The 227,914-nt window shown below is 48.0% G+C and overlaps 1 protein-coding gene and 1 long non-coding RNA gene across 2 annotated transcripts; both read right to left on the reverse strand.

Annotated features, from left to right (window-relative positions):
• Positions 1-78,961: 78,961 nt before the first annotated feature.
• On the reverse strand, positions 78,962-207,149 carry LOC144180137 (cytochrome P450 3A13-like). The gene is made up of 17 exons (XM_077708529.1): positions 207,049-207,149; positions 194,898-194,994; positions 194,174-194,226; positions 162,672-162,768; positions 161,132-161,248; positions 159,931-160,019; positions 136,309-136,454; positions 130,784-130,899; positions 130,149-130,290; positions 122,645-122,805; positions 122,034-122,125; positions 116,216-116,359; positions 92,527-92,689; positions 89,758-89,848; positions 80,221-80,288; positions 79,526-79,693; positions 78,962-79,057 (listed from the first exon to the last, which is right to left on the reverse strand). Exons 1-17 carry the CDS (start codon positions 207,147-207,149, stop codon positions 78,962-78,964), a joined length of 1,941 nt encoding a protein of 646 aa, XP_077564655.1.
• Positions 101,708-113,966, reverse strand: LOC144179553 (uncharacterized). Its single transcript, XR_013324281.1, has 3 exons — positions 113,751-113,966; positions 113,054-113,140; positions 101,708-102,445 (listed from the first exon to the last, which is right to left on the reverse strand). It is a non-coding gene; the product is annotated as an uncharacterized LOC144179553 (long non-coding RNA).
• Positions 207,150-227,914: the final 20,765 nt, after the last annotated feature.

Here is a 227,914-nt window from a genome sequence, read left to right on the forward strand (position 1 = left end):
TTTAGTGGCGCGGATAGCGGGCTTCGAGATAGGAATATTTGCGCCCGCTAGCCAGTAGTTTGACAGATGGCAACATCTTTTCTACCCTTTTCTTCCGAACCGGACTATTTATTTTGTTTGCCACCGCTGTGAAAATTTTCAGTGTTTATTTTCTTTTGTAGAATCTGAGCGAAATGGCATAGACAATAATTAAAAGTTATGATGAATGGCTTCAGGAAAATTTGCGAGAATTTGTTCATTTCGTAAAAGAATCCAGCGACGATTACCGCTTTCAAAGTGACAAATCAAGACATGTTCTTATAATAACCGAATACATACTTAGAAAAAATGGAGATTCCATTCCTGAGAAAGGTAAATTTTAGCTCAAATCAGTATTTCATGCCCGAAATTATTTGTACGTGCGTGTGAGTGGAGGAAGCAAGTGATGATTGCGAGTGAGTGTGAGGGGCCATTGCAAGTGGTGAGTGCGAGTGCGAGGGAGTGTAAACGGCGAATGCAAGTGGTGAGCGTGACCGCGGATGAGTGCGAGTGGTGAGCGTGAGCGCGAGCGAGTGTGAGTGGTCCCGGGGATGAGTGTTGAGCGTGAGCGTGAGTGCGTGCGAGTTGTGACGACGAGTGGTGAGCGTGAGCGCGAGTGAGTGCGAGTGGTGAGGACGAGTGGCGAGCGTGAGCGGAAGTGAGTGCGAGTAGTGAGGCCCGAGGGGCGAGCGTGAGAGCGAGCGAGTGAGTGCGAGTGGTGCGGACGAGTGGAGAGAGTGAGCAGGAGTGAGTGCGAGTGGTGAGGGTGGAGGGGTGAGCGTGAGCGCGAGTGAGTGAGAGTTGTGAGAGCGGAGTGGTGAGCGGGAACGTGAGTGAGTGCGAGTGGTGGGGGCGAGTGTCCAGCATGAGCGTGAGTGAATGTGAGTAGCAAAGGCGGAGTGGCGAGCTAGAGTGCGAGTGAGTGCACGTGGTGAGGGCGGAGTGGCGAGTGCGAGTGCTAATGAGTGCGTTAGAATAAATATATTTTTTGAGTGAGTGGGAGTGAGTGGCATCCGGTTTTGCCGAGCTATGATTTCGTGGATGCGATTCTTGGTTGCGTGGGTTGATCGGAATCCAGGCTGTCACTTATGCGGCTAACTATAACTTTAGTAACAAGCTTTGAGGTCCTTGGGATCTCCCTTCTCATGAATCAGAATAATGCTGGCATTCTTCCATGCCATGCCCACTATTTGAGTTTGCAGGCATTCCGAAAATAGAGCAAGCTTTTCCAGTACAATATTTTCTCCCTCCTTCAAAAGATTTACGGTTATGACGTCTTCTCCTCCAGCTTTGCCTGTTTACATGACTTCGAGAGCCTTAGCAACTTCCTCTTCAGTTACTAGTGGGACATCGCACATTTAGCTTGTAATCTCAGTAGTTTCGCCTGCTGTAACGTTTCTTAAAGTAAAGCAACACCTCTACCTTTTCCAGTTAGACGGCCATTTCGAACTGCGATATACCCAGGAGGAGTAAATTTGGAGTCGAAGATGCTATCATGCAACCAAGTTACAGTAATGCCAACTACGTCAGGGGAATATGCAGACCCAAGGGTTAGAAAGTTTGTGAAGTTTTTACTCATACTTCTGGGGTTAAGGTTTATGATATTAAGTTTGTTACAGTCTCTATTTGGCAGTCACCGTGGAGAAGAAAGTTGAACCCTAGGTTGTGCAGGGCTTTTGACAGAGTGGCTTTGGTTTTGTTAATTGAGTTTGATTTCTTGTTCCATACATAGCGGTTGTCATCGATGTACACATGGACGTACTGAATTTTAACGTCTGAAACATTTTTTCGGAATGAATACGTTGCGTCGTATACGTATACTTAGGGTGCGTCTAGTACGCACCCTAGCGAAAAATCTTGTTGTACGAAAATTAGATCCTTTAAGTTTAGAAAAGTTTTTCATGATACGCGTTTTTTCGCAGAAAACCAAAATCCTCATTATAGCAGGGTTTGGTCGACCTTCACGCACCTTCCCAATGGGATGACAACGCTCAAGGAGCGGGCAGGGAATTTCAAGCATCTCCGTTAGTAGCTTCGAAACATTTGATGAAAGCGTATCTCCCTTCTCATTTGGGTGTTCTGGTAACCCGTGCAAAAGAATATTATTATGACGAGACCGACTTTTGAGGTCGTCGTTTTTGGAAGCAAGCCTCGCCATGGACTCTTTCAGTGCGGTAACCTCGGAATTTAACTTTTCTCTCAGAGGCCTAAGTTCGTTAGTAACAACTCATGATTCGAGGGATGTTACGCGAGCTTCGACATATTCAAAACGTGAGTTAAAAAGTGCTTGATATCGGAAATGTCACTTGCAATTTTTTTCTGACCGGCTAACAGCTCTGAAAGCGTATATTTCATCCCCGGAGCGGGGTTTAAATCTGATAGGACCCAACTGTTTGACTATCTGGAAATAAAAACTCAATATCATCAGCTATCCTGATTTAACGAGCCTTTAATGAAAGTATGCAGCTCCAAAAGAGTTACTTTTTGTATATTTTGTAGAAAGCCTTAACATTTACTAATGCGCGCCAAAGATAACATCATGGAGCACCTTTGTCGCGCTTTTACGAAATTGAGAAGCGCAAAACGGGAGATTCAACTGTGAGCTGAATTTCCAGATGTCGCCAGCGCTAACAAATCTTTCGGTGGGATTTTTCAGGGCGTGTTTTGTGGTCTTCGTTCGCCATCGTTTTTTCATAGTTCGGTGTTAGAGCTCACGTTGTTTTGTTTCGAGTTTTTGAGCCTAAAGTCCATTTAGCATTACTACTCGTGAGTGCGGAAGTGGTGTGGGCGAGCAAGCGCGCCACTAAACCTTGATGAGCATGTCGGACATGGAGCCTGCCTAGTATGGCACACAAGCGTGAAGGTACCTGGCAGCAGCTTCGTTCAGTGGACGAAGTGGCCGGCGGGATAATCATTTCTGGCTACGTGAGTGCCGACGCAAATGCACTCAATATGGAAGTTTTGGATGACGGCGATGTCTTGCGGCTTGTCGGAAGCTTAGAGGAAGTTGCGGCTGACGACGCCGACGAAGACGTGGAAGATTTCGAAGCCTCCTTGCCTACACCGGGTCACGTGATGGATACAATTGATCTGTCGCGGGAGCATGCCGTAACGCGCTAGGATAGGGAAGACGCACGGGACGCACTACAAACTTACGAGACTTTCGTGCGGCCGTTGCATACACATTGCACGCAAGCGGACTTCTTTTGTGGGGAATAAATTTGTAGTCCACCGGGGCCGTGCTTGTTCAGGCAATAATTTTTATGCCGTCTTTTCATACGCGGTCTCCTTTCAAATGAACATGGAAAATTCCTGATGTTACAACCAAAAGCGATATTGATTACTTTCTAAGTGACAACCCGAGTATTGTGCAAGATGCAGAAGTGCTAAGTAAGATTTGGAGCAGCGATCACAGCATGGTTAGAAGCAACGGAAGGCTGAATCTCAGAAGAGAAATAATGAAACTGGTGAAAACTGGTTGGATTGGATTGGATTGGATTGAATAAACTTTATTTAAGCTGGCAGAACGACGTTTTTGCGCACCGCGACGCGGGCCTCGGCGTTGTTCTGGTGGCTACTCATCCGAGACGTGAGCTCGCCGTTGCCGACTAGCGAGTTTCATGCATTTCGAGCGCGCGCAGAACCTGCTGGAGGGCCCAGTATTGATGTTCGTATGTGTAGCTCCTTGCGGCTTCTGCATGGCGTGGCGGGATGTTTCTTGACGTCTCTTGTATTGAGTTCGGGACACAGTCCCATAACATGTGCTTCTGGTCTTCAGTCTCCCTGCAGAAGAGGCACTTGTAAGTCGGGTATGCCTCCGGATATATTTGGTGCATCAGAGCCGGGGTGGGTAGGGACCCGGTTTGAAGCTGCCTTAGTAGCAGTGCCTCCGCCCGGCTCAACCCCGGGTCCGGAGGTGGGAAGGTCCTGCGAGCCAGGCGGTAGGCTTTGCTGATTTCGCCCGAGTCTGTCATTCGGTGCTTAGCACCGAACCACGTTGGACTGTCAGTTGCGGGGGCGCGGTCGGTGAGTGCCCGCGCCTCCGCGTGTGCCGTCTCGTTGTGGTTTGCGTTCTTACTCGACGCGTCCTTGCCCGCATGCGTCGGGATCCACTTGGCTCGAACAGTTTTGGGGCCTTCTAGACGTGCATTGCGTAGCACCTGCAAAACGACTTTGCAGATGCGTCCCTTGGAGTAAAAACCCCGCATGAAATCAGTCAGGGCCAGATCGCAGCAGTTTCAAATTACTATTCAAAACAAATCCTCGCTTTTGAACGAGCAGAACGAGATCAGTGTAGACAGGCTAAACGACAACCAAAGGCCGGCACTCAGGGAGTCAGCCGCGGCTGTGGGTGAAGCAGCATGTAGAACTAGCTAGAAGCAGCTGGAAAACTTACTAAAAAAAACGAAGGAACTAATTGCTAACGCAAGTACCCTAAAGTGTCAAGTACGACGGATCATATGGAACTAGCCGAGCTGTCGAAACTAATTAACAGACGTAAAACAATTCACATTCGTTCATACAATATGGCAGTCATCGAAGAAATGCTGCAAATAGGGGGAAGCTTGAAAGCAACGAAGAGAAAGTTAGTAATCTGCAACGACAAGATGTACGAACTTAGGGATGAGCATGGAAACCTTACACACAACTTGAACGAGATAATGTGAGGTAACTGAAGGATTCTACAGCAGTTGGCATTACTGTAACTTGGTGGCATGATAGCATCTTCGACTCCAAATTCACTCCTCCTAGGTATATCGCAGTTCGAAATGGCCGTCTAACTGGAAAAGGTAGAGGTGTTGCTTTACTTACCCATTCAAATATTAAATTTTACATTTTGCGCCGTCCTCCCGATATAGAATCCGCTTGGCGTAAACTATCTTAACAAACAATCTCTACTGATTGGCCTTTTCTACTGCCGACCTCCTTCCGCAATCGACACATTATACAGTTTGGGTCAATTGATGACCAGTCATAGCCTCAAACAGGGCAATCAATACTAATGGGAGACTTTAATGTCCCAAGCATCGACTGGTCATCGTTGACTTAATCCGGTCACGACACCACAATTGGGACAGAGTTGATTACTCTTTCCTTAAGCCTTGACCTTACGCAGATTGGCGTTGCCCCTACGAGACTGGCTGCAACACTTGACCCGATTTTTATAAACTCCAGGCTGAATCAAAGTATATCTTGTGATATAATTGATGGTATTTCCGACCACAAGGGTGTCCTTGTATCTATTCTATTTATATTACCTAAACCACACGCCGTCTTTATAACGTTTCGAGATTTCACCCACGCAGATGATACCTTTATTATAGATACCTTGGCAAATGGTTTTGACTTCTTTTGCAACTTTAATCTCCATGGCAACGTTAATGATCTTGTAAATTACTTTACGGGTGTTGTTGAGTATTGCATTGACCGCTTCGGGCCTCTTAAAACAAAGAAAAAGAACCCACACATTCCTTGGATGAATCGTGACATTTTACATGTATCGAGGCAGGTTACCCGATTGAGGCGTCAGAAAAATCCCACCAATCCTCAGAGCAGTGATCGATTTCATAAAGCAAAAGAGCTGCTTTGCACTAAAATTAATGCCGCTAAGGATTTCTATTTCGGCGTCCAGCTGAAAGGATTGTTAAAAATGAACCGCCCTAAATTTTGGAATTCTATTTCACCAACTGACACTTCACTCACTTCATTTCTTTCTGGCGCTGAAATCCTTTCCGAACCTGCGGTGATTTCTGATGCCTTCAACACATATTTCAATTCAGTCTTTACAAGAGATAACGGCATTATTCCATCTTTTTCGAGCTCTACAAGTAATCCTCCAATCCCCAGTGTGTCGGTCTGTGAGCAAGGAGTCTTGGACCTCATACTGAATTTAGATACGAAAAAAAGGTGCTGGACCCGACGACATTCCTAATTGTTTCCTTGTGGGCTGTACATCATTTGTACATATCTTTATCTTACTATTATTTTTCGAAAATCGCTTAACACTAGAATTGTTCCGTTGGCATGGAAACATGCCAAGGTACTTTCATTTTATAAAACCAGCACAAAACAACTATTTTCGAACTACAGGCCAATCTCTATACCCGCACACTCATGTAAACTCTTGGAACACATAATTTATAAACATATAATAGAGTATCTTGAATCAAATAACGTTCTTTCAGACGCTCAGCACGGTTTCCGACGCGGTTTTAGTACCGTAACGCAATTAATAGAATTTACACTTATCCTGCAGCCTCGATTCCAGTAACCAAATAGATGCTATATTCATAGACCTCTCGAAAGCAGTCAGAACGGTGATCATTCTAAATTGCTATGTAAGCTAAATGCAATACTAAACAACCCTTCTCTCGTTCGATGGATTTCTAGTTTTCTTTCAGCGCGTACGAAATCCGTTAGTTTCAATTCCGCTAAATCCTCCACCATCGACGTATCTTCAGGTGTTTCGCAAAGATCTGTGCTTGTACCGCTGTTATTGTTACTTTACATTAATGACTTACCAGCTAACGCAACTTCAAACATACGACTTTATACTGACGATTGTGTGCTGTATCAAGTAATTCGTTCACCTAACGACCACCGCATTGTTAATGAATCCTTTGCGAGTTTTTGTTCTTGGTGTAACAGCTGGCAAATGAAAATTAACATTAAAAAACGGTTATCTTATCCTTTACAAACAGCTTATCCCCAGCTCATTTTTCATACTCATTTAACAACTGTTCACTGTACAGAGTAAACAAGTACAAATATCTTGGTGTCACGCTTGATAACAGATTATCTTGGACCAAGCATATCGATTGCATTACCCTTAAAGCTCTGAAAAACTCGCCTACCTACGTCGCTCCATATCTAAAGCTCCCATAGATATTAAATTACTCCTGTACAAGTTAATAATCCGTCCAATTATCGAATACGCCTCACCTGTCGGGAACCCGCCAAACCAGTTCAAAATTAATAAACTGGAATCTGTTCAAAGAGAAGCCATTCGTTTCGTATGCCGCCGTTACGACATGAATTTTTCGCCCTCGATTGCAACGACCACCCTTGATTTGACTTCGCTTTCCATACGCCGGCTCATTGAGTCATTAAAACATTTACATTTCCACGGAAAATTATCTTCGCTTTGAGCCGCACTTGACTCTAGGAAATGTAATGCTTATGCGAACTATTTCCGTAACGCACATAATTCGCAGCACTGCATCCCCAAGACGTGTCACAGCACAGTGAATCGCGCGCGTGCCCTTGGCAGGTCATCCTAATGCTCACAAACGTTACTCATGACAAAAGGCAGCGGCTTTCACGATCATAAACTCAGAAGTAAAACTTAACCATGCTAGAACGGTGCATTCACCTTCTTATTTTAACTCCCATACCCACTTTTTAAACAGACGCAGGAAAACTTGTGACGGCGCGCAGAAGCATCCAGCAACACCGGAGGCCCCTCAAAGGCGCTCGGACCACGCAGCAGGCAATGACTTCCATAGCCCGTCCACGACAAGCGCTCAAAGCGCGGCCACTGCGTCGGACCGGAAAGAAAACATCGGCAGTGTCGGCAGTGTCTCCGTTGCCGCCCGTTACCCGGTCGAGGAGCTGGGAGACGCGTGTTATTGGTGAGACGGGTTTTAAGCGCGTGTCCATAAATGTTGCCCCACAAATGTTTCGCAGTGCCGACCTAACGGGCCCGGTCAGTGGCGCCACCTCAAAGGCGGGGCACACGGCTGTAGCAGTGCGAAAGCCCGGAGGCGGAACCCTGCCCGGGCATTCACCTTAAAAACGCCATACAGACAAACTACAAGTTTGTTTTATTCGAAAGGTGATGTGTGTTGTTGTGCTCCCCCCCCCCCTTCCCCCGAGCACTTCGGAAGCAAAGGATGCTTTATTAATACCCGCCGCGGTGGCTCAGTGGCTAAGGCGTTGCGCTGCTGAGCACGAGGTCGCGGGTTCGATTCCCGGCCGCGGAGGCCGCTTTTCTGATGGAGGCGAAAAGCGAAAACGCCCGTGTGTACGAGATTTAGGCGCACGTTAAAGATCCCCAGGTGGTCAAAATTAATCCGGAGCCCTCCACTACGGCGCGCCTCATCGCCTGCGTTGCGTCGGCGCGTTAAACCCCACAATCAATGAAAAAATCAATCAATGCTTTATTAAGTGACAAATTAATAATTTTAAATTAAAAGTTAGATTCTCGCGCCAAAAAAAGGCAGTTCGATTAATAGAGAATGTGCCTAGCTCACACCAGTCGAAGCCGTTGCTTTTAAAACACAACTGGCTTTAGGTAACTCGATTGTTCACATTCGCAGCGAAATGAATAGAGACACACTGTTTCTTGATCGCTACCCTCCAGTTAACCCCGTTACAATCTTCGACCAGGGGCTATTAAGACCCTATTTATTAGAACGAACTAAGGTGCACAAAAATTAGAGTAGATAATACCCTGTTTTGTTAATAAAAACCAAGTAATATTCGACATAATTCTTCAATCTACCTCGCTGCTCAAACTTAAACAAAATATAAAGCGACATTTTTTTACTTAAATTGTCTAAAAGTGAGCACTGGTTTCTTTTTTGTTTTGTTTTTTAATGAAATCAATTGATGTGCTAGGTGTTCAGTTTCCTGCTTGTGTATTACATTTAATGTTCTCTATGTCGGCTTTCTTGTAGACATTGTATAACGTTGCATCTGCTGGCATCTTTCGTTCTTTTTTTTCTTCCCATCACCATTGCTGATGATGGCTCTTTTTTTACATTTCTCTTTCTCCCTCTCTCTCTCTCTCTCTCTTTCGTTCTGCACTCATCATCAACGCTGTGTAATGGGCAGTAAGGGGCAGTAGGCTGCTGTCAGGCAGAGTAAAGGTACGTCCTCACTTGCGGCGCCGCGCGCGCGCAGCGCCGCGCGCGCAAAAAGCAGCGCCGCAAAACGCCCTTTCGCGGCAAGATTCCTCTGCCGCGCACGGATGGCGTTCGGACCCATTCTCGCGGCAGGGCGCTTTGCGGCAAACTCAACGAACCAATCAGCGCCCGGGTCCCGTGAGCGAGGTCACGTGAGCGAGGTCAGTGCTCTCCTCGGGGAGCTGGGCCGGTGCGGACAGCCGGCGAGCGCGCAGAAACGTTCTTCCCTGCTACACCGTCGGAGAGGGCGAGGACCGGTTTGAGCCACCGCCGCCGCCGCCTTTGCGCGCGCGCGCTCCCAGTAGTCTGGCCTCCAAAAAGCGGCGGCGTTTTTGCGCGCGCGGCCCTGCGCGCGCGCTGCGCCGCAAGTGAGGATCTGCCTTTTGCCTCTGTGGCAACTTCTGTCTGAATGAAACCCAACTTCAACTTCAAGTTCAAATCGTGTGTTTTGTGTGACGTCTGCAATAATGTCATTCGTGCTGGGGAGCCTGGTTTACCTTTAGCAAACCTAGATGGCGCCATCATACCGTGGCAGGCCTTTCTCTGCATTTGGCTTTGACCGTATTTGTACGTGGCTTGTTTGTGTTAAGGTAGTAAATTATCTAAGGAATTCATCGTACTAGCGAACATTAACACAGGGACAAAGCTAAACAGAAGACGAACCACACGCTGGAACTTCAACTCAGTTTGTGCCACATAAACAGGAAAACAGCCATAAGTACATGATATTTGAAGAGGTTATCATTAAAACGCAGTGAGAAGAAACAAAACAATATCGCTCATATCACAGGCCACATTACAGCGCCGGCCCATATCACATGGCGGATATTAAACCGACACGTACGAACAGCCTTCATCCATCGCCCATGCGCGACTATCCTACCTCCTTCCCATCAAGGTCACAGAAGGTTGGCTTACGCAAGATTGGCAATTTTTCAGAAGCCTTTTACATGTCTAAAAATTGTTAATCCTCCGTAAGCCAACTGTCGAGGTCTCGCCTGCCAGGACGCCATGGCGACAGGGGGGCGGCGTAGGAGTGGCCCCGGAGACGGGGAATGCAATAACTCAGAGACTTCCGGCCGGCCTTGGCCCGCGGGTGAAGGTCGAGGCACCACCGAAATTCTTAGAAACAGTCTCACTCGGGGTTGCCGCCGCTCATGGGCTTGTTGTGTTTGTTTTGTTTTAAGGGGGGTGGGGAAGACGCAACGGGCTGGGGGCGCCGGAGCGAGGAGTTCAGAGCCGGACGCCAACGAGTGAGGTGGGCCGGCGTTTTGAGACAGAAAAACCGGGCATGTGGCCGAAAGCGTTTGCGAGTGAAGTGTGCAACCTTTGCGGTGTGTCGTAGAGGAAGCCAGCGTGTGGTGAATAAACAGCGAGACAGCCTTCCGTCCTGCAAGGAGTCCCAGTGTCCCCTCACGGGTTGTCACGAACCCGAGCAAAAACGTGACTGGCGCAGCCTCGACAGGAGTTCGACGGAGGGACACCTGGGACACGCAGCGACTGCGGGACGACGACCACGAACGACGTCGCAGCAGACGGTGGAGCTGGACCCCAATCGTGAACGAGAAGGCAAGTGGTGAAGAATCAGAGCTCGCGGTGTTTTGAGCGGGCTGAGAAAGTTTTCCCGCAAGGGGAGGAAGAAAATGTTGATGCAAAAGACGAATCTGGAAGAAGAGGAGTAGCCGAATTTCGAAAGAAATCTAAGAAGAGGAGGAAATGTTGGAGAAGGGGATCGCCGATGCCGCATGAAGCTTTGAAAAGTGAGGAGTAGCCGAATTTCGAAAGAAATCTAAGAAGAGGAGGAAATGTTGGAGAAGGGGATCGCCGATGCCGCATGAAGCTTTGAAAAGTGAGCGCGGAAGATGTGTATTGGCGTCCACCGGGAAGAAACGAAGACGGAGCGCTGACGAGGGTGGACGGGAACGGGGGAGGACGTTGGAGACATTGCCAGTGTAGGCTGACTTGGAGTTGGTGTTGGGAGGGGTGCGTGTGAACTAAACAAGGTTGGAGTTGGTGTTGGGAGGGGTGCGTGTGAACTAAACAAGGTACCACATTGTGTTGCGAACAGTTGAACATTTGGAGGACCAATATGTGTGCTACAAGTGTACAGTAGGAATTCCTCACTGTGTCCTTTGCTACGGGAGCGGTCGGCAACAAATGGGTGAGTGAACGACGACTTTGCTTTGCCCATTGCCCTGTATGCTTACGAGGTCGAAAACACAGTGCTTGCGCGAATCTAAAATTCCCGACATGAGTACACCCCCTGCGAGCGCCACTCCGTTAGGAGCAGATGCGGGGACGATCAGCGAAGGTGTGACGGCAGGAAAGTCAGATGCAAAAATGTTGCTCGAAATCGAGCAAACGAAACTGGAACGGGCCAAGGTGGAGCTGGAGATGCTCAAATTACGATCTCAGGGCGTGGCGCTGGACTCCGACAGGGAGACCCAGTCTGGTGTCGCGGGCGTCTCCAAATTGTTAAGCAATGTCTTGCCACACATGCCCAAGGATGAAGGGTTGGTACCGGGATGGTTCGACGCAGTTGAAATGCTGTTCAGCTCGCTCAAGGTTCCCGACGAGGTCAGGTCGGTAACACTGATGCCGTACTTGACTGATAGAGTCAGGGCGTTGATAATGGCAAGCGGCATGAAGGAGATGTTGCCTTACAACCAGCTAAAGTCATTGGTGCTAGGGGAACTACGTTTGTGCCCCGCCGAGTATAGAAAGATGTTTGAGACAGCAAAAAAGGGCTGTAACGAGTCTTGGCGTCAGTTTGGACGGCGGCTCCACAACTACTTTTCCTATTATATTAATAGTAGAGGTATCCAGAAGTTAGACGATCTGAAGGAGCTGGTTGTGGCCGACAAATTGAAAGCTGCACTCCCCAAGACGCTCAGCGGCAGGTTGCACTTCAAGAGAGCAAAGAATGGTTGCGTCTCGAGGATCTTGCACAGGTCGCGGAGGCGGTAGAAGGAAGTCGACGGGAGCCACGTACACCGTTTCTGCCGCCGAATTCTAATGCTCCGAAGGGATGGCGAGGAACAGGACAGGGACCTGGCGGGACACCACAAAGCAGTGTTGAAGCAGGTGATAGAAAGTATGGTGCCCCTGACAGTAAACTTCCGCCCCGCGAGGTGGACACCACTTCGCGTGAGTGTTTTGTTTGCGGACGAGTGGGTCACCTCGCCCGAGACTGCATGGGTCCCGATGGTGTCCATGCGGACGATAAGGCCCGAGACCCACGCCAATGCTTTCGCTGCGGCCGACGCGGTCACCTGATAAGAGAGTGCCCTGACACAGATCCAAAAATGGCCTTTAGAGTAGTAGAGAGCCCGGTCCCCCCGGTGGACCTCGCGACGCGCGTTGATAACCTTAAGTCTGAGGTGCGGCAGGCGGCTCCAGCCCCAACTGGAGATGTGTGGCTAACATCAGAAAGGTCGCACATTTGGGCCCGCCTAGACTCAGGCGCGGACATAACGGTGGTAAGGAGATCCTTGCTTCCGATGCAACGCATCGAGCCCCGGGGGAAAGTGATCCTAAAGGGAGCTTTTGGGCACAGCATCGAGGCAGAGCTCGCGTATGTGCCATTCAGGCTAGACAGGCAAGGGTCACATGTTTCCTTACTTTGTGCGGTGACCGATAAATTGACCGGTGAGGTGGAGTGCTTGCTAACAGTCAGTGACCACGACCTGCTGGTTAAGCAGAGGGAGAAGGAAGCTGAGGAAGAACGGCGGCTCGTTACTGAGAAGCCAGTGATGAGTGTAGCAGCGGAGAAGCCAGCGATGAGTGTAGCAGCGGGGGTTGAGGAAGAGAGTGATGGTGAGGAAGAAACAAATCGAGGTGATACTCGCATAAGCTTTCGAACAGAGCAGTTGGGAGATGAGAGTCTGGCGGTCTCCTGGCAGCATGCGAAAACGGGGAGTCATGGAATGAAGAGTAGAGATGGCCTGTTGTTCCACAGTGACAAAATTAATGGGAAAATGGTCACCCAGTTGGTACTGCCGAGGGAAAGAAGGGGCACCGTTCTGCAGGTGGCACATGACAGAGAGGTTGGCGGCCACTTGGGAACAAAGAAGACACGACAGCGCATTAAGAACTCATTTTATTGGCCGGGGATGGATGCGGACATCCGAAAATACTGTCGAGAGTGCGACAGGTGTCAAAGAAATGCGATCCCAAGGAAATTGGACCGCGTGCCGATAAAACCCCTGACAAGGCCGGCGGAGCCTTTCCAAGTCGTCGTCATGGATTGCGTTGGCCCAATAGAACCCCCATCATCAAGAGGGCACAAATACGCTCTTTGCTTGATGGATGTGTGTACTAGGTGGCCAGAGGTGGTGTGCCTTAGGTCTCTAACAGCAAAAGCTGTGTGTGATGCCCTCGTAGAAATATTTTCTAGGGTGGGTGTCCCAGAGACAATTTCGTCTGACCAGGGCACGAACTTTACGGCCAAGTTAACTCAGGAACTTGTCTCTCGGCTGGGCGCGTCGCCCAGGTTCTCTACTCCGGGTCATCCAGAGAGCAACGGACTCGTGGAAAGATGGAATGGCACCTTTAAACAAATGTTGAGACACGTAATAGACGAACACAAGCGGGGCTGGGATAAGATGGTGCCATGTCTTCTTTGGGCTTATCGCGAAGTGCCTAACGAGACAACGGGAGTGGCGCCTTTCGAACTGTTGTACGGTCGCCAACCCACGGGGCCGCTGGCCATACTGGAGAAGAGTTGGACGGGAGAGTGGTCGCTTCCCATTGCGCTTAACCGGCCAGCGGAGAATTATCTGCTCGAACTGCGCAAACGCCTGGCTGCAGTGGAGGAGATAGCAAAAGGAGCATCCGAGGCAAACCAACGGGCGTATGCCACTCTGTACAACTTGAGAGCGAGGCCAAAAAGCTTCCGCTGTGGTGACCTTGTGCTAATGCGGAATGAGGACCGAGCTAAGGGCCAATACCCATGGAAAGGGCCACTCAAAATACTAGAGAGGAAACGAAAAGATAGCTACGTGGTTGAGATGGAAGATGGATCAAAAAGGTGGCTCCACGCCAACAGCCTGAAACCGTACGTCGTAGGCGTGAACCTTGTTGGTGTCGTTTTCGACGACAAAGAGTTTGGGGACGTAGAGGAGATGCCTGACATGGGCGCTGCCACCAGCAGGGAAAGAAAGGATGTTTCTGGGGTTCACGAATGTGTCCAGCAGTTCAGAGAGGTTTTTTCGGAGAGGCCGGGATTGAGCAAAGTTGGAAGGCATAAGATCAGAATGGTTCCGGGAAGTCGGCCAGCACCTCGTTACCAGTACGGGGTTCCTATCAAAATGAGGGCTGAGGTAGAGAGGCAGATACGGGAGTTGTTGTGTCAGGGCCTGATTTACCCTGTAGAATCACCGTGTGCCCATCCAGTGGTGTGTGTAGTTAAGAGCGATGGAAGCATCAGGCTCTGTGTTGATTACAGGTTTCTCAACTCCGTAACAGAGGTAGACGCGTTCCCAATGAATAAAATCCATGATTTGCTCGCAACCGTGGCCAAGGCTGAGTGTATAACGGTTCTGGACCTTACTCGAGGCTACTGGCAAATACCGTTGGATGAAGAGAGCCAGAGATTGACCGCTTTTGTAACCGACAGTGGACAATACGCATGGAGAGTCATGCCTTATGGATTGAGGAACTCAGCCGCGACCTTCCAAAGGACCATGAACGAGGTTTTGTATGAGCACCGCGAGTACGCATGCGCGTATATTGACGATATTGCCGTGTTCTCTCGGAATGTGGCCGAGCATAAGCGACACTTAACGTTGGTGCTCGAAACACTGCGCTCTGTTGGGCTGACGGTGAACCCCACAAAGTGCCGTTTTGCCGAACCTAGTATAAAGTACTTGGGGCATGTCGTGGGCTCAGGGCGGCACTTTCCCGACCCTGAGAGAATAAGCGCGATCGAAGGAATGAAACGGCCACAAACAAAGTCCGAACTGAAAAGTGTGTTGGGTGTGCTCAACTACTACCGAAACTACGTGCAGGACTACGCCAAGACTATGTTACCTCTGACTAGCCTAACGAAAGGGAGCCATGGGGAAAGGCCACTGCAATGGGGGGAAGACCAGGAGAGAGCATTTCTAGAGATGAAGCGGGCGCTCAAGACAGCTGCAGTTCTCTATGCTCCAGATTTTTCACGGTCTTTCATTTTGTCGACCGATGCATCGCAGGAAGCGGTGGGGGCCTGTCTGGCTCAGGAGATGGGCGGAACTGAACACCCTCTGGCATTTCTCAGTAAAAAGCTTACTGAATCTCAGATTAGGTGGTCCACCATTGAGAAAGAGGCTTTCGCTGTGATTTGGGCGCTTGACCAAATCAGCACATGGGTCTTTGGAGCTCAGGTAATTGTGAGAACGGACCACAACCCACTTCAGTATGTTGCAACGGCTGCCTCGAGCAGCGCACGGCTAACCAGATGGGCTTTGTCCCTGCAAAAATACAATATTACCGTGCAGCATGTGAAGGGGGCCCAAAACATACTTGCCGACGCTTTATCCCGCATAGCGACCTGAGTGCGCGGGGCAATGGGCCGCTCCAACGGAGCAGCGTCGTTCACTTGCTCTGTATAGTATTTTTGTTCTTCGCGTTATTTCTTGTGTCGTGCATGTATGTAACCCTTGTTTTTCGCCGGCCAGTGCTTTGGCAGTTTTTGGATGCTATGATTACTAGGGTCATGTGTTTTCAATGTGCATTTTTCTCTTTTCAAGTGTTGTAACTGTGTACGCGTCTTACCTCAAGAAACTCAAGGAAAGGAAAGGGGAGTGATTCCAAAAAAGAAAAAAAAAAAGGAGAAAAAAGGATGAAAGGGGAAGGTGTCGAGGTCTCGCCTGCCAGGACGCCATGGCGACAGGGGGGCGGCGTAGGAGTGGCCCCGGAGACGGGGAATGCAATAACTCAGAGACTTCCGGCCGGCCTTGGCCCGCGGGTGAAGGTCGAGGCACCACCGAAATTCTTAGAAACAGTCTCACTCGGGGTTGCCGCCGCTCATGGGCTTGTTGTGTTTGTTTTGTTTTAAGGGGGGTGGGGAAGACGCAACGGGCTGGGGGCGCCGGAGCGAGGAGTTCAGAGCCGGACGCCGACGAGTGAGGTGGGCCGGCGTTTTGAGACAGAAAAACCGGGCATGTGGCCGAAAGCGTTTGCGAGTGAAGTGTGCAACCTTTGCGGTGTGTCGTAGAGGAAGCCAGCGTGTGGTGAATAAACAGCGAGACAGCCTTCCGTCCTGCAAGGAGTCCCAGTGTCCCCTCACGGGTTGTCACGAACCCGAGCAAAAACGTGACTCCAACCTTCTATGACCTTCCACAAATACGAACAATATTATCTTCCAGAACGTGAGACTCGCCAAGTTGCAGGCTTGCGTAATAATCCTTCCTGGAATTGAACTGTTTTGACATGGGCGGCTTTTTTCTTAAAAATTCATTAACTTTTTCATTAGAAATTTCAGTTCTGAGTGCAGCGCTCTGTTTCTTAGCCTTCATCGTCCTCGTCTTTCTTGTGCCAGTTGTTTTTTTTTCTCAGTACAGATGTGCAGCAGCACATGACAACCCCTAAAGAAAACTTCAACCAAGCAGAGGAAAAAAGCTGAAGAATTCAGGCTTTACGCACCTACATTCAGAGATCCAGGAAAAAGCAGACAGCTGTACACAGAATTAAGTGTGCTGCGAATCATACCACGCCAAATACAGGCCGGCCAAACACTCCCGAACCGCGGAGCTGCTTCATCCCTTACTTGGGCACTCTGCTATCAGTACGATATGAAAACTTGGGGAGACGCCCGCATTTTTTTTTACTTTTATCGTATCCCCTAAAGGCGCCGAGCGAACTAGCAAAGTTTATAAACGAAGCTTTGCAAAGTCAGTTAAGAAATACTACCTTTTCGACAACTCCGACTGTGAAGCTAAACTTTGGCGTCGTTCGTGAAAGAACACGGATTTTAATAAATATCCCAAGGATTTCCTGGCATTCGGCGACAAGACACATCCCAATATGAAGCGGCCGCGGTGGCTCAGTGGCTAAGGGGTTGTGCTGCCGAGCCCAAGGACTTGGGATTGGTTCCCGGCTGCAGTGGCTGCTTTTGGGATGGAGGCGGTACCAAAAACGCCCATTTATTGAGATTTTGGTGCACCTTAGATCCACATGTGGTCGAAATTAACCCGGAGCCCTAAACTACGGCGCACCTCATGGCCCTAAGTAGCTTCCGCACGTTAATCCCCACAATCAATCAATACACCCCTATATCACTCGCCCTCTGCAAACGGTTATCATACTCCCCACGACATGTTGTCCTGATCTAGCGTTCGTTTAACGTGATTGGGCGTGTGAAAGCGTGGCTTCGTTTGACACTGTCCGACAATCATGTTGCTAGATCCGGGACGCCTGAGCTGCGAGGTAAAAAAATGAAAAGGAGAGGCAAACAGCGTTCGCAGAGGTAACCACATTGTGGTGCTCGTGCCTGTGAGCAGCGCGTATTCTTATGTATGAGTGCCTGTAAGAAAGGGTCTGCACACAGAAATACCAATACTTCGCAGTCTTTCTCAACACATCATTTATTTTACCATAGTATTTGATAGGCGCCTGAAAACTGCTTCAAAATCCTGTGCCTCCGATCAAAAATGTTGCATTTGTGCAACACATGCTGCAGTCATTTCTTGTTGCGATATATCAGAAACTATAAATAGAAAATTTAATACAAAAATTTCTTATTTTTAGAAACCTAATAACACAAATGAGCTTTCTTCGCTATATGCTTTGGATTTTGTGGAGTTTTATTTATATTTTCAACATTCCTGTAACCCTGCCTGTAACCCTTAGTCACATAAACTGTAGTGAAGTTCACTTCGTTCTTGTGTTGTGTTCAAGAATAAAAAAACTTCGGCTGTCGTTTTTTCTGTGAAAACTGTCTTACTGTCATTTGCTTTGTCAGAAATGGATTACAAAACGTTCAATGGCCGGTATGAAACCGCACACAAAAATTGACCCCGTTTTGACACTTTTCAACCTAGTGATCACGGGCGAAAGGTTTGTTTGGCTTGCTTTTTCCAAGACTGCGCATGGTGTTCCATGAAAGTTGGTCTTCGCTTTAGGTTTCGCAGCGGGCCATCGGGCAATCTCTACTGGATGATTGGATTCAGCCTGTCGTTTGCGCTGGAGCGCACGCACAAGCGGCCCAGTGGGCTCGCCATTCATTACGAAACTGAGTGACTAGGCGCTGGGAAAGCAGACGTTAAACCGTCGTCTGTTCAGGTGCTACCGCAGTGACCAAGGTCTCTGCACTTTACTTAACTTCACTTTATTACCTTAAAGACCCCCTCCAGAGGATATCACATAAGGGGTGGGAATCAGATTCAATAAACGAAATACATATGCAGGATGGGTATAAATACAACAGGGATAACAACTTACTGTGAAAAAGGAGGAAAGTGAGAAAATACGAATACAAATACAATTGAAATACTAATGTATTACATGTGCAGAACGGGTTCAGAAAGGACGCTTGAGTATTGAACCTGTAAAGAAGCGCGTGACATTGTGTGTAAATGCAGAGTGGCACGTGACAGTCACAAGCCCAGCGGAAAGACTAGTGTTCCAGTCTGAGGCTGCGCGAAAAAAAATGAGGCGGCAAATGTCGTGGTATGTACACGTGGCCGGGAAACATGAAAAGAATGAGCGGTGGGGCGAGATATGCGGGCAGGAGGCAAGATTTAGGGTGGGTGGCCGAGTGTACTGGGATGGAACTTATGGAACAAATCGAGCCTGGCCATTTGCCTAGGAGTATTAAGGTTTAAAAGAGCAGATTAAGGTTTAAAAGAGCCCCTGGAGGAGGTGTGAAGCGTTTTCAGCAAGCTCTACGAGTTGTTACGCAAACTGCCGACTTCTTGTGGCAAAGCACCTTGACCTCTATCCGACAGAGACCTAAACGTTGCCCCCCTGAACAGGAAGTCCACCTTGTAGGAGCACCAACTGTCCCTGCCCAAGCATTGAGTAAACTACGTCTCGGGCCAAAGTTTTGTGTTCCGCCAGTTCTCGACAAGTTTGAGCTGCTTTCCTGCGTCAGAAACATTGTTTCTAGAGCAAGGACAGAGGAGGTTGATCGTTGTACCAGTGAAGGTGTTGACATTGTGAAGACTGCCTCAAGGAAGAAGCCGTTGGTTTCTCCAAGAAAAACTGTTGCACTTCTGCGGGAAGCTGGCCTTCGTCTGTTGCTTTCTGACAAGGAAGGGGGCTTCGCTGTTATGCCTAAGGCAACGTATGAAGAGGAGGCAAAGGAGGCAATTTTGAAGAACTTTCGCCTGCTGCAAGATGTCAAGCCGGAGAGAGTGAGGAAGCAAGCAGCGAAAATGTGTGAGGAGCTGAGCTTATCGAAGTTGGCTGCCTCGGTCAAGAAAAGTACCGCGCTCTGTTTGGAGGTGTTTTTCAATGCAAAGACACACAAAGACGGTTGCCCTTTCAGAGTGATCGTGTCTGAGAAGGGCTCCTGGCAACACCGAGTAGGCCTGTTCTTGCAGCAGTGTCTTTCCTTGTTGTCAGTGGACGACCCGTATCAAGTAAGAAGGCCACAAGACGTATCTGACTTCCTCATGAGCGACTGTCCTCCGGGGGTGAGTGTGTTTTCGATTGACCTGAAGGACATGTACTACTCGTTGCCACATGCATCTATTTGTGAGGCTGTTGAGGAGGCAATTGAAACTGCAGGAACTGTTCGGTTCCAGAATGCATGCGGCATTAGTGTGGGCAGGTTCCTTGAGCTGATGTCCTACTATTTGCAGTCTACATTCGTGGAATATGAAGGCAGCCTATATGTACAGCAAAAAGGTGTGTGCATTGGCTCGTGCTTAGCGCGCATCCTCAGCGACCTTGTTCTCGCCCGCTGCGATAGGCTTTTACAAGCCGCTTTACAGTGGTCGCCGGTCATAAAAGTGTTTCGCTTTGTAGATGATTTCTTGATTGTCTTCAAAGCTGCAGGTGATGACACTTGCAAGCTTGTACATGATGTGCTGGGAACCTTCTCTACCCATTTGATAGGGTTTGAGCTGACGAATGAAACGCCAAAGAATCAGGAGCTCCAATTCCTGGGCATGAGGCTGCATATAGAGGAAGCACACTTATGCTGGGGCTACGCACCAAGATCAAAGAAGGCATTGCTGCCTTTCACGTCTGCTCACTCAAAGTTAGTGAAACGAAGTGTCGCCACGGCAGCTTTGAAAAACGCCTTGCAGCGGTCGTGCCACCATCGCATTAGTGACAGCTTTCAGGCGTAGGTAAACCGGTTGCACTCAGCTGGGTTCCCTGATTCCGTCCTCAACAGCGTGGGCAACAAGATTTGGCGGGAACTGCGCACTCCTTCGTGTGTACAGGAACTTGCAAGGGACAGTGACAAGACTGCTGTGATGCCTTACATTCATGGTGTTAGCCACAGGCTGAAGAAGGTTGTGGGAAGAGCAGGTGTGCGCCTGGTTTTCTCGGCCCCCAACAAACTCAGCAAGATGTGTGCGCGAGTTAATGATGGTTCGCCCTCCCATAGAGATTGTGACATAAATCACGTGCGACCCTTCACCAAGCGCAGGGCCGGCGTGGTTTACTCCTTTCCTCTGGACTGTGACCGCCAGTATGTAGGCCAAACTGGGCGGTGCCTGAACGTACGGCTTATGGAGCACGCGTGCAATGTCAAAGCCAAATCCGGTGGTTGGCTCCAATCGCACGTGTCGTCCTGCAAGTGCACTCCTAAATTTGATCACTGTGAAGTGATTAAGCACTACACAAATCAGCGCACGCGCGAGCTGCTGGAAGCATACACGATTTATAAGGGAGGCGATGATTGCGTAAGCACCCCTTCTGTTGCTTTGTCTGCAAAGGAGATAGCGTTTATTGAAGACGAAGCGAAATGATCGAACTGGTGATATGACTGCGCAAAGATGCTCTTACTTGTCTATACTTTTAAAGTTTTATGTATTCTTTCTTGTTTCTGGATTCTTTCCGCACTCACTTATCTTGCTGTAACCTTTTCGTTTATATTGCTGAGCGGCAAATAAACACTTTGTTGGTAGTCAGCGCTGTGTGTGTAGCCTCCTTCCTTCTGTCCCGTCTTGAGCGCTGTTTTTTGTGTGAAGTATGAACCAACAGGCCAAAACACTTCCATTGCTTAAGTTAATTTCTTTTTCTTATTTTTCTAGTTTGTCAAAATTTCGTTCTACCAATCATCGCCATTTACGCTATTATAACGATTACAGGTAGAACTGTCGCTAAATCTGCGTTAATGTGGAAATGCCACGCGTTATAAGCTCTGCCATTTTATGTATTTTAAATATTTTCAAAATGTTCTCCTACCAATTATCTCCATTTTTGTTATTATAGGGATAACATTTGCAACTTTCGAGGAATCTGCAATATTGTGGGAATACAGGGCGCTACATGGTTTGCCATTTTAGGATTATTTTATGTTTTTCTTATTTTTTATTGCTTCAAAATTTCGTTCCACAGATTATCTCCATTTACACTGTTATAACGATTCCATGTGGAACTTTTGGAAAATCTGCATTATTGTGAAAATGCTTGCGTTGTAAGTTTTCATTTTCCATAAATTTTTAATATTTGTCTTATTAGTTTTTCCAAGTTTCACCCGACCACCTATATCCATTTACGTTATTATAACGATTAACTTTGGAACTCTTGTGAAATCCGCATATTGTGGAAATGCCGGGCATTACACGGTTCGCCATTTTCCTTAATTATTTGAAATTTTTCTTATTTTCTTGGTTTTTCAAAATTTCCTTCGGCATATCATCTCTAGTTACGTTAGTATAAGCGATTGCAGGTGGAACTTTCGCGAAATCTTCATTATTGTAGAAATGCGATCCGTTATATGTTTTGCATTTTACGTAATTTTTAAAAATTTTCTTAATTTTTTGTTTTCAAAATTTCGTCCGACCAATCATGTCCACTTACGTTATTAGAACAATTACATTTGAACTTTCGTGAAATTTGCATTATTGTGGGAATGCAGGGCGTAACACATTTCGCCATTTTCCGCAATTACTTTCTTTCTCATTTCATATTTTTTTCAAAATTCAGTTCGACCAATTATCTCCATTTACGCTCTTATAGAGATTACAGGTAAAACTTTTGCGAAATCTTCATTATTGTGTAAATGCCTTGCGTTGTACGTGTTGCCATTTCCCGTAATTTTTTCATCTTTTTCTTATTTTCTGCATTTTGAAAGTTTCGTCCCACCAATCAGCTCCACTTTTCTGGATTTTGAAAATTTCGTCCTAACAATCATTTCCACTTACGTTATTACAACGATTACATTTAGAACTTTCCCGAAATCTACCTGATTGTTGAAATGCAGGGTGTTACAAGGTTCGCCATTTGCGATAAATATTTATATTTTTTTTTATTTTAATCGTTTTTTCAAAATTTTCTTTTAAAATTTATCTCCATTTACGCAATTATAATGATTACCGGTGGAACTTTAGCTAAATCTGCTTTATTTTTAAAATGCAGGGCCCTAGACGTTTCGCCAATTTCTGTTTTTCTTTATAACTTGTTTTATTTTTTAATTATTCAAACTTTTGTGAGAGCAGTTATCTCCATTCACATGATTTAGCGGTTACAGGTGGAACTTCAGCGATATATGCATTTTTTTTGAAATTCAATGCTGCCTACTGCTTTCCTTCATGACCGTGCCCACCTACTCGCCGCCCGTCGACACGGCCCAGAGGCTGCAGGCCGCCCTCAAGTCGGGAGAGTACGGCGCCGGAACGGCCAAAGCCACCGCCCAGCACACGCTCATCGAGGTGCGCGCTGACGTCGCCTCTTTATTTGCACGCGCCCCTCCTAAATTTCACTTATGTCATTTCATTTCATTTTATTTCAGCACTCTTTAACAATGAACAACACGAATGCTAGGTCAAGAACAAAAAGCTGCCATGCAGCAGCTTGGCAAAGGTCCTTGCCCTGAGTTTGGCAACGGGCACATTGGCAACCAGGACTGAACACACACAAAAAGCCAAAATTTCTAATTACACCACTAGAAGCTAAATACACAGGAATACATAGTTGTACGCTAACCGTGGTACCCGGATATACACGCACAAATGGAATTTCACATCAAATTTCGCAATTAGAATTACACTAACTCTAACTTTTGGCAGCAAACAAAATTAACGCTTTAACAACCCACCGAACGCAATGTGCAATAAATTAGCGGATGGTTAGCCAAATGCTGTAGAAAAAAATGGTTATAGCTTACAAAAATGTTTTCTCAATTCTTTAATGTTGTAATTTATGATATGTTTATATTCATTAAGAATGTATGGCAAGTTGTGCTGCAGTGACTGTAATTCATAGGTATTACGAAATTTAGGTATGAACCAATTATCACTATTTCGCGTACACAACCTGTTTGTTCTATGCTGAAGGGAGGCCACGGCCATCAGAAAATGTTTAAAAATTGAACTCCGCCGGTTTTAGAAAAAAAAACCTTCTGCCAGAGTTACTCCAGTGCCACAGCGATGGAAACGTGAAACCAGCTACCTCTATTGCAGAAATTCTAATTCCACTTATTGCTTCTAAAGTGCAGTTTCTAGAACCCTGACCGATTAAAATAATGGCATTGATTGAGTACAAAGCCGAGCACATGGCGCGCTGTCCCAAAATATCCATGATGACGCCGGCGGCTCCCGTTATAGCCGCCATTTAATCAGCGACGCTCAGGATGATACCCTAGTTGCATGAATCTTTTCCGCAAGACCGTGTCGGTAGCGCTTTCTCCTCCACCCCCTAACCGCATCGTCCCCCCTTTAACATCCAACTTGTCCTAGCCCGCCATGCCCAAACTATCTTTACCACAAAATTCCCGCATCTATCCATCGAGTCATAGGTATTCCTCTACTTTTAGCAGAGCCGTTAGTGACACACAACGTTACCCTGGTGGTTCTGTTACTAGGTGATCCTAGTGGTCTAGCTTGTGTCCTTGCAGGCAACTCCTGTTGACCTTTTGCGACTGGGCTGCAGCTCTATCCTCCTTGGCTGTTTAAGCCCGTTTTTAATGATTCCCTGATCAGTTTGAGACCACTGCAGATACGGTCTTCATTTCGAAGCCTCCAATATCTTACCGTGCGTGAAACTAAACACACGGGCACATCTGGTGTCCACGGTGCTTGCGGGAACTTCCTTTTGGGCCATTGTGGTTGCTGTTTGCGATGTTGCTTTATGATGCAACGACCGCCAGGTGCCATAGCTAGTAGATGCTGCTGCGCTATATGCCTGTCGGAAGTGAGGTCGGCAAGGGTGTTCTTGCCAGCCTCTGTGTAGAGGTCCAAGTTGGGAGTCTGGGCTGAAAGGCCAAGGACTATTTTTATGTCCCGCCTGTTCAAAACATACAGCTTACTAACTTGGGTCTTAGTACGGCAGAGGCACGATAGTACGTATAGTGTCCTAGATTGAATGAATCATCGGTGTGGGTGAAGGAACGTCTTGGTATAACAACCCCACTCATAATCTCCTCCCCGTTTGAGTATGTCCAGAAGTCGTTGGCAGGTATCTTATAGTGCGCCAACTTTAGTTTGGTTGCGAAGGTTTACCTCTTCTACGAGGCCCAATATGCGGCCTTTAAAACCTCTGTGCACACCTTCGTCATGGAGGTGGAGTTGGATGTCCGGGGGTCCCCGCTAACATGTACATACCATTTACGTCGTTTTTCCTGGTGAGAGTTTAAGACCACGATTGCGAAAAAACTCCACTGTGAGTGAGTACCTTGCTGGACGGTACGTTGTTGTGTCCTGTTACCTCCTTTTGCCATCTAGAGCGTCGCGTGATCGGTATAAATAGGATTTCTTAGCCACGGAACCTTGCGAAGCACTATGGGAAGTTCAACCACCAAGATGTTAAATAGTACCGGGCTTAAGACGGCATCTTGGGGCACACCTCGCTCAAGCACTCGAGGGCTAGAGAACTGTTCTCCCACCAATACCTTATAGGAATGTTCCAATAGAAAGCCCTCCAGAAACCTACTTAGCCACCCACCAAGTCCCCTCTCTCTATGGTTGTGCATTATCGAACGCTTTCTTAAATTCCATAAGGAGCAAAATGCCGAGGTCACATGGCTGAGTTGCAACCAGAAGTGGGGGAGGCATTCGTCGACGAATGTTGTAATCATTTGTAAATAGACTGCTAATGTACAGGGACTGTAAATTGTTCGCATCTCCATCGTAACAATACTGTAACCCGGCAACAGTGCTACTTAGGCGAGGAGGAGGAATAAATGTGTATCTGAAGTTGTCAGCCCTGAGGAAGAGTCATCATTCCAGGACCCCTTGCCGGCTTTTGGGCTCGCTGCACCAACCAAAGCTGGTCGTCAGGATCAGAGCTGGACAGTGCTCTCTCCCAGTGCTCAGGGGAGGGGAAAGGCAGGGGGGGGGGTAGGTGGGGTTCTTATCACAGCCCCACAAAATATGGTAGAGGGTGCCCAGAGCCTCGCAGAAGCGGCATTGCGAGGAGTACCGGGTGGGGGCCAGAAGGTGGGCTCTAGTGGGGTGTGGAAATGTGTTTGTCTGAACGCCTGGGAGGTGGCACTCTTCTTGTTTGGTGAGGCGTTTGTGCGCAGGAGGATATAGCATTCGTTCCAGAAGGTAATGCTGAGCGAATTCGTGGAACGACAAGAGAGGGGAGACCTGCCACTGCTCGCCGAACTCCTGGCTTGCCCGGTGGGTCAACTCTCGGGCACGTTGATGGGGAGCTTCGTTGCCAGACACGGCGGAGTGGGCTGGAGCAGAAATAATCCGTACGCGATGTCCAGGAGGATGCTCAAGTAGAACTTTTCGTGCAGGTCGTGATATGCAACCGCTGGAGAAGGTTGTACAGGCTTGTTGGCTGTCTGTGATTATTATTTCTGCCGAAGTTTGTGCAATCGCTAGGGAGATGGCCGCTTCCTCCGCCTGCAGAGAGTGGATGGTGGGAATTGATGCGCATGTAACGAGGTTTTCGGTAGTAGAAACCACAGCGGTCATAGCTCTTCGCCCGGGATATGAAGCGGTGTCTGTATAGACTGTGGCAGAGTTTCGACTGAATTGATTAAGAATAGCTTTCGCTCTGGCTTCCCTACGAGCCTCGTGATGTGTCCGATGCATGTTGCGTGGTAGTGGGGCCACATCAATGAACTTGCAAACCTCATCGAGAAGCTGAGTCGCATCCGCCTGCGGGTGCTTCAAAGGAGAGCGCAGGTGTACTTGAGGGCTCTACCGGTAGGGGTAGAGCTCAGGCGTAAGAGTTGGCTCAAATGCTGGGCTTCCAATAATTCATCTAAGGTATTGTGGACTACCAACCGCAAAAGTTTCTGCGTTGAGGTGGTAACAGGTAGTCATAATGCTAATTTGTACGCCTTGCGTATCAGGGCTTCCACCTTGTCCTTTTCGGTCTTGGAGAGTATGGCGTAGGGGAGGGAGTAAGTGACCCTAGACACGACGAAGGCTTGAACCAGCCTGAGCACATCCTCCTCTCGCATACCCCTCGTCTTGGTACTAATCCTGCGGATCATGTGCGATACTTGCTCTGTGGTGTTCTTAAGTCTGTTGAGCAGTTGGGTGTTCGACCGATCCGCTTGGAAAAGCGAGCCCAAAATTCTGACCTGGGGAGTCGGAACAATTCCATATCCGTCCATTTGTAGGGAGATGGTTGGCAATCGAGGAGAGAGTTTCTTCCTTTCTGAAACGATCAGCAGCTCAGATTTCTGTGGCGAGCATTCTAGGCTACACTGCCGTGCATATTGAATGACTATGTCAACCGCCTGCTGTATTGTTTTCCATGTCCGCTACTGATCCATGAATGGTCCATACGGTAATATCGTCCGCATATAATCCATGGCGTATGCCTGGTACGGCAGCCAGGAGCGGAGGGAGACAAACTAGGGCTATGTTAAATAGCAAGGGGATAGAACGCAACCCTGGGGTGTGCCCTTGTTGCAGAGGAAAAGGGGATCTGATTTCAAGTCACCCACTTTGAGAATAGCTTTTCGGCCTTCGAGGAAGTCTCGAACGTAGGTGTAGGTACGTTGCCCGCAGTTTAGGCCGTTAGGTGATTGAGTATGGCTGTTTGGCTGACATTATCGAATGCCCCTTTTAAACCTAGGGCTAGTATGGCTTTTGTGTTGTCCCGGGAGGATATATCATGGTTGATGAGGCGATGAAATATAAGGTGGTCATAATAACTTGTGTCGGGGCTACGCGCCGCACTCCAATTTCGCCTCTTCAGACGTTCTGTCTGGGTGGTGCGCGCCACTGCCCATTTCTGCCTAGTCTCATTACATAGTATCCGGTTCAATGGCGAATGATATTTTGTTCCAAGATGCAACCCCGTCCCTTCCGGGGCAATGGTAAACGTATTAAAACGTTTTTTTAGCGTGAGCTACACTGGCCGAGGTTGAGCAGTTTCGCGAGGCTCCTGGAGAGCCAGGCCAAACATGCGCGAAGAGCAGTGACTTCACATGGCGCACAGAACGTTGCTCGCTGCCCGGCGTCTCTCGCACACCCCACGCGCCCAGCGTCTTCGCCGACCTCCGTTCCACGCGTCGGGGCCCGGTACACTTGATGATCATACGAGGGGTGGCCAGGTATGGAACCGATAGCTCGTACTTCGCAGGAACACCTGCGTGCACCTGAGGAACCAGCTTAGCTCTGGGGCGATTAGTGACGCTGCGCCGGAGCCGCTTCATAAATATACATGTGTCACGTAATGCGTATACCGTTTTCGTGTCATTGAAGCAGCAGTAGGCATGATGAAGAGCCAATTCTAGACAACCACGAAAGCTAAGAATAGCAAGCTGAACCTTAGCTCACGCTACGTATATCCTTGCACAGCCCAGCTAAGCCACTGGTAATTTTTCCTTTAGCGCTCTTTGCTCTTTGCGGTCCTTGTGTCATAAAAATCCTCTCATTATCATCGTATTTAAACGCGTTCATATGCCACGCCCCGTTTTTAAACCGACATAAAAGGTGAGACCACCGCAACACAGATCGCGAATAACAAGAACAACAATGCATCATTGTATTTCTTTCTAACACGTGGCTTTCGCTCCAAAATCGACAATTCTATCCCTAGGCTACTGAGGCAGAACGGTGGACCTCTATTAGCTGTTCAATAAAAGGAGTGTTCTTTGCGAAGCACTAGATGCTGCTGGGTGCGCACAGGAAATGCGGGCCTGTATACCCACAAGGGAACGGAATCTCACAGAACGCGACCATCCAGGTCGAGGCCGCAGCCGACGGTCGGATGATGAATAAGAATGATGTGATTACAACGAACAGTGCTGAAGTTCGTACCGCCGCAGATGGCAATGATGGGCAAGGTGAACTCTGGCTTTTAGCAGGGATATTATCAAGGTGATGAATAAACGTCCAAGGCCCTTCAAGGCGCACCGGGGCACTGGGCTGGGATTATTAAAACTAGTGTTCATGCCATGGTGCGTCGTATACGTAAGTCTGCCCTCGATGGGAAATGACTGGGGGCACTCGCCTGAGGTCATGGGCATGACCATGGAGCTCCGGGGCTGCCCCTTGCCGGTGCGGCACAGGCACCTTCATCAGGCATCTTCCTGCTCCGAGAGGGTGTGATGCGGGAAGGCGTGATTGAAGATGACTCGGCGTCTTCAACCAAGCAGGTTAAGGCGTCAGGACTACTGAGGCCAACAATGGTGGATGAGACGACGATTTAATCGGTGGTCATGGGAACAGAAGCCTAACACTACGTGCTAGTCTCTCTGTGACGAGAAAATCCCGAAACGGGCAGTGGCGCACACCACCAAGCAAGACCCTCTGAATACAAGAAAGTAGATACCGCTCATCATTCTTAACGATTCCTCGGATCACTTATGTCCTTCCGCCACGTAATAGTATCATAGAAATCATCACTTCATCACAATCACCGTTTGGCGATGCCGACATGGACGCTGTTGACTAAATAGAGCAGCAAGCCACGTTACTTCTGCCAGCCTTTTCTGTCTAAACAAAGTAAATTCTACCAGTGTTTCCTGAAGTCTTTCTTCCCTCTCCCATTAACTATTTTACTGCGGTCACGACCAACCCGTGGCCCGTCCCTACGGCGCTGAACAGCACTGCTAAAGCTTCGGAAGCTTCGGGCTTAGAAACCCTTCTTTAACTAATCTGCTTACTGTAGTTTGAGTAATGTTCGGGAAGAATCAGTTATTGGTCATTCACAGTGATCTGTTACAAATAAAGAATAGCGCTAACCTTTATCCGTAGGTTTTGCTCCTTTTCTCAATTAAAAACCAGAAGGTCGCATCCACTGTCCAGCAGTGGCCTATAGATGGAAATGAGGCGCTCGTTCAGTACAGAGTTGGAACTCTTTGCCTTAATTCGTACCTGCGCGACGCTATTTTTAAATCGCGCAACGCCTTTTCGGTCGGGTACAGACAGGGTCACTGTTTCCTTAAACCTTTGCTGTGAAAAGCATGGTTATACAGATGTGCCCAGGTTGTGTACTGTAGCCATCTCTACCCGCAATACTGCAGAAAGATGATCCCCAGTGGCGTGCAAACTGACCTTCCTTCCATTGATACACCGAGCCATTGCCGACGGTGGCCAATGTATACCCCCTCAAGATCAACCCCGCCCACTTGGTGGCTACATAGAGAATCTCGATCATTTAAGCAAACACGCCGTATACTCCCACCGCCACACTGGCGCCAATCCAGGCAGGAAGGTACACCTTGGTTGCGGCTCCAGACGTATGCCTACCCACATCCCACCCACCTTCACCTTATCTTCCCCACCCAACAACCTTTCCTCTGTGCTTACTTTCCCCAGCCTGGCACGCGCTACCATATAATATGGGAGTACTAGCGTACTCCTGACTTGCCCCCACTTCCCAACCAACCCTTCGAGCAGTGGAGGGCTTCCCTGGCCAGTGCAGACCCGCATATCCAGCTCAATCTGGTGACCACAGCACGGACGGCCAGCCGACGTCAAGGCACCCCGGACTATGGATGTCTTCCATGGGGCGAGGCACACCTATCAGCCTCTGCTCGATAAATAAAAATATTTATTTTCTCTCTCTCATCTATTTATCTCTATCTCTCTCCCATGCTTCATTTTCTTCTTTCATTCTCATGCACTGTGCTCTGCAAAACTGCATGCACAGTAAATGGTACGTTGAATACATCTAGTAACTCTTTAACATTTGGAATCACAGGTTTGTCTGAGAAATAAAATCAGGCTCCGGCACGCTTGGCTTCTATGGCACTGCCAAATTCTTAGCCATTTTGGCACAGCTTGAACGAACGGTGACGTCTGAGAATTCAATTTAAATTCCGTTAATTCAAATATAGGCAGCTAATCAGCCTTCCCGCTTATGTAATGGTTTTTCTTTTACTGCAGGCTACATGTTTTTTTTATTCGAAGTTAGTGCCAAAAATCCGCCCGTCTGAACAATATACCTCGACAAAGGACAAGAGATGGCAACCGTCATGGCATGCACGCAGGCGGCTCCCGACGAGATGTTCACGTTAGTGCGGAAGTCCATCGCTGCCGGACCGGACCGGCTGGTGCGAGATAAACAAGAAGGGCTCGACAAGGCGCTCCGCGAGAAGTACGCCTACATCGACACCTTCCGGGGACTGCGCGCCGCCCTGCATGACCGGGACGCGAAGGGCATCCAAGTATCATCGGGCCACCTCGGCACCACCATCATGTCGCTGGCGATGCACAAGGGCTGCTTCTACAGGGACGCCTTCAGCGCTGCGTAAGTACCACATCTGTGAAGGTTTTTAGTGTCCTTTGCCCTTTGCTGGCTTTGCGCCATTAAAAAGGCAATTATTGTCATCACCACATTCACAAAAAGGCCCATATGAACGTTCATGTCGACACGAAAGTATGATAATTCCATATCTTAGCCGGACAAGTAAAATGGTCTGTGATGGCGCATCCGATTTTATTGTGTGGATTCTTATTCGTGCTTTCACGCGCTAAGGTCTTGCCCAATAATAATTGAAGCTGTAGTCTATAAATGTTTGCTCACGCGCGGAGTGGTGACTTGTAATACTTCTTCAAACATGGAACACAGAGTTTTACAAACTCAGTCAAATCCGGTGAACTGACATAAACATAGAACTTTTAAATGGTAATACTCCGCAAAAAACGCTAATAAAAAACGCGTATTGCCGGTGATGAGAGACAGGGCACGAGATGTGCGCCCAACTGAACATCTGCACGCGGTGCGGTGGCTCATTGGCTAATTAGTCGTTCTGCTGAGCCCAAGGACGTGGTGTTTATCACGGCCACGGAGCCTGCTTTCCTACTGGAGGCGAAAAGCGAAAACGCCCATGTGTCGAAATTTCGGCGCTCGTTAAAAATACGCAGGGGGTCAAAATTACTACGGCGAGCCTGATTGCGCAGGTCCACGAAGCGAGGGAGCGTTAAACCCAACAATCAAGATTTAACACCTACAAAAAAAAAACATTCAGTCAGCCAAGCACGCCATGGAACAATAAGGTGATTTGAGAAACCTTTAGATTCAGAAAACGAGCGTCTCGGATAAAAGAAACAACTCGGACGGTCGATGGAAAATAAAGAAACAATAGGCTTGGGCTCAACTTGTAACGAGGTGAAATGGCAACCACTACGGCAGCGGAGTGGGTTCAAAAAGAGGGGACTACAGGCAGATTAACACCATTCACCTGATAGAGTGACAAAAATAAGGAAATTCGGTAGCAAAGAATGGACTCGGACCGCGCAGGACAGGATCGCTTGGAAGTCCATGAGAAAGGCCTTCTTTATGCAGTGCACCGAAATAGGCTGATAATGATCATGGTAACGATTTAAAATCATGCGCCCCTCCCCTCCGCGTTGGGAGTTTCTTGTCCCGCACGCCACCAAAGCACCGTTGGCCGGTAGAGGTAGAAAGCTTTGCTTTAAAAAGAGGCCGGTGGTGCGTTTCCTCGCCAGATGCCACGCGAGCAGTGTGAGCGCGGGAACATTGAGTTGGATTGAGAAGATCGGCATTATGTCAAACCACTGATCTCCACTTAGACCCGCCGCGGTGGCTCAGTGGCTAAGGCGTTGCGCTGCTGAGAACGAGGTCGCGGGTTCGATTCCCGGCCGCGGCGGCCGCTTTTCTGATGGAGGCGAAAAGCAAAAACGCCCGTGTGTACGAGATTTCGGCGCACGAAAAAGATCCCCAGGTGGTCAAAACTAATCCGGAGCCCTCCACTACGGCGCGCCTCATCGCCTGCGTTGCGTCGGTGCGTTAAACCCCACAATCAATCAATGATCTCCACTTAGTTGCTGGATGGCGCTTCGCCGCTGTCGCGGCAAGGCGCGCGCACGGCCACCGGAAGTTATACGGCTCGTCCCGGAAGTCGGGCGTCTGCTACGCTTCTCAACCGCCGATAAGCGTCCTCATTGGCGCATTTTGGCATTTTGTTCTCACTTTATTGCATTTTGGCTATACAGATCGCGTTCAGATTGCAACTTATGCTATACCGAATCATGCGACGTTAATATGAAGCGGAATTTAATTGAGAAGGAGAATGAAAATGTCACTTGTGTCTTGGTTTGAGAGGAGACGACGCAGCTCGAACGGGATTTATGCTAGAAATTTATGCTAGGGATTTAAAGAAAACAACGTGGGCACGGCGTCAGGCTGTAGCTGAGTTCGTGCGCCCGTTCTGTCAAAAACAGTTGTCTGTAAAGTTGTCACTGCAGAGCCTGCTGCCTGGGGATGGAGCCCATTTGTCCCTTCCTGATACCACAGTTACACGGGCACAGTTAACCACGGTTGAGCGAACCGCGGTCAGACAAAACCGCAGTTTTCTGCGTTACACGACAGACGAAACTGCGGTTACGTCGCTAACCATGGTTAACGCAAACTGAGCTTGGCCACCTCAGTTCGGTCACGCTAACCGCAGTTTCCGCAGCCGCAGTGCTCAAAATCGCACAAGACAGTTCGGGCGCAAGTGGCGGCGCATCAGCGGAGGCAAAAAAAAAAAAATAACCTGGCGTTCGGAAGAGACGAAGGTTGTAAAATAGCGGGCGCCCCAAAGCTGTCCCCACGGCGCGCTTGCGTTCTTTGCATCGCTCTCGCATTCCGCGCGACTGCCCGTCAGCAGCGGCTCGCTTCCCAATCCGCCCAAAAGCCGCGCTAAATTTGTAAATTCCGCGCGTCGTCCGCCAAAAATGGATATTGCAGGCAATCCTGAAGCGTTTTCAGCACTCGGAAACGATCGGCGCCCGCGCCGGCCATGCCTGAAAACACGCCGGCGCGCCTTCCCGCACGGCGCTGCTAGCAGCCCGAACAGGCCCAGACCACGGCGGCAACAGTTTATCGCCGCTCTTGGAAATCAATCTGATCGCGGAAAAGAACTTCCACTTGCGAGAAAATGGATGTTAGTACGGTGAAAAATTGGGGTATGGATGGTAATTCACAGATGTAGAGATAGCGGCGGTCAAATATCAACCGCGATGCTAAGCCGAACGTTCCCAACACCGAACAGACCTAAGCAAACCAAGCCGGTTGCGAGCTTTTGGGGAAGCCCATCTCCTCGCCGCGCGCGAGTGCATTGCGTTTGGGTCAGAAGCGACTGCTTTGAAGATAGTTTTTTTGTCTACACTGCTTCTCTTTTGCTTTTTATCGTGAAGTTAAAAGTGTGGTAATTTATTTTTGTTACGCTCACAATCAAGTGACCGCGGTCACCAAACTTGCAATTTCGCGTGGCATGCAAAACCGCAGTTTGCAATAACCACGGTTAAAGTTTAGTAACCACGGTTAAACGTAACTGCGGTTACTTTCGCCGTGTAACTAGGGTATAAGTTTGCCACCCAACGCCGGTATAAATCCGGTTTAGAGCGAGGGAATCTGTGTAACAAGAGCCGCAGCTTAAAGACGACACTGATATGGCATTTGCGTTTCGCTGCGTATCACGCACGTCGTACAGAATATAGTAATACTTCCAAGTGGAGCGTCTTCCCAGACGACTTCTCTCGTCTGCTTGCTCAGTTGACGGCGCAACATGCAGGCATTTTTGGCGGAACGCGCGCGAAACCAGCCCATACGTAGCATGCGCTATGCCGGAACGGCGGCCATTTGCCCGACTTCCGGGACGAGCGCTCGAACTTCCGGCGGCCGTGCGCCGGAGAGCTCGAAGCGCACTCCAGCAACTATAGTGGAGATCAGTGTGTCAAACATGAGAAACGCGAGAGGATAAGCAAAGAGCCTGAGAAGTCTGTGTTGAGGGTATCGCCCCAGCGCCCCTTATCCAGTGCTCTCCCGCAACCTTATTCAACCGCTGTTCAGCCCGCAAAAATATTCCCCGGCATTCCCCGAGTGATGTCGCCGGGGGCCAGAGGGTGTGCGGGGTCCGCGAAACGATACCAACGAAGGAGAGATGTTGCGTTAGCAGTGCGCTGTCGCTGACACACGACGAGGACAAAATAGAGTTGAAGGCAGTGGTATCTTGGTGCGGATCCGGACGGGAGACGATGGAGACAGCCATAACGTCAGTAAAGGAGTTATTTAAAAAACCACAGTGCGTCTCAGTAATTTGGCATGCCGTATTTGCGGTGAGGGCGACTACGGGCGACGCTGTGAAGCGCGCCTCCTTGACGTCCGCTTAGGGATTCTCGCATTTGTCGTCTGCTTCACTCGGGCTCACTCTCCCTGCTGTTCCTTTGCCCTCAGTCGATGTCTGATGCTTGTCCGCACCACACTTTGCATGTGCGTCTCTTTAGAAAATTTCTCCTCTATCAGCCTACAATTCCTTCGTGTCGTGCGGGACAAAAAACTCCGAACGCGGGTGAGGAGGGCCAGGGCGGTTTTCACTCCCCGCGCACAGTGTAGATTGCGCGGAGATAGGCGCTATCACCCAGCGTTCCCCACCCGCAGCTGCCTGCTCGCACCGGTGGGGGCGTTGGAGGGACGGCTTTCTCGCCTGCTTTAGCGACCGTTGTTTTTGGCCTGTCGTGGTGTGCTTCGCGTCTATTGCGCGCTTCCTTCGCAAGGCTTGATTAACTTGTTCCACAGCACCTCCTGGGTAACCCGGACCCCACCAAATTAAGTGGTCGTACGGCGAAGATACGTTAAGGATTGGTTTGCAGGGCGGGAAAACAAAATGTAGCGACCATATACATACAACTGGCCGCTTGAGAAACGCTACCTTTTGCGCACTGCTTGCCACGAATGGTACTCCGTTTTCTAAATTGCTGAATACCAATTCGGTTCTGTTTTAACAAGTATTACAAAAGGCGAAAGGAGCAACTGGATCATATAAATAGCGATTATAAAAGTTCCACCAGCTTGCTCGCATTTCTTAAACTTACAGCAGTAACTAGTTTAAATCGGTATAAATGGCAATCACTAAGCTCACATACCGAATTGTTTCGGTGTCTGCGCTTCTGTTGCATGGTGGCGTAGCCCCTAGATAGCACACCAGGATGGCTAGGTTCCGCTATCTCACTCTTCGAACGACGCTCCTCTCCATTTTCTGCCGACGCACGGCCGGGCTACAGCGGCGGCATTGTCCTCCGCTCTAGCCCTGCCGTGGCCGACGCTCCAACGTTCGGGACACCGCCCCCGCTAATTCACGGTAACGGGTGGCAGAATCTCTGGTTTCGTTCTTTGTAGAGCCACGTGTGTGAATTCAAGTGACGTCGCATGGGCAATTGTTGCGCGTGTCGTTAAACGACACCCTGAACAATTGCCATTGGAAAGCAAAGCTTTACAAGCTTAGCTTTCCAACCACATTCACAGCGTGGATTGGAGAAATTTTTTGTAGCATGAGCTGCACTGGCCGAGGTTAAGCAGTTTCGCGTGGCTGCTGGAGAACCGTGCTGCGCATGCGCGAGGAGCAGTAACGTCACACGGCACACAGAGCGTTGCTCGCTGCCCGGCGTCTCTCACACATCCCACGTGCCCAGCCTTCGCCGACCTGCGTTCCGCACGTGGCGGCCCGGTCCGCGTATTCCCAAACCATATCCCGTAGGGGCCCAGGCCGACCACACCCCCTAAGCAGGAGCGCAGCCAAGGAGGTAAAAAAAATTGCAATTTTTTAACCTCCTTGGACGCAGCACCGTGACGTCTCTACCTATATGTGCGCAACTTCATGCGATGTGGATTTTTTTTCTTTTTTCCCCATCCCATCGTTTCGACTGCTTTGCGAGCGGCCGATGGTTTCGCTCCGTGGGCAGGGCTGGCCTGCGGCGCTAGGGAAGCTGACGCACATGTGGTAGAAGCTAACCTATTGTACCTGAGCCCCTGATCTCTCCGCGCTCTTCTTGTGCGCCTGTAAGTTGACGCTGACCTCCGATCGTGTTCCTAGATAAGCGCTCGGCTCGGTGCTCGAAGTGCGCGCGCGCGGATGGACGCTTTCACGTACATGTGGCAATTATACAAGTCCCGGAAAGTAAACACTCTCATAAAGATCAAATGCACAGCATTTCCGAGGGGGTGCGCCGGCAAGTCGTATCTCTCGATCGCGGGACCCGTGTCGCCATCTTTCGGAGGCGCGGGACAACTTGTGGCGCTTTCGAAACAAACCAGAAATGAGTGAAGGATATAAGGCGCGTTCGGTGCATCAAAATACCCCGGGGCCCGATGGTTTGAGCGGAGAGTTTTATCAAAAGTTCTCTGATATCCTTGCTCCCGTTCTGTTAGACATATTCACAGCAGCATACGACCATGATGTTTTGCCGCCAACCTTTTATTTAGGACACACAGTTTTATTCCGAAAACGCAAGATGAACAAAAGCTGAAATCGGTTGACGGCTATCGGCCAATATCTCTCTGCAATGTAGATTATAAAATTTTCGCAAAAATTTTATCTAGGCGCCTTCAACTTGTCATCACTAGTTTAATAGGACCTCATCAAACTTGCGGTATTAGAGGTAGGAGCATTCAAACAAACATACATGTTGCCCGTTCAATATTGGAGTGTGTGTCGGATTCGGCAGAGCAGGTGGCCCTTATCCAAATTGACCTTTCAAAGGCATTTGATCGCGTTTCTCATGATTTTTCTATTCGCACTATTGGCAGCGGTAAATTTAGGGGATGTGTTGTTAAAAGGCGTTCAGCTTTGTTACAAACAGTGCACCACACAACTGGTCGTCAACCGCGTTCTGTCTAAGCCAGTTTCGATTAAGTCGTCTGTTAGACAGGGCTGCCCCCTTTTACCCTTGTTGTTTGCCTTATACCTCGAACCTCTGTGCCTTAGTATTCAGCAGAGTGAAAGAGTAAGGGGCTTTTCATCGCTATCCTGTGAGGTTAAGGTCCTTGCTTACGCGGATGGCATTGCCTATTTTTGTGCTGATAAAAAAAGCGTTCAAAAAGCCCTTAATCTCACCAGGCAGTTTTGTGGCGCGTCTGGAGCAGCTGTGAATATGGAAAAAACAAAGGGATTTTGGTTTAGTGAATGGGGTGCGAAACCGTCCTTATTTGGTGGCATTGCTTGGGATAAGGACGCACTTCAATACCTAGGTGTACCTTTGCACCAAATACGAAACACCGGGCCTCATTGGTCATTGGCACTCCAAAAAGTCAAGCGAGCCTCTCAGGCATGGATGGGGCGAGAACTTTCTGTGTTTGCGCGTGCGCACGTTTGTAATGTCTTCCTTGTCGCAAAGCTTGTTTATGTGCTGCAAGTACTCCACTGTCCGCGTTCTAAAGTACAAGCTCTACATAGAGTTTTTGCAACATTTGTGTGGGGGTCCCAATGGGAACCTATGCGTAGGGACAATTTGTTTCTTCCATTAGTGTCTGGGGGTGCTGGGCTGATACATTTGTTTGTACACCAGCTTGTATCTCGGTTTTTCTTCTATAAGGTGGCGCATCATCCACTTCTGCTCAACGTTATTCAACAGCGCATAAGTTTTCATTTACCGTTTTTGCTTGTCTCCACTGGTGAAGTCAGTACGAAGCCGCCATGGGGGTTTTTAAAGGAGGTGGTTGACACCTTCAATTTCCTTACTGCGAGGTTTTCCCTGCAATATCTGTTTACCCTTTCCAGGAAGGCTTTGACGAACACTTTATTAGATAGTCTGTTCCCAGTGCCGGTTTATCGCCAGCCTTACATTGGCCACCATAAGGACAGTGTTTTGAAGCGGGTCACACGTATGTGTCTTCCTCCAAATGCAAAAACGTTTTTCTTTAAGCTGCATACATCAACACTCCCAGTGAAAACATGGTTGCGCGAGAAAGGAATGTCTATTCCTTGGTCTGACAATTGCCGTTTATGCAAACAACCTGAAACCATTGATCATTGTTTTGTTTTGTGCCGGGATGCGGTGTTTTTCTGGGATGTGTTGCAACGAACTCTTAAAAAGGACATGGACATTACCCCTTATAGAATTCGGTTCTTGCCTTTTAGAGATGTTACTGGAGTGCCCTATGATATGTTTGTTGTGATCGGATTGTATAGCTTGTGGAAGTGCCGCATGACGGACAGGCACGCGGAACCCCCTCGCCCAACGAAGTCCATTTTTCGGGAGCAAACTGCGTTGGTGCGGAGCATTTATGCGGCGCAAAGTGACCCACCAGAATGGCTGCATCTGTTGGACGCGTGCGTCTGCTTGCCAGAGTTTTAACGGACGGCTTATTTTAGCTGCAGTGATGTGCATCTTGTTGGATGACTCCTAACTTTTGTAGGCTGTATTAAGGGCAGTTTTCCATGCAGTAAAGAAAAAAAAAAGTCGGTTTCGTGGCTCAGTCGGTAGTGCGCCGGGCACCTTGCGTTCCGCCCGCGGCGTCATGGGTTCGAAACCGGGCGCCGGAAACTGTTATTTCTTTTATAGTGTACACTAGTGGCCTGGCTGCGGAATACGACAAGGCACGCCAACGCCGCGTGACATTATGACTTACTAAAATGCTATGCATTTAAAATGAAGACAACAATTAGTTTTGATCTTTTGTGAACGCGCTGCTTCGCGGCGGCCGATGGTTTCGCTCCTAGCACAAGCCTGACGTACGCGCTTGGAAGATGAAGCTCGCTCTCCGCGCTCTCTTGTGCGCCGTCAGTCTCTCGTCTCCCATGCTATTCCTAGTTAAGCTAGCGCTCGGCGCGGTGCTCAAAGTGCGTGCGCGGATGGATGCTTTTGCACGTACATATGTAGTTATTGTTTACGTTCCGGAAGACAAGCACTCCCAATAAAGTGAAGGCAAAAATGTTTTTTTTGGTCTTGGGTGGTCCTTTGGACTCCCTACCGAAGCGCAGAACGTTTGCTCTCATTCGGTCGAAAGCACACGCGTACGTCGGTCGCACGTCTGCTGCGAACATCAGCCAGCGTGTTATTCGCCATGCTCGTCTGTGCCTCGCACTCGCGCAGAACTGCCCATCACAGGGTCCATTCTCATATTTGTGTGCGCCACGCGCGTCCCCCGCGCACTCACGCGATGGTCGCGAAGCTTTTAACTTTTGCTTCATGAATAAGCACGAGCAGCCGTTAGAGGTCGTCAGAGATGACCTCGCGTCAACAAATCATGAGTCTGTGTTCCGCGCGAACCTGTCTGACGAAGTAGCAGTCAACGCCTTCATGTACACGTAGAGCGGGTGCACCAACACAACCTGGATTGTCCAAAAGGTACAGAAACGGGGCGAAAGGTATGTTTTTCGATACGAAGCGTTGTAGTACGCGAGGCGGCGCTTTGCAGCTTGTGTTCTACTATTTATATTTTTATTCCTGCCATTTCTTGTTTATACATTTGTATACTTTTTTGCGTGTGTGTGGCTTACAGTTGAGGCGCGAGCTGTGACACAATGCTGGCGAATTAAAATGCCAGACACTACAGAAATCTATATATGTGGTAGCTAAAAATGCGTCGCAGGAAACAGACACAAACTGCTCATCTATACCCATGAGTGGATCTCTAAAAGTGACAATTTTTTGCCGCTATTTGGACTCCGAGATCACTATCGCAAAAATAGTGCGCCAAGGAGAAAACTTTTTTACTTAGTTTTATCTCTGCTGCGACTACCATGACTTCAAGCTCCCGGGTAACTACTGATTAGTCCCAGCGAAAAGAATATACGTATCTGAGTGGGTGTAACACTGTATTAAATGAGAGGCCATGGGGCCCTGGGGGAGCAAGGATGAGGAGAAAAGGGGAAGGTCACAACTCGCACAATGAACACAGTTGCAGTCTTGGGGTCCTAATCGCAAAATGAACACATTAAAGTCAGTCAGTGGCAGCAAAACGCACAGTTCACACTTAAATGTACAGTTCACACTGTAGACAATGCGGTTAAAACTAAAAACAGTGCACGCTGCCGACAGTTCACATTGTATACCGACCGGGAAAGTCGGCCAGGCTGCTACACCAATTTGTAGTCTGTTTTCAAGGGCGTACTCGGTAATTGCTTCTAGTGCGGTGGGATCGTCACGGACCCGCCTAACATGTTCCTGTTCAGTCGCAGGGGCGGGACCTAGAGTTAAAAGCTGGTGGCGATTACGGTTGAATAATGGACAGAGCCAAATTAAGTGGTAACGATTTGGTGTGCCTTCCCGATTACAGGGGGGGGGGGGGGGGCATCAGCGCCATTCGGATCCTGCTGGAGCTGTCTATTTATAAATAACGTATCTTATGCAGCAAAATCTCTGTGTGCATGAAGCACAAATTGTTAAAAATAACTAATCGACATTGGCAACAGTGTGAGTGGTAGCACATATGTTTACTGATATCAAACTCGGCCTGATGGCTTCAGTGAAGAGACTGTGGTCAATAGCTCTGTACAGAAGACATATATCAAACTCCTCGAGTACTTCAGTAGCTGTACAATCCAACTATTTCTTAGCCCTTGGTTGGTATATATTTTCGATATTTTTTCCTTAAATTGTTATGACCAGCAGTGCAAATTATGCAGAATTTATGACCAAGTGTAAAACGTGTACGTTTGAGCTGGTGTCTTTCTTATCAACGTATCACCCTTGCAAGAACGATTCACACCTTCCATTGCTGTTAACAAAATGTCAATGTTTTCCTTAGTGGCACTGTTTCTGATCACGAATAATGGAATGAAGTTAATGTTAACGAAATTTAATGTAATAGTGCTTATGAAAGTGTCCGTCTTATGAACCGTCGGCCGCCTGCCCAACAGCCGAAACGAGGGGAGGGGGAAAAAAGAAAAAATTCACCTCCCATGAAGTCGCGCACATATAGGTAGAGACGTCATGGTGCTGCGTCTAAGAAGGTTAAAAAATTGCAATTTTTTTAACCTCATTGGCTGCGCCACTGCTTAGGGGGTGTGGTCGGCCTGGGCTCCTACGGGATATGGTTTGGGAATACGCGCCCGGTCCACTTGATGATCATGGGAGGGGTTGCCGGGTGTGGAACCGATGGCTCATGCATCGCAGCAACACCGGTGTGTGCCTGTGGAACCAGCTTAGCTCTGGGGTGATTGGTGATGCTGCGCCGGAGCCGCTTGATAAGTATAAATGTGTCACATAATGCGCATACGTGTGTGTGTGTAATTGAAGCAGCAGTAAGCATGATAATCAAGCTAATCTAAAAAATAAGTTAAGCTATGAATCACCAGCTGAACCTTAGCTCACACTGCGTATGTCATGGCATAGCCAAGATAAGCCACTGCTAATTTTTGTATAACAGTAATAGACAAAACGGCATATACTAGCTCAGGGCGCGAGTTAAAGAATAGTTTCCGATACCGCTACGGAAGAAACGTTGCCGGCGTCGCCCCATTCGTTGCGAAGCCGGTCCGGTGCGGAGCGCGAAGAGTCGGAGCTAGGCGTCAGCTCCTGTATCCAGCAATCTTCCGAACAAAGGGAACAGCCAGCTGCTAATAACCAACAACAGCGAAAATACGAGACCAAAACAAATTCATGGCCTTCGGGGCTTTCGGCCTTAGCAGAAGGCTTTACGATTCCGGGTAAACGTATCCAAGGTAAAACAGTTTTTGCCATCTTGCGGAACGCTCAAAAGTATTGTATGACATCATTTAACGTTGTCATGACATGAAAATATGCCAACATGCACTATGGCCGCGCAAATACTGCAGGTTGACTTCCAAATAACCCACTGTGTGCTTAGCCGCCTGATGGTTTTATACGGGCTTCTAACCAGTGTGGAAGTTTATTGAGCAAAACGAGTCACGTCTACGATAAAAATACAGTAACACTGTGTTTGTTGAAACCTGGAGGGATATTTCGGTACATTCCCACCGCCATATCTTCCGAATATTCAGATATGCGTTATAAAAAAACGGCACTGCAAAGGAGGAGTAGGAGGATGATTTAACTGTAAAATCGATATGAATGGTCCGCCGGGTCTTCAGTCGAGGACAAGAGTCTGAACGTTTTTTTGTTCAATTCATAGAACGCCATCCCGCGTAGACCAGGATTTGTTCCTCCATCATCCCCCCTCCCCGTGAGGGATTGAAAACAATAGAGAGCTGATTGGAAATATTCATCGGTTTCGATTCTTGTTGTAGGTATGCTATTAATGCGTACGTTAGCGAGTGTATCAAGCCTTCAACACCGCAATTATGTCATTACTGTTCGGGTTGAAAGTCAGTTCTTTATGATAACGATGGTTACGATAGAAATTTTGAGCACAAGAGCCGCCTTCGAGTACTCTCGACAACGTTGTCTAAGGCGCGATCAAGGTGGAGTAGCACAAACCTTCTCATTGTATTTCCATGTGAATAAACAACGCACAGTGCGGATATGCACCTTCTTGCACGCAGCCGTAACGAAAGCCAATTTGTGAAGAAGGGATTGTATGTCATACCACCTGAAGAAAATATCTACATGATCTTTGTGAGCCTCCCAAACATCCCCAAACCTACTAATAATACGTTTTTGAGGGTGCAGAAAGCTTAATGCTTGATTAATTGATTGTAGGGTTTAACGCACCGACGCAACGCAGGCGATTAGGCGCGCCGTAGTGGAGGGCTCCGGATTAATTTTGACCACCTGGGGATCTTTAACGTGCGCCGAAATCTCGTACACACGGGCGTTTTTGCTTTTCGCCTCCATCAGAAAAGCGGCCGCCGCGGCCGGGAATCGAACCCGCGACCTCGTGCTCAGCAGCGCAACGCCTTAGCCACTGAGCCACCGCGGCGGGTAGAAAGCTTAATCCGTTGGTCACAGGAAAAAAACATTCATCTGATACAAGTCAACAAAAACGAAAGAAATAGAAGACAGCCGCTTTATTTCCTGCTGTGCGATGTGCGTGTAGGGGCCAGCTGCTTGGCACGCAGCATTAGATTGTTGATTCTTCACAAGATTAAATCAAAAATACTTTAGGGAACCCCACGAGTTTTGAATACTGATCAAGAAGCTGTGAGTGCTGAACCTCGCGAATAATCTAGAAAGAACGAGTTACGCACGATCATCTGACCGATGCTCTAAAGAAATTTGTTCTTTAGAGCATCGTTCTCCTTGTGTGTTTCAAACTTACGGGGTTGCAAGCGTGAAATTATTCGTGCGTTGTAAGCTTCAAATTATTCATATGTGTCAGAAGCTGGCAAAAGTATATGAATTACTAGAAACACGCTTTTTAATGCACTAAAGCTTCAAAGCGGGCGATTTCTTGCACAGGCAACGCTTCCCCTCACAAGCGGTGTGTAGCAGACGACAGCGGGTCGAGTCCCAAAGCCGAAGTCAGAGCCAGGCGGCGCCACCCAAACAGCTCACCGAAACACGTACCCCTGCCCTCTCAGGCTGGTGTGGGTTAGGCGGAATACGCTCCCTTGTCACCCGCCGTATATTCCTCCGCCGCTGCCAGTGTTAACAACCAGTCCGATAGAAAACTTTCTCCAATGGAAGGACGATCTGCGTCGCGCCACACGTGCCCTCATCCCCCCGTGTGGAACGGACCTCCCCAGTCGACTTGCCCGATGGGAAGAGGTTTTGCTGCGCAGACTTCGCGTTGGAGTGGCGCTTTCACCTGCTGTGACCCGGGCGTGGCGTCCACGCTACCATGCCCCGTTCGACGACACCTGCCCCTTCTGAACAGCTCCGGTCGCACAAGCTGATGCGGACCATCTCATGTGGGCGTGTCCTTCACTGGCCTCATCCAGAAAGCGACACCTGAGAGGCACAGGCCTCCATCCTAGATGACCCCCTGACCTTCAGCGGTAGCTCTGGAGACCCCCCCCCCCCCACCGCTCCCTTCTTGACTTCCTTCGAGAGACGGGTGCCCATGTATATTTGTAAATAAGTTATTTTTATGCCAACGGGCATTCTATCGCAAAAAATAACGTGCAGGGAAGAGATTGAGGTGTTACGTCGCAGAGGCGGTACGTGTCTATCGTCTTTTGGTGACACTTGCAGCTGAGAAAACAGATGCGCAGGAAATTTTAACGTGAGGGACGGAACATGGCAGTTCTTTCATTGAACTCAATTCGGAGCAAATCTTTTGGAATTGCATATACACATTAGGCAGAAAAAAGCATCTCACCGAGAATTATGTTTCACATTCGATAATTTTATCTCTGGTAGCCTGATTTCAGCACATTCGTGAGGTATCAATGTAACCGCCTGCCCAGCTCTTGGTGTGGTGGCACCTTTAGAGTACAAGCTAATGAGGGCAATCAAATCGTGATATCGGTATACTGTGGTCATTTTAGGTGTAATGCTGCCGAATTACTACGAAGAAACATCTCCAGAACTTCACCGGACTTCCTGTACAATTAGCTGCTAACAAACTACAAGCGACGCTTCTTTCACCTTCGAAAATCAAAAATGATCGTTCAGCACACCACTATAGCCTGTGTTAAACAAAATGTTCATTCCGTCGACGGTTCCGGGTGACACTCGGAGAGGTTGACGCTTTTGTTTCAGAGGAACTCTAAGAGGGTTCGACAAACCGCCGCAAATTGATCCATGGATTCGACTTGGCCTGGCTCTGTTTAAGGGCCGTGCAGTTCCCTAGAAGCTTCAAGTATACAGTTCGTATGTTGTGATTCCTGCACCAAAATGTCAAAGAGCTGATGGCGTTGTCACCAACCTCACACTTTCTACCACGATAACATGCCTAACGCACTGCACTTTACTCAATATTTCTTAACCAAGCATTTTTTCACTCCCCCTGCATTCCCTCTCATATGGTGCGGTAATAACCAAGCAGTGGCGTCAGGTTTCGCTTATGTACAAGGTCCACACATTTGGGGCGTTGTCTTGTGGTAATAAACGTGGAATCACTGTGTTGTTGCTGCTGCTGAAGTTGTTGTCAAGGGTTTGGTCATTTTCAGTGTCGTTATTGCTGTTGTCGATAATGATGATGACGATGACGACGATGATGATGATACATTTATTGTTATTATTGGACGCTTTAGGTTCATAGTGGAAGCGCGATTGTGGTGGCTCGAAAACCTCCCGGATAAATTTGTGCAACCATTTGCAACGGCTCAAGTTGAGTACTTATGCGGGCGCAGTTTGCGCTTTGCGGTGACCGCTAACTTGACCAGGCCGCTACATTCACATTGCACGTAGAAGGGGGCTTTCATGGGAGAATTCAGCTATGGGGCTATGATGGTATATCATCATCATCGTCATCATAACCAGCCTATCTACGCCCACTGCAGGGCAAAGGCCTCTCCCACTATTCTCCAATAATCCCGGTCCTGTACGAACTGTTACCAATTCGTCCCCGCAAATTTCTTGCTCTCATCTCCCCATCTGACTTTCTGCCGCCCCCTTGCTACTCTTTCCTTCTCTAGGGATCCTCTCTCTTACCCTTAATGACCAACGGTTACCTTGTCTTCGGATTACATCGCCTGCCCAAGCCCATTTCTTCTTCTTAATTTCCATTAATATGTCCTTAATATGCGCTTGTTCCATGGCTCACTCCCTTCTTTTCCCTTAGTGTTACACCTATCATCTTTCGTTCCATTGCTCACTGAGTCGTCCTCAATTTAATTTGAACGGTCTTAGTGAGCCCCCAAGTTTCTACCCTGTGGGTGAGTACCTGTAAGATGCACATGTCATACATGTTCTTCTTCAGGGACCATGGTAGGCAGCCATTCAATATCTCAGAAGGCCTGCCGAATGCACTCCACCCAATTCTTATACTTCTAATTATCTCTGCCTCGTGTTTCGTATCCGGGGTCACAACTTAGCCTAAGTAGATATATTCGCTTACAACTTCCACTGCCTCACCAGCTGTCTCAAATCGTTGTGCACTCCCGAGGTTATGGACCATTACTTTAGTTTTCTGCATAATACTTTTCAGGGCCACAGTTCTACTCTGTTTGTCCAGTGCGGTAAGCATACGTTGCAATTCGTCCCCAGAGTTATTTAGCAAGGCAACGTCGTCAGAAAATCCGAGGTTGCTCAGGTATTCTCCATTAACCGTTACTCCCGCCTGTTCCCAATGCAATGCTCTGAATACTTCTTGTAAACATGCTGTGAATAAAATTGGAGAGACTGTCTTCTTGTCTGACACCCTTCCTTATAGGTATTTTACTGCTCTCCTTATGGAGGACAATGATATCTGTGGACACATTGTAGATATCCTCTAGTATTCTTACATAATACTCGTCTACACCCTGGTTCCGTAAAGCCAGAATGACTGCTGAGGTTTCGACGTAGTCAAATGCTTTCTCATAATCTCTGAAGGCTATATATAGGGGTTGAGTAGGGGTTGAGTCTGTTCTCTCTCTCTATCACCTGATTGATCCTGTGAATATGGTTCATTGTTGAATAGCATTTACGAAATCCTGCTTGTTCTTAAAGTTGACTTAAATCTAAGGTTGTAGAAACTGTGTTAGCGATTACCTTGGTAAGTACCTTGTAGACGACGGACAGTAACCTGATCGGCCTGTTATTTTTCAAGTCCTTGTGTCAACTTTCTTATGGATTAGAATGATGTTCGCGTTCTTCCAAGATACAGGTACACTCGCGGTCATTAGGCATTGCGTCTACAGGTTTTCCAGTTTTAATAGTACAATTTGCCCGCCATACTTTAAGAGGTCTGCTGTTATCTGACCTTCACCAGGTGCTTTGCCCCTTGCATTTCTTTCAAAGCCTTCCTTACTTCTTCTGTCGTTACAGGTGGGATGTCTATATCTTGTGAACTACTTTCTCGTTCGGTATTGGTATTATCCTGGATGTCCTGGCCAGTGTACAGATCTCTACAGAACTCATCGGATACTATCACTATTTTATCCCTATTTGTGGTGAAATTGCCTTGCTTGTCTTTAAGTGCATACATTTGATTTTTCCCCATGCCTAGACGCCTCTTTAATGCTTTCAGGCTACATCCGCTCTTTACAGCATGCTCGATCCTCTCCATACACTTCTGTATGTCAGCTGGGGTGGAGATTGTCATGCTTTGACGTTTCCTAATCAAATCTTTCGGCTCCTAGGAACATTTACCAGTATCCTGTCTCACCATCGTGCCCCCGACTTTTACTGCACATTCCGTGATAATGCGTGTAAGATTGTCGCGCTTCCTGTGTCGTAAGCTCTGCTTTCTCGGTAAGAGCTGCATATCGGTTCTGCAGCGCGATTCAGAATTCTTCAACATTACGTCTTACTGTTAGCTCATTGATCGGCTTCTTGCATACTAACTTGTTACGATCCCTCCTGAAATCTAGCCTCATTCGAGACCTAACAATACAATACGCCTTATCTTTCCGAGCACTTCCACATCCTGCACGACGCCAAGATTATGGCATAATATTGTTACAAGGCATGGTTATGTTGTTGGCAAACAGGACCCATGATACAAGGTGGACAATCTACGCGCCTAACTGCGATCATCATCATTTGACACTGTCTTTACCATCACGGCTCTCTCTCGCACTCAGCCTTGTTCGCCTAGCCCGGTGCTTGCATCTCGCTGTACCAAGCCACCAAATATAGCCTCTTCCCCGTAACATTTTGGTGGAGGTGCTGGGTAACGCTTTACGCACAACGGAGCTTCGCAGCGGTCGTCACCTTGCTCAACCACGAACGATCATGGCCAACAATGGGGCCACCGGCTCAACCACCCCACTTATCGCGGTTTCTCAACAACATAACCATGCCTTGTAACAATATGAAGTCTATTTCATTTTTATGTTCTCAAATTCGTGCTCTTCCACTTTCACTTGCGGCTCTCCCATTTGCAGAAGAAGGTGTTCATGATGCGTAGATTATTCCAATCTGCGAACCCGACTAGTAGGTCCCCCCTGTTATTTCTACAGCCCAGACCATAGTTCCCAACTGTCTTGTCTCCAGCCTGCTTCTGGCCTATTTTAGCACTGAAGTCTCCCATAACTACGGTATACTGTGTTTTTACTTTAGCCATTGCCGATGCCACATCTTCATAGAAGCGCTCAACTAGCTGGTCGTCGTTGCTGGATATAAGCGCTTAGCCCTGTACTACCCTAAATTTGTACCTCTTATTAGGCCTAATTGAAAGACACCCTACCCTTTCTTTAATCCTATAGTATTCGTCTATGTTGGCAGCTATGCTTTTATTCACTACAAATCCCATCCCCAGTTCTCTTCTTTCCACTAAACCATGCTAACATAGGACGTGTCCGTTTTTCAGCACCGTAATGGCTTCACCTGTCCTCCTAATCTCACTAAGCCCTATGACATACCATTTATTGCCCTCTAATTTCTCGAACAACACCTCTAGACTCTCCTCGCTAGAGAAAGTTCTCGTGTCAAACGTGGCCAGCTAGGTTCAGACTCCAATGGCAGCCTAGTAGATGATGGTATAGAATGGTACATAAGTGGGCCTACATTTTGTCAATATGGAACATTCATGACGCCAAAAAATTACCTCCTGCTTGCTTCTTGGCCCTTGTTACATACGTGGCGGCGGCCATGGTGGTGGTTGTGGTTGTAATGGTCAAATTGGTTCATTTTGTGGTCACACATGGTAAGCTTCAATTTTCGACACGCGGTTTTCTTTGGAGATCACGGATGACCGTGGTGTGCTAGCACGCCTGAGCACATGAAATGGTTCTTTCTACGACACATCGGCCGACAAGCATGCGATAAATTAAAGCTACATTACACCATAGTTCAGGAAAAAGAAAGGTCGTGGTAGTGACGGTTGATTTTTCACTTTTGAGTGTGCCTGTGCTCTGAAAGCTCCCTACATCAGGCAACTAGCGCTTATTTTATGCAGCCGCTTTTCTTACGGAGTGAGAAGTCTCTGGAGAGACAACTGCCGGAAATTAGCTGCCCTGGTGACGTTCATGCAGGTCAAGGCGACTTGTCGAATCCGGGCACTTCCTCAAGTGGGAAAGAGAAGACCAGCCCCCGTGGCCCAAGCAAAAGCAAGCCGCTTTCAAGACCATCGAGCTATCGGACGTGTTCAGCGGTGGCACCATTCTCGTCGTTGGCTACAGCTTCGCGCTTCTCGCCCTGGCAGCAGAATGTGCACGCCACCGATGTGAGTAATGATAATTGCCTTGCACAGCTGAATGGAAAAGTGGGGGCAAGTTCCGGGGCTCTTTTGTCCTCGCACCGATATTCTTTATCCTACGCATCCTCCAGGGTTTCTACTTGTACGGTATACGACTTTCGTCAGATTGCTTCTAGCTGGCCTCTTAAAAGCCCTGTCGACAAGCTTCAGTTTAAGCAGTCACTCGTATGTTCGGAGGCCTTCAGGAAGACATGAGTCGACTGTTTCCTAAACGTAACTATATTCGTTTTAAAATTTCGTATGCCTTAGTTTATGAGCTTCTAGCTAGGTCTTCGCTATTTTCTCGTCATAATGTTGAAATTTTGAAATGTTGAATGTTTATGTTGAAATTTTTTTCGCAAAGCTTTATTTATTTATTTATTCAAAGTACACCTAAAGGCTCTCACGCAGGCGGTTATTACATAGGGGGTGGTCAATGCAGCAAAAACAAACACACGAACAAAGATATACACTGGGAGATATAGAACATAAAAAGAACAGCGCATGCGCGAACACAAATATGATAAATGTAATATTAGCTCGAAATAGCGCGTAAAAATAAACACAGAAGAAGCAAAAACAGACAAATCTCTGTAGAAAAAGAACAATCTGTGAGAAGTTGTGCAAAAAAGAGATAGTTTTGTTTTCAATTCACAACTTCCGTGAGTAGTAGTTGATTAAAATTTAACAGCATCAATGATGGCCGCTATGTGTGATGGCAATGAGTTCTAGTCAACAATTGTACGCAGGGCAACTGTACGCAGTGTTACGTGCTAAACGCTTGCAATTGGTGGCGATAAAGTTTATGAAAAACTGATAACCCTGACCCTGTGTGCCGTTGCGACAAGTCGAGCAGTTCTGCACCAATTTTCAATGCTGTGACACTGGAATGACGGGAGTAGACGGAAAAGATGAAGCCAACTGCGCGGTTTTGAAGGGATTCGGTGTTCTTGATTATGTAAGCTTGGTAAGGGTCCCAAATTGCTGTTGCTTATTCGATTTCTGGCCGTATAAGTGTGATGTACGCGAGTTTACGTAGGTGCTATGGGGAATGCTTCGAGCTATGTTTTAAAAGTCCTACTGAGCGGTTAGCCGATGAAAAACTTTAAACACATTTGACGCTTGTTTGACCCATCGCTGCAAAACGAGCTTGAATTTTCTTGCACCATTATCATGACTTCATTTTGGTGGTGTTTCGAGTTTCTTTTACCGCTTGTTTATTTTTTAAGGCTAATTTGATATACATTGTATTTTACCACGGCCTGAAATCAGTCGCCGAAACATTTGCAATACTTTTGACGGTTCTCTTTTAAACTGTTTGACCGTCAAAAGCCGTTTCCTAGCTTCCCCAGACCATAAAAATACCTGATAACTCAGAAATGCACAGCATCAAACAAACCAAACGATGTCGCTCACCCTATATTAAACAAAATTTTGGCGCTCAACTGGCAACCATAAAGGTAAATTTTAATGGAAAGCTTGCTTCCAGGCAAAAAAATAAAACCCACAAATATTGTTGATTTTGTAGAATCTTACCACTCGCTGGGAATGCCAGATATTTCTCGTTTTATCCCGTATTAAACCCAATTACACAGGCTAACCAGAATTTATTCGCGACTATTTTATTTATTTAGACTTTTCTCCACGATAAGGCGACGCAGAATATCAAATAACATAAAGTAGGAGTCAATCGAGTGTGCTTCTCTAATACCTCAACCAAGAAAAAGACCAAAGTAAGTGCTTCCACATAATCTATCAATCCTAAAGCGAAAAAACAAGTGGAATGGTGAGAAGTTTTTACCAATCCCTGGCAATTTGGTCATTATTCAAAAATAATAAAATAGGTTTCACCTCAGATTCCGCAGTGTGTGCGATGGTATCTACATATCTTGCCTTTATCTCGTGAACAGTACTCGGCTTCAGATCTCCTTAATTTCTGCCACCCTTTAAACTTTAAAACAGCTATTTCATACCGTATTAGCTGTGAAGCAGCATTGACTTAGACTAATAGGCATTACGTTATGTTTGATTGCTCCCATTCTTTTACAATCTTCTTCAGTTTTTCTACTTAACCTGATCTATATAATGTCGACGTTTATTACAATAGATTACTGCATAATAAGCTCGTGTTCTTCTACATATCCCGCGTATCTCTAGCCCTCATTAAAGGATCTACATTTCGGAGATCTGGGATTTTTAGGTTTTTTTTGCATTCATTTGAAAAAGTGTTTTGTGAGCATTGCAGCCAACTGAAGTTTTTCCACCGTGCTCATAGAATGACTATTCCGCATGCTTCCTACGTCCGCCGTTCAGTATGTGGAGCCATAAGCAACGTTTCGTGCTATTTTAAGTATAATGTTATTCAAGACACTTTATTTTTATTTTAAACCTCACCCATAAATCGTTACCCCTCATCTCATTACTGAGCCACCTAGAGATTTGTATACATTTCGTAGGCTGACGTCATGAACAAGCCATAGTTTACAACTAATACCGTGAACTGCTCTCAGTTTTTGCATGACGTTCTCAATATGACGAAAAAAACAGAATTTTTGCCGGACTAGAGACCTAAAATATGACTTGTGAAATATTTGAGGGATTAGCATGTACAATTTGCGCAGGGTCGCATGTAAAAAAATTCAAACGTGGAATCAAATTTTTGTAGGAGCTGTGCAAGCAAGTGAATTGCAGTTTCGCACAACTAAGAAAGTTTCTAAGAAATCATAAAATAATCTGTAAATATCCCCTTGCAATAATTATCTATTCAAGTAACTTTCCCTTGCAGCCAAAAGTGCCGTATCCTCCACTTACTGGAATATTTTAAAATTCAAAGATTACTATGCCAAATCTTTTGCGCAGCAATTGAATTCAAAGATTACTATGTCAAATCTTTTGCGTAGAAATTGACCAATAAAGATCACAAAGTTGAGCCTTGCGGAACGCCGTGCTTTACTGGTAGCAAGTTACTTTTGGTGTAATTAATCCTTACCGCTTGGTATCATTCCCGGCACAGTGGTTTAAAAATAGCTGGTCATCAAGCCGGCGGGCTCCTAAGCAAAAGAATAATAATGAAGATTTATTTGAGGATATTACAAACATTTATTATAATTAATAAACAATTCATTAACAAGATATATTGATAAAGTATGGTCTTTCGTGTGGAATTTCTGCTGCAGTACTAAAAAAGGCCGGCTAACGTTTCGTATTTTTTGGTTCAATCTTATGCAAAGCCTAAAGGTCTCCTAATCATGTGGTGGTGCGTATACCTTCACAAAATCACTATTGAGTATTGGATACACGCTTGTATTTTTTTCATAAGTAATCATTAAATTACGAAGAATTTTAGTCGAGTTGATAGGGCTGAAATATTGCCATTGGCCTCTAATTATCATATTGTTGTTTTGGTCTTCTTTGTAATGGTGTTAGGATCAACCCCGTATTTATTACATTAATTAAAATCTAATACAAGTGCTTTTTTATTTTTGTAAACGTATACAAGTAGCCCTAACTCTACTCCACTGATGTTCAGAAGATATTTGCAAAGACAAAGTTGTCAGCGCGGTTCAAAATTACTTGACCAGCTCCTAGATATATGCATAGTGAGTGCAAATTTGATTTCAGGGTCGATTTTCAACTCGGCGCTACTATGCGTCTGTACTTCACAATCTAACAGCTGTATTAGCAATACACTATATTATTTAATATTGTATGTACATTGATGACCAGAAAGGTGGAAGTAATAGTTTCATTAATAATTGATTTCGTTTGTCACCTTATGAGTTCACTATGTGGCAGGTTTTCTTCGGATCTCGGTTACCTATAGTTATTTCGTATTTGTAGTACGAATTTTTTGCCACCATTACTTTGTGGTAAATCTATTTCTGAACTGCCGTAATTTCTCTTTTAAAATCATGCAGGATGGGTCTTCTTTACAACTACGCCTCAAACGTTCCTTTAAAAAATTATTTCAAAATTGTGGCAAGATATTATTGCCTTATTCTGCAGGGTTTCTCAACCTTTTGGTTTCTAAAGTGCTGGTACAGTGCGTTGCCGGTGTATTTTCTGGCGCTAAGATATAGTTGACTCTACGTCAATGAATGATCATTCTGAAAACGAGAGTTCCAATCAAAAGCATTCTCTAACTTGTTTACTTAGCTATTATCAATTACCTATTCATTGTCCACGTGTTATATGGCAATGTCGATGGCGCATAGAAAAAAATCATTACAAAGTAACGGTACACAACATTTGTGTTTTAATACCAGAAGTAAATCGCCGTCTTCATTACGCACATATATATAATTTATGCAGAAGCGCGAAAGCTCCCCTCCGAAGGATCTACTCGCGTGCCGCCCGAAAGTTATGTGTTCGGAGCCACATTCAAATGTGAAAGCTATATAGTGAGGGACGCAAAATTGTGTGGGTAGATTTTATCACTGTGAATGTCTCACATTAATATAACTATATTATGTCTGTCCAGATTCAACAAAGCACATTCACGTTCATTTGGAAAAACTAATACGTTCAAAACTCGATTTGACTAAGTGGAGGGAGCTGCGAATTATTTTCTTAAATCCAGAACTTCGGTAAATCGAGTTAGCCATTTCTTGCTCACTGAATTCGTTACATTCTATTATATACGGTGAGGCATCCAGAAAGCCTATGCGGTATCGTAAGTAAAACTGCGGCCCGCGCGCATGAAAATCATCATCATCGTCAGCCTGCTCAGGTCCACGGGGAGACGAAGGCCTCTCCCACTGACCTCGGCTGCTCGAGTCCAGGGTGCACCCCCCAAGTTCCGTATTTCATCCATCCATCGTGTTATTGGCCTTCCCCTTCTTCTATACCCCTTGGTATCCACTCGGTTACCCTAATCGTCCACCTGTTGTCGGTTCGTCTCAGTACATGGCCAGACCAAGTCCATTTCGTTTTCTTGATTTCAACTTTGATATCGTCCCCTCTAGCCTGTTCTCCAATCCCGGCAACTCGTTTCGTGTCCCTGAGTGCTCCGTATTTGTTCCATATTCTTTCTATAGCTCGTTGACGACCTACGTTTGCTTTGTAGTTGTTTAGTAAGGCGGCAAGTATCAGCTCCGTATGTCATCACTGGTCGTATGCAGTAGTTGTGGACTTTTCTTTTGAGCGACAGAGGTAGCTTGCTTTTCATCATTTGGGAGCGCTTGCCGAGTGCTCCGCAGCCCGTACCTATTCTGTGCCGGACTTCTCTCCCGTTGTTGGGGTCAGCACTAACCATCTGCCCGAGGTAGTTATATTCTGTTACATCCTAATTATATGTATATACTTCCCATTTATATTCAAATTTATTTTTACCGCACAGCCGTGCTCTCTGATTGCAGTTCCTCAAGCATTGTTTGCGTGTGTTCTGCAGTCTCACTCAGTAAGACCATGTCGTTCACAAGCCTCAAATGGCTCCAGTATTCCCCATTTATTCTAAACCATTCCTTTTCCCAGTCACGCTTTCTTAATATCTCCTCCAGACATGCTGTGAATAGTTTTGGAGAGATGGTATCTTCCTGTCTTACTCCCTTTCGGATCAGAAATCCATCGCTTTGTTTGTGGAGGATTATCCTCCACATGCAATTCTTATATATGTCTTCTAGAAGTATTAAGCAGCTTTCCTCTATTGCCTGGTCTTTTAGTGGCTCTGAAACGGTTGCTGTGAGCTCTGAATCAAAAGCTTTCTTGTAATCTACAAATGCCATGAAGATCGGGCCTGTACTGCGCGCATTTGTCTACCACTTGGTTGATTACGTGCATAGGTCGGCAAACTCACTCAAACGTGTAACTTTGCACTGTTTGCAAAGCAGGGGGTACGGGCCCAGTCAAGCCTCGTTATGGCTTTTTGCCCGTACCTCCCAACATCGTGTGATGTTAAATAAAATTGAATTGAATATGAATTGAATATGAGTGCACTCACACCCCCCCCCCCTTACCACACATGACTGAGTGATGAGTGAGCCTCACCGTCGTTGTGCCCTGGTGAGTGCGAGTGCGAGTGAGTGCGACCGCCACTCACGGTGAGCCCCGTTCACCCCTCGCGAGGGCGAGTTTCGCTCGCGGCGAGCCACGCTCAGCACTCGCGAGTGCGAGTGCCACTCGCGGCGAGTGGAACTCGCCACTCGTGAGTGTGAGTTCAACTCGCTGCGAGCCACGCTCAGCACTCGCGAGTGCGAAAACCGCTCGCGGGGAACCTCACTCACCGCTCGCGAGTGCGAGTTGCACTCGCGGTTCACCTCTCGCAAATGAGAGTTCCACTCGCGGGGAGCCCCGCTCACCACTCGCGGTGAGTCCCACTCACCACTCGCGGCCAGCTCCGCTCACCACTCATGAGTGGCGAGTGAACGCGCGCTTCTTGCGCGATGTGCGGGGCTTACCGCGGTGAGCATCACTCGCTGTTGGCATTCGTCGCAGGAGCCGCTTTCTGTGGTAATTTCTGCTGGCGATATCCACTCGTACACACAGCCACTTGTTAATAGAACGACTGCCTTTAGCTTCGGGAATATATGGCTACTCCCCTTTATTTTATAAGGCACCGTGGAAACAACTCTCCAGTGACCTGTTCATTGAGGAATACGATTTGGATGGACGTCTGACGCCATAATGCGCTGATACTCTCACTGTCATGACTCATTGAGGAGCTGTTGCGCGCACTCTCGCCGAATGATGTTTCTGGCTCGCGGCGTTTTGTATTGGAATTAGTGTCGGTAACGTCGTCGCAATAAAGCGATTGCACTTCCCTACCGCTGAGCGCTGCGATGGAGGCATTAGGAAGCACCGTGGTCTAGTGCCGTAGTACTTGGTGTACATAATTGGCCGGCTTGCTGCAGCTGTCAATTGGCCGGCTGTTCTGAAGCGCAAATTGTGAGTGCCCGTAATCGTTTGAAAAGGTATCGCAAATTTTTACAGATTCGCGTTTCAGCATGGCGAAACGGTTCGGATGGGCGAGTTGCGTGTGGTGGAAGCAGTAGCTCATTTTCGAGGCCTTGGCGTATTAAACGTATCCGTATTTGTCATTGCTTGTTAAGACGGCGCCCTGTTATGATCCTCGCTTTCATGCAGACTTCGTCGTCGTCCGCGTGCTAATGGCGTAGGGGTACTGTGACCCCTGAGTGATGTGACGAATAGTAAGTGTTCTGGGCAGTGAGATAGCGTAATTTGTGAGTGGGTGAGTGAGTAAATGAGTGCGTGCGTGCGTGTGCCTGTTCACGTGAGTGGGTCTGCATGCGTGTGCGCGTGCTTGCGAGTTCGTATGTGTGTGCGCGCGCGTGCGTGTTCAAGTGAGTTGGTGGGGGTGTGCGTGCATGTGCGTTTCTGTGCTTGCGCTCGTGTATGTGTTCCTGTGTGTTGCGTGTGTGTTCGTGCTTGTGTGCGTGCGTGCGTGTGCATGCGTGCGCTTGTGTGCGTGCGAGCGAGCGTGCGTGCGTGCGTGTGCGTACATGTGCTTGTGTGTGTCCGATGACTTATTCTCCCCGTTATTTCGTATAAACTTTCTACGTGAACTTGTTTTAGGTGCGCTGTGCGGGCGCATGGCGGTGTAGTTAAAGGGGCCCTGAAAGGCATTTTGAGCACACTAAATGAACTAGCGCAACCGTTAGATTGGGTCGTCAACGTCCTCTGTGCCAAGTATTACTCTTTTACGCGCAGCGGAAAGCTCACACTTTTGTTGCAAAGTTTGTCGTTTTTTTCTCAGCCTTTCCTTCGTGTTTTTGGACGCCGCCATCTTCACATGTCTACATCATCGATTTCCAGATGTTCGTCATGAGCTAGACATCCTGCTATTGGGCGGCTTTTTCACGCACTTCTGGCAAAGAGATGAGTCGTCTGCTCAGCGTCGGCTCGCCGGCTGATCTGCCAGCGGAGTGCCGGAGTGCTTGGGCATTTTACGACAAACGAAACAAGTTTGTCCCGAAACAAGCCCCTCTTCTCGCCGCGCACGAGTGCGTGGCGTTTGTGTCAGAAGCGAATGCTTTAACGATATTTCTTTTTGTCTACACTGCTTCTCTTTTTTATCGTGAAGTTAAAAGTGTGGTAATTTATTTTTGTTGCACTCATAATCAAGTGACGGCGGTTACCAAACTTGCAATTTCGCGTGCAACATCCAAAACCGCAGTTGGCGATAACCGCGGTTAAAGTTTAGTAACCACGGTTAAACTTAACTGCGGTTACTTTCGCCGTGTAACTAGGGTATAAGTTTGCCACCCAACGCCGGTATAAATCCGGCTTAGAGCGAGGGAATCTGCGTAACAAGAGCCCCAGCTTAAAAACGACACTGATATGACATTTGCGTTTCGCTGCGTATCACGCACATCGTTCAGAATATTGTAATACTTCCAAGTAGAACGTCTTCCCAGACGACTTCTCTGGTCTGCTTGTGCAGTTTACGGCGCAACAAGCAGGCATTTTTGACGAAATGCGTGCAAAACCAGCCCATGCGTAGCATGCGCTATGCTGGAACGGCCCGACTTCCGGGACGAGCGCTCGAACTTCCGGCGGCCGTGCGCCGGAGAGCTCGAAGCGCCATCCAGCAACTCTGGTGGAGATCAGTGGGCCAGGCCGCCGCATACATGCGGCCAGATTTTTCGTTCGCTTTTCCAGCCTTGAGCGGAGTGCGTGCGGGATTCATGGTGTCAACAAAGCTTGCCCGTAGCAGACGACAGTCTGAGCAGCGCTATAGCGGAAGTACGTCACCGCTGAGGAGCGCAGCATTATGGGAGGCAAGGCTCGCGCGCCGTCAACAGCGGAGAGTAAGTCGAAAGGAGGAGGAAACTCGGAGCGACGATAATGCGCGGTTTTTGATTTACGATTTCTCAGCTAATACTCATCGCTTTAACATAATTCTTGCGGGAGGAGATTGCAAATACATTGCTTTATTTGGGTGCATGTACATCCATGCATCCGCGGAAGGTATTTCAGGACCCCTTTAAGGATCAAGCTGCGGTTTTGCTCTGCGGCAGCCTGGCGCCGTTTAGGGAGGGGGACGTTGAGGAAGGCCAGGCAACTCGTCTCCATGAGTAGGCCCGCGCTAAAGTCAGGCGGCGCCGATTTGGCGCGACCACGCGGCGCCGCCTCTCTCCCTCCCTCTCCCTCGGCAAGCGCTCAAGGCCAAGCGCTCCAGTAGCCTTCCTCCACCTTGCTTGCTGTTTTCAATCTTTTAGAGGCGGCGTTGTGCTGGACACTCGCTATGCGCCCGTTTCACCTGGCATTACTCTTGATATAAACTCTTTGGAGGGTTGTCCAGAGAAAATTGACAGCGAAATTTTAGTGGCGCGGATAGCGGGCTTCGAGATAGGAATATTTGCGCCCGCTAGCCATTAGTTTGACAGATGGCAACATCTTTTCTAACCTTTTCTTCCGAACCGGACTATTTATTTTGTTTGCCACCGCTGTGAAAATTTTCAGTGTTTATTTTCTTTTGTAGAATCTGAGCGAAATGGCATAGACAATATTAAAAAGTTATGATGAATGGCTTCAGAAAAATTTGCGAGAATTTGTTCATTTCGTAAAAGAATCCAGCGACGATTACGGCTTTCAAAGTGACAAATCAAGACATGTTCTTATAATAACCAAATACATACTTAGAAAAAATGGAGATTCCATTCCTGAGAAAGGTAAATTTTAGCTCAAATCAGTATTTCATACTCAAAATTATTTGTACGTGCGTGTGAGTGGAGGAAGCAAGTGGTGATTGCGAGTGAGTGTGAGTGGCCATTGCAAGTGGTGAGTGCGAGTGCGAGGGAGTGTAAATGGCGAATGCAAGTGGTGAGCGTGACCGCGGATGAGTGCGAGTGGTGAGCGCGAGCGAGTGTGAGTGGTGGGGATGAGTGTTGAGCGTGAGCGTGAGTGAGTGCGAGTTGTGACGACGAGTGGTGAGCGTGAGCGCGAGTGAGTGCGAGTGGTGAGAACGAGTGGCGAGCGTGAGCGGAAGTGAGTGCGAGTAGTGAGGCCCGAGGGGCGAGCGTGAGAGCGAGTGAGTGCGAGTGGAGCGGACGAGTGGAGAGCGTGAGCAGGAGTGAGTGCGAGTGGTGAGGGTGGAGGGGTGAGCGTGAGCGCGAGTGAGTGAGAGTTGTGAGAACGGAGTGGTGAGCGTCAACGTGAGTGAGTGCGAGTGGTGGGGGCGAGTGTCCAGCATGAGCGTGAGTTAATGTGAGTAGCAAAGGCGGAGTGGCGAGCTAGAGTGCGAGTGAGTGCACGTGGTGAGGGTGGATTGGCGAGTGCGAGTGCTAATGAGTGCGTTAGAATAAATATATTGTTTGAGTGAGTGGGAGTGAGTGGCATCCGGTTTTGCCGAGCTATGATTTCGTGGATGGGATTCATGGTTGCGTGGGTTGATCGGAATCCAGGCTGTCACTTATGCGGCTAACGATAACTTTAGTAACAAGCTTTGAGGTCCTTGGGATCTCCCTTCTCATGAATCAGAATAATGCTGGCATTCTTCCATGCCATGCCCACTATTTGAGTTTGCAGGCATTCCGAAAATGGAGCAAGCTTTTCCAGAACAATATTTTCTCCCTCCTTCAAAAGAGTTACGGTTATGACGTCTTCTTCTGCAGCTTTGCCTGTTTACATGACTTCGAGAGCCTTAGCAGCTTCCTCTTCAGTTACTAGTGGGACATCGCACATTTAGCTTGTAATCTCAGTAGTTTCGCCTGCTGTAACGTTTCTTAAAGTAAAGCAACAGCTCTACCTTTTCCAGTTAGACGGCAATTTCGAACTGCGATATACCCAGGAGGAGTAAATTTGGAGTGAAGATGCTATCATGCAACCAAGTTACAGTAATGCCAACTACGTCAGGGGAATATGCAGACACAAGGGTTAGAAAGTTTGTGAAGTTTTTACTGATACTTCTGGGGTTAAGGTTTATGATATTAAGTTTGTTACAGTCTCTATTTGGCAGTCACCGTGGAGAAGAAAGTTGAACCATAGGTTGTGCAGGGCTTTTGACAGAGTGGCTTTGGTTTTGTTAATTGAGTTTGATTTCTTGTTCCACACACAGCGGTTGTCATCGATGTACGCATGGACGTACTGAATTTTAACGTCTGAACTATTTTTTCGGAATGAATACGTTGCGTCGCATACATTTTTTCGTCTGGTACGCACCCTAAGCGAAAAATATTGTTGTACGAAAATTAAATCCTTTAAGTTTAAGAAGTTTTTCATGATACGCGTTTTTTCGCAGAAATCCAAAATCCTCATTATAGCAGGTTTTCACGCACCTTCCCAATGGGATGACAACGCTCAAGGAGCGGGCAGGGAATTTCAAGCATCTCCGTTAGTAGCTTCGAAACGTTTGATTAAAGTGTATCTCCCTTCTCATTTGGGTGTTCTGGTAACCCGTGCAAAAGAATATTATTATGACGAGACCGACTTTTGAGGTCGTCGTTTTTGGAAGCAAGCCTCGCCATGGACTCTTTCAGTGCGGTAACCTCGGAATTTAGCTTTTCTCTCAGAGGCCTAAGTTCGTTAGTAACAACTCATGATTCGAGGGATGTTACGCGAGCTTCGACATATTCAAAACGTGAGTTAAAAAGTGCTTGATATCGGAAATGTCACTTGCAATTTTTTTCTGACCGGCTAACAGCTCTGAAAGCGTATATTTCATCCCCGGAGCGGGGTTTAAATCTGATAGGACCCAACTGTTTGACTATCTGGAAATAAAAACTCAATATCATCAGCTATCCTGATTTAACGAGCCTTTAATGAAAGTATGCAGCTCTAAAAGAGTTACTTTTTGTATATTTTGTAGAAAGCCTTAACATTTACTAATGCGCGCCAAAGATAACATCATGGAGCACCTTTGTCGCGCTTTTACGAAATTGAGAAGCGCAAAACGGGAGATTCAACTGTGAGTTGAATTTCCAGATGTCGCCAGCGCTAACAAATATTTCGGTGGGATTTTTCAGGGCGTGTTTTGTGGTCTTCGTTCGCCATCGTTTTTTCATAGTTCGGTGTTAGAGCTCACGTTGTTTTGTTTCGAGTTTTTGAGCCTAAAGTCCATTTAGCATTACTACTCGTGAGTGCGGAAGTGGTGTGGGCGAGCAAGCGCGCCACTAAACCTTGATGAGCATGTCGGACATGGAGCCTGCCTAGTATGGCACACAAGCGTGAAGGTACCTGGCAGCAGCTTCGTTCAGTGGACGAAGTGGCCGGCGGGATAATCATTTCTGGCTACGTGAGTGCCGACGCAAATGCAGTCAATATGGAAGTTTTGGATGACGGCGATGTCTTGCGGCTTGTCGGAAGCTTAGAGGAAGTTGCGGCTGACGACGCCGACGAAGACGTGGAAGATTTCGAAGCCTCCTTGCCTACACCGGGTCACGTGATGGATACAATTGATCTGTCGCGGGAGCATGCCGTAACGCGCTAGGATAGGGAAGACGCACGGGACGCACTACAAACTTACGAGACTTTCGTGCGGCACTTGCATACACATTGCACGCAAGCGGACTTCTTTTGTGGGGAATAAATTTGTAGTCCACCGGGGCCGTGCTTGTTCAGGCAATAATTTTTATGCCGTCTTTTCATACGCGGTCTCCTTTCAAATGAACATGGAAAATTCCTGATGTTACAACCAAAAGCGATATTGATTTCTTTTTAAGTGACAACCCGAGTATTGTGCAAGATGCAGAAGTGCTAAGTAAGATTTGGAGCAGCGATCACAGCATTGTTAGAAGCAACGTAAGGCTGAATCTCAGAAGAGAAATCTTGAAACTGGTGAAAACTGGTTGGATTGGATTGGATTGGATTGAATAAACTTTATTTAAGCTGGCAGAACGACGTTTTTACGCACCGCGACGCGGGCCTCGGCGTTGTTCTGGTGGCTACTCATCCGAGACGTGAGCTCGCCGTTGCCGACTAGCGAGTTTCATGCATTTCGAGCGCGCGCAGAACCTGCTGGAGGGCCCAGTATTGATGTTCGTATGTGTAGCTCCTTGCGGCTTCTGCATGGCGTGGCGGGATGGTTCTTGACGTCTCTTGTATTGAGTTCGGGACACAGTCCCATAACATGTGCTTCTGGTCTTCAGTCTCCCTGCAGAAGAGGCACTTGTAAGTCGGGTATGCCTCCGGATATATTTGGTGCATCAGAGCCGGGGTGGGTAGGGACCCGGTTTGAAGCTGCCTTAGTAGCAGTGCCTCCGCCCGGCTCAACCCCGGGTCCGGTGGTGGGAAGGTCCTGCTAGCCAGGCGGTAGGCTTTGCTGATTTCGCCCGAGTCTGTCATTCGGTGCTTAGCACCGAACCACGTTGGACTGTCAGTTGCGGGGGCGCGGTCGGTGAGTGCTCGCGCCTCCGCGTGTGCCGTCTCGTTGTGGTTTGCGTTCTTACTCGACGCGTCCTTGCCCGCATGCGTCGGGATCCACTTGGCTCGAACAGTTTTTGGGCCTTCTAGACGTGCATTGCGTAGCACCTGCAAAACGACTTTGCAGATGCGTCCCTTGGAGTAAAAACCCCGCATGAAATCAGTCAGGGCCAGATCGCAGCAGTTCCAAATTACTATTCAAAACAAATTCTCGCTTTTGAACGAGCAGAACGAGATCAGTGTAGACAGGCTAAACGACAACCAAAGGCCGGCACTCAGGGAGTCAGCCGCGGCTGTGGGTGAAGCAGCATGTAGAACTAGCTAGAAGCAGCTGGAAAACTTACTAAAAAAACGAAGGAACTTATTGCTAACGCAAGTACCCTAAAGTGTCAAGTACGACGGATCATATGAAACTAGCCGAGCTGTCGAAACTAATTAACAGAAGTAAAACAATTCACATTCGTTCATACAATGTGGCAGTCATCGAAGAAATGCTGCAAATAGGGGGAAGCTTGAAAGCAACGAAGAGAAAGTTAGTAATCTGCAACGACAAGATGTACGAACTTAGGGATGAGCATGGAAACCTTACACACAACTTGAACGAGATAATGTGAGGTAACTGAAGGATTCTACAGCAGTTGGCATTACTGTAACTTGGTTGCATGATAGCATCTTCGACTCCAAATTCACTCCTCCTAGGTATATCGCAGTTCCAAATGGCCGTCTAACTGGAAAAGGTAGAGGTGTTGGTTTACTTACCCATTTAAATATTAAATTTTACATTTTGCGCCGTCCTCCCGATATAGAATCCGCTTGGCGTAAACTATCTTAACAAACAATCTCTACTGATTGGCCTTTTCTACTGCCGAAACCTTCCGCAATCGACACATTATACAGTTTGGGTCAATTGATGACCAGTCATAGCCTCGAACAGGGCAATCAATACTAATGGGAGACTTTATTGTCCCAAGCATCGCCTGGTCATCGTTGACTTAATCCGGTCACGACACCACAATCAGGAGAGAGTTGATTACTCTTTCCTTAAGCCTTGACCTTACGCAGATTGTCGTTGCCCCTACGAGACTGGCTGTAACACTTGACCCGATTTTTATATACTCCAGGCTGAATCAAAGTATATCTTGTGATATAATTGATGGTATTTCCGACCACAAGGGCGTCCTTGTATCTATTCTATTTATATTACCTAAACCACACGCCGTCTTTACAACGTTTCGAGATTTCACCCCACGCAGATGATACCTTTATTATAGATACTTGGCAAATGGTTTTGACTTATTTTGCAACTTTAATCTCCATGGCAACGTTAATGATCTTGTAAATTACTTTACGGGTGTTGTTGAGTATTGCATTGACCGCTTCGGGCCTCTTAAAACAAAGAAAAAGAACCCACACATTCCTTGGATGAATCGTGACATTTTACATGTATCGAGGCAGGTTAACCGATTGAGGCGTCAGAAAAATCCCACCAATCCTCAGAGCATTGATCGATTTCATAAAGCAAAAGAGCTGCTTTGCACTAAAATTAATGCCGCTAAGGATTTCTATTTCGGCGTCCAGCTGAAAGGATTGTTAAAAATGAACCGCCCTAAATTTTGGAATTCTATTTCACCAACTGACACTTCACTCACTTCATTTCTTTCTGGCGCTCAAATCCTTTCCGAACCTGCAGTGATTTCTGATGCCTTCAACACATATTTCAATTCAGTCTTTACAAGAGATAACGACATTATTCCATCTTTTTCGAGCTCTACAAGTAATCCTCCAATCCCCAGTGTGTCGGTCTGTGAGCAAGGAGTCTTGGACCTCATACTGAATTTAGATACGAAAAAAAGGTGCTGGACCCGACGACATTCCTAATTGTTTCCTTGTGGGCTACTCCCTTTGTACATATCTTTATCTTACTATTATTTTTCGAAAATCGCTTAACACTAGAATTGTTCCGTTGGCATGGAAACATGCCAAGGTACTTTCATTTTATAAAACCGGCACAAAACAACTATTTTCGAACTACAGGCCAATCTCTATACCCGCACACTCATGTAAACTCTTGGAACACATAATAGAGTATCTTGAATCAAATAACGTTCTTTCGGACGTTCAGCACGGTTTCCGACGCGGTTTTAGTACCGTAACGCAATTAATAGAATTTACACTTATCCTGCAGCCTCGATTCCAGTAACCAAATAGATGCTGTATTCATAGACCTCTCGAAAGCAGTCAGTACGGTGATCATTCTAAATTGCTATGTAAGCTAAATGCAATACTAAACAACCCTTCTCTCGTTCAATGGATTTCTAGTTTTCTTTCAGCGCGTACGCAATCCGTTAGTTTCAATTCCGCTAAATCCTCCACCACCGACGTATCTTCAGGTGTTTCGCAAAGATCTGTGCTTGTACCGTTGTTATTGTTACTTTACATTATTGACTTACCAGCTAACGCAACTTCAAACATACGACTTTATGCTGAGGATTGTGTGCTGTATCAAGTAATTCGTTCACCTAACGACCACCGCATTGTTAATGAATTCTTTGCGAGTTTTTGTTCTTGGTGTAACAGCTGGCAAATGAAAATTAACATTAAAAACCGGTTATTTTATCCTTTACAAACAGCTTATCCCCAGCTCATTTTTCATACTCATTTAACAACTGTTCACTGTACAGAGTAAACAAGTACAAATATCTTGGTGTCACGCTTGATAACAGATTATCTTGGACAAAGCATATCGATTGCATTACCCTTAAAGCTCTGAAAAAACTCGCCTACCTACGTCGCTCCATATCTAAAGCTCCCATAGATATTAAATTACTCCTGTACAAGTTAATAATCCGTCCAATTATCGAATACGCCTCACCTGTCTGGAACCCGCCAAACCAGTTCAAAATTAATAAACTGGAATCTGTTCAAAGAGAAGCCATTCGTTTCGTATGCCGCCGTTACGACATGAATGTTTCGCCCTCGACTGCAACGACCACCCTTGATTTGACTTCGCTTTCCATACGCCGGCTCATTGAGTCATTAAAACATTTACATTCTGTTGCGCTCGCACCCAATCCCTCATGCAGGGACACCTACCTTACTTTTTCCAGGCAATCCATAGCGCGAAGCCATCACAACCTCAATATTACTCCGATATTTGCCCGTACAAATACAGTCAAAAATAGTTTCTTTCCTCGCACAATAGAATGGTGGGATGCTTTGCTGGCCGTGTTCGATCCCTACCACAGAAAGACTTTTTGACAGCCGTAGAAACCTCCTAGTGTTCACCTCTCCAGCTTACTTTTTTTAGGTTTGTTATAGTTATGATAGTCTGTACGTTAATTCTACCAATTAATATGTTATTTACTTACCGATTTGTGTTATTTTACCTTTTCCGCTTTTTCTCCTATTCTAGTCTGGGCCTGGCGTTTGTTATTTGTTATTTTTTGTACAATTTGCTGTGCAAAACGAACTTGTCTGCTAATGTATTTGGGCTTTGTGCACCCACTCCTGCGATAGCCCTATTTGGGCTGCAGTATTTATAAATAAATAAATAAATATGAGTGTCTCGGGGGGATCAGGATATCTTCGTTAGGTCGCGACTTTCATTAAATCTGGTTTCGCTACATCGAGTTTACACTCTATTCTCTCCAGGGGGAATATAGACGGCTAAAATTATATTCCTCTAGAATGAACATTATACTGATGGTCAATGACGACAACTCCAATGATTCCCAGCGAGGAATTCGTGCGAACTTCTTTCTAGAAGTTGAACTATATCAATATCAGCCATTTTGATAATCAACGTGATTTCTTCCGCATGGTGTAGGGGTAATGCTGAACGATGTAATGACATGGTGGAGGAAACAATTTATTGAGCGAAAGGTCTCATTGTCGAGGAAAAAGATCCTTCGCAAATGCAGACCGTATTTTGCACTTGTGAATGATGTTAGATTCAATACTTACGCCCACATTCATACCAGTCAACCCGCTTCGCAAACTGCGGTTTCGGCCGCCACACATATAGAGTGCTCAGGAATACTTGTTTGAGGCACGAAATATTTCCACGGAAAATTATCTTCGCTTTTTAGACGCACTTGACTCTAGGAAATGTAATGCTTATGCGAACTATTTCCGTAACGCACATAATTCGCAGCACTCCATCCCCAAGACGTGTCACAGCACAGTGAATCGCGCGCGTGCCCTTGGCAGGTCATCCTAATGCTCACAAACGTTACTCATGACAAAAGGCAGCGGCTTTCACGATCATAAACTCAGAAGTAAAACTTAACCATGCTAGAACGGTGCATTCACCCTCTTATTTTAACTCCCATACCCACTTTTTAAACAGGCGCAGGAAAACTTGTGACGGCGCGCAGAAGCATCCAGCAACACCGGAGGCCCCTCAAAGGCGCTCGGACCACGCCGCAAGCAATGACTTCCGTGGCCCGTCCACGAGAAGCGCTCAAAGCACGGCCACTGCGTCGGACCGGAAAGAAAACATCGGCAGTGTCGGCAGTGTCTCCGTTGCCGCCCGTTACCCGATCGAGCTGGGAGACGCGTATTATTGGTCAGACGGGTTTCAAGCGCGTCTCCATAAATGTTGCCCCACAAATGTTTCGCAGTGCCGACCTAACGGGCCCGGTCAGTGGCGCCACCTCAAAGGCGGGGCACACGGCTGTAGCAGTGCGAAAGCCCGGAGGCGGAACCCTGCCCAGGCATTCACCTTAAAAACGCCATACAGACAAAATACAAGTTTGTTTTATTCGAAAGGTGATGTGTGTTGTTGTGCCCCCCCCCTGCCCCCAACGCGCACTTTGGAAGCAAAGGATGCTTTATTAAGTGACAAATTAATAATTTTAAATTAAAAATTTGATTCTCGCGCCAAAAAAAAAGCAGTTCGATTAATAGAGAATGTGCCTAGCTCACACCAGTCGAAGCCGTTGCTTTTAAAACACAACTGGCTTAAGGTAACTCGATTGTTCACATTCGCAGCGAAATGAATAGAGACACACTGTTTCTTGATCCCTACCCTCCAGTTAACCCCCGTTACAATCTTCGACCAGGGGCTCATTGTTTAAGGAAATTTCTAACCATGATGACCAACGGCTACTTAATTCCTCCTTGCATAACATTATTGCATGGTGTAATGAATGGGGGATGCAGCTTAATCCAGATAAAACTGTTTTCATGAAAATTACCAACAAAAGAAATAGTCTTTCCTTCCCATACCATCTTCCTTCTCGTCCACTTTCAGAAGTTAATGAATATAAATACTTAGGCGTAACTTTAACCAATAACCTTAGTTGGAATAAACACGTTAAAAATATTTGCTCATCCGCCTTTCGTAAACTCTGTTTTTTGAGACATAAACTGCGCCATACTCCTGCAACCGTTAGGCTCCTCGCTTATACTTCCATAATAAGGCCAAAATTAGAATATGCATGTTCGGTATGGGACCCTTACACAAAAATTAACATAGATGCCCTTGAAATGATTCAGCGTAAAGCTGTCCGATTTATATTCTCCAAATATCGCGCAACTGACTCTCCTACCCTCTTATTGAAGAAAAATGGAATTCCTACGCTGCAAATTCGAAGAAAAATGTTACGACTAAAATTCATGTTTCTACTAAAAAACAACAAATTATCCATGCAACCTGACTCTTACATCAAACCTTCCACAGCCCGGTTGTCAAGAAATAGGCACCTCCAATCACTTACCCCACACTACGCCAGAACTAACATCTTTAAATACTCGTTTTTCCCTCGAACCATCACAGAGTGGAACCAGCTTTCACCCTCAAACGTTGAAAACCTTGATGCCATCCAACAAGCTGTTTGCTGATATGTGTTTTCATGTACACCTTGATGTTTGCCCCTCCTGCTTGGGCCCTTCAATGGGCCTGCAGTATGTACCAAATAAATAAATAAGACCCTATTTATTAGAACGAACTAGGGTGCACAAAAATTAGAGTAGATAATACCCCGTTTTGTTGGTAAAAACCAAGTAATATTCGACATAATTCCTCAATTTACCTCGCTGCTCAAACATAAACGAAACGTAAAGCGACATTTTTTTACTTTAATTGTCTAAAAGTGAGCACTGGTTTCTTTTTTTTTCTTTTTAATGAAATCAATTGATGTGCTATGTGTTAAGTTTCCTGCTTGTGTATTACACTTGATGTTGTCTATGTCGGCTTTCTTGTAGGCATTGTATACGGTGCATCTGCCGGCATCTTTCGTTCTTTTTTTTTTCTTCTCATCACCATTACTGATCATGGCTTTTTTTTTACATTTCTCTGTCTCTCCCTTTCTCTCTGTCTCTCTCTTTTCTTCTGCACTCGTCATCAACGCTGTGCAATGCCGACTGTAGGGCAGTAGGCCGCTGTCAGGCAGAGTACATCTGCCTTTTGCCTCTGTGGCAACTTCTGTCTGAATGAAACCCAACTTCAACTTCAAGTTCAAATGGTGTGTTTTCGTGACGTCTACAATAATGTCATTCATGCTGGGGAGCCTGGTTTACCTTTAGTCAACCTAGATGGCGCCATCATACCGTGGCAGGCCCTTTTCTGCATTTGGCTTTGACTGTATTTGTACGTGGCTTGTTTTTGTTAAAGTAGAAAATTATCTAAGGAATTCATCGTACTACGAACCACACGCTAGAACTTCAACTCAGTTTATGCCACATAAACAGGAAAACAGCAATAAGTACATGATATTTCAAGGGGTTATCATTAAAATGCAGTGAGAAGAAACAAAACAATATCGCTCATATCACAGGCCACATTACAGCGCCGGCGCATATCACATGGCGGAAATCAAACCCCCACGTGCGAACAGCCTTCATCCATCGCCCATGCGCAACCATCCTAACCTCTTCCCATCAAAGTCACAGAAGGTTGGCTTACGCCATATTCGCAACTTTTCAGAAGCCTTTTACATGCCTAAAAATTGTGAATCTTGCGTAAGCCAACCTTCTATGACCTTCCACAAATGCGAACAATGTTATCTTACAGAACGTCTGACTCGCCAAATTGCAGGCTTGCGTATTAATCCTTCCTAGAATGGAACTGTTTTGACATGAGCGGCTTTGTTCTTAAAAATTCATTAACATTTTCGATAAAAAATTCAGTTGTGAGTGCAGCGCTGTGTTTCTTATTCTTCCTCGTCCTCGTCTTTCTTGTGCTAGTTGTTTTTTTTTTTCAGTACAGATAAAAACTACAACTGAGCACAGGAAAAAAGCTGAAGAATTCAGGCTTTACGCACCTACATTCAGAGAACCAGGAGACAGAAGACAGCTGGACACAGAATTAAGCGTGCTGCGAATCATACCACGCCAAATACAGGCCGGCCAAACTCTCCGTAACCGCGGAGCTGCTTCATCCCTTACTTGGGCACTCTGCTATCAGTACGATATAAAAAATTCGGAGAGACGCCCGCATTTTTTTTTACTTTTATCGTACCCCATAAAGGCGCTGAGCGAACTGGCAAAGTTTATAAACGAAGGTTTGCAAAGTCAGTTAAGAAATACTACCATTTCCACAACTCCGACTGTGAAGCTAAACTTTGGCGTCGATCGTGAAAGAACACGGATTTTAATAAATATCCCAAGGATTTCCTGGCATTCGGCGACAAGACACATCCCAATATGAAGCGGCCGCGGTGGCTCAGTGGCTAAGGGGTTGTGCTGCCGAGCCCAAGGACTTGGGATTGGTTCCCGGCTGCAGTGGCTGCTTTTGGGATGGAGGCGAGTAGCGAAAACGCCAATTTATTGAGATTTCGGTGCACCTTAGATCCGCAGGTGGTGGAAATTAACTCGGAGCCCTAAACTACGGAGCTCCTCATGGCCCTGAGTAGCTTCCGCACGTTAATCCCCACAATCAATCAATTACACCCCGATATCACTCGCCATCTGCAAACGGTTATCATACTCCCCACGACATGTTGTCCTGATCGAGCGTTCGTTTAACGTCATTGGGCGTGTGAAAGCATGGCTTCGGTTGACACTGGCCGACAACCATCTTGCTGGACCCGGCACGCTTGAGCGGCGAGGTAAAAAAAATGAAAAGGAGAGGCAAACAGCGTTCGCAGCGGTAACCACATTGTGGTGCTCGTGCCTGCAGGCGTTTGCACACAGAAATACCAATACTTCGCAGCCTTTCTCAACACATCATTTATTTTACCATAGTATCTGATAGGCGCCAGACAACTGTTTCAAAAGCCTGTGCCTCCGATCAAAAATGCTGCATTTGTGCAACGCATGCTACAGTCATTTCTTGTTGCGATATATCAGAAATTATAAATACGAAATTTAATACAAAAATTTCATATTATTTCATATTTTTAGAAACATAATAACACAAATGAACTTTCTTCGCTATATGCTTTGGATTTTGTGGAGTTTTATTTATATTTTTAACACCCCTGTAACCCTGCCTGTAACCCTTAATCACATGAACTGTAGTGAAGTTCACTTTGTTCTTGTGTTGTGTTCAAGCAATAAAAGATTTCGGCTGTTATTTTTTGTGTGAAAACTATCTTACTGTGATTTTCTGTGTCAGAAATGGATTACAAAACGCTCAATGGCCGGTATGAACCCGCACACAAAAATTGACCCCGGTTTGACACTTTTAAACCTAGTGATCACGGGCGAAAGGTTTGTTTGAATTGCTTTTTTAAGACGGCGCATGGTGTTCCATGAAAGTTGGTCTTTGCTTTAGGTTTCGCAGCGGGGCATCGGCCTATCACTACTGGATGATTGGATTCAGCCTGTCGTTTGCGCTGGAGCGCACGCACAAGCGGCCCAACAGGCACGCCATTCATGACGAAACTGAGTGACTAGGCGCTGGCGAAGCAGCAGTTAAACCGTCGTCTGTCCATGTGCTACTGCAGTGACCAAGGTCTCTTCACTTGACTTCACTTCACTTTATAACTTTAAAGACCCCCTACAGGAAGTATTACATAAGGGGTGGGAAGCAGATACAATAAACAAAATACATTAGCGGGATAGGTATAAATACAACAGGGGTAACAACTTACTGTGAAAAGAGAAGAAACGGAGAAAATACAAATACCACTCACATACTCATGTATTACATGTGCAGAAAGGGTTCAAATAGGACGCTTGACTATTCAATGTGAAAAGAAACGCGTAAAATTTAGTGTAAATGTAGAGTGGCACGTGACAGTAGCGAGCTCAGCTGAAAGACTATTCCATTCTGAGGCTGCGCGAAAAAAAAAAAATGAGGCGGCAAATGTCGTCGTATGATCCCGTGGCCGGGCAACATCAAAAGAATGAGCGGTGGGGCGAGATATGCGGGCAGGAGGCAAGATTTAGGGTGGGTGGCCGAGTGTAATGTGATAGAAATTATAGAACAAAATGAGGCTGGCAATTTGCGGACGAGTATTAAGGTTTAAAAGAGCTTATTCTTGTTTAAGGGGTGAAACGCTCAAGTTGTATGAATATGAGGAATGAATAAATGTAGCTGCTCGATTCTCTTGGCTCCATAGAGGCGACGCGTATTCAAGTTGAGTAGGAATTAAAGATTTGTAGGCTAACCGTTTTACATGCGTGGGCGCGTGACGTAGGTGTTATTTTAAAAAACCAAGCGATCTGTTTGCTGCTGATCTGGGCGGACCATGTTATGGTTAGTAGTATGGGCGCACCATGTTAAATCGTTACTTAAAAGTCACCCCTAAGTATATATAACTCTTGACATTTACCACCAGAATGTTACCGCTTTGAAAAGAATGGATGAGGGGGCTGCGGCGACCGGTAAAAGAGAGTGATTTGCATTTATTCGGGTGTAGTGTAATGAGCTACCGATTGCACTAGTCTAGCACATGGTTAATATCATCTTGTACTGCGACTTGAACAGATGTGTTAGAAATAGTACAGTATATTACACAATCGTCCGCAAACATACACACATTGCTGGATACATGCATAGGAAGGTCATTGATGTATATTAGGAATAATAAGGTGCCGAGAACAGATCCTTGCGGGTTTACTGGCGTTACTCTGAGGGTAAGAGTTATTGCCAATAACATTAAAAAATGGGGAACGATTACTCGGAAATTCTCGGATCCAAGTTAAAATTGTAGGGTCTAGGTTTAATTATTTCGAAAGTTTTAACATCAGCTCCGAGTGAACGCAGCTGTGGCTCCCCTCCGGAGGGAATCACCTGTCCTGATGGCAGGCATGCTACACGTGTGCCGCGGCCGTGCTTTATACGTTTTGTCATTTTCCGTTTCTCTAATATTTTTTTTATTTTATTTATTTTCAAACTTTCGTCGCATCAAACTCGCTTCATTTACGTTTTTACAGGGATTGCATTTGGAACGTTAGGGAAATCTGCATTATTGTCGAAATGCAGGGCGTTATACGGCTCGCCTTTTTCCGTAATTCTTCCTTTTCTTATTTTTCCAGTTTGTCGAAATTTCGTTCTACCAATCATCGCCATTTACGCTATTTGAACGATTGCAGGTAGAACTGTCGCGAAATCTGCATTAATGTGGAAATGCCACGCCTTATACGTTCTTCCATTTTCCGTATTTTCAAATATTTCTATTATTTTTTATATTTTCAAAATTTTCTCGTATCAATTATTTATTTATTTATTTATTTATTTATTTATTTATTTATTTATTTATTTATTTATTTATTTATTTATTTATTTATTTATTTATTTATTTATTTTTACATACTGCAGCCCAATAGGCCTATCGCACGAGTGGGTATGTACATAGAGTGAAATAACACTATTCTGCACAGATAAATTCAGACAAAATTGACAACTCAATAGAACTCGCGCATGTTTCCCCAAAAAAAGACACAGCAGGGGACTACAAGTACAGGAAAGATTGAATTATACAAAGATTCACGCAACACAATCAATTTAAATTATACAAGAATTTTTCTAAAGGCAATGCCCTAACTTCTCCTGGTAGTAAGTTCCATTTTTCAATTGTTAAGGGGAAGAAGGTGTACTTAAATAAATTAGTGTTTGGTCGAAAAGGTGCAAAGTTAAGCTTGTGGCTATTTCTAGTACGTTTCAGTCTATCAGGAGACAAATAAATGTTATCCAATAAATAGCGTGGAGGAGTAGGAGGAATAACGTTTATTGATTGCTACAAAAGTAAGATTGGCCGCTGGATGATCTTCAGTGTAGTAGCGTTGACCATCCAGGGTGGGTGGCGTCCCTAGTCCAGGATGCCATGGCCCTCAGCTGATTGTCTGGCCCGGATCACCAGACCGCGCTGGTCATCCAGAACCTCGCTGGACAGCAGGGCCTCCCACTGCTCCGTCGATGGCGCAAGGACCTCTGGGAGTTCCTTCACACCCTTGCACTCCCACACCATGTGGTAGGGAGTGTTGGGGGTGCCGCAGAATTGGCAGATATAACTGTACAGACTGGGATGGATCATGTGCAACTGTGAGGCGTGCGGGAAAGAGTTAGTTTGGAGTCTTCTTAATTGCGTTGCTTCTTCTGTGGTCAGTTGTGGATGAGGAGGTAGATATTTCTGCCTGTTCAATCTCTAATGTTCCAATATTTCTCTGGTGCGTCTTGGGATAGGTGGGAACATCGGCGGGGGAGTGGCTTGAGCGTCTGTGATGGGGGTGAGGGTAGCGGTGGTTGCCCGGTGGGAATGATCGCGGGCAGTAGCATCAGCCGCCATATTACCCTCCAGAAACTCGTGCCCCGGTGTCCACACGATGTATATGTCCCGTACATCTTCCTCTTTTTGATCCTTCAACTTAAGCAGTATATTAGGCGCTACTGTGGAGATGAGACCCTTCTGAAAATTCCTGCAGGCTGTTTGGGATTATAATCAGGCGAGCTTGGCTTTCCGTGATCGTTGAGTAGCGAGAAAAATCGCTGCTTCTTCTGCGGAGTCAATGTTTTCAGTCGGGATAGTTGCTGAGCTTAGTTCCTTTCCTTTGCTGTTGGTCACGGTTATCACGTGTTCTGCATGGTTCGCGCTTGAATATCTTGCGGCGTCGACGTACCTAGTTCCGCTATCATTACCATAGGCTTTTTAAATTCGAATGCATTTATTAGCCGGGACCTTGTCTTGCTCCGTTGGCAGGCGTGCGCCTGCATTCCTCCAGCGCGAGCGCACGTGAGCGCGCGCCTCGTAGTTCTGCCTTCGTCGTCGTCGTCGTCGTAAATGCGAATGCATTTCTTAGTCGGTGGTTGTCGTGCTCCGTCGGCGTGCGCCCGCAGGTGTTATCTCTCCGCGCTCCTCCTCGCCCCTAGCAACAGCTGTGACGCGCCTAGCAACCGGAGCAGGTGGTAGCTCGGGCGGGAGTAGCGGAGGGCAAGGGGAGAGGACACGCCCGAAGCAACTTGATATTGCACGCCGTTGCCACGTCTCCCGTTCGAGACACGTCTCCGTACAAGGACTTGTACACCCTTGCCTACACCGGTGACGGAGTCTTTGTGGTGACCGTGTACCTCGCACCCAACCTCGCTCGAGACGCCGCTGCCGCGCAGCTGGACGCGGCTATGGAAAGTGTGCGCGTGCGCTCCAAACCCTCTGACCCCATAGTCTTGGTTGGCGACTTCAACGTTGACGTGCGCAAGAAGAGTGGCGAGTGGCTGGTCGAGTACATGCAGACCAGGCACTCTATGCATTGTCTCTCTGCCGGCTTCGACACGTGCCCCACTACCATTCACGGGAGTTGCATTGATCTGGTCTTTACGCGAAACTGTGACGCGCGTATGCTTCTCAAAGACCCTTTGACCGTGCACTTTACCGATCACAAGGCAGTGATTGTGGCCGTCAGGTACAACGATAACACAAACAGGTGCTGAGGAATAAATTATTACGTTCACACTCTCGCCATTAATTACGCCATTACTCGCAACACACTCATCGGTGCACCCAATGCATTCGCATTTCTGCACGATTCCCTTCGGGGAGGTGCGGGGGAATTTTTTTCAGTGCCTTTTCCCTGGCATTTCTCCTTCCTTTGTGGTAAAGAGGAAGCATGTTACGAGGGATATTGGCAACCGTGATGTACTCCCTCAGATAAAGTGGGATGCGCCTTTTTTAGGTTTGGGAATCCAAGTTCACCTGATACCCGAGATGGCGTAAAGTGGCGCGACCTGTTTCTGTCAGTTTCAGCCTTTCAATTTGGCTAACCCTGTTGGCCTCTACAAGTTCCTCCCACGTGTTATGTACCCCTAGTTGCAGTAGCTTCTCCGTCGAAGTCTTCGCCGGTAGACCCAGTGCCAATTTGTATGTTTGCCTGATGAGGATGTTGAGTTTTGCTTTTCGGGCGTTCTTTAGCCCCAAATATGGGGTACCATATGTACTTCTGCTGATAATCAATGGTTGTATTAATCGAATTGTGTCTTCTTCCTTGAGTCCATGCTTTTTGCTCGCAATCCTCTTGACCAGGTGGGTTACCTGGGTGATGGTGCTTTTGATCTCGTGGAGTGTAGCAGCTCCTGTTCTGTCCTTTTGGAGAGTGAGGCCTAATACTCGCAGTGGGGCGACTTTTGGAATAGGGTTGCCATGAAGCTTCACTTCCGGGTCTGGTGCTTCCGGCGGGGGTCTGCCTCTCGTCCTCTTTCTTAGTTCCAGAAGTACTGATTTTTCTGAGGCGACGGAAAGTCCACACTGCTTGAGATATGCCTCGGTGCGGTCTACGGCTTCCTGCAGGGAATTCTGTTGGTTTCCTGTTGACCCTCTGGTTGTCCAGAATGTGAGGTCATCAGCGTAGATGGCATGTCTAAGACCAGAGATTGCATTTAGCTTGTCCGGTAGGTTGGTCATCGCGATATTGAAAAGTAACGGAGCCCTGTGGGCTGCCCTGTGCTGGGACCTTGAATGAGTCCCTCGGAAGCCTTCCGAGGCCCACTGTCGCCGTCCGAGACGAAAGGAAGTCCCGAACGTAGTTATAGGCCCTCACCCCACATTGCGAGTCTTGTAAGTTCTTCAGTATGGCCCCGTGCGATACATTATCAAACGCACCTTTAACGTCAAGCGCCAGGATGGCGCTTTTTTGTGGCGTGCTGAGGTTGTCAATGACCTCTTCCTTGATCTGTAGCAGAATATCTTGCGTCGATAAGTATGGCCGGAAACCGTACATGGAGTCGGGGATCCTTATTTTGTTGTTTCGCTCCATGTGAAGGGTTAGGCGATCCAGAACCATGTGCTCCATGAGTTTCCCTACGCACGATGTCAATGAAATCGGCCTTACGTTAGACAATCCGATAGGCTTGTTGGGCTTTGGAATTATGGTCACGTTGGCATGCTTCCGCGGCGCCGGTATACTTCCCCTCTCCCATACCTCGTTTATTCTGTTGAGAAGATCCACCTTGATTTTTTCTGGGATGTCGCGGAGTATTCTGTTGGTAATCTTGTCCGTTCCTGGCGCAGTGTTCCTCGTGAGCTTGGCGAGCGCCGCATCCAGTTCGGACCTGGTGAATGGGGTGTCAATGTCCAGGTTCAGGTACCCCTACGTAATAAGGGTGTGAAACGGGTATAATTTGGTCTTGCTCACCAATGAGTTTCTTTTTTGGCGCCCTAAGGATGTCCTCTTCAGGGCCCGGAAAATTGTGGATGAGGCGCTCTATTTGTCGTTCAGTCGTGTTTTTGGATCCAGTGTTCGGGATTAGTGCCTTCAGGATATTCCACGTTCTTTGGCTACTGAGCGTCCCCTGTAAACGGTCATAGAACTGGTTCCAGTTCTGCCTTCTCAGTTGGCTAGCATACTCCTCTGCTTGCTTTGTCAAGAGGGCAGCTCGTTTCTACAGCTTCTTGTTACACTTTTGTTTTTTCCACCTCCGTGTGGGGCTTCGGCGAGCCTCCCAAATATGTAAGAGGTGAGGGCCGACCTCTCGATTTTGAGATGTTCATTGGATCTCTTTTGTAAATTTGTTGGCTTTTTCTACCAGTTTCGCGGTCCATTCTTCGAGATCATTGTCTATGTTTATTGATTGTCGGTCATTTTCTTCTCGGAAGGCTTTCCAGTCTGTAATTCTTGCCTTTCCGGTTTTTCCGGTATTCGCCGATGGTTAATTTCCATTTGAACAATGTAGTGGTCACTACCGAGATTCTCATCCAGTCTCTGCCATTCAGCATGGGTGATACCCCTCGTGAAAGTGAGGTCAGGGGTTGTGTCTCTCGACACACTATTGCCCATTCGGGTGTGGTATTGGAGGTCATTCCACAGCGTAAGGTGGTGTTGTTGAGCCACGTTGTGGACATTTTCTCCTTTCTTTATTGACCTTTTATATCCCCATGCCACGTGGGGCACATTAAAATCTCCTAACACCACCATCTTGTGACCTGCGATTAATTTCAAGACCACACGACAAAATCTGTCGACGTCCCCCAAGTTTTCGCTGGGTGGACTATAGATGTTCAATATGAACAGGCTCTGAAACGTTTTCCTTTCGGGTATGATCTCCACGAGGGTGTGCTCGATCCTGTGTTGGATGGGGTGCAACTCTGTGGCCAACTGCTTTTGGGTAAGGATAGCAGTTCGGGTCATGACCTCGGCTATATGCGTATCGTAGCCCGTTAAGCTAATGCTTTTAGCCTGAGTTGCCTGCATGACATCTGGTTTCTCAATTGAGATGAACTGTAGCAAATTTTGTTTTTTACATCTAATGGTTCTGCAGTTCGATTGCCAAATTTTGAGTTTAGGAACTGTTCGAAATGGGGGCTTCGTGGTACAGGAGGGGCTACTCGTCATGTTCTAGCATTTCCTCCATTCGAGGTTCTCTCCCAGTATAATTCTTGGGTTTCTTGCGAGCCTTGTCCTTTTCCTCTAGAACCGTCACCCTTTTGTCGAAGTATTTCATTTCATTCAGTATGGTCATATTTGTTTCTTGAAGTTGCTGCTGCGTCTTGTGTAAGTCCTGGATCCGCTCCTCAATCTGTTGAAATAGTCCTAGCACAGTTTGCTGAAATTCGGCGTGACCGTGTTTCATTTGGGCCAGATCCTGCTTGATTTCAAGGGGTTTCTTATCTTGCATTGCTTGTTGTTGTCTGGGATGCATTATTTCCTGCATCATGCTTGAGTTTTGTTTGACCAATTCCTTGAACATGCGCGTGTTTTCTTCGACGTTGCGTTTTAGGGCTTCGAAGGGAGCCACCCAGTCTGGGGTGCCTTTACCGTCGTTATTGTTATCAGTAGCTGCTGTAACCAAAGGTAGGAACTGGTCATTCGAGAACATTACTCTGTTATGTTCTCCCCAATTCCGGTTCCACGCTGTTGAAGGACATCGGGTTATCGACCTCGACCTCGACCTAGATTTTCCTGTGGCCCTCGACTTGGAACGTTACCTAGACCTGGATCCAGACGGGGAGCTTCTCAAAATGCCATCAGAAAATGATGTAGAGCTTGTGCTGCTTTCCGGGTTCACCGAGCCACAGACCGTCCCCGAGGATGCCGTGCCACCTTTCTGGATTCTGGCCTGCCTGACATATAGAGGAGGGGGTGCTGGCCGTAGTCGCCTCTTGCACTCTTTGCTGGCTGTTTCATGCGGTTGGTTGCACAGCTTGCATACTGGGTGGCAATCGTGATTAGCTTCGGCTGTTTCTTGGCCACATCTAACGCATAGCTCTGGCTTGGGGGACGGGCATACGTCCTGTCGGGGACCAATGTTCCCGCATGCCCTACAAAACTGAACGGACTTGCGGTATGGACAGCATCTGGTTATTGCCCCTAATACTTTAACGTTAAGGGTACGAGCGGTCCCTTGAAGTGCAGCAAAGCTGACGACGAGTTTCCTAGCCGTATGGCGGATACTATTTCATGCCGCGGTGCGGTAATGTACTCCATGATTTTATCGTTCGCCAGCATGTCGGTGATTCAGCCACCACTCCCGTGCTCGTGTTCGGTAAAGGCTTGAGGTATGGAACAACTTTTTATACATTTGGTCCTACCTGTAGGTGGGCAATGCAGGCCAGTCGATCCACAAGCTCCTCGTGCGGCGTGCTAGCTAGAAGCAGGTGTTGCTTCCAGTGTACTTGAGCGGTGACCTGGTTCACGAAGTCCTTCAATGGTATGTTCATCGCCCGCGTCATGGCGATAGCGGCGTCCGAGTCCTTCCACTTTGCGCGTTGGAGTCCGGGCGGTGGTCAGTACAAAATCTTGTAGTCCATTTCCGGCAAAGGAAGCGACTTACTGGCAGTAGATTTCTTCCTCCCAGTTGCTGAATTTTCTTTCTTGCCTGAGGCAGTGGCTCCTTCCAGCTCTTGTTTACTTGATGTACCATGCATGACTGTAAGCTCGCCTTCCTCTTCCTTCTTCTTCCTAGCAGCCCCTCTTCTGTGAAGTTCAGTAAGCCACATCGTTTGGTACACCGTCCTACCGGTGTTTTCATCGAAGCTTATTCGGGCGCCGCTGCCTTCTGCTCCTTCACGTGTGTCCTCTGGGCTTTCTTCGCGCATCGTCTGGTCGTTCTCGGAGGTCATCGCCCTCTATGCTGGCCACCGGCAAGCGCCGATCCGCGCCACACGAGCGCGAGAATGCTACGCGCCACGTGAACCAAGGAGCCGTGGCCGGGTGTTCTTTTGATCAGGCTTAATTCGCTTCGTCCCGCTTGCTGGCCTATAACTGGTGTAGAAAGTACACGTACCAGTCTGAATCCGATGTGCACCGGTTCCGCTTCGCTTGTCGGTTGCAATGACGTCGCTCTCTTGTTGACTGGAGGCAAAAAACCGGGACAATGTTCGAAAAACGCAGGAGCCCATGCGAAGCGCTTCCACACCGCGCGACCCCATTATGATTACCGGTGGAACTTTAGCGAAATCTGCATTATTTTTAAATTGCAAGGCCCTAGCCGTTTCGCCAATTTCTGTTTTTTTTTATAATTTTGGTTTTTAAAGTATTCAAAATTTCGTGAGAGCAGTCATCTCCATTCTCTATTTACACCATTATAGCGGTTACAGGTGGAACTTGAGCGATATCTGCATTTTTCTGGGAATTCAGTGCGTTACATGGTCCTGGCTGCGCGGGTACTCGGCGAAGAATGCTGCATTAAAATACATTCTTGCTTTTTATATTCCACTTCTGCAGGGGTATACGTAGGGCTTCTGTAGGGGTAAGGGTAGACTTCTTAGAACACAAAAACTGGGAAACATTTTGTGGGGTTACTCAAGAGGAACTAATTACGCTGCGTGGAAGTTTTACCTCATGATTTATTAAATAGTACACGTATAACTTGAAACTTTACACCATTGGTAGCCAATACTAGCCTCGTTACGATCCGAAACGAGCATACCACACCACAGTTTGAATTAAGGGGGCGACGAAGACAAAACATAAGTTTGTCGTGCTTTCTTCCGATAAAAATAATACAAATTCTTTCCCAAACTCAAAACAAAAAATTCTGCGAAAATTCAGAGAATTGAGCATTCTTATGCCGCTTAAATTGCGAATTCTTTACAGCCAAACTTTCCCCCTAATCCTGTCCGAACAATTATCTCCATTTCCACCATTATAACGAATAAAGGTGGAACTTCCGTGAAATCTGCAATTTTGTGGAAATGCAGAGGTTTACACGGTTCATCATTTTCTATGTTTTTTTCATTGTTTTTCTTATTCATTTCCTCGAAACTCTATTCAACCAATTATCTCACTTTACGCTAGTATAATGATTAAAGGTGTAACTTCCGCGAAGTTTGCATTTTTGTGGACATTGTTGCGCTGTTCGCCATTTTGGCGATTTTTGTATTTTACTTACTTTCTGGATTTTCAACACTCTTGGGGCCAATCATCTCTGTTTGAACTCACAGAATGACTAAAAGTGGAGGTTCCGCAAAATCTCCATTATTGTTGAAATCCAAGGCTTGCCATTTTATCGAAATCCAAGGCTTGCGAAAAAATCCCATTTGCGGCACTTTTTATATTTTATTGATTTTTGGATTTTCAAACTTCTGTTCGTTATAATAGCTTCATTGACGCTATTGTAACGACTAAAGGTATTATTCCCGCGAAATCTGCGTTTTTATTTAAATTCAGCGCCTTACACTGATCGCCATTTTCGCTACTTTTTTATGTTACTTAGTTTTAGATTTTAAAAATTCCGTTTGACCAATGATCTCCTTTTACGCCATTATAACGAATAAAGGTGAAACTCCCGCGAAACATGCAAGTTTGTGAAAATGCAAGGCGTTACACGGTTCAAAATTTTCAACATTTTCTTCACATTTTTCTTATTTCTCGGTTCAACCAATCACGTCCCTTTATGCCGTTATAACGATGATGATCAATAAGCTTTACTGGAGACCAGCCGCTGATGTCATTATAATGATTTCAAAAGTTGGCACTTCCACGAAATTTGCATAATTGTGGAAATGCAGGGCGTTGCACTGTCCTCTCTTTTCATTTCGAAATCTTCAGAAAGCGCAACACAGAAAAAACGCGAGACGAAGAAAGGGAACACAGGACGAGCGCTTACTCACAACTAAAGTTTAATCATAAAAGACGAAGAACACATAGTCTCTCAGTCATCAGAAAATGCGTGCGTCTACTATAATCAAATGGGATTAACCCAAAAACCACAAACAACCATAAAAACCTACAAAAACAAAACCAAACACCTACATCACCAACTGCCACGGGTGTACAACTCAATGACTAATAAGACACGCAATCTCTTTGTCGTGTAAAACAAGAGATGCCTGACGAACACAATCATCCCCTCTCTGGGTTATCTCGAACGCTTCAACTACTTCCCTCTTTGCATCAGAGAAAAGCGGCCGGCCACCACCACGGTGCCGGCATTTGCTGCAATGTTCCGCAAGATGTGACCATATAGCACTTTTCAGGGACAGTTGATGCTCTCTGAGGCGCACTTTAACGCATCTACCCGTTTGACCGGCGTATTCTTTACCGCAAGACAGTGGAAGCACATAAACACAGCCAACATTGCACTTGACATCTCTCTTTTCGCTATGTTTTACTGCGAAGCTGTTTAGCAAATCGTAATTTTTCGTGTCAGCATATAAAAATACCACGAAATTGCCACGCGCTCGTGTGTACGCGCCTCGCGATGACCGCCCAGCGTCCCCGGCACACGTTTTCAAGCCAAGCGTATCACTTAGGAAGACTGGCCAATATAGGCAAAAAAAAACGTCAGCGTTCCCGGTAATCGTGGAAGTACTTGCTCGGAACAATAAAACACGTCATAGCGTACGGCCCTCCAAAGGTGATGTCCAATGATTATCCCTTCCCAAAAAATGAAAAAAGCTCACACTTATAGCAACAATGGTGGAGTAAAGGCCGTTGCGGCAGCAAAGAAGCAAATCGGCTGCAATCGTGGACTTAAACCTTCGTTATGGTCGGGAAGGTTGCGTACAGTTTCGTTACCTTCAAATCTTACGCGCTAGTGTGAGCTTCCTTCATTTTTTATATCCTACTTATTTCTTGGATTTCCAGAATTCTGTTCGGGCAATCATCTCCGTTTATGATATTGTAACGATTAAAGTTTGATTTTCTGCGAAATACTCATAACTGTAGAAATGCAGGCCTCGCCACCTATTTCAAACCGCCGTGCTCTCCCTAGGTTATTACGCATTGATTTAGTTCTCTGCATCTTAATTTTCAGGCCGACGATTCTCCTCTGCGAGTCCAATTCGGTAATTGTGCTTCGCAGTTAGCCTCCCGAGTTACTTAGCAAGGTAACGCCATCAGCAAATCTGAGGTTTCTGAGGTATTCTTTATTAACACTTACCCCCCCCCCCCTGTTCCCAAACCAATGTTCTTGATTGTGAACAGGTAGGCGTCTGTTCCCAACCTTGTGTGGCGGAGTCTGTTGGGAAGTCTTGTATAGCTTTCCTATTTTCCCTGGTCTTCTATGGTGCTCCATTATTAGTTATAGTTTAAATGTTTCTTATTTTTAGTTTCTCAAAAATTCAGTCTTACCAGTGATCTCAATTTACGCTATTTTATTTCTGAACTGCATTACTGCATTATATTATAACTGCATTATATTATAACTGCATTATATTATAACTGCATTATATATAACTGCATTACTGCAATCTTATTATTGCATTATTTCTGAAATGCCGGGCATTACACGGTTCATAATTTTCCGTATTTTTTTTAGTTTTTCAAAATTTTGTTAGAGCAATTATCTCTGAATTTTAATTTTAGATGTGCTAGAAAAGTTTGCTGTACTATTTTCGTTATGCTTGAAGCCTCAAAAAGTCCTCATAGCCTGAAAAAATGCCAACATCATTCTGATTCATAAGAAGGTATATCCAAATGACCATAAAAATAACACGCCCACACGCCTACTCTCAGTTGTTTGCAAGCTGCTTACCAAAGTTATAGTTAGCCGCATAGGTCGAAGCCTGGATTCCGAACAATCCAGAGGTACTCAACCATGAATCACATCAATGTTGTCAATCAAGTCATTGGAAAATCCTCAGAGTACACTAAACCCCTTCGAATGATATATATACATTATGAGACAGCGTTTGATTCCGTAGCCACTGCGGCCGTTTTAGAAGCACTAAAAGACCAGGGAAAAGAGGAAAGCTATACAAGACTTCCCAACAGACTCCCCAACACAAGATTGGGAACAGACGCCTACCTGTTCCCAATCAAGAACATTTCATTTGGAAAAAGGGGGGGGGGGGTAAGGGTTAATGAAGAATACCTCAGTAACCTCAGATTTGCTGCTGACATTGCCTTGCTAAGTAACTCGGGAGACTAACTGCAAAGTACGATTACCAACTGGACTCGAAGACTAGAATCGCCGGCCTGAAAATTAATATGCAGAGAAATAAAGCAATTCTAAATAACCTCGGGACAGCACAGCGGTTTGAGATAGGTGGCGAGGCAGTGGAAGTGGTAAGCGAATATATCTACTTAGGCCAAGTTGTGACCCTGGATCCCAGCCATGAGGCGGAGATAATTCGAAGGATAAAAATGGGGTGGAGTGCATACGGCAGGCATTCTCAGATAATGAATGGCAGCCTACCATTGTCCCTGAAGAAGAAAGTCTATGACAGCTGCATCTTACCGGTACTCACCAACGGGGCAGAACCTTGGAGGCTCACTAAGCTTAAATTGAGGACGACTCAGCGCGCAATGGAACGGAACATGATAGGTGTAACATTAAGGGACAAGAAGGGAGCGAAGTGGGTCAGGGAACAAACTCGTGTTAAGGACATATTAGTAGAAATTAAGACGAAGAAATGGACGTGAACAGGGCATGTAATGCGAAGGCAAGATAACCGTTGGTCATTGAGGGTAACAGAGTGGATCCCTAGAGAAGGCAAGCGTTGCAGGGGGCGACAGAAATTTAGATGGGCAGATGAGATAAAGAAGTTTGTAGGGATAAATTGGTCGTAGTTAGCACAGGACCGGGGTAATGTGAGATCAATGGGAGAGGCCTTTGCACCTGCAGTTGGCGTAGGTAGGCGGAAGACGATGATGATGATTATTATTTAAGACTTCTAGAATACATATATAAGAGTGTATACATACATATATAAGAGATGCACGGGAAGGACAACGCTCCAGAAGCAAAGCGATAAATTTCCGATCTCGAAGGGGCTATGGCATGGAGATACCATCTCTCCAAAATGATTCACAGCATGTCTGGAGGTGGCATTTAAAAATCTTGACTGGGAAATGATAGGGGTTACGAATAAACGGGGAACACCTGAGCCACGTGAAGTTTGCGGACGACATAATCTTGCCGAGTGAGACTGCAGAACACATGCAAACAATGCTTGAGGAACTACAATCAGACAGCATGGCCTTGGGGCTCAAAAGAAACATGAATTAATATAAAGTTACGGGCAATAAGTATGCCAAGAACGCATTCTTTGGCTTAGGAAACGAAACGCCAGCGGAATTAACACAATATAACTACCTCCGACCGATAGTTCGTGCTGATCTCAACCATGAGAGAAAAATCCGGCGCAGAAGAGATGTGCACTGGGGAGCACTGGGATCCGGACCACAGGAAGCGTTTTTTTAATGCGTAGCATTCCTTGCCCAATACCCCTACAGACGGGACTGTGTAACGCCCTGTATTTCCACATAAATGCAAATATCACTGAAGTTTCGCCTGTAATCTTTATATTAGCGGAAATTGAGACAACTGGTCGCACGAAATTTGGAAAACAACAAGAAATAAGAAAAATATAAAAATGGGAGAGGGTGGAATCTGTAACGCCCTGCATTTCTGCAATAATTTGTAAGATAGTATTTATGCCAAAGGGCATACTATCGCAATAATAATAAAAAAATCCTACGGTAATGCAGATTTCGCAAAAGTTTAACCTGTAATCATTTTAAGGGTGTAAATTGAGATCATAGGTCGAACGACATTTCGAAAAATGAAAAAAAAAAACAATCTAAAATATTTACGGAAAATGGCGAATGGCGTAACGCCCTGTATTTCCACGATATTGCAAATGTCTCGAAATGTCTCGAATAGAGCAAATGGAGATAATTTGTCGAACGGAATTCTGAAAAAATAATAATGACAAAACACTAAAAAATACGTAAAATAGCAAACCGTATAACGCCTTGCAGTTCCACAATAAGGCAGACTTTGCAGACGTTCGACATTTAGTCGTTATATTAGGGTAAATGAGATAATTTTTCGCAATATATTTTGAAACACTAGAAAAATAGGAAAACTATAAAACATTACCGCAAATGTCGAACCCTGCAACGCCCTGCATTTTCACAATAATGCAACTTTCGCGAAAGTCCAAGTTTAACAGTCATAATGGCATTATAACAATATGGTTGACGCTTTTGTAAAAAAAATCGAATACATTCTTTGCGTGAACCTCGCATTGTATAACCATCATGTAACAGCCCGAAAGGGCTCACAATATTAAAACAGATTAAATAAATTGTTATAAACCGTGGAATAAATTTTTGAACTAAAAATAGGCAAAATATAAAAGAAATAGGCAAAATGGCAAACCGTACAATGTCCTGCCTTTGCACAGTCATGCAGAACTTGTGGAACTTCCACCTGTAATCGTGCCTACGTCGAGATATTAGGTCGAACTAAATTTTGAAACACTAAAAAACAAGAAAATATAAAAAATTACGGGAAATGGCGAACGGTGTAACACAGTGCAGTTCCACAATATTGCACATTTCGCGTAAGTTCCAACTGTATTCGTTATAGTAGTGTAAATTGAGGTAGCTGTGTCGAAGAAAATTTTGAAAACTAAAAAATAAGAAAAATATCGAAATTATAGAAAATGGCAAACCGTACAACGCCTTCCATTTGCACAATAGGGCGCAATTTTCTGAAGTTCCACCTGTAAGCGTCATATAAGCGTACATATAGAAATCTGGTCGAACAAAATTTTGAAGCCCTAAAAAATAATTAAAATATAACAAAATACGGAACATGGTGAACCCTACAACGCCCTGAATTTACACAATATTGCAGATTTCGCGAAAGTTTCCAACGTAATCGTCATAGTAGCGTAAATGCAGATAATGGAAATCCCGAGAAACAAAAAATAGGAGAAATTAAAAAAAAATTACAGAAAATGGGTAACAGTTTCCACAATAATGCACAGTTTGCGGAAGTTCCACCCGTACGCGGTATAATAGCGTAAATGAAGATATTTGGTGCAACGAAATTTCGAGAAACTACAAAATAAACAAAACAAGATAAATTACGTAACACGGTGAACCATGTAACGCCCTGAATTTGCACAACAAACAGATTTCGCAAAAGTTCCAAATGTAATCGTTATGATAGCGTGAAAAGAGATAATGGGTCGAACAAATTTTGATAAAATATAAAAAAATATCAAAATTGCAATATGGTGAACCGTGTAACACCGTGCATTTTCAGAATGATGCAGATTTCGCGAAATTTCAACCTGTGATAGCGTAAATGGAAATACTTGGCGGAAGGAAATTTTGAGGAGCAATAAATAGGAAAGATAAAACAACGAAAAATGGAGAACCGAGTAACGCCCTGCATTTTCACAATAATGCAGATTATTCACAAATTCTACCTCTAATCGCTTTATTTGTGCAAATGGAGACAATTATTCTAACGAAATTTTTAAACACCTAAGAATAAGAAAAATTTGAAAAAATACGGGATATGGCGAACCGTATAGCGTCCTGCATTGAAACAATATTGCAGATTTCCCGAAAGTTCCGATTGAGATCGTTATATTAGTGTACGTGCACATCATTTGTCGAAGAAAATAGGGAAAAACGAGAAAATGCCAAACATATATGAAAGTTACGGAAAATACCCAACCGCACAACGCCCTGCATTTGTCCAAAGTTGCAGATCGCGAAAGTTTCACCTGTAACTATTATAATAGCTTAAATATAGATAATTGCTCGGATTAAATTTTGAGAAACTAAAACTAAGATTTTTTTTATAGATATTCGGAAAATGGCACACCGTGTAACGCCCTGAAGTTGCACCCTAATGCAGATTTCAGGAAAGTTCCACCTGCAATCGTGATAATAGCGTAAATGGAGATAATCGGTCCAACAGGATTTAGAAAATCCCAAACATTTGCTGTAAAGGAAACCTTCATAAAAATGCTGCGCATTAGTAAAAAGTGTCGGAATTTCGGCAGAATTTGTATTTCCAACGTGGCTACACATGTCCTTGTTCCCCGCCGCAGCTAAAACTCGGACCCCTCGTGCCTTTGAGTGGCCCAGTGGTTCGCTTGCCGGATTCTCGGTGTAAAGGTCCCGGGTTAGATTCCCAGGACCTCTCTAACTATATTTCTTTTTATTGAGGCTTGGGGTTTTTTTAGTGCAACGGACGGATTTGTGTCGGCCTAAGCAGCTCAGCTGCTAGAAAAATAGTTTTCTGCGGTCTGAGTCAACACCAATTTTCTGGGAATGATTAGGGCGTATCAGGGAGTGTCCGTGTCAGGAACGTGATTACGCACTTCCTTACGCTGACATATTTCAGGAACGGGTTAGTTCTAAGCTAACTCCGCGGAAATACAAAAAACAATTTCCGAGCGTATTCCTCGCAGCGTTATGACAACGCGTCAGTAATGATTAGAAGAAATGAAGGGGATAGAGTTGTTCTTGACAGCTTCAACACCGATCGTCAGTCGGTGGTGAGAGCAATTTTTCGTACTGCCTCTGGAGTCCGCAGTCTGAGGAATCAAGCTTTTGTGTAAAAAATACGAGCTTTATTTTGTTGTGCCTTCTCTTCTATTTGCTTCGGCTTTACCCCGGAGTATTTTCAAAGGGGTAGACGGTGTTTGTTCTTCGCTGTAGTGAATAACTACAAATTCAATGCTGAAACTTCGGCCCAAGCACATGATCAGGAATTAAAATATCACTTGTCTTGTGTGTGCGCGCGTGTGTGCCCGTCGTTCGCACAAAAGTACGTGATTATCACAGCAAACAATGCCACTATCGCAGCGTGGGCGTGGCTGGCAGCAGGCTGGTCGAAAATACCTGTGGCACCTTAGTAATAACCACTCGCTTTCTGTCGCTTAATTCGACAGGATTACCGTCGAATGCGGGCGTCGCCTCGAGAATACGTTCTCGCAACCTTCCAACATACGCTGTCAGGTGACGCGTCCTGCCAGCCAACAACTCCCATCCGTGTCTTGTCAAGATACGCCTAGTACATCTCGACAATCTTTGTTCACCACATTTCAATTGAATTAGTATCTCGTAGATTCCAAGATTTTACAGAGGCCGCTGGGGAGCGTGCACACCAGCATTGACAAAGAAAGTCGGGAACGGCTGCCACGTCGAAACAAGAATCTTATTATCTGTAGTTCGGCTATCCCACGTCCGTTCCATTAGTATGTTAGTTGACTCTTTACTGCGCTTTACTAGCTCAGTTTTGCAACACATAGAATACACCCGTAGTACAGGGTATATTGGTTTCTCTCTAGGACACGAGAGGTTGTAGGTCAATGGGAGACGCCTTCGACCTGCAGTGGACCTGAATAGGCTGTTGATAATAATAATGGTGATTTGTTGGCTCAAGAATAACTCGGCGGACACAGACCAAAGAATATAGTGTAATGTAAGTCTACGTTTATGGATGATACACAACGTTGTAGTGATCCAGCATTTCTTAGGCACAGCGTTTCACTCAAATTGCTACATTTGTTTCTCCCATAAGAGGGTGCGTTGTTTTCTTGTCGTTTGTTTTCTTGGGCACTTCGCTCTGACCGGGCCAGCCGCGGGCGAATGCCGATGGTGATGTCTGCAACGCTCAGCACGCCAAGCCCTTTCTCTATTTTCAATGGCACCTGTGAAAGTTACACAAAAAAGAACAGTGAGGTATTAAAAACGCATGTGTGTAGGAGAAGAACCTCTACCGGACTATATATACGTTAATCAGCGATTGATGTTTATTCCTTCACTTTTACAGGGCAAAGAAACCGAGTTTTTGCATTGATAACGAGTAATTACCCATGGGAAAACCACCAGTGGCCATCAGTGTATTTAATGTTCCTGGTGGTGCGCCCTGTTTTTAAAAGTTATTATGGAATCCGTTTATACACTTTCGGATTCCAGCATCTAAGGATGCGCAAAATTATTCTATGGCGTGAAAACATTTTCCCACAATATATTTATCGTTGAAAAGACCGATGCCTTCAATACTTTTCAATGAGCAAAACTAATTCCTGGCAGACCATTAAGAAATAAGGCAGCTTTAACGTATAACTCGTGTGAATATTTTCTCAGACAACCTTTGCGTCCCCACCGGGGGTTCTAGGCCTGATTTCGGCCGCGATGCCTGTCACGATTTTTTATTTTTTTATTTTGGTTAGCGCCTGCGATAATAGACGCGAAAGTAAACGCACCAGTGAATCAAGGACCGAGTTTTCTTACTTTGCAAATTGGTGCCCGGTCATTTATTCTGCATTAGAAAACGCCGTTTCAGTCCTGGTTCAACCTTTTATTCCAGTAGATACTCGGAGAATTCATTAGTATATACTCGAAGAGTAGATACTCGGAGCGTATCTTCATTGCGAACCCAGCTTATCGTAAAGCCTATCACGATTATTTCACTCTGAAAATATGGCAATGTTATTTTTCGGCACAGTGAAGTTGATAACAACCGGCAGTCCCTACCATGAGAAAATGTATTTGTTTTAGGCTGCTTTGCGTGGCAGAGGACCATCTTTATTCATTCTTGCTAAGGTGTACTTACGAATACTACTTATATTTATTTCCTTTATTACTAACAGCTCAAGTGCCACAACCAGACATCAAAAACGCTGAAATAACACAATCATAATGCGCAAGCGATAACCGCCGGCTCATAAAATTTAAAGAAGCCCTCACAGACATGGTTAGACAATTATACCGATCGCCTCAAGACGACATCTCATGTTGCATCCTAACTGTAGCACTTTGATGAAAAACCTTCCAGGGCACCTATGCCCTAATTATGATGTAGCGAATGCGAAATAAGATATTTTCCGAAATATCAAATTGATATGCCCGGATTGGGCTTGGTGAAGCCATGTCACACAGGCGATTCTGATTCGTCTGCCTCTCCTATTGGGGCATCTATTGGGGCAGCGCCATTGTGCGATGGTAGTTCTTTCACACATGCTGTTGAGATATACGCCTCCCCGTAGTCCGTCGCAGTAGTTTCAATTTTGCACTCGCACCTTCTGGTTCACCTATCCCGCCATCTTCGCGAATGCTTGGCCACTGGTTCGGCTCTCTTCGCCGTCTTTCGCCACTCACGCTCCTCTACAGCGCAGCACTGCCGTACGCGACCACGTATGACAGCTGCTGTTGATGTAGGCAGCTGTCAGCCGTATGCACAACACCAATGAAAGTTGAGGAGACAAGATTCGAGGGGAAATTAGTGCGGTGATTTCATGTACAGTCATGAGTTGAAGGCTCCAGCTGCGGCACCTTCTCCATATCGGCTTTGGTGGAACGTGTCTCGTGGTGCGATTGTGCCCTCTCGTTATTACGATCCTTCTTTCCCCTTCGTATCTTTTTCTTTCACTCGTCGTTAATATACGGCTAATACGCCCCGCTAATCGCCTTTGCTAGCGCTCTTGGAGTAAACGTGCTTTGGCAGTCCCCTAATCGCAACGTGTGTCGTTCTGATGAAGGCCAAAAATGATAATTTGCGTGTGTCGAGATTCTGGCGCATGCTGTAGATCCCCGGGCAGTCAAAAGGAATGCGGATTTTTCAACACCGCCGCGCCTCATAGCCCAGATGGGACATTGGCGCGTAAAACGCCAGAAACTGTGAATTGTTAATTCTATAATTAGACGCTGAAATTACTGCTTAAGCCTCAGTATATGCATCTAAAACATGTTTCTAAGTAAGGCCATAACCCGTTCACTAGGTACACCTTTAATGAACAAGGATCATCGGGTTACATAGTCCAGAGGTCCAGAAAATAGGCATAGCGGAATAGGCATAGTCCAGAGAATAGGCATAGCGGAATAGGCATGCTCCTCTCACGTTCTGGGGGACCCAGGACCAAATCGCACCCAAGATAAATTTGGGTAGTGCCTGATGAATATGGCATGAATGCGTGCGCGTGTGTGTCGTCCGTGTGTGTATGTACACGAACGTTAAAATGCACTACGTAGACTAAGACGCCAAACCTTTAGCACTGTTGAGGATCGTAACAGGACAACCACAAAGTCCCTTGTAAAGAAAGATACCGGATGCATTGTTTGCATTTTTGAACCCACGTATGACGATAAAGTTCTTGCGAATAAATAAACGCTTCAACGGCTCTCCGTTCCAGACATTTGGGGCAGTAGTTGTTATAGCGGCCTCCGCATTCCTTATCTTTGTACATCACAACGGCTATAGGTTATGAAGGTGTGTGCGTGTAATACCGTACCGCCCAATCTCTCCATATAAATAAACCTTATCCTCATCGCCTCCGTAACCTGGTGCAACTGAACCCACTTGCAGGAATATGCGGAGTATAAGTACCTTCGTTTTCTCTGTGCGTACGAAGCGCACGCTCCCCAAAGAGCGGAATAGGCATAGCTTCACAGCCTGCAGTGCAAGGCGCCTACCAATGCAGTTCCTTGGCCCAGCTCCAAAGGGAAGGTATGTGTACGGACGAATAGAGCCCACGTTGCTGTCGCTGAACCTGCACAAAGTACAGTGGAAGGTATTAACTGTTTAAACATGGCGATTCCACCACAGTAGGAAGCGAATTCACGTATCTACAAAAGGCACGTTGAAGTCGATGAACATAATTAACTCCGTAACAATTCGCAGAAAATCTGTGGCAATTAGCCCTTAACGCCGTTGTTAAGGCGAAGAGCATGTGCCGTTCTGCGAGCTCTTACTAACCTGGACTTTCGTCCTCTTACTAAAGACCATGAAGCGGTGCCTGGAATAACACTAAAGCGCTACGTTGGCCGAGTTGGCTACTGACTAAGGAATGCATCGTATTAGCGAACATTAAGACAGGGACAAAGGTAAAGAGAAGACGAACAACACGAGAGAGAGAGAAATCTCTTTATTAGTAGAAAGCAGAGAGGTCTGCCGGCATGTTAACACCTACATGCTACTCTGCGGGGACGGGAGAAGGGAATAAAGTTGCAATAAGAAGCCAGGAGGAAAACAGAGAAGAAGGAAATAAAAGAAGTAAAAAAGATGAGGCAGCGTGTGTGTTGGGAACCGTCAGTGCGACACGTGAAAAGTCCATAGACGGTGCGCAGTGCAAGGATGTTCTGGTCCTATATTAGTTCAGTGACGCCGATGTCATTGAGGTATTCAAATAATGTGGCTAGCACTTTACGCTGAGACGAGGGAGAAGGCCATGGTCCCAGAAGTGCGTTTAGAATTAGGGAACTGTGGGTGAGGCACTCGATCTTCTGTGCGAGGTTGTTTCTTTCTTGACCGTACGTAGGGCAGTCCACTAAAATATGCTCGACGGTTTGCCGTGAACCGCAGTTGTCGTAATACGGGTTCGAGGTTAGGCGAAGGCGATACCGGTAGGTATTTGTGAGCGGTACGTTAAGACGTAATCGATGGGTCAAAGTCTCTAGCCGACGTGGAATTCGCTTTAATAACCTCAGTGCCAAAGTTGGATCGACATGATGTAGGAATGGGTGCTGGTTTTCCGGGAGAGACCACAAGGTTCTTCTTTCCCTAAAAACAAGCTCCTTTGCTAGTCTCGAGGCATGGTGTTCGAAGGAAATGTACCTCACGTGCCACAGTCGTAATCCTCTCTTGGCAGCCTCATCTGCTTTTTCATTGCTTATGATGCCGCAGTGGGCAGGGATCCACTGCAGTATCATGAGGTACCCGGCTACGCAGACTAGATGGTTTAGGTAGGAGACATGACGGGATATATGTTCGTGAATGCTGAAGCAGCTGGCACGTCGAAGAGGTTGCAGCGCTGTCTTCGATACTGATTACCCACTGTGTTGGCTGCTGGCGGAGAATGTAGCGAAGTGCTTGCTTGATGGCATGAAGCTCAGTAGATGTAGATGACGTTGGGCGCTCAAGACGGTATGAGAGTGCTTGGCCGGTTGATGAAATGAAGAGCCCGGCTGAAATGCAGTCAGGCATAGATGAGCCATCAGTAAAAATGTGGGTTATATGAGAGTATTGGCTACTTATATGGGCAAGTGTTAATTGAAGGAGGCATATCTGAGGCATAATTTTTTCTGAGGTGAGTCCAGGTATGTTTAATTTTAGGCACAGGGGGGATATAGTCCAAGGTGGGAAATCAGATGGCATGAATTGTCGTCGTTGGGTAGGTACAGGGATGTCTATAGTGTTCATAGTTTCTGCAAAGCTTGAAATTTTATTGCATTTTACAATACCTGCCAAGAATTTCAATTTTGCGTGCTGCGTATGTCTCAAGTATATTGGAAATGTTTCCTGCATTCTAAGAATATGTAAATGCAGGCGACCAGCCTCTGCGACAGTGCCAACACACGATGAGCCTTTAGGAAGGTAGGGACAGGTACGCAGACAGTTATTCCTAGCCGCATTGAGCTGCTTTTTACATGTGGGCGACAGCCGTTGCAGAGCAGGCAGGCTGTAGCGCAGTAAGCCGTCTACCTATGCTTTGCAGAGCAGCACCATGGATCTACAGTCGCTGCTCCATCGACTTCCGGCAAGGTACCCAAGAACTTGTGCCACCGCATAGATACGAGTACGTCATCGCTTTACTTCCGCCGCCCAGGATAGGTTACGATCCACGATCATCCCAAGGTATTTTTGGGTTAGTACGTATTGCATACAACGACCGCCAAGGATTAGAGGGTATTTGCTCATCTGCTTGCGGGTGAATGTCATGGCAACGATTTCTCGGAAAAAAGGCGGAGACCCTTGGACGCAAGTTACGCAGACCCATTGCTCAAAGCTTCCTGTAGTCGCTGTTGCTTTGTACGACATGACTATGCCGCACACCAAATGCAGATCTAGAACTTCAACTCAGTTTATGCCACATAAACAGGAAAACAGCAATAAACACAAGATATTTGAAGGGGTTATCATAAAAACCGCAGTGAAAACAAACAAAACACTATCGCTCATATCACAGGCCGCGTAACAGCTCTAGCGCATATCGCATGGCGGAAAATGAAATCCAAAGAAATTCAATTTTTTAGAGGGGAAGGTGGTTGCGCATGGGCGATGGATGAAGGCTGTTCGCACATGCGGGTTTATATTTCCGCCATGTGATCTGGGCCGGCGCTCTAAGGTGGTCTGTGATATGAGTGATAGTGTTTTGTTTGTTTTCACTGCGATTTTTATGATAACCCCTTCAAATATCATGTACTTATTACTATTTTCCTGTTTATGTGGCATAAACTGAGTTGAAGTTCTGGCGTGTGGTTCGTCTTCTCTTTAGCTTTGTCCCTGTCTTAATGTTTGCTAATACGATAAATTCCTTAGTTGGAACAATACCCTCAAAAATTACCAACTCCAGCCAACAGATTTTGTGCCTGCCTTTGTCATCAGCACGGTTTATAAGGACCATGATGCTAGGCCGACATTCCACTTTGAAGCAAAATATCTGCTTTCAACGCTACATAGGCGAAACACGCAATGAGGCAACCCTTTAGGCCCACAAAAACACCATAATCTTTAAAAAAGCTACAATTTAGTTGAGAAAAACTGACCACAACAAATTGGAATTGACAACTAGATACAGTTGTCACACCCAAGCAAGCCGGCGAAAGATGAACAGATATCTAGCTGTCCTACCCCCTATTTGTGCCCTAGCCTCTGATCCACTGCAGCAAACAAAAAAATTGTTTATATGTAGAACTATTTCTCTTGGTCAAACAGACAGTTCTAATGAAGGAGCCAAGTAGGTTCCGAAACGTTGGGAACGCTTCGGATAAAGTCCTTGGTTAGAGTATTATATTTGTTTCGATCAAACACAAAAAAATGAATGGTAAAGCGCTGACATTAACTTTGTCTACTGCGGTTCCTTCATGGTGACATCACTACAGGAACCAAAAATACAATACAGTGCATTAAAGGGGCCATTTAGACAACATAGAAGTTCGTTTCGTTCGAAATATTTCCTGTTTTATAGTGCCCCCACCACTTGACCGGCAGCAAATAATGCTGCATTCACTGAGAAATTAATTTAGGTTAAAAGTCTGATTCTTCCACCATATCGTGTGTTTTTGGGATGTCAGCAATGAAGCCATAAGTGCGTGTAATCAAACAAACTACTTCGTCACTCGGGTCTGCAGCCTTGCTAGCCATCAGTCCTCCCAGGTGGAGCTACCATACTCATCCACGAACTGTTGTTTGCCATTGCTTTGTTTTTGACCGCGTCTGCACCTGGCTTGTTTTCGTTACTGTAGAAAGTAATGGTTTTGTGAAACATGGGGTATCCTCGACAAACAGGGTCACGTAAGACAACATCGCTTATGCCAATCGGCCAGGGCCATGCAAGCCAACTCCAAAGCGGTGGAGTGCTGTCCAGCTAAAACAAGCATAGTGCACGCCGTACAATCAGCAGTGCGCATCGGTACTTGTATGTTTACGCATATTTTCGTAACTTTCATTGTTTACTGCCCCATTTTTACTGCTGTAAAATGAATATGCATTACATTTAAGTGCAAATAGCTCGTTTGGCATGCTTATAAGGCCTGCCCTATTTGCGTTTGCTTTTGCCGGCCTCAGCCAATCGCACAGCTGGGGACATATGACATCATAGGAACTACTGTGGGAAATGAGGTAGTGGGTCGCATGGCCATTCCCTTTTTCCTAATTATATAGCTTATTCGAGTGAAGTGCGCGTTAAAAATGGTGTCAGTATGATTCTAACGAGGCAATCTGTCAAATGAACCAAACTTGTGTGTTGTCTGCATGGCCCCTCTAAGCAAAGGCAGGGCAGCCAATTTTTTTATTTAGGCTGCCTTCATGCACACAGTAGTGCTCTATTGCTGCCAGAAACTCATTACGGGACTCCTGACATATTTACAGTTGCAATAAAAATCAGAAATAGAACGAAAAATCATTGGACACTCCACAATGTCCAAAAAACAAAGGAATAATGTGCGAGTGAGCTACCTAAAACACTGCGACAGAAGATCATATTCATCAAAGCAACTAATAAAAACCATGGCTAGTGCATAGCCACTACGCAGCTCATTTGTTAAGAGCTTATGTGCGTCCCCACAAGTTGGCTGTGTAAACCCACTGACACCTAACAGAGTCCAAGGTTCGACGAAAACTCGTCAGGGGGGGGGGGGGTTATTCATTGATGAAATACAAGCAGGCAGGCACTCGCCTGGTAATACAAGCAGGCACTCGCCTGGTCAAAAACAAATAAACAAATAAAGACGCCTTGGGGCCCCACGGGCCCCTTGTTCACAATGAAGAGGGGGTGAAAGGTCGCGACTATCTATAGGTTCGGTGGCGCAGAGTGCGCATGTATATCTCGGGGAGGTTACCCCGCGACCAGTTAATCGTGTTTTTAGTTGGTTGAATATGCACTGATTCTAAAAGTAGTCGTGTCGACAGGCGCTTCTCTGATGCGATTATGCTTCCGGAATCCTAATCGATGACGTGGTCAGTAGCCAGGTGATGATCCGCCAAGGCATTTCAGCTTGCATTGCCTTTTTTGACATCGTTCTGGTGCTATTGAATTCTTTTAAAAATTTCCAGTTTCACCTATGTAGGATTAGGAACGAAAAAGAGACGCCGACCAGTCCAAACAAAACGTACTGACGTTTCGGCTTCCAGCACGAAGCCTTGTTCACAATAAATGCATCACCTTAAGTGGGCTTGAATAATCGCTGAAAAGAGCGTGCGTAGATCGGGTTTAGATTTCCGTCATTACGATTGACTGTGTTAGATGTGGTCTGAATGATTAGTGATTCCAGATGTAGCCGTGATGCTGTCACGTTTTCTGTAGTGACGATTCTTGCATTGTCGCAATCAATCTTGTGGTCATTCACGATGGCGTGTTCGGCTTTTATTCTTTACGTCACGTGCGTGCTGCTGCAAACGATTCTGATAATTTCCTGATTCTCCGATATACACGCCGCTGCAGTCTGCACAAGGTATCTCGTATACCACACTGGGGAAGCGCTCCTTGGGAAAGCGGTCCTTGACTCTCACGAGCTCATGGCGCATCTTTTTGGCTGGACCGTGGGCCACCTGCATGTCATATTCCCGTAGGATACGTGCCAAACATTCACTTGTTCCTGGAAGGTAGGGCACAGGAGCTCGCTTCATCGGGGCAGGAGGCACGTCCAGTTGTCCCCGTCGGGTCAGTTGGCGTTCCGTTGCGTTTATAAAGTGCCTCGGGTAACCGCAGCTAGCCAGGTCGTCCCGCACCTTTGCCGTGTCCACCGCCACATCCTCGGGCTTCGAGCACAATCTTTTCGCACGCTGCAGTAGCGTGCTAACAACAGCCCTCTTGTGGGAAGCGGGGTGCACGGAGCTTAAGTTCAGGTAGCGGCCTGTGTGCGTTTCCTTGCGGTACACGCTGAAACGTGGCCTCTGGCCCTGCCGAGACACGAGGACGTCCAGGAAGGGAAGTTTGCCATCGGCCTCCTCTTCTGACGTGAACTGAATGGCACGGTCCATACTGTTGAGGTGGGCCAGCAAGCTGTTCGCCGCGTCTTTCTGAATGACGCAGAAACAATCATCGACGTAACGCAAGAACACTTGGTTGAGGGGCAAAGGAGGCTAGCGTGCGTGCTTCCAGCGCTTCCATGGGCAGGTTCGCCGCCGTGACCGAAATAGCGGCACCCATTGGAGTCCCCTGCCTTTGCTTGTAAAAATGGCCCATGAAGACGAAGTACGTATTGTTCAGGCAAAAATCTAGAAGCCTGCGTAGTTCTGGCACATCCATCGGTGATCTCTCGGGCAACGTCTCATCAGCCTCGAGAGCAGCGGTGCATACGGTGACAGCCAGGTCATTCGGAATGCTCGTGAAAAGGGACTTCAAGTCGAAGGACACCATCAAGTCGTCTTTCTCGATCACGGTGTTGCGAGTCTTCTCGACAAAATCGAAAGAATTACGAACGTGAGTGGTCCCTTTACCGACGAGCGGAGCCAGAACTTGGAGCAGGAACTTCGACAGGTGGCCCACATTCCAGCCAAAAAAGATGCGCCATGAGCTCATGAGAGTCAAGGACCGCTTGCCCAAGGAGCGCTTCCCCGGTGTGGTATACGAGATACCTTGTGCAGACTGCAGCGGCGTGTATATCGAGGAATCAGGAAATTATAAGAATCGTTTGCAGCAGCACGCACGTGACGTAAAGAATAAAAGCGTCCGCAACAATGCTGTAGCCGAACATGCCATCGTGAATGACCACAAGATTGATTGGGACAATGCAAGAATCGTCGCTCCAGAAAAAGTGACAGCATCACGGCTACATCTGGAATCACTAATCATTCAGACCACATCTAACACAGTCAATCGTAACGACGGAAATCTAAACCCGATCTACGCACGCTCTTTGCAGCGATTATGCAAGCCCACTTAAACGACCCACTTCTGGTGATGCATTTATTGTGAACAAGGCTTCCGTGCTGGAAATCGAAACGTCAGTACGTTTTGTTTGGACTGGTCGGCGTCTCTTTTTCGTTTCTAATGTACCCTCCCGGCCAGACGGGATTCCGTCATGCTCTCGATTTCACCTATGTAGGATGCGTCGCAATCCTTGCATGGAATTTCGTAGGCAACTCCGGGAATCTTGATTTTTCTAAAGGGTCCTTCACTCGTACCAGCTTCTGATTAAGCTGGTACGCGTTTAACACCATACTTTAATTTTAACACCACATGTGCCAAACACCCTTGCAAGAGCTTCACTGATGCCTTGCGTGTAGGGGACGGCAGCGCGGTTTTGCCTGTATTCTTCAGGAAACCTTTCGGGGGAGGCAACTGAAGCCCGCAATTGTTGCGTCCTCACACGCTTTGAAGGGTAGCCGTTGCTGCGAAGGTCCTTCTTTACCACGGCTAGCTCTTGCTTGCACAGACCAGGCTCAGAGCAGATTCGTGATGCGCGTGAGAAGAGTGCAGCGGCGACGAAGCGTTTTTGGCCTGTAGGATGCGCAGAGTCGAACCCCAGGAATCTACCCGTGTGGGTAGGCGTTCGATACACACTGGTTGTAAATCATTTGGCCGACCGTCTCATAAGTACGTCGAGGAAGGCGATCTGTCCATTATTTTCTTGTTCCATGGTGAACTGGATGCTTGGAACACAAGCGTTTAAATGCTCAAATAAAGGCATTACGTTTCGGCGGTGGATCACACAAAAACAGTCGTCTACATAGCAGACAAAGATCTTGGGGCCATCTTGTACGAGCATAGCGCAGAATTTTCTAGAGCCTCTACGGCAATATTCGCACAGACTACTGAAACGGAAGCTCCCATCGCTGTTCGAAACCGCTGGTCCGTTGAAAACAAAATATGTGTTCTGCAGGCCAAATTCCAGGAGACGATATAAGTCTTGCATCTCAATTGGCGAACGTGAAGGCAGAAATGAATCGTTCTCGAGTAGATCCTTGCAACTCCGGACCGCGTAATTTGGCCTGGAATTTGGCCTGCAGAACACGTTTTGTTTTCAACGTACAATGTTACAAGCAGCGGTTTGGAACAGCGATGGGAGCTTCCGTTTCAGCAGTCTGTGCAAATATTGCCTCAGAGGCTCTAGAAAATTCTGCGCTATGCTCGTACAAGACGGCCCCAAGATTTTTGTCAGCTACGTAGACTGTTTTTGTGTGATCCACCGCCGAGACGTAATGCCTTTAATTGAGCATCTGAACTCTTGTGTTCCAAGCATCCAGTTCACCATGGAACAGGAAAATAATGGACAGATCGTCTTCCTCGACGTACTTCTGAAACGGTCGGCCAAAGGATTTATAACCAGTGTGTATCGAAAGCCGACCCACACGGGTACATACCCGGGGTTCGACTCTGCGCATCTTATAGGCCAAAAACGCTCCGTCGCCGCTGCACTCTTCTCACGCGCATCACGAATCTGCTCTGAGCCTGGTCTGTGCAAGCAAGAGCTAGCCGTGGTAAGGAAGGACCTTCGCAGCAACGGCTACCCTTCAAAGCTTGTGAGGACGCAACAATTGCGGGATTCAGTTGCCTCCTCCGAACGGGTTCCTGAAGACGGGCAAAAACACGCTGCCGTCCCCTACACGCAAGGCATCAGTGAAGCTCTTGCAAGGGTGTTTGGCACATATGGCATTAAAATTGCACACGTGCCAACGAACAGGCTTAAGCAGAAGCTGGTACGCGTGAAGGACCCTTTAGAAAAATCAAGATTCCCCGGAGTTGCCTACAAAATTCCATGCAAGGATTGCGACGCATCCTACATAGGTGAAACTGGAAATTTTTAAAATAAGAATTCAATAGCACCAGAACGATGTCAAAAAAGGCAATGCAAGCTGAAATGCCTTGGCGGATCATCACCTGGCTACTGACCACGTCATCGATTGGGATTCCGTAAGCATAATCGCATCAGAGAAGTGCCTGTCGACACGACTACTTTTAGAATCAGTGCATAGTCAACCAACTAAAAACACGATTAACCGGTCGCGGGGTAATCTCCCCGACATATACATGCGCACTCTGCACCACCGAACCTATAAATAATCGCGACCTTTCACCTCCCTTTCATTGTGATCAAAGGCCAGTAGGGGCCCCAAAATGTCTTTATTTGTTTATTTGTTTTTGACCAGGCGAGGGCCTGCTTGTATTTCATCAACACCGAACTAACCCGCCTGAATCACCACTTTATAGACATTGAGCAATTATTTGAATTGGTTTATTGTAGCAAGCTGTCTTGTTTATTTCCTTATTTTTTTGGCATTTCCGGTCTCATTTGAAATTGGGAGACCAGATAGCTTTTACTACGGGCCATGCACTGGTGACAACAAATATTTGATTTCACTTTAAACAATTTTCAGTTATGTTTTATTGCTCACCAGCCAATGACCTGAAATATAAGAGGCTCCTAAAACATGTGCTGGCATTTCTTTCCTGCACTGTAGTACAACTAATCATGACTTTTATCATATTTTGTTCACAAATTGTAATATTTAGAAAGTATTCAGCTGAATGAAAATGTTATTTCAGTAGCATGCGCAATCAACAGGGCCTCAATGACTCTCACCACGTGGTTCACTTGTTTCTGTCACGAATAACCTGATTGCAGCCACATTCCACCCAAGACGAAGGTAACATACCCTCTGGGATGATGAATATTTAAAATGCCTAACGAGTAAGTGCTAAGCACATGAAATTGTGGCATTAAAACCGAAGATCCCTCTGCGGCATCCTTCACTTGGGGCAGTGCTTGATCACAAACTTCAAGAAGTTGAAAAATGCTCCATGCGCCGCTCCAGCCAGCAGAAACAATGCAGGACGCAAGTTGGTAGGTGGACCGTTGGCATCCTGCGATTGTGAAGATTTTTTTTAGTAGATGCACTTGTTTTTGTACCACTGTTCATTTTTCCTTTAACAAGCAGCTGAACTCCTGCAGGTTCTACGAATCATACAAGCATAATAAAATGCAGCAATGCCGAACAATTGGCAGGGTTACCTCAATTTTTCTTTTCTGCGAATGAGAACAATGTAGGTAATCTATGCACAACTACAATCAAACCTTTCAATTTTTACCTACTTCACTCCTAACGAGCACCCATACACGGTAGACATGTGAGCAAGCTGCTAAATTAATGCCCACAAACTTAATCAGGCATCAGAAATCGGCAGAGAACCACGTGTCACCTTTAAATGGCACTTTTTTCGTTCAAAACACATAAATGGGCGAGAAAGACCCATAACTATGATTTGGTACCCTTATCTAGTATGGTTTCCAGGCAATGCTTACATCTCACTTCAGTACCTTCAGGTGGTGGAGATCTTCGAAAACTCATTGTGGGCAACTGGGTTGTGTTCAAGCTCTCGTATCTTGCCAGCCTATGCTTGATTCCAGCATTCCCAAATCAACGTGACGACGACGCGAATGTGGTGGAAGCAAGAAAGAATAAGCACACGCCAAGGGCGTAGCCGGGGGGTGGGGGGGTAAGGGTGCCCTCATAATGTTTTATGCCAAAGCTGGAGTTATCTTTGTGGGTGTTCTTTTCCCCGGGGCTTCTCCTCCAACCACTGCAGCGCTGAGGATCTCACCCCGGGTATCTCCAACCGACAAACTCAGCCTCCGATCAAAACTGTACATTTATTTACAGCCCAGTGGGCGGCTAAAAAACAGTGCTCAGGCGGAGCTCGAAGACGACGGGCCGAGCTCTCCTGCGCCCGGACCGCGTCTCTCTCGTCTCCTTGTCTTCATATTCCCTCCACCCTGACGCTGGGGGCCAGGGAAGAGGGAAAAGCGAGTCCTTCGTGGGGGTCCAACCCCGTGTGGTGGCCATTAGCGCATCCAGTGCGAGCAGGCGCGACCCTCCTCGGAATGCGCGGAGTTTCAAGGCGCCGTGTGACCCGTGCGTTCAATTTCTGTGCTGCTCGTCCCAGGGCTCGCGCCAGTTTGTGTGTCGAAGCGCCCGAAACCTCCACCGCCACTGTGAAACATAACTTCAGGAATGTTTCGCACACGAAAAACACACCACACACATTTTGCGAGCGTGCTCCATCGTTCCTTCAATTGGCGACACAACAATGAGCACGGCCAGTGCCCCTTGACCCTGGCTGCAGGTCACCATGACAAATTAGGCACAATCCTCACATAGCTCATTCGGAGCGAGCGGCCTTTAGAATGCGGTACGCACCGGCCGTCGTCGTCCGAAAACGCCCTTGCCATGCGCCACACACCCTCACACAACAGTATCAGGGGCCCCTCTCCTCCTCGCTTCCTCGCTCGGGAAGGGACCACTGCTGGCTCGTCACCATGCGTGCAAGCCACTCTGCACTGAGGTGAAGCTGACTGACGCTTTCGCCTCTTTCTAGGCGAACCCTCGGGTTCGCCCGCTTCTGCGCTCGGAGCGCCGTGCTCCACTACGCACCGTTCGTCAGCGTAAGCAGGAGAGGACTGCTTAGCGGCTACGTCAACGCTGACATGAAATGCTGTAGGGGCTATCTCTTCAGCCACTCCTACAGACCTACCTGCAACTGCCCTGGGCTGTATTACATGAGCGGCCGTACCCTGATCTACACTTTCCTCGCTCAATTCGCTGGAGCTCCCTATGGCAATCACATTGTCAGTACTCGACATTTGGGTATCTCGAGAAACACAAGATGCAGTGTGCGTGACACCAACTGCATCCGATTCCTCGCGCGATTCCCGTGCTGCTGCATCCTGCAAAGCAACTGGCCGCTCGCCCACGCTCCCGGAACGTTCTCCCTCTCCGAACGCGGTGACAACAGGCTCACGCTCGACTGAAACCAGCCCCTTCACAACGGCTGATTTAAGAACTTCATAGTTCTTCCCCTCCTTCCTGTGCGAACCCTCGTGTTCAGCCGCTACTGCACCCCTGTGCGCGCACGAAGCGCCGTTCTCTACCACACAGCGTTGTGTGACGCAAGGAGTAGCGAGGGGCTCATCGGCAACATGAACAATAACATGCGACGCTGCGGAGCCTTTCTCTCTTGCCATCAGCTTCATCACGGGCATGCGCACACTCTCATTCAACTTTGACTGCCTGTCATTTACCAACGCAGCCTCGCGCGTAACACCTTTCTTCCCCTCCATCTTTATTTCGGTGAAATTCTCTACGCGGGATGCTTCACTATCCTGCTCCCCGGTTGCAGAAAATCTCAACGCCCACGAAGGAACGTGCGCCACTATCCTATCTTCGCTTTTCCCGCGTGACTCTGATCGTGGCGGATCCCACGAAACAGGAGGACTACGCGCGCCCAGTGAATGGGTTCCACCCAGCGCGTCTTTCGGCGTACCGGAGCACCCCAGTTCACTCTCTCCCTGAGTGCTGAACATTACTGTTTGAGCAATCGGTGAGGTAGGAACATTGTTAGCTCTCTTGAAACGTTCACTCTTCGAACGTTCCGCTGCTAACTCTGCCTCAGCGATTCTCAATTTCGCCAGCAATAGCGCCTTCTGCTCAGTGAACGACATTGCAATGCTTGCTGTCCCTGCAACATTCATGCACGCTTCCTAATCCTCATCATTATCTCGCGGCTACACCTAGATAGCCGCTAGATGTCATGGTGAACCGCAGACCCAGCATCAAACGAAGCACTGACCTGCATAGCTCGGCGCCAGTAGAGATGCCGCACCGGTGCAGATGGGTTATCCATTTATGCACCGCTCCTTCCACCGAGGTGTCCACCAAACAATCGCCTGCTGACTTCTCGCCTGCCGCTTCTCCTTCAGTGGGCTGCTGATGCCTCCACTGACCGCTCGCCAAGCTGCTTCTCCGCTGCTCAGCAGGCCGCAGAGATTGCCGCGGTCTCCGTTGAGACGTCCGTTGAGCGCCGCTCGAGCCGCTTCTCCACCTCGGTGGCGAGCTCGCTGCTCCTGCCGATCTCATTCAGCAGGCTGCCGCTCTCCGTTAAGAAGTCCGCTGAGCGCCGGTCGAGCCGCTTCTCCACCAGGCTGACGAGCTCGCTGCTCCCGCCGATCCCGTTCAGCAGGCCGCGACTTCTCCGCCTGCTCCGTCTCGCCCGCCGGCTGGCCGAGTCGTCGCTGTTGAAGATCCTGTCGACAGCGCCAGTTATCTTCTTGGGTGTTCTTTTCCCCAGGGCTTCTCCTCCAAGCCGCAGTAGCGCTGAGGATCTGACCCCGGGTATCGTCAACCGACAAACTCAGCCTCCGATACAAAACTGTACATTTATTTACAGCCCGGCGGGCGACTAAAACACAGTGCTCAGGCGGAGCTCGAAGACGACGGGCCGAGCTCTCCTGCGCCCGGACCGCGTCTCCCGATGTCGTCTCCTTGTCTTCATCTTCCCTCCACCCTGACGCTGGCGGCTAGGGAAGAGGGAAAAGCGAGTCCTTCGTGGAAGTCCAACCCCATGTGGCGGCCATTAGCGCATCCGGTGCGAGCAGGCGCGACCTTCCTCGGGATGCGCGGAGTTTCAAGGCGCCGAGCGACACGTGCGTTCAATTTCTGTGCCGCTCGTCCCGGGGCCCGCGCCAGTTCGTGCGTCGAAGGAGTGTGGGCATGCCCGTGAAAAAGCTGATAGCCAGAGACAGCCTCAGCTGCGTCGCATGTTCGCATTCATGTGACCGATGAGCCCCTCTCTACTCCTTGCGTCAAACAACGGTGTGTGGTAGAGAACGGCGCTTCGTGCGCGAACGGTATGTTCAGTAGCGGCTGAACGCGAGGGTTCGCACATTAATTAGCGGAAGAACTATGAGGTTCTTAAACCAGCCTTTCTGAAGGGGCGGAGACTGGCTTCAGTTGAGCGTGAGCCTGTCGTCGCACCGTGCGGAGAAAGAGAACATCCCGGGAGCGCGGCCGAGCGGCCAGTAGCTTTGCAGGATGCGGCAGCACGGGAATCGCGTGAAGAATCGGATGCAGTTGGTGTCGCGCACACTGCATCGTGTGTTTCTGGAGGTCCCCGAATGTCGAGTCCCGAAAATATGATTGCCATGGGAAGCTCCAACGAATTGAGAGAGGGAAGTGCAAATCAGGGTACGGCCGCTCATGTAACGCAGCCCCAGGCAGTTGCAGGTAGAACTGCAGTGACTGAAGAGATAGCCTCTCCGGCATTGCATGACCGCGTTAACGTGCCCACGAAGCAGCTCTCTGCTGCTTACCCTGACCAAAGCTGTGTCGTAGAGAATGACACCTCGTGCGCGTACGGTGGGTCAGAAGCGGCCGAACCCGAGGGTTCGCCTGGAAAGAGGCGGAAGTGTTAGTCAGCTTCACCTCAGTGCAGAGTGGCTCCAACGCATGCTGACGACCCAGCAGTGGTCCCTTCCCGAGCGAGGAGTGTTTTCGGACGACGACGGCCGGTGCGTACCGCATTCTAAAGGCCGCTCGCTCTGAATGAGCTATGTGAGGATTGTGCCTAATTTGTCATGGTGACCTGCAGCCAGGGTCAAGAGGCACTGGCCGTGCTGATTGTTGTGTCATCAACTGAAGGAACGATGGTGCACGGGCCAAATGTGTGTGGTGTGTGTTTCGTGTGTGAAGCATTCCTGAAGTTATGTTTCACAGTGGCGGTGGAGGTGTCGGGCGCTTCGACGCACGAACTGGCGCGGGCCCCGGGACGAGCGGCCCAGAAATTGAACGCACGTGTCGCTCGGCGCCTTGAAACTCCGCACATCCCGAGGAAGGTCGCGCCTGCTCGCACCGGATGCGCTAATGGCCCCCACATGGGGTTGGACCCCCACGAAGGACTCGCTTTTCCCTCTTGCCTAGCCCCCAGCGTCAGGGTGGAGGGAAGATGAAGACAAGGAGACGACATCGGGAGACGCGGTCGGGCGCAGGAGAGCTCGGCCCGTCGTCTTTGAGCTCCGCCTGAGCACTGTTTTTTAGTCACCCGCCGGGCTGTAAATAAATGTACAGTTTTGTATCGGAGGCTGAGTTTGTCGGTTGAGGATACCCGGGGTGCGATCCTCAGCGCTACTGCGGCTTGGAGGAGAAGCCCCGGGGAAAACAACATCCAAGAAGATAACTGCTGGGGTGCGGTTTAAGCAGCCTGAAAAACCGCCTGAAGTCACCTGCAGGCGCGGAACCTGCAGTTTTAAGGACATTCTTGCTCATATGAAGCTGAAAACAAGGGCTATGTCAACGTCTGATCCCTGCGCCCGCTCCAGATGCTGTACCTCTCACTATATACAGCCCGGCTGCATTTCGTGCCGGATACACCGACAACCGCTGGGAACCTGCCGCGAGCCGATCGAAACAGCACCACTGTTTCAATGGCGGAACAGCACGGCCGGGGAATGGCAGAACAGCAGGAAAAGCCTCATATAGGCTTACATGTTGTCGGGAGCGTGTCATTCCTTGTCTTTACACTGGTACAAAGTATAATCACATGACAGAGCACGTCGCTGTATTTTGTTCAGTCAACTATCAATCCTTGATATGTTTATTTTTCTACCGACATCGCATTTCATTGACTATTGCAGATCCATAATTTCTGCTGCATAAGAAACATTGCTCTGCCCATCTTGTATTTCCTCCACATCAACAAAACTACACAATTCTCCTTAATGCGGAGCTTTGTTTTTTTGGCACTATTCCACTGTTTCCTTGACCTCCCTCTTGGTTAGAATCAGCATTCTGTATTTGCTTAACCGAAATTTTACTGAAGCCATGTCTGTTTCGATTTAACAGATAGAAATATAATGAAATTTAAGAAACGTGCAACAAGCTCAACATTCAACAGCAGTGCAATAAGGTGTTCCGCTTAGCGCAAGTTTACTACTCACGTTACTAGCACAAAAAATAACAAAAGGCGATTACTTAAGGACGAAGACGCACATTAGCTTCACCGCCATAATATACGAATGCGCCGCATGTACAGTCCACTGCGATTCGGAGGTTGTCGCGGGAAAGCTACTCTTTCAAACGAAGCAGAAAGAACACCAGCTTTAGCAAATATTCCATGCAAGTTTCGTTATCATTGGTGTAGATAAAGGGCAACCAAGTCCAAGTCTGTGCTTGATAACAACGAATGTACAGGGCCGTCCACGCTAGGTGCGAACACGGCGCAGCATGGCCTCGCTCCGCGGAGTGCCAGCGCACAATCCGCGGCCGCGCATCGAAGCTAAGCGGCGCAGCCGCACAGGGGCTTGGAGGCGGGGCTTCGTGTAGTCTGCTAGAGCGGGAGAGCGCCGTGCCTGCTTTGCTGTGAAGCACGCCTAACTGTATGCATGCTTGTAGCGTCTAAGCGCGGCGCGACGGCGTTGTGGGAAAGCGCACTTTTCTTACTGCGGCGCGTTGTGTAGATTATGCGTACGAGAACTCACAGCTTCCGCTTTTCAGTTCCGCGGTGCCGGTTAAATGCAAGTATTGTTGAAGGTTGAAGGCATTTCAGAACTGGTTTGGCTCGGCTTATAGGGGTTAGCGCTACAAAACGACACTTGCTACGAAAACGCTGCAGAGAAGGGCTCCGAATAACTACCCAAGGAACTTTACCGTGCATTGATACCACGCAGCAAACGCGCGTTCTTGCATTTCGCCTCTTTTGAAAGTGGCACCTGCTACTTGGATCGGACATGGGTCTCCCGGCTCAGTGTAGCCAACCATCCCAACCAGTGAGCAACCGCGGCGGGCCAGGTGATGTCCTGGCGGGTTTTTCGGGATTTAACTGCACCCTAGAATTAAAAAGGGTAAGGGAGCAAAGCTGTATTTTCTGCGTGTGCTCTCTAAAGCAGATGGCCTTATGCCCGAATGTGCCATCCGGCCGGCTTTTTAAACAACGGAGGTGTTACTGGCCGTAAGACCACCGTTGCAGCAAAAAAAGAGAGAAAATTTTTAAGGCTCGTTGGGGCATGCTTGCGGAGACCTCCGAGCGTCCCCGGCACGCGCAGTGGATTTAGCGCGAATAAAAAACTGGCAAAAACCTCTAGAAGCGAGAACATGCCAAGCACTCGGGAGCGTGTACCTTGTAGAAAACGCCGATTCCTCGGCTCGTGCAGTGGCTATAGCAAAAAAACAAAAAAAAAGACAACCAGCGCCGTCGTCAATCTCTGCCGCGCATGCAACAAAACTTCAGCGTTAATGCTAAAGTCCAATGCTAAAATTAAAAAAAAAAACATGCTGCTTGGTAGAGGTCACCGCGACCGACACATTCTCTGGAAGCCATTGTGGATAATTGGAGACATGGCTACGAGTGTGGCAATACTTTCCGAGACGACTGGCAGATCCTGCAACCGCGTCTCGAGTCTATGACGAAGGGCTGGTTGAAGACTACAATGCAGAGGACGACTTTCAATCCACCACTCGCTTCGAGAAAGACGACGACCGGTTTGAGGCATATGACGACGATTACTAGCACCGCAACTATGAAAATAAACAATGATATCAAAGCTTAGCTGCCTCCAGCAAAGCTCACCAACAACAGCTTCAACATTGAAGTCCTGCGCGTGAGTGCTAGCTTCCCAAATTTTTTTTGATCGGAGTATTTACATGCTCGGTCTTGCTCAAAGACTCTCCAGGATTGCTCGATGCCACTTCGATTATGATCAACGAGCTCATGGAAATCGACAAGAAATATCGTAAATGAGAAAAGGAATCAGAATATGCCGAGTCCACAATGCAAGTGTTTGTTTAATGTAAGACATTGCATGCATTGTTAAGCATATTGAAAATGTATTGAACATATTGGAGATTTTTCTGTTCGTGGCGTTTGGCTAGGCCATGTGTGTGGGGATAGTAAAGAGAAGAATGCAGAAGTTGTGGACCTAAAGAACGGAGAAGCTGTTCCACAATTGTGTAGCATGGAACGGGTGACCACAGCTTCATTGCTCACGCAGGCCCATTGCGAGGAAGTACGGGTCTTACCATAAAGAAGGATGCGTACAGGTGGCAACAAAGGGAGGGGCCACTTTCTCCAAATAACTAGCCATGTAGGGAGCGCAACCAATGACGTATGCATTATAATTTAGCACACTAGAGTGGGACCGGTCCAGGATTCGACCGTAGAGTAGACGATTGTGCTGGGGGCGTGACTTCCTGGCTGGGCGACTGCTTGAACCATCTCGACGATGCGCGATATTCATATGTTTGAAAAAAGCCAATACACATCTGGAAGAAATTCGGCAGATCGAAACCCAGCCGCTGTGACCGAAATTCCACGGAGGCGAAATGCACAGACAATTATGTTCTGCGTAATGCCAGTGAGCATTAAATAAATCCTAGTGGCCGAAATTATATGATGCCGTTCTATACAGCGCCTCTCATTGAACCAAACCAAGCCAGTCCTGAAATGTTTGCAACAATACTTGCATTTAACCTGCACCGCGGAACTGAAAAGCGGAAGCTGTGGGTTCTCGTACGCAGAAACTACACAATGCGCCCCAGTAAGGAAAGTGCGCTTTCCTGCAACGCCGTCGCTACAGGCAAGCCTACAGTTAGGCGTGCTTCACAGCAAAGCAGGCACAGCGCTCTCCCGCGGTAGCAGACGACACGAAGCCCCACCTCCAAGCCCCTGTGCGCTTGCGCCGCTTAGCTTCGATGCGCGGCCGCGGATTGTGCGCTGGCGCTCCGCGGAGCAAGGTCACGCTGCGCCGTGTTCGCACCTAGCGTGGACGGCCCTGTATAGCTTGAAACCCAAAGGGTGGCAAGTCAGTCGTGCGGGCCATTGTTGTATCATGGAACAGCCAACAAGGGAGCGAAGAGTGTGAAATCTTGATTTTCATGGTTCCGAAACGAAACCGTGGGCTGGTGGCACGCTTGGCCGCTCGATGCTGGTGCGATAACCTTCAAATCGTGCTCGACTGTACTTCATAGCTGACAAGAAAACTTAATAGTCCCTTTTCTAAAACACGAGAATCTTGATAGTAAACATTCAGTGTTGGCCTCCACTTCCGCCCGACGAACTTCGGGGACCGCGCGCCACTCACGAGCGCACTCATGATCACACTCACAAGCGCAGGTCCGCCTAACCACCTGCTCTGGGGACGAATGAATTGCCCGTGGTCTGCCCATAGACCAGCGAACGGCAATTTAGCTGATCATCACTATCTAAGCTCCTTAAAGGGGCCATGAAGAGAAAATACAACTTCGTTTAATTTGAAAGAACTAGGATTCAGTATGTCACTCAGCTCCATTAGAGCCGCAAAATATGTTTTTTAACGAAAAAAAAAGCAAGAAGTATTTAAAAACTTTGAAATTTTGCGCCACAGTGACGTGTTATAAGCAAGAATGAAGTCATACGGGCCCACAATAAAACATAATTTTCAGTGCCTTAACTGCACGTTAACGTCAAGTGATGCGGTCAAATGAAACTAGAGGCCGGATTACAGACGTCCAGTCATGTGCCGTCGCGACAGGTCAGTTAGGCAGCAGCCAATCGCAGAAACAAGGTTCCGTGACGTCATAGAAAAGTTGCGGGAAATTGGTTAGGGGGTCGCGACTGCTTCAAACGTCTTCCTTAATATCTCCGTTATTTTTTCGAAGATTGCGATGATATTGGGATCATTGTTATCAGGACTAAGCAGTCTTTCTAATAAACCCAACTTGTATTTTGTCTTCATGGCTCCTTTAAGGTGGGCTTTACAGTTAGTGTTGAGCATACACAAATCACATGTTAAAGTCAGTTATTTCAAGCTTCGTTTGCAAAACTACGCGCAAGATGCCTTGCCTACATATTTCCCCGTCCCAATTTTTGGTCGACCACCCCCCCCTCCCCCCGAAAAAATTCCTGGCTACGCGCCTGGCACACGCCCAATCAGGAGTACGTTCAGCATGCACGTCGGTTGTTTAAAAAAAAGGGTGCAATGTATTGCTCAGAAGACTCAGTGCTTGCACGCATCTTGGAGCAGCAACGGCCTTGGCAGATTTGTTTGAGTGGTTTTCCTCTCTCATAACATCCACAGTGCTTTCAGGAAAAGCCCCAGGACTAGCAATTAGCATGTTCCAGTTAAGAATAATGCTGCTGATACTTTACACTTTCAAATCTTTTTCCTTGTGGAAGGATGTTTCTTTATTGGCGGTACAGCACTAGCGTGCGTAAATCGCAGCCTTCAGAACCCCAATCAGGCCTCTTTAAAAGGTACAGGCAGTTACATAACTATTTTAAAAAGTGGACTGCAAGGACTGTCAATTCACATGATAAACATCCAAAAAATAGCTGAAAACAGAACTGGTAAGGCTTTATCGAAGACTAAACTACAAAGGTAATAACATTTTGGTGTCACCACCTAAGAAATATGGCTTCACCGTAAGCATGACTAACACCAGGAAGTTCGTATACATGGTGATTAACTGTTACGCCCGCATTATGATTTTGGGTGAAACTGAGTTTTCCGAAATTAACAAGAAAGGTTGCCATTTAGCGGCTACATGTTAGGTTATGCATGAAACACCAATAATTGTTACGGGGGCGAGAACTTCTACAACCAAGTGATCGAACATTATTCAAGTATGGTAGCCCACTGTGCTACCAAAACTGTGTTTGAAAACTTACGTTCTGGCGGCCAAACACTGTTGACAATGCTTGTGGCTCTTGTCCGGTTGAATGGAGGGACGTGATGTGCTCAGACCGTTCAGAGGTCTAAAACAGGATGACACATGATTACCAGACAGGCAAGAATGGAGATTATTGGGTGCACGAATGTTACAACTCGGGCAAAACAATATTCAGCCAAAATCAATGCCCGCGTACAGCGGCACCGTACACATGGTGAGGTGGCTCGCCGCAAACGCAACGAAGCTTGCGAGGCGCGCACATTCGCTCGCAAACGATTGTCCCTCGCCATTCCCAACACGGCACAAATGACAGCGGTGATTAACGAAGCCGTAAACGCTGCGCAGCACAGTTTAGAGGAGTAGCCGCCCGTGTTCTGATAAACTACGCGTAAGACGTGGTTCGCAGTGGTGAACTCTGAAGCTGTTCAATATAGTGCTGCGGAATGGGAAACGTTACTGAGTTACTGAGCGCCACTGCGTTACTGAGCGCCAGTGCGTTCAGCGCTCAATGCAAGCACCACAATGTTCTTTCGCACATCGCCTTTCTAAAGACGAGCCCTCAAGGTTCAACCTAGCTAGTTCAGTTAAACAATTCACACACGCGGGCTCCTGTTAAGGAATCCTTAAAGCGGCGATGACAGCTACAAACGGCATCCAGTGAAAAGAAAAGCGGCAAATGTGTCGAGACAGCTTACCTGCAGGAAACGAAGCAGAAGAGCGAGCGACGTTCAGGGGCAAGCGCCGAACGAAATTAGCCGTCTTCAGGTGGCAAAGTTGTTCTCAAATACTTCATCGCGAAGTCGAACACGACAGACATAACCGAAGACGACGAGGTGTCCAATTAATCATAATAACTGCGCTTGTGTAACTGCACACCACAGTAAACAATCCATGAAAGACGGGTCACGGCATGGAGGGTCACGGGGTATCTGTTCCGGAATCCGGCCACGCCGCTGCGCGCCGTACTCAGGGTTTCGGCCGTTGGCAGGGAGTTGCGTAAACTAATTAAAACGACAACAATAAATAATTGCCTCTTTTATTGACTACAACAGTAACTTATTATTTTTTGTGTTTAATATAATAAAGAAGCTTAGATTTTTAAAGTTTACAAACACAAAACGCGGACTGAGTTTTTTGGCGCTCCATTTGAACGGTAAAAAAAGCAGCAGATAGTAAGATAACACTGCGCAATGAAATTTGGCAGTGTTCTAGTGTAAGTAATCGTATTATTATTTGGCGTCTGTTTATTTAGCGCCCGATTTCATGGCCCCTCCATTCCCAACTTTTGTTTTCTTTTGATATCTGCCTTGTTCTCCAACGTTGTTTCTGTAGGAGAAATTAGGTGGTCTGTTTATTGCATTTGTACACAATATTTACGGTCGCTAACAATAAGAATGGAATAAAATTGTGATTGCTAGTACGTTATAACTCCACTGAGTGACGAGAATGACTGTTGTCAGAGGGGGCTATGATTGTGCTGGTGGGGCAGGAGAGGAACAGGGAACGACGGAATGATGATACAGATTTCACAGTTCAAGGTTGTGCTGTGCTCCGTGCAAGGCTGTAGAAAACAAAAAGTGGGAGGGGGAGTGTTATTCTGTCGATGTCGCAATAAGCAAGGGCTGATATTTTTTCCTGTTTGAACATCGGTGCTGCCGCTGCTTTTTATTGAATTTAGCAGCTTTTTTTTTTGCTTTTGAGCATTTTTGACGAGGTTGGGAGGATGGTGCAATGGGATGTCTTTTTGAAATTATATTGCATGCATGGCTTCAATCAATGAAGACCTGAACACCTTTTCCTCACCCTTGCAACACCCTTCCAAAAAATAGGGTGTTGAGGTTAGTCAACACCCTTTTTTTCACGCAAAAAGGGCGTGAAGCTACGAAAAAGGGTGTTGAGATTCAAGAAAAAGGGTGTACGGGCCTCCCAACACCCTTTTTTCAATTATCATACACCCTTTTTGGTCAAAAGGGTGTAAAAAAGTTTAGTGTGTATTTTTGCCGATTGCTGCTCTATACGGGATTATTGTTCGTCATTCTGCGCTCGTTGTTGTGTGACGAGTTCTTTTAAGTGAGCGATCTGCCGACATTGTTCGGCGAGTTGTGCACTAATTTGGTTCAGTAGAGTTGTAACAGATTCGATGGAGTTGGGCTGGGCACCTTGCTCTGTCGGGCTTGGGCTGGGATTTGCATTTGACTGAGGAGGAACTGGCTGTGCCTGCCCTTGGATTTCTGGCGTTGTCGCCGTGCTTGAGCAAGCACTGGCCTCCTGACCAAGAGGAGGGGGAGTGATCGTTGGGGCTTGGGCCGAAGTCTCCATGGCAGAGCTACTTTCTGCCAAACGCTTCCCCGGTCGTTTGCGTTTCTCGGTATTGGGTTGCTCACATTTCTGGTGGGATACCTCGCCGTTCCCGTGGCGCCTCACACACCCTCAACTGCGGGTAGCGTACGCTCCGTGTACAGGCTAAGACCACGCATTCGGGGACGCATGCCGATAGGAAGGCACCCCTAAAATGAATTATCCGCGGTCGCCGTGAAATCTTTATGCGGTCTGGGGGCCAAATGTCTACACTACGGTCATACACGAGCGTTGAGCCTAGACGCATACAATGGCATTATTATTAGTACGCCAACAGATATCCGCCAAAGTAATGGGGTATTAAGAATTAGCTACAAGGTTGCGGAAATTATGCGTAACAACTTTGAATATAGGGGAGTACCCTTCAGAGTAGGTGATCCAGGCTTAATCGATTATATCTTTACTATTTTATACGATAAACGGATTCACCACTGCGCGACAAACATGCCAGGATTGCACTTACAACACTTACGCTTGCCAAGGCGCCCAATTAGCTCTCTCTATCACGTCTGTGTGTTGGTAGAAAAATTGACACTTCTTCTCCATATTGCCCCACAATTTTTTCCGCAAAAAAATATTCAGCGTAACCTATGTGTCCACGGCAACTTTCTGAAGCAAATCCTAATAAAATGCAGTTTTCAACACTCTGGTATGCTATATATATGCTGAACGAGCCTGACACATCCTGTGCTACAATCACCTTCGACACGGCGGCGTAGAAAGGGGGCATGATTTCTTTCTACCCTGATTTCTCCCGACGCAGTGTCAATTAAGACAGCGATTCGAAGGCAAAGCGTATTACCTTTCTGGTTTGAAAGTTTCTGGCTCAGGGAAAAATTCTGGGTCACGGTGCATTGAGTAAATAGGGACAATGACAACGCCGCCTTCTGGGATCTGAATTCCTCTGTCGCCTAATGTGTAGTCTTCAACAGCAGATCGCTCCACCCTGAAAGCAAGGAATAAACGGGCAATGAAGAAAAAATACACCTTTCTGCACTTTGAAACAACTAGCGTTTATTAAATCTCTCAGGTTCATTCCAGCCCCGAATGACGGTTTTTTTGACCAAAAGCGCATAGAAACACCAGAAAAAAACTTTCGAATTTCACGCTACTGTGCAGCATATGGGCATGAGTCACGTATTTTTGGCCAGCACACCTAAGAGTTGGTACCGCATTCACGTGATACCAACAAAGGCAAGCTAATCGCACGAAAAAGATTGTGGCGTCATAGAGAAATCGCCGGAATGTGGCTGGGGATCGAGTCATCACTACTGCTTTTTTTTCTTTGGCATAGAGATGATTTGTTCAGAGCTTGCGATAAAATTGCTGGTTTTGTTATCGAGAAAAGCAGCCTTCTAGTGAACCGAACTTGTGTTTGGTTTTCATGGCCCCTTTGAGCAATAGAAACAGAAACGGTTAAAAAAGGCTCTTTAAACATAATAACTACTTTTTAAAAATTTGATAATCAAGTCATGTTCTCAACTAATCTAGACACGATATTCACGTATAACAACAGCATAAACGTCAAGAGTTGCCCTGTGAAACCTCATATCTCGTATAACATTCGCTACTCTTTTTCTGCGTGACGATTTAAAGCGGAACACTTTGTTAGAAGAATATCGAGCAAACCATTTGCTTTCGGAAAAATGTCATAATAATATAGGGAACTTGCCAGGTGGCAAGTTCCTTTCGTTTGGGGTCACGAACAGGGCTCTGCTAGACAGCAGCTTTACTGATTCAATGCAGAAGTCCAGGAGTTGCTGTTTTTGGCGCCACCTGACGCTACATTTACTTACAGCGATATGTCGGCCCTGCCCTTTGATCAGTAAGCTCGTTCTGCACGGCCCCCTTTGAATAATAAAGAAGTAGGTGTCGGCCCGGGACATTTCTTTACGTTACACTTTCGAAAAATGTTGCAAAGAGTGCTGAATTAGTGTTTTCCCTAACGGGCTTCATAATGACGCAAACGAAATTCACACCTCTCCAACCCCCTTTCTATCACCAGTGTAATAAATCGGCAGTGGTTCACTCCCAATTCGTAAGCCGTCAGTACTGGGCCGTAAGTGCGTATTGATAATTGTGGTTTATTTTCCAGAGAAGAGTTAAAGGCATCGTATGCACATACTACGAATAACAGCCAATGGGTGCCTCGGTATCCAGATTATAGAACAGACAATATGTCGTAATATAATTCTTAAAGGCAATCTCACCTCACCCAAAAAGCCAATAATAGAAAGATAAACGCGTGACATGACTAAAGATAAGGGCATAAAAACAGTAGAGCGTTACAGAATAACGACCAAGACTCGTGTTGAAGAATTCCTAGCACAAGTTAAGATGAGAAATTGATTCTCACTGATGAATGATCGAACGTGTACTGATGACTGATCGAATGCGTACTCTGCGTACTGAGCTTCTGTAGACACAACCGCAAATTGCACTAGTCTATTTTCGATTCAACTGCAGTAAAACCGAGATTATACGACTTTCTGGGGACCGTGAAAAGTCGTCGTAAAATGTGGGCGTCGTAAAATCTAAACCACAACAATTACACCTATCAATACAGTTTTGCGTGACGTGTTTGCAAGAATATTCAATGTAAACTGCAAACTAATCCTTTCGAGGGCTCAGAAACCCAAATCACTAAAAATGCAAAAGAATAATGCAACGCACGTACCAACAACGGTATATTAAAACAAACGTTGAAAGGCAGTTTACTGCTGCGATCCCAGCCAGCCAGTGTGAATCATGGCACACGTGATCATTACAAACCCAGGTGGAAGCCTAAGACTCTCAGCGCATCTCCTGTGTAGGAGAAATGAACACCTTCCCATTGCCCCTGCGACTGCTGCGCTACAAGAGCGAGCGAGCGATTTGTACTTTGGGAATGGGAAGGGGCAGGAAAAAGGCTCAAAACCGTCTGGTTTGGGGTGCCGACACTTTAGCAGGCCCAACAAGACAACATACGCCAGCGAGGAGAGGGTGAACTTATAGTGCAGATGGCGGGCGGATTCGGGGGGGGGGGGGGGGACAGAAGATGAAACAGAAGAGATAGATGTGCCGGAGGCAATCGATTCGGGGGGCTCATGGTCCACGGAAGAGGACCGCGGCACTTTCATTTCGTCCGGCCGATGGTCGCGCGCTTTGCATATGTCGTCGGATAACGCGGGTCAGGCATGAAATCGCGCCGGATAATTCAGGTTTTAGTGCATTGTTCCTACGGATACCTCATCGGGACTCGACTAGTCTGTCGTAAAACCCCCGTTGTCGTAAAACCGGGGGGCGTATAGCCAGGGTTCAACTGCTTATCTCACGTTACAGTGGGTCAATCATCGCTGCCCTTTTCTGACGGACACCTTGGCGGCTGTCATCAACGCTTCGGTGATACTGATGATATTCTTTAGTGTGTGAACATACTGAATCAGGGGATCGGCCCATTCATCCTCATTATCATCATCATCATCACCAGCCTATCTATGCCCACTGCAAGGCAAAGGCCTCTCCCATTAATCTCCAATAACCGCGCGCGGTCCTGTGCTAACTGCGACCAATTTATCCCCGCAAAAACTTCTTGATCTCATCTGCCCATCTGACTTTCTGCCGCCCCCTGGAAAGCTTGCCTTCTCTAGGGATTCACTCTGTTACCCTTAATGACCAACGGTTATCTTGCCATCGCACCACATGCCCCGCCCACGTCCTTTTCTTCTCCTTAATTTCTACTAATATGTCCTTAACACACGTTTGTTCCCTGACCCACTCCGCTCTCTTCCTGTCCCTTAATGTTACACCTATCACCTTCCACTCCATTGCCCGCTGAGTCGTTCTCAATTTTAGTTGAACCCTGTTAGTGAGCTTCCAAGTTTCTGCCCTGTAGGTGAGTACCGCTGAGAAGCAGATGTCATACACTTTCTTCTTCAGCGACAATGGTAGGCTGCCATTCATTATCTGAGAATGTCTGCCGTATGCCCTCCACCCCATTCTTATCCTTCTATTTATCTTTGCCCCATGGTTGGGATCCGGGGTCACAACTTGGCCTGAGTAGATTATTCGCTTACCACTTCCACTGCCTCGCCACCTATCTCAAACCGCTGTGCCGTCCCGAGGTTATTGATCATTGCTTTGGTTTTCTGCATATTCATATTCAGGCCCACGGTTCTACTCTGTTTGTCCAGTGCGGAAAGCGTGCTTTGCAATTCGTCCCCCGAATTATTTAGCAAGCCCACGTCATCAGAAAATATGAGGTTACTGAGGTATTCTCAATTAACCGTTACTCCCACCTGTTCCCAATACAACGTTCTGAATACTTCGTGTAAACATGATGTGAATAACATTGGAGAGATTGTGTCTCCTTGTCTGACGCCCTTCCTTATAGGTATTTTACTGCTCTCTTTATGGAGGATGATGGTAGCTGTGGACCCAGTGTAGATATCCTCTAGTATTCTAACATAATGCTTATCTACCCCCTGGTTCCGTAATGCCTGAATGACTGTTGAGGTTTCGACCTAGTGAAATGCTTTCTCACAATCTATGAATGCTATATATAAGGGCTCAGTATACTCAGCGCACTTCTGTATCACCTGATTGATCGTGTGTCCATTGTTAAATAGCCTTCACGTAACCCTGCTTGTTCTTTAGATTGACTAAAATCTAAGGTTGCAGAAATTCTGTTAGCGATTACCTTGCTAAGTATCTTGTAGTCGACTGACAGTAAGCTGATCGGCCTGTACTTTTTCAAGTCCTTCATGTCACCGTTCTTATGGGTTAGGATGATGTTCGCGTTCTTCCAATTATCCTGGATGTCCCGCCTACTGTACAAATCCCTATAGAACTCCTCGGCTACTGTATGTTATCCCTACTTGTGATGACATTGCCTTGCTTGTCTTTAAGTGCATACATTTTATTTTTCCCCAGGCCAATCACCAGTGGTAATAGAAATAAAACTAATTTTCTACGTGGCCGTCTGTAAAGAAACGTTGTAGCTGTTAGAAAGCATTTTTAATGTAAATTTGAAAATAGAGACGAAGGAACTTGTAGGAATGGTGAAAAAAGTAAAAAAAGAAATTCTATAGATCGCAAAACGAAACGCAATCAATTAAAGCGAATACGCGCCGGGACATTGCCCTCCCACTTATTCTGACCGCTGCACTCTGGAAGTATAGAGAGAGAGAGAGAGAGAGAGAGATAGAATAACTTTAATGAAGACCAGCGATGTTAGCCACGCCGTCGGGGTGGCTTGCTCCGCTAGATGAGAGGAGAAAAAGAAAAAAAAAGAAAACTAAAAGATTTCATTTGATGCGCCCAAAAATTTCAATCACAAAACTCTGTCCAGTTCTGCGCTCTGAAGAAACTCCAAGAGAGCTTTGATTGCACGTGCAGCCTGACTGGGACCCGACCAAGGAACCAAAACAGCCCTCAGCTCACGTCCCACACCAAGCTGCCTGCGCAAAGATAATACGAGTTTCTGTCTGTGCACGGCGTACTTTGGACACACGCATATAACATGAGGGATGCCTTCTTGTGAGTCACATCTGGAACAAACAGGTGAAGATACCTGCTAGATTTTGTAACGGTAATGTCCCGTGTAGGCCCCATTCAAGCGCAGCCTATGCAGAATGGCTTCCTCGCGCTTGCTAAGTCCAGGTGGCATTCTGAAGGTGCACTTGGGGTCAATCGCGTGAAGAGGTGCGCATTGCTGCCTTGCATCAGTCCACACAGACATCTGCGTTTTCCATGTGGGGGATGAGGCGAGAATTGCCGCATCCTTTCTCGTAAATGGGATCGGAAGAGCTTGAGTGCAGAGACTGTGGGCAGATGAGGCGGCTTTGTCAGCTGCGTCGTTGCCGGCAACTCCGCAGTGGGCAGGACGCCACTGCAGACCTACGCTCTGTCCCCTTTGTATGGCTTGTAAGTGCAGAAGATTGATTTCCCAAGCCAGCTGTTCTTTTGGGAGCGACTTTAAGCTCCCGAGTGCTGGCCTGGAGTCTGTAAATGCAGCCCATTGATTCGCCGGCTGCTTTAGAATATACTAAAAAGCAGCGCACAGTCCAGCCAGCTCAGTAACTGTCGTCGAGGGTTTGTGGCTCAATAGGGCGTAGATGGTAGTGAGCGACGAAGGAATCGAGATCCCTATCGCCGAAAATGTAGCCGTCACTGGGCCATCAGTGTACAGCTGTGAGTGTGGACTTTGTATTTGTTGTTATTATGCTCCAAGGCAAAGAACTTTACAGCCGGGGCTGGTATATCCGCCTTCCCATTAAATCCAGGTACCGTGGTGACAATTTTCATTGGTGGAAATAGCCACGGAGGGTGAGGAAATTTCCGCATTTAGAAAGCGGTGAAGCGACTGTCCAACTTCTCCCGCTCTCCGTCTGGGCAGAAAGTGTGTCGGCACTAAAGACGATATTTAGGTCGATCTCTAAGCTGAAATGTCTTGTTCCCATCATAGGTGTTGAAAGAAAAGAAATTTATTCCTTTTTAAATGTGCAATGACAATAGGGATGTGCATATTAATCGGTTGTAGCTGCTTCCGAGGAGACATTACTTCTTGTTTAACATTTGATGCCTACTAGTCGTAGGCATCAAAGAGAAATAGAGAAGGGTCGTAGAGAAATAAACCATACCTGGGTCCTGGAGGGTAGAGCCGCAGAGTTTCCGAAACGACGCAGTGCAAGTACTTCAGTTGGAAAATGACGTCAAGGCTGGCCGCTGGGCCCTGCGAAGTTTAAATTTGCATTGTAATTAGCTTTACGTTTATGTGCTCATTCGCATTAAGCTGCAGATTGATGTTATTAAATGTGTGTTTATGAACACGCCAAGGTTCTTTTGGGATGCGTTCTTTTTTCTTTGGTGAGTTATTTGCCCCAGCGGCGTAAGCTTATTTTCGTGGCAGTTAAAGGTGGCTCATTCTTAATTACGCCGCGAGTACAGTGATCGCTGATTGTCTTTCCAGTATTCGGATGACATGGCTGGCTAAGACAAACACGGGGCAACATTCTTCCCCTTCCTGCCTATTTAACTGTGGCATCCATGAATAGTTTGCATAAAAACAATTTAAAGGCGCGTACTTAAAGAAACAAAAGCATTGGACTACCCAGATATGACTATTGCAGTACCAAGAAAAGAAATACGTAGCCGCCCTGAAGCACCAGATCCGCCACGATTGCGCGGAATCGTTTGGCTGATTGTGCTCATAATATCTGATGTTGTACCCGCGAAGCAAGGGTGCCCTCACGTGTTGGGCCACACATTCATCCACTTCGTCGCACAGCCTGTTCTGCACGTCGGGGTTCAGAGCGAGCTCGTAGGCTGCGAAAGCCAGCGCCGACGACGTGGTCTCCAGACCGGCCAGAAAAAACAGCACACACTGCGCTAGCGCCTCCTCTTCGGTCAGCCCTGCACACGACACAGAGACACCGACCTTGCGAAATAAGAATGCATTCTAAACCCTTTCTTTGTTAGTGCCGAATGCTCACATTTCAAAGTGAGCATCCGAAACTATATCACACTGCACATTTCTTGCCTTGACGTAGAAAGGTTCAGATGCTGAACTATTGAGATCATGGCGGATTACCCGGTGAAGCTGTTTCATTGCGAATCGGTCTACTCGTTACGCCGCTGTTCGTTCTTACCTCCATGTACGGGACAGTGGACGACGGTGGTGCATATCCCTATTTGTGTGTTCATGTCCCGCCTGTTCCCTCTTGTCGACCGGCGGTGACAACGTTTAGGAACGCCGCGCCGTCCCCTCTTCACCGCCACGGCTCTAATCAGCGCCGACGCCACCTCTCTTCCCCTCACTCGCGCGGCTCGGCTGGTCTTTGCGCCTCCCCCTCTCTTTCTACCCGGTTTCTGCACACGGTCGTGCTCTCTTCACGGACATTACCGGCCCTTGGTACCGCCCTCCTCCTAGTCTGGAGGTAAAACGTTTCACTACAAAAATGTGGGAGTAAGATAATACTGCGCGACAGCGGGAAATCAGGGTCATCTCCTATGTGTATTTTGTAGCGTGAGCTACACTGGCCGAGGTTGAGCAGTCTCCCGTGGCTTCTGGACAGCCATGCTGCGCATGCGCGATCAGCGACGTCTCACGGCGCACAGATGGCGCGCCAGGGCCGCCGCGACTAAATTGGGTTGGATTGAGTTGGGTTGCATTATATTAAATTCGAATGGATTGGATTGTATTGAAAATAGTCTTAGAAGCAGTAAGCATGATAATCAGCTAATCTTAGACAACCAGGAAAGCTAAGAATAATAACCAGCTGAACTTTAGCTCAAGCTGCGTATATCCTGGCATAGCGGAGCTAAGCCACTGCTTTTTTTTTTTTTGAGGAGGAGGAATTATACAAATTCCAGTACGCATGATTTAGTATGTAGCGTATGCGTGGTAAAAAATATAGTATTAATTTGTGGATGAGGAATTATAGCAATTCGAGAACCCAGAGTTCTGAATTTTTAACGTTCATTGGTTAAGATATTCCCTGTTCCGCAAAATCAGCACGCATGTCCGAGTGCGGTCTTGAAAGCGTGTGGTTTCTGCATGCAAGAGTCGGTTCTTAAATGCGGGGACGTTTCGTTTTCTGCGCAGCGTGCAGTGTTTCGTCTTTTTTTCTCTCTCTCTCTGGCGCTCCGTTATCCTAGCCACGACTTTAACTAGAGTCCTCTTGTGCTTCTATACTGGTTACGAAACTTCGCCCACCGCTTCATACAGGCACCGCGGGTGCCGCTGCAGGCGCCACCGCCGTTGAGAGGGCATCCAGTCGCAAACCGTTGTAACGTTTTCCCTGTCTCGGCATACAAATCTTTGCTGCCTTCGTGTGCCACGCTTTGGTTTAGCTTAGTTTTTTAAAGATGATAGTCTATCTCGGGCTACTTAAAACCAGAAACCAGACAAAGACTATCGTCTTTTGTCGACATTTGCAACGGGAGGGGCAGATACGGGTCCAATTTGTTTTGTTTCGTAGCGACAAATCGTCGAATCTTTGGAAATGTTCACCGCCTGGCTTTCATGCGCGGTTTTTATTTTTCTTATGCGATTACCCCCTACTTACTCCAGCCAGGGCCAATAACTGCCCACCGTCGTCGGGCTTTAGTGCACCATCATGTTTATGTTTTTTTTTTCGTTGTTTTCTTTGCGTGGTATTTATAACCATTGTACAGGATGGAGCTCTGCAGTAAACTGAGAAAAAAGCTACCAATAGGAGTAAATACCAGTAGTTCCACTACACAAAAATGAACCCCTTAATTGCGCTTCAATGCGCCCAACACGACAGAAAGAAAATACAGTAATTCCTCGTTAACTCGTAGTCTCAAAATTCGGTGAAAATGGCGAGATAAGCGGAGTTTCGAGTTAAGGGAAATGCCGAAAATTTGTGGCCAGGATCCTGAAATAAGAGCTAATGCTGGTAACAAAAGCTCCCGTTCACAGGGAGTTTTCGTATTAAAGGCAAAGGAACTTGCAGCAAAAAAGAAATTTTATTATTAAGGAAAAAAGAACTGCGTGCTGCTCGCCTCTTTCGCCTGGCCATCTGGCCCCATAAAAGCGTTCTGGAGCTGCTCAGTGCATTACATCACTTGTTGGTGACGGTCACTACATTATACCTTGCTGCGAACCAGGCGCAGCATATTTCTTGTTTCTGTCGTTGTAGGCACTTCTCGAAGCTCTTCTTCGTCCTCATGATCAGCTGCTTCGTCAAACAGCTTTCTCCAATGATGTAGGCGTCGGAGAGCATTCCAGTAAAGGGAACATCGGCGTCGTACACGTAAATGGGCTGTTCAAAACCGCGTTCGGCGCGTAGTGGGAGGTGAGCGTTAGAACGGATACCTCATCAGCTGTCTGTGGAGGTCTTTTGCTTGGGTCCTCTCTGTCAATATTTCAAGATATCCCCCGAAAAAATTTGCGAGATAAATGGTGGCGGAAATGCACGGCAAAAAAAGTTTCCACTTAACACTTCGAGATATCCGAATTAGAAGTAATGAGGGATGCGAGTAAAGCGAAAGTACAATGAGAATGTCGGTTGGAAGACTTCGTGCCCAGTTGGTTGGATTGAAAAATTCTCCACAAAAACACGGGATTAAAACACAAATTCTCGTCACACACCGTGTATCTTTCGGCAACAACGCTTTTAAATCTTTCCTACTACTAAATCCCAAACATGAAATTAAAATAAATTTATTGGAGTGCGCAAAAAAAGAAGACAATTAAAATCCATGAAGGGAGGCAAACGCCAGAGGTTCGATGACACAAGAAATTCATTTTCTCCGCTATAATGTGCAGCAGAGGGCGGAAACACGATATCGAAATAAAAAAAATTCAATCATCTCCACGAAGTGGATCATGACGAGTTGGCGAAGCACTGGGGATCGTTCTTACCGTAAAACACCCGTGAGAGTGCTTACTGCTGCTAAAAAATACAATACAATTCAATTTAATCGAGTCCAATCCAATTCATTTCATTTCACTCCCATCCAATCCACTCCAATCCAAATCCAATTCAATCCAATTCAATCCAATGCGCCTCGCGCATGTGGAGCACGGCTCTCCAGGAGCACTCTCTCTCACCCTCTCTCCCTCTCTCTTACCTTTTGTGAGCCTTTTATTTTGTTCTTAACCTTTTGTGAACCTTTTTTTCACAGATGTTTCAATTTACACGGTGCTGTGCGTCCCTCTCTGTCTCTCTAACCTTTCGTGAACCTTTTGTTCACAGATGTTTTAATTTACACGGTGCTGTGCGTCTCTCTCTGTGTGTGTGTGTGTGTGTGTACCATTTTGTGAAGCTTTTATTTCGTTCTTGTTAACCTTTTGTGAGCCTTTTGTTCACAGTTGTTTCGATTTACTCGGTGCTTTTCGTCTCTCTCTCGCCTTCTCTCTCTCTGTCTGTGTCTCTCTCTAACTTTTTGTGAACTTTTTTTTTCTTGTTAACCTTTTCGTGAACCTTTTGTTCACAGATGTTTCGATTTACATGGTACAGTGCCGTGAGCACGGACGCCGGGCGACGGACGGACAAGCTCAGCCTTAAGGTGCTTCGCCCCTAAAAGCAGACAGATAACATTACAAAGCTGCTTTAAGTACTAGCTTCTACACAGGGCAGGGCAAATTTTCAAGGATGGTATGAAAGCGCAGTTACGTTGCTGATCAGGCAAAAACAGGCTTTTCGTTCACCGCGTTTTGTACAATGATAGGTCCATGAGGCTCGCACAAGGGTACATTTGTTTGATCGCTTCTCTGCCAGCTTTGTTTCCTCCCTTGCCCTGCTGGGCATGTTCCTCTCTTCGTCACGTGAACCATCTTATTGTTTTCCTATTTCTGGCATGAAAACAAAATGCAGGCGGCAGAGGATAAGAAAGTGAATTGCCTGAGCCACCGTTCCCATAAACTCCAGTTGACAGCAGCAGAAAATGTACGAATTTCGAGAAAAACGTGTTCGACGGTACCCATGTATAGGCACCGGTCACTGCTCAGAGGGCGCAACGAATACGTACATCCAGCGCCGCCCCGCGGAAGCTTGAGCTAACTTTGGGTCGGTGAGAGGCAGACGGCGGCCGCGTGTTCATATATTCGGCACCTCTCGGTTTGTTTTTGCGATTCTGCAATTGTTTTTGAAAAGTGTCTCGACCTTGAAAACTGTTCTGGCAAATAGTTTCCCCGTGTCTCAAGTGCTTCTGTGCGATTTCGGGACAATTACGGGGGTGAACTACTACTGTCGGCGTCGCGTGCGGGAGAAGTTACAGAGATTGTACGTTCCCGCACGCGTGTGCGCCGTGAAAGTAACTGACGGGACAGACATCGTTGCGAAGTCCCATTCTCAGCAAGAGAAGGTTATTTACAGCGCCAATTCAGGTCCGTAGCCAGCGTATACAACGGCGCTCCGCGACAGAAGCGTGTTTGTGTTATTGTTTCCTGTGTTCGCGCAACCACACTTCAGTTACTTTTAAATGCAGAGCATTTCAGTAACTCACGATGTCACCCGCGTTGACGTCCGTAGTCGTAGTCCGCACCGTCGTTGTCCGCACCCCTCCCCCTACACTATATAAAAAAAGATACTATCCGGCACCTGGTTTCGATCCCTCGACCCTGCGGGTGGAACGCAATGTACATGGTGCTCTACCCACTTCGCCACAAAGCCGACACAGAATGGGAGGCTACTAACGCGCCTTATATTCTTGACTCATTCAAACTACGTCAAGAAGCTGCTGATACAACGCATTCACTACCACCAACTCCCCAAACACTAAACGTTAACGCAATACACCAACCCCCTATGCGACGCATTTACTCAAGTCCCCCTCGCGGGGAGATGGGCCCAATTTTTTCGGTTGTCCTTCTTCAGCTCGCTTGGTGTTGTCACTAATTAACAACGCATTCCAAACGTTATCAGCTGTTGACAAAGTAAACACAGTTCCACACAGTTCGAAAGCTCCTGCGGAGCGGCGGTTGTCTTTACGAAGATTCCGTTTAGTATCTATCTTGTGAGAAATGTTAGAGTCGTCTTAGCGGCTAATTGTGATACAGTTTGTTCAGGCCGTTCAGAATTCTCCAAAAAAGTATTTCCTCCTCCTGCTTCCCATCCTCTGCTTAAACAATAATAACCTCAACTTTCAGAGTACGCAAAACGCATTAAAGAATTCTCCTCGCCATCCTTTCTGTAAACAATAATAACCTCAACTTTCAGAGTATTCAAAGCAAATTAAAGAAGTCAGCGTGAGTGAATGCATCCTTGCCTTTGACAGCTTTCCACGCTCTCGCTTGGAATGCGTGGCCGAACTATGTACACTTTGGGGAACAAAGTAGGGCAGTAAGCGGGATGCGTATTGACCGTCTTGACATTGCTTTTGGCATCACCCGGAAAGTGCTGTGAATGCATATTCTTGTGCCGCCTTTTGGTATCCATTCGGTGCCGTGCATGTCGCTAAAAAAAGGTTACTCCTGATAAAACAATAGTGGCGGAAGCGGTAATACCTTGTGTTATGCAACTACTACGACGGCATGCGATTCTTAGCAGCGGGGATGTGCATGAACACTGAAAGTAAACGTATTAGTTTTACGGCCCTTCGTGTCTGCGCTGCGCATAAACGGTAATCGTACTCATAAGTTTACTACTTCCACTGACAAAAAATGTCATGACTTTCTTACTTCCTTGAATTTTCTTACTGCTAAAATCATTTCTTGCGACGCTTATTCTCCCACGGCTGCCCGAGCGAGAAACCAGGGCCCGTTTGCCCGAACTTTAGCGCTGTCTATGTAATAAGTCGTTCGCCCGAAAGTTTTCTGGCAACCAGCTTATTTTCCGTGGCCGACTTCGACTTATTGGCGTCTTATTCGTGAGCGGGAACCTAATCGGGAACTTATGCGTACGGGCAAACGGGCCCTGCACAGAACGATGGCAGGCTGCCTTTCGCGATTGTGTCTGTCCTTCGCGCAGCAGTAGCGGCGCTACCACTAATTGTTTCCTGGAGCCTTTTGACCCTTTTGAACCCTTAAACTTGCAATTATAACTATGTTTCTTAAAATTCTTCCGTCACACAACGTCCAACCGCACGCAGCGCGTCTGTTTTTACGTGCGCTGAACGGCCGGTCGCAACATCCACCGACCCAGTGTTGCTCGGCGAGAGGCGGCGCTGGAGTCACGCGCAAACTGCAGTGTCCGGTGCCTATAGACACTGAGCAAGCAATTTTGTGTGCCGTAACTTCTGTAACGCCCTCTTCGACAATTCAGAGCAGGCTCGATGACGTTGATTCACTGCTGTTCTTGTGACTCAGCGTCCGTGATCGGGGCTTCGCCTTTTTTAGTCTGGCAAGCCTTCGAACTTTCCAGGGATGTCGTTAGACCTCAGAATCAGTTTGCCGGGCTGAAGTGAACCGCACCGCCATTGACAACGACTTCATTCTCACGGAAGCCACCGTGAGAACGCGCCTCCTAGACCAAAGGTTAAGAAGAGCCATACACAAATAACACAACCCTCCGCCTAACGACGACGGTAGTTGAACGCGAAGCTTTCTTGGGGTGGATTTTTTGGTTGCCCAATCCCACAGTGCGAGCACGTGCTACTCTTCAGACGCGCACCCGTTTTCTAGATTACCCACAGCAACTCTCGGGTGTGCTCTCCGCAGGCCCAACGTTTGGGTTTGGAGTGTACAGCGCGAATCGCTGCCGGCTGCTTGACGTTCAGTGAACAATGTTTTGAGCGGGTGCAGACTTGAGATGTTACGTCCCGCGATGTGATGCTAGGCCTAACGTCCTGAACCTCAAAATAGAAAGTTAGTCCTAACCTCTTGTGCCTAACAACGTCCTAAACGTCAAATAGGGAAGTTAGGCCTAACCTCTTGTGCCTAACAACGTCCTAAACCTCGAAATAGGAAGTAAGGCCTCACGGCTTGTGGTTAACAGCCTTACGGCGCTCAGAACAACGCCATTCTCATCCCTCGTTGCCTTGTGGGTAGCGGCTGTCGATGTTCGCCTCGCAACATGATGTTAGGCCTAACGTCATATTAGTGGGAGGGGGCGTAATGGAGCCATCGCCAAGCATTCCAGGAAAGCGTTTTCATTTTGGTACACTTCACCCACGATCATCATCATCGTCAGAGAGAGTTGGCTTTCCTGCGAGGAGTATTGCGTTAAAGACGCCATCAGTGAGAATACTGACGCTTCGCTCTAACAGCCTCACACGCGCCTTCTATGCAGCGGCTGCATCACGTGCGAGGGGCAATAGACGGGAGGGTCAAAAGTGTCGGTACTCGCCCTTTGCACAGAGGGTCGCGTCCGGTTTCTCGTCCGAACCGATGTCGAAGAGACGGCTCTCCACCTCACTGCAACTCTCTGGGCTCTGCACGAGACGACCTTTTTGTGCGTCCATCATACACTGAAGAAAGTCTTCCTGTGGCTGAAGGAGACAGGCGACATATCAAACGTAAGCAATCATTCAATTATTGCAGTACTAGCATTTCGGTGGTCTTAAAGCAACACACACTTCGCCCTTTTGGGGGTCTATTGTAGCGAGTCAGAATTTGTTGCTGTCGCTGGGAACTATTTCCAAGAACGAAAATCTGTATGTGCGATAACACTTTGGAAATATTACGCGCTGTAGCTGCACCTCGGCTTCCTTGTAGTAATGGCGAGAAGCTCGAAGTAGTGAAGCCACGAGAGGCTCGAAATACAAAAAAAGCCTGGAAATCAGTGGTGTTACGACGTCCTTTGTTCGTCGAATTTCAAAGGCATATTTGCTAACATTTATCTGATAATCGCATTCGGCTGAATCTCACTCGAGCGTGCAGCCGGAAAATGCAACGAAAGTATGCTGGAGAAGTTCCTGAGCCCACCACATGAAAAAGGCTGGGGGTTTCTCCAGCAGAAACAGGATTAAAGCAAGAACACACCTGTTTTTCTTCTTCTCTGTTTCGCATGATTTGCTGGCACACTTTCTTAAAGTAGGCAAAAGATTCGCCGTTTAATACGTTTAGCTTCAAAGCCCTCGCCACTCCTGGAAACAACGCTGAAAAAGAAAGAGTGCAGCATACTTTATTTCCCTGTGTTTGAAGCGGGAGACCTGAGGTGTCAGTTTTATCGGGGTCCTTCAATGCTTTTCGAAAAGCATTGAAGGACTCTGGTTTTATATTGCATAAACATTTTCACTACTCTTTTCTTCTTTTCATTCGCTGCGCTTCCACTTGACCTTTGCACTGTTATTTGAAGCAAAAAATGCAATAAACTGCCGACACTCATGCTCCGAAAGTAGTTGTATGAAAGGATGTACAAATAATTAGGTATGGCACCACATCAAACTTAAGAAAATACACCAGTGGTACCAAGTAGAAAGGAATACTGTAAGGTGATTTTTGTAACCATGTGTCTTTTTTTCAGTTAGCGCGCTGCATGCTCTGATACAACTATTAGAATAACAAGCTACTTATTATTAGCTTAGTTTTATGTGCCGTTGTCGTAGTGCAAGGGAACGTGCAGTTAAGCAGAGTTGCTGTAGTATGTCGACAACGTAGCCAAATCTTCGCACAACAGCATAAAAGCCTACATACATTTTATACCACACCAAATGGTTCTACCAATTGCCAAAAAGCGCTAGGGAGCTGCTGTTGGAAAGCTCTATAAAACTAAATATGAATAGGAACGAATCAAATGTAATGTTTAACAGACGCGCAAAAAAACCCGACCTTTATCGCAGGTTGTGCAATTTTTGTAGATGTGCAAGAATTTAACTACTTCGGGCAAGTTGTCAGTTCTGATCCCAAACACGATAAAAAAAATTTGGCTTAGAAATAATGTGGCGTGAGGGCATTCAGAAAGCACGCTCTGCTTATGAACATCAACCACTCTCTATCACTCTAATGAAACGTATGCGACGAATGTTTGCATCCAGCAATGACTTTAAGGGCATAAAGTTGTCCCCTTACTAAGCACCTGGATGGGAAAGCTAGGTTGGCATTGCAATCAGTGGGATGGAACGCTTCAGATTGTAAGAAATGAGCATGCCATATCACTGGACACACTCGGGTGAGAGACATCACAGCTCAAATTCACATGAAGAAGTAAACTTTGGCAGGACATGTGGAGCAGAGAAGTAACAACAGGTGGACCGTTAGGGAAGCAGGAACGATACCGATACGATAAGCGCGACTAGATGTAGGGGAGACCGCTAACTACATAGAGGATCAAATTATAAAAGCCGGCGGCAAGCATAAGGCACCGCAAGGCAAGAATGGTTGGAAGGAAATGCGAGAAGCCTTCGTCCTACAGAGCGCACAAGCGCACTGATTTTCGGTGGTAATGATTATGGTGTTGGTGATCCTTATGCCAATCGCAGCAATGTCGACAATGATGATGATGATCACGACGCCGACATCCAGATTCTGGTGAAACCCACTCCCAAACCGCAGGCCTGCTAGCAGGACATCTCATCCCCGTAATTATATCACGGTGACACAGAACAGAAAGGGAACTACATCGCCATATATTTCCGACTACAGGACTGGCTGTCCCATGACCATTACGCTGACTACGAGCAATATAACTTCACGTGAGATAACGATGTCAAGAGAGGAGTGATAAAGATGTGTTCTTGGGGACCTTGCTGCTACATAAAACAAAGCTTGCTTGCGCTTCGTTCCGGGAGATTTTCTCTTTTTTGGAGGGCGGGGGGAGAGGAGGCGGGGGGGGGGAGCTGATGTGTAGTATCATGTAGATAGTCCGCCAAGATCAAGCGCTGTCTTCTGGACTTCCTCCGGGAAATGGGTGCCAACTTGTACCTCTAGGACGCATACTATCGCAATTGAAAAAAAGCGCTTTGCCGCGCGTTTATAAGCCTGTTTACAAGCCCCCCAGAGAAAAAACTGGCCGGCGTCAATACCAAAACTGAAACGATCCGAATGAGTTTAAAGGGGCACTGACACAAAAATTTTGCATCTTGTTTTTTTTGTTGCGATAAGTAGCTAGTGACCTACTTATAACCTGTAGAAACCTCATTTGCTTCAGCGTGCGACGGTTGTTTAATTAGAGGCATTTTCAATGCGGCCAGTCGCAGTTTCGGTTTCAGCGAGTGCCGCAAAACGATGGATTTTGTGGATTTTGTGTGAACAAAGCTGACCACGTGACCGTCGGAGGGATATCACAGAGCAGAGCCGCCGTAGCACTGTCGAATCCGCATCGACGGCAGTTTCTGCGAATGCCCCCACGTACTGATCTCGTGAGGCGCTTAATTAAAAAGCGACCGTGGATGTGACGCAGGCGCTGCGAGTGCAAATGCTACCGCGGCTAAAGAACGACGCGCGACGCTCGAGACGGTGGGTGGCAAGACGCGCGCTGGGAGCAGCCGGCCGGTCTGCCTACAGGTCCGCCTACAGATGTGTTCGGCTTAGCACTGCGGCGGATATTCGAGTGCCGCTCTCGTAAGCGGTGCAGATGACAATTTTTAATGCAACCCGCCATCGCATCATTAACTCCTTTCTCATGTAAGCCACCATGGTCGGGACTTGGGGACAATTTCGTGCAGCGGTAACAAGCTATCACTCGAGCTACCTGCACCGGCCGCCGCCGTGGCCGCCGCCTGCACAGCGACCGTGCGGCTAGCTCAGTGGGCTTTTCGTGCCTCCGCCGCGTTTTCGCATCCAATGGTAATAAACAGTAATAGAAACAGAGTGCCTGGAATCGCTGTAGAACTTCGGTCGCAGCCAGCTGCCCGATTAGCTGACGAAATCACGGCGCCTCCGCCGCCAACGATCGGGTCGTTCGTTCTCGAGAGCAGAAGCTCCGCCCTCCGGCCCTCCGATTGGAGCGGCGAGCCGGGCGAGCCGGCAAAAAGCGCCGGCAGTGCGGAAGCGGCAAACACAAACTCGTGACGTGTGTGGATGTTGTTTATTTACAATTGCGCGTGGTCCTCTGCTGGCTGCTCGGTTGCGTTTCGCACACTTTAAAATTGATTTTAAATATGTTCTAGGCTGTATTCGCCGCTGATATTTTGCAGATGATGTATATGTGTTCCCACCAATCTATCTCCGAAGTTATCTCGCCTTCAAAATTTTGTGTCAGTGCCCCTTTAAAGGGGAGAGCTTGGAATGGGGCCATTTGGGTTTTAACTTGAACCATCGCCGGCGCTAAGCGGGGCATCGACACAGAAGTACACACATGAGTTAAGCACCGAAGCGAGTGCGCAAGTACTCAAGTACACAAACGAGTGCGCTTTACTCGTTTGTGTACTTCTTCCATGTCCCCCTTAGCGCCAGCAATAGTTCGAGCTTAAAGGCGTTTCGTCGGATTTTGCCTACACAAGGCTACAAGCAACGGAAGGAGTTTATTTTTATTGGAAAATAAACAATACAAGGAAATCCTCGGAGGGGGTGTGTGGCTATGCAGAACTAGTGGGAAGAAAGTAAATAAAGTATAAGTATAATAAATTGTACATTTGAATAAATAATAAAAGTAAAGTAAGTACTATGGCAGTGAGAAAGTATCAGGACATGTCACCCAGCTTAGAGAACTTTCCAAACCTATAGAAGAGCTCAGTGTACAGATATGCGTATATTCGGGGTCAGAACTTTGTTCCGGATGGAATCTTGTGCAAAGCATGAAGAGAGCGACAAACAACTTTATTACACCCGTTTAGTATTACGGCGTGGTGGGTACCTATTGTCCGGGCCTCCTGTTTCCATGTCGTCGGTGGCTGCTCTGGCGATTTTTCGGCACTGCCCCTCGTAGTCGCCGCTAGACAGTGCCTCATTCCACTGCTCCTCTGTTGGAGGGCATCAGTTAATTTGGTCGCACCCCGCTGCCGTGCAGAAGAGGGTGGCGAGTTCGTTGTAATGAGGCACAGCTTCGGGCATTGGGTAAATTAAAGTTTGTATAGTCGGGAGAAGGGGGGGGGGGGACTGTTCGCTTGGATTGAATGGGGTGCTGCATGACACGGTCTTCGCATTTTGCGATGACGACGTGAGAATTTAATTCGGGTTTCTTTGTAGCAGCTTACGATTTTAGAATATACGGGCATAAGGGGAGAACAGAACTCTCGTTGGAGGGCTGCCAGTTCAGGAAGGCATGCGCGAGCCCAGGAGTGCGCCTGTTGATTGCCCTCTAGAGTTTCATGGCCACGTTAATTTGAATGGGTTATTTCATTTGTAGCCGATTGCTCTTCTTTGGGCTGTTTTGCCGAAGCGCTCCCTCGTCGGTTGCCTGTAAACAAGCGCGGAAGAATCGTCGTTAGGGCTTGCTTTGGGGAAGTCAAGGTTACTGCATGAGAAAAGTTCGCCGAAATCATCAGAGCGGGAACAGGCAAAAAGAAACGAACTGCGGTGAAGCAACATGCTGAAATCGCACCGGAGAAGACTACAAAGGAAAGCGGCGAAGCGGTGTGCATTCGTCACCAAACCGAAATCTCAATCTAAAAGCACCACAATGTAGGCAGTGACACCGCACTGACGCATTTTGACCCCACCGCAAGATACGTTCTTGAGCGGCGCGCAGAAGATGAGAAACCAATTCATCATTATTAGCAGCAACAGCAGCATCGAACGTACAACGCTAGACGAATGCTTCCTCAGGCATCCTGCGCTGCCAACTTGCATCGTCCTCATTAATTAATAAAAAATATCATTCCTGCAACACGAAGTAATACCCCCCCCCCCCCCGGATCTATGGATTATCCTGCCTCTCGTTCTCTTCAAGGCTTAACTCGAGCTTTTTCTCTGAATGTAAGCTAAGGTGCTTGTTCCCTATTCCACGACGGTCGCTTCCCATCCTGAAAGGAACAGACAACCGATTTTTGTGGATTATATGCTCTATAACCCCGATACAAGGGCATAACTTGAGATACCTTTAACAGACAAGGTTGTTTTATAGGGCTATAAAGTGTTTGGTAGCGGAATTTTATGTATAACAAACTTAGGTTTGCTGTCAAAACGAATTCTGGTGACCAAGGTAGTGCGCCGTGCGGCAACATACATTCAGCTGTGCCTGAGATGAAAAGAGGCATTTATAAACTTGCCCCCACCTAAAAAATAGTGAGATGTAGTTTCTTTACATTCCTTTGTGCCGTTTTCGAATCGCTGACGGAGCTGTTTGGGCACAAATGGTAGTGCCACGTGCTGATACTAAATGGCGCCCCCTTTCAGGCTTTCGGAAATTTAAGGCTAAACTAAATTATTTCCAGCAATCTATTAAGAAATTAGTTGTCGCTACGCCACTGCATAAAACGTTGCCTTTCATGTGAGCTAGAGGACGTGCACTCCACAAAAGTCGGTCGTCTGTCCCTGTAAGCGTTATTCCTTCACCTTTGCATGGCTAGTTGAAACTTGTTTTAACCTGTCCTTGCTTTAACAACAATGGTTCAAATAGAAACCGCAGCTTCAATCCAACCATGCTCAGGCCTTGCCGTGATGAACAGCGTCGATGGGAAACATACCTGCAAGAAGGAGCTTCGGTGTGACAGTTACTAAAAGGGCTTTCCGGGCCTCAGTGACAAATTCATTCGTAGCATCCGTGTACGAATCGAGTCTTGTCCCAAAAACGCATCTCGCGATTACGTCCAGAGAAAAGTGTCCGTAAAACCTGCAAAAAACGGCAATAAGCCCTGCGAACAGTCCTGTAAGGCGAAATAAACGCGCAGGCAAAATCATGCGCGTATCTACGGTGAGGAAAAGTAGGATACGTTAGTTATCCGAACCGAGGCAACAAGGTCAATATAAGATGGTAAAAGCTATATTGAACGTCATTAAAAAGATGGCAGCAATTTCTCGGGCATTGCTTGAGGTGATTTAGCGTCTAAAGGTCCAACAAGACGAAAGATCCAACGATACGAAAGGTCCAACAGTGGATATTCCGTCTCAGTAGACCTTTCATCTCGTTGGACATTCAGGCTCGATTGGACCTTCAGACTCGGTGGATCTTTCGTATCGTTGTACATTCAGGCTCGACTGGAACTTCCGTCTCGGTGGATCTTTCGTTTCGTTGGACATTCCGGCTCTTACTATTAAATTAATGTCCGAAGCACTTTAAAGTTACCTTCAATGACCTCTACTGCAATATAGTTGCGGGACCTTCTGCATTTTCATATTCAATAACTTTTACACGATAATTTAAAGTGAAATGTACATCTGGCGCCTCTGATTTACGTCGTAAAATTTGAATCTGCCTACAACGCTATTGACGAAAGCAAGCTTGGTCGCGAGTACGTGTCTGAGGGTGCCGAAATAGGACTTCAGTTTTTTCATTCGGACCTGTTTTATCATTCGGGAAAACTGAAGGAGTTTTTCTCGTCTTTGTTAGTGTGCACTAATATCAGCAAAAAAAATAATATTCCCGAGCTTTATCATGTTCCGCAGCGCTAAGGAAACAAGCAAACAGTCACGTGTTCTTCGATTCAAAAAAGGAGGGTGCTACGACAGTCGCATCACACTCACCGCGTACGCGCTCGAGTGTCCGTCAACTGCTCGCAAACCGTAAGAAGCGGTCGATGCGGATGAGGTTGTATATTCTCAGTTCGGTATCATCAAGGCGTCAGTTTGATGTGTCATTTGTCATCCAAGATTTCACATATTAATTAGTTATTCAGATAAAACATCCAACTTGAATATCTTCGCTTCTGGTATTTCGTTTAAATTTCGCGTCCACTTATATAAATGATGTTATTGTGCTTCACGCTGTCACAAGAGCAAGCCCAAATACAAGCTTCAAGCCGTAGAATGATCGTAGTATTCACTTTTCAAATCTGGAAACTTTTCAAAAACCATCTTCTTTTTCATCGATTCCCTTTCCTCATCTGTCCGCAACACTAGAAATTTGGCGATGCCCGAAGCAGCATAGACTCAGCACCTGGACATTCAGGGTGTTACATCGACAAAAGGAACACTTTAAAAAAACTTTCCTGAGCGTATCGCTGCTTCGTTCGCGCTCAAACTTCTCACGGAGGTCGCATTTTGTGGTCTATTTTTTTTTTCACTTGGAACAACGACAGCAGATACCTGTTTATTCTGCAAATACATAATATCTATTTTCGACAATGGCAAAATGGTGGCCATTATGGACGGGCAAGCTGATCTTGGATCGGTGGTGCCACCTGAGATATGCAAAACGAAACGAGCGATGAGGATTCACGGTAGGAAGGAGCCGAATGAGGTAGCAGACGATCAGAACTCCTCTTTTGTTGATTGCTTAGGATTGCCACAAAGAATTACATAGCAGCTAGTACAACTCATAATACTGTATTCCTGCGGCTCATTGTTGTCGATACCAGTCATCTGGTTTCGGATCAACTGTCTTCTGCTGTGGCAGGTTACCCCACTTTCCGAAATAAGGCTTCGATTCTTTGTTCACGTTTATTGCTTTGTTCTCGTTTTACTTTAATATTATTCTATGCGTGCGTGTCTGTGCTTGTGACATGGCGTCATGAGATCATTCACAGCATACAAAAAGCATATTTTATTCACCTGCAGTGAATGATATCATGGCATCATGTCACAAGCACAGAATGTTCGCCGTTGTCATGGTAAGAAATCGCCGCGACAAAAAGGACAACCACGACAGCGAAAAAACGTGCACAGCTGACGACGATGACGAAGACACGAGGACGCGTTCTGCGGGGTACGTGCTAAACACCCCAAGGCCACCATCATCATCAGCGCCTCGCGGGGTCATTGACCCCCTACTCATGAGCCGGCCAATCGCAAGAAGCCAGCGACAGAGGCCGGCGGCAGGAGGCAATCGCGGTGTGAAGAACGGGGAAGGAGCCGGTGTGTGGAGCGAGACCGGGATGCACGGCGGTCGGGCGACCAGACCCGTGCCGTGCCCCAAGAGGTCCTCCTCAACTGCAACCTCCACAACTTCACCATCGCGAGAAAGTCGTGTCGCCGTGCGTGGGTAGGGGACAGCGACCCCCCAAGAGAGCTGCGTTCGCCACAACGGTGCAACGGGAGCTCGGTGCGCGCGCTACCACTCCGGCCACCACACGCCACCTCGACCTTTTAACACCGAAGCATCACCACCGGGACGAGAGGTAGGAGAACCCCGTTCCCGCAGCGAACCATTACTGTGTGCTCGCCCTGAATTCCCGGACCTTGACTGTTTCGCGCTTCTTGAACTCTTTCCCGTTTGCTATGCCGCATTCTCGCTAATTTCTACCTTGTTCTCTAGCTTTGTTTTGTTCCCTCTTATTCTTTAGTGGTCTCTGTTTGTGATGTGTGTCCTTATGTGAGTTCCGGGTATTGTAAAACCTAGTCTCGTTTCCAAAGTTATTCTTGTAATTACTATTGTCCCATCGAACCTGACAATAATTGGCGTCCGCGGCAGGACGAGACTATTTTGTTTTGTGTACCCTTAAAAACCAGGCATGGACACAGAGGAATTATTTGAACTGGGGACGCGCTTAGGACTAAGCGGCGACGATCTTGAACAGTGGGTGCTTGAGGAGCAGAGCTACTGGCGGGAAGAGAAAGAGTTAGAGCTAGAATCGCTCAAAAAGATTGCCGAAATGGAGAAGGTGCGTGCGGCAATAGAGAAGCAGCGCGAAGAGCACGTGCGAGCGGGCGTGGAAATTGAAAAAGAAACTTTCCAGTTGCGGCTACGACTCGCGGAGCTTGAGGCGACGCGGAGGAATACTTCTCAGTCAGAGGATGGCACAGAAACCTATGACAGAGTGATACTTTTCGCACCACCGACTTCTAGCACAGACCTGATCATGCTGCCTTTAAAAGGAGTACTAGAGGTCACCCAACCATGTGAACTTGTCGCAACCAAAAAATGTCAAAGAGCGCTTCATCCGGACCGAAACACCGAAACCTCTGAAATAGCGGAGGCGCCGACATCAAACTTCATTGTAGGCGGGTCAGTTGAGCCTGAGGTAAAGGACGTCACTAGAACCAGTCCGAAGAGCTTCTTGCCTCCAGAGCAGTGCTCTGTAACAGAAGAGAGTTCTTTCAGTGACGAGACGGTCCTGCACCCCCAGATTGCTGCCAAATGCGAAAAGGTAGTTGCGAGGACAAAGGACCCGATAAGTTACACACTGAGACAATGCCTCGGTCGGCCAAAAGGTCGATCTGCAGAAACTAAGAAAAAAGGATCAATGGCCATGAACAAAGGAAAAGTAAACCCCATAAAACCCTCCAGATCCGAAAGAAAATCCGCCGGTACGACAAAATCTTCCCGGGCACATTCTTCCCAGATTTTCGATGAGTTCGCATTAGCGCGCATAGCTGGTGCTTTGAAGTGTAAGTCAAATCCCAACACGGCTAGACGCTGGTACGTAAGAGGCAGAGAGTGGCACCGCAGCCACTGCAGGAAAAGGAAAGAAATATTTGCCAGTTTGCCGGTTTGACGATTCTGGTCTGCCTACTCCACTTGGACCTGGCGTATATCGTGTACATGAAGATGGTGTCTTCGTTTCTTCTGTATGATGATCTGTGTTTTGTGCAGTTGTTCTTTACCGCGGGGCTATTTCAAGTGCAGTGATGAGGACAAATATATTCTGTGGCTGTTCATCTCAGGGACTGTTGGTTTAGTGCGGTGGACTACTGGAAAGAGACATTTTTCTTTGAAAAATGCTTAAGTGGGGGGACATGTCATGGTAAGAAATCGCCGCGACAAAAAGGACAACCACGACAGCGAAAAAACGTGCACAGCTGACGACGATGACGAAGACACGAGGACGCGTTCTGCGGGGTACGTGCTAAACACCCCAAGGCCACCATCATCATCAGCGCCTCGCGGGGTCATTGACCCCCTACTCATGAGCCGGCCAATCGCAAGAAGCCAGCGACAGAGGCCGGCGGCAGGAGGCAATCGCGGTGTGAAGAACGGGGAAGGAGCCGGTGTGTGGAGCGAGACCGGGATGCACGGCGGTCGGGCGACGAGACCCGTGCCGTGCCCCAAGAGGTCCTCCTCAACTGCAACCTCCACAACTTCACCATCGCGAGAAAGTCGTGTCGCCGTGCGTGGGTAGGGGACAGCGACCCCCCAAGAGAGCTGCGTTCGCCACAACGGTGCAACGGGAGCTCGGTGCGCGCGCTACCACTCCGGCCACCACACGCCACCTCGACCTTTTAACACCGAAGCATCACCACCGGGACGAGAGGTAGGAGAACCCCGTTCCCGCAGCGAACCATTACTGTGTGCTCGCCCTGAATTCCCGGACCTTTACTGTTTCGCGCTTCTTGAACTCTTTCCCGTTTGCTATGCCGCATTCTCGCTAATTTCTACCTTGTTCTCTAGCTTTGTTTTGTTCCCTCTTATTCTTTAGTGGTCTCTGTTTGTGATGTGTGTCCTTATGTGAGTTCCGGGTATTGTAAAACCTAGTCTCGTTTCCAAAGTTATTCTTGTAATTACTATTGTCCCATCGAACCTGACACCGTTCGGCTGGCTTGAGAGACAGGTAAGGTGTGCCGTACATATGTGCCTTATGAGAAAAGCCTAAGTCGGATGACGTCTCGTTCCTTCACTCCTGCCCGCATGTGCTTGATGCGGTTGGTATTCTGTGCCGCGAACAGATTAGTTTTATAGATTTCCATACACACAATCACACTTTCTTGTTTGTTTTGTGGGGGCACTATTTTGAGGAGGTTTACGAAAACCATCCCGTACGGCACGTTCATGTGCAACGCTTTATATTGACTCAAAAGTGAGCCCTGTACACGACTACCTGCACTGTCACAACGCTCTTTTTATTAAAGGAGCCCTGAAGAGAAAATACAACTTCGTTTAATATGAAAGAACTAGGATTCAGTATCTCACTCAGCTCCATTACAGCCACAAAAGGTGTTTTTTTAACAAAAAAAGCAAGAAGTATTTAAAAACTTTCAAATTTTGCGCCACAGTGACGTGTTATGAGCAAGCATGACGTCATACGGGCCAACAATAAAACATAATTTTCAGTGCGTTAACTGCACGTTAGCATTCAAGTGATGCGGTCATATGAAACTAGAGGCCCCATTACAGACGTCCAGTCATGTGTCACCGCGACAGGTCAGTTAGGCGGCCGCCAATCGCGCAAACAAGGTTCCGTGACGTCATAGAAAAGTTGCGGGAAATTGGCTAGGGGGTCGCGACTGCTTCACAAGTTTTCTTTAATATCTCCGTTATTTGTTCGAAGATTGCGATGATATTTGTATCATTGTTATCGGGACTAAGCAGTCTTTCTAATAAGCCCAACTTGTATTTTGTCTTCATGGCTCCTTTAACGTAGTGTAACGTTTGGCACAAGACACTTGAATCGGCTTAATCTTCACAAAAAATGTGTGTCTTGAATAAAACAGTGGGGCCTTCAGACTCGGTGGATCTTTCGTCTCGCTGGACATTCAGGCTCTATTGGACCTTCAGACTCGGTGGATCTTTAATATCGTTGGACATTCACGCTCGATTGGACCTCCAGACTCGGTGGATCTTTCGTCTCATTGAACATTCAGGCTCGAACGGACCTTTCTTCTCGTTGGATCTTTCGTCTCGTTGGACATTATGCTCGATTGGACCTTTCGTCTCGTTGTACATTTCGTCTCGTTGGACTTCAGGCCACAAGCGGCTTGAGGTAGACTGAAGAAGATAGGCTGAATTGGTACTGAGCAGGCATCTTCACCTCTGTGTTCCAGATGTGACTCACGAGAAGACATTCATCATGTTATATGCGTGTGTCCAAAGTACGCCGTGCACAGACAGAAACTCATATTATCTTTGTGCCGGCAGCTTGGTGCGGGACTTGGGCTGAGGGCTGTTTTGGTTCCTTGGTCGGGTCCCAGTCAGGCTGCACGTGCAATCAAACCTCTCTTGGAGCTTCTTCGGAGCACAGAACTGGACAGTGTTTTGTGATCGAAAATTTTGGGAGCATCAAATGAAATCTTTTCGTTTTCTTTTTTTCTCTTCTTTTTTCTTTGTCTTTTTCTCTTCTCATGTAGCGGAGTAAGCCAGTCCGACAGCTTGGCTAACATCGCTGGTCTTCATTAAAGTTATTCTCTCTCTCTCTCTCTATGTCTCTCTCTCTCTCGCTCTCTCTCTCTCTCTCTCTCTCTCTCTCTCTCTCTCTCTCTCTCTCTCTCTCTCTCGAGGACAAAAGAATTTATGCTTGATGTTATATTTAAGGTAAAGCGTGAGCAAATATATTTGAAATCCCCAATATAGAAACTAGCCGTGTTTCTGCACACTTCACAGCAGATGTCCTCAAAAGAGGACTCGAAAGAAGACGCAAGCGCCGCTTTTCTCTTCCAGTCTCATGTCACAGTCTTCCCCTTCCGTTTAGCTTCTCGCACGATACACGCTTGGAGGATTGCTCAAGTCAATAGTATTTCGCCGTGTTCTACTGCTCGCGCTCCATCTATTCGAACCTTTCGTTACGGTTAAACTTGGAACTCCGTCACGAGGTCGAAGCTTGTCGCATGCTTTCTTAGTATTTTAAGGTGAAAATATTTTTTTCAATGCGTATTTTATCAATTATCGCAAAAATTTGAGCAGACTCATATTAACTAGAACCACCTTTTACGTTCCTCAGTGCTGTGTTTTCCCGGCTGCTACATTGTTTTTGTCTAGTCCCGGAGCAACCCACATACAGTCCCACGTATTCAAATCCTCACTGTTACGTCGTGGCTCAGAGTACGATCCTCGATCATTCGTCGCAATCTCACGCTCCGAACCCGCCCGGGGCAACATGCACGGACCGCCATTTTGACGTTTGGCGAGAATTTGCCAGGTTTGGCTGCGGAACTGTCTGCATGAAGCCGCACGCGCGTGCGTTTCGTCACCAATGGATGGCCCTGTGTTAGTCTATGCAATCACCATCATCACCGCGCTTACAACGAAAGTTTCATTTCAGAATGCCGGGAGTGCGTGTTTGTCATAAAAGCACCACCGCAAGAATAGCACGCGCTCTCGTCGTCATCGTGCGCTTAAAGCTTTCAGAACACCGTTGCACTTGCAACCGCGAACTTTCTTTGTCCTCCCTTGATGACGTCGCTAAAATGGAAGGCGCTTTCCCTTCGGTAAAAGCTTGACGTACTAAACGCAGTAGACAAGCAGCCAGCGTGGAAGAGAGTCGACATAGCTAGGGACCTTCCATTGCCACGCGGGGTGTTTTCCAGCGATCGCAAACAGCGGAAATTCTACATTATGGAGTTTTTCTATTGTTCGAAAGCCAAATTGCAGAAATACATGGTTGCAAGTCAAAGCTACACTGTTTTCGTTCACTTTTGAAGGTTTCCTCACTGCTGGGTTTTCCTGGTTGTTGCGTTTTGTTTTCCTGGTCCGGTGAAAAACGATTGAACGGGGTTCCGCTGTATTAGGTTAAGAGAACACTCCAAATTCTCTTGATGAATTAAAGTATTGAGTCAAATAGGCCTAATGTATTTTTGTCCTGAACAACGTTGAGAAGCATGAAGCGTTGTTGCAGTTTTAGTGGTTCAGAAAAGTTTTGCGTATATAAACCATCCGTTCAAGTATTCCGGTTATTTTTGGCCGGAAGGCGGAATCGAGGGACCAACATACAGCTAGATAAAACAATTTTCGAGTTTAAGTAGCCCAAGAAAGACTAGAACCACGCGCGAGGTTTCACGAGCAGCGCCAGTCCCAACGCTATCCCGAGTGACAGGCTGGGCGAGTACTCAGACCCTTTACTCACTTTCCATGAAATCATGTCTCACTATCAGCTATCTCGCAGGACACTCCCCCCACCTCACCCGAAGCGCACATGATCACAATCGAAAGCTTTCTAAATGCTACAGACGCAAATGTTTCCCACTCGAAGGAGGCTCAGCCTTATCCTCCCTTCCATCGAACCTCATTGTCTTAAAGGGACACTGAAGTGATATGTAAACATTGCGGGATTACTAGCGCAAATTGTAGTCCGGAGTCCCCAGGCCGTGTTTCGACCACTCTAGGCGCGTTTACGCGATTTTATTTAGTAGAAAAACTAATTCGAAAACGCTGTCCTCCTCTCTTTACGCTCGCCCATTTTCTGTGGCGTTTTCGTGTGACGTCAGGAGGGGATGAGCTGGCAATTGGCTGCGCCACGGCTGCGCTACTGCACGGCTCCCCGGCCGACAGAGTCAGTCGGCCCAGCGTTTCGTCCGCCGGCCGCCGGCGGGTCGTCGCAATCAAGGAGGTTAAAAAAAAATTGCTTGGTCGCAATTCGTTCGCTTAGTTGAAACGAAGCCAGGACACGTTTGTGAATGGAAGAATGTGCCTTTCTTTACTTGGTTTGTTTGTACACTGCATCTAGCTCCAACTCAAGGTCGCTTCACACAAGCGCTGCACATGCGACGCTTCGCTGACTGGTACGCCAGTAGGAAAATATAAGGCCTCTTGAAGGCGGGAGAAGAGTCAGCGAAGTCAATATAGGTACTAAGCAAATAAAATCAACTGATATTTTTACCGTACAGCGTAAAACTAGGGCGCGGGAAGCACTTTTTTGCGCTGGGCGAACAAGCACAGCGGTCAGCAGCACGACTACGCATCTGCGAACGCTTTTCCGTCTACGAAATGCAATTGCTAGACGTGAGCTACTGTGGAAACTCGGGCGACGCTTACTGCGTGATCGCAGTACAACAAATAGTCACCTAAGCGGCTTGAAATGCCAAAACTAAATAAAAGTGTAAACCGGTTGTACAATATATACCCTATATTAGCAAGGCATTCCCGTCCCGTTCCGTGGCCTAGCAGTCTGGGGCGCTAGGAATTCACCCCTAATGTTTTGCGAGTCACGAGTTCAAATCCCCGCGGGTACGTGCTTTTTTTTTTGTAAGTTAACTTTTTTGTTTTCCGCCGATGTTTTCTATATTGAGTTCACCTTTTTTGGGGCCGCAACGTTCATGGCTACACGAACTAGTTCACAAAACGCACGCAGACTGGCACTGGCACGCTAGCGAGTTCTCGTTGGCGTGCTGTTGCCATAAGCACCGACTGCTTGCAGGCAGTGGGCACAGGCCAGAATGAACAGACCCTTGGCCTGGTGCGAACACGCTTTTTACGATACAGGCATGAGGGAGGCAAGCTCCAAATATGGGGGAAAAGCGCATGACATTTGGGCGTCTGCGGGTACGCGGAGGGCGTTCATGCACTGCGTAGGTCTCGGCTAGTGAATGCTACGACTACAAGCCGTCCTGGGAGGCTTATCTTGTGCATTTTACAGCCGACAACATGGCAGAAGCGCGGTACGATGATTACTGAGCTATTGAGAATGCCCATCCAACAAAGCCATTGGTTATGTTTTACAGAACCGAAACCGAAACCGAAACTTGTGTGATTGCTAACCTTGGGCATCGTCCAATCACGGCGCCCCTCCTCTCAACGTCACAGCCTTAGTTGGTGCGGCCGCCGCAAACCGCGCATGGTAGTTTTTCTTCTTTCGCGCTTTGTAAAATAATTACCGATTTGTCAACCGGATAAACGATGAAAAGTGTGCTAATTTGAGCCAGTCTACGCAGTGCAAGCAAAAACGGGAGCTTGACAAATTCACTTCATTGTCCCTTTAACTGCTCAGAGACTTACTGCAATCTTAAACACGTGTTCTGGCAATGTCTAGCGTTACGTACGGCCATGGACTACAACACCGAGCACGAATGGACAAACGCTCATTTGAGCAACTATCGTCACAAGCAACTCCTGGCTGTCCGGAGGGCCTGCGAGAGGGCGGAAGACCAAGGTCTCTCACTTCCTGCGCGGGTGCGGCCCGCGACTACCCGATGAGGACCCTCAGCGGCCATCTACGATAGTCCGTCAGTACCTTTAATAAAGTTATTTGTCTGTCTGTCTGTCTGTCTGTCTGTCTGTCTGTCTGTCTGTCTGTCTGTCTGTCTGTCTGTCTGTCTGTTTAATAAAGTGACTTAAAAAGCACAGAGTCTGTCTGAGTTGGTGACCCCCTGGCATACCTAGGCGGGAAGGTGCATTTCGTGGCAAGAGGTGGACAAATACCCTCCCCCGTGGGTGGTATGTTCAACCAGGGCTGGTCACTGAGGAGGGCACAATAACAATTGTGGACCTATTGGTGTGTTTTAGTGCTCTTTTAAAAAAAAGAGAATACCAAGTAAAAAGGTGTACAAAGGGAATTAGAACGGGTTAAAAAGGGGATGGTAAAAAGAACTATTGTAAAAGGGTAGAACTATACAGGGTGTCCCAGCTATCATGCACCAAGATTTAAAAAAAGAGTAAAGGCGTAACTCGAAGAAAACCTAGTGCATAATGTTCACAGTACTGTGAAGAAGCGGAGAGTAATTTTTTCGTTAACGAGACTTAATTAACTAATTGTAATTAATTATCTAACTCGAGAAATACTGTCCTAATCACTAGAGTGTCAATGAGGCACTTGTAGGTAACCACGAGGGGCATCTAACTGCGGTATTTTCAGCGATGAACTAATTGCGTACACATTTATTTATTCTGACTGATAAAGAAAACCCGCAAAATATGAAAAATACCACGTGACGGCGCCTCCGCGCGCACCGTAAAGCAACGCCCTCAAACAGGCTGCCTCTGAGTTAGCCAGAATGAAATAGACAAAAGAAAGAAAGAAGAAATCGCGACGGAGTTTGTTCCTTATCTGCACACGCGTCCCCCGAATCTTGCTGCTGCTGCTCCTTCCATGCATGCTATTATCAAGGAGATGCGCCGTCTCTTCGGGCGGGTAACACGCAAAGCAGTTGCTTTCAATCAGCTTTGTTTGGGGACGCTGCTTCACAATGCGCGCGTAAGCGTCGTCACGTGATATTTTTCATATTTCGTGGGTTTCCTTTATCAGTCAGAATAAATGAGTACGCAATTAGTTCGTCGCTGAAAATAGCGCAGTTAGATGCCCCTCATGGTTACCTACAAGTGCCTCATTGGCACTTTAGTGATTAGGACAGTATTTTTCGAGTTAGATATTTAATTACAATTAATTAATTAAGTCTTATTAACAAAAAAATTACTCTCCGCTTCTTCACAGTACTGCAAAAATTATGCACTAGGTTTTCTTTGAGTTACGCGACTTCTCTTTTTTTTAAATCTTGGTGCATGATAGCTGGGACACCCTGTATATGTACAGTAAGGTATAAGAAAGACAGGACGAGGATAGAGTGGCCGCCCCCGCATGAAAATATCGGAGGTTAATTATATAATCGCTTAGACATAATCCCGTAACGGGGTGCACGAGATCATTACTGGTAATGAGCGATAAACACGACATAAGAGAAATAGTGTAAAAGTGCGTTGAAGTAGGAAATACAAATTATAAAGGGAGTATAAGTTGGAGGAGTGGGAAGTAGTGGAAGTCCAACAAATTTCAGTAAAAAACGAGTTGGAAACACAGTCAAGATAGCTCAGGTAGGGAAATCAGTAACATAAACAAGGTGAAACCAAAATCAAGGTAGTTGAGGTTGGAACATCAGTAACAGCAAGGACTAATATGAAGTAAAGGGGAGGAACAACAAGGGGAACGGGGGTGGGGGACGTAATTAGTTTCTGAGTTTTACAGAAGGTCTCCCAGGGCACAAGGGACAGCAGGACAGGGGAAGATGAAGATCGGATAACGGCAGAGAACGAAGACGGAAGATCAAGAGGAGTCAACATTGAGCATGAGATTTTACCATCCAAAAAGCACTTAAACTGCATATATGTTTGCATATCAATATCACATGTATGAAGAACGACATGTTGATTCATAAGCGAGCTTTCACATATTCGTTTAACAAAATACCGCTGATTGCCTCCCCTTCATTGGCTTGGTTCGCGTGATAGATCTCTCTACTTTTTTCTTTCTTTCTTCTTTTCCTGTCTCTTCAAAGCTCTTTTTGACTTCGGCCCAGTTTGTTTATTTTTATTTGGCGTCACCCGTGATACATAAGTGGTACGGATTGGACTTTTTTTTACTTTATAGCCCTTTATTTGTCTGTCTGTCTGTCTTCAGCAGTGTGTGGCTCACACAACGGGCGCAGGCGGTTCCAATGGCCGCGTTGGTCGCTGGCGAGGACAACTTTGCCCAAGGTGAGCGCTGCCGAGTGGCGGCCCAGCCTCTGCGCCGTCACCTCTTACGCGGCCTTGCTCTGTGCCAGACCGCCCTGCGGTCGCCTCACCTTCAAATGCTCCGGCGTTCTTCCAGATTACCAACAGCATAGAGTTAAATTGAGGCTGCTTGTTTTCACCGAGTACTATCACTCAAATGTGATGGGGCAAGCGCCAGAACTGATGGTTTGGATGCGGAAAAAATCAAAGCCCCTTAAAGAGAACGATGGTTAAAACGCGAAGCTTTTTTCCGTGCAACCTGAGTGTACGTCAAAGTAAAAAATCCGAACTGCTTCGACCCTGTCGGAATAGCGCAATCGGATAGGTGCTGGTTCCAGAACACGCGGGACCCAAGTTCCAATGCGACCACGGGAAGCGAGCCTTTCTAGAGGCTCCAAATGTGCAAGATGGCTTTCCTACAATGCGTGTTTGCAAAACGACGACCCAAGTGCGGTATAGAAAGCTTCTCTTTAGAAAAAGAGAGCAATGGCTTGGTGAAAGGCACATTCGTAATTTTTTCAGATGTTTGCGCGGCTTTGAAACGTCCTGTCACCGTATATTGAACCTGAACGCAGGTAACTTTATCGGTGAGATTTTGTGTGTGTGTGTGTAAGCTCGAAGGCGCAAAACGCGGGCAGAAAAAGTAACGGAGGACGTCTACGTTTAGGTTCTAAAGGGACCCTGCAGCACGTTTTTGCGACGTATAGATAACACTGCCAGGGATACCTGAGCCAAATATTACACGTTCGCGTAAAGCGGTACGCTCGCATATCTTTGTGAAAGATTCGGGAAAATCAAGCCCGCTCCCTTCCATTTCCCTTATTGTGCACCGTTTTAAGTAGGTCATTACAGCGGTGGCTGTCCAAATGGCTGTTGCTGGTCAACGGCACGGTTTATGTCTCACAGTTCTCGTGACGATCTGCCGTCTTCCGCACTGTGAACCAACCTTTTCTATGCCTGAAGCTGCACGTGCAGTTTTGGAACGTGTGTGTGTGTGTTTCGAGTGCACACAGCATTGGAGTGACGTACAAAATAGTTGATTTTCAACCAGACCACTCGACAACAAGCGTGTATTGATTTAAAAATCCCCGGCCAGTATAATCGCGCGCTTGCGAACAGGCACCAATGCACTGCTTTATTTCGCACCACTCTGAAAATAGACTACTACACGTTGCCGAGAGAAAGAGAAAACTCCCCGGCCTGTGATATATCGAAGGCGGCCAAAGAGACCGTCACTAGCCGTCTCCTCTCTTTGAGAGAGACCGCAGTCTTCGTCTCATAGTTCACGGTCTGTTTGAGAGGGAACCATTATGCGCGATTTCTCACCCCGTGTGGCTGAACGAAATTTTGTAATCCCTACGAGAGGAGATTGTTGGGGCAACTAACTTAACCCCAAAATGCATTCCGAATAGCCAATGGTAAGTGCTGCAGAGTCTTTAAATAAAAAAAGGTAGTGGGAAAGATATCAGGCGCGTTCGTAAAACTACTTATACTTGAATTCATAGCGCAGTTGCATAGCGCTATGTGCCTCCAGTTGCGGCGAGAGATTTCGTGGTTCGAAGCCGGACGGAGCAGCGTCAACGGAAGTTTTTCTGCTGATGTCATTTCCGTGACGGATATGACGCCGGAGAGATTTTGCTCTACCCGGGTATAAAACACTTTCGTGTTAATGGTTGATTACTCTGTCATAGGAATCGGTGAAACACGAAAGCGAAACATGCAGCGCAATCTGCAGCTGGGCATCATTTGCGGGTCGGCGGCTGTGTTGTGGGTGTGGTTGGGTAGAGACGTCCTGCCGGCGGGTAGCTTCGGCAAAGGTGCACTGGTGTCATTTCCGTGACGGATACGACGTCAGTGAAATCGTTTATTGCCGCTTAAAACACTTTCGTGTTAAAATATAAAACCAGAAAACGAACAACCGTAACCCCCGTGTTCTGAGTCCCTCCTCCACTCGAGCGTCCGCTCGAGAAGACCCTTGAAAGTGAGTTTCGATTTCATAAAATAAGCTCCACTTGAGTGTCTACTCCAACGGAGGATCCACTCCAAGGAGTCGTCTGTGCTCTATTGAAACAGCCCTCCAGTACTATTTTCAAGATGGCCGCCTACGCTACTCTCGGTTCGAGCCGGCTGTGCTCGCTCGCCTCTTTCGCGGAGTTCACGGAGCATGTATCGCGCATTGACGCGGAATATAATGAAGGCTTAGGGTATTTCCCCACCGTGAATTTGCAATGTCAGCTTATAAGGCACTGGCTGAATACGCTTGAGCTCTTCAGTAAGGGAGAATTCGAGTCGCTGTGCCGCTTTACCAAATCAATCTCTGCTGAAGCTGCCGAGGTGGCTACCCTTAGAGCCAAACGCCAGCAACCGCGGCCGCCCACTGCTCCCTGCGTTGCGGCTGCTGGTTACGTTGCGATGTTATGGCGCCGGGACATTTCAAGTTGTGATGGGTGCCTTCGTCAACGATTCGCCGCCGACAAGCCGCGTCGTCAGGCGTTGCTTGGAACTCGTAATTCGAAGCGTCGTGATGTTTTCTGCGACGGCGGGTGAGCTCCGAGATATATGTGCGGACTTGTCTTTACCCTCGCAATGACAAGATTGATCGCCGTCATGTACCGCAAGTCATGTACCGCTCTGTAATGGAGGTGTCACACTAACCTATGACGCGGCTACCGTAATCTGCTTACAGTGCGTATGAAGTTGACGATCGCCGTAGCGAAGCGAGCGAGCGTTTCGTCTGCTCCAAATCGCAGTATTATTTTTTTTAAGTGCGATGCACTTTATAAGCGACCCTGAATCCGCCGTCCGCATTGCTCCTCCTCCTCTCCCCTAGCAACGGCGCGAGGAGCGGAGAGGAGCGTCTGTAGCAACGGCGCAGCGACGTCACACCCCACGTGACCCGCGCGCGCTCCGCCTCCCGCGCCGTGGCTGCGCGCGCCCGCGCCAGCTCCCGCACCGCTCCTCGCGCCGTGACGTCACACTCCCACGTGACCGCACGCTGGCGCCTTTGCGTCTGCTCCCCCTCTCCTCGCGCCGTGACGTCACATGCTCTGCAGCTGGCGCGCCTCTCCCCCCGTTAGGTTTGCACTCACCCTCGTCGCGCGCCTCTCCCCTCGCCTGACAGCTCCCCCTCGCCGGTACTGCGCCTCTCAAGGCGATGGCAGAATTACTACGCCGTGTACTCTCGGCGCAAGAAATGCATTCGCACTTCCTCACGATTCCCTTCGGGGAGGTGGGGGCAATTTTTTCTTTTTTTTTTTCACGTCACCCGCGCCGCGAGGCTCCGCCCCCTCCAAAGCCCGCCGCTTCGTTCTCGTCGGCTACCTCACGCTTGCGTGCTGTCGAACGCAAACATTTATACCGGGTTTACAATGGTGCCACCAAAATTACAAACGCAATACTTGTAATCTGAACATAATGTGGGCTTTTAGCTGAGGATAGTCACGGGAACAGCAAAGAACAAAGAATTAGGCGCTCACTTTGTCGGCAATTCCGGCCGAAAATATGCGCTGGTCACGCATGAAAACAAAACCGCCGTACACCCCCAGCCCTTCCGCTTACATCGTTATCTTGGCTGTCATCCGGAGTGGCGGCGCTGAAACCCATAGTTATCGATAAGATCAGAAGGACGGGAGACACGACAAGATACGGGAAGCAGCGTACATAAAAATAAAATAGTTTTGTCGTCTGCTACCGAAGTATGTGTGCAGCGTGGCCAGACAAAAAAACAGCTATCTCTAGTTGTGTCCACCTAGCTCATGTCATTTTTGTGCTCCGCTCAATCACAGAAAGTAATATTTCTTAAAATACCTCTATAGTTATTTAACAGGAATAAAAACGTTATAAAGCTATATTTTTGAGGCGTACTTTCATGTCTTGAATAGAAATTTGCAGTTACCTCGCCTCCAGGTGCCTTTCGCTCCCCCTCAGAAACTGCTATCTCGTGGGTAACTCGAAATGTAGGATTTCTTCGGAGGATCGGCCTCACTACGTTTATGAAATACGTTGAGACATCGAGTGGAGGGGTTGCCGTATCCTCCACTCGACCGAGTGGAGAAAACACATGGAGAGGAGGAGGGATTCAATATACGGGGGTAAGTATAACGTACAGTGCGCGTCAAGCTTGTCTAGGGCAAGCGAGCGCGCGGCTTCTGAGCAAGCTGGCGACATCTGCTGATAGTGGCTGGGTTGGAGATAGCTTGCCATTGCGCGTGCGGGGATCTCGGACAGGCTCGGGTCGGTCGTCTTATAGCATGGGCCTCTCAAACTTAGAGACGCCACGCCCCACAAGGGGCGCTTTTATTCTGTATAAGTGCCAATCGTAGGCGGTGACACGGAGTAAGCGCGTAATTTGATGCCATGCATTATCAGTGCAGCCGTTACTTAATTGCACAAATGTTTTGACGGAAAGCGCTGCAGTGCGTTCTTGTTGCGTGCTTTTCGTTTGCTAAACGTGAGATTCAGAAATTACCGAAGGTCGTTTTCTAGCACTGCGGAACCACCTGGACGCGGGTTATTGCACCGCGTCGAACGACGCGTCTATCTGGCCTGTCAACGCTCCCGGCTGCCACTGTGAAAGACAATCGCCCCTCGAGGGTGGTGGCGCCTGCAAATTCCAGCGGCACATGCAAAACGAAGACCGGCCTGACCCTGTCCGAGATCGGCGCACGCGCAATGGCAAGCTATCTCCAACCCAGCGCTATCAGCAGATGTCGCCCGCACACTCTCAATCCGCGCGCTCGCTTGCCCTAGACAAGCCTGACGCGCACTGTACTCTTAAGTAGTAAATGTCGCTTCCCCACGAGAACACTCTTTGTGCAGGGGTGCACCCTTTACAGGCCCCTTGCTTCGTTATACTGGAGTCATTCGTCAGCGAAATAATGATGTATCCGGAAATAAAACACTGTCGTGTTAAAATGTATAATGCGATAATGGTACTTCGTTGTCGAGGGTGCGTATTCGAACAGAGCCGCTGCATTCACCATTTATGCTGTCCAAGCACTGAAGTCGAACTGAGAGACAGAGACACGGCGCAAAGGTTTCTAAACGCGCGGCCGAACAGACCCCTTCCATTTGCGTTTCTGTGGCTTCAGATGTTGGCGCGAAAGCTTGAGTGTTCCAGGCGTTGCTGCGAGAACGCGGCAGGGCCATAGTTTAATAATATTAATACCTGAGGGTCGTGGTGGGCCTGAGTGTATTGTTTGGCGCTTGGCTGCGTGACGCGATCCATCAGTTCCCGAACAAAGCTTAATTAAAGCGGTGACCGCGGCGCGGGAAGCTGGGGAAGCGATTTGCAAGGTCGTGTAATTATACGCCGTTCATGCGGCGTTTTCGTAATTACGACATACTTCAGTTCGTTTCTGTCGAAAATATAGCTTTTCGATTGTTTTTTTTTTAGGCTAGCGTTAATTTTATAGCAACTTTTTAGGTTTGGTGGCAGTGTTGGCGCCGGCATGAGTTACGGTAATAAAGTGGCTTTGGGGGGACGGCATCAGTAGCAGGCAGGGCTGGCCACTCGTACTGCCGCACCGTGCTACCACCGACGGTGTAGTGGCAGTGTTGCCAACTGTAAGGTTTACGCCCTACATGTGGGGTATTTTTTGAATTTTTCTCTCGTCGTAGGTCGTAGGGCTACTCAGTCAATTTTCCGCCAGGTGTAGGGCGATGTTAAATTTTCTTGTTGGACTTGCTTTCCAAGCCAAATGAATCCGCGAAAGTGTGAAATTAATCCTTGATCTTGCGAGTTTAGTGCCCATATTGGCAGCTGGATTGCGTTTCTACAGCTCGATCCTCAACCAGAGAGCAACAAAAATCAGACTCCTTGGAGAACGGCGGAGCGCAAGCGAAATGCGTACCGAGAGGGAATATGTCGTAATTCAGAATGGGACGTTCGCTATCCGCAGCATGAAAGAAAGCTTACCTCCGTGATGAACGTGGAGTAAAGAGTGACTATCAGCATAAGGTTACCGACTAATATAGATTGTATGTGAACACGAAACTCTATAACTGCGGTTGAACTGCGGCTACGGGGACGTCACGCCATTCGTATCTGCCCGTCCTGTAGATGAGATACAGGCATAGTGGTTCGGAAACCGAAGATGAATGAATAAAAAATTAGCGCCATTCCACTCTGTGAAGAACGATGACCAGAAAAGCAGGGCGCAATCCAAGAAGTGGACGAAACAAAACACGTTTATTGGTTATTGGCCATTGAGCATATCTCCTAGTTAACCAGCTGAATGGAACTTGGCAGGACTGTAGTTTTATTGAACGGAAAAACACGGGTATGTCATGTGCCTGCCGTAGAAGTAAATTCCACATAATTTGTTTCGGGAGTAGTTTTGATTAAGCAAGGCTTACTGTCGTTTTCTGCAACCCTTCCATCAGAATAGTTCTAAATACGTGACCACGCGAAGCCTGGCTACGCCTGCAAGCCCCCTCTCCCCGCGCGTCTAACTATCAAGAGGTGACAGCTGACATATATGTGATTATACGGGGAAGACACCAGCCAAAACATCGATGGAGAACCCTTTCAGGGGGCACTTGTCTGGATGCAAAAACACCGGCGGAAGAGAACACCTGAAGCCCTTCAAGCAGGCAACACAAATCATTAGCTCTGGAGACGTACATTTCCCGTTCTACTCCGATTTTTCCTAAACCGAAACATATACAGATCGGTTGTAAATGTATTAAAACCAAGCAACTAAGAAATACAAAAAATAACCCAGGAAACAAATTAAAATTACAAATAAATTGATACATATGTCGTGAAACAGTCATTTTTTGCCGAGGGCGGAGCGCAGGGTCACAAAAAATATTGTGAAGGGCAAAGTAGGGCTTTTTCATGTCCTGTGTGGGGCATTGCAGCCAAAACAGGTTGGCAACACTGGGGATGGAAAAATAAGTTATTTCGCAGGCGTGGCGCTTCGTGATCTTGTCTCGGACACAGTAAGGGCAAACAGGGGAACGGTCGTAGAAGCAGAACCTTGGCTGCAATCAAAGGCTGCTGTGGCTCGGGTTTTGCTAGAGCCTCCAAAATACTGTAAGCAGTGTGAATACAGTCGAACACGGATATATCGAACTCCAAGGGGATCGCGAAATAGTTCGATATATGAAAAATTCGATATAAAAATATGGGCTCTGAGACCTCACCTATGGCGGACGATCACTTACCGATCGTCGCATTCAAGAATGCCAACTAATTCCGCACTCACGACGCAACAGGACGCCTTATTTCTGTGAAAAAAAATCGCTGATCTTGGCCTGCTTCTTCGTCCTGGAAATGAAATTAAAGACGCTGGTCTCGATCTTCTCGAGGCTGCACAACTAGAAAATTCCAGCAGTACGCTGCGCCTTCGCACACCATGCACAACACGCACGCAAAAGAAGAACAGCGCGCACGTACCACAAGAACTTTGAAGGTAACAATTCCAAGGCTCTCTGAACGGACTCCAACAAAGCGCTCGCGATGGTCATCTCCGAGAGAAACAGTGATCCCCGAAAGGTGCGGGACAACTCGCCAAACAGCAGCAACAGCAGCAAAATGCAAAAGAAGGGGGATGCCGTCAGCGCCTTCGTTCCCTCTTCCCTTTCCCGAGACGACATCGGGGAAAGACAGACCCAGAGAGAGAGAGAAAAAAAAAACTCTTTTTCGGCAAGCCGGGAACGTACGCAGCCGAAAAAAAAAAAAAAGGACGTGCGCAGTCGGGGCATCTCTACCTCGCACTGTCACATTTTCTGAGCGTTCGGGCTTGTGTGCCTAGAGAGATTTAGCATACCGGGCTCCGTCCGCTAACGCTACGGCGGCCGGTAGCGGGGCCCGACTGGGCAAGCGCAAATTCGTTCCGGTAGGGGGGATTAGTTCCGCGAGCCAGTCTTCGCCATGCCTGCGCATTCCTCCACATCCTCCTCAACCTCAATCTGCGGTGCAACGACCGCCGAAGAGCACCTTCCAGCTCGCGCGGCGTTCTATATACCCAATCTTGGGAAAAATACAGTTCGATATAAACGTACGAATTCCTATACTTTTACACAGAATTTTCAAGGGGATAATTTATGAGTTCGATATAGGCAATAATTCGATATACCCGTGTTCGATATATCCGTGTTCGACTGTAGTTCATTGAATATAGTCATGGTGTCTTCGCTTTGTACCAACATCCCTTATCATTGTCATCATATCCGTCATACTATCAGTGTGCTGCTTTCCAGAGTCCATATGTCGCCACGCCATATTTCTGCTTCAGGAGAGCTTCTGGCTGCCGCCGTCATTGAGCTAAAATAAACTACGCCGTAGCCATGCGGGCCATCGCACGACTTCCCGGCTGCTACGCATGACTGTATCCCAACAGCGGCGCCGAGCCGAAATTGGGTGGGAAAATGCTGTTGCACCGACGGATACATGCGTACGTACACTTGCAGCTAGACCAGAGTTCTCAATTTATTTAGAGGACACTCGCGCTCGTCAACAAATCGTTAAAATAGTATAACAATGCACGGAGTGTTTTAGGGCTCAGCACTTTGGCGGCAGCCACTGTGGTTTGGTTCAACTTAAATTGAGAACGACTCAGCGGGCAATGGAACGGAAGATGATAGGTGTAACATTAAGGGTCAAGAAGAGAGCGGAGTTTGTCAGGGAACAAACGCGTGTTAAGGATATATTAGTAGAAATTAAGAAGAAGAAATGGACGTGGGCAGGGCATGTAATGCGAAGGCAAGATAACCGTTGGTCATTAAGGGTAACAGAGTGGATCGCTAGAGAAGGAAATTGTTGCAGGGGGCGGAAGAAAGTTAGATAGGCAGATGAGATCAAGAATTTCACGGGGATAAATTGGTCGCAATTAGCACAGGACCGGGGTAATTGGAGATTAATGGGAGAGGCCTGCCCTGCAGTGGGCGTAGATAGGCTGGTGATGATGATGACTGTGGTTTGACAGCGGCGTCGGCGTCGTAACCGAGTGAACGAAGAACGAAAGAAAACTGCGGAGGCAAGCCTGGCGAAAGTGTGAGAAGAGGGCAGTTTGCTGAGCCCGCACGAGACGCTCCTCGGCGGCGACGCATGATGAAAATGTGAGGGGGAGGCAGTCAGACCTCCTGGGCGGTGGCGACGGGCTGCGAGATGACGCCATAGCAACGCGTGCCGTCGTGCGCTCGACTACGATGCGCATTCACATCCTGAGACTGAGTTCGCGACGCCACCGCAGAGACTTACCATCGCTGCCATCGAGAGGACCCACGAGTGATTGCTGCACCGGCGCACTGCAGCACTCAGGAGTGAGTGCTGAACAACGAAAGAGGCAACCAGTGGATGTACTTCGCGTCCTCATCATTACGTGGCTCATCCGAACCACGCGACATTTGCGGGGGAAGTTCAAACACGATTTGCATCAACATGCTCGGTGGCGGCGACGACTGCGAGATAGCCGCAGAGTAGCGCGCGCCGCCGTGCGTTAGCTAATCATGCGATCATTTCCCGAGTCTCAGCAACTATGCGCCGTTACCGAGTAGACAGCAGTTCGTGCTGCGCACAAATTCGCATTAAGGAGCATCGTAATCCTCAGTCATTTTTAAAGACGATAGTCTTTCTTGGGCTACTTAAACCGAGAAATTTTGGTCTGTCTGTATGTCTGTCTGTCTGTCTGTCCGCCTGTCTGTCTGTCTGTAACTTGATTCAGCCACCCGGCCAAAGTAAAATGGTTACTGTGCAATAGTCTTATATACTCACAGCCAAATTTCAACGTCTAGGCCCGGTTTATATGTTCATACTTGACAACTTTGTTGAACAAGAACAAGACATATCGCAAATATAAGACAGGAAATTAGTACATAACGGATACTTGCGGTGTTCCTTTATTTAAAAATTCCTGGATGCTTGATTTTTCTATAGCAAATGATATTCTACATCTACTGCAAAAACCCGTGGCCTGCTGTTCTGTTGCCCGTGCCACCTCCTGGCGGCGTATGATTAATCACGCGGCAACAGCAAAGAAAGGTTCCACTAGCTAGGCTTCACGTTCTGCTTGGAACGCACCTGGCGGAGGGCAACGCGCTTCTATAAACCTTGAAGTCGTCCGCCTCGATTCACGTGCGTCTCCGCCGTACTGCAGCTCTGGCATCGAGGAACCCCGCCTGTAGCAGTGGAACGCGGTAAATTCAAATCGCCTTGAGAAAACCTTTAGTGCGTTTACCTTGGGATTAGCGCGACGGAACAGAAACAGCATGAGAGGTGAGCGGGAAAGCAAAGAGGGGCATTTCCTTGGCAAATGTGTACAAAGACTATGGTCTTTTGACGACATTTGCAACGAAAGGAGCATATACGCGGCCAATTTTTTTTTTCACATGTCTTCATTCGCATGCGGCGTTATTGTGGCTTAGTCTTTTAACTACGCAAGCCTTAACTGATTGTCCTTCCAGTGCGCGTTGGCGCCTTTAGATTTTGCCTAAACGGTTCCTCCGTTGCTTCGGCTGTCGCGTACTTCGGGCCGTTCACACCCCGCTAGCAGACACGGCTTGACTGGTAGCGCAGCAACTACGCAAATCCCTCGTGGTCGGTTTCGACCGTGCGTTTCATACTCCCCTGAGGAAGCCGTCTACCAGGGTCTCAGTGTAGCGGAGTCATTATTCTTATACATAGGCTCTAAATGTTAGTGCGATCAACCTCTAATTGCTAAAAAAGTAAACAGCTATTCCCTCCTTTAACCCTAATATACCAACCCTCCATCATCTACAATAATTTCTTTGACTCGGAATTTTAGAGAACGTAGTAGTTTGCGGTTAATTTTATTTACGATATATCACCTGTCTTTGTTCTCTCTTAAACCCACCAAGTATAACCAACTTTTTACACAATTATAGTAACGCCACCATTTTTTCTAAGGCCGCCCGTTTCAGCACGATAAAAGGCGGTTCAGTAGTGGGTTTATGCAAGTTTTCGTAGCATAAGCGGTAATATCACGCATGATCACAGCAATATTTTGTCTGCCTTAGTCCCAACGTGTGCACATTTTTACTTTTGGCTGAATTTCAAGGTGACAACTTGCGGGTGCTGTGTGGACAAACATTGCACTGCTTGCCGGACGATACTCACTGCTTGATGTCAATGTCCTCCTCTTCTTGAGCGGCTTGCTTGATGTGCTGGCAAGTCACTTCCGCGCAATGTTCTATCAAATGGTTCATCTGCGAGGACGAAATCATGTGATCACTCTGGCATGAAACGGCATGCTCACCGACGTGCGGCTGTTGTACAATTTTCCTAACCGCTGACAGTCGCTATCTTAATTTATTCCGCTGAAAAGGTTTAGTGCAGATATTACAACAAACAATAAAGTGAAAAATAAACTAGTGGCCCGGTTTAAGGTTAACTGGAGCACCGTTAAGCCGTAGCTGACGAGAAGGTGGGGAAATGGCGAACAAAACAGTAATGCAGCATAACCAGTTTAAAACGACGGAGGTTATGCCGTTACGGGACTTGACCCAGTTCGTCATACCATATGAGACTTGTGTGGGCGCGCACAGGCAACTTCTTTTCTAGCTGAAACAAACCACCGACATACCCCTGGTACGGGAACTATCTCGTATGCAACCTTCCAGTGCTTAGCTTCGGTGCTCTGTGTCCGTCGATGCTTTGCATGAAAGCAGGCGTGTATGTAGAGGAATTAGGCTGTGCCTGGGATTTTTTTTCAAGCTCTGCGGGAGCAACATAAATTGTCAGATCATACATTTAAAAGCTGAGTAATTAGCGTTACGTATGAAATAAGTGATGTAGTAAAGGCTCTCTACCATGGAATTAGGTCACAATGATCCGAGTATCTGACTCAGTGCGCATGACGAATTGCGCTGCCCTGAAACCAAAGCCTGTATGAATGAGACACGAACGCAACGCCGGACACTCACCAGCGTAAGTTATTTCTTCGCTCCGAATTGCTATGCTTCTCGCCAGTGATAACTACCTTTGGGACTTTAAATTCGGAAATTTGACTTGTACGCTGCCAAATAGTGTGACAGAAATGACGGTAACATGGCACAGCAATACGTTTTGTGACCACACAGCTTTTGAATCAACGTTCTCTGATCGGCAGTATTATGAATTCCGCCTGTTTTGCGACCATGCCAACATCGTTTGGATAAAAAGTACTGTATGAATTCATTCATCACAAAACCGGGGGAGTCAAAAAAAAATATAGACGTGCATTGCATTCGCCTTGTGACCAAAATTCATATCGAGATGTCTCGTTCAATCCATGACCGTCTGAGATTAGACTACATCGGCAGGAAGACACAAATCTCACCTTTCTCAGCTTCCCCGCTGAAAAGGCCGGGCTTGCAACTGGTCGTATTTTCCGCCAGAGGTCGACGTGCGCGAATATCATCGTTTTGCTGAGGAGGCCATCTTTCGCCTGAAGCAGCTGTCATCGAACAGAAAAAAACGTACATTTTCCTTCCAGTATTTTGGGCATGACGATGAAATGAATACGCAAAGATAGTCGGTTACTGCAAGCACATAACAAAACTGGATTTTTTCAGCAAGGAACAGCAGGCCGAAGCCTAGTGCATATCGGCATGTTCTATTTTCACTTCTTTTAACACTGCCGTCGTGATGATTTCACGCTGTGTAACTAACACTGTGTTTATACACCATTGAAGTATGTGCTGCTTCGGTTATTGATAATGATTGTACCAGAATGCGCCCGGACGAAACGAAATATTCTGGGGTGAGTTGGGCGAGACTTCGTTCCCGTGTGGGTACAAGCCCGCCACTGATGATGATTAGTGGCTTCCTTTTGTAACGGGGTGGCATTGCACAGCGGCCTTAGTCGTAACGCCAAGCCCCATCTACCTGCTCGCTTCGAACACTGTTTCAATTCTTTCAAGCAACTGCTGAAAAAGCTGCGTTGTTCGGCTTCGGTAGACTAGAGGTAGGAAAGCAGGTTTTCGCGCGGGCCATCCACTGGTTCGCTTGGAACGGTCCCTTTATTGTTTTTAACAACTGGCAAAAGAATCCGGCTGTTTGGTCTCAATAGCCTTGAGGTAGAATACTGGAATTTGGTGCGAAGAACCAAGGTTAGAGATCCAGCCATGCTAGGTTTTTTTCGCGTACTAGTGATTTTTTTACTGCAAACTTCTCCTAGCTCAATTCTACGCACTATTTCCGTAAATAGGGGTGGTTTCATGTTTTTAACAGGCGAGGGGCGCTGCAAATGAGCATGTTTAAGTAACGTTCTGCATCGCAGCGCAAGCGCCGGGCTTCTACTTCTACACGGAATATTGCACCCCGGAACAGAATATCGCGTGAGTTGAGATGACTGATAAACTCGAAGTAGTTAACGTTTTCGGTCGTTTCTGCGTGCGTGGAAGCGCTAAGAAGTCTGTAGCCATGGCTGTAGCATACAGCGGCAATGCAAGATTTTCTCCTCGCACAAATGACCCTTTTTTTCAGTCCCTGCTTTGCTTATCTTGGAAGCATCAATCAAGTGCAACTTTTTATTGTTGTAACTCAACGGAATCCGGCCAAACGCAGCGGTTCTGCAGCGGTAAGCGACAACTAATGTCCTACATTTTAAGAGTACGGGACACCGTAAGTTTTTGTTGGGGAAGCACTTTGAAATTATTTAATGCATGATTCATTCGACTGACTTCACAAGTGGCATTTGAAGTTACGTAGTATATCTCAATGGCATTCGGTCGCAAGTTTGTAAAAAAAACGCATATATACCCAAAAACATTTTACGTAAACATTGCGAAGAACCCCCTAGCTGCCGTTTTTCATAGATACACGACAAATAATTTATACACGAGCGCTTTTGAACTAACCATCCAAACTCGCCTTACCCTTCCGTTGGGAAACACATGGCAATCTTTGACCAGGATTTGTTTCACAAGATCCGGATCTGCAACCACTAATGTTGGCTTTCCTCCTTCGTAGATTCTGAAAATGTAAGGAAAAACGATTTGGCTCCTGCTTTGGCTTTTTACCACATCGGAGAACATTTTATTCGTTTAAATACGTTTTCAAAGTGTTCGAAGGGAGGTTCACGTATCACGCAAAATTAGCAAAGTTGTGACACGTTAACGCATTCACCATGTCACCAATAGGAGACAGCGCTGTGTACATCTTCTTTCTGTAAGGCGGTCCAAGTTCCCAACCCCAGCGCCTGTTTTCCTGATTGGTGCAACAAAAGTCATGAATGGTCAAATAACCACACTCGATGTTAACCATCTAACCTTGCCGGCTGTCAGAAGGTTTGTAGCAGGGTGTCGAACCGGAACCGGAACCGAACCGAAAACCAGAACTGAAACCGAATTTTCACCCGGAACCGGAACTGAACCCGAACCGGAACGAATTGAAGGAACCGTTCCGAACCAGTTCCGGGGCTTCAAAACTGTAATTTCTAGTTTTCGATTATGGTGCCCCACCTTGTGTTCGAAGATATTTTTACCACTCGCCCGACAGCACCACAAAATATTTTGCATAGTCTGCAGTATCACAATAACCCACCAGGTTTTCTGCTTATTACCATCATTTAATGTAAAGTTGACCGTATATGCTATCAGTTTGCTTTAGATACTGCTTATCTCCCTCAGTTTGCTTTTTCATTCAGACAAAGTTAAGCTAGAACGTATATTCAGCACATCATGGATTGTTCCTCATGATTTCTATCGACATGGTGTTTATTATTGTGTAAACTTGTTAATGTGTTGTAATTTGAGTGCATCCCTGCCCCCTTGGGAAGGCATTCAGGGACATTATCAACAATGAATCCATATCTTCCACTCATTTTAGTTTGAATAGGCAGTTATATAAAAACATCGGTGAGACACAAACACTCCCAGTTCTCCAAGTCATCGGTACCTTTTCTTGTAGAGTGCCGTTGTGTACTTTCTGCTCTCAGAGAGCATGAGAACTGGAACAAAATTGGGGGGGCTTTTTAATTTCCGGTTTCAAAGTAGATGCGACCGAATTTCTGTATTATCTTGAATCTTCTCTGCCTCAAAGTTAAAGGCAGCATGAAAAAAAAGTCGAATAATGCGGATTAGCAGGTAGACTAGAGTGGATTTGCGAGATGAGTGGATGAGCTATTGTGATTTAGTAGGATTGGTGTGTTGAGTAATTTGGATTAAAGGAATTAGCGGGTCGGTTAAGGTGGACTAGAGGCTCGTACCAACCACGATACCTTTGGGGTCCCTGGCATTTGTAAATATTGCGGTGGTCTCCTCGACCAATCAGGAAATTTAGTTTCGAAGAAAATAGCCGAAAGTTATGTGACGACCACCTGAATGCTATAAAATGCTTTTCTTTATGCACGTTTTGCGCTTTTACGTTGTTTCTGGTGTAAGAGTGACATCTCGAACTGAAGTTAGTAAATAATTACCTAAAGCATATTTTATACTTATCTAAGGGTTTTCAAAAACAAATATACGGGGTGTTACGACGATAATTATAACATTTAAAAAATTAATGAGCGAACCGCTGCTCGGTTCGCGCTGAAACTTCACACAAATGTCGCATTTTGTGGTATATTTTGTTTGACACCGGGAAAAACGACGACACTTGCCTGCTTATTGTGAAAATAAGTAAAAACGATTTTCGCCTATGGGAAAATCGCGGCCGAGGAAAATGGCGGTCTCAGGGTCCCAAGCTGTGTGGAGTGCTTGGGACCCTGAGACACCTAGTGGGCGGCTGCAACAAATCTACCCTAGACCCCAGCCCCTTAAAACCTCCACATTTCTACGGAGCTTTGGGAGAGACCCTTGGCCAGCTCAAGCCTTGAATATCAGCTGCGCCTGATCGAAAGGGCTGTCGACTCGGTTCGAGCTGAAGGCGTCTTTGAATGAGGACGCCTCTCTGAAACTTTTCCTCGATTTGATTAAAATTCATTCTGTCTTTCTCTACAAGCGACCATTACCGCAGCTAGCGACCTCACTATGCTACTATCTTTCCTAGAATCCAATTGCCGCCACCTATGGCTGAAGTGTCATTAGCAAGTTGTAATCGCTGGTCAGTAAGCCTTAATTGTTCCGTCGAACCGGCATGTTAGCAGATGGAAGGTGTGGAGAATGACATCCCTTTAAACGCCACCTGCAACGGTTTACAGTGAAGGCTGACGCCGACGCGGGACAGTTTTCGACTTCTAGCATTGCTAATGATCTCGTGTGAAAGCTAAAACGCCATTGAAACTATGGGTAAATAAAAAGCGTAACAGACCAACTAATTAATTTTAAATGTGAAATTTTTCCCTCGCCGTGCGAAAATACGTGCGCGTGCGCGCGTGCATGCGTCGACATCTGATGTTAACAAAACAGACAGCGGGCGTACAGCCTCTCTGCTACACAGATAAGTTTCCTGCCCCAAAAAGAGGCTTCCCGCTTGCCAGTAAACTACCTGTCTGCCTGCCTGCCTGCCGGCCAGGAGATTCCGGCGAGGTTGCGGGATTTGGAGACGAGGGGCGACCTCGCGGGGGGGGGGGGGGGGCGCGCAGCCTCTCTACGGAGACACTCGAGGGTACCAAAAAACGATGGTGGACGGACAGGTCGTCCGCTTAGTGGACGGACGGGGCAATGGACATCCTGCAGGGAGGCTGTCCGGAAGGTTCTGGCGAGGATGCCACACCAAGGAAGATGAGGAGGAGGAGGAGGAGGCACCGGGGCGCTTCCAACTGATCAGGAGGCTACACGCTTGCCTTCCAGAAGACTGGGGCAAAGCTTCATCATTTGGAGACGAGGCCGGGCCCGTCATTCGTCGGCGAGGGGAGTGGTTCACACGGCACTACAGCGACGGCTACGTAGAGCCACGTTTTAGAGCGCAGCTTTTAAGCGCCCGCTCCTGTGGTTTCGCCTACTCCCTTAGCGTCGCCCTCATTGTAACCGAGAGAACGAAAAGGCCACCGAAGATAGAGTAAGCAGGAAAGCGGAGGATGAAAGTACGGCGAAAGTGTGAGGGGAAGGGACATGCTCTCCGGTGGCGACGCGGAACGACATAATAACGACAGAGTATAGCGTGCGCAAACCTGCGTTCGCTGATGACGGGATAGGCTTCCTGAGACGCAGCAGATATGCGCCGTCGCCGAGGAAGCTGCAGTTCGCGCCGCACTCAAATTTCGCATTAGCGAGTATCGTAATTGTCAGCCATTTTTTTGTTTCCTCAAGAAAACTTCAGGATATGAAACTGCGGGTTTCTGAGCCAAGAATAAAGTTCTACAAATGTATAAAACCGTACAAATAGAAATATACTTCCGCCCATAAAGACTACTGATTTCACCTACACACATATATGCAGCCTTAAGTGTCCTAGCGAACCCTTTATTTCGTTTCAGTTAGTGTTTTAATCGATGACCTACCATAGAAAACATTTTGTAGTTGATTGTACAGTTAACAGGACTCTTGAACACTTTCTATAAACGTTTTCAGTCTTTACGTCGCTTCTGGAAGCGCTGAGAAATGTATCGCCATTGCCAGCATGGGGCGACACTGCGTGATTTGCACGTCGCAGCGGATACGCCTCCGTTTCTGCTTTGATTTTGCGACCTTCTTTTTAAATTGGCTATCAAGGGCGTTCATTGCTGTAATTTAGGGAAAGCCGGCAAATAGCCGCTACAGCCCTGTAATAACGTAATTCCAGCGGCCGAAGAATGCCGAGACTGGGAAGAAGAGATAAATATTTTGAGCAAGTTTGTATGTTCTCTGATGGACATAGAGCAGTAATTTTTGGCTGAGGTACTTCGCGACCCCGTAATATAACTAGAGGATGTATTGGTTGTCTACGTTCTGCAAGCATTCAAGATTTAGAAAAAAAGTTGACAAAAGTGTTTAGGGTCCCTTTAAGTTGGCCATCCACAAACAATCCTATATTATGACTTCATTTTTATACCGACGCCACAGAGAAACGAAAACCGAGCACACAAAAAATAGCAAAAAAACTCATGCCCTTCTTACCCGAACCCGTTTGAACCCGTTTGAACCGGTTCGAACCGGAACGGAATGGTGCTCTGGAACCGAACCCGAAAAAATTCCGGTTCGACACCCTGGTTTGTAGTACCTTTAGTACCTATGTAGTATCTGTAGCACCTTTGCAGTATCTTCAGCTAGTACCTCCCAAAAACGCGAGGAATGAAGGCCTTTACCAAATTCAGAAAAACGTCATGGGTATCTTGCCCTGCCTCGTAACGGTACCAGCCACTTTCGTGAGATTCACAATCCGGACACCCCCCATACCCTCCACCGGCTCTTGTTTGGAGCAGTGGCAGCTACATCCATAGGTCGGCAAACTCACTCATGAGTGCACTCACACACCCCACTCACCACTCACGAGTGAGTGGTGAGTGTGCCTCACCATCATTTTGGCCTGGTGAGTGCGAGCTCGAATGAGTGCAAGCGCCACTCACGGTGAGCCGCGTTCACCACTCGCGAGTTCGAGTTCCACTCGCGGCGAGCCACGCTCAGCACTCGCGACTGCGAGCGCCACTCGCGGCGAGTGGAACTCGCCACTCGTGAGTGCGAGTTCCACTCGCGGCAAGCCCCGCTCAGCACTCGCGAGTGCGAAAGCCACTCGCGGTGAACCCCACTCACCACTCGCGAGTGCGAGTTGCACTCGCGGTGAGCCCCACTCACCATTCGCGAGTACGAGTTCCACTCGCGAGTGCGAATTTCACTTGCGGCGAGCTCCGCTGACCACTTATAAGTGGCGAGTGAACGCACGCTTCTAGCGCGATGTGCGGGGCTTACCGCGGTGAGCATCACTCGCTGTTGGCATTCGTCGCAGGAGCCGCTTGCTGTGGCAATTGCTGCTGGCGATATCCACTGGTACGCACAGCCACTAGTTAATGGAACGACTGTCTTTAGCTTCGGGAATATGTGGCTACTCCCCTTTATAATTAAGGCACCGTGGAACCAAATCTCCACTGACCTGTGGATTGAGGAATGCGATTTGGATGGACGTCTGACGCCATAATGCGCTGATACTCTCACTGTCATGACTTATTGAGGGGCTGTTGCGCGCTCTCGCCGAATGATGTTTCTCGCTCGCAGCGTTTTGTGTTGGAATTAGTGTCGGTAACATCGTCGCAATAAAGCGATTGCACTTCCCTACCGCTGAGCGCTGCGATGGAGGCATTAGGAAGCACCGTGGTCTACTGCCGTAGTACTTGGTGTACATACGGCACCAGAGAATTGTGTAGCGAAAGGGAACGAGGAGACCAGACGTCCGGCTATCCAAGATGGGTACGACCGACTGCCGCGAGAGCCGCGCTCGTGGAGCGAGACCCCGCTGCCTGCCTCGTGGCGCGCTTCTTTCTCTTTATTTAACACACTCAATTGGCCGGCTTGCTGCAGCTGTCAAATGTCCGGCTGTTCTGGGCGCAAATTGTGAGTGCCCGTAATCGTTCGAAAAGGTATCGCAGATGTTCACAGATTCGCGTATCAGGATGGTGAAACGGTTTGAATGGGCGAGTTGCGTGTTGTGGAAGCAGTAGCTCATTTTCGAGGCCTTAGCGTGTTAAACTTATCAGTATTGGTCATTACTTGTTACGGCGGCGCTCTGTTATGATACTCACTTTCACGCGGACTTCGTCGTCGTCCGCGTGCCAATGGCGTAGGGGTACTGTGACCCCTGAGTCGTGTAACGAATACTAAGCGTTCTCGGCAGTCGGATAGCGTAATTTGTGAGTGGGTGAGTGAATGAGTGAATGAGTGCGTCTACATGCGTGTGCGCGTGCGTGCGAGTTCGTGTGTGTGTGCGTGCGCGCGCGTGTTCAATTGCGTTGGTGTGTGTGAGCGTGCATGTGCGTTTGTGTGCGTGTGCGCGTGTATGTGTTCGTGTGTGTTGCGTGCGTGTTGCGTGCGTGTTCGTGTTTGTGTGCGTGCGTGCGTGTGCATGCGTGCGCTTGTGTGAGTGCAAGCGTGAGTGCGTTTGCGTGTGTGTGTCCGATGACTTATTCTCCCCGTTATTTCCTATAAACTTTTGACGTGAACTTGTATCGGTGCCCGGTGCGGGCGCATGACGGTGTAGTTAAAGGAGCCATGAAGACAAAATACAAGTTGGGTTTATTAGAAAGACTGCTTAGTCCCGATAACAATGATACCAATAACATCGAAATCTTCGAACAAATACCGGAGATAATAAAGAAAACGTGTGAAGCAGTCGCGACCCCCTAGCCAATTTCCCGCAACTTTTCTATGACGTCACAGAACCTTGTTTGTGCGATTGGCGGCCGCCTAACTGACCTGTCGCGACGACACATGACTGGACGTCTGTAATGGGGCCACTAGTTCCATTTGACCGCATCACTTGAATGCTAACGTGCAGTTAACGCACTGAAAATTATGTTTTATTGTTGGCCCGTATGACGTCATTCTTGCTCATAACACGTCACTGTGGCGCAAAATTTGAAAGTTTTTGAATACTTCTTGCTTTTTTTTTTTCGTTAAAAAACATCTTTTGTGGCTATAATGGAGCTGAGTGAGATACTGAATCCTAGTTCCTTCAAATTAAACGAAGTTGTATTTTCTCTTCATGGCTCCTTTAAGGATCAAGCTGCGGTTTTGCTCTGCGGCAGGCTGGCGCCGTTTAGGGAGGGGGATGGAGAGGGAGGCGGGCGATTGGCAACTCGTCTCCATGAGGACGCCCGGGCTAAAGTCAGGCGGCGCCGATTTGGCCTGACCACGTGGCGCCGCCTCTCTCCCTCGCCTCGCTTCTGCCAAGCGCTCAAGGCCAAGCGCTCCAGTAGCCTTCCTCCACCTTGCTTGCCGTTTTCAATCTTTTCGGGGCGGTGTTTTGCTCGACACTCTCGCTCTGCACCCTTTTCACCTCTGATTACTCTTCAAATAAACCGTTTGGAGGGTTGTCCACAGCGAATTTACTGCGAAATTTTAGTGGCGCGGATAGCGCGCTTCGAGATAGGAATATTTGCGTGCGCTAGCCAGTATTTTGACAGATGGCAACAGCTATTCTAAGCTTTTCTTCCGAACTGGACTATTTCTTTTATGTTTGCCACCGCTGTGAAATTTTTCAGTGTTTCTTTTCTTTTGTAGAATCTGAACGAAATAGCATAGAAAATAATAAAATGTTATGATGAATGGCTTCACGCAAATTTGCAAGAATTTGTTCATTTCGTAAAAGAGGCCAGCGACGATTACCGCTTTGAAAGTGACATATCAAGATATGTGATTATAATAACCAATTACATACTTAGGAAAAAGGGAGACCCCATTCCTGAGAAAGGTAAATTTTAGCTCAAATCAGGAAGTATGTCATGCCCGAAAATATTTGTTCGTGCGTGTGCGTGGAGGAAGCGAGTGGTGATTGCGAGTGAGTGTGAGTGGCCATTGCAAGTTGTGAGTGCTACTGCGAGGTAGTGTAAGCGGCGAATGCGAGTGGTGAGCGTGGGCGCGGATGAGTGCGAGTGGTGAGCGTGAGCGCGAGCGAGTGTGAGTGGTGGGGATGAGTGGTGAGCATGAGCGTGAGCCTGAGTGAGTGCGAGTTGTGACGACGAGTGTTGAGCGTGAGCGAGCGTGAGTGCGAGTGAGTGCGAATGGTGACGACGAGTGGTGAGCGTGAACGGGAGTGAGTGCGAGTAGTGAAGCCCGAGGGGCCAGCGTGAGTGGTGCGGACGAGTGCAGAGCGTGAGCGGGAGTGAGTGCGAGTGGTGAGGGTGAAGGGGTGAGTGTGAGCGTGAGTGAGTGCGAGTTATTAGAGCGGAGTGGTGAGCGTGAACGTGAGTGAGTGCGAGTGGTGGTGGCGAGTGGCCAGCGTGAGCGCGAGTGAGTGTGAGTAGTAAAGGTGGAGTGGCGAGTGCGAGTGCGAGTGAGTGCGTTAGGATAAATATATTTTTTTGAGTGAGTGTGAGTGAGTGGCATCCAGTTTTGCCGAGCTATGGCTACATCGCCCTCAAAATAAACACTGCAACAACGGGGCAGTTAAGATGGTCACGAAGTAAAGGCCCTCGCATGCCCAAGCGCGGAGTTTGCACCACGGGCGTTGGCAAACACAGACTCGCTATTCGCGGTCCTCGGCTTTTAGGTATTGATTATGGAATATCTTTAGTGGAGCCCTCGCGTCGAGCCTTCTGCGACCCTGCTCGTCACTAGCCGCTTTGCCGCCCACTCGACCTCTCGCCAGGTTGCGGACGGCCTCTTGCGAGTCGCAACCTCCCTTCGGACATAACCAGGGCTATGGTAATCTCCTCGGACTCGGTGGCGTTCTCGCACTTCGCGCTCGCTGACTTAGTCTTTTCCAGTCCAGTCCAGTCCTAGCGGAGCCCAGTCTCAAATTTCAAGGATGTATACTTGCGCGCGCTTCAAATGTGAGCTTTCGCTCAGCTGTTCGCTTTGTGCACCTAATCTGCTGTCGACACTGTTGCCGCACTGTTCGGGCTCTTAGGTACTTCCTTGCTTAGATAGCTTCCTTCCGCCCAATTACAAGCTGGATTTTATGAGATAGAGCCTACACATTAGAACGATGTTGACCCGTCATACGGCTCGTTAACTGTCTCTCTTATCTCTCTTTTCCGTATGATGTGGTAGCTCCGACCACGGCCGCTTGATGTAAACAAGGTCCAAGCACGGGCGCTCGATGTAAACAACCTTGTTTTCATCGAGCTGCCGTGCTCCGACTATGGTATATAAAAAGATGGATGGCAATATTCATTGCGTGAGATGCATTGGACAACTTTTACAGCGAAACTGGATATTGATGGGGTGTAGTGTATTTTGTGGTTCGCCAAAAAACGCCCATCGCGCCCTCTCTTCGCCGCTGCAACAATGAGTGCACTTATAGATGTAGTTTCCTCCTGGTTTGCCGAGATGGCGCTAGTCATCCACGCTGGGGCTCTATTCCAAGGCTGGGGGTGCAGTTGAAGTGCGAGACCTTCTTGTGTGTTAACTTGGCTGTTCGCTTCCTTCCTTGTTTGCGTGCTTTTAGCTTTTACTTGTGTCCTGGAGTTGTTTTAACTCAAAAGATTTCGCAGAGATTTGCAGCTGTGCGCGCCCGGCCTCAGCCGCGTCTAAGCCCGCACCGCCCCTGTTTCCAGGTGTTACACGCGCAATAACGCCTAGTTTCTTCTCGTTTTGATCTCCAGTGGGAGAGAATTTCCGGCACCGTTTTACACTCTGACGTCAGAATGTCACGTGACAGCTCCCGGTGACGTCACTTTGCTGGTTTTCCGGTTTGCCTCGGCGAGGCGAACGGCCGCCGGACCAGAGTTGGAAGCGAGTCTGCGGTTCTTGGTGCGCTCGCGTTTCTGCCTAAGCGCCTCTTTTCACTCGTTCGCAGCGTTGCCTTAGAACATCGTCTGTCTCCAGTGAGCCATTTATAGGCAACTAGTTAAGCTAAATTGATGCTGGGGGATTTGCTAAAGTGTCGCGACATATGTGAGAGAACCGCGTTCCCTCACTTATATTGTTCCAACTGTCTCGTTCCATGTTTAATCAATACATAAACAAGTCAAGTCTGTGTGATTATAGTGCGCCTATACTACGAGAAATTGCTATCCTGTTATCAGTAACACTATATTTCGTTCAACGTTACAGCTGCTTACATAAATTGAAATTTGCTCTTGGGGTTGTGGCTTTCTCTAGGAGCAGTTGAACTGTTGTTTGGTTCATCCTTTTAGGGTGTACGATGTTCAGCATGTAGCGCATGTTGAATTTGTTATAAATCACCTTGGTACGGGCATTTGTCTTTTCTAACACCCCCGCTCTTCCACATTTTTTGAGGGGGTCAAAATAGTGTGAGCCAAAATTTGCACCAACTACAAGGGGACCGCAAAATTCTTCCGTTGTTTGTTACTGCCAGATGCTGTGGTGGTGGTGCAAGGACGTTGCCCTGAAGAAGAGCTTTTTCATGAAGTATTATAGTTTGCTGTGCAAAGATAGCTGTGCAAGAAAGCTGGAAGACAAAATTAGCATAACGGGAGCACAAAACTAGTCTTAACGGGAGCAGCTGATTACCTTGAGAATATATCGCGTTTAGACCGCCCTTGCACTCCAAAGCATGCCAAACAATTACTAGCTTGAACACAAACAGGGCATATGAAAACATGAGAAATTCGCATAACCTGAATAGTGAAACATTAAGTTTTTCGTAGTTGGGTTTAGTTAGTTTGCAAACGGTGTTTGGTTTAATCGGAAATACGTACTTGAAGCTGACGTTTATTTCATATTCCGCTATATTTTTCGTGGCGTGAATAAACACGTCTCACAGTGCACCGTCATTTTTGGCTGAGGCTGAGAACTCTGAGACAGTGTGTAATGATCCAACAAGGCTAGTGGAGCCCTGCTACTGAAAGTAATGTGCAGAACTCAGGTGTACTGGCTAGACAAAAAGCTGACGCCCAGCTAGAGCTGCAGCTACGATCAGCAAATTTCGTCACCTTTTGGAGTACAAGAGACTTGCACAAAAGCATATTTTGATAGTGAAGAGATTAAACGAAACTGGGATAGTATCGCAGAAGTAGTGCTGAAGGCAACTCATATGAAGGGCTGTTGACATGAGGGTGAAATGACATCTACACCTCTGCGCTCTGTGTGCCAAGTGAGACTTTTTGAAGTAGAAGGGGTCCCGTGCTGTGGCTGCAGAAACGGAGGTCGCCATGTCGAGGAATGTCTGACTTTTGTGGTGTTGTTTGCATGCCGGCAGGCCGTGATCTAAGGAAAACCATGATACGGAATAAAATCGTTTCATGTTTACGCCGTTCTTGCATTACACTGGTGTCCTATCCTTTATTTTACTGCTGGCACTACTGCGAAACTAACAAATGATGCTCCGCTGCACCTCCCTAAGTTTCGTTTCCATCAGGGCGCGATTCAGCGACTGAAAAATTCAATGAAATGACCGGATGGCTTCGCCATGCACGTACATCTAGTAGCATACAGCCGCATGTTTTCCGCAGCCTTCGTGGTTGTTATATACCATTGTGGTATGCTGGCCAACTGACGGTACATTTTGATGAAGCCCACAAAAGAAAAAAATTCCGAAAAGACATGCATGTAAAACAAATGTAGCAACTGCAGCTCAACCCACTAGCTGTGTGCTAATTACCTATACAGAAGGGCTGTGCAATGAACGAATATATGTTTAAGTTTTATTTGAAGAAAAAAATATTACTTCAGCTCATAGAATAAAACCAGCAAGTCTGCTGGCCCGTTACAGCGTGTAACGCCCTTCTTTAAGGGCCCGTACAAAGTAATCGCAGTGAAATTTACGGCAATATATCAAAATATGTAAAGTATCAGTTTGGCCTGTCTTGTTCGGGCAAAATTTTGGCACCTAAACGTCTTTGGCGGCATCACGTGGCAACAGTTTTTTTTGTTCACTATTAGTCTGGATGTCCTTTCCTCTCCTCATCCCAAGCTACCGAAACAGGATCCAGGATCCTGTTTGTGATGAGGAAACTACCCCTAACATCCAGACGAGCACTTCTTTTTACTCACTTGGCTACACTACCAATGTCCAATACAGGACCCTGCATAATTCTTTTCAACCAGGCACCCCTGTCCGTATCACTATGAGGTGTGCCCACAAAACCGCCATCCCACCTCTTCTCTCTCCTTCTTACCCTCCCCCAGCTTCGAGTGAACCTGACGACCAGTACTCACCTGGACGCCAGTAACAGCAATGACTGGTCTCCGGGGCAGAGACCGCCAAGTCATCACCAGAGCTCCTGGGCTAAGGAGCCCCATCCACTTCTTAGCTACATGAAGTTCTCCGCTATTACTTCTACTGTTCGTCTCATTCCATGTTTAAGTGGATATTTTAGCTTTCCTAAAAACTTATAAACTTATCCATGTTGCACACTACCTAAGTAAAAAAAAATTCAGTGCACAGCAAACTCATCTTTTCCGCCCCTGTGTTTTCATTCTTCGCTTGGCAAGAGTTGACTCTTCCCACTTATATTGAGCGGAAGCCACGGGTTGTGACGTGTATTGTGCTATCTTTGCCATAGAGACAGCCTTTCCTGACAAAGCGTAACACACAAAAAAGCATATTCAAGCCCTTTCGGGGATAAACATTTTACGTGAAAATAGTGAGTTGTAGACATTTAAAACTACCACATCCCATATTCAAGCCCTTTCGGGAATAAACATTTTACGTGAAAATAGTGAGTTGTAGACATTTAAAACTACCACATCCCATCCACTAATTTTCAAGCTACGGCGATTTTAGTATAATAAGAGATAATTATTAGTGAAGCAGAAACAAGGATAAGAGGAAGACCACTGGCAACGCTAAATTTGCTGTGCCTTAACTGTGACTACAGTCATGACGTTTCTCTACAATTTCTACGTCAGAAGTATAACCTCGTGTCCCCCTCGAATACACTGAAATTCAGTTTTTTAAGTGATCAAAGGGTTGAACCGGCGGCCACTGCTTATCCAGGGCAGCCGCTTTACTAAACTACTGACATACAGGTCAGACTGTTTCGCTTACATCACCAGGGGCGGTATTCTCGTAACTGTCCCTTTTGAAAACGTCCCTTTTGCGTCCCTTTCATCGTGACGTACTTCCGGTTAAGCTGTTAGTATTGGCAGTAGGTTTGCCGCGCTTGCGTTACGTCACTTCCGGTTGTTTGCTTTTAGCCAATCAGGACTCGCCAAAAGGGACACTTTTGAAAGGGACGGTAAAGAGACAAAACTCGAGAATACCGCCCTAGGTTGCATTTCAGGGACTTGCCATTTCTTCCTTTGAAGAAGCTTATTCAAAATCGGAGGCTTCCTCTCAAATGTTAGCGAGTTCAAATATTAGTATTGGTAAGGAGTTCCATTTACGCACAATCAATGCAAACAAACTTTCAAATAATAATGAATGCTTACATCAGTGACATCACTATGAAGTTTTTGTGCAAAGGTGTGGAACCAGGTGTCTATCAATTGGCTCTTTTCGGATTCCCCGAAATATTTAGATTCGCAGTGTCTAGAGTTACGTCCGGCGGAATTTTAAGCCGGTTTCTAGAGTTACGTCCGACGGAACCCAATATTGAAAACTAGAGTTACGTTCGACGGAACTTTAAGCCAGTTTCTAGAGTTACGTCCGACGGAACTCAGAATTGAAAACCAAAGTTACGTCTGTTGCGACCGAGCGGGGGCACCCGATCCTTTCTCCGTGGCCTCCAACATACGATGGGTAGCGTGTATGGTGCGAGCGGCCAGCCGGTGTTGCAGCCGTGAAGAAGTCCAGAGCAGTAGGATAACGTAACTGTTTACTTCATAGCGAGAGGTGAGCCGAAGCCAAAAAAACATACAATGCCCTGACGGGCGAGGTTACAATACAGGACTCGAGCAGAGCGACCGCATGGATTGTGCTGCTTCTGTGCTGCTTCTATTTATACCCAAAAAACGCCCCCAAGAGTAACACGCCACGAACATCACAGACACACACACACTCTTTCCATAGTTCGTGAGTCATTCATGGGTTCGCCCCACGTGGCGTCCGAGAGGGGGGGAGAGAGTGTCGTTGAAAGGTGCCGGGGTCGCACTAGCGAATGCCGATCGCGCCGATAGCGAAACGTCTGAGCCGGGGATGTCAAGGCGGGACTCACCGACGCGCAGGTGCCTGAAGGGTGTGGCGAACGTCGTGAAGCATGCCTGGGCGTGCCGCTGGCAGCCGCCGGAGGCGCGTTGCAAAGCGAGGTGACTGACCCGGCATGGCGAGACACGAAAGTACGATTCACCGACACGCGGGCGCACGTGGTCGATTCCCACGTGGTGGCTGATGCGGGAAAATACGGCGGCGTTGGCCGATTCGTAACAGCTTCTCTGCCGGGGGTCCGAGATCCCGATGGATAAGGGTCTGCAACCGTTGTCCGGAGGGATGCTTTCGCAGTGAAGTGCTTAGCAGACGCTCGACTCCAGGCCGGGGCTGTACGACACCGTGCTGGAGCTTCACAGGGCCGATCACTGGACGAGTAGTGGCTCCCCAAGAACGTCTCTGGCTTGGTCAGGCAAGCAACAGAACAACACAGCAAGACACAACCGCATCGCCGGCAAGTGCGAAGACAAATCCACACTGAAGATCTACCAGGCTTTTAGTGGCGAAAAAAATACGCTAATAACTAACTACACTAGTTATATTTTAGCCCAGCAGTACTTTAGACAAGTGCACAAACTTGAAAGGTGACATTTCGCGTGATTGGAAATGTCCCACACACACAAAAAAAACGTAATCGTAAAGGCGAAACCTGCTTCAGGAAAAACAAAGAAATCGAGAAAGTCAGGCGTCTACAGGCCATTTCTCGCGCTGAGAGCTGCGATCCGAGCTCTCGTCAATGCCCTGAGCCGTTCCCCTTCTTGTACCGTACTTTAGGTGCAGCCGTTGTCTCAACGCTGCTGCGACCGCGTTGCATGACACCGGTCGTCTTGTTCGACAAAGGTCGAGCGCGCGGAGGAGCGAGTGGGATTTTCCCCCGTTCATACGTTAGGCGCGCACTGCTTCTAGGCGGCGTTCCCTCGGCGCGATGCGAGCTGACGGCTTTGCTCGCACTGAAACACGCGCCACAATTACGCGCTGAAGTTTTTGCTACCTCCTCGTTGCTCGCCTTTTTACGAACGCGTTCGGCAAGCAAACGCCGGAACGCGTTTGCGTTTTCTCCTCTAGGCTGGTCGGTTCCCGACTTCGGTTCAGCCACAGGCGACACCGGAACCTTAACTAGCTCAGCCGATGTTGGCCTATCGTCGGGAGCATCAGCGGGGAGTGAAACGGGCACGACGAGCTCTTTAGATACCTTGTAGTTCCCTACAGTCACTACCTCGTCGTCCCTCGCGCTTTCGGCGACAGCCTTGGCACGCGAAGACTGAAGCGTGTTTCCGCTCTCCTTCCTTCCTGCCAGAACCACACTACACCTAGGCTGCTCTGTCTCAAAAGACGGCTCAGTTGCCCGCGAACTGCGCGCGTTCGGGTCGACAGCTGTTTTCAAGGATTCCAGTGATCTAGCGCGCTTCGAACATGGCGACGAAACATCTCCACTCACCGTAGGGGCCTTAAACACAGTGTACTTACGCTGCCCTCCGCCGTGAGTCTCCAGAAATTCCGCATCATCGCTTTCCGTCTGAGTTTCGCCATTCCTCACAGAGGTGGCGACCCTATCGTTACTCGAGCTCTTCGCAGCGAGCTCAGCTGGTTCTTTCCTCGGCAGTTTCTCAAAATTGCACCCCTTTTCCCTTAACAGCTGATCCGACCTGTTCGAGAATAGGTACTTGTACTCCAAAAGTAGTTGTGGGGATACTGCTGCCTGCGTCACAAGTTCACCAAACGGACCTCAGATGCTGACCTTAGCAATCGGCAGACGAACGTTTCGTGCACCTACGGGTGGCTTCACCCAAACACACTTCCCTGTTAACTGATCCGGTTCCACGTACGAAGGGTGGACCATGCCTACCGTCGCTGCGGAGTCGCGAAGAACTCTGCACGGTTTACCGTTGACGACTAGTTCACGTACGTACGGCTCTAGAAACTGCCTGCTGTCCTCACTCTGATCTAGTACGTGAAAGACGAGTTTTCCTTTCTTACAACTGGCAGCGAAATGTCCCGTCTCGCCGCAGTTGTAACACGCAGCCTGCCTGCGCGCTTCGAAAGCTTTCTTTCTGCGCTGCTCCTCAGCGTCTGCTGCTCTCTCTTCGTTATCGTGGCCAGTTTCTCTATCCACGAGAACGACTTCCCTTTCTCCACCGTCTTCCCGAGGAGCTCTGCCTTTCGGCCCTGACTTTCTCGGCCTGAACTCTTTTTGGCCGTTTTTCGGACCCTGCGCACCTCGACGTGCGACAAACTCGTCGGCTAGCTGAGCTGCCTGATCCACAGTGCTTACCCCTGGCCTATCTTGCACCCAGAGTCTCAGGTTCTCTGGTAGACGGCGGTAAAACTGCTCAAGACCGAAGCACTCAACTACTTTGTCGTGCTCTCCGAAAGCCTCTGCCTCTTTGAGCCACTCTTCCATATTTGCCTTCAGCTTGTAGGCGAACTCCGAGTACCACTCGCCTCTAGTTTTCTCCGCTTCATGGAACTTCTGACGAAACGCCTCTGCTGACAGCCTGTACTTACGCAGGAGGCTCGACTTGACTTTCTGGTAGTCCTCCGACCACTACCCCATACTGGTCACCCCCAGGAACCACCGCAAGCGAGCCGACACAAGGGCTTACGCAGTCACTAGCTGGGTAGACTTCCGCAAGGAAATGACCAAATGCACCGAGGATCCTGAAGTCGACTTCCTCGCAGCAGTCGTGCGGAGCGCCGACAAGGCAACGGTACGGGGAGAGGTACCTCTCTGCACGCCACTCCCGGACATGCAGCTGCTACGGCTTCGGGCCCGCCGCAACCAGCTACAGAGGAAGGCTTTGCGAAGCAAGCGCCCAGAGGATTGGACGGAGTACCGGCGGGCGGACGCCCAATGCCGCCGACGGGCACGGCAGCGTCGCAGGCAGGGCTGGGAGTCGCTGTGTTCGTCCATGGACTCTCGTAAGGACCCGGGCAGAGCCTGGCGTATCTTTAAGGCTCTGCTGGGGCCTACCACCACCAGCCGGCGTCCCCTGCACGCGGTCGCCATATCCCTGGGCATCACAGAAGGGGCCCTGGCGGAGCTGTTCGCCGACCAGTTTGCCAAGGCCGCTCAAACCCCGCCTCCAGTTCCTGCGGCCTCACCCGACGCGGAGCCAGCCGCCCCACACGACCAGAAAGTGGTGTCCCTCTGCTCCACGGACATCACGCTCCGTGAGCTGCAGGCCGCCCTGAATCGATGCTCCAAGCGGCGGAGCGCTCCTGGTATGGACGGGGTTACGTACCAGATGCTGCGGAACCTGGACGTCACTCAGTTAGAGCCGCTTCTGCGACTGTTCAATCGGGTCTGGCGGACTGGTGTCCTTTCTCCACCCTGGCTCGTGGGGCTCATCTCGCCAATTCTCAAGTTCGGCAAACCCCCGACGGAGCCAGAGTCCTGGCGTCCCGTGTCCCTGACGTCGGCTGCTGGGAAGGTCATGGAGAGTGCAGCCCTTGCCCGTCTCGAGTGGATTGCCGACCACAGCGGCGTCTTCCGGGAGCAGCAAAGCGGCTTCAGGCGGCACCGCTGCACGGCTGACTCCCTGGGGGACGTCATCTCCATGCTGGAACAGGCCCGCCATGACAAGGAGGTGGCCTTCCTGCTCCTGCTGGACATGCGGTCGGCATTCGACACGGTTGCCCACGGGGCCATCCTGGAGGCCCTGGACGGCATGGGCGTTGTGGGGCGCCTAGGAGGCTACATCCGGGCGTTCTTGCGTGACCGGACCCTGCGGGTGAAGGTAGGCCGGGCGACCAGCAGTCCTCGAGACGTCCGCTCCGGGGTGCCCCAGGGAAGCGTGCTGAGCCCGTTTCTTTTCAACTTGGTGCTGGCTCCTCTCCCCGACTGCATCCCTCCAGGCTTGCGACACCCAGTAGAGGTGGCGGTGTATGCTGACGACGTGGCCCTCTGGACCCATGACCCCACCAAAGACTGCCATATAGTCAAGGCGTGCCTCCAGGAGGCTCTGGGCGCAGTTGCGGTCTTCCTCGAGAGCCGTGGCCTGCAGCTCTCGGAGGCCAAAACGCAGGCCCTTATGCTGCATCCGGGAGGATGGAGGGCTCGACAGGCAACACCGCGCATCACACTCAACGGGCGACCTCTTCCCTGCCGGCTGACCGTGAAGTACCTGGGGCTGCTCATTGACTGCCGGCTCACATGGCTGCCCGCTGTCAAGGCCCTCCGGGCACGCAGCGCACAGGTGCTCTAAGGGGTGCGGCAGCTTCTGTCACGAGGCAATGGTTGCTCACACCAAGTGGCGCAGCGCGTGTTCCACGGCATGGCCTCCGCAGCTGTGCTGTACGCGCTTCCACTCGCCTACCTGGGACCACGACGCTGGCAGGAGCTGGAGATCGACCAACGCCGCGCCATCCGCCTCTGCCTGGGCCTCCCCTCCACGTCGCCGGTTGCGGGAACTTACACCGAGGCGGGCACCTGGCCCATCGAGATGCGGGCCTTGCAGACGGGGCTGCGGCACATCCAGCGTCTGCTGGCCGTACGTGATGGGGCTCCGCTCCTGCAGAGGTTCCGTAGCCGGCCCAACTCGCACATGGGAGCGCTGCTCACTATCTTCGAGGAGGGCATCGAGGTTCCGAACCGACCCTGTCTGGAGCCGCCACAACCAGACACCGGGGAGGCCCTGCAGATCACCACGACCCTCCGCGGCGTCCGCAACAAGCGGACCACACCACCCCAGGCCATCCGCCAAGAGGCGGCCGTCCTGCTGCAGGACAAGCTGAGCAGCTACCTGCATCTCTTCACGGACGGCTCCGTCAAGCACAGCACGTGCGAGGGGGCGGCTGCGTGCGTGGTGCCTGAGCTGGGATCCAGCCGGAGCTGCCGCCTGCCCTTCCCCACTTCCTCCACACGGGCGGAGCTGGCAGCGCTGCACCTGGCCGCCGACCTCCTCCTCAAAAGGGGGCCCCATAACCACACCGGGGCGGTCATCCTCACGGACTCCAGGACTGCCCTGCTGCGGCTGCACGCGGCCGATCAACCCACCAACAGCAGCGGCTACCCGGAGCGCTCCCTTGCAATCAAGCTGCGCACTGTGGCCTCCCGAGGCTGCGACCTGCGGCTACACTGGCTGCCGGGCCACAGTGGCATCCGGGGCAACGAAGACGCCGACGCCCGCGTCAGGGAGGCCCACCAGGAGGGCACCCCAGTCTCCGAAGACGTCACCGCGTTCGACGAGGCCCGCACTGCCCTGTCCCGCATGGTGCAGACGATGCACCCCGACCCTCGGGTCGTGAGCGGCCTGGCGCCCAGACCGTTGCCCGCACGCATCAGCAGGGACGCCCGCTGCCTGCTTCTCCGCATGCGGCTGAACTGCTGCAATGTGGCGGAGCGTCTGCACCGACACGGCCGCAAGGACTCCCCTACATGTGCGGACTGTTCCGAACTGGAGACGCTCGAGCACCTACTCTGCTTCTGCCCCCACCACGCAGGCCCGAGAGCAGAGCACCACCGAGCGCTCCAGCGTCGAGGCCTTCCTAGCGCCGACATGGAGGACCTTCTGTTCCCGAAGGGACCTGCGGCAACCCAACGGGAAGTGTTCACTTATCTGCTTCACTTCCTGAAGACGACCGGCCTCACGCAGCGGCTGTAGCCCGGAGTGCAGTGATTGACTGGTGTGCCCGGACTGACAGCGTTCTAGGACTGACAGCTCTCTTTATACCTTTCTCTCTCTCTCTCTTTCTACTTTATCCTATCACTCCCCCTCTACTTCCCTTCCCCTGCACTGGGTTGTATGCAGGTGAGCTCCCTGCCGAGCTCAAAATATCCCCAGTGAATTTCCTTTCATTTTCCCGTCGCGAACCACAACCCCCCCCCCCCCTCCTTTGGCAAGCGGGCCATCACGTCGGATGCCTCACCTGGCAAAAGCGTAAGCAGCTTTTGCGGGCATTAGTCTCGGCTAAACTGGGCCCTCTCACACGTACGCTCGAAGTTGACCAAAAAAAGGCCGATGTCTTCTCCTACCTTGTAGGGTCGCATTAGGTCACACATTCGCAACGTAGGTCGCTCAGTCGCCGCAGACTGCACGCCGCTTCCACTTTGACGTCTAGGTCGAGACGCCTCGACGTCTAGACGCTTCATTTCTAGCTCATGCTGTCGCTCCTGTTCTCGCCTTTTATCCTCGCGTTCCTCTTTCTGCCTCTCACGCTCCTCACGCTGGCGCTCGGCCTCCGCAGCCTGACGTTTAGCGGTCTCCCTACCATTGATCAGCTCAATGCATTCCGACAGCTCGTCATCGTCAGCCCCAACAGCGAGTATAGCCTGTATCAGCTCTGGCTTTCTCAATGCGTCCGTAACATCCAAGCGCAACTCTTTTGCAAGCTCCAACAACTGCGGTTTTTTCAACGCTTTCAAATTCATGGGCGGTCTAGAGTACTGCTTTCCCACTACTCCAAAAAATGTTTTGCGCGAATAACCCACGCGACAGAAACACACGCCCTACCAGCTATCCTCAGAAGCCTGGTAAAACTCAGTGAAGTAAAGTCCCGCACTCACCTTTGACCGCCGTGAATTCTTCAAGTCCGAAGCCGCCTTGACGTCCGTGGTGTTGGGTCTCGCACCGCTGGCTCCAGGTGAAACGAAGTTGTCATCCGACCGCTGCCAACCAGTTGTTGCGACCGTGGTGGCCGACTGCAGCCGATCCTTTCTCCGTGGCCTCCAACATACGATGGGTAGCGTGTATGGTGCGAGCGGCCAGCCGGTGTTGCAGCCGTGAAGAAGTCCAGAGCAGTAGGATAACGTAACTGTTTACTTCGTAGCGAGAGATGCGCCGAAGCCAAAAAAACATACAATGCCCTGACGGGCGAGGTTACAATACAGGATTCGAGCAGAGCGACCGCATGGATTCGCTGCTCAGACAGGAATGAAATTCAACGTTTGTGCTGCTTCTATTTATACCCAAAAAACGCCCCTAAGAGTAACACGCCACGAACATCACAGACACACACACACTCTTTCCATAGTTCGTGAGTCATTCATGGGTTCGCCCCACGTGGCGTCTGAGAGGGGGGGAGAGAGTGTCCTTAAAAGGTGCCGGGGTCGCCCTAGCGAATGCCGATCGCGCCGATAGCGAAACGTCTGAGCCGGTGATGTCAAGGCGGGACTCACCGACGCGCAGGTTCCTGAAGGGTGTGGCGAACGTCGTGAAGCATGCCTGGGAATGCCGCTGGCAGCCGCCGGAGGCGCGTTGCAAAGCGAGGTGACTGACCCGGCATGGCGAGACACGAAAGTACGATTCACCGACACGCGGCGCACGTGGTCGATTCCCACGTGGTGGCTGATGCGGGAAAATACGGCGGCGTTGGCCGATTCGTAACACGTCCAACGGAACTTTAAGACAGTTTGTAGGGTTACGTCCGAAGTAAGCAGAAATTGAAAACTGAAGTTACGTCCGACAAGAGTCCTGGTCCGACGGAACTTAGGCCACTGTTTTAAGTCACGTCCGGCGTAACGTACAGCACAAAAAAAATTTACGGCTGACGGCACCAAATACCCGGACGCTCTATATGTGCAATCCAACGCAACATTGTGGTTCCTCGATTATCAGTCCAGGATCATCCGCGGACTGCCCGAGACGCGATCCGATGCTCGATTTTCCCATGTATTCTAATGGGACTTCCGGTCCGAACGCTGTCTACGGACTTCCCGGGACTGGTAAATCGAGTGGGCCAATTATTGAAATGGTTGCTTGTACGATACATGACGTCAAATTCGAAAACACAAATATTGCTGCTTTCCGGCCAAACCGGTTCGGAATCATAGAAAATCATAGGTAACATGCTCGACAGCACCGGTTCCCCGTCGGTGGAGTGGCCAGGAGCGGGATATAAGCGCCCGCACTACTGCGGCGATCTGAATTCGAATCCCAGCTGGGTTGATGGAGTTTTTTTTTAATTAAAAGATTCAAATTTTTCTGTACTAGTCCTTGTGCACTTCTTTTGACATCTAACACATGCAAGCAAAGGACAAGGCGGGAATAACAAAATAGGACTTCCTTACGTTTTTCATTAGTCAGACAGATCAATTAACTAAAATTTATCGACATTTATTTTTTTCTGTGAAGAGAAAAAGGACCACCAGGACATTCGCTTTATTACCGCTAATCAATTATTTATTATTAGTGGTAGGTTAATGATCGATTAACCTTCCGATTAATCGATTAATGCTTTAGCCGCGATTAATTGTTTTAACCGGTTAAGCTGGTGAGATAACTCGATAATATTTCATCGACAACTCTTAGACTTTATACACGAAGTCGACTTGTTCGTGTACCTCTGAGCTCATGTATCTTCATTCCACAGGGCAAAATTTTGAATAAAACCTACAAATATACACGCACAAAAAACGAGTAGGCAATTATATGTGCCGTTTTGACGTTGTAAAAACTATTTCTGCGGTAAGCAAGGCGCGATTAATCGGCGCCATCTGCACTCACGGCAGGTGCTGATGTTCCCGATTCTAGAAACGTGTGTGTGACGAACGAGCTGATAAGCGTCTCGCTTGCATCATGCGCCCACTTACCTCATCTGGAATGTGTGCGAACAAGTGTATGAGCATATTGCTCTTATTTCTGCTACCACGTGTTTTTAAAGCAAAGCTTTTTACCTCTACCCCCCAAGGGTTCTTTCGCGACCGTTGGTGTCACCAGAAAACTCCAGCGAACAAATAAAAGAATTTACCGGCACCGCCGGGAATCGAACCTGGAACCAATAGACTAACAAAGCGAGAGCCCGTTGTCTTACTGATTTAGCTACGAGCCCACGCGAAGATGGGAAAGCAGGTGGTGTACTCATCAAGCACATCTACGTGTTTACCCCCTGCGTTCTCGCTGAATGCCACGTGAAAGCGTCACGCGACCACTCACGCCCGTCTAGCAGCCCTGTGCGCACCTTGCTCATGTGCTAAAAGTTACAAAAATTAAAGGAAGCTCACACCAATGCATGGCATCTCACTTCTAGTATGCCAATGTGCTAGTCTGTGGCCTCCAGTGTTCACGTAAAAATCACAGCTCCTTGTCGTCCGCCCTTACATCAAACCAAGGAATACATTCAAATACTCCTTGATGGCCAGGCCATTACTCCGAGCCCCAGTATCAGCATCAAGATCCTGGGCCAACGTCTCGAGGCCAACACCAAGAGTGACGCCTCTTTGCAGCGCCTCAAAAACAGCATTAATCAAATCATACACATGATCAGGCGAGTTGTCACCAAGAAGCGAGGCCTAAAGGAATCCGGTACCTTTCGATTAATAGAAGCTTTTGTCCTCTCGAGAGTCACTTACGTCAACCCCCTGTCTTCTTCTCGACAAGGAAGACATAGAATTGCTTTATATAATGATTAGAAAGGCGGTCGAGCAGGCCATTGGTGTTCTCATTGGTGCGTGCACACAGAGGCTGCTTAGCACGGGGCTCCACAACAAGGTGGAAGAGCTGATAGAAGGCTATCTTTCTAAACAGAAGGTCCGACTCAGAACTGCGGCTGGTAACCGCGCATGCTTCACTAGATTAGCTGGGCAACCCAGAATGTCACTCCGCTTGACGTACTCCGATACTCTTGGCGACTAAAACTAAAGATGCTCCCTTTGCTTAGAAATATGAACCCCTCACATGACGAGCGTCACAGAAAAGCATGGGCTCAAGCGCTAAACACCAAACTCGGTGGGGATCATGCAGTTGTCTACACAGACGCCTCTAAACATCGAGGGCAGCAATACGCCATCATCGTGGCTACCCCCAGAACCAACCTCCTTGCATGTACCTCGCTTAGGACCAAATAAATGACGGCAGCAGAAGAGGCAGCCATCACCTTGGCTCTCACTCAACCAGGGGTTTCGAGGGTAGAAACTAATTCCCAGCAAGCCTACTGGAATTACCAGACGGGCTGGGTATCCTGACCTGCACAGCGCGTGCTAAAAAACCACTCCCCAAACGGTTCCATTCAGCTCATCTGGACACCCCCTCACGCTTTAATAGAGGGCAACAAATACGCCCACCCAACAAGCCTGCGCTTTTACCTCCCGTGCTATGGAGCTGCACGAGGACAGTTACCCGCTTGTCACGTTCAGGGAGATAACCCAGCATTATCGCCTTCTGAGACAGACCATACCTTCTCCTTACCCTGATCTTTCCAGAGAACAACAAACTACCCTACGGCTCATACAATCCCGGCTCCGCGTCTTCACTTAATGTATCCGAATCGCTACGACGCTGAATGTAAATTTTGCTCAAAAGTAGTAACACTCCGCCCCGTAATCGGGGTGTGCGACTTTAGCCCTGAGCACCCTCCTCTCTTTCCGTCAACTACCCAACAAGAGCAATGGGAGATGCTGCCGTCCAGGCCCTCTCTACCTACCCAGCTTCAGCGGGTGGACACAACACAGGCCGCGCGGACTGCATATGGGCCCCACAGAAGGAGGAATCACTCCCCAGGGCTGCACTCAGGCCCGTTCAGAAATCTGAACAGAAGTATTTCTTCCTCCTCCTCCTCCTCCTTCTCTGTCGTAAATCTCGTCGCCTCCGTCCGTGGCGCAGAGATGGAGAAGTCAGATCGTCTAACACCGGGTTGGAGCTTACTTAAATTTTATAAAAAAAAGTTTCCACTCTTGTGCTACACCAATACAACTCAACCAAACAACGTTCATGCATCATGCATGATTTCACCTTACCAAGAATATCTCTTTGAAGTAATAAATGGTGTGGTTGAGTGCATTTCACTTCTCTCTGGTTTCACTATTTGTAGAGCGATGTGAGTGGATTTAAAGGGACACTGCAGTGAATTTGTCAAGTTCCTGTTTTTGCTTGCACTGTGTAGACTGGCTCAAATTAGCACACTTTTCATCGTTTATCCGGTTGACAAATCGGTAATTATTTTACAAAGCGGGAAAGAAGAAAAACTACTATGTGCGGTTTGCGGCGGCCGCACAAACTAAGCTGTGACGTTGGGAGGAGTGGGCGCCGTGATTGGACGATGCCCAAGGTTAGCAATCAAACAAGTTTTGGTTTCGGTTTCGGTCTGTAAAACAACTTGTTTGACATTCGATGGCGTCGTTGGATGGGCATTCTCAATATCCCAGTTATCGTGTAACGCACTTCTGCCATGTTGTCGGCTGTAAAATGCATAAGATAAGCCTCCCAGGACGGCTTGGAATCGTAGCATTCAATATCTGAGGCCTACGCAGTGCATGAACGCCCTCCGCGTCCCCGCAGACGCTCAAATGCATGCGCTTTTCCCCTATATTTGGAGCTTGCCTCGCTCATGCCTGTATCGTAAAAAGCCTGTTCGCACCAGGCCAAGGGTCTGTTGATTCTGGCCTGTGCCCACTGCCCGCAAGCAGTCGGTGCTTATGGCAACAGCACGCCAACGAGAACTCGCTAGCGCGGCAGTGCCAGCCTGCGCGAGTTCTGTGGACTAGCTCGTGGAGCAATGAACGTTGCGGCCCAAAAAAAGGTGAACTCAGTATAGAAAACATCGGCGAAAAACGAAAAAGTTTACTCATAAAAAAAAAAATAAAAAGCATGTACCCGCGGCGATTCGAACTTGTGACTGGCAAAACACAACCGGTGACATACCTAGCGCACCAGACGACTAGGCCACAGAGGGCCTTTTTTTTTTTTTCTTTAATGCATGGAAATGTTAGAAAACTTCAAAAGACGAGGCCACAGAGGGCCGCTGGGGGCAATGGAAAATATCAGGTATATAATGTATAACCAGTTTACACTTTTATTTAGTTTTAGTATTTCAAGCAGCTTAGGTGACTATTTGTTGTATTGCGCTCGTGCAGTAAGCGTCCCCCGAGTTTCCACAATAGCTCACGTCTAGCAATTGCATTTCGTAGACGGGAAAGCGTTCGCAGATGCGTAGTCGTGCTCCCGACCGCTCTGCTTGTTCGCCCAGCGCAAAAAAGTGCTTCCCGCACCCTAGTTTTACGCTGTACGGTAAACATATCAGTCGATTTTATTTCCTTAGTACCTATATTGACTTCGCTCACTCTTCTCCCCCTTCAAGAGGCCTTATATTTTCCTACTGGCGTACCAGTCAGCGAAGCGTCGCATGTGCGCTTGTGCAGCGCTTGTGTGAAGCGACCTTGACTTGGAGCTAGATACAGTGTACAAACTAACGAAGTAAAGAAAGGCGCATTCTTCCATTCCCAAACGTGTTGTGGCTTAGTTTCAACTGATAGAAGGAATTGCGACGACCCGTCGGCGGCCGGCGGACTAGACGGTGGGCCGACTGACTCGGTCGCGGAAGGTCGGCGAGCCGTGCAGTAGCGCAGCCAATGGTCAGCTCCTCTCCTGCTGACGTCACACGAAAACGCCACAGAAAATGGGTGAGTGTAAAGAGAGGAGGACAGCATTTTCGAATTGATTTTTCTACTAAATAAATTCGCGTAAACGCGCACAGAGTGGTCGAAACAGGGCCCAGGGACTCCGGACTACAGTTTGCGCTCGTAATCCCGCATTGTTTACAAATCACCGTTATGGGTGCCGTTTACAGCTTTGCTTTCCAACCACATTCACGGGGTGGAGTGGCGCGATTTTTTTTTTGGTCATTTTTTCTTCCAAACCAACACAACCGAATAATCAATGCTAAAAGCCAATCGATTAATCGGGTTAAAACATTAACCGACGCCTAGCCCTAATAATTAAATTTATTAAAAGACTCTTGGCCCATGTAAATTTGTTCTCGGCAAACTGCAGACGCTACAAACTGGCACTGCGCCCACTGCACTAGGTTCAATTTTGTTAATTCCTGTCTTCTCCTTTTCAAAAGCCCGTTCTACACGATGCGATTTTCGCTAGCGAATTCGCAGCTGCGGCGCCACTCGTTCACCAAAACGATTTATTCTCGTTGCTGTGGCGAATTTCTAAATGTTTGGAAGAGTGGAACTTCTCTTGTGAACGCGGCTTAGCATTTGGCAATATGTCGCAGCAGGGAAAATAAGAAAATAAATCGTTTTGCCGCACGGGCGGCGCCGCAACTGCGAATTCGCAGGCGAAATTTGCCCCATGTAGAACGGGCTTTAGTGTTGGATATGGAAAGAAGTGTACGTGGACTAGTGCGGAAAAATGTGAATCCTTTAATTAAGAAAAAACACCATCAACCCAGGTGGGATTCGAACCCACATCACTGCAGTATATAGTGTGGGCGCTTATATCACGTTCCTGTTGACCGACGGGGAGCCGGCACTGTCGAACATGTTATCTATGATTTACTCCTTCTTTCGGCCGTAAAGCTGCAGCATTTGTGTTTCCGAATTTCACGTCATTTATCGTACAAGCCACCATTTCAATACCGTTGCGTCTAGATTACACATATAGAGCGTCACGGTAGCTGGTGCCGTTAGCTGTAAATTTTTTTTGTGCTTTACGTTACGCCGGACGTAACTCAAAACATTGGCCTAAAGTTCCGTCAGACGTAACTCTAGTTTTCAATTCTGGGTTCCGTCGGACGTAACCCTAGAAACTGGCTTAAAGTTCCGTCGGACGTAACACTAGTTTTCCTTACTGCGTTCCGTCGGACGTAACTCTAGAAACTGGCTTAAAGTTCCGTCGGACGTAACTCTACTTTTCGATTTTGGGTTCCGTCGGACGTAACTCTAGACACTGCGATTTAGATTTTCCTTGCCCACGTAAGCTAACTTTTCTTGAACAAAATACCAACAAATGCGTTTTAAAATAGGTGGAACCCATTTCAGGGAGAGCTCCGGCTATTGAAGTTCGACGACAACACAAGCGTACGTACTACAAGAAAAATGTACTTTCGGTACTTGAGGGAGTGTAGTTTTTTTGTTCAGAGTCTTGTGTTTGGCTTAACTGAGCAATTTTAACTTTCTTCGTAAAAGTAATTAAAGAACACCGGATGCTACTACTGTTTATTTTTTTATCGCACACCAACAGCCTATTTTTTTACATTCTGAGCAGTTTCAATTTTCAGTTAGAGCACGAGGTCCCTGCTACTAGGAATGACTAATCGTGTTATGAAAGCCTCAGACAGTAATGAGCAAAAGCCACCTAGGCTATCAAGGGCATTGCTGGGTTTTTTATGTTTGTGTTGTGTCGCGAAATAAGTGATTTACCAAAATGCTAAATAAACTACCATAACAGAAGTTGAAATCGTGCGTGAGTTTATTTCGGTATCGTTTGAATGCGTGCAAAAAATAGTTTTGTTTTCTATTTTCGCAACCAAACCAGGTTTCTTTGCGCAGCGTTAATGTCATGCAAGAAAGCCAACCCGAAGGCAGGTCTTTCATTGCGTTAAGCTTGGCGCCACCCAATAACGTCACCAAAGGCTTTCATGTGACATTATGATGTCAGAGCTCAAAACGGTGTCGAAAACGCTCTCCCGTCTCTAGTTGTGGCTGATACGTCGCCGTGGGGCGGGCACGTCAAATCTTCACCCGTGTCTAGTTTGGTCCGGCTACTCGGGACGGTGGTAGTCGTCCATACTTATGCATGTATAACTTTTCGTACCTTTTGTGGCGATAATCACCGGTCAAGACAATAAACGAGTTCGCACCTTGGCTCAATATCATCATCCACCTTCACAGAGTTGAATGGCTGATAAGACTTTGCGGAAAGATCAGCTGCGTTATTTATCATTCCAGGTAAACGATGGAATCTATCACGCTATTTCGAAACGATCTCAAAGCAGTTAAAAATATAGTGAGAATTCCTGTATCACTGAATCTAGGGTTTTTTGATCCGCTTACACCCGTGGTAAACGCCATGAGCATGATCTGTTCTTTGGTGCTCACAATAAACCTTTCGATTTGTTCTCGTCCCTTTACGGTATATCGGCTTAATTTTTATGGTTCCCGCGTTCCTACCTATTCTGCTCTTTTTTGTTACTTTTACCGTCGCCACTAGACTAAAAACTTGCCGTGACGTTTGGCACGCCGCGTTGTGGATTAGGTCTAGAGAGTACGCAGAGCAGCTAATACCACACGGTGGTCGGTTGACCCTCAACTCTCTCAACCCCGCACTCAGAGCACTGCTCCCTTTACAGACTAAAAAAAGCAGCGGTGATGATTTTACGTCAGTGTGCGCCCAGCGTGGCGGGTACAAATTGCTGCTGCTGGCTCATTGGTCTCCAATAAGTGCCCTTACATCTATGGATGGACTGACTAGTACTGCGTATATTTGTTACAATGCCCAAACTGTCCGTTGGCAATGCTTTCAGAAACAACACAACGGCCTTGGTCGTCTTAGGTGACGTTAGCCGTCGCTTGTGTAGCATTGTGAAATACAGAACTCATTTCCCCCTATTCCTATGGTACCATCGTTGTTCAAAAACGTCACAGAAATCTCGCTACCATCCATATTTTCTCAGCCAGTGATTGAAGACAATAGCTGTATTTCCTGTGTTGTGCGCTATCATCTTTTTCTTCCTTCACCCTTTCTTCTCGTTCCCCAAGCTCAACTCCTCATCTTTTTATATACGCTTTCTTTCTATTTATCCCTGCTTTCTTACTTCCCATGTGTAGGATGGCCAACAGGACTCTCCTGTGGTTAATCTCCCTGCCTTTCATGTACTGCCTTATCCTTCCTTCCTTGCTTCGTTCCTCCTTCATGCAGTGTAGGGGATAGCACTCCCTTCATTTTAATAAGCTCTCTGTCCATTCGTCCGTCCGGCCATCCATGCGTCCTTCCACCCACCAAACCGTCCGTCCATCCGTCCGTTTCTCCGGTCTGTCTGTCCTAATCGCGATCAGAGTTTCAAAACGGCCATGTGTCGCGAATTCGTCGCACGTAAAGGTTCCCTGGTGGTCAAATTATTCCGGAGCCATCGACAACGGCGCGCCTCATAACCCAAGTACAGCTTGGGTGCGCTGAACTGCATTATTTGAATTTGGAACTTTTTCGCTCATACCGTTACTGTACAACCATCGGTTTATTCCTAATTCATCCGAAGAGAGAAAGGCCACCCAACTTTTATTTAGCACACAAAATTTTATGATCGTTAATTCCAGCCTGCGTACAGCATCAACGAACACGACAGAAGAAGCCGCTATAGTCCTCGCCATCGCTCACGCTACGACTCCAACTATCACTGTGCTCACGGACTCAGAAGCCGCCTGCCGACGACGCTACGCGCAAGGCCGTGCTTCCACCCTGTCGCTCCACATTCCATCCTCAAGCCCCACTCTTCCTTTTACCCGCGTCGTGTGGACACGCAGCCACACCTGGGAACGAAGTGGCTCGTGCCAGGGGCCGCCGTCTCCGTACACGGCCGCTCCTAGACGAGGCCGGCCGCCCCAACCTCGACCGCGGTCCAGCTGCTCTGGAACCCCTTTCCCCAACCGACACCAACATCCCGTTCCACTGCAGGGCCTCCCGACGCCCCTATCCTCCTGCCCACCCTCCCCCTCTCTCTTCCCGACGCCCACATTTGGCGAAGATTTCAAAGTCACACCTACGACAACCACGCGGCCCTCCACCGCATCTCCCCCACCTGATATGCGCTCAACTTCGGCCACTACGACACTCCCAACACGACCCCGCACCTTGTCTGGATGTACCCACTGAAGATCTGAACTTGCCATCACACTTTCCCCCTTTTATAGAGATGGGAGGGGGCGTTGTGCAGTGGCCAGCTCCAGGACCAGGAAGCCCTGACCTCTCGGGCGAAGAGGGCCGCGACGGCGCGCGGCATACCGGAATGGGATGACCACCCACCGCTTCTAACTCTTTCTCTCCCCTCCTCCTCCTTTTTTTTAAAGAAAAAGTTTCTACCTCTACCAGCCAACGGTTCTTTCGTGGCGTGCGGGACAAGAAACTCACAACGCGGCTGCGGAGGAAGGGCGGTTTTCACTCACGGAGCACAGTGTAGATGGCGCGGCGAATTTACCCAGCGTTCCCCGCGCGCTCAAGCCGGAGGGCGCATCGAAGCGACCCGGCTTTGCTGTCTGCTTTAGCGACGGTTGTTTTGGCGTGATTAAGCGCAGCTTCGGTGTCCAATGCGCGCTTCCTTCGCACGGCTTGATTAAATTGTTCGACAGCACCTCCTGGGTAACCCGGACACGACGGAATTAAGTTGTCGTACGACAAAGATAGGCTAAGGACTGGTTTGCAGGGCGGGAAAGCAAAATATACAAAACACATACAGACATCTCGCCACTAGAGAAACGCTACCTTTTGCGCACTGCTTGCCACGAATGGGACTCGATTTTTTCAATTGGTGAATACCTATTCGGCTGAGTTTTAAGAGGTGTTACAAAAGGCGAAAGTAGCAACTGGTTCTGATAACTAGCGATTATAAAAGTTCCCTCAGCTTTCTTGCAATTCTAAAACGTACCAAACTAACTAGTTTAAATCGGTATAAATGGGAATTACTAAGCTCACATGCATGACGAATTGTTTCGGTGTCTGCGCTTGTGTCGCGCGGTGGAGTAGCCCCAAGCTAGCACATCAGGATGGCTAGGTTCCACTGTCTCACCCTTCGAAAGACGCTCCTGTCTGTTTTCTTTCTCTCGAATCACGCCCTAATTTTACAACTGACCCTATCTAGCAACGTTGCGGCCGGGCTACAGCGTCGGCGTCCGCCGCTGTAGCCCGGCCATGGCCGACACTGCTGCAGCGTTCGGGACGCTGCCCACCCCTGCCCCGGTCACGGCTGGCAGAATCTCTGGTTTCACTCTTTGTAGAGCCACGTGTTTGAATTCAAGACACGTTGCATGGGCAATTGTTGTGGGTGTCGTTTAAAGCTTTGCTTTAAAACCACCTTCGCAGCGTGGATTGGAGCTAAATTTTTTTCTGTATAAACGTTTTGCCACCGTCTGTACAATGAAACAAAATAAGCACAGACTCACCCAAAGACGCGTCCAAATTTCTGATACCTTTCTTGATCACACAAGCATGGCGGCTAAATTAAGAAAGGACAAAACAAGATAGGTTTTCTTTTAGAAACTCAAGTACATAAAGCTTTTCAGGTTACCTAATTGCTGGCTATCGGACGAGGGAGTGCGAACATTTATTTCAATACATAAATGAGTCATCGCTAATCACATGAACATCTCCTAAATGACCACATGTTGTAAGCTACTTTAGTGCATACTACCTGGCTACATAACACACCACCTTGAGGATAGTAGCTTTTCACTTCTACATAAGCCCGCTTTGGCATGCTGCTAACAGCGTTCAGAGAGCCTGAAGAATCGTTCGCTCCTGTGACCTGAAGTGATTTTAGAATTTTTGGCCGGCAATTATTTTTTCAGGTATTTTACGCCAGCAGAGAGCTGCGTCTCATCAGGCGAAACGCGGGGAATGTTTGATTCTTGACGCTCTTATTCGCTTTTTTTTTTGCACGTTCAACACCCTTGTTATGTTTGCAGCTCAACGCATGTTGGGTCACTTAATATCCGAGAGAGGATTAAAGTATGTATGTATCATATCTTGAAAAATTAATGCAAGATGTAGGGTTTTGTAATGACTTCAATTAGGCATGTTATTTTTTGCGCGCTAGCGTTAATTATTCTGGCTAAGCGAATCGAGCAAACTATATTATAACCCTGCTCCGCTTACTTAACTTCTTACCTTAGTCAATAAACGCTTCGCTGGGCCAAGTATTAGTGAGAATTCCTCGTGAACTAGGTTTTGATCATTCCAGTAGTTCCTGTTTCTTGAGGCATACCTAAGCAGCAAGATCAAAAGTAAACAAATGTAATTGGTCCCCCTTCCATAGGAACCGTTGAAGCACGAAAGTGATGTGCCTTCCCAGGAGCAGTTGAACGCTTTTTGTGCATCGATATGAACTTGAAGATCGCTATTTTTATTTCGTTGGTATGGCACCGTTATACACAGTAAACACGTGAGACACTGCATTGTAAGCGCCGGAGCATTGCGTAAATTCGACTGAAACCACAGGCGCTCGCAAACCGTCCGTGCGAACGAAACCAAACGGGTTGTCAGCGAATCATTTTGGTGAATACACGGTCCGCTGCAGCAAAAGGAGCATCGGACCATGCCAGGACCGCGACATTCTCAATTCGGCGTAGCTATTACTCCGAGGTCGTTGCATTACAGGCTTCTCCGCAGGTTACGCTGCGCGTCCGCCACAGAAATCCCCGCCGTACACGTGTAGGAGCTGGCATCGGGGCGCCAACTGTCGGCGCTCATTAGCGTCATGATGAACTACTTCTCTTCGGCTCTCCTAGAAGGCAGCACCATCTGTAGGAATGGACATAGAGTTTCATACTAATATATTAGTATGAAACTCTATGGGGATGGATATAAGGCGCGTTTGTCGTCTTGTTTCTGCGTCTGTTCATAGCGCAGTCGGGAGCGCGTTTCGTAACTCCCGTTATGGCGAAAGAGTTCGTGGTTCGATTCCCGGCACAGCCGCGTCAAAGGGAGTTTTTTTCGCGATGTCATTTCTGTGGCGGATATGACGTCAGTCAGATCTTAGTGGACCCCGGCATGATACTTTTGCATAAACAAATGATACTTTTGCGTAAACAAATAAATGCTCACCAGTGAAGGACAGCAGCGCTAATTACAGGCTACAGAACGATATTTCGTAAGAAAGCTTTTCTGTAAAAGGCTGAACAAACTGGATGCTTCTCGGCTGCTCTAACTGCTTAAGAATTAGGCGAACATGCTGTGGCTAATGTGCCCAGACAGTGAAACCAAGCTCTAACCTCATTCCTTCTAGCATTCATTTCTTCCATCCCACTCTTTTCTTCGGCCCTTCTAAAATGAATCGGCTTAAAAACTCTTGGTTAAGGTGTGAAAAATGGAAAGACAAAAGCATGTTCGTTGCAACAGAATAAAAAATGTGTTCACTGGCAGTCAACAGCTCGGCTAAGCTTCACTAAGACTGCCAAAAAAAAGAGCTTACGCTAAGTGGTGCTTGCATTACAAGAAGAGAGAGAGAGAGAACAACTTTATTGAGCGCCTGCAGTTATGAAGACGCGGCCACGACGTCGTAGCAGTCTACCCCGTGCCGTGGCCTACTCGCGCTCCCCCCGGAGAGGTTGCACTTTCGGGCCGTTGGCGAGCGAGGGCGGCTGCCACCTGCTGGACGGCCTGGAGTTGGGTAGTATAGTCACATGAGTTCATGGCGGTTGTGATGTTGGGGGGAGCTCCTCTTGCAGAGCTTCGATGGGGTGCGATTGACAGTTCCATAGGAGGTGGGCGGTCATCGCGGGGGCACTGCAGCACAAACGGCACGTATCTGTTTCATAGACACTGGAACACACGTGTTTAGCTAACACTGGGGTGAGGAGAGATCCTGTCTGTAGTTGTCTGCAGAGCACAGATTCTTCTCTGGAAAGCCGTGGGTGAGGGGGTGGGCGAAGGCGTCGGGTGAGACGGTACCAGTCCAAGATGTCCCCGTAGGTCGTAAGAGGTGCGGGCTCGGCAAAAGTGGACGACGCAGGTGGGGAGGTCGGACTTGTGGGCGCCGCGCGACCGGTGACTCGCGCGCAGCGGAGTCGGCCTCCTCGTTGCGATTGTCCAGTCCGGTGCGGAGACCCAGGCGGCCTACATGTGCGGGGAACCACCGAAGGGACACTGTTAACACACGGGAATGCGTAGCACTTAACATTTTCACCACACGGGCACACACTTGGTTCGTAGCGTAGCGGAGTACTGCCGTCCGCGAGTCGCTGAGGACCGTGGTACGGAACGTGGGCATGCGCCACGTTTACTTTTTATTTATTGACGTGGGAGAGACCAGCCAAAATTACTTTTTTTTGTCAGTCCACCTGACCGGAATGTGTTTTAGTGGGTGCACATGAGTCTGAAGCAGCCGTGACATCTATTTATTGTGTTCCCATTTTGACTTCCGCCAAAACCTGCAAGCCACTATCCACTTTTTTTTAACCTTGGCTTTACCACAAAACTGGAATATATTTCCGCAACTTTATCTGATTGTGCAGCCCTTGTGTACACTGTTTCATTGATTGGAAAGCTGCTGCCATTTCTATTTACCTTCTTAAGGCTTCCTGCGTTTTGTACGCATCACTGCATTGTCACATGTGTTTGAGTTGTTTGCCGTCTGTACACATTTTACTGCCCTGATACGCATTTAATATTTCGAATTTAATACCCGCTGTGTTCTATGATGTATCGGGGCTGCATACCAATCCACCGTGTCTAATTTGTGCTCTTCTGTTGTTTTATTTTATATTATTTCTGTTCTTCAGCGAAAAAACCTTTTGCGCTCTGCTGTTTCTAGCTTTTTTCGGTCATCCACAGTAATTACGGTTTTCATATCTATGCTTGTGATAAATGTGTATCAATCTTGTATTCGAATGCGCTTCAGCAATTACGCCTGTATTGTCCCTTGCCCCTGTTGCTGCCTTGCACTGTCAGGGTCAGGAACCGGTCGAACTGCGTACGCAGGTTTTTTCCTCTGCCCTACCCACCCAAACTGGGCAAAATAAAACATTTCATCATGAATCTCTATGCGTCTGGCCTGCCCCTCACAAACAGTTTAAAGCTAACTAGACCAGAATTCCCACAAGCTGCTATATCCTGTAGCACCCTCACTTGTTTTTTTTTTTAAATCGCCCGACAGAGTTTATGGAAAAGTTGCATCTTGGAGAGGCTTATTGTACTAGTCCAACCCTCAACAACGCACCTCAGTGAAATGAAAACTTGTCTGGGCAAGAAGACTGAGCAAAAACATTTGCGCAACTATGAGAATCGAAGGCATCGCGCATGGACCCGTCATGTCCGGTGCCTGCAAGACAAATTGCACTCTTTCGTGCGCATCATACGGTTGCTTGCAGGCACTGCGTGGAGTTGCCCGATTGCTTGCGCCCGATTTGCGCCATCCACCATTACTGTGACCACCGCTCGGTCACGCCGATGCCGTATGTGAATTATAGCGTTTTCATTAAACGGATTATTACATCGCTAGCGCCAATTTCTCAGCAGTTCTGCTTTTCCAAATGGCACAGTCTGCGTTGTTTGCCATCTACTGCTTAACCCAGGAACTAACACATGGCATGTCTACCGGCAAAACCTACTATGGGAAAATTGCTGTCACGGGGGGATTGAGTGCGGCAACATCATCGCAGGTCCCTGCTTTGCTTCTTGTTTGTGTACGAAACCAATCGTCTACACAGTTTACGTTGCTATCCCCGACTACAACGTTCAAACTCAGTTGTTGAGGCCCCTTCGGTATTGAGCTTTGTTGTCTTTTTTTCCGGTAGATGGTATTCTACCTTCTCTCGCGTGAGCAGTAGAGGGGGCACGTCGGTAAACATCCACGGCGTCAAACCATAGGCAGAGCCACAGAAGAACACACAACACAGCTGTACTTCACTTGCGCAAAAAGTCTCAGGATAGACGGCATGACACAAAGCATTTCATGTTGCTTCGCCCCTCCTAAGTGTCAGTCATTTTGAGCAAGGGAAGTTCAGCATGAAATACCAACACGCCCTATACCTACACACGCCCAAAGCTACACAACACGCCCGAACCTACACCTACACACAAACCTAAACAGAGGATGCTTGTGCAGAGAGGTAACATCAAGCCGAGAACTGAGCTGACGGCGACAATACCTGCCGTGGCCTTGCGTTCGCTGCTCGACGCCATAGAGTTTCGATTTGATTTGATTGTAGGGTTTAACGCGCCAACGCAACGGAGGCGATGAGGCGCGCCGTAGTGGAGGGCTCCGGATTAATTTTGACCGCCTGGGGATCTTTATCGTGCGCCGAAATCTCGAACACACGGGCGTTTTTGCTTTCCGCCTCCATCAGAAAAGCGGCCGCCGCGGCCGGGAATCCGCCATAGAGTTTCATAAAATAATAACTAGACTCGGGGGAACTGGCGCTACTCTCAACGCGAACACCGAGGCGGCGCTTACGCTTCGATGGAAATGATGGGTAGTTCTGGAACCGGATTGCGTAGGATCGAACGGGCTCATGGCTGCGCAAATTGTGTTTTTGACAAAACACTTATTGCCTGGTTCGCTGTTTACAAATTACGTGACGAACAAGAAAGCTTGTGACAAAAACAGTTTTTTGTTCAAAATAAAAAGGCGCGTTCCAATAAAAAGCAGACGCGGAGTCGACGAGGCTTGCGGAGTAGTTTTGCAATTTGCTGCGAAGTACGGGACGACGCGGACTTCTTTTAAAACTTGTTTCAGTTCAGTTTGAGTTTATTATTCATTCCAAAAAAGTAGTACAGTAATATTGTACAGACGAGGGTCCGAAAGTTAAGAACTGCAACGGCACCTTCGATGCATTACAACAATCAATAAATTAGATAAAGTAAACAAGCAACGAGTGAATGGCAATCAATTATACAATATAATGGGGTGAGTAATCATTATAAACTAAGTGACACATCAGGCAACGAAAAGCAACGCAAATAAAGAAAGAATAAAAGAGGGTGAAGAAGAAAAAACGAAAGAAATTACATCAAGTTTAATGGCGGACATTGTCGATCAAAATACAATTATCTAAATTGCATAACCAAAAACCCAATGCCTCCAAAAAGCCCATAAACAGGCAGCTAATAATTTAACAGAAAACGTTTAACGACTTTTTGAATGATGATAATGTAGACATCGTTTTAACAGAAAGAGGCATGTCATTCCATAAAGTAATAGCCGCAACGTTTTCGGTGCTTGTAGTTTTTAATACCAAGGAAAGTCTTGTGCTGCTAAAAAAAACGATTCCCTTTGGACAAGTTATTCTAGCCTGAATTAGTGACATTCATCAAGCTTCGTTTCTATCAGCCGCCGGTGCTGCTACACCGTGGGAACCGGCGTTCACTTAAAAAGTGCGGCTGTTCAAACCAGTTCGCAACCGTCGTCGGCTTCGAAAATACATTGCTCTTCCAAATGAGCTGCGCTGCAACCCTTAATTCGCAGGCAACTTCGCAGCATACAGCGCCGCCATTTGAGTTTTCCTGCTCGCTGTGCTGGCAATGAATTTATAGCCCACCTGATTAGTTAACTGCAGTTACAAAACATTTGCACTGCAGTGTTTTCAGTTTAAGGATAAAGGCAATCAGTTTAAGGATAAAGGTATTTAGAACGCTTCTTCCAACCTAGGCAAATTCCTTCATGCAAGTCCAAAATGAAAAATGAAACTGGCTGCACGATTCAATCCATAATAACTTCCGCAAGCCATCGAGTGCCAATCCGAATCCAGAACTACCCATTACGCCCATCGCGACGGACGATCGCAGCGTCAGATTCCTCTCTAGTTGTTATTGTATGGCTAAAGTGAGCAATTTTAACCAGTAAGATGGTTAGAGGACAGAACGTGGTAGTCGTGGTACGCGAAAGGCATGCGAGAAACGTTTTGCCGCCGAATCCTAAAGCAGGCGCAATGCGTGGCCATTGGACCGAGCCTCAAGTTGACGAGCGAGGAAGATACAATGGCTACCCATTCTTAGAGATCCTTCATTGAACCTTCCATCATTTCCACTAAACAGGACTACCGATGACAGACGCAACAAGTGTCAACCATAATGACCGCCTGCACAAACGTCTTTTCAAATGGCAGCCTTGCACTGGTCTCTTCATTTATTAAAGTAAAATGAGTTCTGCGACGTGTTGGCCGCACTAAAAGCAAAAACATCTAAGTCGACTCACCTGTAGAGCAGGAAGCAAATCGTTACCACCGAAATTACAAAATCTACTATTCCAACTGGAAAAGCCATGCTTCGACAATCACTAGAAAAGTCCTTGGCGCGGTGAAATACTCAACCTCTTCAATACAGAAGGAGAGCTACAACCACAGTAGGAAACATAATGCACGGCTTAAAAGCTTCCGTCTGTTCTCTCACATCCCAGCCGGCGGTGTTTAGTGCTACGTGCCGTTTTGATGATGCTGTTGGGATTATCTGGGTTACAGCCGCGAAGTGGGTCACAGCGCCCAGCAGGTCTGCCACTGTACCAGCCGCTGCGACAGGCACACTACCGGCGCGACGTGCGAGATGCCGACCTCAGTTGAAAGCGGTGTAAAGTGTGAACCACATGGAGAATTTCCTGCGCACGAAAAGCTGACGCGCACATTGCGAGCAACCAAATGGCTGGGGATACCACCCTCACGGCACAGCGCGGCACGTCTGGCGGCGATAACTTGGAGTTGCCGTCGGCCGTGAAGTGGCGCATGTAGCTGCGGTGACGGTGATAGCTTTTAAAGACGATAGTCTTTCTTGGGCTACTTAAGCGAAGAAATTTTGTTCTGTCTGTCTGTCTGTCCGTCTATGACTCGATTCAGCCACCCGGCCAAAGTGAAACTGAATCTGAGCAATAGTCTTGTATACCCACAGCCAAACCTAAACAACTTAGCAATGGAACGAGACGGCTTGTTTTCCACTGTGGGGGTATGACACCATCTGTCCATGTCTGATTAAATAGATCGAGAAGAGTTTTTCGAGCTCCAGGGCAAATCCCCCCATGACCTGGCGTCGTACCGTTCTATTGCCCTTGCAAGCTGCCTTGGTAAGGTAATGGAAAGGATGTTCCTCACGCGGCTGCAGTGGTACCTCGAATACCACAATGCATATCCGGAGGCTACGGCTGGTTTTCGACGAGGGCGTTCATCTATTAACTGTGTTGCAGATATAGCCGCGTTTATACAGCACGAAAAAAGCCGTAAACCTCTCTCAGCAGCCCTCTTTCTTGAAGTCAAGGGGGCCTGTGATAACGTGTTTCACGAAGCTGTGCTAGACGCCCTTACAAATAGATACGCAGCTTCTTGTCCGGACGTTCATTCTTTGTAATGACAGAAGACGGCCCAACACCGCAGCACACCATTCTATGCGGTTTTCCACAAGGTGGGGGGCTAAGCCCAACCCTTTTAATTTCGCTATATTCGGGCTGGTACAAGCTTTACCGAAGACTGCCTGTGTATCCATTTACGCCGATGACATCTGTCTCTGGGCTTCGGGTGTCCATCGAACTCAGCTGCAAGAACGACTTCAAAAAGCGGCCAATGTGACGAGATCATACCTCCGAGTACAAGGACTGAGCATTTCCAGTGATAAGTGCGCGGTGGTTGCATGTACCCGCAAACACATGTCCAATTATCCCATCACCATCAATGTAAAGTCGATACCTTACTCCAGAAATCACAAATTTCTTGGCGTGGTCATCGACAGGGACATGTCATGGAGTGCGCATGTGTCTTTCTTGAAGAAGAAACTCACCGCTATCGCCCACATTTTCAGATTTCCCGATGGAAAGAAGTGGGGCACATCGGTCAGAGGAATGCTGCAGCTGTACCAGGCACTTTTCGTGGACGTTTTGCGCTACAGCTTGCCAGCGATATGCGGTACATGCTCCGCTAACCTTCGGGCGATCCAGACCATTCAAGCGCAGGCTCTCCGCACCTGTCTTGGTTTGCGGCGATGTGCGTCAACACTGGGAACAATATACATTGCTGAAGACCATCCAATAGCCATCTTATGTGACCACTGAGACGCCACGCCTTCACATCAGGCTCCTCACAAGGCTACCATGCCACCAACTTGCGCAGCTTCCTCGAAGTCGTCCACATTCTGCATTTGCAGCCATTGTCGCAGCGCACAGGGCTGAAGTACCATCAAGTTACACTCCTGCGGTCACACCGGTCTCCCCGTTGTGGTGCCTGGCAACCTCCGAGATTCGTCTGTATGTTCCTGGCATTGAAAAGAAGGCCGACTTACCATGACTGGGCTCTCAGACAGTTTTCTATGCAGTTACAGGAAGCATGTATACACAGATGGTTCTGTGACGGTGTCGAGCTCGGTAGGTGCGGTGGTATACCATCAGAATCAACGAAAATTCGATTCCATGTCGCCCATGTCACGAGCTCGACGGCTACTGAATTTGCAGCCATCCGTGAAGCTCTTCAATACATTATGGAAGCTTCACCCCAAAAATGGTGTTTTTTACGGACTCCAAAGGCGCCCTGCAAAGCTTCCGAGCAGCCCTGCGCTACGGTCCTTTGCACCAACTGGTGACAGAAATTCGAGAATTATTTCACCAGGCTGTCATAAAGGGCCATACTATTTTATTTCAGTGGCTGCCAAGTCACTGTGGAATCACTGGCAATGTTTCAGCTGATGCAGCTGCCCGGACAGGCCATGACAGTGAAAGGACCTTCTTGCTTCCGCTTTCAAGGACTGATGCCGCTAGGCTGCATCGCCAGTTCACGCGCAGGACCTCCATTACTCAGTGGAATACACCGAAATTTGTGCATCCACGCCTCCATAACAAGGACCCTCTACTCCAGCTCCGTCTTCCGTGTCGGCTGTCTCGATCACAGTCTACTTTACTTTGTAAGCTGTTCTTGGGAATGGCTTTCACAAAAGCCTACTCCTTCCTCATCGGAATGGCCAGTAGGGCCCAGTGCGACGCCTGCGGGGTTGAAGAGACAATCGAACATGTGCTTTGTCGTTGCCCTTAGTATTCATCAGAAAGACGTGTTTTGTCCGCCGAGCTCAACCTATTGACACGGTCGTAGGGAATGAGATGGGCTTTATTAAAGATGGGGCGACCAGTGCGCAGGGAACTCGTAGGCGGGGAGCGGTGAGCACAGAGCGAGTAGCGCGCAGCACCAACGTCTTCCTCCTCTTTTCCACTCGCGGCCGGTCAGTTCGTTTTTGTCGTCTTCTCTCCGAGTTTCGTTTCTTCCGCTTCTATCGTAACATTTTCCCCCGGGGCAGACGAAGCTCGCCGAGCGAGTTAAGGGGGGCGAGAGTGACAGCGTTTCAGGCGAGCTACATGCACGACCTGTGTCCTGCTCGAGCGGCGACCATTAGACGTGACTTTGGCGACGACATAGTTCACATCGTTGAAGCGGGAGAGCACCACGAACGGTCCGGAGTAAGTGGAGAGGAATTTTTGGTGCAGTCCTTTCTTGCGCACCGGAGTCCATAACCAAACTTGTTCACCCGGAGTGAAAGCGACGGGAGGATGTCGGTCATCGTAGCGAGCCTTGGTACGAGCTTGCGAGCTCAGAGTACGAATACGTGAGAGCCGGCGCGCCTCTTCAGCACGGCACAAAGTTTGGGCGAGTGAAAGGTGGTGATGTGGTGAGAAGGGCAAGATGCTGCCGAGAAATGTACGTGGAGCACGGACATACAGTAGGAAAAACGGAGCTTAGCCAGTAATGTCGTGTTTGGCGGTATTGTAGGCGTACGTAACGAATGGTAGCACAGTGTCCCAATTCTTCTGGTCGGACGTAACATACATTGATAGCATATTGGTCAGCGTGCGGTTTGTGCGCTCCGTCAGACCATTAGTTTGCGGATGGTATGCGGTGCTATGGCGAGAGACAGAGCCACAAAGTCTCAATAGTTCTTCTAAAACGTCTGCCGTAAACTGTCGCCCGCGGTCACTGATGATAACGCGCGGAGCGCCATGACGAAGGATAACAGAACGCAGAAGGAAGGCTGAGACGTCCTCAGCTGTAGCTGCAACGAGAGAGGCCGTCTCGACGTACCGGGTCAAGTAATCGACGCACACGATAATCCACCGATGACCTGTCGAAGACTTCGGTAGAGGTCCAAGAAGATCTATTCCGACTTGTTCAAATGGTGACGTAGGTGGAGTCACGGGATGCAGAGGTCCCGGCGAAGGGCTCCCAGGGCGTTTATGACGCTGGCATTGCAGGCAGCCGGCAACGTATTACTTCGCAAATCGCCGCATTCCTGGCCAGTAAAAATTCTGTTTAAGCCGATGTAGCGTGCGCACAAAGCCAAGATGACCCGCTGTGGGGTCGTCGTGCGTAGCATGCAAAATGGCGGCGCGAAGACTGGCTGGAACAACCAAAAGGAAGCGGGCGCCATCCACCGAATAGTTCCTCTTGAACAACAAGCCGTCGCGCACGACAAACGGGCACGATGGCTGCGCTCGCTGCGCTGCATCAAACATGCTTTTTAAAGAACTATCCTTCAGTTGTTCTTCCTTCAAGTTGGAGGCGGTGGGAATTGCAGTCGACAGAGATGCCAGACAGTCATCAAAGTGATCGTCGTCACACGGAGGCGCCGGGACAGGAAGGCGTGACAAGCAGTCCGCGTCAGTGTGTCGGCGTCCGCTCTTGTACGACACAGAGAAATCGTACTCTTGTAAGCGCAATGCCCAGCGAGCGAGCCGACCAGATGGGTCCCGCAGGCCAACGAGCCAGCATAGTGAGAAACCTTGTCGACGAGAAACCCGAGCACGATTGCTTGACGTTCTGCGAAATGACACTTCTTTGAATTCAAAACCAACCCTGCTTTTTGAATCCTGTCGAGAACAATTCCAAGGCGTTGGTTATGCTCGCTAAACGTCGTGCCATAGATTATGATGTCGTCCAAATAGCGCATACATATCTCCCATTTAAGGCCGCGCAAAATGGTGTCCATAAACCTTTCAAACGTCGCAGGCGCATTGCAAAGCCCCAAAGGCATGACGTTGAATTCGAATAGGCCGTCTGGTGTCACGAAGGCTGTTTTTTCCTTGTCGGATGGGTGCACCGGAATTTGCCAATATCCTGACCTGAGATCGAGAGAGGAGAAATATGAAGCGGGAATGAAGGCAGTCGATAGCGTCATCCATGCGCGGTAGGGAATATACGTCCTTTTTGGTGACAGCATTGAGACGACGATAGTCGACACAAAATCGCCATGAGTTATTTTTTTTCTTGACCAAGATTACGGGTGCGGCTCAAGGGCTGGAGGACTCGCGGATCACCCCTTTGCTTAGCATCTCTTGGGCCTGGTCATTGATTATTTTTCGTTCGGAAGGCGATACTCGATATGGCTTCTGGCGTATAGGGGTCGCATCACCGGTGTTGATTCGATGCTTTAGCCGGGAGGCAGGAACGGAAAAGGAATGATCGTCCTGGGCAAAGTCGAAAGTCGAGGCATAAGGAGCGAGCGTTTTCAGTAGTTCGCACTGTTCGACGGACGAAAGGGAGTTGTTGATCATGCGCTTAAAGGCGGCGGTATAGTCAGGTTTTTCTGTCGTGGCATGGTCGGGGTTGTGATTCACCGCTTGAATGGCGACGTTGACTTGTTCGTCGAAGTTGGCTATCTTGAATCCACAGGGAAGGACTACTGGCTCACTGGATGCATTTACCGTCCACACATGACTACGTCCGTCTGTGGCCTCGACCAGAGCTCGGGGCACCAAAATATTTTTCTTGACCATGTTGTTCGCATCGCCTTCAATTAAAATAGTGCAGCTTTTCGAACGAAAACGAGCAGAGTTCACCGGAATAAACGAAGCTGCCATAGCTGGTAACAGGGTGTCTTCAGCAACTGAAAGCACACCTGCGCTGGTCTCGCTGGGATCGTCAATTGGTGCGGGCAGAATTTCACTCCAGAATTTCAATCTATACCCAAAATAACATCATGGTTAGCTTGCGCCAGCACAATAAACTCCGTCCGGAATGCCTTTTCACCAAGCGTAACTGTCGCGGAACAAACGCCGATAGCGCGCAGATGCTCGCCCCCGACACCGCGGAAATGAACGTTGCGATCACACGCAAACATAACTTTGTGTCCAAGACGATTCTTGAAAGAAAGACTCATAACCGAAACTGCGGCACCAGTGTCCACTAAAGCTAACGTTTCTACACCATTCACACTAACGATCGCTTTGTTTTTTGACATTATCACAGGTGGGGGAATTGGTGAAAGCGACCGTCTCGCGACCTCACCCCCGTGGGTCGCAGAAGCTAGTTTCCCAGCGTCGGCGATCCTCGCCTTCCCCGCGGCGAGGGTGATCGGGCTTGGTGCGTACCGGTCGGACGCGGGCGAGTCGTGGCGCATGTTGCTTGACTGGCTGGACCGGTAGAAAGTGGAAGTCGGTATAGTCGTGTCGGAAGGCGGGTTGTTGCGCATTGCCGTAGGTGGTCTCACGAAATGTCCTTGAGGCTGCCGTAGGCGATAGGGACAAAATCGGGATATATGACCGGGGAGGTCGCAGTTATAACAAACAGGAGGCGGTCGGGGCGCAACATATCCTTGGTAGGGTCGTCTGTGATCATCAGGAGGTCGGCGCGGAGGGTCACTATTGGACGATGCAAACCTCCGAAACGGGGACCGTTTAGCCCGGGCTCCAGAGCGTTCATTCCGAAAAGTGGTTGGCCGACACCTCGAACTGTCCTCACACCAGGGCATCGGAGGCTCTTCTGATGACTCTTGCAATGCACACTGATGGTAGACGGGGCGGGCTGGAGCGGGACAATGATGGCAGGGCGAGTCGCGGCAGACGCTTCGCTGGCCAAGCTCTTCTCTGATAATTCTGCGAACCAGTGACGCGATATCTTCTGAAGGGTTCGAATTGAAGTCCACAGTCGCTACGGTGGTGACGTTTGCTAGACGACCGAACTTGGGAGCAATTCGCCGCATCTTCAGTGCCTCAAACGCCCTGCAGTGGCGAATCACGTCCTGTGCAGTCACAAGATCTTCCTTCGTTATTAAAAAGTTGTACGCGTCCTCAGCAATTCCTTTGAGCAGGTGACCCACCTGGTCCTCATCCGACATGCTACGGTTAACCAAGCGGCACAGCTGGAGCACTTCTTCGATGTACGTTGTGCAGGTTTCTCCAGGAACCTGGGCTCGTTGCGCGAGAGTTTGCTCAGCCTTTTTCTTTTTAGCGCCTGAATTCTCGAAAGACTTCTTAATCTCGGTAACAAAGTTATCCCACGTAGTCAACTTTTCCTCGTTGTTTTCGAACCACACAAGGGCGGTTTTATCGAGAGAGAAGGGCACGTTGGCGAGCTGTGACGCCGGGTCCCAGTGGTTGTACTTGCTGACCCTTTCATAATGTTTAAGCCAATCTTCTACGTCCTCATCCGGAGCCCCCAAAAACTTGCGCGGTTCCCTCGGGTAGGGCCAGATGCTCACCCTTGGTGGTGCAGCGGCGTCAGTAGCTCGGGTGTTCGGCATGCCGGTCTGTCTGGAGGGTAGCCCAGCAAATCCACCTGCTCCGTCAAGAGTCGTCGGTTGTTTCCAGGGGGTGTCGATACCCGGCTCCTCCACCTATTGACACGGTCGTAGGGAATGAGATGGGCTTTATTAAAGATGGGGCGACCAGTGCGAAGGGAACTCGTAGGCGGGGAGCGGTGAGCACAGAGCGAGTAGCGCGCAGCACCAACGTCTTCCTCCTCTTTTCCACTCGCGGCCGGTCAGTTCGTTTTTGTCGTCTTCTCTACAAGTTTCGTTTCTTCCGCTTCTATCGTAACACTATTTTTATGAAGGAAACAGGATTACCCGAAAGACTGTAGTGCCCGCAAAGGGGCTAATGTTTGCGTGCGACCGTCCTTTCCCCTCTTTTTTGCCTGCCCTCTCTTTCATTCCTGGCACACCCCCTCCCCAATGTCGAGTAGCAATCCGGGCTCTAAGCCTGGATAAGCTCCCGGCCTTTCCGTTTGCTTTTTTCTCTCTCTCTCTAAACGTCTGAGTACGGTGTCAGTGTTCATACTTGTCAACATTGTTGAACAAGAACTAAACATTACGCAAATGTGAGGCTCAAAATCAATTCGTGAGTAATATTTTCAGTGTTCTTTTATTAACAAATTTGTGGATGCTTCTTTTTGGCGATATCAACTGAAATACTACATCAACTGCAGAAAATCCTCGCCTGCTGTTTCCCGCGCCACTATTGGCGGTGAGATGTTTGAGTGGCGCCCCCTGGCTCTGACGTCGGCTTAGGGACTCGCGCCGCTGTCGTCTGCTACACTCCGCTTGTGAGGGGCAGCAGTGCCTGCGCTAGAAATCGCCTACCTTGATGCTTTAGTTAATTAAAAAGCATATTTCTAGTAATTCAGTTATTTTGGCCAGCTTCTGGCACATCTGAATAATTTCAAGCTGTGTCCCCCACAACTTTGCAACAGACGAGGAGAGAACAACTTTCTTCAGAGCATCGTTAAGATGATCGTGTGTAACTCGTCTTTTCTAGCTCATTTGGGAGGTTCAGAGCTCAGAGTAACTCGATAAGTATTCGAATGCATAGGCTTCCCAAAATCATTTTTGAGATGATGTAATTTAGATTCGACAGTCTAATGCTACGCATCAAGCTGCGTGCCCTTGCACGCGCATCTCACAGCGAGAAATAAGACGGCTGTCTTCTATTTCTTTTGCTGTTTACGTGTATCAGATTATTGTTTTTTTCAACGTCACAAACGTCACACCGTCACAAACATCTTCTTAAAAAGCTTGGGAGTGTTTGGGATGCTGACAACATTCGTGTGGATATTTTCTTCAGGCTGTAAGACATGCACTACCTTCTTCACAGATTGGCTTGCGTTGTGGCTGCGAGCAAGAAGGTGCATATCCGCTGCGTGCGTTGTTTATTAACATGCAAATGCGATGAAACGGTTTGTGCTAAGCCACTGCGAAACGGCGCAGGCAACGTTGTCCAGAGTACTGGAAGGCGGATTTTGTGCCCCGAATTTCTATCGCAACCATCGTTATCATGACGAACTGACTCGCAACCCGCACAGTTATGACATGATTACGGTGTGAAGGCTTGATATACTCGCTAACGAACGCGACAAATGGTATACGTGCGTGTTTCTACGACAACATGGATTGAAACCGGTGAATATGTACTAGCAGCTATTTATTGTTCTCCCATCCTTTCGGGCGAAAAGAACAAATCCTGGCCTACTCGGGATGGTGTTCTAAAAATTGAAGAAAATTACTCTTATTCTCTTGTCCTGCACTGAGGACCCCGCCTACTAATTAGCACTATTTCACTGTTGAAGTTTTCTCCTCTCCGCCTACACATCCGCTTGTGTGCAGTTTTACTGTAACGCGTATCTGAATAATGCAAAGATATGGCTGTGGGAAATGTACCAAAATATACCTCCAGGCCTGAACAAACATAGTGTTACTGTATTTGTACCGTACACGTGATTCGTTTTGCCTAACAAGGCTCCGTACCATAATTAGAAGCCAGGTATAAAAACATAACCCGCCTATACGCCTCGAGCGCGGCCTGTAGGGGCGCCACTAAAATCCCCCTAGCGGCCCGTTTCGAAAGCAGGCGCGGGAGTCCGCGCCCCGCACCCCTGTGCCGCCGCTGCTTTTGCGGCACGTTCACGACTGAGATTTACCGTTTGTGGGCGTTTGAAATTCATGTTTGTGTGGAGCAGTCACTCTGTTCGCAAATGGGGCGTGTTTACGAGAGTGTAAATCTTTCCGACGCGATCTTAGTTTTATATTTTCGGTGTGTATAAGCGCCGGTGTGTGTCAGAGGCCAGCGTCGCGGAACCAGCGTATGATGGAGCCGATTGTAGTTACACTGACCTGAATTTACTAGCCGTGTCTCCGTAACCGCCGGTTCCTCAGATGTTCGTGCTACGGCTATACACTACGATTTAAATCGGTTTTGTGCGCTTACATAATCAGCGGAGCACTCATACCTGACAGCACACCAGTTACGTTTGCCAATATTATACCTCAGATATTGATCACCACCATTTAAAAGCCAGTCTGTGTTAATTTCGGGAATATTCAACAAAAGTACGATGGACAATGCATAATTATACTCGGGGATCAGCACACGACAGAGTCGTCTTGTCGTGAGGTGCGCGCCCGCAGACCTTCATCTGCTACATATATCCTATGCGAGCAGCGCGGAAACGGGCTTAGAATATAATCCGCGTCCGCGACTAAATGCTTCTTCGAAATATCGTCATATGGCATAGGGAGCCTGCAGAATAAACCAGAAACTGAAATCAGAGGGCCTTATCACACACCACACTCTTCCAACGACACATTTCATCGCTTGTTGAACAGCCTACACTGTATACTTCCAAAAATGCGTCCGCCGTACGATCAGCTCTTCGTTGAAGTAGAAAAACAAAAGGAAAGTGAACGCGAGATTCATGTGTGGGATTACTAAAACGTTCATTGCTTGATTCCGCTCCGCATTTGTACACGGCGTCCCCCCCCCCTTCCCGATTTCTCGCGAAATAGCCGTGAATCTAGCGTATCTAGTGGTAGGTCTAGTGAAACCTACCTGACTTAAGTTTCGACGAACGTCTTTAGCATGCCAGAAGCTGCAGTGTTTTTTTTTCATTTCCGTTAGAGATATTATGTTTCTAAATTCCGCATTGGCACAGCATTTGTTTTTCTGTGGTTTCATTTCCTTGGTTCTTGCTATATGGCGTGTGTGGGCACATATTTAACGACGCACAGGCTTGGAATATACTTTACATTTTCGCATGCTTTATATTCTTATAAAAGGCATAAGGTACTGTCCGGGATTGGGTAATCACATCCCCGAAACACATTTTTCTGCGGCGTATATATGCGAAACGAAGCCAACCTCTCATTGTGCCAGTATCAGGTCTAAACGAGGCGTCAGGAGAATTCATTTGTGCCTGAGTTTTGGAGGTGACATGGATGATATGTTTCTGCCGTCACCGACGCCCGGAAGAGCGGCGACGAAGCGCGCAGAACAGCGTCCCCGGGTAGCTCTTGCAGGCGATTGCGTACTCTACGAAGACGCAGCTGCTTTTTAAGTGACCTAAACGTACTCTTTGCCTATAGTCGTCACCATAACAAGTTTTTTTAGGGCGCGGAAAGGCGAAAAGAAGCAAAATAGAACCAAAACACTGCACGAACCCCTATCAGTCACGCAGCGCAAATCCCGTCAACGCCGCGGAGAAGCGGCGGCAGGCAGCGCAGCGATCGCGAAGCTCGAGGCGTATACACTCAGTAAGATATTTGGAACTCAGCCTACATTTATTGCGGCCCATAGCGCATATCGGCACACTTTCATGCCTTCACAACGTAAAGTGATGTGATACAATACTTCCGGGCGTTCGGCAAGGTTGCAAAAACTGTCTTACCTTATATACGGTTACCGGGAATCGTAATGACTTCTGCCAAAGCCGACAGCCGCGAAGGCCTGGGAATTTGTTTTGATCTTGCATTTTCGCTTTTGTCGGTTATGAGCAGGTGACTGTTTCCTTTATTCGAAAGATTGCTGGATACAGGAGCTGACGCATAGCTGCGACTGTTCGCGCTCCGCACAGGACCAGCTTCGCAAGGAATGGGGCGACGCCGGCAGTGTTTCTTCCAGAGAAGTATACTTTAAGTCACGCCCTGAGCTATTCAGTGTATGCGGTTTTAAGGGTTCTATTGTAATAAAAAGTTAAAAAAAATCTGGTGCGGACAAGTATTAAAAGTCAACCGAGCGCAAAGAAACAGCAGGGAGAGCGAGCCCGAGTGAAGCAGACGACAAATGCGAGAATCCCTAAGCTGACGTCACGGAGGCGCGCTCCGCAGTGCCGCCCGTGGTCGCGCTCACCGCCAATAGCTCTAGCTCCAAGCGGAATTTTAAGTTGTTGTTGTTGTAATCCTTTATTTCGAAGAAAAGGCCATGCGGCCATAATAAGGGAGGAGGGGTAAGAGGCAGGAAGGAGTAGCCGAGTAGCACAAATGGTGGGTCCTTGAACGATTTAGAAGAGATCACTGCCGTCAGCAGAGCCAGGCTATGGTTACTGGGATCATGTGAGTGCAGTCAAGTCAACTTTTACGACCGGGGTAGGCCCCGGTTTACACTAATCTCGAGAGACCACTCTCTAGGCCGAACAACCCGAGGGCTGAGAGAAAATTAGCGTCTTCGAAGGGGGGCTCGTCTTGAGAGGAATCACGTGGCAAAGCGTTGACGAGTATTGGACGGTACAAAAAAAATGCGGCGCAGTGCCAGATTAAGTGGTTGAGGGTGGCGAACACTAACGCTTGACAGTAGGGGCAGTAAGGAGGTGGAGAGTTCGCCGGGTGAATCCATTTTCTCATGATGTGGGGTGTGAGGGCTGCGTTAGCAATAGTTTTGTTGATGAAGATTTCCGCAGAGCGAGGCATCGGAGGAGCCAGAGCCAGGTAGCCAGCGGGAGTAACGGCCGCAAGGAGTACTTTCCGAGCATGGCATGCGCGGTCAAGTTGAAGGCGATGGTGAGGAGAGGGGCGCGACGCGTCGTCGTCCAGGGGAGGGGTACTACTGAGACACTCCCTTGCTGCATCGTGTGCAGCCTGGTTGCCCCCATCCGAGTCCGTGTGACCCGGCACCCATGCCAATCGGGCAGTGGTCCCATTGCGAGCCAAAATGGCGATCACGTGTTGGATTTCGTGAATAGTTGGGTGATCACTGAAGGGCTTGCGGAGTTCTTGAAGTGCCTGGTGGGAGTCCGTGAGGATCCGAAAATGTGGAGGGGGCGGCGTTGCAATATTGTAGGTAAGGTGATCCAATGCGCAGAGGATGCTCTGAAGTTCTGCTTCCAAGGGAGACGAGTGGTATCCTGGCCAAATGACAGAGCCATCCAAGTCCGGCCGAGCTGGGCAGCGCCAGGCCAGACCCATATGGGAAGGCGAAAGGCTGGCGTTCGTGTAAATGTCCACTTCATCTGGCAATTTTGCCGCAAGGACGCGCTGAAGGGCTTTCTCACGGGCAACTGGTCGGGTACGGGGGATACCAGTTCGCTGATGGGCCACTGTGACAGGCGGGAGTGACCAAGGGGGTGGCGGGGGTGAGGCCGAGGCAAGCATCGGAAGAATTCGTAGGTCCCAGGCGGAGAGTGCAGTCCCCTGTGGCGTTAATGTCCGCCTAAGGTCATGTTGTCCGACAGTTTCCGCGAGAATCTCTTCCATTGGAGGCATAGGGGCAGCCCGTTCGAGAGCATCGATGCGGGTATGCCTGGGAAGTCCAGTGATGGTGCGGAGCATGGCCCGATAAAGGACCGCTAAATATTTCTTATGAGTCATGGATAGGCTGTAGGCCGGAGCGCCATAAGTGAGACGACCGACCGCTACCGCCCGACAGAGCGTGAGGCACGCCGATTGGTGGGCACCGCCAAATTTGTTTGACAGACGAGAGATTAAGTGGAGCATTGGCTTCCAATTTTTCCGCAGTTGACTTATCCACTGTCGAGCGCTGTTGTGGCTGGCGAGGGGGATGCCGAGCAAGCGAATATGACCACAGTGGGAGGAAATGGGTGTGTCGCCGATGTAAATTGTATGATGCATACTAGTGGGTGGCTGGTGCAGACCGTGGACCAGGAGAAATTCGGTCTTCTCGGGTGCTAACTCAAGGCCGAGAGTGGGAAGAGTAGTGGAAAGGCTGTTCACCGCCGCCTGCAATTCTGTTGCCATGTCCTCCGTGCAGTCGTAGTCGGCGGCCTCAACCCATACTGTGAGGTCGTCGGCATAGATGGCAAAACGAGCTGCAGTGTCCCGTTCTAGGTTGCGGGCGACGCGTGCCATGGCCAAATTGAAAAGTACGGGTCCAAGGACAGAGCCCTATGGAACGCCCCTATCTAGATAAAAGGTCCTGGGGCTCCATCCTGGATGCGTGCTGTGGAGCCAAATCGGTCGATTTTCTAAAAAAATCCTGATCCAGTTTTGGGTTCTTTGGCTTGGAAAGGCTATAGCGAGCTCTTCAAGGATCGCTGCCTGACTAACATTGTCAAAGGCTTTTCGCACGTCGAAAGTGAGGACATAATCTGGATTAGCAGCTCGTGACGTACGGTTCAGAACGCGTCGCAGTAGCCAAAGGCAATCGTGAGTACCAAGGTGAGGACGGAAGCCAGTCTGGAACGGATGGAACCACGGGCGTACATATTCCAAATAATATTGAAGGCGGTTGTTGATCAGGCGTTCAATAAGTTTACAGATGGTGGGTGTAAGAGAAATAGGCCGGGGATTAGTCAGCACAGAAGGGTCTTTGTTTGGCTTCGGTATCGGGTGAACCAGTGTCAGTTTGAGTTCGTCCGGAACGTCACCAGAGGCCCAGTAAGTGTTAATCATGTTTAGCAGTACTGAGTGTGCAGACTCGTCTGGGTTACGCAGCTGCTGCCATGTCACGCCATTATGACCAGGTGCAGAATGTGGTTTGCCCTGGTGAAGAGCCGCTTGTAACTCCCCCATGGTGAATGGGGCATCGAGATTTCTATCCACGTATGAAACCATTATGGTCGGCAGCGGAGGGTGGGGACTGAGTGAGGCACGTGGAAAAAAAGTCGTTATCAGGCGAAGTTCTACGTCCGCTGGTGGGTCCCGGAGAGTGAGGGAAGCGAATAGAGTAGGTTTTCCCTTGCGCTTGCCCGACAAGCTCCGAAACGTGCTCCACAGCCTGGAAATGCCTCGTTCTTTACCGAGCTTAGCACAGAGACTATGCCAATGCTCGTTGGAAAGGGAGCGCTGGTATTGTCGGATGATTTGGTACTGACGACGAATACGAATCAGGTCTCGGTGACGTTTGCCGTTGGTTAGATAGCGAGTCGTGAGGGTTTGCACGCGCTTCCACAGGTTGGTAAGATGAGCGTCCAGTGCGGGTGTTGCAGAGTCACATAAGATTTCCTCTGTAGCCTGTGCTTTCGCAGAGTGTATGGCAGCAGTGAACTGCGGTAAGGTTACATTCTGAGGGATACGGAGGGCGGTTCGAAAGGTTTGCCAATCAATGTGCGAAAGATATTGTCGAGTGCGGAAGCGCTTGCCTCGGAGAGTGAGAAGAATAGGATAATGATCACTACCCCAAGTGGTGGTATAGGGGCTCCACGTGCGAATCACTCCTGTAGTGGCAATGGTTAGGTCAGGCGAAGTGTTTTTCTGCCGTCGATGAAGACCCACACGGGTGGCTAACGTAGGGTCATTAAGAAGAGAGAGACCGCAATCGTCAATCGCCGCGTCAAGGCACGAGCCTCGACCATCCGTAGAGTCGAATCCCCACGTAGTGCTTTTCGCATTAAAGTCCCCGCCGATGACAATTGGGGTGTGGGGATACTGCAAGACAAGGTGGCGTAACCAATTATAGTTGACAGATTTCTGAGAGCCGGTGACTGGGCGGTAATACACAGACGCCGCGAGTAGTGGTTTTTCATCAGGTAGGCGCACTTGCACTATGACCACTTCGTGATTCTTTGAGCATTCGCCCGGGACGGACACCTTGCAGCAACCAAGGTCTGACCGCACTAAGACAGCCGCTTGTTCCACCACTGATGGTTGGGTGGGAGATGGGACTTTGCCTTGGTGAGTTATGGTTCCGAATAAGTTGTGTAGCCTCTAATTTTTCGCATGGATCTGGTTTCTTGAAGAAGGATTAGAACAGGCAGAATTTGCGCTACTCGACTTGAAAGAATGGGAGCCGATTGATTAAAACTGCGACAGTTCCACTGCAACACCTGCGCCACCTGCGCTCGAAGAAGCTAGACATGTGTTCCATAGGCTCCGTCTTCGACCTCTGGTAGTGCCGGACTTGTTGGTGTTATCACCTTGAGTGTGTGCTCTAAAGTGTCGCGAAGTGACCAGCTTCCCCTTCGTGCTCGTCTCCAGCGGATCTGACCACCGGGTGACGCATTCCTGGCCGATTGAACTGTGCCCGCCAGCTAAGCCTCTTGCACGGCAGCGAGGCGGCCGGCTGCGACCGCGCTCCTTCGCACGTGCTCGGACTCCTCGCGCTTGCTCCTCCAGCGTGCTCGCGCATGATGTCGGCGGCACCACCGTCTTCTTCAGAGCATCCACAACTTTCAAGATCGGCGCTTCATGCTCCTAGTGGCACCTTGCTGGCCCCCGCTCAACTGGTCCTCGCTTCTCCACCGTTGGCGCTCTCGCAAGCTACAGCCTCCACCCCTGCAACTAGTACCCCTGAAGACACAGACGGTCAAGTCATGGAACAAGGCGGCAGCAATTCTGATAATGACGGCCCCTGGAAGATCTGGACTCGAGTCAAGCCAAATCGGAAGACTGCAATAACTCGCCTAGACAGGGTAAGTAGGCCCGAGCACTTTTCTTGTTGAGACCACTCACAAAAATCAGTGTGCGCGATATACCTAAAATGCCCTTGCACATCTGTTAGGCACTCTTGCCCCCACCCCCGAAATGGCTGAACTCGCTACGCACCGCTACGACATCGCTGCAAACTGCATTCAGATTACTTTATATGACCAGGAGCACGCAAACCGCCTCCTTGCAACTACGAGTCTCTCCTTCCACGCCAATAACCGTTTGGTCAACCTTCCCATAGAGGTCAGACACTCCCCAAATCGTGCCAACACTTCCCGTGGAGTAATTACAGTGGAACCTGAATATTCAGATGAAACAATTTTGAATTGGATCCGCAGCGAGCAAGCGGATGTCTTGGCGGCGCAACGAATAGGCAAAACAAATCGAGCAGTCCTGACTTTCGACTCCCCTACGATACCACACGTGGTAAAATATTACATGGCTATAGTTAAAGTATCGCCTTACCAGACAAAGCGAATGGTCTGCTTCGCATGCCACAGCATCGGGCAGATGGCGAAGTACTGCCCGCACCGACCGGTGTGCCGCAAATGTGGGCGCGGTCATGCTGAAGCTGAGCCATGCGAGCGCACACTTTATTGTGTGGCTTGTAAAAAAGATGGTCATCTGGCGGTGGACCCCACGTGTCCTGCCCGCACTGCCTCCCCACCTCGTACCTATTCCAAAGTGCAAGATGGAGTATCCTGGGCGGATCGTGTACGTTCTCACGGCACCTCGAGCACCAGCACTGCCGATAGCGCTACAGCTGGTTCCCGACCTTCACTTTCGCCAACAGGTTATTCGATTCTGCAAACCGTACTAACCCAGCTTGATAGCCTTCGTTCTGAACTGCATCTGCTTCGTGAAGATAATGCGCAGCTCAAGGCTGAAATTGCAGCATACCGCCAAGGGTCCTATACCGTGCCCGTCCAAACAGCTCCTAGCACAACAGCGCCAGCAACATCAGCTATCGGTACTCAACCACCCACAACTGTATCTCCGACTACACAAGCGAAGTCGGCCCTCCGTAACCCCCTGCCCCCGATGCCGAAGCAACGGAAGAGCCGTAGTACTAGCGTCAAGCGTACCGCTACCTCACAACGGGGTACTGAAACGAACGATATTATGCAAGTGCTGAAATTCATTCGCGCAGACATACAGCAAGAACGTCGCGCTCGGTTGGCTGATATGGACAAGCTCCGGACCTTCACACAACAGTATGCTCAGCAAACTACGGCTATGATGAACTTCATCCAAACCCTTCCCGGTGTTCCAAATGAAGCGGACCCACCGCCATGAAAGATTACTCCCCGCAGTACCCTTGGACAATAAATTTTAAGAAATCAAACGGCAACAGTAAGGAAAGGTTCCACTATATAGGCTCCACGTTCCGCTTGGAATGCACGTGGAGCAGGGCAAGGGGGTCTCTAAACATTGTAGTAGGGTGCCTCCAATCACGCGCGTCTCCGCTGTACGGCAGCGCTGGCATCGAGGCACCCGGCCTGGAGCAGTAGAACGCGGCAAATTGAAATTTACTTAGGCAAACCTCCAGCGTGTTATCAAATGGGAGGAACGAGACGGGAGGCGAACAGCATGAGAAGTGAGCGGGAAAGAGAAGGGAGCCCTTTACTTGGCAGGGGCGCCAGTCGACTATCCTCTTTCGGCGACATTTGAAACGGAAGGAGCAGATACGCGGCCATTTTTTTTTGCCGCTCGTCAAAATGAAACTTCAGGCGCGAAACGTTTACACATGTGGGCACACAGCGTATAATATGGCTGAAAATGGCGCTACAAACCTCCACTGGCGCTGCTTATGACAGTGGGCATTAAATATTCGCAGCGGTGGTGAGCATAACATCTCTACGAGGCCTTCCGGCAGCTGATTTGAACGCTTTGAAATCTGTCGGCGCAAGTAGCAAGGCCTTAGAAATTCAGAGCTTGCGGCACGTCGTTTTCTAGACGAGGCAGAGGCAGCCGCGTGCCAGGCATTGCTGACGCGGCTGCACGGCCAGAAACGCGCCATGGGGTTCTCGCTTAACAGGAGCACCGCTTTTCGTGAGAGCTGCTCCGTTTTCCGCCTGGCGCATTGGTTGCCTTGGCAACTAGGCACAAGCCACTCTCAAATTCAGGACAGTCGGGTTATCACTGTTACTCTTGCGGCCCCACCCGTATGTCATCAAAACAGCCATCCCCATCACGCCCATTGAGGAGCGGGCTATGCATCCGGCATTGAAAAATACAGGAGGTAACGTCTGTGGGGCCAGTGCCTTGTTACGTCAAAAGGCCACGTTCCGGACACGGGTTCACAATATTAGAACACGGAGAGAGCGTCCGCGAAAAATAATACTTGCTATCACCTCTTAACAGCCACGGAAAATACAGATCGTTCAGGGGGAAAAGACACATTTCTTTGGCGTCTTACGGGAATATCATTTTTCACGAGACGAAGAAGTTACAACAACCATAAAGAAAGAACCTAAAAAAATTACACCATCTTCCCTGATGAGGATGCGAAGCATCATGGGGGTTCCGTGTGGTTCCATTGTGTTGCCGCTATGTTGAGTAATCTGGTGTTTAGTAGCGCCATAGGGAATTTCGCGTCCGGGTCCACACCGGTGGTAAAGGCACGCAAGTACTGTTGTGTTACGGTGAGTAGGCGGTGGTGCTCGAGGCGCCGAAACTCGTCCATCATGTTCTTGTCGATGTTGTCGTCTCTGTGGTAGAATCGGTAGTCTCCGATAGCGATGGTGAGGTAAAGGTTGCTGACGTTGGTGCACCGGCTGAGAGCAACGTACATGCACTCCTCTTCGCAGCTTTGTCTTCTTCTCCTTCTTCTTTTTCAGCGGTTCCACTACGGGAAGATGACGATGGTGGTTGAACGCGAAGCTATCTTGTGATGGATTCTTTCGTTTGCCAATCCCTAGGGGCATCCTGCAACAATCATCATAAGAGGGGCTGCGGACGGGGCACGGACAAGTGACATCCCCCGAGCAAGAGATGCTTCGTATTTAAAAGACCTCACAAGTGATTTCCTTGTGAAGGGGCCCTATTCGGAGAAAATTACTGGCTTCATACGTGTCTACACCATTTCTCGAGGCATCGAAGGCAGTAAGCTTCAAAGGCGGCTTGCTTCCTCTTGTAGCCCCGACCTCCGGTGTAAGAATTAAGGTGCTACACACTATAAGTAATACGAGTTTTAAAATTTCCGTTACTTTTAAAAGAAAAAAATACCTGTTTCAAGCGGGTTTACCCGCTGCTCAGTTCTCTCGGTGTGACGATGTTCGCTAATTAGTAATCCCATGCTGTAATTCAAGTACCCGCGTGCAGGGTTTTTCCTCTCGCCAAACTGCCTCGCTGACAGTGTTCCGCTCTTCACGAGGTTACTAGACCGAGCCTCGAAACTGGGCCACGCGAACGATGTGCGGCCACCGGCGGCAACGCATGCGGGCTCCAATTGCGATGTTGCGCAGCTGCTGCTTGGGCGGAACGCAGACGAGCTATTTGCTCCACGGGGCCATAAAGACAAAATGCACCTTCGTTCGGTTTGAAAGAAATAGCCTCGGGTAGCTCACTCAGCTCCATTCCAGCCCCGAAAGACGTTTTTTCAACGGAAAAAAATGCAGTTTATATAGCAGAACTTTCAAATTCCACGCTACAGCGAATTAATATGGGCGGGAGTGACGTCATATCGGACAGCAGCAAAACACAGCTAACCGTGTGCTACGTAGACGTTAGTGTTCAAGTCATAACAGTCAAACCCACTTCTAGCGAACTGTAATATGTGTCGCGATTAGTTCGATATATCCAATAGTTCGATAGCCGAACCCGTCTGTAACGATTTTTTTTTGTTACGAGTTCGCGATACACGGACCCCCGCTGCCAATCTCACATTGAGAAAAGAACACATAAAGTATGTCATTACCTTACACAAAACAATCCATTTATTGCATGGCATAAACCTACTTTCCACCTTCACTTCCTACTTCGCAAAAGAGCGGTGATTTTTGTTTTCACTTTCTTTTTGGCGAAGACATCGTTAGCACAACTTCAAGTCCATGTCCTTCATTATCGAATCAATATTGGTTGACTGGATAGGCTCCGTCGTGAATCCCGTGCGTCGGAAACAGTAACGGAAGGTGTCGGGCGTCCCGTCGCCCCATGCGAGTCTCAACATCTCAATCGCCGCTCCGAGATTCCATGCATTTCGGGTGCAATTGTAGGCGCGCCGAGTTCCATATATCTTCGTTACAGCCATGTCTCGTTAATATGGACCCCGTTAATATGGAAACCCCGCAATATGACCGAAATGTTCGGCGACCGGTCTATCGCCATGCAATTCTGCCCCGTTATTATAGAAACCCACAGTCCGGACTATGGACGGCTATTTTGGGGACGAGACGGGTAAATACAGGCAATTTTGTCTCGTTATTATGGACACGGGTCCACAAAGCAAAAATATAAAAAAATGACTGTTGACCCCCAGAGGCCTCAGCGCGTGCCGGGAACTCACTGTTGCTGAAGCATACAAAGCCGAAGCACGCATTTATCTCGAACGCTCTTCCTTGCAGTACCATCGAATTAGATAGGGAACATTCGGGATCGGGGAACAACATTCTAGGGTAGTGAACGACAGGGTGACACCCTTTTCTCATCAAACAAGATTGCGCGGTGCGGCATACGCCGGAGAGAGCAAGTCCTGAGGCTCAGGATAAGAGGGCGATATAAGTTCCTGTCAATATTTGATTCGCGTAAAAGACGAGGCTGTACGGCTTCTCTGGTCAGTTCAGCGGAGGCAATTGCTGATGTTAAGCGTAAACGGACCGAGGTTTCCGCTCAGTTGAAAAAAGAAGTTATGCCACTTTAAAAGACAGACGCCCTCATCATGTGTTCCTTAAAGTGTGTGTTTTCGACCTTGATTCGTTATTATAGACAACTCACATTATGGACGATTTTTCTGGGGAACGAAGGCGTCCATATTAACCAGACATGACTGTATAAGGAATAGGTTTAGCATGCATTTTCGTAACGGATTTGGTTTTGTTCCATATATAGCATACTTCGCTCTACCCGGGTTCGTTATAATCGGGTTTGACTTATCAAGCGGACCTATAGAGGCCGCACTACAATCGGCCAGTCACTTTTTTTTGTAGGGGGCTCATGTCGGCGGCCACCAGTCGCACCAACAAGATTATGTGACGTCATACAGATATCGCCGGAAAGTGGCTGAAGAGCCGCCGCTGCCTAATCAGTTTTTCTTGTTACATTTTATATTATTTACTCGAAGTTCGTGATTAAATTTGACTCACTGATGTCGGGACAGAGCAGCTTTTCGATTAACCAAACCGGTATTACGTCTCTATGGCCCCTTCAATAAAGAGTGGGACGACCAGCATGCGTTGTCTCTATAGGGAATGGGCAGCTGGACGGGTGGCGCCACCACTCGGCGCTCCCCTCGTCAGTGGAATGAGCCGGTGCATTGGACTACACAGCCTCCCATTGTTTTTGTCGTGTTTGCTTCGGTGCTTTGTATGTTTTGGTGGCGTTGTGAGCAGACATGTGAGATGAAACGAAGTCTAAACAGATGTGTTGGGTTCTTAGATGCAGTAATGACTACGTAAACTTGTCGGACGCGTCTAAAGTTGGGTATCGGCTGCAATGGCATGAGCGCTTTTTGCAGCGATCTGCGCTTGGCTCCACCCGTTCTGAGTACGAATAAAACTACTATTATTAGTATTATTTTCTTCTTAAATGCACTTACGGCTACGCAAACTTAATGGATGCTTATAAGGTTGGGGAAGGGCTACATTGACACGAGCGCTTTTTGCAGCGCTCTGCGCCTGGCTCCGCGCGATCTGTGTAGGAATAATACTATTAGCAATATTAGAATTCATTTCTACCACTTTAAATTATCTTCACTGGTTTCAATGACTAAGGTTTCCACGCCAGCCTTAGCGCTGGGATACCTCGATACGTGTGCTTTAAATAGAAAGGCACCTGCATACCAGATGGATTACCGTGTACCCGTAGAAATGTTGCGGTAGTTCACACTTTCTGTGACCGTGAGCTTTGTACCTTCGCGGTTTTAGTGAGCGACACTGTGACAGCATGGAAGCCTGAAAGCCGAAGTGGAAATCCCACGTTTGTGGTGATCATTTTATCAAGATCCAAAGTTATTCACCAACTCAACAGCCCAAGCTACAAACCATCCATCCTCCTCTTCCCATTTTACCACCTGCGTAGAATAAAGGCTGGCACCGATATTTGAAAATGTGGCAGTGTTAACGTCAGCCGGTGTTTTTGAATGCTTAAGTATTCTTTACACAGTACCCAAAAAAATCGTGTAATGCCTGGTGAAGACACCAAAAACGCGCGATTAGTTGCCTCAATTATGGGTGCATGAGCCCGAGTCCTCCACCACAGACACATTTACGACACGCTGGAAAAAGTTTAGATTTGGAGAGGGGGAATGGATGTTCAAAATTAAACAGCATAATCATCTAGCTCTCCGTCTAATGATTATGATGGTTGTACACAAAGCTTTCTTCGTGAGAAATCGAATGGGAAATGGTCAAAGTCAAAGACGCTGCGATCAAAAGACCAAACTGCGTGCTGGTCAAATTCGACGCCTAACTAGTCAAAGTTTAAATCCAGAAGGCAACCAAAAAAACCCATGCGATAGAGCTTTGCGATACACCGTCATCGTCGTTAGACGGAGGTGTGCATGATTTTTCAAGCGTAAGTGGCAGCTTATAAACCGACCGCACCATTCAGTTGTGAAGCTGAGTACAGGTTTCGGGCACCTTCCTGTCTTGCGTCGTTCAGCCACGCAGGAATTGGTTTTTGAAAAACCATTTACCAACTAGCCAGCAACCATTGCAATTCTTGTAAAGCAATGCTTCTCCACGACAAGCAATAACATTCTACTATCATGCGGTATTTATTCTATCAACGATTCTCGATGACTGTAAAGAGCATTTCTGTGAACGTAAACACGTTTCAGCCGTAGGTAATGAAGATACAGAAGCGTCGTCCGTCACAATTTCTGTTTTGAGGTAAATCTTCGAAGACACCCTCCAACTTTGTCTTTCGCTTGTGCACGACGTCGGCGCCGTTTCGTCATCAACTGCCAAAGGCCAGCGCCGCAGCATTCCTAGATCGGTTGCACACACCGGCTTTGTGGGAGCATTTCGCGGCAATATACTCCTCGATTCGCGAAACTGCATGCAGGCATGGAAAAATTGCATGAAGCAACGAACTATCACTTCCAGCTTGACTTCGAGCTTGGCGCATTGAGCGTCGTCTGCTATTGGTAAATACTGAGTATGGGCGTAAATAACACACATGGCATGCCTCGTAAACGTGACATCCACACTCAAGATTTACCGATCTGAAAAATGCACGTGGGGTTACGTTAGCTTTGCCAGCCGCACCGCAGAAAACGACAGAAAGCCATGCACAACTACGCTGCGCTGACCGCCACCGGCATTCCACTGACGAGCGGTTCGCCACGGGCGGTGCTGTTCCCTGAAACGACGGTGGTGCCATACAACGGCCGCCCGGTCCCTATACTCGGGTACAAGTTAGGAACGGCAATATCTCATGTTTTGTATCGCTCAGCCGAAGTGACGGACCCGGATATCAAAGAGCGCACCCGTTTTGAAACAAGATTGCGCTTAATGCGTAACATCGTCTTTTTCACAGTTGAAGAAACTGGTGACCGCCGACCAAATGTTTATTTAAAAAGGTAGAAAAGACGTTTCGGCTTCCGTACGGAAGCCTTGTTCACTGAGCGGAAAGGCGCGAAGCTCGAAGTTTTTAAGAAGTGCGCCGAAGAAATCGCCCCATTTATCTTGCATACGTAGGCGGGAGATTGCCTGCATTGAGGTTAAGAGTTCAGGGTTCATTCAGGGTGTACAAAATTCCCAGCGTAGACTGCGACTATTCTTACATTGGCGAGAGCGGCAACTTCGAAAGAAGATTGCGCGAACACAAGGATGCCGTAAAAAACAAGAAGATGGCGTAGAATGCGCTTGCGGAACACGTGGAAGCCTCGGCACACAAAATAGGCTGGAACGAAGCGTCGGTTATCGCCAGAGGAAGGAAATGGCTGTCACGCGATGTCCCTGATGATTCAAACTACCGAAAAAAAACCTGAATCACAATGCAGGGAATCTCCCGCCTACGTATGCAATATGCCTGGGGCGAGTACTTCCACGCACTTCTTAAGAGCTTCGAGCTTCGCGCCTTTTTGCTCAGTGAACAAGGCTTCTGTATGGAAGCCTAAACGTCTTTTTTACCTCTTAAATGAAAGTGTTTTATACCGTGGTCCACCAAAATCTGACTGACGTCATATCCGTCACCTAAATGACATCGCCAGAAAACTTTGACTGACGCGGCTGCGCCGGGATTTGAACCACGATCTCTTTCGCCGCAACGGCAGGTACGAACCGCGCTCCCGACTGCGCTATGGACTTTTTTTTTGTCTTTATTTCCTTTTTTTACATTTTTACAAGTCAGCGTTGTAACAAAAAGCGCCTGCCATGTTTTGGCTGGCGGAAACTATTGTAAACATCAAATGATGTCAGTTTTTGAAGCACGGGCAAAATTCCCGCGTCACGATTTTCCACTTTGTACAACTCGCACAGATAGTTCACTTTTTCCCTGAAATATGCGCTCACAGTTTGCGCATTGACATCCGCATGGCGCACCGCCATTCGAGAGCGCCAGATCCTAAAAGCATGATCATATCATGCGGTACATCGCCTTCATTGTTTACACTGAGGAACCTGATTCCATAGGTCATAGGTTGTCACCGGATACTCCTTCTTTAGGGTTCTCATGAGGACGTCCCAAAAGAAAACGGCATCCCAACAGTCTATAAACACATGTTCTGTACTTTCAGGTTTTTGACAAAGAACGCACAAGTTGTTCCAAGCAACAAAAAGACCTCGCTCTTCCATCCATGTTTTCACAGGGAGTGTGTTGGTGTGCAATTTAAAAAATAAGGTTTTCACAGAGGCTGGGATTACCATAGCTTTCACCCTGGACGAAACATCATGTCCTCGGCCTGCAGAGTACACTGCTCGGTATAGAGGTACAGGAAAGAGAATTTCTTTCAGATCTTTTTTCAAACCCTTCCTGCAAACATTTGAGAGATAATCCAAAGAAAACCGCACAGAAAGGAATCTAACTGCGTCAACTACTTCTTTCAGATAACCTCTAATTGTAGGCCATTCCTCGTTGCATGAAGAAACGATGAACTGCGGTAAAGCATTGGCAAGTGCAACTTGGAAAAAACTTCTCAAGAAAGGGTCGTTTGAGTCCCTTAAGAATATAAAACGATTAACAATCTGTCTTACGTATATATGCGATTAGCCCGAGCCCTCCCAGCTTCACTCTTCGCAAAAGAGAACTTCGGCTCATGCGTTCCCATGTTTAATTCCAAATAAAGACAGCAAAAATACGATGCAACCTATTCACATGAACACGGGAACAGTGAATAGCTTGCATTACGAACCACACTTTCGCCAGAAAAAACAAGTTGCAGACAGTGGCCCTTGCAAAGACGGACAATGCACGGCCCCCCCACATTGTGGCTTTGTCGCGCAGTCTTTGGGTTTCGCCTTGCCAGTAGTGATTGCTGTCCAAATACTCTCCATCGGTACCCCCAGGTACCGCCCAGGCGTGATGGTCCAGTTTACGCGTTCAAATACAGTCGGTGTTGATTCCCAGGTTCCGTGCCAAAACCCGGCACACTTCTGCCAGTTGACTGAGCTTTGGGTGACGTCACAAAATTCTTTGGTTATCATGACAGCTCTACTCACACTTGTTTCGTCTGTGCAGGATATGGCCACATCATCAGCATACGTTAGCAGCTTGACTTCGCTTGCATGCAACACAAAACCTCGTCCATAACTATCATTGATAATCTTTAAACAAAAGGGTTCTAGAAAAATACAAAACAACAATGGGGAAGCAGGGCACCATTGCCTGACTGATGACAACACTGGAATGTACTCGGTAACACTTTTGTTAATTATCAGCTGCGTGAAACAACCATGATACGCCATCTTAACGTCCTTTAAAATAACATATCCAACGTTTATATGCTTCAAAACTGAAGAAAGGATCCCATGACAGACGCGATCAAAGGCTTTCTCAAAATCTACTTGTAACATGGCTACTTTACAAAAAAACATGTCACAGCACTGCAAGGCACTTCGCGCTACGTGAATGTTTGTTTCAATACTGCGGCCTTTAATGCCACATGTCTGATGTGGCCCGACAATCATACTGATCACACTCTGAAATCTTTTGGCAATAATCTTCATTAATAGACGCGTACAAAGGATGACAAACGCGCGTTATATCCCTCTTTTCAGATGCTGCTGCCGTCTAGGAGAGGCGAAGCGAAGTAGTGCATCGTGACGATAATGAGCGCCGACATTTGGCGCATCGATTCCAGCGCCTACGTGTAGGGGGGGACGCGCAGTGTAACCTGCGGAGAAGCCTGTAAGGAAACGACCACGGAGTGAGATCGACGCGACTTGCGAATATCGCGCTCCTGGCACGGTCCGCTGCTCTTTTCGCTGCAGCGGGCTGTGTGTTCACCAAACGATTCGCTGACAACCCGTTTGCTTTCATTCGCACGGCCGGTTTGTGAGCGCCTGTGGTTTGAGTCGGATTTACGCAATGCTCCGGCGCGTGCAATCTAGTGTCTAACGTTGATCCACCAGTTCATATCGATGCACAGTAAGCATTCAGCCATCACCACTTTCTTCAACTATGAATCTTTTACCCGACGAGACGAGATTTCGTCAAACCTTAGTTTCAACATCGCCTTTTTCCACGCTTAGTTCTTTTGTCGTCGCTGC

This window comes from Haemaphysalis longicornis, unplaced genomic scaffold (assembly GCF_048455015.1).
Source record: "Haemaphysalis longicornis isolate Haplotype H1 unplaced genomic scaffold, Haemaphysalis longicornis Haplotype H1 scaffold_4, whole genome shotgun sequence".
NCBI lineage: Eukaryota > Metazoa > Arthropoda > Arachnida > Ixodida > Ixodidae > Haemaphysalis > Haemaphysalis longicornis.

Coding starts and splice junctions, on each gene's coding strand:
- LOC144180137 (XM_077708529.1), bottom strand. CDS start 207,149: ATGCGCAACAACCCGCCTTCCGACACGACTATACCGACTTCCACTTTC. Junction 130,900..136,308: donor ACCGAAGCTCCTTCTTGCAG/GTATGTTTCCCA, acceptor TTTCTTTTTCAG/CGTTGTTTCCAGGAGTGGCG. Junction 122,126..122,644: donor ATGAATGTGTGGCCCAACAC/GTGAGGGCACCC, acceptor TAAACTTCGCAG/GGCCCAGCGGCCAGCCTTGA.